At 38.2% G+C, this 286915-nt stretch overlaps 2 protein-coding genes across 28 annotated transcripts; both read left to right on the top strand.

The window, feature by feature from the left end:
• The first annotated feature begins 44899 nt into the window (after positions 1-44899).
• PLEKHA5 (pleckstrin homology domain containing A5) lies at positions 44900-204584 on the top strand. 25 transcript variants are annotated; one of them, XM_057428138.1, is made up of 30 exons: positions 44900-45070; positions 45209-45285; positions 48400-48457; positions 141121-141204; positions 142191-142311; positions 146089-146193; positions 150319-150391; positions 154015-154115; positions 155070-155185; positions 161840-162307; positions 167354-167822; positions 169360-169443; positions 172117-172236; positions 172935-172988; positions 178448-178528; positions 184325-184387; positions 185502-185582; positions 185717-185866; positions 187177-187278; positions 188395-188506; positions 188741-188787; positions 189744-189932; positions 190495-190612; positions 192873-192988; positions 194320-194529; positions 197033-197191; positions 198527-198654; positions 199473-199618; positions 200792-200852; positions 203706-204584. In XM_057428138.1, the coding sequence occupies exons 1-30, from the start codon at positions 44973-44975 to the stop codon at positions 203722-203724; spliced, it is 3810 nt and encodes a 1269-aa protein (XP_057284121.1). In that variant the 5' UTR covers positions 44900-44972; the 3' UTR covers positions 203725-204584. The 25 variants fall into 25 exon arrangements, 23 of the variants coding, with proteins under 23 accessions (XP_057284121.1, XP_057284122.1, XP_057284119.1 ...); XM_057428139.1 differs by having other exon boundaries at positions 200792-200872; XM_057428136.1 differs by having other exon boundaries at positions 200768-200852.
• A 17809-nt stretch (positions 204585-222393) lies between these two features.
• AEBP2 (AE binding protein 2) lies at positions 222394-267577 on the top strand. Of its 3 annotated transcripts, XM_057427889.1 has the most exons (9): positions 222394-223100; positions 239254-239461; positions 242624-242731; positions 250759-250945; positions 256593-256717; positions 260738-260805; positions 263712-263825; positions 264089-264155; positions 265457-267577. In XM_057427889.1, the coding sequence occupies exons 1-8, from the start codon at positions 222472-222474 to the stop codon at positions 264141-264143; spliced, it is 1494 nt and encodes a 497-aa protein (XP_057283872.1). In that variant the 5' UTR covers positions 222394-222471; the 3' UTR covers positions 264144-264155; positions 265457-267577. The 3 variants fall into 3 exon arrangements, with proteins under 3 accessions (XP_057283872.1, XP_057283874.1, XP_057283873.1); XM_057427891.1 differs by lacking the exon at positions 263712-263825; XM_057427890.1 differs by lacking the exon at positions 264089-264155.
• Positions 267578-286915: the final 19338 nt, after the last annotated feature.

The raw sequence follows: 286915 nt of genomic DNA, 5'->3' as shown, positions 1-286915 counted from the left end.
CGGTTGTGTTTCAACATGGTAAGCACTGGAAATCATTGGAAACCTTGAGGAGATGCTAGTTTGCAGTGCCCAGGAGATCCTAGTAGGGTCCCTCCGGCAGGAAGGCGCTGGTGGGATGGGGAGATCTGGGGTTCAAACAATTCAGTATGTGGGACCATGCAGAGGCTCTCCCCTTGGCAGGTGGGCTGGGAGCTCCTAGGTCAGGGACAAAGGGAAGAGGAGTTACTCCTCCAAAGAGTGGAGTACCCCAAGCAAGCTAAGTATGTGAACACTGTGTTAAATGAGGCTAATGCTTTCCTATCACAGGGTGGGAGAGTGAAGATAAACATACTAAAGATGTTCACTTACTGCAGCTGCTGGTGGATATGTAAACCAACGATGACTGCATAGATTAAATGCCAAAAAGCCCTTCAGCAATGATTAGTCTATGGCTGCACTAACTGCTGAGATCCTAATCACCTCCCTCTGACCATCCACCACCTCTTCTCTGCTCTTTGGTTGTTTCTCATGTTGGGCTTAGTTATTGCTTTAGAAGAGTTTTACAGTGACCTCCTCAATGTGTTTATACAGCACACACACAATAGGGCCCAGCCCCTGACTGAGACCTCCAGGCACTAGAAGAGTACAAATGGCAGTAGTAATTGCATACTTGAGGACATTGAGAAAATGTGAGTGATGTCAGGCAGAGAATGACAAAGAATTGGGCTTGTTTTCTGCCCTTCCTCCTAACTTTTCTTTTTTTCTATTTGAAAGAAGCATTTTCTTCTTTTCCAAGGAATACGACTATTGGTGCATCATTGCATTTTTGGTTTTATTTTCACTCTCATGTTTTCTGATTCTCTAAAATCATCTGAAGGAAAATGAAAATCTTTAACCTTGAAAAGAAAAAATGTGATAATTTCACATACATTTAAAAATGTTTATTTTCAGAGGTAAATAGCATTCTTTCAGCCTGAGACAGCTGGTAGGACTTACAACAAAATATGCGCGTTCCTCTCATCTTTTAATATGTGCAATGGTTCCGAGGGACATCTTCCTTCTGGTCTTAAGGATTTCTAAAATAATATGGTGTACTAGAAAAGGAGTTTTTCTCCAGACTAGTTTAAAAACTGTAATATTTTTTCTTCAGTTACTGGAAAAGGAATTTTTCTCCAGACTAGTTTAAAAACTGTAATATTTTTTCTTCAGTTAAAGGGCTACGTCTAGAATCCTTTTAAATATTAGCAAATTCTACATGCTGGAAGGATTGCATTTTCTAATTGAAAGCAAATGAAAAAGAGCAGTAAAGGTCATATTTTTTTCTTCAGGTTTTATTGAAGCAAATAGGTAAAAGGGAAAGGTGATTAGGAAACTGAGAAGCTCTGTTTCAAACTTACTTTCCAGTAAGTCGGTTGTTTTTTTCCCGACTCAAGTATAAGCACACGGCCAATTCTGCTTCCATTAATATGAAATGCTGTGTAAGGGATTCTACTTTGCTCGGGAGGAACTGGATCCTGATCCAGGGTACACATAGCAGCACCAGTTTCACAGAGTAAACCCACTGGACAATGTATGTTGGATGGGACCTCTGGAGGTCCTCTTCTCCCACCCCCTACCCAAAGAGGGGTCAACGTTGGAAATAAGTTGGGCTGCAGCTGAATTGTGAAGGCATTCAAGGATGGAGACTCCACAGCCTCACTGGGCTCCAAATTCACCCCTGCATCATCCCTCTGGTGCACTCTGTACACTAGACAAAGTAAAATAATGATTATTCCATTGAGTGGCATAATTTTCATCAGCTGGCTAGCACACAGGTGTGCAAAATCATTATAATCAGTAACTTAAGCAGATAATGCAATGTTTGTAGAAAACGGCTACTCTTTTATTGTCATATCAGTAGTGGGGTTTTTATTCTGTAAGAGGGAGAGGATAGGAGAGGAAAAACGAAAGGAAAAGAAAAGAGAAAATCCCAGCCACATTCATGCAAGAACTACTCTTTTATCATTTATTTCTGTCATCAATCTTTTTCTAACTTGCCTAGAATAACTTGGTTTTAATCTGTTGCAGTCACATTTCCATTGTAAATATGAATGGGAGTGCTGAAAGGGTAAGAGTCAGTAGGGCCTGAAGGGTAGTGCCTTGGGCTTAAGCATCAGAACAGCTGTATCCTATTCCTGCCTCTCCTGACTACTCTGTGAAGTACACCCAAGCTGTTTCATCTCCTTACACTTTTCACGAGTTCGTTTTTTTTTTTCCCTTAGGCCCTGAGTCTGCAAAAAACATACAGAAGACTTGCAAGATGGGTAATTTCATTGAAAATTCTCATAAGGAGGTATTGTCTCTCACCATGGTTCTCCATAATGCCTCTGTATCATGAATGTCACTGAACTTCTGAAGGTTACCCTAAAATTAATAATTAAAGATAAAATTGAAGGGTTCAAAACTGATACTTCAAGAAATCAGTTTCATTTCCTTACTGCTCCCCGCTCCCCTCCTACTTCAATTAGGATTTTTGTCACATATGTTAAAGTTCATTAATTATCGTGCTTTGGGATCTTGGCAGGCAGTTTAAACATAATCACAGCGACTTTGGAGCTTTGGTTTCAGAGGATTAGTTCATTATACTGTGAGGCTGTTGTATAATTATCATGCTTGTGTTGTCTGACAACAACATAAAAAAAAAAAACGGATAAATGTTGAAACCAGACTTTTTTTCTTCATTCTCTTTGTTTAAGTGTATTTTCATTGTCACTCTGCCGCAAAGCCAGGCAGTTAGATATAATAACATTGGCAATTGCAAAAATCCAGATGTCATGGAAGCTTAACTAGCAGTATTAGTTGCTTCATGGCATATACACATACAATTAAAATCAAGATATTGAAAAGTATTTCTCTGTTATTCACCTAATTGATGTTCTACAGCTATTTAGAAATAAAAAAACAACCCAACAATCCTGCTTCCTACAGATACAAGAGTACTGTAAAAAGTTAGAGGGAAAAAAACATAGCAAATACAACATGAACTTTCCTCTATCGAGAAAATTTGAGGCTACTCCTAAAATACACAGCCAACATTCTTAAAGTGGCATTGTGCAGAGGATTACATCTCCCATTACCAGTCTGGCTGGATTCTGACACTATTAATTTCTATCTGTAGAGTGCAGATTATACATTATAGAAAAAGTCTAACAAAGGAGGTAATGATAGTTAAGGCTATAAAGAGAAGGAGGGAAGTAGAAGTAAAGGTAGTGAGTGAAAGCAAAGCTGAGCTGCAAAACTGCATTTTTTTGTTGTTGTTTTGTTTTGGGGGTTTTTTGCTTGGTTGGTTTGAGGCTTCTTGTTTAAAAATAGAATACAAACATTTTGTCCGAATTCAGTACACAGACATCCCCATGAGAACAGTTGCTGTTCTTCTGCCAGAATATCAGATACCTCTGTGCAGCTCTTCTTTCTTGTCCCCATCAGTCCCTGTGATTTATGATTCATCCTCCAGTGGAGAAACAGGGGAAAGGGTACAGCAAAGCTTGGTAACTAGTATGGACCACACCAGAAAAGAGATCTGATGGCCTCAGTATACCCCAAAAAAAAAAAAGACCTTTAGCTAACTCATATAACTCTAAAGGAAGTGTATTGCCAGAAGGTGGGAAGCAGGGCCTCTGCCTTCCAGCAGGTCTTTGAGATGCCCAGCAGGCAGAGAAAGCCACCCTGGCTTTCCAGAGCTAGGCACAAAGCTCTGGCCTTCACCTCTCTGCAAGGATCTAAGGGAATCTCTAAGAATTTTCTTTCCCATGTTTTTTATCAAAAAAAGCCACAGTCTGGCCATTAAATAAAAATTTAAATCACACATTTCTTCCCATCAGGACTTCTAAGCCTCTTTTATTCCCTTTTAACCAAACAATAGTGTGATGGAGATATTGTGGCACGGGAATAGGGGTTGGTATCTGCCTGATGTTAGGCAGATAGCAGATATGAGAACCTAGTGTTGTTTTGGTAGTACCACCCTTGCTTATCTCACAGCCATTAACAGCCATCTGTGGGAGAAAGGGCTGCCCCACTTAGTACAGTGAGGCTTTGGAATGCAAAACTTCACAAATAAAAAATTCCATAAACCAGGATGAACTAAATTATTATAAATTTACAAGAACACAGTTTTGAAGATCATGTCATAGAATGTCACAGGAACATATTTAACTCTTCAAATCCTCATCTGGAATAGATCTCAAGTCAACAGAAGTACGCTGAGTGTCTGGCTCATGGTATCACATTATATTACATTTTTCATTCCAAAGAATTACAAATTTCTGTACAAATTATACATACAGCCTGCCTAACCACTTAAAAGCAATTGCTGATAGGGACAAGCTTAACCAATGTCAGGAGCTAGCAGAAAAACATAGCTGATGGAAAACTGAGGCTATGTCTTGAGTGATGAAGGATCAGTTTTCAACCCTATGAAATGACAGATTGCCACTTAAAAAACTGGTTATCGCTACATGGTGTGATCCAGTAAACAACGTAGGGGTGATCAGAGAAAATGATGGTTGTAATTTTTAAAGTTCCTTTTGCGTGTAGCTAAAAATGAGAAATCTTTCCCAAAAATTACTACAAGGTATATTACTTAGTTTTCAAGATCTCATGTGAAAAGAAACTACCAAGTAAATGATATGAAACTCACTATCTGTATCTCAGAATAGCAAATGGCTCAGTGGATCTTGCAAGACTGAAAGTGTCTGAGTATTTTAAGTATGATGCTTAGACAACTGAACTATCCCCTCTGGGAACTCTGAGTTAATGTTTCAATTCCAATTCAGTTAAAAAATGTCTTACTGGCATGACAAGCTAAAGGAGTGTGCCAGAGCTTAAGGAAGGTATTCCAAGTGTTCATCAGGGGTGGATAATGCACTGCACTGCTGTTATTTAATGTTTCAACATCACAAGGATGCACTCTCTTCCAAACCTACTCCTACAGCCACTGGAGACCATAGAAACTGTTCCTAGCTCTGGGTGTGTGACGACGATGGCTGTGAGGTGACTCTACAGTAAAATACAGGACCCCTGAAGATGGGAAAACTGGAAAATAAACCAGAGGAGTTCAGTAAGCAGGATACAGATTCTAAAGCTGTAAAAGAGTGTGAATGAGAAACTGCCTTGGATAAAATCAGCTGCTAGTTTTCAAAAGGAGAGGAAACAATTGAGGGACTGAAATATTGTCGTAGTTGTGGAGACTCCTTTCAAATCCATCTGTTGTCGCTCAGGGGAAAAATCAGAATGCTGCAGTCTCTCAGAGAAAATCAAATTGTTTTCTGAGAGGAGAAAAAAGGGGGTTGTGTTTTAAAGGTTTTTCCAGCTGAACAAAATGTGCTACGGCTCCTGCATCTTGCCTGCTCCTCCTGGTAAAAGGGACTTGTTCCTCCAGATGACCAGTGCAGAAATGAAACCTGCAGTCACTAGCACATTTTCTGAAAATACCACTTGCAACCCCCTAGTTAGAATTAGAGATATGCTAATTCGTCCTTTAAAAATTAGCAGCTTCATGCAAATTAAAACCAGGCATCTGTGTCTTCAGTCAATGCCGGTTAGTTTATGCACTTATTCTTCACACAGCCTGTTTTACCATCTCCCTACAGCCACAACCTCCTAAAACACAGCTCCACCACTGATCACAGGGCATGCAGCACAGCTTCCGTCATCACTAGTGCCTTATACACACCTCTTCTGTTTTAGCGAGCTCTGTTGCTCAGCAGTAAGCATTTCTGTCACTTTATTATTGTCTTCTTTAGTGGGGTGCCAACCTTTGATGATTTGAAAATCTGGGCCTGCAGCCAAACCTCTAGGCTTTTTATATTTGCTTGTTGCCAGTTTAAACCTCAGGCCATTACTGGGGATAGGTGACAAATTCTCCCTAGTTAAGGTGGTAACCAGCTCTCGGTGTATGTGTTGTTTGTACGGTGTATGCATGTAAATCAAATTGCTAGCATCAAGGATAAACACTGACGCTGCTCGAAAATGCTGATGGTGTGGGGTCAATGACGCAGACAGAACAAACCTTCCCTGGGTTACTTTATCACTGAAAATCCACAACCCATACATATTTGTTTTAATTCTTTTTTTAAAGTGCTACACTGTTTTTAAGTAACAATTTTTAAGTGTCTTTACAATACTCTTGCTTAACAGTATCTGCAGTGCTGCTTCATTATAGTCCATAATACTCCAGTGAATCATAGTACCTGCAGAAAAATGACAACAATTCTGCCTTTGTAGATTATCTACTGCAGGGGGGAAATAAGCTTACTGGAAATATAAATAATACATTCTAATAGTCACAGCTGTTCATAAATAAGAAGATACATACAGACCAATACAGTCTAGTGAAAAAGGCACATTTCTGTCTTGAGAGAGACTGACTTGATGGATCATTTTGAAGGAATCACTTTGTCACTTTTTGGCTAAGTTTCCAAATATGAAATATAAACTCATATGTTTCTCACCATTCAATGTAAATAAAATGTTTCAAGAATAGGAATACAAATCAGTGTAGAAATGCTAATGTATTATTTTCTAGCTACATCCACATTGTGCACATGTAACCAGAGACTGAAGCTGGATTTTTGCTTTTGTGCACATCTGTGCCACTACTGGAAGTTTTGCAAGCCAGATTATGTCCTTGGGGACATAAATTCATTCCTACTGCTCACAGAGTGTTTGTACAGTTGCAAAGTGGCTTAAACTACTAAGTAATTTGGCCCATGGGTGTACAAAACATAACAGCCGTCATCTTACCCTGTTATCTGCACTGTGTCTTCGGTCCTAAACAAAGGAGAAATTGCATCTACAGTATAAGAAATTGGGAGATACACTAGTCACAAAACACGGAAGACTTTTACAGAAGACATTATCAGGATGGGAAGAGACCAGCCCTGCCTGAAGAAGATATTGGCTTCTACCAGCAGAATATCTCTGCTAAATCTGCTTGTTAAGAAACTGTTCTCAAAATAGCAAGTGGCTTCACTTAATTAAATGTTGGCTGGTTCCTGCATAATTTATATTTCATTTTTGGTCAAAAGTCAGCTGAGAACCCCAAAACACTGTGGCAGAGCTACGTGCTAAATTCTTCCTTCATTTGTATGGCTGCAGTTCCACTGAAGTCTACAGAATACTGTGCGATGATAAGGTCTTGTTAAATTCATTTTACATAGAAAATGAAATATTGGAAAGCTGAATAACTTGCCCAAGGTCAGTGACATAACGGGAGCTGAATTACCAGGAAATGACGAGTTCTGTTTGCTTGCTGAATTCACTAGTCTCATTGAAAAATTAATTTCTGCTCTGCTGACTCATATGTAGCCACATAGGTGTAGCTTCAGTATAGGTCATAAAAGTCCTTCTAGGGACGCTGCTGAATCACATCTTCTTGTTTGGGCCCATTCTGCATTTGAATGTGTGTGCATTCAAAAAGGGTTGCCAGGTCTGGTCATGGCACTAGCAGCTGTTCAAACTGAAATATGATTCTGCTCCTGATGCCATCAAGCACTACAGTTTTTCTATTACTTAATAAACAGATATTCTCTCTTAAGGTTAACCACAAAAATGTCTTTAACTAAGGAACACTGCTTTTCAATAAAGACAGAAAAAAAAGGTTAGGGCTGTATATTTACACATACCCTATTAAAACAAATAATATGAAGGTTTTCATGCAGCCTTCAGTTTTGAAGTGTACAGCTTTTAAAATATTTTTAGAGTCTGTACGACTCAGGAAAATAGGAACAGTGTCTATATACTTTTTTTTTTTCTCTAGTATTCCAATCCAGCCTGGGGTCATTCTCCTGCCAAGAGTTAGACAGCAAAGGACTTGGCATCAGCTCTCACCAAGACTTTACACATGCTTATGCCCAATGACTTGTCCTATCAAAGCCAACAGGAATTGTCATATTGTGAAAACTTAAGCATACATTAAATCTCTAACAGACCAGGGCCTATATCAGCATTGGTTGCTGCTGAATAAACACAGGAAAAACATCTAAGTATTAAAAGTAATATGACAAATTAAAAATAACTTTGCAAATAAAAACAGATTATATTCTTGTAGTGTTGTATCCCCTTGTAAATAATATATATAAATAACTGAGATATACTGGTCCATATATATATATATAAGAATGAGTGAAGTATATTACCTTTACAAATAACTTAGTCACAACCATGCTAATAAGAGATGTTAACTAACTACATGGTTTTCTATGTACACAAAAATAATTCTCTAGTTTTTTATCATGGCACTAAATATTTGAATTAGGAAAAACAGCTTTAAGATTTTATCTTTTTTCATTAAAGAGAACAAAATCACTTCCATCTGTAAAATCAAGCTTCCACCTGCAAACCAAATGACAGCTAAATATCCTAAAGGGGATCCTGTTGCTTTCTCCAGAGGACAGAAATTATTCACTTTACAATATTTCACTCTTTAAGGTGTTCTCTGAGTATGGTTGCCACTCTCTTCCCCACATCCACTCTTGGGGTGCAGATGCTGAGTAGCAGCCAGGTTCTTTCCACCCATACTTTCTATACCCATGTTCTTTTCACCATACTTTTCAGGAAAGAAACACATTGCAGAGGCTATGCCATCAGGTTAAAAGAAGTTGCTGGTGAAAGTCTTCGTATATCTCTCAAGAAGCTGTGCATGTATCTTGAAAGAAAATCCCCCACAGAGAATGTCTCGAGGAATAGAAGTAGCTTTAAATAATCTTTCTTCATCTGTACCTGGTTTGGGCAAGGCTTTGGTGTAGCTCAGGAGACGACCAAGGGGGAGGGCCTCCTGCACAGACAGGAGAATGCCGTAGCCAGATTTCTCAGAGCTCTTGTCCACCCAGCTCTTTCCCCAGCAGCCTCACCCAAAATCATCACTGCACTGTACCAGCACTGGCTTTCATACGGTGGGCAGCCAAAGTCCTCACTGCAAGTAGAATAGGTGATGGAGCCTTTGCACAACACACAGACTTGCTGCAAACATGTTAGAAGGCTTATGGCAATTTCTTCTTTGAAGTTCCTATTCAATATGACCAGCATTTTAGATAAAGATTTTCTTCAAAAGGTTTAGAATACGGGGTAGCCAATCGCTTGATGAGATTGTACCCCTTTTTTGTTACAGGATAGTTTTGAAGATGTTAGGATGAATCTGTGCCCTCTGGGGAACTTCAGTAATTGTTACTTTTAGGTTTATACCTTGGAGGTATAGTGCAGATAAACAGATTAAAGTCTAATAGGAGATTAGGTATAAAATGACGAGGGCAATATTGCAACCTCTGTAAGTACACAAGAGCATTTTGTTTGATAACACAACTCTAGTATGCAATATGTCCTTGTGAAAAGGACTACCTGGCATCCCAACAATAGACTTGAGTAAGAGTAGGTAGATGCACTTTTTTTCTAGGTAGGCCTGAAGAAAGTATCTGCATATCCTGTGTAGAAAGAAAGAAGTGTGCAACTTGCTTTCAGGATTGCAGAGCAGCGGTCCTTCCCACATGAATCTCACCTCACTTGAGAGCAAAATGGCATTTTCTGCAAACCTGAAAATAGTGTCGTTAAAGGTCACTCTTTGCAAAACTGCATTGTTTGTAAAGATGACTTATACATAAAAAAACCCACACAATTAATGAAATGGTGCGCATCACAGCAAAGCCAAAATCTGAACACATCCTTAAACACAGGGTTGGCAGTTGTAATTATTTTAACTTCTGTGGTTACTTAGCATTTTGGAGAAAATGCTGTCATGAGAATAGAGCACCCCTTCACAAGTGTCACAGTAAACACTGCTTGTAACTCCCAAAGAAAAATCCTCATACTGCTAATATGCTTTCAACATTCAACATTACCAGAAAAAAAATCTGTAAGAACTTTCTATTTTTATATTTCATGAATCAGAAAGGTCACAAGCCCAATTTAAAAAAACATGCCTTACAGGCATGAGGGGTAGAAAGCTGAACATGAAATGTTTACTAGAAAAACTACTACATGAGTAGCTTATTAGAAAATATTGCACATCACTTGTCACAAGGATGTATTTGTAACATAATAAAGCAAATGCAGGGAAGATTTGCCACCTGATTTTACCCTCTTTTATTTGACCGTTAGATGCTCATTCTTCCATAGTGGACAATATTAAAAGCATCTCCTTGTCACTGCCACGCTATTCTTCTGACCTTCCATGCTGAGCAGATCCATTTACTGAACTTGAAGAAGCAGAACTGCCTCCTCTACGTTACTGAGTACATGTATGAGTGCCAGCAGGAGACAGGCAGAGAACAGTAGGGTTTTAAAGAGAGTAGGGAGGAGGTTTAAAGGTAGTAAAGGACAGAAAGGAGACATTTTTACAAGCTTTTAACATCTAGTAAATTTAAGAGAAATTTAATAAATAAAGAGCAATAAGGGGAAAAAGCCATCTGTGGATAGTGAAGTTCATGGGGCAGACATTAAGATTTGAACATGTTGGGGCCAAGTAGAAAAGAGAATTGGAGACAAGAGGCATGAGTGGAGATCTGAGGAAAAGTACAGAGTAAAGTTGAGTATTAACAGCTGTGCATTAAAGGTCAGATCCTACAGAGTGCAATTATAGTTTGGTCCTTCTTTCATTTATAATTGCTGAACACTGATGTAACTCTACTGACTTAACTATAGCAACCTTAATCATCTGACCTTGATTTTTCTTTTTAACAGAGCCAGTGATACCTATTTCAAAACATCAGTTGTACTGATACTCGTTTTAGCCATAAGCAGGAAGTCAGGAAATGCAAAAGAGCATTTCTTTTAACAAAAATGGGGGGGGGGAAAAAAGATAAAGGAATTTAGGACAAAAGATATTGAATGTCTGTTAATTTTGATTGCTCTGATGAGAGACAGAGCAGGCTGAATCCTTTCATATATTCCTATTCAATTAGTTTCATATTGCTTTCTCAACACTAGTTTGACAGGGATAGCTAGGTATAACCATTCTTATTCATATGTGAACAGAGCTTGTAAACACTAATTCCCCCTTACAGCTAATGACTAAACAACACTTCCAGTGAAAATGGAGTAAAATTTCAATAGTTCTACTGGATCAAGGAGGTGATCTGATTCCAGTTATTATGAAGGCAGCAGATTGTAGCCTATCAGATATAAAAAAGTAGAAAATAAGCAGCCTAATAAGTAACCAAGCAACAGAGGCAAGATATTATTGCTATGAAAATCTTAGCTTTAATATTAATTTATTTTTACCCTAAGTTTACAGAGCTAAGAGGACATTATCCTAGGCTTTTGACAGAAAAGGTCCTGTATCACTATTATCTTTTGTGATTTTCACGCCAATCTGCAGCTTTCTCACCAGGACTCCACCAGAGCTCCTTAGTCTTTCCTTGCTTAGCTGCCTAACAGAGCTGAGCTCTTTTAACATCTGTCATGGATACCAAGCTTACACTTCTTAATGATACTCAAGTTAGTTTCTCTACAGAGCAAATTACTCTGTGTAGAGCACAACAGCAGATGCTGCTTCCGGTACCCTACCTAACCTGTTGGAAGTATCTTGAGTGTCTCAGCTTGGTACTGCAATGTGTGGTGGAGACATATTATCACTTACTTAACAACTTACGCAAACGCCTCTGTTTCTACTCCCAGTATCTTAAAATGGGGTTACTCTGCTTCCTTACAGGAGTGCTATAAAGTCATGCAAGCTACTGAAGTACACAGCATGGTGAAAGAAGCCATGCAAAATTCGACTGGTGTCCTTCTGTGGGTAGTGCAAGCTGAGCTGAACCCTCCTTAGAGGAATGCATGTCCTGAGGAATCTGGCCTCCTGATGCCCTGCCTTTCTGCTTTCCTTCCAAGCACAAGTCAAGCAGTGGATCAAACATGGAGAAAGAAGAGGGATTTTTCCCTATCCACAGTCAGATTAGTGGCCAACCAAGGATCAAGCATATAGTTTTAGAGGAATATGCAAAAAAAATGTGCCTGGCAAAATCTTGGAGCAGATTCTCCTGGAAGGCATGCTAAGGCACATGAAAATCAACAAGGTGCTTGGTGACAGCCAGCATGGCTTCACTAAGGGGAAATCCTGCCTGACCAATCCGGTGGCCTTCTATGATGGGGCTACAGAACTGATGGACAGGGGTAGAGCAGTTGATGTCATCTACCTGGACTTGTGCAAAGCATTCGACACTGTTCCACACAACATCCTTGTCTCTAAATTGGAGAGACATCAATTTGATGGATGGACCACTCGGTGGATAAAGAACTGGATGGATGGCCGCACACAAAGAGCTGTGGTCAATGGCTCAATGTCTGGCTGGAGACCAGTAACGAGTGGTGTCCCTCAGGGATCGGTGTTGGGACCGGTCTTGTTTAACATCTTTGTTGCTGACATGGACAGTGGGATTGAGTGCGCCCTCAGCAAGTTTGCCGATGACACCAAGCTGTGTGGTTCGGTTGATACCCTGGAGGGAAGGAATACCATCCAGAGGCACCTCGACATGCTTGTGAGGTGGGCTGATGCCAGCCTCATGAAGTTTAACCATGCCAAGTGCAAGGTCCTACACCTGGGTCGGAGCAATCCCAGATACAGCTACAGGTTGGGCAGAGAAGAGATTCAGAGCAGCGCTGTGGAGAAGGACTTGGGGGTGCTGGTCAATGAGAAAATGAATATGAGCCGGCTGCAGTGTGCGCTTGCAGCCCAGAAAGCCAACTGTATCCTGGGCTGCATCAAAAGGAGCATGACCAGCAGGTTGAAGGAGGTGATCCTGCCCCTCTACTCTGCTCTTGTGAGACCTCACCTGGAGTATTGTTTGCAGTTCTGGTGTCCTCAACATAAAAAGGACATGGAACTGTTGGAACACATCCAGAGAAGGGCCATGAGGATGATCGGGGGACTGGAGCACCTCCCATATGAAGATAGGCTGAGGAAGTTGGGGCTGTTCAGCCTGGAGAAGAGAAGGCTGCATGGAGACCTCATAGCAGCCTTCCAGTATCTGAAGGGGGCCTATAGGGATGCTGGAGAGGGACTCTTCATTAGGGACTGTAGTGACAGGACAAGGGGTAACGGGTTAAAACTTAAACAGGGGAAGTTTAGGTTGGATATAAGAAGGAAATTCCTTCCTGTTAGGGTGATGAGGCACTGGAATGGGTTGCCCAGGGAGGTTGTGAATGCTCCATCCCTGGCAGTGTTCAAGACCAGGTTGGACAAGGCCTTGGGTGATATGATTTAGCGTAAGGTGTCCCTGCCCATGTCAGGGGGGTTGGAACTTGATGATCTTGTGTGGTAGGACTAGTAGAATAGCAAGTAGAATTGCAACCCTGGACTTTAGCAGGGCAAACTTTGGCCTTTTCAAGCAATTGCTAGGGGAAATCCCATGGGCAAGGCTGCTTGAAGGTAAAGGGGCCCAAGATAGTTGGTTGACATTCAAGGACTGCTTTTTCCGTGCTCAAGATCGGAGCATCCCAACACGTAGGAAGTCAAGGAAGAGGGCCAAGAGACCTGCGTGGCTAAATAGGGAATTGCTGGGTATGCTCAAGTGGAAGAGGAGAGTTTACAGGTCATTGAAGGAGGGGCTGGCCACCTGGGAGGAATATAAGGCTGCTGCTAGAGGATGTAGGAAGGCAGCTAGGAGGACTAAGGCATCCTTAGAATTAAACCTGGCAAGAAGGGTCAAGGACAGCAAAAGAGCTTTTTTAAATACATGGCAGACAAAACTAACACCAGAGGCAATGTAGGCCCACTGATGAACGGGATGGGTGCCCTGGTGACAGAAGATACAGAGATGGCAGAGTTACTGAATGCCTTCTTTGTCTCTGTCTACTCTGCTGCAGGCAGTCCTGAAGAGCCCTGTACCCCTGAGACCTTAGATGAAGTCAGGTCGATGGAGCGGTTTGCCTTAGTCGATGAGGAATGGGTTAGAGACCAGTTGAGCAATCTGGACATCCATAAATCCGTGGGTCCAGATGGGATGCACCCGCGGGTGCTGAGGGAACTGGCGGAAGTCATTGCTAGACCACTCTCCATCATCTTTACCAAGTCTTGGGAAACGGGAGAGGTGCCTGAGGACTGGAGGAAAGCAAATGTCACTCCAGTCTTCAAAAAGGGCAAGAAGGAGGACCTGGGTAACTATAGACCGGTCAGCCTCACCTCTGTCCCTGGGAAAGTGATGGAACACCTTATCCTTGGTACCATCTTAAGGCATATCAAGGATAAGAGGGTTATGAGGGGCAGTCAACATGGCTTCACCAGGGGGAAATCATGTTTGACCAATCTCTTAGCCTTTTAGAGGAAATAACACGGTGGATGGATGATGGCAGAGCGGTGGATGTGGTCTACCTTGACCTCAGCAAAGCATTTGACACAGTCTCCCACAGCATCCTCACGGCTAAATTGAGGAAGTGTGGACTGGATGATCAGGTAGTGAGGTGGACTGCGAACTGGCTGAAGGAGAGAAGCCAGAGAGTTGTAGTCTATGGGGCAGAGTCTAGTTGGAGGCCTGTAACTAGTGGAGTGCCTCAAGGGTCAGTATTGGGACCAGTATTATTTAATATATTCATCAACGATTTAGATGAGGGAATTGAGTGTACTATCAGCAAGTTTGCTGATGACACTAAGCTGGGAGCAGTGGCTGACACACCAGAAGGCTGTGCTGACATCCAGCGAGACCTGGACAGGCTGGAGAGTTGGGCAGGGAATAACTTGATGAAATATAACAAGGGAAAGTGTAGAGTCCTGCATCTGGGCAGGAACAACCCCAGGTTCCAGTATAGGTTGGGAAATGACCTGTTAGAGAGCAGTGTAGGGGAGAGGGACCTGGGGGTCCTAGTGGACCACAGGATGACCATGAGCCAACACTGTGCCCTTGTGGCTGAGAAGGCCAATGGCATCCTGGGGTGTATTAGAAGGGGGGCGGTTAGTAGGTCGAGAGAGGTCCTCCTTCCCCTCTACTCTGCCCTGGTGAGACCGCATCTGGAATATTGTGTCCAGTTCTGGGCCCCTCAGTTCAAGAAGGACAGGGACCTTCTGGAGAGAGTCCAGCGCAGGGCAACGAAGATGATGAAGGGAGTGGAGCATCTCCCTTATGAGGAAAGACTGAGGGAGCTGGGTCTCTATAGTTTGGAGAAGAGGAGACTGAGGGGTGACCATATTAGTGTCTATAAATATATAAAGGGGGAGTATCACGAGGATGGAGCCAGGCTCTACTCAGTGGCAAACAATGATAGGACAAGGGGTAATGGGTACAAACTGGAATACAAGAGGTTCCACTTAAACTTGAGAGGAAACTTCTTCTCAGTGAGGGTGACGGAACACTGGAACAGGCTGCCCAGGGAGGTTGTGGAGTCTCCTTCCCTGGAGACATTCAAAACTCACCTGGACACATTCCTGTGTAACATTATCTAGGTGTTCCTGCTCCGGCAGGGGGATTGGACTAGATGATCTTTCGAGGTCCCTTCCAATCTCTAGCATACTGCGATACTGTGATCTTAAGGTCCTTTCCAACCCTAACTATTCTATGAGTCTATGATTCTATGAAAATAAGAAAAGAGAAATTACTGGGTTGTGAGAGGGCAAGGATGGAGAGCAGCTTAATTAAATTAACTGAGGGAATATTTACACTTCCCGTTTCTGAGATTTACAATTCTGTGGAGTAATCTCCCAGAGGAAGTCATGAAAACCTCATCACTGAGCCATTTTAAATGAGTTGGAATAGTTCTACAGTGAGCAACAGTGTGGGGGCTGTGGACTGACTTATGGTTCCTCTCTTTTTCTCCCTAAGCAAGCACGCTCCCCATGGCATGAACTGTGGGATAATCCATATCAACAGATTAATGTATTTGACTTTTAAAACCTGTATAAATACTCATCCCAGATAAATTAATAAGATTACCAACAGGATTAATGTACTGTTTTTGTCATCCTTCAGTTTCCTGTGATCGTACACGTTAATTTAAAACTTCTGGCTCACTCTTGAAAGAATTTCATGGCGTGGATTCCACATGCACACACATATCTGTTGAAAGCTTTCCTCCTAAATGTGCATAGTGCTAAATATTTCTTCTTTTGCCTAATCTTAGGAAACTTAAGGTTAAACAATACCTTTATGGGTCATGCTTCTTTCTATTTTCTTATTGTGCACCTTAGCATAAACGTTTTTAAGTTAAAAACTGAATATTTCAGAGGATCTGAGTTCTCATTCCACAGCCCTAGGGGCAAAGTCCATCGTGTGTATATCCCAAAGGGATCCTCTGCAGAAGTGATGAGAACAGCTGCATCAGAAGTCACAATTTCCAGTGTTTCATCTGTCATTTCTGTGTAGAGTCTTACATTTGCTAATTAGCTGAATTGAGCATTGGTTTTGCCTCTAATACCTGATGCTGCAATTGTAATAGACTTTTTAAGTGTTTGTATAAACACTTAAAAGGTATAAATGCATAGGCTTTGCATAGTACAAAAGCTTACTCATCTCAGACCAACTAATTGTGCTGCTGCTCTGCAGAATTAACTCCACTTTAGCTTACTATGATAGTTTATTTTAATCTATTCATAAATATCTTAATTTTTTCATAGAAAAATACTTGAAATTGAAAAGAGAAAGAAGGCTGCAAATGATATTACTAGAAGGAAGACAGTAGTTACTGGACCCACTGAAGTTTTTCCTACTGTTTCAGTTAGAGACAATATTATGCTTCAGTTTCTATTGGAAAATTATGCATAAAGTTTCCATGAAAAACATCTGGTGTATTCCACCCCAGCACTGGCAGTCGTTCAGCGATAGATTAAATCAGTCATTCCATATATGCTAGTAAATTTAGTCTCCCTTCTGCTAAAGTTGTTATTGACCATGGCTTATTGAAGGACTCATTTTGTAAAAGTCGATTTTTAACTTTCTCCAATTTGACTACTCTTTACAAATAAATACCTTATTTCTATCTTTCTTTGTCATTTGCACCTTGAATGTAAAGGTTGCTTCCAGACACAGTGCTTTAGACAATCAGGCAGTCAGACTTCCCCAAACGTAATAGAACATTTATTTTAATCTTGGCTTTTGATGATGATGCAGATGCTATTGTTTAGAACTTTTTGTTTTTATCACAAAGGTAAGCAGATTACATTTTACATTTTCTATCTTGAACTATAAGAATAGCTCATTGGATCAGTCTTGCAATACAACAAGCATCAGCCATTCCCTGAGCCATGGGGCACATCTGTGCAGCTCAAACTGCAGCAGTGTTTTACACATTTGAATATTTTGGATAAACAGTGATTTAGCCATCTTAAAATTAAATATTAATTTTGCAAATGGGTTATATTATTGCCTTTTTGCAGTAAGATAAACTGAGTTTTAAATATCCCTTGCAAAGACAACATAACTAAATGCCACAAAACAACAAAATGAAACCATGAGATCTGTGGTTTCCTTATTCTAGCCGCCACCCACAAAAGAATTTCCGGGGGAATTAGAGAAGTTAAGCACCTATGTCTTGATGACATTGTCTAGACCATGGTGTAGTTATGCCTTACGGCATGTTTTACACTCCTGATCTGCCAGTTACTTTGAAATTTCCAGACCGTTACAGCTGTCTCCTAACCCATCCATCCAGGTCTCATTGGTGCACACCCAGCTCTCATCCTGAAGAGGAATTTGGACGTGACTGGATATCCACATGGACCTGAGATCTGGGGAATATCCATGAAGCCACAGAACTAACACAGACTGTTTAAACAAATGGGAGTTAAGGGAGTGCCTTAAATGTTGGGGTTTGTGATTTTTGAATTCTCCTTTCATATTTCTGATTTCTGAATTATGACTTGGCCAGAGCCAGAAAGAGTTGCTAAAATATTAACAAAATGGCTTTAAGTTGAAAGAAAAGGCTTTACGTTGAAATAGGGTAGATTTAGATTAGATATTAGGAAAAATTCTTTACTATGGGTGGTGTGCCTGCCCCATCCCTGGCAATGTTCAAGGCCAGGTTGGATGGGGCTTGGAGCAACCTGGTGGAGTGGAAGGTGTCCCTGCCTGTGACAGGGGGTTGGAACCGGATGATCTTTAAGATCCCTTCCAACCCAAACCATTCTATCATTCTATGAATTTTTTTGATGGTTTTCTTGTATTCACCTCAATACTGAGCTTTAAAATTAGTCCCAGTAGAATCCAATATTTAAAAACACATTAATTTCTTTAACCAAAAATGAATTTATCCTATTTTGTGTTTGACTGGATAAGATTCTGAATTTGCGGCAGTGTTGATTTTCATTCCAATGCATTTTGAATTTCAAAGACATACAGAAGTGTTTGAAAATGTTTACATGCATCCTTGAGCCTTGTATGATAACTACCATTATTGCACAAAGACCACTCTTCACCTCAGTGTACAAAGAGTCAGTCGCAGAACACTACATGGATCATATCTGGGAAATTATTAGTATCTCTACGCAAATTTTGTATATGTCAATTTTTACACTGCAGGAATTGCCCCTTATATGTAGTTTACAGTCCTCCTGCTGGTACTTAAAGATTATTATGTTTGAGAAACTGAATGATTATTTCTTTCTTATGATAATTCATGTAGTTTTATAGATTTTTATACAGAATATAGATACTCATATGTAGGGTTGTAATTCTTCTCTTGTACCCAGTGCCAGCAGAGCACTGTGAAATGAAATGTCTATTTACAACTTTTATTACAATAAAACCTTGTTTAAACTTTAAGAAATAGGCTGCTTATGCCTATCATGATTAAAAAAACAGAGCATGAGTGGAGCCAGACAGTATCTTTCTAAAACCACTCAGAAACTTCCTAAAAGTCATCAACAAATGTCTCTTATGAATGATGTCATGTTTGAAGAGGAAGTAATGTCTTAGATATGCTATGTGTATAAAAGGAATCTGACTAGAAAGTACAATCGTTATGCCTTTCTTTTGCTTCTAATGAAAACAGTAGCTGAGTAAAGTTAAAAGAAAAAAAAAATTGTTAGAATGAAAACTGCAGCACGCAGACTGAGGTTTTCAGTCACCAAAAGTAATGAAAATCGGGATGTGAACACTCACGGTGTCAGGCTTTGGGGAAATAATAGCTGTCTTTCAAATTAGAAGGCTCTGTAAAACCTGTTAGAGAGTGCACAGCAGCAGCCCACATAACTCTGCCCTCATGTTACAGAAACCTGAAACACAATTCCACCAGCAGTGCTGCATGCAGGCTTCACAAATATTTGATTATATCTTCTCTAAGCACCTAACAAAATCTAAATGAATATTTGTGAAGATGACTAATAGCTTAGCATGAATATTCCAAACCAGCCTTCCTAGGTATTTGTATAAAGTCACTCAAATTAACCTGCTCTTTTGTGTGTGTCTGTACATCTAGATCAATGCATTTTCATTCCTTTTGCTGCATAACATGCATATAGAGCTGTGTGCCGGACAAACATGAATTAAGAAAAATTGATTGCTACATAAGAATAAGCAATTAGTTTATAGCATATAGCATTAATATCCAGTAAAACATTATACTTTAAAAGAAATTCGTCCACCTTCAGGGCTTTTTTAATCAGTTGGTCCCTTTGTCAAGCTTAACTCATCCCCCTGGTTTCTCCACAATTTACTTAACTTTATTAAGCTCACATTTCCACCCTAGGGGGAACAGACAGCCCATATGTTGACCTGACCAGACTCATAGGGAAATCTGCTGACTCCCTGGGGCCAGGGTAAGGGACTTCACCAAAGAAGTCTCTTGTCTGGTATGGCCTACTGATTACTATCCTTTACTGGTCTTCCAGGTGTGCAATGAGGAAATCTCTTTAACAAGAAGCCTAAGGAGACTGAAGAAGGACTTTAGAGTCTTGGGGCTCCTGGCTCAGGGTTCAGGAACCCAAGTAGTGTTCTTGTCCCTCCTGCCAGCTGCAATCAGTGACAATGGTTACATCAGAAAAATCTCAGTAATTCATTCTTGGTGTCACAATCAGAATTTTAGGGCTTTTGACCACGGATTGGCCTGTGCAGCAAAAGGCCTGCTTGTGGCAGATGGGGTACACCTGTCCCAAAGGGAGAGAAAGATACTAGATCAGGAGCTAGCAGGGCTCATAGAGAGGGCTTTAAACTAGGATTGAAGGGGGAAGAGGGCAACACCAGGCTCACTACAAATGAGCCAAGGGGTAGCATGTCACTGTTGGAATTCAGATCCACAAGGCAAATCAAGTGCATTTATGCCAATGCCCGTAGCATGAGCAACAAAAAGAAGGAGCTGGAAGCCACTGTGCAGCAGGGAAATAATGAAATAATCGCCATCACAGAAACACGGTGGAATGATTCACATGATTGGAGTGCTGCAATGGAGAGCTACAGGCTCTTCAGGATGGATAGGCAAGGAAAAAGATGTGGTGGGCTTGCATTGTATGTCAGGGAGTGCATCAACTGCCTCGAACTCAATGCTGTGAATGAGAAGTCTGAATGTTTGTGGGTGAAGATCAGGGGTAAAGCCAACCAAGCAGATATCCTGGTACAAGTCTGTTGTAGACCACCCAGCAAGGATAAAGCTACAGATAGTGTTTTTCAGACAAATGGGAGAAGTTCCACAATCGCTTGCCCTTGTTCTCACGGGGGACTTCAATCTACCAGATGTCTATTGGAAGTGCAGCACAGCAGAGAAGAAACACTCCAGGAGGTTCTTGGAGGGTGTGCCTAACCCAGCTGGTGAGTGAGCCAGCTAAGTTAGATGCCTGGCTGGATTTGCTGTTCACAAACAGAGAAGGACTGGTGGGTGATGTGATGGTTGGAGACTGTCTTGGGCAAAGTGATCATTAAATGACTGAATTTTCAGTCCTTGGAGAAGTCAGGAAGAAGATCAGCAAAACCTTCACCTTTGGCCTGTTTAGGATGCCGGTTAGCAGAATTCCTTGGGAAACATTACTGAAGGACAAAGGGGGCCAGGAAGGCTTGTCATTCTTCAAGAATGAAATCCTTAAGGTGCAGGAGCAGGCAGTCCCTATGTGCTAAAAATCAGACCTGTGAGGAAGAGACCAGCCTGGCTGAACACGAACTCAGGAAAAAAAAGATCATTTATCACCTGTGGAAGAAGGGACAGTTACCCCATGAAAAGTACACGGATGTTGTCAGGTTATGTAGATAAAAAGTTAGTAGGCGAAGGCACAGATGGAACTAAATCTGGCTGCTGCCATAAAAGATAATTAAAAATACTTTTACAAATACATTAGCAATAAAAGGAGGATCAAGAAGAACCTCCATCTTCTACTGGGTACTAGGGGAAACTTAGTGACTGAGGATGAGAAAGAGGCTGAAGTACTTAATGTGCCTTTGCTTCAATAGTCACACCAGCCATCCTCAAGGTATTCAGCTCCTTGAGCTGGATGGCAGAGATGGGGAGCTGATTAAAGTCCCCATAATTCAGGAGGTTAGTGATCTCCTGCTCCACTTAGACGTACACAAGTTTACGGGGCGAGCTGGGTTACGCCCAGGAGTGCTGAAGGAGCTGGCAGAGGAGCTTGCTAAGCCACTTTTCATCATCTATCAGCAGTCCTGGTCTAGTGGGCATGTCCCTGAGCCTTGGAGGATGGCCAGTGTGATGCCTCTCTACAAAAAGGGCAGGAAGGAAGACCTGGGAAACTACAGGCCTGTCAGCCTGACCTCAGTGCCAGGGGAGATCACGGAGCAGATGATCCTAAGTGAGATCATAAAGCATGGGCAGGAAAACTGGGGGGATCAGGACCAGTTCATGGGTTCATGAGGCACAGGTCCTGCTTGACCTATCTGGTCTCCTACAATAAGGCGACCTGCCTGGTTGATGAAGGAAAGGCTGTGGACATTGTCTATTTGATCTTAAAGCATTTGACACTGTGTTCTCCTGGACAAATTGGCTGCTCATGGCCTGGACAGGTGTATGATTTGCCAGGTTGGAAATTGGCTGGATAGCTGAGCCCAAAGAGTGGTGGTAAATGGTGTTGCATCTGGTCGGTGACTGGTCACTAGTGGTATCCCTCAAGGCTTGGTATTAGAGCCAGTGTTGTTTAACATGATCTTGATGATCTGGATGAGGGTATTGAGTGCATCCTCAGTAAATTTGTGGACGACACCAAGTCAGCTGGGAGTGCTGATCTGCTGGAGGATAGGGAGGCGCTGCAGAGGGACCTGGACCTGTATCAGAAATAGCATAGCCAGCAGGGTCAAGGCAGTGATCATCCACCTGTACTTGGCACTGGTGAGGCTGCACCTCAAATTTTGTGTTCAGTTCTGGGCCCCTCACTTAAAAAAGACATTGAGGTGCTGGAGTGGGACCAGAGAAGGGCAGCGGAGCTGTTGAAGGATCTGGAGCATAAGTGTGATGAGGAACAGCTGAGGGAGCTGGGGGTGTTTAGCCTGGGGAAGAGAAGGCTCAGGGGGACCTTATTGCTCTCTACAACCACCTGAAAGGAGGTTGTAGCGAGGTAGGGGTTGGTCTCTTCTCCCAATTAACAAGTGACAGGACAAGAAGTAATGGCCTCAAACTGCGCCAGGGGAGGCTTAGCTCAGATATTAGGAACAATTTCTTCACAGAGAAGATAATCAGGTATTAGAACAGGCTGCCTAGGGCAGTGATGGAGTCACTGTCCTTGGAGGTGTTCAAAAACTGTGTAGATGAGGCCCTCAGTCACACAGTTGAGTGGTGAACTTGGCAGTCCTGGGGTAACAGTTGGACCTCATGATCTTAAAGGTTTTTCCCAACATAGTTGATTCTCATTCAGCATAAGGTAGACAGTTTGAGGACTCAGAAGATGCCAGTCTAGGATGTATCTTTCTCTTCACCCTGTGAGAGCAGAGATAGCTGAAAGATCACAAAAACAGCTCCAGTGGAAAAAGCTATTAAATTTTATCAACCAGGGCCCTGAACCAGGAATTATTACTGTAATAATGCAGAGTGGAGGTGAAATATCACCTCATCAGTGTGATAGTATTTTACAACCATTTTACACTTATGCAAATGATTGCATATGTGGAAAGCAATAATGAATTAATGGACCAACCACATAGTAGCATCAAGGGTAAAAATACAAATTTATTTAGGATTCACTAGAGTGATAGAGTGAAATCTTAAATGAGAGAGAGATGCTTTTTTCCCAGAAAAGTTGTTCCTCACATTCACATCACACTTATGGCTATCATAAAATTCTAATACGCCATCTGATAGACGTGAAAAATGTTATAATACACAAAATTTGTAATTGTTACAGGATGTGTTAGTTGTTGGTGGGATAGGAAGGCGAGATTCCAATAAGCTGACAATCCTTTGAATTGAAAGGTTAAATTTCCACTCATTAGACTGTAGGAAAGGTAGGGTTTTGATGATAATCTTTACTGGATGACTGCTAATCTTTTTGTTCCACAGAGACACTGTTGCCTATTGTCATGGTAACAGGCAGCTCTACACCATTCTGCTTCTGCCTCTTCTTAGGCTACTGACACCCATGCACTTCTCCCCAGGTATAATCCTGTCATTCTTCCAGTCTTATCCTGAAATTTTTGCATTGGCTTTTACCCTTCACACGTGATAATCCACCCCTTCCCCAGCAAGGGACATTTCTTTGTTCTCAGGGGCAGGGCACGGTATTGCAAGTTACTTGTTTTGTCCTGCCATGCCACCAGCATGTTCATGTTCTACCTCACTGTCTGTACAGGTGCAATTGGATCACACTGCTTGGCTCCCAGAACTTAAGCCAACATTGGAGCATGCATAATCACAGAAGCATAGAATGGTTTGGGTTGGATGGGACCTTAAAGATCATCCGGTTCCAACCCCCCTTCCAAGGTAGAGACACCTTCACTAGACCAGGTTGCTCCAAGCTCCGTCCAACCTGGTTTTGAACACTGACAGGGGTGGGGAAGCCGCAGCTTCTCTGGGCAACCTGTGCCAGTGCCTCACCACCCTCACAGGGAAGAATTTCTTTCTAATGTCTAATATAAATCTCCCCTCTTTCAGCTTAAAGCCATTCCCCCTTGTCCTATCCCTACATGCCCTTGTAAAAAGTCCCTGTCCAGATTTCTTGTAAGCCCCCTTTAGGTACTGGAAGGCGGCTCTAAGGTCTCTCCTGAGCCTTCTCCTTCCCAGGCTGAACAAGCCCAGCTCTCTCAGCCTGTCTTCATAGGAGAGGTGATCCAGTCCTCAGAGCATTTTTATGGCATCCTCTGAACTCACTTCAACAAGTTCACACCTTTCTTATGTTGGGGACCCCAGGGCTGGATGCAGTACTTCAGGTGGAGTCTCACAAAGGCTGCTGTGACATAGCATATAATGTGACAAGGCATATATGTTCTGACCAATACATTGTTGTAATGAATTATTTTTATTTAGTAAATGGAATAATGCACTAGAGAAAGAAAGATTCAGTATTAGCAGCCCACATTTCAGGCCTATTTAAGCTCATCCAGTCTTTCACTTGCCTGCAATCTTTGCCCACCCGGCTTCCTGAGCAAAGTGCAGGGACAGACCCAAGCGCACATCTCACTAGCCAGCCTGCTTGCACCTGCCTGCAGTGGCTCCCTTCCCTGCATTCCTTTTGCCATTTGCTTTGACTCTGCACCTTAAAGACCCTTCTTGTATTCAGGTAAAAGGACAATTTGCTTCTGCTGAGATGAGTAGTTTTACTACCTAGACAGATCTCCCAGAGTGAAATATTTATCCTGCTCATAACGCAAACATGCCACAAGAGTGACAGCCTTTTCCAAAGTATTACAAATCATCCAGGATCACCCCCACGCCTGTCATACACACCTATTCTCAAAATGGAACCACACACTGGCAGATTTTTTAGTTGGTTCAGTGAAGGGAAAGCAGCCAATAAGAAGCCCGAGGGCTGTTCTAACCTACACCAACTGGGAGTGCTCCCAGAGGGAAAGTACACCAGCTGGGGAGAGGTGTATGTGCTCCATTGGTGAGCCTCAGCCCTCCCTCTTTTGGGAGCTAAGAGTGGGGACAGTGTAGGACACAGAGATGGGAATGCTGCAGCTGCTGAAACCAGTTATCTACAAGGAGAACTGCCACCTTGCCAGAGCCAGGTACATTTTAGCTCCTTTTGATAACTTAAACAGCATAGAGTTTGGAATAGAAAGGGCTATCTGGCAAAAAGATTTCAATATAATACCAACTGAAAGCATTTGCCCCCAGTTCTAGGCTTTTATTATCAACTTGTCACCTTCTTCACTGGTCTGGAACTGTTCACTTGATGCTTCCAAAGCAGTTAATATTTGCAACAGTCATATAGGATTGTTGTTAATTATGATTGTATTTACAGATACAAGTTGAGATAAGATACAGCTAAACACCTTCTCAAAGCCATACACCACAATCTAAATCTGTGCATTCTTGAAAAAAACACAAGCTTAGCAGCAACCTGTTTTTCACCTCTTTGTGAGCTAGGCAGTTGGCCTTTCACTTGTTACGGCCTACATAATTTGCCCATAATTATTAACAGCAGCAGAAATTGAAAAAAGCTAGGGAGGCTGAAAGGACTTGCTGCCTATGTACAAAACTAAAAACAATAGAGGAGGCCAGTGGTACAGCAGAACATCAAAGGGAAACAGTCCTTCTCAACCATGATAATCTTACCAAGCAATTGTGACATTGGGCTGAATAGATAATACAGCACTATAAAAAAAAAAAACCCTATGAGTAGATTTTACTTGTATTTTCTACTATAATCTTTCCTTTCTCTCTATTTTTTTCTAGCCTGTCTACCCATCTCCTTTATGTGCTTATATACACAGAGCCTTTCTCAATACACAAGGAATCTATTAAACCTTCTTTGGAGAAAGTAAACATGCATGAGAAAAGATGCTGCTATTATTCTGCACTATCTCACCCAGCTCTCTGAATGCAAGTACAAAATGTGAGCAGCAATGACTGACAGCTAGGGGAGGGTTTTCCATATAAGAAAGAGCCCATATTTACCCCAGAGCACTTGTATCTCCGGCACAGTACAGTTTCTATGTTAGTGCAGCAACTGGCTCATATATGAAAATCCTGTTCTGCGAACCGTAGATGCTAATGTAGACAGCTAATGGCATCAGCAGCAGGCAGACAGTGCTTCTGTAAAATAAATGACTAATAGGAAAATAACTTAGGATGTCAAGAGTGTATAGAAACAGATAAAAAGGAATATTAGTGTACTGGCCAAGACAGAGGCAGAGTTTAGTGTAGAAACTGTTCAGCAAGATAAACAGAAAAAGGGTATTTCCCCTTGCAACTGTAGAGGACAGAGTTGTATGCCATACGCTCCTCTTATTTTTACTTGTGCTTCCCAGAGAATCCCAAACAAGATGCCCTGTTATAGATGATCTTTAATAATTTCACTCACATAAACTTGTGCACTAAACCAGAGAGGATTTATTGTAACTTTTTCCCACATAAAACATGCAGCATTTGGGCCCAGAGCCTGCAGTCAATTTCCAGGCTCTGCAAAGGTGAAGAGAGACCTTAATACTTTTTCTCATTCCTAAATTATGGCTCAAATGTCCTGAATACAGATTAGTAGGATTACATGATTATGGTAACCTGGGGAAAGAGTTGAATAAAACCCCATGATTGTATTTCAGGAAAATAGTCTCCATTAGAAAGTAGAATCTCTCCCTTTCCCCCTCTCTTGAGTACTTATATCCAACATATAGTGCTTTTTATAACCCTTTTTTGGGGGTATTTGAATTGAGCTGAATATTGTCTATTCTCAAAGATTATGAAGTCACCAAGGACTCATCTCCTAGGACAGCAACAAATCAACCCTCCTGCCAGTCACAGACACACAACATGCCTGCATTTTATGTTTGCTCTGTTCCGTTTGAAATGGTAATAGTCTCTATGTAAATCTAGCATACTGAAACTCAGTTCATATTAACTTCAAGTTACCTGATTTAGATACAGTGGAGAATATTTTATCAGCCTTTTTTTAAAGATCAAAGACGCTTGTCCCTAAAATTTGTCTCCTAACATGCAAAAGAATCAATGTCTCTAATTAGACTGTAACTTGAGGGTGGTATCTGCTGTTGAAATGAAGTGTTACTGTATCATAGGCTTAATACACTCCAAGGATCTGATCTTCTCAAGTCACAACCACGCTTCTACCCTGGTCTATGACTTGCCTACACTCATTGGATTTGTTACAAAAAAACTCAGACTTTTTCTGACACCTCCTCCTCAGCTCTAACACTGATGTCATTGTGGCAATGCTCGGGGAGGCAAGACTCCCTCATGGTAGGTGTACAAGTTACTGTGGCTCTGTTGTGCAACATGTTCAGCAGCTGTATATGACAAGGTCTAGAGGCTATACTTCCTTTGCTGATGAGTAAGAAATTAATTCACACTTCAAGCTTATTCTCCACTGCTGTATCTTATACAGGGAGATAACTATACCACAGTGGTTATCTCTGCTTTAAAATCCCTGCGGTAAGGAACCCTTATACTTCCACTGAGAGGTAGCAAAGTGAGGTCAGCACTATATCATCTGCCTGTAAGTGACTCCACCAGTTATGCTTCTCACTAAAATAAGAATTTGCTGTCTCCATGAAGCTTTAAAGTGGGAAACAAAAGTACAGGGTAGTCATCATGCAGGAAAACAATTTGTTAAACTTGGAAAGAAAAGCTTTAGTCACCTGGTGCAAATATATGTATTTAAAAATAAAAAGGTGTGGTTGGTGACAGGACTAGCACTTCCATTTCCACAGGGGATTCTGCAAACTTTCAAACAGAAGCTATTTGGTAAGCAGGAGGCGAGAACAGAAAACGTGCAGAGATGTCTGAATATTTGTTACAAATGCAACCCTTCTTCATGCACATGAATCATTTCTTAGCTGATCTTGATTTCTCCAAGTACACTTGTTGATATGCTACAGAGTATGTCTTTAAAGCAACAGTGCCATGAAGCAAATATCATTATGAGTTATGTGACAGGAAATGGGAAATCTGACCTATCTCTTTCTGCTGTCTTACTGCATCAAAATATTACACTGTAAGGTTGCTGGTGGTTTCTGTCTGCTTGTTTCTGCATTTCTGGTGGTGTTTTTTTAAACTGTGGTATCTTAAACTATTCCTCAGTAAGCACTGGAGTTTTTATTTGGGCATCTTCAGGTTAATATTAAAATCAGTACAAGTGCTTTTCAACTCATTCAGGAGAATTAACTTAAGCATATGGGTTTTCTGGAAACACTAAAGTTAAATATGCGTAAGACACTTTGTTTGTTTTTTTGCTTGTTTGGGCATTTTTTCCACAAACACTGGATGGCACAAGAGCAGAGAAAGAATTTGTTTCTAACAAAATCAGAAAATTATGCTAATAAATAAGAATTGGGAAAAAAAAATAAGCTTATTTTCAAGAATATTCAACACTTGCTCACAGATATTTGGACAATAAATACTTGGGCTATATAAATAGCAAAATAAACTCCAGATTCCTATTTTTCACCATGTTTAAAACTCAGTTGCTTATTAAAATAAAAGAAGCAGTAATTCCAGGATCAGGTTTTAGACTCAAATGGGTTGTTCCATTGTGTATTTTCCCAAGCATGTTACAATACTTGGTTTGCATGTTCAGCACGGATTTCTAAGAAGAAAAAACGTGCAGAATGGATTTGAAGACTTTCACTGGCAGCCTGCAAGTCTCAGGCTGAAATCTGTGATGTGCAAATGTTAATGTTCTTAACTTGAGTAACCAGATAAGCATCTGAGCATTAGTAGAAGACAGATTTTTGGTGTAGGATTTGACCACAGATTTTCTTTTAATGGTTGGACAATGTAAGAATGGGCTTTTGGTGGTTAGTCCAAATGTGATAGACCTAGGGCAAGGAGAAGGGACTTCAGATGGAATCCACTCAGTCTGTGGGGACAAGGACTTGATGCACTGACAAGCTTTAAGAATGCTGTCTGTGTTCTGAAGAAGCTCATGAAAGAGTGTGGTAGTCCCAAAACAAAATATAAGTTGTGAGTCTAGGAATTAGAGAGAGAAGCAGAAAGCGGTGGCTAAGGCTTCCTAGAGAAACTCTGAGGCTAGTTTCCTTCATGAGAAGGAGCTGGCAGAGAATTAGAGAGCTGAAGTCTTTCAACAAAGGTGCCCTAATATTTGAGCTGGAATGGTCATGAGAGGCTGGCTTATGTAAGACATAATGAAGTGGAGCTTCCCAAAAGAAAACTTTTTCCATATGAGTCATGTTTTTGCAAGAGCTGAGAACCTTACAGTGTCAACAGTGTGCAAGGAAGAGGAAAGCAGACAGATGAGACTATGCCTAAGCCCTACATACGGATATGTAAATTTAAAGAGAACGTCCAAAAAAAATCATAGGTTTATGGTAACAGATAAATTTACATGTAGAAGTTCTAGGTCATTCTTCAGCAACAGTACATCTCTCGCTGAAAGAACCTTGTATGCTCCTCATCACCAATGTAAACTAAAAATATAGTCAAGTCATGCCAGATGTAGTCAGTATTACAAGATCTACAGGTCTAATCCACTTTCCTGTAATATGAGTTGGATAGCATTTAACCTGCATGCTGCAAGTTAGTGTAGACCCATTTGAGGATGAGCATTTTAACTTCTTGTCCTCCTAAAACCAGTTATACTTGTGTCAAGATCAAAAATTATAGTGGAAGAGGAAGGCTAAGTTTAATACATTTAAAAAAAGGGGTATAATGAGGAGAATTATTTTTTTGCTCTTCTACAGGAATGGATTTACTATGTAATTTGCTCATTACTAAGCTTCTACGACTCTATTTGACTAGCAGACATTGCTCTAAAATGCTACACATGTGCTTCTAACATTACGTTAAAGCAATGTTGGATCAGATGTAGCTGAAACTGGAAACAGTTTTGTTTTGTTTTGTTTTCTAATATGTCAGAATTAACACAGAACATTAGGTTTATTATCCTGAAGTTAAATTACCTTTTGGTTATAGTCTGGTAAATATTACTGAGATTTTTTTTATTCTAGTAGTATCCATAGCCTCTAATGACACTGGGCCCTCACTGTCCTCATTATGGTTACAGTCTGGTTCCATTTATGTAGCTGGTGATGTGTGATAAAGTTGAAACATCTGGATTTTGTTTTCTGGGCATTCACTAAGTCATTTCCAACTGGATTTCTCTGAACCAAACTGAAAAACTTTTGCAACAAACAGGCCTAAATTCACTAGCCACTTTTTTTCTCATTTTTGTCTTGAAACAAAGAATGCTTGTAGTCCACAGCAGCCTGAAGCTTTCCTTGTGAATAAATTATTTGTAATATCCTGATTTACTGTGGTGTTTTGGGGCCATATTCTCCTGCTTGAGCGACACCATTTAGTGTCAATATCATCTGCCCAAGGTAGTCTGATTTCACTTCTGGCCACTTGAAGCTATAAGAACTAACATGGAGCTCTGACAATATCAGACACTTTTTGAAGACAGACAGATTTTATGCTTGCATCAAGCAGGAAACATTGCAGAAAATGTAAATGATATCAAAATCTTATGCTCTTTTCCACAGAAAGCTAATCTAAATAAGTTTAAGATCTCTCAAATTATTCTGCATCAGACATCTGGACACAGTGATTTAAAATGCATTACATTATCCTGGACTACAAGATATTTGGACATGTAAGTGATCTGGCGCAGTTTTATAAACTTGTCCTAAAATATGAAGTGAAAACTCCCTGAATTGGTCTCCAGTTTGTTGAATTTTGTCAGCAACGGGTGATTCTGGAGTTAGCAGCTTTCTCAGTGGGTCACAGCCTGGAGACCTGGAACTGAAAAGCAAAAAGTAATAAAATATGTTCCAATTGGCACTCAGGGATTGGTTTCCTCTGTAATTTAGCGGACTGTGGTTAGTCTGCTTTAGCTTTGATCTGCTATGTAATTGTTCCTTCTCTATCACACGTGTGCTCCTGGAAGCTTCTGGTTCTTGGGTAGCTTGAAAATCAGGCAATTTATTTTGGTGACTAAGTATGGACCTAGGAGCCCAGCTTCAGGTATTCATTCTCCTTGCTGATACATCACTGCTGGGCAGCTTCCTGCCAGCAGCACAAATGCTATGAAAGGCTATACTGGAAATTAAGAGCTTTTAGACAAATCAGGACTTCATGAGTACCATGTATTGCAATATTGATTTCTATTTCTTTATGCATGAGATTCCCTAAGCACTATTGCCTGCTCTGTATATTTAGAGAAGGAAGCAACTACATTTCCATTTCAGAGAAACATCCTTGTGGCTTGGTTGCTGCTGAAATCCATTAAGTGACCCTACAGGGTGGGAAAAGAGATTGTTTTTTTCTCTTTAAGTTGGAAAAGAGATTGTTTTTTTCTCTTTAAGTTATCTATTCTGCAGATGTGTGACAGAGTATGCATCTGTGTGGTCAAGGCTATCTACCTGACTGCTGTATTTTTGTCCTACATTTGTTTATATCAGCATCCCTCATGGGTATCATAGAGCGCTTATTTTCAAAGCACTAAAATCGTAAAAATATGCTATTCTTTCAGAAACACTTCGTCAGTGATAGGGAAGTCATTGCCAAGATGAGAGCAAGCCTGGCAGAAGCTTGTTCCTTTGGATCCACCCAGCTTTGTGCAAGTTTCCAACAGGCTTTTCAAATGTGCATCTCTAACTGCCTCCAGTCAGCTGGCTGATGCTGAAATTGCTGTTGTTGTAAGGTCAGCAAAGGCCTTGGGTTTTGTTTGTTGATTTTTTTCCTTGATTCTAAGCTCTTTCCTGTTGTGTTATTGTGCAACTGGAGCTCTTAACAACACATATGTTCCTAAGACTGCGTTCTCTGGGAAGTGCTCAGGTCAAAAAGAAAGTTGCCAAGTTGCAGTAACAGCATTTGTATTCTGGGCAAAAAATTAGTTTAATGATTCTGGATTCAACCACGCCACTGAAGGCTTAAAGAGGCATTTTACAACAGAAACAAACCATACCAAATACTCAGTAAGCTGTTCAAATGTCTATGTCATTACTAAGACTCTCATTACCACTGGGACATAATGCTGGGTTGGGTTTGTATTTTTGTAATGCTTGAAATACGTGACAGGCTTCTGGTTTTTCTCTCCATTTGCTGTTAGTTCTTAAACACAGTTGTTAAATGTTACAAAGATGAGCTGTTTTCTACAGTTGCTGAAGCATACAATGCATGGTCCTTTTTGGTGAGCAAACTAGATCCCCTGCATTATTTTCATTTTGAGATTCCCTGCAGATTTTGGCATATAAAATCTATTAAAAATACATTTAAAAAAATAAATTGAAAGTAATATTTACAATCCTATTTAAAAGGTACAGGTGTTAAGGCTTGAAAAGCTTCTAATTTCCTCTTTAGATTTTGTAGTTTTATGTTTCCTTCTATGCAAGGCAAGGTTGTCTTGTTAGACTTACATGTGGTATACATTTTGCTCAGCTTCATGCTCTCTGTCAGTTTTACCAGGTGGCTATTACAGTAGTAATCTGGTCCCCGTAAGGCTGCTTCTTTCTAAATACTAACAGTGCACTGAAGAAAAGTTTAAGAGATGCAGTGGTAAACACAAGGGCTGTAGCTAGCATCAACTTTTTCACAGGAAAGCATTTGCCAAAAGCTTATTTCTAATACTATCTTGGCTTTGGACAACCTAAAAAAATATCTGACATGCTGAACGAAGCAAGCATAATTCTAAAACCACACTTAGTCTTAAGTTCTGTGATGCCTATGGAAGTAATTGGGCTTTTATTGAAGAAGTACTTATCCAATGCTTCCTGTCTTGAAAATAACTACAGTGACTTGATATCGAAAAGCAATGAAGAACTGTGATACCAAAGGAAGTGGCAAATTATCTCAATCGGATTTTGTTCCTTTTTTCTAATCCTGTGAAGACCTGTGAAATGCATTTATTTATAGATTCCTCCCTATCACCAGTATAAACAAGCTCTCCTTCTACAGCTAACTCTTTCACTCCTGGCAATCACAGTAAAAGTAGCTGATAATTTCTCCTATTTTTCTTAGAGCATTTTCTTTTCTTTCTCTAGCTTCCTTAGGAACTGGCTGTAAACAACTTACATATATATATGCAGTATAGTAATAGTGCACATGTCTAGAATTGAATCAGGTCTCTTTCAGGTCTGCAACTGAACAGGCTTGGTTTTATGGTTTTTTTTTTTTTTACCAGTGACAACTTCTCCAAAACCAATTTTATCTTTCTCCTCCTTACATTCATTCTTTTTTATTGTGGTTCTAGTGGTTCCCTAGGAACTGTCAATCAACATCTAACATAGCTTTACTGGGTGAACACAGAATCTACAGTCTTTTCAGATGTACAGCTGAAACACTTCTACTCCTTTGTCACAATTGTCCCTTGCACAATCATTCTACCACCAGTTTGAATTCTCATACATTTAGATTTGTCTTGCGTAATATGGTGTTGCCTATCCCATTATGTTATCTCCTTTGGGAATGTGGAAGCATGTCCTGATCTCAGTCCTCTTTGCATGGTTTCTAGTTTTATTAGCTATTTGCATGTCACTGCAATGTGGTTACATATTTTTGCCTTCTTCTTGTAACCAGTGCTAGATGCAGCCTACAACCATGGCCTGTTCTGCAGCTTATTTTTTCCTCTTTTATAAAGGTGTTCTTGTATGAGCATTTATATGGCATTAATATCATTATACTGGAAATCTGTCTCTTTTTTTTTTTTTTTTTTTGACTCTGTAGTGCTACTGGAAATGCTGCATATTCTGCTGGTGGCATAAAATGTGCTGCTGATTTACATGATCTTTTTCACTAGTGGTCAGGAAATTTAAGAAATTATTCCCTGGGACAGCTGAACTGGTAAAACTTCTTTTTCATGATCATGTAAACAGCACTGAACAGACTGCTAAAAAATATACTCTTTCTCTGCTTGTATTTTGTTGCAATGGGCAATCTTTGTAAGTGGTGCTATAAACAAAATCTGGCTGTCATCAGGAAGGAATCAAGCATGTCCTTCCCTCTGCAAACTTTCTCTTTTCCTTTCAACATTAGTAAAAGGACACACAGATAACAACTGCATTGTCCCATCTCCTACCACAAATATTAGGACATTTATCTGATATGCTTGTGGCTTCTTTGAATGCAGTTTAATATTCCCACTAGGGTTTATAGAACTTCTCTAGGAGAGTGGCCATGTGGCAGGGAACTCTGCTGTTGCAGCTTGCTGTGAAACACCAGCAGTCTTCGGGGCCTCTGGCAGACTGCTGCTTACTCCTGTTTTGTATTGAGCAGGGTTGCTTCATTTTTCTGTGCTTTTGCAATCCCCTCTGCAGTTTTCTTTGTTACAGGATCTATTTAAATGCCTCTCCTCCTGCCCTTACTCAAGAATTCTGATTTTCTGTTTCTGTCATTTCCTAAGATTTCGGATTACTTAATTTCTTTCAGTTTCAGAGTTCTTGTCTTTTTTTTCAAGCCTTTCCCAGAAGCCTGATCTCACTGAGATTTTCTTGTATTCTTCCTAATCTGAGAATAGCATCCATTTGTTTTTCCTCATGATGTTTTAGGAATAATAATGCATGGTGGCAAAGCTTTAAGAAGTTAATCTCTTCAATTTGCAAGTCTGACATATGCTTTCTTGCCCTCTCTAAAACCTGAAATATTAAAAAGTTACAGTAGAGTCCAGTAGCTTGGCTGATGGAAGGAACAAGAGCACGTTGAAGCGGCATGGAAAAAGCAAGACAGATGCTTATCTGGAGAAATAAAGCTGCTGATCTAGACTTACACAGGAGCACAAATCCCAGCATAGAAAATGAAATTATCAGTTACAGAAAGAGCAAAATGGAAAGCCAGAAACCAGTTGTAATGGAAAGCTTAGTGCAGAAGAGAGAAAAGAATGGTGTCATATGGACATTAAACATAGAAAACAAGTGGGCACGTAGAAAAAAGAAGGGATAGCAAGAACAGAGCAGAGGAAGGAAAGCCTTGCTATTCACAGCATCAATCTGATTCCCCTGGGGACCAGCTGGAGGTGCAGAATTTTGCAGAAGTTATCTTAAGAGAGGACAGGTGCACAGCCAGTGCTGCAGAGAAGATGCAGTCTCTGTGGGAAAATGAAGAGCAGAGGTGAGATCATTTTACCTGTTTCTGTGCTACGCTGGTCCTCTTTAGAAGAAGTGTAAATGGAGGGAGAGAGAGCACTGGAGTTAAAGGGAAATACTGGGATAAACAAAGATGATGAGGAAGTGGGGTTTGTGTAGTTTACCTTCTTGGGTGTCTATGATTTTACTGTTATCTGTTTTAATTAATGTTGACTAAGAAGGAGAAAAATAACTGCTACAGCTGAACCCAGAACAGGTTCAAGGCAGAATGGGCATCAGCAATTTCAGAGGTAGAAAAAGGAAGTTGAGAAAAGGAGGCAAAATGAGAAAGGGAAAGCTAGTGGAAGCAGAATAACAGAATCATTTAGGTTGGAAAAGACCTTTAAGATCACTGAGTCAAACCATTAGCCCAGCACTGCCAAGTCCACCACTAAACCATGTTCCTAGGGGCCTCACGAAAATGTCTTTTAAATACCTCCAGGGATGGAGACTCAACCACTTTCCTGGGCAGCCTGTTCCAATGTTCAACAACCCTTTTGGTAAAGAAATTTTTCCTAATATCCAATCTAAACCTCCGCTGGTGCAGCTTAAAGTAATTTCCTCTTGTCCTATCTTTTGTTACTTGGGAGAAGAGACCAACACTCATCTCGCTACAACCTCCTTCCAGGTAGTTGTAGAGTGTGATAAAGTCCCCCTAGAACCTTCTCTTCTTCAGACTGAACGTTCCCAGTTCCCTCAGACACTCTTCATCAGACTTGTGTGCAGATCCTTCACCAGCTTTGTTGCTCTTCTCTGGACAAGCTCCAGCACATCTAGCACATCTTTCTTATAGTGAGGGGCCCAGAAATGAACACAGGATTCGAGGTGCAGCCTCACCAGTGTCCAGTCCAGGGGGATGACCACTGCCCTGGTCCTGCTGGCCACACTATTTGTAAGACAAGCCAGGGTGCTATTTGCAATACAAGTTAGGGTGCTATTTGCCTTCTTGGTCATCTGTGCCTAAGTGCCTGCCCCTTCTTCAAAAGGTCATAAACTCTCCCTTTTTTCCTGAGTTCTAACCAAAGCACTTCGTTCAGTCAGGCCAGTCTCCTTCCCCACCCATTTGTCTTTTTGCACATGGGAATGGCCAACTCCTTCAAAAGCAAATTGATGGGCTAGTCAAAAGTGGTATTTAAACCCAGAAACTTTTGGGTACTTAATGCTAAATAATGAAGAGCGGGAGGAGGGCAGCCTACAGGGACTTTAGGGAAGCTAACTCTAAGTGAATAAATACTTCACACAAGATATTTAAATATGTAGAAATCTGTAGGAAAAAAAAAAGAGATTAATATTACTCAATAGAGAAAATTTAATTTAATTTAAAAAACCTGAAAGTGTAAGGACAAAAGGAAACTGCTACAAATCAAGCTGGGTTAACCTTTGCTACAAGCTGGACAAATGGAAGTAACGGGAAAAAGAGAGACGTATTAGCAACAATATGTAACCAGAGAGTAACAGACTGTGCACAGTCTGCGAACTGCTAAGTGTTTAATGAATGGTAACCCTGTTTTCAGTGAACACAACACTGCCACACAGGGCTCCTACCTCCCCAGGAAAAGAACTCCACAAATAAAAATATCCAAGTTGAAAACCATTTCAATTACAATAGTATATGAGAATATAGAGAGTACAACAGAATAAGCCATAAAATTTAATGACAGACTAAAGTCTGAGAAGAACTATCAAGACCAGTGACAGTAGGCTTCTGATTGTAATCAAGTGACCCATTGCCTTAGAGGATGCAATGCTATCCAGTACAGCAACTGCTGTCAGCAATACTTGGTGCCAGCAGCTGGCTTAGTGTAACATTTTTAGTTTCTCCTTCACAAAGTTCTTCTATTGTATCTTTATTACTTTTATATATGTGCATGTTGCCCATTTTTTGCACTAAAGATGACTTTTTGTCACAAATCAAGCATTTTCTTTAATGCCCTTAAAAGCCTTACACAGGAGCACTAGCAGAGATAAAAACAAAAGACAGAACAGAAAAATAAAAGACTAGAAGTGGTAAGTGAATAACACTATGGAGCAGAAACTAAAAAATTTCAAAGCAGATTAAATTCTCCAGAAATTGAGGATATAGTTGGAGAAGATTCAATCAAATAACACGATTTTTTTTTAAAAAGGAGATAGGACTGATGAAAAGGAAGATGAATTAAGGTAACTCTCTTTCTGAGTATTGCAAGACCAGAAGTACCAGATTGCAAATAAGAAATCCTGTACTGTACAGATTTGAGAAAATATTGTGCTCTTGGAAAGACTGAAATACTTGAGACACAGCAGTTGTATAACTAAAACCAAAAAGGAAATCTTTCAAGATACTTATAATGTTTGGAAGTACTCTCAATAACCTAATTTTCAAAATCAGATTGAGATCAGGGATCAAGAGATCCCTATAGTATTCATAATTCATAGCCATAATTCAGAAAAAGGCTTCTAGAATAACACAGATTTAGTTTAGTAAAGACTGTGAGAATTAACTTGGCTTGGAAGAAGAGAGATAAATCTGATTACAAATTTTGAAAGGGAAGCCAGCTGATGTTACAGAACCACATCACAAAATGAAGCAGCAGATCTCAAGATTCAGAGCTGAAGTCTAAAAAATGTAACAAACCGGAGTGAATGTACAGCTGTACTCATAAAAAGCAAAAACATTTTGCAAAAGCTTCCCATTAGTGACTACAACTGTCTTTAAAAGAAGTATTCTATATAAGGGGTTCTTTGTAGGAACTGTTCAAATGGCAGTTATGTTTCAGATGGGATGGGTCTCCTCTCGCTACAGCAGTTTACGATATAGGTCTCTAGTTCTGCCTGGGGAAGAATCCCACTGGTGTTAACAGACTGCTACTTAGCGTAGACAGAACAGTTCAAGGTGTGATTCAGCTGAGTGGGTACAGGTACCTTATAACTGCCCTGCAGACTACATTGACTAGCCCACTGCTGCTGTAAAAGTGGCCTTGGTGATGCCTTAATTTTGTCAGAAAAAATCCAAGCCCAGCACCTGAAATACATTGAATATGAGTTAGACACAATTCCTCAAGTAAAGTTTCAATAAGCCCCCCCCCTTTTTTTTTTTCAGTTATGTGCCTGTCTGGCACAAGTAGATGAAACTTATGCCATGCAGTGAGCAAAATATTCTTACTATATGTAAAATGTAAATCAGATGTAAAGGAAATATGTGAAAGAACAAAACTGTCTTACCTCCCATTGGGGGAGCTGAAACTATGGAAGAACAGAAGCTCATGAAGGTAAAATAGAAAAGACGTGCATAGGAAAGCTGAAGTTCACAAAAATACAGCAAAATCAGAATAGAATTGCTAGTAAACAGGCCAGGCCAGAAGGAAAGTGCTAAGATAATAAAAGGTGAGTCCTGTTAACAATGTAAGTGTTGGACCAGATACTAGCTTGTATCCAAATATACTCAAGGAAACTTTAGATCAGCAAGTTAAGAGGTGGCCTGGATTTGCCTATGATACTGGGAAAATTACAGACTAAAAATAGATTACTTTTCTTGTTATTCTACTGTAACACTATTAAAGACTATCACTGCCACACTGGTAATCTTATGTCTAGTCCATAAAGAGTGACATATGTATTACACCAACTGTGGTAATTGCAGAAAATGAAACATGATTTGATTATGATGTTAGATGTCTGCAAAAATAGTATCACTTAAAGTACTTCATGGCAAAGGTATCTGCAACACAATGGTTTTAAGGAAAATGTCAAGACTGCAACAAGGTTGTCTACAAATATCTCTAGGGGGAAACACTTATTTTGCCTTACTCTGAAAACAGATTACCAGTTGCTGAAAGCTTAATGGGGATAGCTTAAAAATCATTATATAGTTAGTAGCACTAAAGGAAGATACTGCAAATTCTTACTGGCCCCATTAAGTAAAAAAAAAAAAAAAAGGGGGAGGGGGGATGGGGAGTAAATGCACATGAGAAAAGATATGAGAAAAATCACATAAGTGAAAGCCCTTTTAGCCACAGGGCTCTGTATCTTACATAATGCAAACCCCAGGTGAAGCCCTTTCAGATATTCCACACGAAGTATCTCTTTATTTGTTCAAACAATAACTGAACAAAGACAATTCTTAGGATAAATAGTGGTCATCTTCTGTTTCTTTCAGAACACAGACAGCTTCTGCACCTCCTAGAGTTTGAAACAGCACAGGTTTTTGAGGAGTTGGACAGCAGTAATGAAGAGAACCGTGTGAAGAAAAGCAGATGGTAAAGTCTACCAGATACTGAAGAGATCTGTGAAACAGAGGAGCCAGCTGAGAGACAGAACATTTATTTGTGTTGTACTGTAAATGATTTTCTTCTGCATGATTCAAATGAGAGGGTTATTTGAAAGACAAAATTGCCTGGCTTCAGCCAGCTGTGGCTAACAACTAGTGAAAGGCCAAGTGGGATATTGAGATCACTGTGTTTCCCTCACAAATTCTTTCCTTCCTAATATTATTTTAAACTAATTCCAGTAATAAATGTGGTTAAGAAATGTCATCTGACTGTTGTGTGACAGTCCCAGGAAACCATTGTTATGGTAGGCTTGAGGGTTTCCTAAATAAAGAAGGCTGTCAAATGCAGCGAAAAGGAAGAAAAGAAGGTTCTAACATAGTAGCTCTTCATCTTGAGGCCTCAGTCTTTTTTAGAGATCATAGAATCATAGAATGGTTTGAGTTGGAAGGGACCTGAAAGATCATCTAGTTCCAGCCCCCCCACTTCCATGGGGTAGGGACATCTTCCACTAGACCAGGTTGCTCAAAGTCGAATATAGCCTTAATCACTTCCAGGGTTGGGGCATCCACAACTTCTCTGAGCTACCTGCTCCAGTGCCTCACCACCCTCACAGTAATGAATTTCTTCCTAATGTCTAATCCAAATCTACCCTCTTTCAGTTTGAAACCATTCCCCCTTGTCTTATTGCTGCATGCCCTTGTAAAATCTCCCTACCCACATACTGCTTATTATGCAATCAGTAAGAGAAACCTGAAAGTCCCAATTATAGCATCCATCATTTCAGGCTGGAAGACTGGGTGAGAAGCTCATCATGGTAACATAACATAGACAGTAAGGTAAACAAGTCTCTGAAAATAGACTTGTTTCAAAAAGTTCTCTGTTCCAAATTGCACCCAATGGTCAATATAATTCTGACAAGATGCTGCTGGTTCAGAGAGTAATAAGCTGTTTTGCTTTTCTGATGTTGCTGCCAGGGAAAAGCAAATCTCACTCTCTGGCTTTGGAGTTTGTTTTGTATTAGTCTGACAGGATCTTTGAAAGAAATTGGCCTCATATAAGGATTCATTGTCCCAAAGGTAACAAAATTTTCACACAACACAGCTATACCTGGAAATCATTAACTGCAGCTAAAAAAAAAAGAAGAGTTTGAAAAGTGCAAAACTGCTTTTTCTGTCAAGAATAGATTGCAAAACTTACTAAACGGTAAAGTAACACTTTGTTTCTACTGCCTAAGTGCAGGATTTAGTTCTGTATGTCACAAACTGTGAAAACAGTCTGTTAGGATATCTTATGCTGATGACAGGGAGGCTAATGACCCAAAGCTTGTTCAGTCAGATTGATGTTTTACAATAACCCAGAAGAGAACTACTCTGCCACTTGTACCAATGACCCTTAGAAACGTTTGCAGCCTTCAGAGCTACCACACAGGAGCCCCCAGCTTATCAGGGTTTTTATTTTGAGCAAAGGAGAGGCTCATTCTACCAACACAGCAGCCTGCAGAATCTGTGTTAGCTAGCTTTTTCCTCTGTCTTATTTCCTCTGACTTAGGCTAATTGTTTCTTTCAACTACACAGAGATACCCTGACTCCAGAGAACATCAGTCAGCATATTTGTTGATTTCCCCCCTCCCTGTCATTACAGAATGTAGCCTAAAAAAAAAGCGTCTCTTCTCTTCCTACCCCATGTGTTTTGAAGTGACCTCAGGACAAGTTGGATCAGCTTACTGGTCTTATGGGAAAGAAATTATTTGAGAGGAGTTGTGATTAAACAACAATATCAATGGCGATATTGGTACAGAAGCAAGGAAATCTCATGTTTAGGGATGGGGCAAAACCAAAACCCACCCTTCAGAAGCAGCTCCCTCATGAGAACATGTAACATAAAATGGCACCACCAGCAATGGTCTCTTCTTGCGACATTAAGCATTATATTGTCTTGCTAATTAAATGGCAAAATGTAAAGTTGCAGACTCCATGAAATAATCTCATCCAATTTGATTCCTGTTGACAGAATACACAGAATCAGTCCTGACAAACACAGTCCTGTGAAGAGGTTTTAGGTGGAGTACCAGGACTGCAATCCACTCCCTGCTTCAGAGGCCACCAGCTTCCTCAGATGCTATGCTTAGATGTAGTCCTTTTTCTCTTGGCTCATCATATGTTCATTGTCGCCTCATACCTGTTGGGGAGGTATGGGTAGACTTCTCTGAGTCTTATTCAATGTATGTTCTTCAGTGCTGGTTTTTAATTAATCCCACTTAAAGGGATTCATTGTTTTGTGGGCAGGGTTCTTTTGCCTCAGGAATTTTAATTATTTTGATTATGAATATATTATTGAGACAAAATTATTATTTTTTTATACATCCATTAATTTACTGCTTCCTTAGTACTCCCTGACCCTGGGGGAGCTGCTAGGAAATCTACTGTCATAGAGAGGTGAAAGAGGAAGGAAAAAAGGTGGGGTCAGAATGGAGAGCCACTGGAAAAATCTCAGTGGAGCCAGCTTTCTACTTTTTCACTCCAAGCTCCTAGTGATGGGTGCCCAACATATTGCAGGGAATGCTCTGCCCCACACACAAATGAACAACCTGCTCCACATCCTCTGTCTACTTCCCATCAGTGACAGGAGCAGCAGATATATCAGGCCATACATGCAGGAAGCAGAAAACAGTTGTGTCAATGGTGGTCACTACTTTAACAGTTTGTCTTCAATTCTTCTGTGAAAAAAAAGTATTGGTCAGATGGGAGCATCCTGATAGATTTCTCTGAGTCTTGTAAATCAGATTAACCAATTTCACATCTGGAATAATTACCTTACTTTTATAATAAAAAAGAATGAAGTGGAAAGTATAATACATAGAATCTTAAATTATTCATGGACTTGTTATGATTATAGAAACTGCTTTTAAAGAAGATTTTTACTCCCCTTAGTAATGTGGCCTTAAAAAAAAAAATTTTTGAGTCCCTCTGTTACGAGCATTGAAGCACTTAACTGACTGTAGAAAAGATGTTCTCTTACTGGACTTTGTAAAAACTCAATGTGTGATTCGTATTTATCAAACTTCTAGACCAAGTTCAATGCAAAGTTTTACTATGGAACTAACAGCAACCTTCAGAAAGAAAAACTGGCAGCACTAGCCTGCACAAATTATGCATGTGTGATGTACCTCATACTTTTTGGAGTTCATGACCTCTGTTCCCCAAATGGTAAAACTTTGGGCTCCCAGAAATTCCTGTGAGTTCACAGTGCACAGCACTTTGCAGGATTAGCATCTGCAAATACAATCATAATGTGTCTTCCATGTGTTCCAGAACTAATACTGAATTTTATTTGATGACTGTTTAATATCAAATACACGAGTCCCTGAACAATGGAGCAGAACCGAGATCTTCCATCACTCCCTGAATGAGCTTCCTATTCATGAGACCAGCAAATCATGTCACCACCCTATAGCCTCATAATTATATTTGCAAAATAATGTGACTTCAAAGGGAAAGGAGGAGCACCTTCAGTGTACTCATAGAACAGTCTCAGCTTCAGAATGTCTTATAGCTTGGAGCATTTTCTTGGGAAGACAATGACATGGTTTGAAACACCCTTCATCCTTCAGGTTGAAGAGGTTTTCTGTAGTGTTCATGGTGGTGACTCTGCTGCCAACGTGTTTGCTGCTAAGTTATACAGAAACTAATCTTGTAAGTCCTTCTTGGGTGTGGCCTGAATGTGCAATATTTATTAGGCCTCTGCAACACCTGGAGGAACTCCTTAACAGAGAATTCAGCCAGGCTTTGACACATTTTAGGTACCGCACTCTTGGTTTTACCAAGATGGTATCAATTCTAAACAAACACAAAGCAGAAAGAAGGCTGCAAGGCAAGGTACTGGCAACACCTAGCTGCCTAAGGAAGGCGTCTGGCAAAGCACATGCTGGGATTAGGCAGGATTTATGCACCTAAATCCTACCTGAATACCTGATTTAAGCATCTGGGCCACTGTAAGTCTAGCTGTGCTGCATTTCTCCTCTACTAGGGAGGAAAACTGATAGTGGAAGGTATTCAGTGTTCTGGAGATTGAGAGTACTTGCTCTTTGCTCTAGTTAGGCTGCATGATGAGGCCACTACCACCTCAGGAGTCCAAAACTTGTGTGATTTCCTGCATGCTGCCAAGCAGCTTTCCACGGCTTTTTAGAGGAGGAGTCATTATTCACTTTTACTCATCATCCAAGGGTCTTTCTCTTAGGAGAGAAGGGCTCTGTTCATAGAATAATTTGTGCTCTCCAGCATATCTTTTTTCTGGTACGCTATAAATCTCTGATGTCAGTGGTGAGGGAAATGAAGGGCATTGTTGGTCAGGGAGGACTTTTTATCTTATATCCAGCTATTTAAAGAAAACTTGAGATCTGCTCACATGTTCACAGCTCTTCTGGTCTGGAATATCAAATGGGTTTTAAGGCTTTGACCACATGGCACGGTAAGAGCCAAGCCACACAGACACTTGTCCTGTTGAATTTTACTTCTCCCAGGGTGTTCAGAATGGGAGAGGGGACAAGGCTGCTAGGCAGAATACTGTTAGCTGTGAACTTCAAATGTTTTTGCGGACACAGGAATACCGACAGACTTCCCAGCTTCACTCTTTATTCAGAAAGTTCTCTTGTAAGCCAAGATTCTCCCAGAACTACCATGGCCACAACACAATTTTAGTCCTTTACATTGGTCATGTACAACTTAAATCTAAAGGTGTGCACAGCTACGTATAAATGTACAGGCAATCAGATTATTCTTGTGAACAAAAAGATACATACACTCTCTCCTTTCCACAGATGTGGATTTTACCTCCATCACTACTACCTCCCTGAACATTGAAAACACAGATGGATGCCATAGCCTAGATCCCTTTGGGGACACATACGCCATCTCTTCACTCTTGCTTCTGAAGACTGTACCTTTATAGGAGAAATTTACAAAAAGCTTTGAGTTGAGGATAAGAGAAGAGCGTACACGCCCCTGGCGGAAATTCGAGAAAAGTTTTTATTTCCTGTAGGAATGCGTGTGTACAAAAACCCGATTAAGGATTACCAGAGGCGGTGCCGCTCGAACCGGGGCCGCTGGCCTGTTCGTTGAGGGGCCGGGCCGGTGGAGAGGCCAAGCCCCACGAAGGAAGCCCGGGATTCCTCCCCCGGTCGCAACAAACGCACCGCACCGCCTCAGCTCCGCCCCGGCCCCCGCGATCCCCACAGCGCTACCGGACCCTGTGCGCCTGAGCCCCCCGCCCTCCGGCTCCCAGCCGGGCCCTCGGTACCCCTGGACCTCAGCCTTCCCCCGCCCCGCGCGCTACAGAACACCCCTCATGCGCTCCCCCCGCCCCTCGCAGGGCCGCGCCGCCGCCGGAGCCGGCCGCCCACCCTCTTCGCGCCCCGCCCCGCCCCAACTGCCGCGGCGGGGGCAGGAGGCGCGCCCCCGCGGCGGGAGGGGCGTGCCCGCGCGGGGCGGGGCGCGCCGCTGCACCCCCTCCGCCCCCTCGCGCTGTGCCCTCCTCCTCCCCAAGGTGCTGGCGGCGGCTGCGGGGACGCGCTCGCTCGTGCCCGTGTCGCCTCTTCTACCGCCCCCCCCCCCCCACCCCGTCCCCCTCCCGCAGCGCTCCCCTCTCGGCTCTCCCTGGCTGCGCTGGTAGCGGCGGCTCGGCCATGGCGGCCCTGACGGAGCTGAGCGTGGAGCGGCTGCGGGCGCTGCCCGGCAGTTGGAGTTACGGGATCAGCCAGGGCGGCCGCGTCTTCTTCATCAAGTGAGCGGGGGGACGGCGAGGAGGGGAGCGGGGCTGGGCTGGGCTGGGCGGGCGGGGGGCCGAGAGGGGCGGGAGGGTTGCGGGGGAAGGCGGTGGGGCTGTGCCTGCCTGACTCGGTCCGTGTGTCCGTCTCTGCAGCGAGGAGGCGAAGAGCACGACCTGGCTGCACCCGCTCACCGGAGAGGCCGTGATCACCGGGCACCGCCGCAGCGCAGGTAGGAGTCCTGCTCGGGGACCGGGGCGGCCGGGCTCCCCCTCCACCGCCCGCGACCCTACCCCGCACGGCCGCCACCACCCGGCCGCCCTCCGAGCGCCGCTTTCTTCCTCCTCCTCCTCTCCTCCCGCTTCTCGGGGTCTCTCGTAGCCCGTCACCCCGCAGCGCCCGCGGCCGCCCCCCGAGCTCCCGCCCCATCCCCCCGCGGCGCGGGCAGCGCCTCTGGTTTCGCCCCGCGGCCCCGAAGCCGCCCGGTCCTGGGAGCCGCCTTGGTGCTGCCGCAGCCACCCGAGAGAACTCCTGATCCTGTGCCTGCCGTGCTTCCCGCACTTCTAGCAGTTGTTTGTCCCCAGGCTGAGCGACCTGGTCTAGTGGAAGGTGTCCCGTGGCAGGGAGGTTCGAACCGGATCATCTTTAAGGTCCCTTCCAACCCAAACAATTCTGTGAAGAACACGACTTTACAGTGCAGCCTTGCATGTCTAGCTTGCCTGGTCTTTTAAAACGCGTTCCTTTGCACCCGAGTTTTCCCTCCTTGTCTGTGTAATTTCTCTTTCTTTGCTTGCTTTATGTTGCCTTGTATAACCCCTATAATACTATGTAGTTACCATTAGAAACCGCCTTATTCCTCTCTTGCCTCTTACAGGCTACCCTGGTTATTCACCTGCATAGCATCCTTACTCAGTTTAGCATTAAACTACTCATCATATTTCTATTTCTAGCAGCACCTAGACATAACCATCATAGGCATACTAGAAATGTAAAAGCTTACTTCACCAGTCACCTAGAAACCCTTTTCCTTCCTTCACTTCCATCTAGGCTGAGAGTGTGGGTGGTTTCTAAGAGACTGAGAGAGTTGGAATAGGTGGGAGAAAAAGGGAATGAAACATTAGGAATAACTTGGAGGGAGGAGGGTGGAAGAGGTCTTCTTTGCTACTGCTGTTTGTTCCACTCTGGGGAAGTAGCAGCAGGAGGTGCTGGAGGAGGAGGATTTACAGCAGACACTCTGGAGATCCAGAGACAAACTCTTGACTGCTGGAATTGCACACAGGCTGCATATGCCACTGGGAGGTGGTGGAGTGTAGCAATGAGTGCAGTTGGTTTTATGTATGTAATCATTTGGATAATCGCAGGGAAATCGGCAAGTGAATTGGACTGTATCAGATTATTTGCTTTTTATGTTTAGTTAATACTTAAGCATTAAGAAATCAGAAACAGAGAAACAGCTTATTGGAAAACTGGACAGCTGATTTTTTTCAGTATTTTTTTTTTATTTTTTTTTTTTAGTTAGGGATAGTTTAAAAATCACAGGTTTCTGGCTGTTAGAACTCTGCAGTTTGGTTTGGAGTGAAGGTCTGTTGTTTATAAGAAGACATTTAATGCCGGGAAATGGAACTATGGATTGCTGTTGAGCTTCACGTTCCTCCCCCACTTTCAGCACTCAGATTAATTGAGAAACTGGCTTTCATCTGCAGCAATGTGCATGGGGGTAGATGTACTTTGCTTGTTGGACGCTAGCATTAGCTGAGTATGAATTCTTTTTTTAAGCTATTGCCAGTGTCTCTGTTGACTGATGGTGATTCCCCAGTAATTTTTTAAGCATCTCATTTGTTTCTGCCATTAAGTGCCTTCTAAAGGAAGTGCAGTTTGCTTTTCAGTATCTGGAATGTTGTGTGTAACATAGCACAGCTGTTATCAGGTAATTAAACTCTTTTTGGAGCACAAGAGTGAGGCATGACCTTGGATATACTAAGCATGATTTATCAATCAGATACTGAAGCATCTGCAAAACAAGTCGGTTTCTGTAGTTTTCATCCTTCATGTGTGTGTGAATGAGTCTCTCTACATAGATATAATCAAACTGATTAATTCTGGGCTTTATTTCTTGTTTTGGAACACAGTCAAAATATGTTAAAGTAGGTCTTCCCTTAGACAATTTTTGAGCATGTAACGCTTATTTTGGAAGTGTATATTACTGTAAAGTTCTTATTAAATAATACTTATTAAATAATACTGTGAGATAGTTACTAGAGGATGAGGAAAGCTTTGTCCTCCATTATAACTTGAAGTGCTTTTTATTCCTTGAGAAATGAGTCTCAACACTGGAAAAGTATCTTTTGCAAAGTTCTTATAGCAGCCATAAATACCTGTTAGGGAAACTTCCTGTTTGCTGTACTTTGCCCTGTGTCATTATTGAAAGACACCTTGATTTTTGCTGTATGGAAGACAGGAGTGAAGAAAAGAGCCAGCCAGAGCAAATAAGTAAACTGGGGGGAGGGTGTCACATGACCCAGACTGAATGTTTTTTTCTTTTAATTAGGAAATTCATTCTTTCTTTTGTAATTCAGTGAATGAGTCCTACACATCAATTATTGTTTTTATTAACTGGCACAAACTTTTAAGGGTAGTGGTGTATCCAGAGTTGCCCAATATCTTCAGAGCTTCCATTACATCAGGAAGCTGTTACTTGAAAATAATTGACCATTAGTGGTGGGTTTTTTTTATACATGGGCTTCTGACTCTTAAGACTGATAATAAAGAAGGGAAAGATGTACCTACTTCCTCCACTAGCTTTGCATTGAAGATTATTTTCATGTAAAATGGAATAAAGTTGTAAACACTGCAGGAACACTTGTTAGTCACAACAGTGGTAGAATTATGCTAATAAAATGTCGATGATCTGTGGTGTACTTGGTATCATGCCTGTTAAGATGCTTGTGACTTGCATGTAATGCAAATTCAGTAAGTGGATTTTGTTTAGGTCTCTGCCTGTCAGGTAATTTGATGCTGCTGAAGTTCAGGGCAGAAAGATCTGGCGGTGACAATGAGTTCCAGTTACTGGTGAAAGGAAAGAACATTGTGAAGTAAGGACACCCTTAAACTCTTATTGGTATTATTTGACAATGAGACATCCAAATCAGGTTTTCATGTGTACATCTTTTCTTAGATTACAGAATTTAAAACAGAAGCCAATTCTAAAATATTTGTTTATAGGACTAAAGCTTTCAACGTGTGGAGTCAGACGCACAGTGTTAACTGCCTTAGTTTTAGGGAGTAGACCAGTATGCCTAGCAGCATTTCAAAAGTTAATTGGAATGTTTTGCTACTTGTTTTTCAGACTTACCTACAGGTTGGGAGGAAGCTTATACTTTTGAAGGTGCAAGATATTATGTGAAGTAAGTTGAATCTTTATCTGTCACAATACTGTAATTTTCAATTAATTTGTCTGAATGTTGCTGTAATCTTGAATGTATTCTGAGCTAAATTTAAATGTTATGCTGTACATCTAAAGGGAGTATTCAGGTTTGTCATAGTGTATGTAGTCCTTTGTTTACTGAATTCTGCACAGCTAAAAGAATTTCTTGAATTTTTCTTAATACTTTTTTGTTAAAGCTGCTTAAAGATGCAAATGCAAATGAAATTGCTGCTGTGAGTGTAATCATCTAGCAACAAATGTCTTTGCAAGTCAAGAATACCTTGAGTTTGTCTTTTTGTTTGACACTTGTGCGTATACACTGTCATACCGTAAACGCCTTTCAGAAAGGCAAAATCTTACTTCATCACTGGGAGGAGTCTTGATTCAGCCCTGTTCTCCAGTTACTGTGTTGTTTAAAGCCACTCTGAAGGTTTATTGTGGCTGTCTTCTTTGCCGACCTTCTGTTTCTGCTTTTAGCATTGATTTTCATTATTAGTTTTGTTCAGGTTTTAGTACATTTTGAGGCATGTGTCCACTGTGGTAGACTTGCAGTACGTATTCTCTTTTTGAATGAGAGGCATGGAAATAGAGCTCTTACGGAGAAGTCCAGAGGTCGTGTTGATCAGATATGTACAAACTTCTTACAAGGTTTTTCCTCTTTAGATAGTCAGATCCTCCTTATCCAGAAAATTTTAAAGTGGCACGTACATACGTTCGTCCAGTTAATATGCTTTTTTTTTTCCCTGTTATTTAACAATTTTCAGCGTTTTCTCAACCTTTTCAGGAGTTTTTACTCACTAAACTGTGTGTTTGGTTTGCCATCTTTAAATGAATAGTGTCATGAGTGGGATAGCTTCTGTGAGTGAAGGTTGCTAATAGACATAGAAGTTGTAAGTTGCGTGTAGCTTTATTTGTCTTAGTGCTGAGCAGAAGGTAGCGTCTCTGTAATTTGCATTGTAGACATGATGAGATGGGTGTTAGGTATGTGTTGCATGGTTTATATAGGAAAATGTTTGATGTGATACTAAAAATTAAAAAAAATTACTGAAAGATAATGCTTCAAAAATCTGGTCAGAATTGGTCTGTGCTCTCTGGGAGGGGGCTTCTTGTTAATAAATGACATACTTGTTTTCCTGTTCTGTTCTGCCTGCGTGTAATTCACATTACACTAGCGTTGTGTAACAACTGGTAAGAACTACACTAGATTGAGGACAGGAATGTACTAAGATTTTCACGTAATTTTCTGTTCAGAAAAATGAAAACGAGTGAAAATAAAAGGAAGTTGCATTTGTGCATGTATATAATACAAAAAGTTCTAGACTTTCAGATGGAACTTGTTCTCATAGAATAAACCTGTGAACAATGTGTTAGCTACAGTACCTGGAAAATAGCAACTTAAGTTTTCTTAAAATACAAGTGTGTGGACAGCTACTGTATTCACTGATGCACTTATGGACAAACCAAGTGGTAGGTTGTTTGTATGTCCTTGTACTTACAAGATCTGGTGTTCAAGGTGTTATCATAAGTGTTAGGATGTACATTAAGCTGATTGTTTTGCTGATAGCCAGCACTTAATAGCTCTGCTTATATTTAAAAGTTTTGCTGCATCTTTGAAAACATGTTGCACAAACAACACTTCTCTGATTTGATATATGTAGGAGGATAACATGGATGGTGCTGTCAAGCCTGCTGAAAGGCTCACATGGTATGACCAGTTTGGCTTCCTTAATTAAATGTGTTTGTTGTGTGGCCTCTGAGGCTGAATTTAAACTTCTGCCCAATGATAGCTACTCCATTTAAAGTTGTCTAGCATTCAGTCTTACCAGTGCTAGGGAAGATGTGAGAGCTAAGGTAGACAGGCTGACAACATTATAATCACTATCTTGTAATCCTAGGCAGTATAAATCTGGAAGCTGTGTTGATTATAATAATTCTAGTTGTCTGAATCTGAATTACTGTAGTGCTCCTGCATGAGTGGGAAACAACGCAGCATGTTGTGACCCTGTGCTGTACAGGCACCCCTACATACAGATTTTGAACTGTAACCTTCTTATTTGGGTGTCCTGATTATCTGAATATTCTGAATATTAGCTGAATATTCATGTTTATTATGTCAATTTTTGGAATAATAAAGCTGTCTTAAAACTAAAAATACTGAAAACATTTTCATGGTCAGGTCTGAAAGAAATATGTTGTTTTATGTTCCAGTATGAGTTACAAAGCTACAAGGGAATGAATGTTAATGGCATGCTGTTGGTGTATTCAGCCATGTGAAACTTGGCTGTTGGATTTCTGTAACGTGTCCAATAGAGTTAGGCAAGGATAGTCAAGTTTCCTGATCACATAAATAATTTCACCTAACTTCTGAGGCACAGCTTCAAGTATGTGGGTTGAATAAAAATATTTAACAACCCTGCTTTATGGTAAGATCTTACGCTAGACTGTGTTTGAAAATAAAAACCTTTTGAAAATTATTCTTATGGTTATTTAATAATAGGTCTTCAGTGTTCCAAATGGGTGTGTCATTGAATCTATTACTGTGCTTTTTTTGGCTTTGATGTAGTAAACACTGTATAATCAAATTGGGATAATGTTGAGATAATAGTCAGCTAAATCTCGCATTTCAAACAAATGACTCAGGATATAGACTGCACTGAAATGTGGTTATTTTTAAAGGACACTTTTTATTTTCTTGGGATGTGTACACACGTTTTCAGAGTAAGTAAATGCCAAATTGACTATTTTACATGACTGAGGTTTTTTTGGTGGGTTTCTTTTCCCCCCATGTCATTGAATTTGCTTTAAGAAGGAAAGCTATTCTGAAACAGGCATAGATAAGGAGTTGTTTCCATTACATAAGGTAGCTTTATTTTTGTATAGAGTTGTGTTAGTAAGTTGAAGTTGATGCTAGCTAGGAGTTTGACCCTTTTTGCATTTTATTTATTTATTTAAATTAGTAGAATTCTAATACTTGGTGATGACAGAATTCTTCCCTCCATCCTCCCCATCCCCCATAAATGCTAATGACAAAAGGTGATGTTTGTTATTTGTGTTGCCTTCGCAAGGCATGGCGACCTGGTTCAGGAACGGCACGGCGACCAACCCCAGGCCGCTCGGGCCATCTGCTCACAGACACCAGTGTGGTGGACAGCAAATGGCGTTTATTAGTTCGCAACACAGCGTTATATACTCTGGGTTTACAGCGTCGCTTCCGTCTGCTTACATCACAAGCTACATACTATTGGCTATTAAACAGGGGGCTCTATCTTGGGGGCTCTATCTTTCCGTACAGCGCGATATCTTCCGGCCGCCAGGCCCTAACTACCTACATATTTGGAGTTAAAAAAATATGCAGTACCATAATATATTGTATATGTTCTCATGAGAAGTGGTTACATTGTTAAAGTGTTTTGTTTCTTTGGGAGTGAACAGATCTGGTTTTGTTTGCTTAGTGTTAGAAATGTGCACAGATAGCCTTTCCTCATCACTTCATGGGAACTCAAGTCAGTTTTTCTGAAGTGATGCTTGGTTTGGGTGTAATCTTTATTTATATAATAACTAAACTTCTACCTGGAATACAGAGCTGAAAAAAATGATATTTTCTTTTGTTCTGCGTAGAATACTAGTTATTTATATTTAATTGTATTGAGCACTCATGGAGCTCTGAAAAGTTAAGGACTTTATCCCCAAAACAGATCTAAGCTGGATAGCAGTATAGGAAATTAAGTTATTTAGATTATTTAGAAGCACATAAGAAAATGGACTCCTGTGGCAATCCCAGTATGATGATTGTCAATAAAGAAGGCATACCTGTTCATAGGCTTCAAGCTCTTCACCTGTTGAGATCAATAAGAATTTTCATCTTGATGTTTTTAGTACCTCATGATGGCTACATAGTCATTAGGCATCAAGGCACTGGTTTTGAGAGCTATAAAATTACATAAATATCTATTTTTCTCTGTGTGTGTGTGTGTATTTACTCATATGCATGTGTATGAGAAACACTTCCTGCTGGATAGAATTACCCGACTATATAAATTCAGGGATTTGCTTATTTTGCTTGCCTTTTTTCCTTTTTTTTCACTTCAGTAGTTCTGAATATGTGTTAGGATTTTGCTGTTGATTCTTTTTTTAACCCGGTTTGTATTATTTAGGTTATTAATTTACCAAATAAAGTTGTTTCAGAACTCAATCCAGGGATGATATTTGAGGAATTCTGTTTCATCAGTCTACCTAGTTTAGCTTCTACAGAAGTACTCTTAGGTAAACTGTTAGGCTGATTGAAAAAATTCTTTAAAGTCTTCATGAATTGAGAAGGTTAAAGTTTCATTTTTAAGAATTTGTTTTGAAATTTACCTTTTTATCACAACAATTTTTACCTGATGCTCGTTGAAGCAAGGCATTAGCAAACCCAAGCCAAAGCTGAGTTCACTGTTGCATCAAATAGAAATTTTCTGTGCTTTTACAGAGACTTTTATCAATGCAGGTTTGTTTATTGTAGGCATGTCTCTTGAAAATTGCGAAGGTGAGAAAAAATTAAGTGATTAAAAGGGATAAGATCTTTTCAGCCTTGAGTTTTTGTTGTTTACAAAAATAAACTTGTACTCATTGAGCATTCAGCTTTTCTTTGAACCTTTGTCTTTTATGTGCATTCTAAAGATCCTCTCCCATTCAGCTGAGACTTTCTCCAGAAAAATCAAAGAACAAGTAGTCATGTTTGCAGAGATGCCCTTTCTTGAAAGGAAAAATTGAGTTTGAAAAAAATAAGAACATATCAGACTGTTTTCTTCCATCAGTAAGAATCACAGTGTTCCTATCAGGAATGTAGTTCTTTCCTTGTTACCTCTAACCTTTATTTTACTAAAATTAAGGAAAGACTAAAGTTTATTCTTTGCCTTTATTTGATCCATTCTTACATGGTAAGACCAATAGTTCAAATAATGGCATATGGCTAGATGGGTGCACTGGAGTATAACACTACGATGAATTATATGTGCCTTTAACCCTTGTAGAGAGCAAACCAGTTCAGAATGGGAGGACTTTGTAGGAATGCCTGCAAATTTGTTATATTTATTTAAACATTTGCTTCTTTATTCCACTCAAGTGTTCCAGGAACCAAAAATACTGCAATACTGAAGCTGGGTGTGGAGGTGGAAGGATTCTAGATATGGGAAGAAATGGGTGTGGGTCAGAGGAGGAGAGGTGGGACTGCATCCAAAAAGCAGCTTGTGGGGTGGATGTGGAAGAAACAGGATGGAGGTAGTGGTGTGCTGAAGAAGGCTAAAAGGGTGGGAGTACTTGCAGAAGAGAAAGGAGTGGAGGCTAAACGAAGCAGAAAGGAACAGTGGCAGTGGAAAGTCACTAAAAGGAGTAGGAGTGAAAGCTGATTTCCTAGGAGCGAACTCAATGTAATTTCTCCCAGAGGGAAGGGTGGCAAAAGTTCACCCTGTGCAAGCATGTTGTCTGACTCGTGTGCATGTCTGTCAGGGCTTATTACCCTGGCTTATGAACCTGTTTCAAAGTTAGTCCGGCAGGTAGAATATCAAATGTGAATGTTAGGAACTGCTGTGCTTAGAAGTTTCTTTTTGACTGTGAGGTTGATGGTTGATATTTTGAGCTGTCTGATCTGAAACTGAGGGAGCTTACTGATTTTTTTATTTTTTTTAAACCATTTCCAAGCTTTTTAGCACTTATAAGAATTAATGGATAATTGTTTAAAAACACAAAAAAAATCATGTAAGTTACTACATGAAATGTTGAAATCCAGGGGAGAGACACTGAAGACACTCAAGCTTTTTGCTATCTGTTAACAAATCAGTAAGTTGACTTGCCTAGTTTTAGGTTGTTGTTTTGGAAGCTATAATATTTCTTCCCTTTGGTCTTAATTAGTGACTGAGTAGTAATAGCAGCTAAAGCTAATAATATACTTTTAAGATGTTATTACAGGGAAGTGAGTTCTCCTGTGGTCCGTCGTTTTTGGTATCTACCATGTGTGAAGGATGGTAAAAAGCAAAGGAAATGCTCATCGATTGTACTTTTATGTAGGTGGTTGCTACATTATTTTAAAAATAGTGATGCATTTTTTTTTTTCCCCCAAACCCTGCCCCCTTTGCAAAAGGTAGCTGTTGTGCCCTCTTAAGAATTATTTTGAGGCCTGTTACCAGTATTTCATTGTCCTCTTGTGTCAGGGTGCTGCACAGCTCTTTCCCTTTTTCACAGTATCTGGAATTCAGGGGCACTTCCAAAAGCTGGCCAGAGGCCGGTATCATGTAAGATTTGACAGCAGAGAAGTCGCTGTTTGGTAGAAGCTTTACAGGTCCAAATTTTACCTGGTGCACATTGTACTCTACTTTAAAGGAACTGAGCCTACTTTTTTTTCTGTGGTCTGCAAGTGTTTTGTTGTACTGGATCAAACCGAGTGTTTGTTGTGGTGCTGTGCTAAGCCTGTTTTTCCTGCATATGTTTATGTTACGCTGCCTCTTATTATAATGAATTACACTTTTCATTAAACCTGAGATACGCTTTGGTTGGCAGTTCAGAGTGATCTTCAGTGCGCTTGTGTGTGCATGTGAGAGAGGGAGAAAACTCCTGTGAAGCTTGATTCAAATGCTGGCTCCACAGCAAAGCTCTACAGCCCTGACTGCTAAGATTTCTGCCAACGTGGTACCTATGTGTGTTTTCTGTGTTTCAGTAAGTAAATACCTAAATTTAAACACTTTCCCCCTTCTCTCTCTTGCTTCTCCTGCCTCTTTCTTTTGAATGTGGAAGATACATAGCTGCTCTGTGTTCACTTGCCCTTTCATTTGTTTGAAGGGAAGGTATTCTCTGAAGGTGATATTGAGGGGGAAGAAGTTGCATCAGTAGCCACAGTCAAAAGTAGAAATTTGGGGATGGGGTTTTGTTAGTATAGGGATTCCAGTAAAAGTCTTGGGGAAAGATTTCTAGTTCCCGTACTGGGTAGAACAGGGAGGTCTTCTTAAACAGCTGGTTGTGAAGTTACATCTTTCTGCTCTGGACTTGCAAAACTCGAGTTGAATACTAATTTGAAATCTGTTAAGTGGAAAAAAAGGCGTTGAGACACATTTTGAATGCTTGTGTGGCTTGCAGTGGTCTCAGAACTTTATAATATAATGCAAATAATTAAAAAAAAAAATCTGTATACTCAGGAGGCTTCATAAACTTAGTTCTTCATGGCTTTCTCCACAGTGACTTGGTAAGAACAGCTGTTTATAAGGAAAGGTATATATATCAAGCAACCTGTCCTTTAAAATTAGCTCCCTCTTTTTAATTCTTTGAGAAGGTATTATAAATCATACTTAATAGAAACAAATACTTACAAAATGTGTTTTATTAACTGGAAACATTTTAGTGTGTCAGACCCAGAGTATGAGAAGGGTATAAGTGAACAAAGGCGTTTGAAAGGAAAACACCTGGGGAAAGTTTTGAGGTAAAGCGCTATCTTTGCCATGTTTCAGTTCCAGTGTTTAATGGAAATTTTTATTTTCTTTACTATCACTAAGTAGGACTACTGCATTTGCATATGTCCTGCAGAAATACAGCTTTTGATGTTTTTTCTGAGCTGTGCTACAAACTAAATTTTCATGTTATAATTTTTTTTTTATTCTCTGATTTTGTGTTAAATCCTACAGATTACGCAGCTGCTGACATCCAACGTTTTTGAAAATATTTTTGGGATGTGTAAAAAACATGATATATAATCTGTATATTTTTTCAATTAATTTGGTTTATAAGAAGGACATAAATCTCATTTTAAACTAAAATGTTGTAAGCAACAAGAATAAACACATGGTGCTCTCAAATATCTATGGGGAAGAAAAAATGTTTTAATCTGAATGTCAAAAAGGGTAGCGTGGGTTCTAACTGTTGGGTTTGGGGTCCTTTGTTGGTTTGTTGCTTTTACATGTTAGCCACACCACTTTGTAAGGCTACTTTGTTTTATAATTTTTTCATATACAGTGAAAATCTTCTAGATAAATGTGAAACTTCTTGTTTAAAATCTTTGAAGTTTGATACAGAAGATTGAAAAACTACAAAAATGTGTTTGAGCAATCAATGTCATAACATCAAATGTATATTTTAATCAGAATAATGATGCAAGTTAAACCTCATTAGAAATTCATATAATCTGTTCTGATCTCAAATGTCTCATGGTAGGATCTCTGTCTGCTATGTTTGATGTGGGTATTGGTTGCTTAACCTGGTCTGAAACGCTGAAGTGTTTTCAATTGTTAAAGCACACAAATGTTAACTATTTTTTTTCCATTTAATAAAGTTTTAGCTTTTATGAATTGATCTTTTTTATTGTATCTGCAGAGTTAAAAGAATTTGACACTTGAACCAATACATTTTTAGTTGTTTGAATTGAGCACCTAAGAATATTTCTAGTATAGTAAACTTTATGGGATGAGGTCATTAGAGTTATCCTTGGTCAGACAGGAGGTAGGTATTAAAATTGTTCTACAATGAATTTGAAGAGTTTGAGAGCCTAAATACTTACATTAATCAATGGGAGTCTTGGGCCATCTGTCTGTAGTTCGTTTTATAATCAGTAAACAATACTGACTTAGAATTTCTCAACTCTTTATGTAAGCATATGTAGGGACTAAAAAAGGCTGATGAACCCAGTACTCTACCAGTATTATGACAGTATTATGTTATGGTCTCTGCCACACAGTCTGTCTCCTGCCTGTGTTCCTTTTTTTTGCTCAACTTCAGATAAAAATGAACTGACAATATTGCAATCGTAAGGCCTCTTGATAAACCTTCCCTTGAAGTAGTGTGGAGAGTAGAAAGAAGCAGAGTGTGAATTGTAACATTGCTGGAAAAGATGGTTTGACTTTTATTTTCTTTTGTTCTGAGCCTTGTATTTCTTTTTCTGCAGCTCCTGTATGTCTGATAATTCAATTACTAGGTGAAAGGTTGGTTGTTTTTCCTGGAAATTGAGTTAATAACTTTAGCAGGTTAAAACTTTAGCAGGTTAAAACTTTCTTTGCAGTGTTTGCCAGAAACGGTTTAAGAGAAGGGTTCTTTTTGTTCTTAAGACCAGATGAACTCACAACAAAACCATGAAACCAGTGTAATTTTCTGGCTTAGTACATTGCATAGTATGTAGTAAAGGGCATAAAAGATGAAGTTTTGGAATTACTTAGGTGAGTGATACCTAGTGGGAGAATGACTTGCTTAAATATAAATTAAATGAAGGAGTATCACTTTGGTCCTGTCATTGCCAGTAGTGGTTGTATACATATTTTTGCACATACATACGCACGCATATATACACAGGGCATGTTGTTCCTTATACCTCTTTCAAGGACTCCCACTGCAGATTTCTTACATGGGAACACTAGAATTTCACTTCACTTTCAAAGTAGAAAAAAGACTTATAATTATCAGGAAAAATCTGAACCTTTTCCTGAAGTGCCTTTTTATTTTTTTTTTCTTGCATCCTAAGCTTAAACACAGATTTTGCAATACACTTTAGAATAGAGCTCTGTGTTTTCTGTTCAACTTCAGGTGAGAGTGTCAAACCTGTCTAACAAGAAATTCAGGGTTTCTGTTGCCTCTGATTGCTCACTCTGTGGTTTAAAACAACAAAAAGTGCTATCAAATTCAGCAGTCGATTCAAATGCCTGTGCTGTATCTTCTTCATTATAATCTTTTGTTTGGGTGCCTGCTGCCTCAAAACATTTTTGAGCTCGAATATGTCAGTTACATGAAAATCTTGCAATTTTGTAGATGGAAAAGATCTACATGAAGTGAGATGTAAGTAGAAAAATAATTTGATTAAAGCAGTGATGTTCCATTAGATTCTAAGTGGGGTTGGTTGTGTTTCACAGGCCTCAATAATTTGAGTGTGGACTACTTGAAAGACTGCATCACAGTGAGGTGTTAGCATTATTAGCATCCTGTTTTTAAATAAGACTTGTTGAGGGGAGAGTCTTTACAGATGTTCTTCAGTATGGAATTTTTTTTTTTTACTTTTAGTGATGATATTTGTAAGACATTAAAGCAGACAAATTTCTCAAACTTTTGATGAGGATTGAAGATCCTGTCATTTTAGACAAGTGCTGCAATCAACATTAACTGGTACAGCAGGTCTTACATTTCAGTTATTACTTTGTTTAAATAATGATTTGTGCAATTGGAAATAGGGTTTTCAAGGAAATTATGGTAACTTAAGTTTTCTATTTGATTTTTCAAGGATATGAAGAGGTTAATCTGGAGTTGGTTCAGACCTGTGTCTCTTGTACAATTTCACCAGGCCTGGTATGTAGGAGATTATGTAGCTGGCAGAGTGAATCTGTTAAGAACAAACATAATTCTTCACTTGTTTGAAGATGGGATAAGCACTTCTAGGAAAAAATTGAGTAGGATTTGCTGATTAGCTCTTGTATTCCTATTTAATTTGTTTGCAACAGTAGGGACCTAAATTGTAATGAATGGATGTGAATACATTTGGTGTTTGATTTAACTGCTGAATTTGATAGGGGTGTCCATTGCAACTGTAGTGGGAATGGTAAGAAGTAGGTCTTACGGGGGAGTTTTATGGTTTTGGGGCTTTCGTGTCAAGATTTGATGTAGGTAAGGCAACACAGCAAGAAATCAAATGCTGTGCAGACAAAACAGCACATGCAGTGCAGTTGGCAGCTGTTAATTTGTTTCGAGCAGAGACACATATTTCAAGTCTTCTGATTAGTTTATTTTCCTTGAGTTGAAGTAATTTATTTTTTACTAGTTGAAAGCCTGTTTGCATTACTAGTTTGAAAAAAAAGAATTAGGCACGTGCTTGTGTTGGAAAAAAACTGTCTTCAGCTCCTGTCTGTTCAGCTCTTCGTTTCTTCTGCTGTTTGACCTTCTCTTTATCTTCTTCCTTTTAATTTTATTTCTGTGCATGTGCCCTTACTGTTCACTCTGCTCTCTCCACTGTTACTCTGTTTGCTCTTGGCACTGGTAGCTCAACTAGTGTTAGACATGATCTTCCTCAGTTGGACTGCATGACAAATTTTGCTAAGGGGAATGTAAATACTGTGAGGTCAGTTCAGTATCAAATGCCTGCAGCCTGAAATGAACCCTGCAGGATCTTCTGCTATTCAGTCAAAATTGGAACCTGCCTTAGGATATGGTGCTAAAAATTTGAAAAGTCAATACTTTGTATGTTGTGCTTCACAGATTATTTTTTAAAGTACTTTACACTTACTTTTCCCCCTAAACTAAAGAGTGAGCACTAGGGACAACTTGCTATAATCGTGGTAATTAACAGATATGTTTAAAAACCCTCTTTCTGTATACTGATGGGTTACTCAAAATATTTCTTTAAGGTTGTATGCCAGGGAAAGTGGTGTGTGTCTGTGCTCACCTTCAACATACTTAAAATGATGATACTTAAGCATTAAACTAACATGCTTTTGATAGCAAATAAAATCTATTGCTCCATGTTTCCCCTTGCCTCCTTCCCTCCTTCCTCCCTTTCTCACCCAAAAAGAATGGTGGGGAGAGAGCACTGTGGTAAACTCAAATAGCAGAACAAGCCCAAATTGCTTTTTATGATTTTGTACTGCACTTTGTATTGGCCTTCAAGTCATTCTTTTGATGGGAGAAATGTTCAGTGTGCTTCCTTTAGATCAGTGATGCTCTTTAATTGGCCATATGATAGTCTAAATTACTTGCATCTCTGTGCTGCTAAGGACTTTACGCAGCACTTCTCATTTTACAAGGAGTGACAGTATAGATTAAGAGTTGAACTTTAGGTTTTTTACTTTGTAGTGTCAGTAGACTAGTGCACCTCACACGTATTTGTCTTTTGAACTGTTCTCTAAGGAAGATTGGCTGCTATTAGTTTCAGTAAAGGAATCAGTCTAATTGATGAAATTAGAAGAAAACAACTTCTGAATGTCAGTGGACATGTTGGGGGTTGAATTGTTCTTTGGTGTATTCTGTTGGCCACACCATGACAGGAATGATTCACTCTTCTTTTTATCTCCAGGTTTCTGAGATGTTGTGATAATGTCACTGTGAAATGACAACAGAAAAATATGAATTCTGGCTAGGGAATTTTTGTTGTCTTTTTATTAAAGCTGTTTTACTTTTGTGAGCAGATAAATAGTGTTGCGGTCATTAGATAAGTCCAAAATGCTTTACAGTGCTTTTGTAATGTTCCTGGTAAAGTTTTACCAATACAACTGTGGTTTTGTGTGGGAGGCTTTCATGATACTCAGATGAAGAAATACTTGATTACTGAATGCTGTGCTTCAGTTTTCTTAGTGGATGAAAGTATATATTGAAATTAACTGAGGTACTGATGAAAAAGTATGGTGCTCAACTGAGAATAAAACAGATTTTAAAATGGAAAGCAGTTAGAGCTGTCTTGTAAGTAATGATAAGTTCAAATTAATACATTATGAAATGGCTTACACTGAAGCAAGGATAAATATATTATGGAGAGTAAAGCCATCTTTGAAGAATGATACTCATACATGGCTGGGATGGTTTTATTAATATTTAGGTTTGTGCCATTGAATAGAGTCATCTTTTTTCTTTTTACTAGAAATTGCTTATCTGAAGATCAACCTCACATACCTTTGCTCTCTAAAATGAAAAGCATAAACACCTGTGTGCTGGTAGGAAAATGCTTATAAGTAAAAATTCAGGTTAATGGCTATGTAGCATTTGTAAGGTTTGTTTGGTTTTGTTTTACACCACTTTGCAACTGTGCTGTTGAATTTGTAGAGCCTTAAAGTCAGGGAATAAGGATGCTGTGAGTATGAATACATGCATAACTTCACTGTATGGGTTGACTTTGTTCTGGTTTCTGGAGCTGCCTGAGTGAATGCCATGATGTCCATTCAGCTCGTCATCGCATCAGTGCTTTTCTTGGTCTTATTCTGTAAACCCAGGATTTATTTTGGAAAAGACCCAATACTGTTAGCCAAGAAGACTACAAGGGAATGTAGTTGTTTTTTTTGTTTTTCTATAAAATGGAGCATTGGTCTTTTTTAGGAGCTTCTTTTGAAGTATTTAATGAATCCTCCTCATGAGGTGTGATGATTAAACATAGTTCCCTGGGCATCATTAAAATCTTTTTAAAAGTGCTGATATTTATTTCTCCTTTCACTAGGAAAGGATGCAGGTCTATTCTTTCAAATTTGGTTGCGTTTGCTGTCTTCTGTACAGCTACATTTTCCATTAAAATGCTGTTTCTTATTATTGCTGAACAAAAAAATAACAGTTCAAGGGCTCTACGGACAACTGTAGTTTCCTTCACATCTGAACTGTATCGATTAAGTGTACTATGGGACTGGCATTAGTTGTTGGAGTGTAGCCTCTAGTGTTTTCTCTCTGCAACCCACTGTCAGGTCTGTATCTGTATTTAAGCAATTCTGCTGTGCCCCTTTTTATGTTGATTAAATATTACTCTTCCTACTCAGTGAAGGTGGATTCCTGGAGCTCTGAAAAAGAGTTCAATTGCAATAACAAGATGATGATGGCTCCAGTTGCACTTACAAGTTGCATCTGTTTGGTTTTAAATAATTTAATCCCAAGTTAGAGGAATTTGTTAGCGTACCTAGAAAAATACATGTATCTATTGGCAAATTAACTTTGTTTTGAGAGGGTTTTTTTAGTAACGAATTATTATTATTTTTTTTTTAATGGGGGTGTTTAAACTGAAAACAACTACTTGTTTCAAATTCTGATCACACTGTAGGTAGTAAAATGATGTATCTGAACAGCTACCGGAATATCATAATGTAAAAATTAAAGTTGCAGGAAACTATTGCTGTGGAAAGATTAGTTTGCGTTGTTCCCACAGGCACTAATTATCAGTGTTCTAAACTCAAACATGTACTTTTCTGCAAAGTATCCTTGTAAGGAAAACATAATCAAGAGCCACTAAACTCTCTGTTCTTATTTTTAGAGATAAATTGTGCTATTTCATTGGTTGCATTCCAAGTTATGTATTGAAATGGTAAAAGTAAAAAGAGTTGTGTAATTCCATATAATGGTACATGCTTAGCACTCAGCACTCAAATAAAAGAGATGGGAAGGGAGAAGAATCTGATTTCATAACACATTTCCATAACTTAGCAGCTTGGGTACCAGCTATGTGTTTAGACTGATTTTATCTATCTATCTATCCTATTCTATTTGCATCCACAACCCCTGTTCTTGTTTCTTTGTTTTTCAAAGAAGCTGAGCTTTTCATGCTTTTAGATCATGTTTCGTACTGCACTATCATGGAAATGCTTGTTGTAGAGCTCTCTGGTGATACTGCCTTTAGCTATTTCTCTATATATTCCTATCTCTTTTTTTTTTGGTGTTCTGATAATTCTTTGGGCCACCAGAAATTATATGAGATCTTTACTAGGTTGTTAGGTGTACCAAGTTATTTAATAAATTCATATGTTTACTCGCTCACAGTGTAATGAAGAAGAGTATGTAAGTTTTGTGTGTGAACCAATCTTTGAAGCTGTGATTTTATTTTCAGTAATTAAGTGTACTCATCTTCCAGTGTTACTACTTTATGCTATTATGATTCACCTGGTAGTATAGTAATGGCCAGGATAATCACAGAATCATTAAGGGGCCTCTGGAGATCATCTAGTCCAACCCCCTGCCAAGGCAGGGCCACCTAGAGCAGATTATACAGGAACCCGTCCAGGCTGGTTTTGAATGTCTTCAGAAAGGGAGACGTCCATGACCCTCCTGGGCAGGCTGTTTCAGTGCTCTACCACCCTCAGTGTAAAGAAGTTCTTCCTCATGTTGAGGTGAAACTTCTGCTTTATTTTATGGCCATTGCTCCTTGTCCTGTTGCTGGGCACCACTGTAAAGGGCCTGGCACCATCCTACTGACACCTGCCTTTGAGATATTTATATGCATTAATGAGATCCCTTCTCAGTCGTCTTTTTAGACTAAACAGGCGCAGCTCCTGCAATCTCATAAGAGAGATGCTCCAGACCCCAGTCCTCCTTGTGGCCCTCTGCTGGACCCTTTCCTGTAGCTCCTTTCTTGTATTGAGGAGCCCAGAACTGGACACAGTGCTCCAGATGTGGCCACACCAGGGTTGAGTAGAGGGGGAGAATCCCCTGCCTTGACCTGCTGGCCACACTCCTCCCATTGCAACCCAGGATACTGTTGGCCCTCCTGGGCTCAAGGGCACGCTGCCGACTCATAGTCATCTTGTCATCCCCCAGTATTCCCTGGTCCTTCTCAGCTGGACTGCTCTCTAATAGGTCAGCCCCCAGCCTGCACTGGTACTCGAGGTTCTTCCTCCCCAGGAGGTGCAGCACCCTACACTTCCCATTGTTGAGCCTCTAAGCAGGTTTTTCTCTGCCCAGTTCTCCAGCCTATCAAGGTGCTGTTGAATGGCAGCACAGTCTTCAGGTATATCAGCCACTCCCTCCAGCTTCATATCATGAGCAATCATAATTTGGGAAAAACTGACTTACAGAGAGCCGAGGAGATACAAGTCCCCCAGAAAGGTAATGAGCATCAGTAACTGTAAGCAGCTTATTAAGTGACAGAAATATTTTTGTGAATTACACCAGTTAACAGGCAGGGAGCTGAGTGGGGAGAAGCAGTATGCTTCTGAATGGGCACATTTCTTCAGAATAAAAACTTCTAATGGAGAAAATAAAAATCTACAAGGAAGATAGCTTTGTGCTTCTGTGAATACTTGGGAATAGGATTGGTGTATAGGCCCAGCAGCTGAGGATAGAAAGATTAATACCCTACATGAAGTTAGGACAGGAATTTAAATACAGTTACTCTTGAGCTTAAAGGAAACAGCTGTATTTTCAAGATATGACCTGTCTGGGCAGTAAATGAACTGAGTAGTGCGAATTCATCAGAAGTTTATGTATCTTTATAGCGTGTTTTGAGGCAGCTGAAGTGGCTTATGTTAAACATTTTACATGGCTCTGCTCTCCCTTTCAAAGTTTGTGGTTTCTTTTTTAATTTTTTTTTTAATTTCTTTTTTATCTAACCAAAGTTAACCATCTTGCTTGTAAGAGATCTTTTTGGTACAAACTCAGATTGAAGGTTTTCACTGTGGTACAAGATTAACAGGTGGAAAAACATGAAGTTAGAGACCCATTAAAATTTTTTCACATTATTCTGTATAAGTAGTTCAGCACTAAAAAAAAAAAATCATTATGATGAGGTCTGTAATTATGTTCGTTAGGGAATTTACTTTAGTGAATGCTTTTTCCTCTTTATATATTCGTTAATTATTACTACTTAATTGACCTACTCTCCTTTTTCTTTTTTTTTCTTTTTTTTTTTTAATTTGCCTGGGGAGAGGGACTTTCCCAAAGTAAAATAACCAAAAGAAAGCACATCTGTGTGGTGCTAATGCTGTCTGGAAGTATTTTTTTTAGCTGACTTGTAGTGTTTGTTCTTTAGGTAGTGATTTGAAAACTGAAATACCTTTCTCTTTATTTAAGACAATTAGGAAGAAAATTACCCTCACTCCAAATGTGCCAGGTTGAATACTGAATTCAACAGTAGCATGCAGTATGTAAGAGAGTATAACCCCTGTGTTTTTTCAGACCATCTTTGAAAGTTTTCCATATAAATCCCAATTTTTGTCAATAGTACCCACTTCACAAAATCTGTACTAGTAAAGTCAATATGTGAGTCTTAGTTCTTGGAAGCAGTTGAATAATAGTGGGCTTTTTCCTTTCCTCATGTAATTTGAGCACTTACAGAGGCAATCTGCAGGATAGGTGCTATTTTATCATTGCAATCTATGGAGCCATCAGCTCCTAAATTTTAGCGCTGCCTTTCTAAAGCTGGCTAAGTTGTGGGTTGTTTGGGTTTGTTTTTTTTTTTTTAATTCCTTATACATTCTTTTGAGCCAATATCTTAATTAAATCTTTTATGTCTCCTTTGTTTAAATAAACTTAGATCAGATGTCTGTTCATAGAATGAATATCTTTGCAGTTTTAGCAAGGAAGCTCTACTTGGGTTAAAAAAAAAAAAAACAACCAACCAACAGCTTTGCATGCAACTGTGTCAGTTTATTGTCTTACTAGTATTTCCAGAAAATGAGGGCTTACCAATGAGTGATCGGTGTTCCCACTGTAGTGGCAGGAGAGTGGAAATAGAGGACTTGAAGAAAAAATTATTTACAATGAGGGTGGTAAAACACTGGCACAGTTTGCCCAGAGAGGTAGTGGATGGGTCGTTCCTGGAGACATTCAAGGCCAGGCTGGATTTGGTTCTGAGCAACCTGATGTAGCTGAAGATACCAGTCATTGACTGACCTTTTGATGCAAGGCTTTCTACCTCTTTAACAACGTTTCCTATTTGAAAGGAAGCACTGCTTACTAACATTTAATTGACATATTCATGATGTTATGCTTATGAATTGACAGAATTGCATGCCCCAGGATATAAAAAAAATAGAATCTACTGATACTCAGATTATATTTTATCACTTTCATTTAGGAAAAAAAAATGGAAACTGTAGCCTTGATTCACAGTTTAGAGAAAACAGACTTCTTAAAATCGGACTCCAGTTGAAAAAGTCACGTCTTGACATCTAAAATAATAGGCTTGATCGCTAAAATAATATTGTTCCAGTTAAGTGTGTCTGAAATATGAGCATAGTTTTATGCTAAAGTAGTACTGGTTTAACAGGAAAATGTTGTAATAAAACTAGGGGAGATACAGAGAAGTTTGACAAAGCTGGCTGAAGATGGAAGCTGTTTGGTTGAAGAACATCTGTAATCCTTCACTGAGGGCTGATGTGGAGAGTGTAGGTCTACAGAATTATAAATGGTAGGTCAGTAGAGAATATTTGCTGTATGTTCCAATAAAAGAACTAGTAGGAGAAATTATGAATCAAGAAAAGCTGATGGTTGTTCAAAAGGTTTGAAAGAAATGCATATATAATTTTAAAAAGTGACTGAAAATATGTACAAAGTGTGGCTCAGGATGCTGTAGGCTGTGAGACTGCATTTGTGGAAGAATATGTGGTCACCTCTTTTGTTTAGTGTCCTGCCTCTGAGGCTTATAATTGCCAAAGCAAGGTATCTGTGTGTTTATGTCTCCTGATGGGCTCTCCAGGATGTTTGTTACTAATCAGGGCTGGGAACAGTGTACTGTGTTATGTGCAGTTTTGATCTGATCTAGTTCAGCTGCTCTTAGGAACATTAATCATCCAGTTGTAAGTATTCATTTACTAGTAGTAAATGATAGGAATGTTGTTTTAATTATGGTTATGCAGAGTGTCTGACTGGTATTTTATCACTAAAGCTTTGATGGATGCTGTGTGTGCACAAAATGTTGTTGTATGGGAAGACTTAATACTTTCCCTATAGTAATGTGTTTGTCTTAGCTTGTTTTGAAAATAAACTATGTAAACATGAAAATGCTACTGATCTTCCTACATAAGCTTTACTACACACAGATTTAATGAGAGGAACATGAAACATAAAATCATCAGATAGAGTATGCTAGTTGAGTACGATCAGAGAAGATACTTTCAAAAGTCTAAATGGTGAACTGATAACATAGGTGCAAACAAATAATTAAAAAAAAATCTCCTCCCTTTCTTCCCCAAAGATGTGGCTATTCCGTCTAAGCACATGGGCATTTTTCTTAATCTCTACATCAGTACTTGGATTATTAGGAAATAACTATTCTTTCTATATTAATCTCTCAAGGAAAAATTCCTTGGAAAATGTAACAGTTGGAATAGAAATAGAGTTTTAATCATAATTTATACAACTCTAAGGTTATAGATTTGTAGGTTTTTGTTTTAATTAGTGAAACTGTAATAGTTTGAGCAATGAATCTGGAAGGCTTCTTGCAGATCTCTGTGTTGGTCAACTCTGAAAATTATATTTTGTTTTCCTGCATGTGGTCCAAAATTGATGTGAGAATTCAGAGTTGCAAAGTAACAGGCATAATCATGAAATCTAAAAGGCAATGACTTAACTTTGCTATGGGTAATAGTAAATTGCGTTGTGTGCACACAGCTCCAAAACACTTTAGAGTATAAGAACTCTTTACTAGAAAGCTCTGTAAATGGATTAGTTTTATGTAGTCAGTATTACCTGGTATTATTAAAGAAAAGAGAAGGTGTTCTGGTTCCTTTTCAGATACTTTAAGGAGTAGAAGTATGGACTTTCTGTCTGACACAAGTGACAGTTTTTGTTGTTAAACTACGTTTATGGGAATAGAGATGTAAACTGCCTCAATTAATAGGAATCAATTTCTAAATTTACTGGATGTGCTTCTGGAATATTTTTAAAATATAAAGATAATGCTGTAAAGGTAATTTAGCTGGTAAAAGCTGCTTACTGTAACACCACCTGGATTCCTAGTCTACAGTTTGTTTGCATTTAATTAATTTTCATTTGGGTTGTGAGGAACAAGTTTAGGAATAAGTATGTAATAATATTAGTACTCTGGGTTCTCATTTTATCTCGTAAACAAATAAAAGGGAGCTGAGTAACATCAATATTGGGAACTGGTAATTTATAAGTCAAATTTGTTCATTTGAGCTACTCATCACCAGGAATTGGGTTGTGAGGTGCTCTACCAACACTGCCTAAATTTATTCCTACCAGGAATTCAGCCAAGGTTTTAAAAGCATCTGATGATTTTTTTTTTGCATGGCTTATCCATTTTTGAATAAAGAATTAGAAAATAACAAAACTAAAGAATAACTGAGTGAGTTTCCAAATCTTGATAAAGATCTTGCCATGCTTTCCCAATTTTCAGGCTCTTCAATTTCGACTGTTTTGTGACTACTACGTTACCCCAAAAGATGTCAGTTTAAATCCTGACAAACAAGAGAAGAATTATTTGGCAGAGAAGTCAGCAACTAGTGTCTTGGCACCATCTCCAGTTTTGTAAGCCCAGTCGCTGGCAGCAAAAACGTGAACAGCAGTTTGAAAAAAATTGAAAGAAATAATAATAATTAAAAAAACTCTCCAGTCTTCCAGAAGTACGTATAAATGGAAAATGGACTTCACTTCAGAGAGGCTACATCTTTATATGGAATTACTTTAAAATTCTTCTCTGTAAAATTCCAAGACTTGACAAATAATTTTTCCTGAAAATAGGTTGTGTTTTCTTTCCATGTTATCTCTTGTAATTACTTAGCTTACTCTTTAATCCATATGATGGCACTTCTGTGTCAAAAATCATAAGTTATTGGGGTGCAGCCACATTTCTTTCTTATTTTCATTCCCCACAGAATGCTCAGGACTGAACTCTTGCAAAACTGTTTGTAACAGACAGAGGCTTTTTTTTTCCTCTGAACTTTCCCAGAATAGGTTCATTTCAGTTTAAATTGGTTTGAAACTGTCTAGAAAAGATCAGTCCCAGAGATTCCTTTTCCTCTAGTCATGTAGTCCTTCCTCTCTTACAGTGGCTTTTGCCACTATCATGCAGTGTTGGAGCAAGTCAAATCAAACTGAAAATTTGTCTATTGTAGGAATAGTTTTCAGTCAGTTGTGTGAGCTGATCTGAACCTGTATAACTTTCAAGATGTGTTTCTGCAAATACCTGTTCATCAGGCAGTATCAGCTTTCAGAGAAATGGCTTTTGGCATAGCTCCACCTGTCTTAAGAGGGTTTAATAATGCTGAAATGTTTTTTGCTAAATAGCATGCTGCATGGTACTGCTATATGGGGAAAAATCCGCTATGTAGATTTGCTTATAGTTTTTATGCAATGTTCTTATGTGCATACTTAAGAAATGCCAGCTCAGTATTTCCCTGCAACTCGTGTTTCTATTTATACTTAGTTTTCTTTGATTAACTAAACCAGTAAGTAGGTGCTATTCCTAGAATAGAAGGCATACTGAAATAGGTATGTAAAAATGTTCTTTGAAGTCTGCTTTTATGGCTGCCTCCAAAATCAGCTGAAGCTTTAAAATCTGGAAAAATTATTAATACAGTTTATTGAATTGAACAACATGCCTGTCTTTCTGCAGAAATTTGTAGTATAGCTGAAATGGTAGATAAATGTAACTACACTAACAGGAATTGATTAGAATAGTAGGATTAACTGTTCTCAACACCAGATCTTTAGTAACTAGAACTGTTTGAGATGAGTTTACAACTTTTGATTACACTTGCAGGTACAAGTCTAAACTTTTATGAACTTTTAAAAGTGACTTTGGGAATGGGAGAAGGCTGCTTCCCCTCCATGTTTTTTCTGGACTATCGTGTATGTGCATGTGTGCACATGTGTGTATAGATATGAAACGAGGTTTGAGATTTGTATAGTTTCCTGCTAGCGCCTGTGTTAAAAATTCAGGTCCTCTTGTGGACTTCCAGATGACAACTAGGGGACAAGTTGGCATAAGAAAACGAATGCCAAGCTTACTGAGAAGGTAAAGATTTTTTTTTTCAATCTCCAGTTTAATAATTTTATTCTAATCACTAATTCCTAATGAACTGTGAGGAAAAAGTGGAGGTGCATTTAGATAATATGATTCATGTTTGAGATCTCTCAAATTCCAGCAATTCCAGAAAATAATTGACTTAACTTTGGTAGTGACATTTTTGTGATAAAGCAGTCAACAAAGGTAGAATAGAAGGGGGGGGAAGGAAGCACCAAGTATGAAACAATGGGAAAAGGCACATTTATCTTCGCTACAAATTCGTGGAAGAATTTGAATCTTTAGGTTGTGTTTGTGCTCATTACTATAATTAATTAAAATAACCACAAGAACAACAACAAAGGAAGTCGACTTTAGGAGCGCAAGTCATTCACTACATTGATAAAGTAAAGGAAAAGACCATTCATTTATCTGACCTGTTTGTAAATACTGTTTTTTCTCCACAGATTGATGTGACTATTGGCTGTAAAGGCAGAGGAATTATGCTGTGTTTGCTCCACCTGTTAGGACAGCATAGCATTAAAAACATGGACTTATATGCCTAGAAATAAAGGAAGTATTTCTCACTGAATACTGAAGTTCTGTCAGGTCTGCAAGATGACTTGCCAGAAACCAGGAGATGGTTCTACCTTGAAAAACGCTGTCAAAACCAAGTTTTCAGTGTAGAAACTCTGTTATAGGGAATAGCTGCTGCTGCTAACTTTTTCAGTGCTATTTGACGTTGTAGTATCATTTTGTCAGCAATGGTAGGGGCTTTTGCTGCTCTTGATGATAAGAAAATGCAGATATCCTTGAAGCGCAGTGCGTAATCTGTGCACCTCATCTCGGTCCTTGCTCAAAGAGGCTATGGGGTCTCTGTCTTTGAAGACTGTCAAAATGTGACAATACAAGGTTCTAATGAACCTGAGCTAAGGTTGAAGCTGGCTTTGCTTGGGGCAGGGGGTTGGACTGAATGAGCTCCAGAGATATTTTTAAGCCTGAACCCTTGGGGGATTTTTTTTTTTTTTTGAGTGAAACCATCAGTCTTCCATGAGAAGATAGTATTGTAGTAGCTTTTTCTCCATGGGCATTAGCCTTTGACTGAAATATGGGAGGAGGAATACCAAGCAAAAATGCAGCTACATTCACAGATTTCTTTAAGTCTGTGGTTTAAGTGTTGCAGTGCTTGTCAAAAGTAAATGTAGCCTAATTTTATGTTTCAAATATAATTTCAAAAACTAGAGTTCCCTCTGGCATATGGGAGTCCAAAGTGGGAAGAAAGGAACATTGACTTTCATGGAAGATGTGTGTACTGATGGACCCATCTTTATTTATTTGGTTTTGTTTATTGTAGATGATCTCCTATAGAAGTTAGGTAACACATAAGCTTCGTTTGGGGTGTTTCACTTGTTCCATTTTGACTTTTTTTTTTTTGCCTTTTCATGCCAATAGATTTAGTGATCTTATTTCAGACATAATTTTTTCTTAAATAAATTGGGAGAAGGAAGTCTGGGATTGTAATTGTTGGCATGCTGATGTACACACAAACTTGTATCACTTGAGGTCTTTTTTGAGTTGACTGGGGTTTATGCTCTGTCTGCAGATCTCAGTTAGTGTAGCTTTCCAAAGGTGAATACAGATGATTTCAGAGGAAAATAACTTCGTCTTAGTATGTGGGAGGAAAGCGACCCTTACAGCTACTGTCTAACATCCCTGTAGTCTCATTTCTCTCTCACAGAGTCTTCCTCTCATGCATGTCCCTCCTTGCCAGTGTATATACAACATTAGTTTGTCTTACAGCTTTTGGCACCTGAACAAGACCATCTGTGTCAGTTTGGGTGCACCGTGAGGCTGCTACTAAAGGACTTGAACTTAAGGACTGTTGAGTTACATGTTGTTGTGCTCTGTCTTGATTGTCAGTCAAAGAGAAGCCAGGCTGAAAGATTATTAGGGGGAAAATGTGACCATGGAGAGATGAATTGATATGCATATCTAATGACATGACTACAATAAGTAATTTCAGGCATGCCTGATGTGGGGTAGGGCTTGGAGATTATTAATTCCTATGAAGTTGTGAAAACAGTTAGAAGGATCTAATCTGCATGGGGAAAATATTATGGAAAACCTCAAAAATTTATTCCTGTGTCAGGTGTTAGAGAATCCACTACTTAATCAAGAAGTCTTTCCTGACTGAAGTTTCTGGAGCTGAAAGATGATGTGTTTGGGTTTTGGTTTGTTTGCTTTTAATCTCTGGCATACTTCTGTACTAGTTCCAGACCAAAGGTATATTGCTTCATAGTTATGTGCTTAGTTTGAATTAGTCCCAGTTTGATTGCTGTTAGAGATTTCCACTGTGCTTTTGCATCTTTAACATGTCCTAAATTTCTTAATGATCACTAGTAGAGAGCACTGTGAAGGCTGTCTTAATAGACATTTTCCAAAGTATGGTGTTCACCAGCATTCAGAAAATAGAGCAAATGTGAACTTTTGGGCACCCCCTAGGCAGAATCTGTGTTGGTGAGATGATCACTGCAGTTAATTTTAGTTCATGCTTCTGGAAAAAAATTGGAAGCATGAATGAAAAACCAATGCAATGAAGAATAGACAGGAGGAAAATCTAAGTGTGTATGGAGTAAAGCTTGACATTTTTGGTGCAGGCAACCACAGCTGCCTGTACCACAGCGGCAGTAGCTGCTGTGAATAGAGTAGATTGGAAATAAGTAAATTATGCTTTCCCTGCCCCCAGCACCAAGGAAAAAGAAGTTGGGATGATTCTTTTTGAATGGAATAGTTTCATATAGACAAGGCAAACTATTTGTAAGAATAAAAATAAATATTATAAGCAGCTTGTTTATGAGGCAGGGTACTGAGAGCCACTTACCTGTTGAGTCTGCTGCTTTTTCACTTCGTCAAACCTGTTTCAGAAACTGAATGTGAGTCATGACTGCAGTTCTGTCATGTTATATGCAAGGCTTTGATCTTTTATCTAACTCATGCTAATTTCTTTGTGTTTTTTGAAGTAAGATCAGTGCACATGTGTTGTAGGGTTTTGTGGTGGTGAGTGGTTTTTGTGGTGGGTTATTTTTGAGTATTCAAATAGCGCTCTTCTAATAGAAATGTTATTTTGGAAAAAAATGCAGGGGTTTAGCAGAGGGCATGGAACCGCAAAAAACTATACTTGAAAGCTACAAATGATATATGGCTATTGAGGAAGTTTAGATGGGCCCAGGGTTAGGCTACTTCTAGGCACAGCACTTGTAAAATGAGAGTGTGCACACCTGGTGGTAGTGCATACTCTCATTCTAAAGTGACGTTTGAGTCCTGAATGTATGGGTTTGGATTAATTTACCTAGAAATTAATCTTAACATTGCATCTTGATTGCTTAAGAGGGTACTGATTGCCAGGATAATAGTTTAGAAGTCTGAAATTAATTTAAGAATTTGAGATACAGATTGTTTTTTGATTAATGAAAGGATTGGAGAAACAGAACTTAAGCTTGTTGAAATGACCCAGGTATTACACTGTAGCCCTTGCCTTTTCTCTCATAAGGCAGAACATAAGTTAGGGTAAAGTGGAGTAAACACTTGTTTAGACTAATAATATGCTTTAAACCATAAAGCAGGAATTGCTTGCTTTCATCTGTGGAAGAAGGAGTCCTGTTATGTCTGTTGTGGCAATGTGTGAAAGTGTCTGTTTTTTGCTGTTGGAGAGCTGTTGTAATACTTTTCTCTCTTCACTTTGATTTTATTTATTTATTTTAATGGCCTGACAGGTATCTGGATGTTTAATCGGTTTTCCAAATTGAGAACAAATCTGGCCAATATTTTTCTTGGACACCTATCAAAAATGAGCTATCCTGTTTCCAATACTTGAGTGTCTTTCTCATCTGACATCATTTTTGTATGTTTTATCATTTTAAATAGCAAGTGCTTGTGAAACTTTTTCCATAGGTGGTAAGCATCCCTTTTGATGAGCATTTGATCAAATGCAAACACCTCATCTCTGAGAGCAAGAAAAATAGTTGGGTTTTTTGTGATTCATTTTACTTGAACTCAGTTGGACAATGGAGGACAATCATCAGCAAAGTTGGATTTATTGTTTTAAGAGCAACAGTATTGTAGCTATTATGACTTATGCAATGAAGCTGCGGTGAACATAAGGTTTAGTGAGATTTAAGATTATTACTATGTTGCACAATGCTGTGTGTATGTAATTATAGTTTTCCTAGGTGATGTTGCTGTTGCTGAACTTAGTTTACAGCCATTTACAACCAGTTTAGGGCCTCGTCTTTCAAGTGTATAGCAACCTGTAGTTAAATAGGTAATAGCAATAAAATGCTATCTTTATTGTTTGTGCTGCTTTGGTTCAAAAACAGTGTCTCAAATTTTTCACTCTTGCTCCACTTCTCACTTAAATTACATCAGTAGTGCGGGGATCAAGGAGTCTTAGCAATGAATTATTTTACCTCCATCTATAAATGGAAAAGGACTAGCACAGAAGGAAAAAGTAAACATCCTTTTAGTACACCAGTGCTTAATTGGAGTGTTCTTCCTTGCTAAACTACTGAGTTTATGGTTGGTGTGGTCAACAGGAAAAACTTGTTTTAGGCCTCGGGGCGAGTACCTGCTGGCTGCTGTGAAGCTCTCCTGGGGTTTTCTTTTTTCTTTTCTCTCCTTCCCCCCCCCCCCCTTAAATCATTTGGGATTATACAAACTTTAATGTTGGTGTTGGCTTTTCTACTTTCTGGAGAAATACTGCATTATACTGGCATGAAAAAAGAAACGAGTGAAAATTTTTAGACTTCATAAACACAGCTTTGTATAACTGGGTTTTATAGCTTTTTAGGCCAAAATATTTAAATAAATGTGGTTTAGCGAGATTAAAGTGTAATATTTTTGGAAGAAGATACAAAAAGATACAAGAAAAATCCCTTTAAGGCAGGAAGTAGTTTCATGAATGTACGTGTGTTTTGATTTTTAACATGGAAAATGGAAATATCACATTGGTACCTACCAGAAAAATGAGGATAAGTGGAATTTATATGACAACTCATAAGTTAAAATAAACCCAGCAAAAATAAATAATAACAACAATAATAATAACAACAACAAAATATAAAACAAAACAAAAGAACAAGGAATGTTTGACTCAGTGTAGTGCTTATAAAAGTTGTTCATCTTTGGGGATTTTGAAATTTTGGATTCTTTGTCTGGGTGAGGGGGAAGGGCTAAGCATTTTAAGGAGGAGTATGACTCTTAGAAGATGCACATTTTGCATTGGCTTGCACTTTGTAGATGTACGCTTATGTTAGTAATAATGTTGGTGATGCAATGCTTTCTCTTCCAGCACGTACCACAAAGGATGTATCACTCTGCTTTAGCTCTCTAGAAGTCTAGATGTATGTGTTAATTAGATCATTCCTGAAAACAAAAAAAAAAACACTACAAACAAAAACCAGACCCCCAAAACCCCAACCAGCCAACCAAAAACAAAACCAGAAAACCACCACCAATTGCCCCAGCTTCCCCCCCCCCCCCCCAAATAAAACCCATCCCCCAAAACCCAAGCAACCAAAAAAAACAACCTATAAAATTACATTCTCTGTTGTATTTAGGAAGTTATTTGTTGGGGGACAGGTAAAAGTAAAATTTTTGGAATTAAGAATTGAAACATGCAGCATGGTATGATAAATATGAAACTGGTAATTTTTTTTCAGCATTTGTAATTTTTGGGCTGCTGTCAGACAGTCCCTTCTGTATGCAATCAACTGTTGCCATTTAATTGTTCTTAAGGTATTTTACCCGAAGTGGTTAGAATTCACCATTATCAGTGAAATTACATTTGAGCTTTTGAAATAATGAAGTTGAATAGCTATCAAAAGTGGTAGGTAGTTCAGAACTACTTATAACTTGGTCTTCTGTGCTTGAAGTGGCAGATGCAACCTGAAACCAATCCTAGTTTTCTGAAGGAAGTCTCTAATCGGATAACAGCAGGAAATGCACTGCACTAATATGCTGCATAAATAAGTGTGAAGAACCACTGTTGGGGGATAAATACTGGAAACTTGCAAGATAAAGAAGGCCAAGTTGATCCATTAATGACTCTGTGTTCAGGTAGATTTCAGAATTTCAGTGTGGTTTCATTTAAGAGATTACCTCCCCACTCTTGTACCAAAGGTTATTTTTTCTGTGTGTTATCCTTTTAGGAAAACCAGTACAACAAGAGACATGTCTGTTCTTTATAGCACAATATAAAGAAAATCCATGGCTTAAGAGTTTACAAATTAGCATGTGTATTGATGGCTGAGCTGCAGGTAAACAAAGCCTTCTTGTAGGCACATGTGGTAGGATAAAAGCAAACAGAACCTGTAGCAAGGGAAAATACTTTGGGGGTAATCATATACTTGGACAAGTTGCTCAGAAAGGTTGCTGAATGCCTGTGGGACTTAACAGGACAAGACCCTGAGCTACTTGATCTGTGTTGGCCCTGCTCTAATTGAGGAACTGGTCTAAATGATTTCCAGAGGTCCATTCCAGTCAAAATGACTCTATGATTTAGGATTCTGCCTTCCCTGCTGCAGAGGTGGAAACTCCTGGGACTGAGGTGCGACTGGCAGCTGCCTCATTATCTGTCTTAGGTCTTCAGTTGCCAGAGTGCATCTTTGAGCTGTCAGGTATTTCTTGTAGGTATTTGTAGGTATTCCTTGCTGGAGGGGAAAGTGGTATAGAAGTGTATTTGGAAGTCTTCCCATAACCTCAAGTAACCTAATGGAAATAGTATTTCCTTCTTTTGTTTCTTTTGGGTTTTTTTTGGTTTTTTTTACAAGTTCTAAAAGGCAGGCGGTCATCAGTTGGGTATGTAACATGTGGTGGGATTTTGCTCATTTGTATTTTACCTTTAATAGATATCAATTGACAACTAGTTACAGATCCTTATCAACTCTTAGTTGTAGTAGCTCTTACATGTGAAAATACTGATGCCTTACTTTTTCTTCTGAGAAATGTTAGGGATATAATTTTGCTTCTGCAGTATTTCAAGTGCTAAATATATATTTAAAGTCCTGGTAATTTTATGTCTGTCTGGTAGCTGCAATATGCATATATGTTATGGATATGGCTAACAACCATATTCTTATCTTCCCATCTACATTAAAGTGAATATCTTGGAAGTCTTCTGTCAATCAAAAAGTAGTTTCTAAATGAAGACAAAAAACTGAAGTCAGTATCTGAGTTTTATTGCTCCTTGGGGGCAAGGGAAAGAGCCCTTTGAGTTTAAATCCACATCAAAGAGTTCTTTCACAAATTGTCTGGAGTCAAGATGGTCACTGCTTGACATTCATGCTTATGCCAATGAGTAATTGTTGTCCAGGTTTTATGTGGAATTATAGAAAAACATGAGATACAGTAGTCATCCTCCTTTGGATTTTTAGTGGCTTTTGCACCTTTTTTTTTTTTCTTGCAGTCATGGTTACACCTTAGGAATCCATTTTAATAGAGACTGCATTATCAGAACATTGGGAGTGTGCATTCATTTGCAGTGTTGTCTTCCCTGCCACCTGGGTGATAAAACGGCCCTTCTGATGGTCCATTATTGGCCTGTAAACAGCCCTACTAATTGGAAAAGATAACAGAATTGGAATTATAAACCCTTTATTTGCTGGAGTTAAACATAACCCTGTGCAAGGCTGTTTGAGACACTCCTAGACCATGCTTTACTGGTTTGTAGGCAAAAACAGGAAAAGAGAACATGTTGACAAAAAAAAAATTATTTTTTCTTAAGTGTGGTGTTCATATTCATCTGAAATATCCCAGACAGAACTAAATATCCTGCCACTTGCTTGGCCTGAAATCTTTCTGTAAAATAATGTGGCATTGCCCCTTTTTCAAATAGACTGGCTTCTGGCATTTTAAAATTCAGCTTCCTAAGAAAGCGTGAATAAATTATTCTGTGGTGTTGGTTTACTTACTGATTTTATTTTGAGAACAGTGAAACTACCATGCAAGTTTGGCCAGCTCCCTCTGTTGGAAATTTGTGAGATTTCTGTTCAGTGGTAGGTTGAGCATCTCTCAGAGTTGGAGCACTATTTCCCTGCTGTTTCCTGTACAGATTCTTACCTCCAAGAAATGTAGACCTTCAGCCCTAGATTTTGTCAGCCAGAATGAAGCACTGAAGAAAGTAGTAGCTTAAATTTTCTTCCTTCTGTTACTCTGTTTCAGATGTTAAATCTGTGGAACTGACCTAAGGCTATTCTGAAGTATTTGGAAACAAAACCAAATCTAACTGAAATGTGTAGTGCAAAAGACTTGTAAACACTGTCTGCTCCTATTTGTTTATTTTACTTGCTGCTGTAGTCACTTACTGTTAAAGGTGCATGCTATGGTCTTTATATTTCACATAGTTTAAAAATATCCTGTTCCTTACCAACAAGAAATACATAATAGTCAATATATTAAGTTTCTAATGTATTTACTTTGTGGTTTTTGTCTCTTCAAAAGTTTTCATGGATTGAGACTGTTCAGGACTTTAACCATGTTGTGAAGTTATGTGTTAAGTAGTGAATCTTTCTAGTTTAGCATATCTTTCAACTAAGTTGGAGTTCTTTTCTTTTACAAAGTTCTGATAATCTTTAGTCCTGCAAGACTTCAAGAGCTTTCCATTATGCCATTTTTGAGATCCTTTGCTGCTGTTGTCTGTTCAGAAGTTTCCTAGTTTTGAAATGTCAGTGCAAATTAAAGCAGAAAAGTAGCAATTTTTAATTTGTTAAACATTTCAGCTTGTTGACTGTAAGAATTTTCATGAAGGCCTGCTTTTTGTTTTCCCTAGTTTCACTTAGTGGATGCTAGAGGCCTTTTCAGTGAAGATGGTTACACAGGATGTATTACAGTTGCACAAGTATTATATTGAGCATTTACAGTTGAGAATCTATAAATTTTATACCTATAATTTTTTTTCGAATGTACATGCTTTGTTTGAATACTTGATGTAGAAATGGAAAAGTAGTCCATTTTCTTAAATATATTTAAGTGCATAAAGACTGACAATACTAGTTTTAACTATTTTTTTAGCAAAAGTACCTGTTGTAGCACACTCAGCTGTAAAAGCATAGAACAAAAATACAAAATATGTTGGTTTTCCTTGTGCCATTATAGATCAAATTGCTGCAATCTGTCATTTTTTTTAAATGTGAAGCACTTGCACAAAACAAATAGACTTTTTTTTTAAAACAAAACCAAACCAAAACCACCACCAGCAAAAAACCCAACCAGCAACCAGCCTTCAAACAATGGAGTTGCATTTGAACAGAGATGTGAACACAAACTCTGGCAACTCAGTTCGTTAAAAGATTATAATCTGAGCCCCAATATATTATGTACTAGCAGAAATAATGTAGCTGGAAAAGGGGTCACTTCAGGTATGAAATGGGCCTCTGGCGTAAGTTATATCTGTGATATAGTTAGGTATTGATATGAATTTGCATTATCTGTTTTATCCTAGAGTGAGTAGAGTTGAAATTAAATTGAATCAAAATTTTGTACCCTGGACAGAGATTCCTGGGCCAGTTATATATTACTGGGAGACTGTTACATGCAAGAGGAATACATAGTTGTGTCTTGCAGCAAAACCATGAAATGTGTTTCAAAGTAGAATGTATTTATGAATTTACTTGAACCTTTCAGTTTTGTAAATGAGCAAGCGGTTATTATTTCAACTTTCTCAACACATGTTGGACTGAAGTAAATTCAGAAGCTAAGCTTCTACCTTATAACCCAAATAGTGCCTTTCCAATGAAATTTTGTTTGTACCATGTGTTTACAATTACTTTGTGTTAAATTTTTAAACATTTGGATTCAGTAACTGATCTGCTGTTTGAACAGTACAGAATTTCATGCTCGAAAGAAATCTAAAACATATGAAAGCTTAAACAGGTGTGTTAAAAAAAATGTTGTGCTAAAAATTTGTTCAGATACATCAAAAGTACTAAAGAAGAAATTATTCTCAGTGAGGGGGGGTGAGACACTGGAACAAGTTGCCCAGAGAAGTTGTCGCGTCCCTGGCAGTGTTCAGGGCCAGGTTGGATGGGGCTTTGAGCAAACTGGTCTAGTGCCTATGGTATGGAGGTTGAAACTAGATGATCTTTAAGGTCCCCTTCAACCTAAACTATTCTATGATTCTGTTAATCTAAGCTGTATTGTTAACTGGAGATATTAGTCTTTGGGGGGTTTAAAGCTTTAGTTTCTACTTCTGATCATAATGTTAAAATCTGAACAAGTGTAGTACATCTTAACTTTTTTAACATATACTTGGAAGATATTTGTAAATGGAGATGTTAAGACATTCTGCAACCAATTGTAGAATGATGGGTTGGGTTTTTTTTTGTTTTTTTGGGTGTTTTTTGTTTGTTTTTGTGGGTTTTTGGTTTTTTTTTGGGGGGGGGGTGGGTTTTTTGTGTGTGTGTGTTTTGGTTTTTTTTTTTATTTAAGATTTGGACATTCCTTCTAGGTGTTCATCTCTACTTGATATCCTCAGTTATCCTGCTGTGTTGTCCCATCTGTGTTCTAAGCTTTTCTGATATGTCCTTTCCTTCTGTGAGCACACTAGCTCCTCTGTAGCCCCCTGCATTTCCATATGAAAAGACTGGCAAAAATGTTAGTAGTTATGGCAATAAGCAGTTTATGAGGGACACCACCACGGCCCAGTATTGCAGTGTTTGTCTTGCCAATAAAACACTAACACAAGTCTCAGCTGCTTGTTAACTTTTTTCTTGTTTTGATTGTTGACTAATGGAGAATCACACTTGAAAATGTCATTATTTGAAGGGCTGCATTATCGTTGTGTTCAGGTGTTAAACCACTCCGATTTGTTATAAATGGAAATTCAGAAGAAGTGGTGAACTAAAAACGCATAGCAACTTCTAGTTGTCATGGTGCTTCAACTTGAAATAATTTTCTTCAGTATTAAAATGCTGCTTGGATGTTGTCTTTGCTTTTAAGTAGTCACTATTTAAGAGGGAAATGGTTCTGGGAAGAAGTGATGAGAAATTATTTTGGAATACCTAACGTGACTACAAATGAAGGATCGTCAAGAAAATTCCTTCAGTACTGAAGAATCTGTGCGCACCTCTATTTTGGCAGCATAGGCTTTTATGACACAACTTCAAAACACCAAAAAATAGTGGGTTATGTCAGGCCGCCCCCCACTCTGTGTAGTGAGTCAGTTCTTCAAGAAACAAATACGAAGTTGAGCTTGTCAAAACATTGAATCAGTAGGCTGGATCAGTCTCCACTTTATTTTGTCCCTGTGTGTCTATCAGCTGCTTTGGTTTGTGCATGCTTGCTCTTCTGCTCCCAGTTCTGAACTGAGAGCCCCTTTATCAGTTATGTTAATGTACCTGTGATTCTTTCTTCTATGATAATCAAGAAGATTCCTTGTCAGACTGGCACTTTAGAAACACTTCGAACTTCAGAGCTTTGGTGTCTCCCCCTCAATAACTTTCAGTGTCAGAGCTGGTAAGAGTAAGACTTGGGTCCCCCATGTGGAATCGAGCTGCATTACGGCTCCTGCTTTACCAGCCGAACCACTGCTGTTACTTACTGGGGTTTTTTTGTTGTTTTTTTTTTTCTTTTTTTGTGCTATTTTTATTTACTCTTCTTGTTTCAAATGAGCCTCTTCCATATGTTTGCCTTGAATAAGACCTTTGATTTTTGACAAGATAAAAATAATAAGGAATTCTATCAGTTACTAACAATTTTATTTTCTCTTCAGAAATAACAAGGAGTCACAAAAGCCTATGAACTGTTGCATGACTTTGATACATAAGTAGCAGTAAACTGAAAATAGTAGAGTAGAAGGTAGCTGTAAATGAATTTGTATTGAAATTCATTTGAGGAGTTTTAATACTGAGCATTTCTCTGCATGATGTATAAAAGCTATCCAAAAATGTCTCAATAAATAACTTCAGGAATTTGTCTTTGTTTTGTTTTTCAGGAAATACTTTAAGATAGTGACATTTAATTTTGAAAAACTTGACTTTACTGCTTTACTGTAGTCGCACAAAGATTGCGTCTGGTGGAGTTACTCTGTACAGTGAAAAGGCTAATTAACACAAGTTGCATAATGTAAATGTCAGATTGCAAAACTGATGCAAGCAAAGAGCTTGCATCATGTTTATTGAAATGATCAATACTATATTAACCAAACATAGTAATTAACTGAAAATGATCAGGTTTAGACTTAATTTATACATCCATATTTTGACTGCTACCTTGTAGCTGCTGAAACTGAAAGTATCTTTGCAGAAAAAATAATGTTGCAGCTTGTAGGTTAAAAGTCTTAGCCCTGTGTTCAGTTGAGGTTAGTATTCGCTCTGATTATTTGTGAGACCTCAGTAGAGAAATAAAACTACTAATGCATGTAGGAGTCAAAGAAAGTTGCCTTGGTGGATATTTTTTTTTTTTTTGTCTTGGAAGCATTGCTCATTTTTCTTTTCTACTTAGTCTTCTAAAACATAATCTACTATTAAATGTAGCATATAGATGTTTTGAATGACTTTATATCAGGCTAAGGCATAACAGGACAGCAAAACTTCTTAATACTGATAAATGACCTCTTCAGAGCAGTGTCCTGCAACTGCTCAAAGTTTCCTAATGAGCAAAGCTGAAATTAAGTTGCAGCTTCCAAGTACAGTAGAGCAATGGGTGCACACTCCCAATTGTACTCAGTACAATTTAAATTGTTTTTTACTTAGGTGATGTAACAGAGCAGTATGGTGGACATAGCTGAGCAGTATGTTAAGTTTGAGATGGTTTGCCTGCCAGCAAATTCTGCTGTAACTTCCGCATCACCAACCCTCAAGTTGTTATTGTAAACGGGATAGTGTTTTGAGTTGGAATTCTGAAGGGATTTAATCTTGTAGCTTCAGGCATCTCAAAAATTATCTCGAAAGGAGGATGCTTGTGCTGACACACTGTAGTGTAGAGATTCCTGGTCTGGCTTTTAAAGAGTTAGTTACACTCCAGAAGCAGTCAAGCTGTAGTAAAAGACAGAACTTGACATGTTTTTGTGGCTTTCCTCACCATGCCTCAGCCATACTTGCACCTTAAAACTGCCTCTTCAGTCCCTCAGTAGTGGTTGCCAAGTCTTCATAGTCTCACCTGTGCTTCTTCCAAGTACCTTCTATTTTGCCAGCTTTTAAAAAGGGCTTTTTCGTGCTGCTGCTGTAATGGTGGAGCTCCCGCCAATCCAGGAGTGCAGCACAGGCTGGGATCTACCTAGCTGGGGAGCAGCTCTGTGGAAAGGGACCTGGCAGGTCCTAGTGGATGACAAGCTCAGTATGAGTGAACAGTGTGCAGCTACGGCAAAGAAAGCCAACAGGATGCTTATAAAAGGTGCTCTTACTCAAGCAGCTTCTTGTGATGAGACTTTATCAGTTTGCCTCTTGTTCCTACTCACCAGCAGGTATCAGTGATGAGAAGCATAACCTGAAATGGTAAAATTTTCAGTTGCTAATGGGATGACACTGTCTTAGGTAGCAGATTTACTGAAAAAAATGTCAGCTAGGGTGTTAAGTACCTTGTCTTCACTATAGCAGCTGTGTAGAAGCTAGATCTCATTGTCATAACAGCTGGATGTGTAACAGCCTCATTTAGGTTGAATGTTCTTTGGTAAACTGATTTGCAGTGTGAAGTGCAGCAAATGATTGTGTTGTTGCTTTAAAAATACACTCAACCTTGAAGTTCAGGAGGTGAGGAATCTCTTCACATCAGCATCAGGATCACCATCGGCTTCAGGCTTCTGTTTGCATCTGCTCTTTGGGTCCCTGTGGCCCTCTTGTGTAACTTTGTTTAAACAAAAGCCTGTTTCCACATTGCCTGAATGTGTTCAGACAAGCTTTTGAAATAAAAATGATGTCTTGAGGAAGTTGCTACCAGTGCCTTTAGGCTATCATCCTGGATTCGTTCCATATGAAGAAAAAACTTGTAACTCACTTAAGGTTGATATTTTTTGTTTGGTTTTGGTTGTGGGTTTTCTGTTTATTTTTTGTTTGGTTTTGTGGGGTATTTTGCTGGGGGGGGGGGGGGGAGGTCACACGAGGAAAAAAAAAAGATGCCAGAGCTTCCTTTGACAGGAAGGGAGTGGGGGGGATAGTATTTGTGAAGCAAATCGGAATTTGTTTCTGGAGTCAGTAGTAATCATGATCTCTGAAGTGGTGTATGAAGAGTAATGGTCTTAATCTGTGTGACATGAGGTAGTTTTGGATGTACTCCAAAAAAGAAGCTACCTCTAGTGTGCAGTATTTAGTTCTAATCTTTATTTTCTTTGCAGGAAACTTGTATAGATCGTCTGGTTTCTTAGTTTTTAATATTAGGGTGGTCTCAGGAGGACTGAATTTGCTATAAAAGGAAGTAAAATAAGAAAAAGCAAACTGATGCAAGAGGTAAGTCTAATACAGAAAGAAATGTTCAAACTTGGACACCTTAAGGCAGCTGTAGATGTGTGAAATGGAAAGTGAAGTGAGAAGTCAGTGTGTAAGAAAAGGGAGTAGAGAAAAATAGAAGGGAAACAAAAATACATGTTTTTGTTGACATGGCTCTTACAGGACATACAGGAAAAAATAAAATCTCACATCTAATGTAGTATAGGAAGGGGAAGCCTGGAAATGGGCAAGTCTGGGAATGGTCTTTGAAGAATAAAATAGTTGATTAGTTTATCTAAAGTAGCTCCAAGCTATCTCAATAATCTGCTATAGGCTGAACTAATTGGTAGGTTATGAGCTTGATTTTTGTTCCAGAGTTTCTATTTAGCTTTGTAATTTTGAACTAGGGTATAACCTACAGTGATTTGACAGGAAGGACTGGCATGGGCTGAATTTTCTTCTGCACCTGTATGGCTTGATGGGGTTTCCCCAGATTATGTTGCTTTTATTCCTTTATCAATACTGGATCACTTCTTACATGTCTTCTTACTTGATGATTTCCTCCTTCGATCTCTGTGCATTTCTGTTATGAGATTTGATCCCTCAACTTGAAATGAATGGCAAAACCAGGCTTGCCACTGGTGAAATCTTGCTCTCACTCCATCATATCTTGGGCAGGGAAAGGGCAGTTAAAGACTGCAGCTGCAATGGATTGCTGAAATTGGTGGTGTTACATTGGTAAAATGAACAAGTTAGAACTGTACCACTGTTGCTCCTTTTGGAAAAAAATCTTTTACCTAAAAATTAAATCTTGAAAAAGCTTAATTCATTTAGTACTCATTAGAGTTACTTAGACTGGGACTATCAGTAGTTACAGAGCAGAAGCTGTTTGGCATTTAAGAAAAATATTTAACCAACATAAGTTCTAATTAAGAAAATATATAGAATGAGTGAAGAGATACAGATACTACATCCAGTGATGTTTTGTGGTGGCTATAGTTATAGAAGTTAAAAGTATGTTTGTCTGTATGGTCCATTTCCAGCCCATCATGTCCACTAGCATCACGGTGGTTTGATTGCAGTTCTACTGCTGCAGGTTTCTTCATTCTCAGAGAAGAGCAAAGAAGGAACTACAAAAAACTCTGTCTCTTTCAAGCAAAAATTAGAGCAGTTACATAAGTGGTGCAGATCAAGAGAATGTTTTGAATGTTCGTACATTGATTGTTGCTTTGAAAAGAAACTGAAGCAAATTTCTGGGGCTTGTAGGATACAGAAAGTATTTCTCCACAAAAGGGAAGTTTATTGACAAGTTGTGTATATTTTAGTGACACGTTTGCTTTATTTAAAAGAAAGTGTTGATGTTATTCTAAAATCAACAGGAGATTACCCCCTCCATAGTCTTCAGTAAGCTTTCCTTGTTACAAAATCACTTTCAAGCCTATCTGTAATTAATTGACTTTCAAAAGCGTGTTGATTTTCCTTGTCAGCAGTGCAATAGCTTTAAAATAATAATTTGCTAATTCTTATGTGCTTGCTGGAGGATGATCTTGTTAGTATTCATTCTTGTCAGGAAATGATCATCCTGGATAGGACTTAAAACTGAATCTCGGAGGTTGGTTTACAATTGATTTTTCTTACTGTGAGAGTGCTGCATAGGTGCATCCTCAGCCATAGAGCCTTATGTTGGAAATGATCTAAAAATAGAGCAGAATTCCTTTGCATTTAGTAATGTGTGGTGGAAGTTTCCACTGTCAGATCCTTGGTTGAAGTACGCAGTAGGTCCTGTGATATGTAACTAATCCTGAGTACTAGTCAGCTTCTCTTTCAAGAATTTATTAGATACCTGTGTTTATATATATATCTGTGATTGTATGTCAGGTCTGTAGTGTCTGAGAGTTGTAACTGTTTAAATGTTGCCTAGCTGATAAAACCTGTTAAGATTTGTTTTCTTAAGTATATTTGCAACTTGGGGCAGGGGGAGGGGGTGGATATGGGAAAAAAACACTTAATATTAAAAACGTGGAGCATGCCTGTTGAGGATGAGACGTGCCAGTGATTTCATCAATGCTGGGAATCTTGGCTTGTGAAAGCCTGTTGTCCCCAGTCTAGTTTTTTAGACCAGGAGCCTGTTTAACATAGGGTGAATTAGGCCCTTGTTAAAGGCAGAATATGCAAATTTCTGCTTTCTTCACCAGTCATTTCAAATATACTGTAGACTCACAGTATAGTTTGGGTTGGAAAGGGACCCTAAATATCATCTAGTTCCAACCCCCTGCCAGGGGCAGGGACACCTTCCACTAGACCAGATTGTTCAGAACCTCATTCAGCCTGGCCTTGGACCCTGCCAGGGATGGCGCATCCACAGCTTCTCTGGGCAACCCATGTCAGTGTCTCACCATCCTCATAGTGAAGAATTTCTTCCTAATACCTAATCTGGATATTCCCTCTGTCAGTTTAAAGGCATTCCCCTTTGTCCTATTCCTACATACCCTTGTAAAAAAGTTCCTCTCTAATTTTCTTGTAGGTCCCTTTTAGGTATTGGAAGACTGTTATAAGGTCTCTGTAGAAAATAGTGAAATGGTTTTAAGTTCATGGGTTTACTCTATTTGAACAAGAAGAATTAGGGGCACATGTAAAATTATATCCAGTGTATGCAGGCTTTCTGAGATACAAAAAACAGTGCAAGCCAGTTGGAGAGTCAGTTAGGAAAACAACCTGTAAGGAGAAATTGCTTAGCCTACAGAAAAGAAAACCAAAGGGGAACATAACTCCAGAAATACATTAACAGCTACATTAAGGTGGGAGTAATTGGTTTTCTATGTCTGTGGTAGTTAAGACATGTAATAATGCTCTGAAGCTAGAGCTGGGGAGAAACTGTTTAAAAGGAATAACGTCCCTAATAGTTTCATAAGCCTTGATGGGCTTATGTGTGACAGTCTGTATTTGCGTATATTCATGGTGCTGACGCACCTGCAGATTGTTGTTTTGTCTATTAAACATGTGATGAAAGCATTAAAATATCTAGGTATACCTTGGATTTATTGGCTAGGAATACACTGTGCATGAGTGTCACTGTGCCCACTGTCAAATTGTCACTTTATAGATGTGTTAAACTTTCCAAATCGTTCTTTGTTGACCTGGTTTTTGTTTTGTTTTGTGGGGTTTTTTTGTTTGTTTGTTTGTTTTGTTTTTTTTTTTATGTTGCTCTCTGTATTTTGAAGGACTTTATATTCGTATTACTTTCTGGAAGGATTTTTTCTGTGTTTTTTGTTTGTTTTCCTTAAGTAAATTCATCGTTTGCATTCTGTTGCACCTTGTCTGCTTTTTTGGTCTATCTGCTTTCTATATCTGACTGTAACCTCTTTGAAGTAAGAGGTTTTATTTTTTGCTTGTATGTTAGGTAAAGTACTAGTCCTGGATTAAGATCCTTTGTTTTTCTGTATCGTATAGGGTACAACTCCAAATACCACTTGGTTTCAGGGACAGGAAAAGGGTCTTCTAAGTAAAATGTCATACATTTGGCAGCCTGCATGCTTTTGTTATGATATTGGGGTATCCAAGCAGCTGTGTTACGGAATCTAATCAGGAACTATTAAAGACTGGAAATAGTATAAATATAACTTACTGTCTGGCATATGTAAGAATCAGCTTTGCTTTGGGTGTTTTCAGCATTCTTTGGGGAGCTGAATTTCTGATTTGCCTTTGTTCATCTGGTCACACGTTTTTTATAGTAAATGTTCCTTCTGCAGGGAAACTAATTTTTGTCTTTTGGGAATTAGTGCCGTTTTTCTTACAAATACGCGTGTAGCAATGGCCAAGCAGACTGCCTACAAAACAAGTAGTGCTTTAGTGCTTTTTCCTACCCACATGTTGCTTTCTGTGATTGTTCTTGGCAAAATTCTTAATGGAAAGCCCTGAATTACAATATTAACTTTGCTGTGATGTCGTGTAGGGATGTAAGTCCATGCAGTTTTAAAGCATATCCTGTAGGATGCATCACAATTTCACTTTGTTTGTACGTTTGGTGTGAAGCCTTGAAGTGACACTAGTAACTAAACTGTGCTAGGAGTGGAAATATTCCTTTTGGGAATAATAGATTTCCCTTTGCTTCTTAATAAACTAGTGTGTTTGGTAGTGCATGTTCTATGCTATGACACGAATATTGATTTAACATTATTTTTTAGTAGGTGGAGGGGAGTAAAGTCCCACAAGCATCAGTTTGCTCTCATAAAGAGTTATACAGTAGTTTCAAAACAATGCTAATGCATTCCCCAAATGCATATTCAGGGCAGGATTTTATTGTAATCTTAAATGTTCTATTTTATTATTACACTGATACCAATGTTCCTACGGTGGGAAAAACATTAAGGCTACCTTAGGAATGTTTGGTCCAAGTGATGTTATTTTATAGCTCAGTCTTAATTGTCTAGTAAATGAAGGGGTTGTGGTTTTTTGTTTGCTTCTTTTCTTAATCAGTGGTCATCTGGAGTATAACTTCTAGGCAGACCAGAGAGATCTGTATGTGATAAATGCTAAGATCTTTAGGGAAGAATATAATAAACATCAAGTAACTATGACAATTGTGGGTGCAGCTAAAAACTGTACCAAAGTATGTCGTGGTATTTGTCAGTGCTTTATTCTGCATATGTGTGGATTTTCTTTTTTGTTGTCCAGAATACTTTGTGATGAGGAGATACAGATATTTTTAAAAGCTCCATTTGTTTCCTTTATTAAAAAACTTGCTTTTCAGTAAAGTTGCTACTGACATTACCACTTCTTACATATTGAGAACTGATCAGCGCTTCCTGTGTAGACATAATTTTCAATATCACTTTTCAGTATTGTTTCTGAATTCAGCTTTCTGGTTTATCTGCACCACTTCCCATGAATATCTCCCTTCTGCTACCTAATTTGAATCCTGCTCTGTTGAACCTCATCTGTTTTAGACCATTCCATTTTTCTGATTGTCCCTCATGGAGTCCTTCAATATGCATTTGGAGTTGGGGGTCAAGACTAGATCTCCATGCCCTGTAGAGTTCAGTGGTGATGTGGTTGTTTGCTGTTACCAATTCCTCTAACATGTTTGCTTTTTTGACTGCCACAGGGCTGAGACTTTGAAACCACCAGAGAAGTGGCACCTAATTCAAGCCTGACCTTTGTCTCTGTGCTTCTTTTTCCTCTTCAGAATTGCTTCGCAATTAATGTACTCGCTTTCAATTGCTATCTTGTATCTCAGGCGGAGGTTATTATGGGTTTTCTTGGCAACAATCTTCAATCTAAGTTTGCCTGTCCTGAATAATTTCTTATCAATTGCAAATTATTCGTATGGTATTCACTTGCTTTTTCAGCTAGCTTATGAAAATCTTGAGTATAATGGGTTCTTGTATTTTTGCATCCTCCTACTGGTACATAGAGGACTCTGTTTCACTGCAGTTAGGCTACTTTAAGAGGTCTGAATGAAGGACTTTGTTAAAAATTGCATTATTTTTGAGATAAAAATAATGGATCCGATTAGTATGATTCCATTGCAGCAAATATGCAAGGTTAGCCTTACCCCCACAGAGGTGATGTTGACTCTTTCGCAAGTATATGGCATATCTGTTAGTTTTGTCTTCTGCATAATTACAATACCTGATAACTCACACAGTACAGAAGCTGAACTTGAAAAAAGTAGAGCACTTCATAGCACATTGCATCACCATTTGGCAACCTCATTCCTCCAACAGAAAAGCTGGTTCATATGTATGCCGTTATGTCATACTACTGATTTTTTTCTTATTTCCTTAGAATTATTAAATACATACTAAACTGACTTGGTGGTTTTATTGCAGTTCAGTTATATCAGCTCAGTAAAATAGATCTCTTTTACTGACATAGTTTTGAGACTGTTTATAAAACTCTTCTGCCTATAAAGAAACACTTTGGCACATCTGAGGGGAATTTTGTTTCTCCAATGAGAAAAACATGGGTAGCTCTTTTGCTGTGGTTTTGTCTGTCTTGAGTGCTGCCTTTTGCATCTTCATATCAAATTGCTTCTTCAGATTCTGGAAGATGTCTGTTTGGAGAAAGTCTCTAATATTTTTTTTTTGCTATGTGCCAGAGGCGACTTTTCTTGGCCTGAGGAAGTGCAACATTATGCTTTTGGTTTCTGTATTTAAATTAGAGTTCCACTTTTTGAAACGTCTTTTTTTTTCCTTGTGGGTTTTATTTAGTGGCTTTTATCTTTTAAAGACTACAACTAGGTAAGAGTTGGTTGCTGCATTTACCCAGCACCTTTCCTTCCTCTGCCTACCCCCCAACCTCCCCGCTTGCTTGCTGCCAGCTGGAATAGAAAATTCCTGACTTTCTGGTAGATGGCAGCATTTACTGCCTGTTTGCTTGCCTGTCCCAGTGCTTTGCTGAAGGATCTGAGTGGCTGGTTTCAGTTAATACGTGCTTATATAGGAGTACCTTGTTAAAGTAAGGGGGAAGCAGCTGGTTTTCTGTCTGCTTTGTGTCAGGCTGCCAAGGACGCAATGCCAGCAGTGGTTATGTGCCTTTCTTTTTTTGGAAGCACTAGTGTTGCTTACTTTGAGTACCTTGGCAGAGAAGGGATTTTCCTTTTTCATAGTCTGCTTTTGAGTAGTTTAACCTCTGAATAAAAGGCAATGCTAGTCTGTTGCGCAATGCTAAAGACGGACTGCAGTATGCACATACGGCTGTGGCATTTCGTGACACGGACTGAAGTTGATGCAGAGACTCAAATCCAACTTTATTACAACCAAGCCCTTTTGCCCCCCTGTTCGGTACTTTCCCAGCCTGCACATACATACAACGTTCAATCTCATTGGCCCCTGTAAAACTCTCCAGGAAAATAGTCCAATCGCAATGCTGCAGGCCCTCTCACAACCCCCATATTGTCTGGCCTTCAGCGCCCCAGGGCTTGTCAAAGCACCAAGGCCTCAGAGCTCATTCCCAAACTGTTCTTCATGCAAATCTTATCATCTTCACTCCCCATGTACAGTAAATACGGTATATATAGATAGTGTATGTTCAAGATTAATTGAACTTGGGTGAGGCTTTGATCTTAAACATAAACACTACGGTTCTTCTCGAAAGAAATCTGTCATTAGTACTGCTTTAATAGCAGAGATTATCCAGGCCCTTTAAAGTGGGAGGTATTTTCAATCTTTATTTCAGGTTTCTTCCTTTTTGCGAACTTGTACAGGAGCACAATCAATGTCCAGTCTAAAATATTACTTTGGCATAAGCTTACAAGTGGACCACGAGAGGGGAAAAAAGTACTTGGGAGTAAGATGTGGAGTAGAAATTAATGGCACATACCTACTTTTCCCATGCCATTTTCATGTATGTCAAGGGTGAAGAGAATTGTATTATTCGGTGTTTTCATCCTTCTTGTAAAAGCAAGCATGCTTGGCTTCATTGGGTAGCTCTGCTTTAAACCAGTTAGTGTATGTGAGGGGGGAAAAAGTGGTACAGTATTTGACTGTTGCTTGTTATGTCCTTGAAATGATTGAATGTTAGGGGAAGGAATGAAAATATTGCATTATGGAAGTGCTGACTTTTGTCTCCAAATAGATTCAAGGAACATAATGAAAATATAGTTAAAATGTGTTCATTATGTTCTTACTGTTAAGAAAAACATTTGGATGTTTTTGCCAATCATGTCAAAGACACTATAAAATCATCAGAAGATATATGGAAGATTTCCTGAAGAATTTGTAGTTCCCTGACTGCTAAAAGCATTAGCATTTATGGAAGAACTTTATAATACCTGTACTGCAAGTGTTAAATCATGTGTTGCTTTCCTAATGAACGTCGCTAATACGTTGCACTTTCTTTGGGCTATAAATCTACTGGAACTGACCAAGTTCTCATGTGTCTGGAATGGCAGAGGTCACTGGGTGTTCAGGTGTATGTCAGTGTGAATAAATCATTAATTCAGAAGAGGAAAGACAGTGATGTTTGTAGTGATAAAAGATTTGCTGCATGAAGTAATACTGTTACTGCTAGGAACAGACATTTTTTGACTGTTTAATCGATTCTTGCCCTCTTTTTCCTTCTTTCTCCCCTCTGTCCCAACCTCGAGTAGGTAGCCCAGGGGAAAGAAATATTTTTCCCCAGGAAACTTATTCTGGTTTTCCACACTCTGAAGGCAAATTCTGTTCTTTATATAAAAATTAATGTAAATTCTTTTTCAGTATCTTTGAAATTTTAGATGAGGTAATGGGCAAATAAATAAATATGAGACTATTTTTTGTCTGAATAAATTCACTTCCTGCCCATTCTACCACTTAAGATGCATGTGGTTAGGATAAGACCTAACTGTGGTAACCTTCCTGCTCTTGCTATTCACACCAGAGAAGAACATGTGAGGCTCATCCTAACAAATGCAGACTATCTTACATTACGAGCTTTGTCTTTTCAGGACAGGCTAAATGCTTTTGTTTGGGGTATGTGTTTATTTAAGTTGCATTTGTATATTAATTTACACTGCAGATCACATGACTTCTTTCAGATACTTCTGTGAATAAGTTATGTATGTTCCATGTTAAAATATTAATGGAGGCTGTATTTGACTCCTTGGCACAGGAATAAGATTTTCCAGGTGAAGTGACTTGAGGTTGCAAAAGCTATGCCAAGTACTGCAGTGCTAAAGAAAAGGACTAGTTCATGTGTAATTATTTCCAGATGTACTTCTGACAGTTAATTATTACATCACGCTTATTATCCTGAATAAACTTGTAGACAGTTGTTTTTTCTAACTCTTTAGGTTATGCTTATATGACTCACTTAAATATGGATTGTTCTGGGATACCTGTTGGCACATTAATGTGCATTCATACATGGAGAGGCACAAATGATCTCTACATGGCTTGAAGGAAAAAGGCACCAGGAAGGGACACCAGTGTAGCAGTCAGTTCAGCTTTCTGAAGTCCTTCTAAGCTTTAAAACTTAGGTAAAATATTTGAGGGTTAATAATGCTTTTGTGTGAATAAAATGGAAAGATTTGGAGTAAATGCACACTACAGGCAAACAGAAATGCTGATGCTTTACATTTGAGTATATTTTACCAAGGCTTAAAAGAGCAGAAGTGCTATATCTTGTCTTTAAAATAAATAACAAGATTTTAAAATTCATATCCAGAAGGAATAAATTTGTTAATCATCAAAGGTAACTTCCGCCTTCAGACTGAACAGGAAATTCAAATGCTTGTCAGTCAACTTCTAAAAGTCATTTCTCAAGCAGACAAAAGTCTGAAACAGTTTGTCAAATGAGATTAAAAAGGAAAAAAGTAATATACCGCAGAGTAACATTAAAGAGTCAAAATGCCCTGAAAGAAAAACAAGTTTGGCTTGATGTTCTTTAATAATTCATGTTTGAAGTGTGAAGTGGTGATAGTAATTTTGAATGATGGTACCATAATGGCACTAAAATATCTGTATACATGTAATTCAGATATCTGTATTTCTGACAATTTTTTGATAGTATTTATTTTTTCTGTATGCACTCTCTGGATGATTCTTATTTACACTGGTTGGCAGTGGAGTACTAGATCAGTGCTTAGGGAGATTGATTTTTACCTCCTGTTACAAAACCTAGAGGAAATAGCAATTCTAAAATCTGGGGGCAGGTGGGTGGAGGCTTTCTCAGAATATTATTAGCCTTATAGTAAGCTATTCAAAGCAAAATGGACAAACAGAAAACACAACAAACCAACCAAAACCCAAACAAACCCCACAAACACTGCAGCTCCTGTGTTTCATTAACAGCAAGGTTTTATTAATAAATAATAATACAGTAATACTTACTGTAACAAAACCTTACTTTCAAGTATGTGTGTTTAAGAACCAGTTTTCTAAAACTCCTGGCAGAATTAACTTTTTTAATACTGCTCATATGATATTTTGATGTTTCAGTGTGATGAACCCTGACAGTGTCTTATCTAGCCTAATTTAGATTTTTAAAAAGCAACCAATCAACACAAGTTGGAACACATCTTGTAACAGAGGGAGGGAGAGATGATACTGCCAGCAAAGATGAGGATTTTAGTGTGTTAGCACATTATTTGAGACTTACTTTTTGAAAGGCATTTTTTTCTTTGTCAAACTTCCAGTTCAAAAGAAGTGACTGAATTTCAGACCCAGTTTTCTGAGTGGGGAATGTTTGGGTGTGTTGGGGGTTTGAATGCAGGTTGTGTATTTTTCATTTGCTTTAACAGTGAATGAATTATTCAAAATAGGGGAAAGATGACACTGACTCTTCTTCAGGCACGGCTGTGCAATCAGTGTATATCCCAGAACTTCTTGTTGGGCTGGGCTGTTGTCTTGAGTTCCAGTGAGATGGAAGCTGAAAGTTTATGCTTCCCTCCTGTAGGTGGAAAAATTAAAAAGGCCATCAATACTTGATTAATAACCCACAATTAATAGTTGGGATGTATTTCACACTACTGTCTCAGTATTCCTTGCAGGCACAAGGTATTGCCAGAAGTAAGCACCTGTAGCATACCTTTTGATAAGGAAATAGAAGAGTCATATTTTTCGCTAGTGACAGAATGCTGCTGGCCTGGCATCACTCTACAACTGAGAGCATGGTAATGTGTTTTTGCAGTTTTGTAATATCTCAGCATTATAGTCTTAGCAGCTACGGATTTACCAATAAAGAACATTAATCCATAATTGATGTTGTGTCATTAATTCCTGTAGCAATACTACATGTGTGTATACAGAGTAAATTATAACAATGTTTCAAGTATTTTCAAACATAATTTGAAGTGCAGCATAGGATATTGTGTGGAAAACTATAGCTCTGCTTTTAAACCACTTCAGACCAACAGGATTTTTAAGATGGAGGAATTCATGTGATGAAAATGTTAACTCCTGTTTGTTTGAAGATGGTTTCCTGAGAATTCTGTAGCTGGGCATGATGAAGGAATGGTCTGATAGGGTTTACTCTGTGCATATGTCAAATGAATATTGCGAGTTTTGTCTAACAAATTGCTTACTGTAAAACTGCACATTGCAAAGATGAATGTCTTTGTGCATAATGCACTTTAGTAGGCAGAGCAGCTATTGGGAAGAGAAACTCGTAGGTAGGTTGATATAAACACATTTTCAGGTTTTATCCATTTATGCTATTTGCACACTGATAGAGAGCCAGGATTCAGGCTATGCTGCACCAAAATACTGTTTTGCAAACATTGAATTGCTACAATTAATCAGTCTCTTTATTTTATATATTTTTTAGTGTATATATATTTTTTACTCAATTCTGAGTTAAAACCAACAACAGTTTGTCTTTTCTTTTTTTGAGCTACACAGTTATTTTTGCAGTTTGCTTTGAAGTCTTGAGTCACAAAGGGCTTAAAAGGTGGAAAATGAGCAGCAGTCTTTCTACTTCTCATCTCCTCAACAGTGGATTAAAGTAGTAAGATTCTCTTGTTATCAGTGGAGAATGAAGCAATAAACTTTTCTTTTAGTTTTCTGCTTTCCAAGTAGTACTGCTTTGGGACTGTTTGCGTATCAGTGTGTGTGCGTGTACATATATATGTATATATATGAAAGTAATGCCTTGGCCTTAAACCTCAGAAGTCTGTCAGATACTGCTTGAGAGGGAAGTAAACCTGTGAATGAACTTCCTCTTGATTGAATTGAAACCACACATGTTGGCTGTCTTGCTCATTAATTTTTCTTTTTCTTTTTTGGACTTACTGGGTTTTTGGAGCTTGGTTTCAGCATATAGTATACCACACACTTCACCATTCAAATTTCCTGTGTGTTTTGTTTTTTTTTTTTAAGTGCTTTGGATGAGAATGAGTGTTTTACTTGTAGGAAGTCAAATTTTCAGTGTTTACCTTCTTGTTCTTAAAGGTACTGTAAATCCACATTGTCCCCGTGTCAGTGTGAGTATATCTTAATTTTAAAGATGGGAATTTTAAGAAAATATGAATAGCTTGCAAAATAATCTTGGTGTTTGCTATCTTAACTAAAATTTGACTGTAGGATTCAAAACTGAGATTTTTTTTAGTCATGCAAATCATATTTAGTTGTTGACTTTGTTGTGGTTTTGTTTTTAGCTTATTTCCTGTGAATCATGTCTGAATGGTATCCTGATTACCAATTGTATACTTTTTGAAGGACTTGAAATATTGGAATAATAAAAAAACCTTTATTCCTGGGCTGCTGTCATGAAAATAAAAGTAAATTTAAAAAAAAAAAGGCATTTAAAGTGTTGCTCCCTCTAGGTTTTATTGATGCATGTAGGCTTTTTCATATTGGGGAATATAAAGCTCATTAGATCAGTGAAATTGACTTTAACAAAAGGGAAAGCCATAATATAGTGATTTTTGTCTGTGCTAGTGTTATTATAACTGTCACTTTGATTAGATTTGCTTTCAGCAGGTGTAAGTGGTTGGTATCCATCCAACAGTGGGAGTTCTTGGTGAGGATAGCTCTGCTGAATTGGTGGCAGCTTGTACAGAATGAAAGCCTGTAATATTAGTGGCTAATCCGACTGGATGTGGTGATTCAGTTGAGAATAAAATTAAACAGCTACACACCAGGTTGTGAATCTGTTGTTTGAATATATGAAATAGTATCCCTGTTTTAGGCATCTGTGAGTGGGAAACCCTAACGAGGATTCTTCTGTAAGATTTTTTGACTGAAAATTGTAATTATATACCTGTGTTGTGTGATAAAGTTCAAATCCAAATTAGCTGTGGATCATTCAGAGTTTAATTATCCTGCTCACTGATTTAATAATCTTCCAGTGTCTGTGGCTTGAGAATTACTCTCTTCTCTCTTCCACAACCCATGCTACACCAGTTTCCAGTGAAATAGGGAACAGTCCATAAGCTCTGGCCTGCTGGTGTAATTTGAAGTGAAAGTCAACTCCATGCCACAAGTTGGTAGCTCATTCCCTATCTTGTTGAAAAGGGATGCTGGAGAAGGCAGGGGAATAGTGAAAACTGTTTAAAGAAATATGTAAGTTTCAAACCCCCCCCCCCCCCCCAAAAAAAACAAAACAAAACAACAAACCCTAAACCCTAAATACGTAATAAACTGATACCATAATACCATTCCTACAGGTCTTCACAGTAGCTCAGAAAAGCAGCCAAATACAGGAGAAACTATCTCGGTAGTTTGATATGTTCTGTCTTCTAGGTTTCTAATAAGAGTGTATTCGCAGTTTTTGCAGTATTAGTATTGCAGAAATTGAGATAGCCAGAGACTGGGATTTTTGTTTTGTGGTGGTTTGTTTTGTTTTTTTTTTTTTTTTTGTGGAGGGAACCTATACAAGAATTCCTATCCAGCAACAGTGGGGTGTTGTGACTTCCAGAGGCAGAGGGTATATTTTTGTATTTGACTGCACCTGATGGGTTTCTGAATGCATTCCTGAATCAATGCAAACTCTTCACAAGTGGTTTTAGAGGCTAGAAGGAGCTCTGTGCTCCAACTGCGCAACTGCATGTATGAAGGACTATCACCTATTTAGTTTTGTATTGCTACCATCTAGTGTCATTTGATGCATCCTGCTTTTCATGTAGGTGCAGCGGTGCACTGTTTACCATAAAACCTGAGTGATAAAATGATCTTTATCACATTCCCAGTCTGAGATCTGTCAATCTACTTTTGCTCCTTACAAGTGTTCTACATGCTTTAGACATCTTTGTTGCAGTTTTTTTGGAACATCTTTGGAGTTTATATGTTTTGTTTGTGTGTAAGGACTAATATGAACACAAAACTGTTTGTCTGGGACAAACTATAGGGCTTACCTGGTCTGTAGTCCTCTAGGTGACCCTAAATGCTCTGTAAAACTTGACAAAGAGTTGGGACCTTCCGGTTCTGTGGAACTAAGGCAGATAACTTGGTCAATAGATAAACTCTGTGGTTACAGAACACTGTCTGGCTGGTTCACCCTGTTCGGCATTCAACCACTAGTTTAATTATTTGTATAATCAGCCTTGAGTCAGTTAGGTGAACAAGGGTGCCATAAAGGCTTTCCCAGTTGTAAAAAGAAAACAGAAAAATAATTTAGCTGAGCTTTCTGCAGTGACCATACCTACTATCAGCCCTCTTGTTTTGTTTCATTTTAGCTTTCTAATTTTTTTTTTTTTTTTTGTTGAAAAGCTTCCTAATTCTAAAGTTTGAAAGACAAGCTATATTAGGCTTGAGATGCAGGATCCATCTCTCCCCTTTTCACCCTATACACATTTGCAAGTGGTTCCTCAGAGCCTGCAGTGTATTTAGTTTTTTTGCTTGCCTGTCTTAATTGAATACAGTATTCTTTTTCCTCTCATTTCATGGAATCATAGAATTGTTACGGTTGGAAAGGACCTTAAGATCATCTAGTTCCAACCCCCCTGCCATGGGCAGGGACACCTTACGCTAAACCATATCACCCAAGGCTTTGTCCAACCTGGTCTTGAACACTGCCAGGGATGGAGCATTCACAACCTCCCTGGGCAACCCATTCCAGTGCCTCACCACCCTAACAGGAAAGAATTTCCTCCTTATATCCAGTCTAAACTTCCACTGTTTAAGTTTTAACCCATTACCCCTTGTCCTGTCACTACAGTCTCTAATGAAGAGTCCCTCCCCAGCATCCCTATAGGCCCCCTTCAGATACTGGAAGGCTGCTATGAGGTCTCCATGCAGCCTTCTCTACTCCAGGCTCAACAGCCCCAACTTTCTCAGCCTGTCTTCATACAGGAGGTGCTCCAGTCCCCTGATCATCCTCGTGGCCCTTCTCTGGACTTGTTCCAACAGTTCCATGTCCTTTTTATGTTGAGGACACCAGAACTGCACACAATACTCCAGGTGAGGTCTCACAAGAGCAGAGTAGAGGGGCAGGATCACCTCCTTTGACCTGCTGGTCAGTCTCCTTTTGATGCAGCCCAGGATACAGTTGGCTTTCTGGGCTGCAAGTGCACACTGAAGCAGGCTGATGTTCATTTTCTCATCAACCAACACCCCTAAGTCCTTCTCTGCAGGGCTGCTTTGAATCTCTTCCCTGCCCAACCTGTAGCTGTGCCTGGGATTGCTCTGACCCAGGTGTAGAACCCTTGCACTTGGTATGGTTAAACTTCATGAGGTTGGCATCAGCCCACCTCACAAGTATGTCAAGGTCCCTCTGGATGTCATTCCTTCCCTCCAGGGTATCAACCGAACCACACAGCTTGGTGTCATCGGCAAACTTGCTGAAGGTGCACTCAATCCCACTGTCCATGTCAGCAACAAAGATGTTAAACAAGACCGGTCCCAACACTGATCCCTGAGGGATGCCACTCGTTACTGGTCTCCAACTGGACATTGAGCCATTGACCACAACTCTTTGTGTGCAGCCATCCAGCCAGTTCTTTATCCACCGAGTGGTCCATCCATCAAATTGATGTCTCTCCAATTTAGAGACAAGGATGTCATGTGGGACTGTGTCGAATGCTTTGCACAAGTCCAGGTAGATGACATCAACTACTCTGCCCCTGTCCATCAGTTCTGTAGCCCCATCACAGAAGGCCACCAAACTGGTTAGTCAGGATTTCCCCTTAGTGAAGCCATGCTGGCTGTCACCAAGCACCTTGTTGATTTTCATGTGCCTTAGCATGCCTTCCAGGAGAATCTGCTCCAAGATTTTGCCAGGCACAGAGGTGAGACTGACTGGTCTGTAGTTCCCTGGGTCATCCATTTTCCCCTTCTTGAAAATGGGGGTTATATGTCCCTTTTTCCAGTCGTCGGGAACTTCACCTGACCGCCATGATTTCTCAAATATGATGGCCAGTGGCTTTGCAACTTCATTTGCCAGCTCCTTCAGGACCCGCAGATGGATCTCATCAGGACCCATGGACTTGTGCACATTCAGATTTTTAAGATGGTCTCGAACCAGATCCTCTCCTACAGTGGGCGCAAGGTCTTCATTCTCACAGTCCCTGCATCTGCCTTCCAAGACTTGGGTGGTTTGGTCAGAGCCTTTGCCAGTGAAAACAGAGGCAAAGAAGTCATTCAGAACCTCAGCCTTCCCCAAATCCTGTGTAGCCAGTTCTCCCGAGAGCTTCCTGAGGGGGCCTACATTCTCCCTAGTCTGTTTTTTATTAGCTATGTACTTGTAGAATCCCTTCCTGTTATCTTTAATACCTCTAGCTAAGTTTAATTCTAACTGAGCCTTAGCTTTCCTAACCTGGTCCCTAGCTTCTCGGACAATATCCCTATACTCTTCCCATGCCACCTGTCCTTGCTTCCACTTATTATAAGCCTCTTTTTTTCATCTGAATTTTCCTCAGGAGCTCCTTATCCATCCAAGGAGGTCTCCTGGTCCTCCTGCTGCACTTCCTTCTGGTTGGGATGCAACACTCCTGAGCTTGCAGCAGGTGATCCTTGAATATCAACCAACAGTCTTGGGCCCCTCTGCCCTCTAGGGCTGTATCCCATGGAACCTTACTAAGCAGGTTCCTGAAGAGGCCAAAGTCTGCTCTTTTGAAGTCCAGGGCAGTGGAGAGTGCTGCACGCTCTTCTCACTGTCCCGAGGATCTCAAATTCGAGCATCTCATGATTGCTGCATCCAAGGCTGCCCTGGAGAGTCACATTTCCAACGAGCCCTTCCCTGTTGGTGAGCACGAGGTCAAGCATGGCACCTCTCCTTGTCGGCTCCTCTATTGCTTGCAGAAGGAAGTTGTCTTCTACACAATCGAGGAACCTCCTGGATTGCTTGTGCCGGGCCGTACCATCCTTCCAACAGATGTCAGGGTGGTTGAAGTCACCCATGGGAACAAGGGCCTGTGAGCGTGAGGCTGTTTCTATCTGTCTGTGGAGTGCTTCATCCGCAGGTTCTCCTTGATGAGGCGGTCTGTAACAGATCTCCATAGTAATGTCTCCCATAGCTATATTCCCTTTAACCCTGACCCACAAACTGCTCTCCTGTCCCCAGACACAGTTCCACACTCTCCAGCCTATCCCTAACATAAAGGGCAACTCCCCCTCCCCGCCTGCCAGGCCTGTCTTTTCTAAAGAGCCTGTAACCTTCCATTCCAACACTTCAGTCGTAGGAGCCATCCCACCATGTTTCTGTGATGCCTATTATATCATACCCCCGTAGACGTGCACACATCTCTAATTCCTCTTGTTTGTTCCTTATGCTACAGGCATTTGTATAGAGGCATCTGAGCCAAGCTCGACATGAAGCCAGCTCATTGGCTGGAGCAGCTGGGATATCTCTATATTGCTCCGAGCATTTATTATAGGTTCTCGCAACTGACTGGGTATGTTGGGATGGAATGATGCCCCCCTCCCTCAACACATCTAGTTTAAAGCCTCCTTGACCAGTCTGACAAGCCTCCTACTAAAACTGCTCTTTCCCTTCTTTATCAGACCAGCTCCACCAGCCCCCACTAGACCTGGCCTACAAACTTGGGTCCCGTGTTCAAGACACCCAAACCCCTGACTATGACACCACCCTTTTAATCGTTTATTAACTTGGTTAATCCTCCTAGCTTTTTTTAGGTCCTCCCCTGTATCCTGGAGAATTGCTGAAAAGACTATCTGAGCTCCAGAGCCCCTAACCACCTCCCCCAGGGCTCTGTAGTCCTTCTTTATGTTCCCCAGGCTACTACTATCTATATCCCTAGCACCCACAGTATTACCAGAAGTGGGTAATAGTCTGTGGGACTTAACTAGAGCAGGCAGCCTCTCTGACACATCCCTGATCCATGCCCCTGGTAGGCAATACACCTCCCTTGAGACAGGGTCAGGCCAACAGACGAGTGCTTCTGTCCCTTTCAATGTACAGTCCCCTACTACTACAACCCGTCGCTTTTTGCTGGCAGCACCAGTAGAGATCTTCTTTACCAGGGCACCAGCCGGCTGTTTCTGGCTCGAGTGCATTTCCTCATTAGCCCCCTGCAGGACAGCAAAGCGGTTCTGCGTGGGGACAGGGGATTTAGGGGGAAGCCCCTTGCTTTTGGTTGTCCTTTTCCTCCTTTTTTTGTTGTGTGTTTTTTTTTTTTTTTTGTCACTAATTCCCAGCTTCCCGGGTTAACGGCTTCCTTCTTTCCTCCATGAGGTAGAGGGGAAGCTTGATGCCCTTGCACAGTTTGGGCGTGGAGCAAGCATTCCTGCTTCCTCTCAGCTTCCCTGACATCTCGCAGCCTATTAACAGCATCCCGCAGCTCAGCCCCTGCTGCAGGAGGACCTCCAACAGGGAGCACCGAGTGCAGCCCTGCCCATTGTGCACCCTCCCCTCACCAGACCAGTGCAGGCACTCTCTGCACCCCGAGCTCTGCACTGCAGTCTCCCCTCTCATCTGCTCTGTAGAGCTCCCGGACCGGGCCCTGGTGACACAACGAGCGCGCACCATCCCACTCGCCTGCCCGCACAAACTGCCTCGCCGCACACCCGGTCGCTCGCGCTCGGGGCAGGTTTTTAACCAATCAGGGCTGGTGCCGCTGCTCCTGGCTCCGCCCCGTGTGAGTCAGCTGCTCGCTCTCGTCAGCTGAGCTGCCGGCTCCTGGGCAGGTCCTGTCGAGGACTTGAGGCTCCCTCGGTGGCTCTTGTCGCTCTGAGTTGAGGCTCCTGGACGTTGATCTCCCCCCAGCTCCGGTGTTGAAGGCGTCCTCTCTCGAGATACTCACCTCAGCGATTGACCAACACTTCCAGAATTTTTCTTTCTTTCAGGAAACTTTTCTTGCCTTGCTATTTAGAGATGCTGATCTGTATTTTGCTTTAAATAATTTTGAAAGAAGTGATACATATTTTCCTTCAGTATATTACATTTTCTGTAATGTCCTCCTTTCTTTCATTGCACAGATTTCATCAATTTTTTGCATTTGCGAGAGACTTTGGAAATGGGACAGAGAAAACTTGATCCTTGTTCAACTTGGTTCAGCCAGTAATCCTGTCTATAATTACATATTGGGTACACAGCAAGTTGTCAGAGTAGCATGTTTTTCTAGTTGGTTAATTATAAATTAATTAAATCACTGTATTTGTAAGTATTTTTTGTAAGTATTAAATGATAGCTCTACAAAAGGCTGTTTTTACTTTAGAATTAATTCCATTGGTACAAAAAAGCTTAATGTGTGAATGTGTAACAGCCATTCAGAATGAGTTTAAGAACCTTGCAAAGAGCTTTTGCTGGCTAGTAAGTAAGTTTGAGGGGAGAATTCAGATGTCTTCCAGGTGGAGTCTCGGCAGTGTTAACTCTTGCTTTATCAGTTAATGAAAAGGATTCGTGCTCTGTGACAGTTATTGAATAAGGATTTGAAAATTATTGTAGGTCTTGCAGCACAAAAGGGCTGCTGGGCTTCAGTGTTTCTTACATAAAAACTTTTCATTTATGGGTTGGTTCACTTGTATTTCATCCAAACCAAAAAATATTTTATGCTGCTTTTATTTACGCTAGATGTAATTGAAGGATGTGTTACCAGCCAACCAAGTCTATAATGCCCTAAAAAATGTTTTTAACTTGAGCAATTCTTGCAGTATCAGAAATCTACAGAAAAATCAGTTATACTGGACATCAAGTGTATTCAGATTGGATTCCTGAGATTGCTGATTTTGAGCAGAAGTAAAAGCATGTTCATACAGGGAATTACTAGATTTTTTTAATTATTTTTTAATACTAACTCTGGGAATAGTCACAAAATATAAAGGAATGTCACTAATGGATTGAATTTTAGAAACCATCAAAAATTTGCCATACCAAGTACAGTTCTTTTAAAAGAAAAGAAAATTTAAGGGAATAGTGGATGAAGGGGAATTCTGTCTACTCTTGAGGATAGGTAGTGAGTTGTCTGTGTAGCTAGAGCTTGTAATCAGGATAGACACACACGTAGCTTGCATTTCTGAAAGGTGGATTTGATGTCAGGCACCCTATAAATATATATTAAAAATATATTATCTAGGTCTATGTAGATAGATATCTAAATGGTAATACACAAACTCGTAGCTGATTATTCAGTTTAATTATGGGTATATGAAGAGTGAAATCAGTATGAAAAGACGGACTTACCAGAAGTTTGCAATAACTTGATAAGGAGTAGAATACAGGTCTCTTCTCAGCTGATGTAGTTAAATGTATTTTGTGGATTCTTTGATGCCTTGTTTGCCCTTTTGTCATGTAATTGTAAACTCCTCCATCATGAAGCCTTCAAATGAAGAGATGGGGTGAGGAGGATATGCTTTAGAGAAGGTTCTTAGAGTTAGTAATGGTAATGTCTTTCAGGTGGGTTGTGTGAGCCCCACAGACTGTTCTTTTTAGGTTTACTGCAGGTGCGCTGAGTTTGCTATGCTTGAGTGGAGTGAGACACTTCCTGCTTCTCTGAGTTTCTGGAGTTAACTGCTCAGATAAACTGTGAAAACATGGACAGTGACCAAAGTAAAACAAACACCACAGGTAATAAGTGCTGTCTTTCTGTAGTGTTTTTATGTCTTAATCCTGATTTTGGTATTAATCAGTTCCTGATGCCTTTAGCTATATGATACATGCTAAATGAAAGTTCATTTAGCATTCTTCGTTCAAAAGATTTGTATGTTCCTTTTTCTCAACTGTTGTTATTCCTGATTGTTCAAAATTGCTATTCATAATTAATATTTAACATCTGTTCAGTTTTCTTTCAGTATTGAAGGCATGAGGAGATAAGTTAACAGGGAAAAAAAGGAAGAAAATTGAAGGAAGCAAGATAACCCATAGGGTGGAAAGAAAAGCTGTAAACTAGTGAGACAGCCAAATAAGGTGCAGAAACAATCACAAAAGAAAATCAAACCTGGGGAAATATTAGTATAGAAACTTAAATATTACACAATAAGCACACTGCAAATATGTAGCACAGGTGAAACTATGAATACAAATTAAGAACATAAATGATATTATATAAATAAGAGGAAAATGACTCATCTTTTGAACTTTTGCATATGTAGTATAGTTGTGGTTATCTAAACACAGTTATGCACTTTTAATTAGTTTTGTTTAAAAAATGTTTTTTCCTCTTGAATAGGTCAGCTGATAATTGAGACATAAAAACATAATGGCAAACAGATTTTTCAATCTGTAAGAGACATGATTGTGGATTTATTTATTTTTTTTAGGATGCCATAGAGTCTTGTGAAACTCAGCTGTATATAATTTACTGAAAAATTTATCATATTTAGTTAAAAACATCAGTTGTGTTAAGTCAAAGCTTTTAATAAAATCCATATAAAGCCTAGTTATAAGCTTAAAAGGGAATCTTCATTCTGAAATAGTGATGAGTTTGATATTGAGACTTAAAATGAACCTAAACAGAATGTAAAACATCAGTCTTATCAAAATGAGCTGCTCTGCTGTCAGAACATGTGATCGAAGGTGTTTGTGAGTGAACTGTTGCTAAGAAGCTGTTAAAGGAGCAAAGATGTCAAAGTGTGCACCACATGATTTCTTGATAAATATATTTAAAAAAAAGAAACGTCAGTCATTAAACACCTTCTGTTGTAACTTTTAACTGTGTGCTGAGTTTACTGAAGTGAATCTTACTCCTGAAATACTCTCATAGGTCGTTATAGCAACACACAGTAGTTTGGCATAGTTTTAGGGTGCGATGTGATAACAAGGCTTTGGTTTGTATATCAGTGCAGAAACTTCATAAAAATGTTTCAGCTTTCAGGTCTGAAGTTTGATTTTAATCTATTACCAGCTTTGACAGGCTCAGAAGAATAGTTATTTTCTATGTGCAGGGTTTATTTTTCTACTCACGTATTGATTTTTTTTTTCTTTCAAGATATGTATTAGATTACAAATTGACAAATTTATACTCGCTATAAAACTTTCTTATTAAATGTGAAGGTCTTCAAACTCAAATCTATGTCATTGTAGAGGAATCCTTTCAAATTCAGTGAGAGATTTCCTTTAGCATTTTCATTAGTTGTTGAATCAAAGTATTTTGGTTTCAAGTGCTATTTATAGTGTCCCTTTGCATTTCATTATTGTAGCTACAGTTTGTTGGTCATTAAGACAATAAGATACAGATTCATCAAAAGAAGGAACAGAAACTGTCCTGAAACTTACTTAAGCTCCTCTAACAAGTTGGGCAGATGTCCAGGCAACGCAGAGGAGGTTTTTCCACAAAAATTGGTCTTTTGGGGGAGAATATGCCCACAAAAATTTAACTTCAGAGCAGACCTTTTGGATTTGTAAGTTGTTGTCTAGCCTCAAGAAAATTCTTATAATTTGTGCTCAGCTTAATGGGCTTTTGGAAAGCAAAAGCAAAGAAACCTGAAACAAGAGAACAGTGTACTTCAATTTCAATGGATTTTTACTAGTGACTCGTTTTTATCTTCATCTTCTATTTGTGGAAACTACAAAGTACTGATTAGTTAGATAGGGTTTGTACAATTAATCTTTCTTGAGTGGCATTTTTAAAATATGTTTGAATCTGAAGCTAGATTAAACCCACATTGATGAAAACATTTCTCATTCAGGAAACAATTCTTATGTTATCGACATCTTGCATTTTAAAAATACATTGTATTTCATCAGTTTAAATCTCTGTGGATGTTCAGGGAGAAATAACAGAGCAAATGATGAAAAGTTAGGTGATGAGAGAAAATAAGCTAATTTAAGAGTTCATTAACTGACAAAGTAATGCTGAAATGCTTGCTGAGAAGTAGACTTTGCATTGCCTAATGGTAGACTATAGAATTAATTTGAATTTTACAGCCTGGACAGATGTTGTAGCAAGTGTTGCTTTTTGTATGTGTTGGCGTAAGAAAACGAGCTACCAAGGTGCTGTGTGATTAAAAATCAAATGAATGCAGTTAGTGTTATGTGATTATAAATAAACTTCCTTTTATAGCGATGCAGTATTATCTCTGGAATATGAAATGGGATGTTTCAGTTTGTTCATGAAATCAGGTTTAACTGTGCTGTAGCTGTATTGTGCATCTTGACTTCTGGGTTTATTCCTGGAAGGAATTTCTGAAGTAAATGTACTTCCTATCATTTTGTGTGAGTTCAAATGCAAATGCTAAGCATAACTGTTAAAATAATTACCTTAATAAATACTTTGTATTTATGCCAAGAGGATTTTCAAAGAATGAGTGCTGTGTGTGTCTTAGACTTCTGATGTCAATCTGGGGCTGAAGTTGCAGATTCTTATAGTAAATATAAGCATTTTTGCATAGATATGAATGTCTCATTTTTAAATTGTAGTCATTAGTGAAGCTTAAGGATAGTGCCTTGCTTCTCTCCTGGCCATTGTATTAACCTTTATCCACTCTACTAAAAGTAGAGGATTTGATACATGCCTTCCAAGTAGTAGGGTTAATTCCAAATTCAGTTAGGTATCTTTGCCCAGCTGTGGTAGAGACCGGGATTTTGGCTGTGTTGGTTTATATATATTACCTTTTAAAATACAGCATATATAAAGTAGCTTGTCTGGGTTTGCTTTCAGCTTGAATGATAAGCAGGAAAGCATTTAAGAAAAAAACAAGAGTGCCTGGGGCATAGCTTTTGTCTTCCGACAAGAGGGGAAAGGCTTAGGAAAAACGAATATACAATAAGTATGGAAAGAGGCCTGTGAGGGAGAGAAAAGCAAAACCTAGAAGACTTCTATACAGCTTGTGTCTGTCTGTGGGTGAATTAAAAGATGTTAATCTCTAAAGGAAATGGTTTTGATTATCTGTTTTCTTTGACATAGGATTTTTGCATGTGGATAACCTGGCTTTAGATATAAAAATAAATAGCTTCATTAAGAAGCTAAATGGCTTCTTTATATATAAAGAGATGTTAAGCAGGGGTAAACTGCTTTGGAACATAAATCACTTGTTAGGTGATTCTCTGTCCTTCCTTCTTGCCGCCCCCCCTCCCCCCCAGCCAATCCCCTCCCCCAGAAAAAAGCTGCCCAGAAATCACCAGGCAGGATAAGTCTTAAACTGATTTGGAGAATATTTAAGACATTTGTTGGCTTTGTTTGATTTAGGATTTGTGCTTCTTGTTGTTCAAATCATATGCCATCCTGAAAAGGTTTTCAGTCTATTACAGTGTTACCTTGTAATTACATTAAAGCACATAATGGTAGTGTTTAAGCCTCAGGATGCCTTGCAGGGAAGTAGTGCAAATAATTATCTGTGCATCAGTACAGATTGGGGGGGGGGGGGGGGTGGTGGAAACAAATCAATACTGCTTGGTGGCTGAGTTTTGCGTATTCCAATTAATGATTTTAGATTTGACTTAAAGTTCTGAAATTGTTTGGAAGTAGGCCATCTCATGCTGAGATGAAGCATCAGGCCATTTTAAATTAGATACAGAGCATGCTCATATCAAGTACCCACTCTTAGATTTTGCACCGTGTGTCTCGGTTCCCTGTTAGAGCTGTCATTCAAGTGAAGTAGAGGAGAGCACAGCATGCCCTTTTGTCATCTTTCTGTCAGTGTACATATGATTTCTCTTGGAACTGGGAGCTTGAGATGTGAGACGAGCCTTTCTCTTAGATCGCCAGTGTTTTTGGTGAGTGGATATTGATCTCTTTCCTTTCTCTTGCCTTTAGATAGCTCAAATAAAACTCAGCTTCATACTTCTCTATATTCTCTAATAATGGTATCTATTTGAAATGTCTCTGCTGTTGCACACTTCAGTAAAACAGTTCAGGTACCTAGGTATTAATTTCTTTATTGGAGAAGAATTGCTTTTTTAGCAGGAGTGCTAGGCTGTTTCACTCAGAAGTCCAAAAAAATGGACATAGTTTCTTTTCTCCTGACTTTGAATTAGCTAACTATTCTAAATATAGCAACAGTTCTTCAACCATCACTTCTCAGTCATTTTTCATTTTCTCCTTGCTCTTAGGAAATCGGTTTAAAACCTAGATGGTTTTGTATATCTCATATTTTAGAGAGAGTTTGAGTAGTCTTGCAAAAGAGAATTTATTTATGTAAGACAATACTGAAGGATATTTACAGTACTTGGTTTCAACACAGACTGCTAATCAGGGTAAGTTAACTGTTGTCATCTGTTATTTTTGCTGATCATATTGCATGTATTTCCTTCTTTAATCAGCTAAGAAGTACAAAAAGGCATCTCGTAGTTCTTTGTCATAACTGAGATTTTGCACTTTGGTAAGATATAGGAATTTCTGAACAAATTTATAGTCTGTATAGTAGCTGAAGTGCATGTTTGATACAGCTTAACATTAACTTTTAATTGACTGTGGGGAGGCAGGATTTATGATTCAGAGTATTGTCAAAGCTTAGTTCTTGCATTTGGCTTAAAAATCTTATTTTCTTCCAAGAACATCTGCAAAATCTGACTTTTAAATTCCTTAATGCAATGCATTTAACTTACAGCAAAAAGTCATTTGACAATATATTTTTAAAACATCTAAACTGGGGTTGTAAAAAGCAGTGCGGGAATTGATAAACACCAACACCCACCTCCCCACCCTCACCCCCACAAAAATAAAAAGTTGGCTCCTAATTGCACTTACGTCCCAGTGAATAAAGATGATTTAGCATCATGATTGATCTAAATATGTATTTCAGGGTTGCAGTTGTGAAATACTAATGTGACTTCCTAAAATACAGTTAATTACAGGATTGAGATTGGAGATTGTAATTCTAATACATGGGTTGGGAGGCTTGTTTGTTTTCACAACCAGATACTTTTGTTATGGTTGTGGGTATATACTTCAAATAGTCTTCTGGATAGAAGATTTGAATTACAACGGGGGAAAACTATTTGTCAGTGAGTTCACTGAGCCTACAAAAGAAATTCTTACTGAACATAACCCCTGTTATGATTCTGATTGACTTGACTCATAGGGTTAAAATCAATAAATGTATAAGCGTCGTCATCACCTTGACAGGCTGGGAGACAGGATGGACAGTGGTGTGTGTGAATCTTGAGTACTTGAATATTAGTGTGCTTGACCTCCTGATGCAGGGTTCTTAGAGGAAATTATCTAAATTATTGTAATAGTTAAGATTATTGTTAAAGCCTGAGGATAATGCATTTAATTGAGGCCTCACTGTGGAAAAGGGCTGTCATAACCCATCAGAAAACCTGCACTTTGGCTGCCAAAACAGGATTCTAGTGTTTGTATGTCTGGCGAATGATGAAAGAGAGCAAGGGGTAACTGCAAACCTGTGTCGTGCAAAATATATTACTGTACTGCCTTGTTATCTTCAAAATGTTATTTCTAATACTAAGTTTTTGCTTTTACAACTAGAATATGTCATTTGATAATAGTTGTGCCTTCAGGTACCATGAGCTGTGTGTCTCCGAGATCTGGAGTATACTACGAAGCCATACAGATCTGCCGTAGGACAGTTTCCATATGGACAGCAAACCTAGAAAATTTAAGACCTTTTAGGAAGGGAACAAAGAGATGAGAAAAGGTAAAGACTTGCATTAGTGACTGGAGAGCAGGCAATGGCAATATAAGAGGAACAGAGTTATTAAAGGCAAATGTGCAAAGAAAGCAGCACATATCTGAATAGGCAGTGTTCCTTCGTCACTGTGAGCATGCAAGAGTGTGAGGTTTCTGGTTTGGACTGCTGAATAAGTTTGAACTTAGTATGATTTACTCAGATATCCCTTTAAAATAGCTAAATTAAGAAGTATAAAAAGTCATATTCTACATGTTCTGTAAGGGAACAGTTGTTAGTCCAAAGGAAAACAGAAATTGGCAAGTGTTGAATGTCTCAAGTTAATCTGTTTTAATAACCTTGATCTTGTCTATTTTACTCTACAGAATAAAGTTTAGTCTTTCCTTTGAAGTGAGTGCCGACTCTGGTTATTTTTCCAGAAAGAGGAAATCTTATATTATGGATATAAAGGTTAACTGAAGTTTTAGAGGAAAGATACTGTCTAATATGCAGTGCTACTCTTGCTATACTTGTTTTATTTAGCATGTAAGTCCACTTTTGGTCGTGGGTAGCATGCAGAAAAATTTGCCTTGTGTTTATGATCTTAATGGTGATTGCACTTAAATAGGTGAAGTTGAGATCTTGGAGAACCTGACACCCATTTATTACTGTCTGCTTTGGTGTAATTTTACTGTATTATTATTAGTTTTGTTAATATAAACTATATATATACGCACAATGTGCAGAGAGAGAGGGTGAATGTGTGTAAGGGTCACTGGTTATACAGGCTTATTCAGAATGAATTTAAATTCCACTGAATTGAGAACTAAAATAAGAAAAGATAGTTTTATTCCATTTCTAAGAATGTTATGATTCAGTCACTTTACACATGCCACTCATCAGTAGGATTTTATTTTACTTTACTGTGGATGAATATATAGTGACTTGCAATAAAATACCAGAGTGTAAGGCTAGAATCATAGAATAGTTAAGGTTGGAAAAGACCTTAAGATCATCTACTTACAACCCCCCTGCCATGGGCAGGGACATCTCACACTAGATCATGTTGCCCAAGGCTCTGTCCAGTCTGGCCTTGAACACTGCCAGGGATGGAGCATTCACAGATTCCTTGGGCAACCCATTCCAGTGCCTCAGCACCTTCACAGTAAAGAATTTCTTCATATTATATCTAACCTGAGCTTCTTCTGTTTAAGTTTTAACCCGTTACTCTTTGTCCTGTCACTGCAGTCCCTAATGAAGAGTACCTCCCCAGCATCCCTATAGGCCCCCTTCAGATACTGGAAGGCTGCTATGAGGTCTCCACGCAGCCTTCTCTACTCCAGGCTGAACAGCCCCAACTTTCTCAGCCCGTCTTCATACGGGAGGTGCTCCAGTCCCCTGATCATCCTCGTGGCCATCCTCTGTTCCAACAGTTCCGTGTCCTTTTTATGTTGAGGACACCAGAACTGCGCACAGTATTCCAAGTGAGGTCTCACGAGAGCAGAGTAGAGGGGCAGGATCACCTCCTTCGACCTGCTGGTCATGCTTCTTTTGATGCAGCCCAGGATGCGGTTGGCTTTCTGGGCTGTGAGCGCACACTGAAGCTGGCTCAGGTTAAGTTTCTCATCAACCAGCACCACCCCCAAGTCCTCTACAGGGCTGATATGAAAAGTTAAGTTCTTACGGCTCCACTGTAGGTCTCTGGAAGGAGCTTTGAGGTACCTGTTCATGCGACTGGCAGTATGAGGCATGCAATTTACCTTATTCAGTTACTTTTTAAAAAGGGTGGAAAATGTATTCTGTTTTTCACATGAATAAAAGCTTACTGACTTGTGTGGCACTTTTTCACTAGTAGAGCAGTATACTCATAAGAGTGTGGTAATGACTGTAGTCATTTGGAGGAAGCACCACTGCTGAAATGATGTTTAAATAAACTTTGTGCTGCTTGAAATTTTTTAATATAAATGTACAGAAGAAAGGAAGGAGGGGGAAATCAGAAAAGGATGTTGAAATTAGGGATGTGGGATGCTGGGAAGCTCTCATATATATGCCATTTAAGTTGCTTGCCAACTATTTTATGAATTATTAAAATCTTTTGGTCAGTGAAGAGTCAGTCTTTTTCCATTCTCATTGTCTTCTAAATAAAAGCTTTTACTACTGCTGGCAATTGCACAAACTGAGTTCATGTGCCAGATGGGGAGCCTGTGACAATTTTAGACTGAAGTTTGTGTAAAAAAAAAAAACAAACATTGTCAGCATTCTGCATCAAATCTTGACCCATTTTAGACAGCATGCTACAATCTGATACTTTCAAGGAATAATGCCATTTCTTGGTTTTGTTTTTTGTTTTTTTTTAATAGAGTGGAGCTGTGTTTCACATGGTTTACTTTTCCAAATAAAAAAAGAAATTGCACACCAGTACTCATTTAAAATGGCTGTAATGTCAGCACTGGATCTGAGATTTTTATGGAAAGATAAAGAAGGCATTATTAGCTCTTTCTGTATGTATATAGTACAAGTTGAGAAGCAGGTTTATTACAGTAAAAATCTGAAATGTTTTAGTTTGTTTTCTTTTTAAAAAATCCTCAGGGTTTTGGGATTTTTTTGTACCAGGAGAGTGGAAATGGTAAAGACTTGAGTAAGACCTTGCTGAATGAACTGAGAATTATCTCTACTTTTTCAGTACATTGAGGTTTAAAATTGCTGTTCGATACAGTCCTGTGAATTTTTGCAGATCTTAGCCATGTATATACTAGATCGTTGCAATTCAATAATGAATAGGTATGTAGTGGGAATGTCCATGAAAAAAAATAAATGAGAAAGTGATGTTGTATAAAGTGAGCATTGGGAGCTTTAGATTTCCTGAAAGATGACAAAGAGTAAAATATTTCGCTTCTGTAGGTCAGAATTTCCAACCCCCCAGGAAGTACAGGGAAAAGGGGAAAAACAAAAAGGAAAGTAGCCTGGAAATGTTTCTCAAAATAGTACATTAGTTTTAACTTTTCCCTTGTGTTCTCAGTACAGTACAGCATCCCTTACCTTACACACATATGCATACATGTTATTTTATGCTCCAGAGAACATCAACATTTGAAATATTTTCAGGTTATTCAATCTTATGTAGACTTCACTACTGTGGTAGGGATACAGTAGCTTAGTATTTGAGCATCTCAGTGGCTTTAAGAAAACTAGAATTGCATTGTGCATTCTTAAAACTAGGAATTTAATGGGAATATGTGACTCGTTTGTTTCTAAGCCAGTTGCAAATTTATGCTCTTCCAAGGCATGACCATCAAGAAAAAAGAATGAAAAATTATTTTTTATGTACTTCAGGTCATTTGTAGGGGCTTGTATGCAATTCATAGCTTGATACATTTTTGTATCAAAAACCTCAAACACCAAAGGTTTTCCATGTTCTGTAGTTTCCCATTTATATAGAAATGATTAATCAGTATTTCGTATTTTAACATTTATTCACAAATCTATGTGTATTTATATTTCAGATGCTTCCTTTGCATCTTTTGCCTTTCTGTATAACAAAGTGTGCAGGATTTTTTCCCAGGGAATTACATAGGCATCGTAATTTAACCATGTCAGTGATAATCTGTGATTTACATGAAAATTAACATATGGGCAATTTGATAAAGACCTTTTAATCAGTGAAAACATGGTGTTTGATGGCAAAAGTAGATAACACACATAGCTGGAATGACCTTCAAGGTTTTGATATAACATTTGCCATGGAATTTTTTTAGAGAGGTCTCTTTTTAGGCCTTACTGAATGTGACCTATGATTAAGTTAAAAACGAAAAAGCAAAATGTTTGTATTGCACTATTTTAAATTGTGCCAGTTCTTTCCAACAAGATGTGTTCAGCATACGATGGAGATTTTTGAGGGAAAATGTTAGAGAATCAGTAAATGAGAAAAGGTTTTCAGGGGTGTCATTAAAAAACAGGAGATCCAGTACAGTTTTGAGCAATCTTGCTAGCTAGAATTTTGTATGATATAAGACATTGTACCTTACCTGGGAAATCTAAAATGAACTTTGGTTTTCACCTGTCTGAGAAATAGTATGAATTTTTTTTTTTCCTTCTTGAGAAGATAGCCTGTGACATCAAGGTTGTCATATCCTACCAGAGCATGAAAAAGCATGACTTAATGCCTTTTTCTGTAATGCCATGTTTCATCCCACACTGGCCAGTACATTTGTTTTCTCTGTGAGCAAAGAAAAGGCAGGTATCTTTAGTAGCCCTCACGATGTGGCTGTCAAAAATAAGGACTTTAGTGCCGCTTCTTAAGATATGTCAGAGTACGGCATGATTCTAGCCATAATGTGTTTCCTGCAGAGGCAGCTTAAGTTACCTGTCTGGTAAAGTCTGGCTGCTGTTCAGTGAATCACAGCAATGCCAGTGGGAAGGGAGGATTTGCATAGAGGATGAGGGAAAGAGCTGGTGGCATGAATCAAAGAAAATAATTATAAGAGTGATGGAATTTCAGCAGATCCTTAAAATAATATCTTAAAATGTATCTTACAGAAACATCTGTAAGATGTAGCTGGTTACAGATGGGCATTGGTCAAGAGGAAAAGGAACACCAGCTACCAGAGTATTCCTGATGTTAAGCAGTCAAGACATTTCTTAACTGTTTGCTAGACGTACTGAGTTTGATTTTTTTAAAAATGGTACTTCATAGGCATTGGCTGAATTTAATTTCTGACTGCTTCAATGATGAGAATAGGTTGAGAACATTCCCCACAATCTTCCCTTACAGCATTAATGTCTCACAGTTGCAGTTATATTTAGTTGCTTTAATGATATATTTAGATCATGATAGTACAAATTGGAAACGGAAACAGAAGTTTACTTAACCAAGATCACACAGAAAGTCTAATGAAGCAGAAAGTGAAGCCAAAGGGCATGTCCCCGATACAATTAACTTGATGATGTGATCCCTGAATGACTGTCAATGAAAGACCTCAGGTACTGAAATGCATGTCAGTACAAAGCTGCACCTGGCCTCATAGGAAGGAAAGCCAAATAGCTGCAGAGAAACCTTTTGCTCACAAGGCTGGACTGTTTTCGAGATTTAATCTACCAGCTTTGTGTTTCCATCTAGAAATTCCTGATCGCTCACAGCCCATTCTGGTATCTTACCATGTTACAGGGCAGTGTCTTGTTAACTTTAAGGTCCTTACTTCATCAGCTTGAGGCCCTGAGCACTATTCTTGTATAACAAGTATTCTGTCCTTGTTGCATCCTGTAATGATTCTTGTTTGCAGGTATATTCAGATTGATAATTTGATTCCTTGGATGCCCTTTTTAATTTCATTAACATGTATGTGTTGAAATCAAGTAAGACCAGTTTAGATTTTGTTTAAACAGAGATGTTAAATATATTAATTAGTGTGGGACTTAAAATTAGGTTTATTTAATTTCTTTTGTTATAGTGATACATCTATTAGAGCAGTGTCTCATCTTTTGACAACTGTATTGAAGTGTTGTTGAGAGATTGACTGCAGTCCCCTCCTCCGTTTTCACATAGAAATTTGTGAAAACTTCTACTGCACCTGTGTAAAGATGAAACAAAGTCTAAGAATTATGTGAAAGACTAATAGCAGTCAAGTGAATAGAAGCTGAGAAATGTTGGAGTCACTGCAGTGCGAGTGCATGGGGGGGGTGTGTATGTGTATGTAAGTCCAGCCCTTACTTTACATTAACAACCACCACACTGTGGTTTCTCTGACACTTCCAGACTCTCTGGTCCAGAAAACACTTCAGCTTCCCATGCTGAATTTTTCTCTTGTTGCCTCCATAGTTTTATTTTTAAAAGTTTAAGTTAAAATGGTAGCCGTTTCCTTGAAAGACATCAGAAGAAAACCATTCTTAATAGTTTTCAAAACGTTTCCAGCTGGTTCTGTGCAAAGCTCTGATATCTCTGTGGTGTTGAGGAAAAATGTACTATTTAGAAGATTAGACCCTTTTTCAGTGAAAAGCATTTCTGCATATTGTATGTATATGTACACTTTTTTAAACTTGTGGGACTACTGCACACGGTAATAGTAGCACTCACTGCTAAAAATCTAGGCATTGACCGGTGAATCTGCTTACAGTGCTCTACAGCTTTCTCATATGGAATGAACATAGACGTTTAATTGAAGAATTACAGTAACAAGTAATAATAATCAGTATTATTACTCTAGAAACAAAATTAGTTGGAGACAGATTCCTTTGTTGACGTTGCAGTCTGGAGGCAGAAATTATAATTTATACACGTTATGGATTAAAGGTACTGACAAATAACTCTAGCTTGTCATCTGTGTTAGAAACAGAACCCAAATATGTAGAATAAAGAAGTTGTAACTTTTAATTAGATGGGTTTTCAGAGTGTGCCAAATCTTTTATGACTCTGGAGATGGTAACCAGTAATTCTGTTTCTGTCAAAACATTAAACTAATGTTTGCTGACAGGCAGTATTCACCAATAGATCTGGATCATCAGAATTCATTCTGCAAAGAGCTGAACTGTTTGGAATGTGAATCTTCCTATAATTACTGGAAAAAAAACAGGTCTTCTCAGTCTTGCGCACTGAATATTTGGTATTCAGGTTATTTTTGAGGTTGTGTTTGATGTACTTCAGGTGAACACACTCACGGAAACCATGCCAGTGAGGCTAAACAAGCGATGTCCACCAGTATGAACACTTTTAAACTCATTGAAAGACAGTGTGAGAAAAATTCTTCCAAAGCTACTTCTTGTGCCATCGTCCTAATCCTCAAGGAGAGTCTGCAAAGTCCATTTGAAAGACAAGCATGGGAATGAAATTTGGAAATCTGTTATATCTTAAAACTCATGGACTCAGTGTTTTTATACCGTGTAATTTTCTTGTCCGCTTCAGCTAATCCCACCTTTTTATCATCTTCCCCTTTAGAGGGAGAAAAAAAAAAGTTAGCAATAATAACAAATAAAATTGGTAACAAGTCTTGATGCCCTATACTGGACTCTTAATTAATTTTCTTCTCAGCTGGTCTGATAAACATAGCTAATTTCAACTCAGCATGATGGTATTTAGCTTTCCTGAATTCGTGAGCACTGCTGCCTGTACTTCAAGCTTGTACAATGGCTCCTGCTTTGTAAGCTTGTAACTCATTTCCAGCATTGTCAGTAGATGTGACAAAAGCTTCTGGTCCTTGTGTAAACCTTGCCTTGCTGGCTTTAGTGGTGTGTGTAGTAATGCCAGTATCGACATTTGACATGATTATGCCATCCCAATAGTATTCGTTTTACTGATAGAACATACTCTTTCTGACATTTTGGTCAGTTCATTGTTTTTTTCCTCAGAATAAATGAGTCTGGAATCACTTTATGAAAGTCCAAAGGCATTGACTTAAGAGCACATAAGAACCTTGATGTATGCAAAAATAATGAAGGTTATTATTTCTCTGTGTTAGAAGTGAAGAGATGGCACAAGAATCCTTGGAAAAACAAGGAAAACCTCCAACCTAGAAGTTACACAATCACTAGATATTGTAGTTCTCTGAAACAGTTACTAGAGTTCACATATCACATCCATTATGCTTTTCCTTGGCTGTTGGCTTCCTCATGCTGAATTCACGTTTCTGAGAGTCTTGGATGAAAAGTCATTTATCTTAAGTGCTGTACAGATTTTAAATACAAGTCAGGTAGTTCTTAGATGAGGCTAAATTGCATATTTGTTGCCAGTAATAAAAGCCAGAAATATTTGATGGAACATAATTTTGTAGTCAGTCTTTGAGCATAAAAGACTGGTACTTACATAATTTTTTACTGTATCTAAGGTATGTCCTCAAAGTTTCACTAAATGTCAGAGTTTTTTCAAAATACTCATTTGGTTCACCTCTTGTTGAATCTTATGAGAAGGAATGCATCAGAACCCTGATAAGAGTAGGCAAGTGATATTTGTGTGGCAGTGGATTTCCAAGAGACATCTATCAAAAGTGTTTTTAAAGATGGCCTTTTTTATTTATCATAACCTGAGTAAATGGCTGACAACTTCAGCATAATAGATCAATTTAAAATCTGTTTTCATTATCAACTACTTTATATTTGTCAGTTCCTGCTACTTTTTAGTGTAATACAGGTTCAAGATGAATGTTTATTTAGATTGTTTATCTTTTTGTAGAACAAAACTGTTCTACAAAACATTTAAGTACTGGAAACTTTTGGTTTGAAGCACCTTCAAGAGCAATACTGTATGAGCAAGTGATGCTTCTTTAATGGCCTCCCTCTGGATTAATTTTTGTTTGCCACTGGGGGGAGCAGAAGACTGTCACAGCCTTCAGGGAATAAGAGTATTTGTCTTCTGTTTCAGAAGATTCAGGTCTTTGTGCTGAGCTGTGGGAGACTGTTGGTCGTTCACTTCTGCCACATGCGTGAGAATGTGCTTTACTGTGAATAAAATTCTTAATAGGGTTTCATGATTGCTTTTTTTCCAGTTACATTCCGAATTTGGACTGGATTAAACATGAAGTGTAGTTTGGAAAAGGAAGAAAATATCCTCAGAATTATTATTAGTATGAAGAGTAGATTGTGACTCTTGTTGGCTTAAGTAGAGTGCTAAAATTATTCTCTGAAACTTTTTGTGCAGCTGTGCCTAATGTCAAGCTCCCTTTTAGCATGAGAGTGTGATGTGACTACATCACTTGGACTGGGGTGCAGTTTGCTTTAATAAAAGATGCTGTAGCTGAGAAGTGTATATATTTATTTTTTTTTAAATTGATATGTCCGTGGCTGTTGCTTTAACCGGACGTTGCTTTAATCCTGGTGTTCCAGACATAAATCTAAAAGTATTGTTTCCTTCCTTTAAAAACATTGGAAAAGAAGAAACAAATGCATAGAATCAGAGAGTTTTTATGTGCAGGGTATTATAAACATGTTATTCTAGAAAGGCTAGCAACTGTAAATGCTGACTCTTTATTGCCAAACTTATTTAAGGTTCTTTATCAGTGTTACGCATGTCCCTGTAATTGAGAAAGTCCCATAGGCTGTTGAAGTCTTGCCTCCCCTGCTAAGGTTGCTGGACTGGTAATGTTTGTGCGTGCATGTTCTATTACGTATCTTTAACATGTCTGATGTTGCGGAAGAGCAAGACATTCTAGTTGCCAGCCAAGGTTGGGCTTTCCCTTTGGAAAAACTTGTTCTGTGCTGCTAACAGCGAGCAGTCAAAATTTCTACTTCAAAAATCATATTTTTGTTCATGGTGTATGGAGCTAAAAGTAAGCAAAGCAGGCTTAAAGAAATGCTAGAGCAACACATCAGTGCTTTCAGTCATAGGTTTACAGTAATTTTGTGGATATAGCAGAAATTGTAGAAGTCAGTTACTAGGTCCTGGAGCATACCAGCAACCTGGGTTTGCTTGCACCCAAGACCAGTGATGTCTTTCCTGTGGGGTCATTTGTTGTTGCACCTTTCTTTCTTGTTTTGACAGATACAAGCTTCCTCAAGGCTCTTCCCCCTCACATTTTTTTCTTAATATGACATTCGGTTCTATTATTATTTTGTGACTTGTGTTTGAAACAGTTATGGATTCTTATTCTAGGAATATAACCATCTGAGGGTACTGATATGGTTATTGTCAAGGATAACCTTGATGACTGGAAAAAGGCAAACATTACTGTTTTCAAAAGAAAAACAGGAAAAAAAAATCCTGGTAACTAAACACTGGTCACCTTCTCCTCTTTCCCTGGGAATTTTACAGAGCAGAATCTCATAGAAACTGCTTCTAGGCTTGTGAAGGACTGGAAGGTAATTTGAGACAGCCAGCATGGTTGTATCAGGGAAAAATCTTGTTTGACCAACCTGACTACCTTACACGATCACTGCGTCTTCAAGTGAGGGGAGAAACAGTGGAAGCCACTTAGCTTTAGCAAGGCTTTTGCTGTATTTTCATGTAGTATCCTTGTATCCAAATGAGGGGGTATAGTTCGGATGCATGGATTTCAAGGTGGGCGAAAAAGCAGCTGCATCATCAGGCTTACGGAGTAGCAACCGATAGCTTTGAAGTTCTAAACCATGGCTGCTTACGAGAATTCTTTTTTGAAGCTGATGCTGGTGAAACACTCATCAGCAAGTTGGGCAGTGCGGCAGAATGCACAATCAGCAAGCTCCTGGGTAACGCCACCCCTGGGAGGAGGGATCGGTATGCCAGAGGGCAGGATGGTCATTCCCAGGGACCTCAGCAAACTGGAGGAGTGAGCAGACTGGAACATGGTGAAGTTCAGCAAAGGTGAATGTGCAAATGGAAGAGCAGCATCTTGGAAAATGGCCTGCACGTCCTAGTGGACAGGAAGCTGAACGTTAGTGTTAGGCTGTAATGGTGATGAAGGCTAACCACATGTTGAGCTGTCTTAGCAAGAGTGGCAATTATTTCCCTCAATTCATCGCTTTTGAGACTATTTCTGGAGTAATGTGTCCTGTTTTGGTCATATCAGTATGCAAGACAGACAAACATGAGTGAGTCCAGCACTAGAATGGTTACAGAGCCAGGGCATATGACGTACAAGAAGAAACTGAAAGGGAATGGTGTATTTATCCTGGAGAAATGGCAAAAGCAGTAGCATAACTGCACTCTGTCATTACCTACATGGGCTTTACAGCAGAGGCAGTTCTTCTCAGAAGTGCATAAAGAAAGGGCAAGAGGCAGTGGTCATAAATTGACAAAGTAAATTCTCACAGGTTAAAATAAAAATCAGTAATAAGAGTAAATAAAAAAAAAAAACCAAAGCACAAACCTGTTGAGCACAGAGAGGCTATGGAATCATCCTAGGGACAAGGGGCTTTGCGCTCTGAACCGGTATTGAATTTCTCTCTGAGTGTAGGGTTGAACTTGATGACCACCACAGGTCTTGTCCAACTTAACATTTTTGTATGAGTCTCATGTATATGGAAAACCTTTTTGACCTAGAGTTTATATATAGCATGGCACTTATCCTGATACTGTCCATAAGACAGCTTGTTGGATTCATCAGAAGTGCATTCCCTAAACCAGATGTTTCAAGATCTCAGTAATAACATGAGCAGAAAACCTTAAATTCTGTGGAAAATATAGGTAATGTTGCCATGTGGTCATCAGTACATATCTGCCCAGAGCAATTTATTTTCCCTGGCTCCTTTGATTCAGTTATGTTTTTTTGTCTTTAAATTGGCTTGACTGAAAAACAAAATAATTTTTCTTCTTACTTAAAAGTAGCAAATTAGGTTTTCTGGAACAGTCCATAACTCTCTAGGATGGTGTGCCCAACAGTGACAAATTGTGACTGGTTGTCCTACTCCGATTCAGATTTTCAGGATTAATCTTGGCTATCTTACTTTTTTAAAATATTAAACTGTTCAAAATGAATGCTCTGGCACTGGGTGCTATCTCAGTTTGCAGGCTGTTCAGAAGCAGGGATTTAGCTTTTCGCTGTGAAGTAACTTTTCATATTTTTTACTGAAATAAAAAACTGGAAAATTGCAGAAAGTTGGTATAACTTAATACTAAGTTTTTCTCTCATTCAAAATAAGCTACCCTGTCTCAAACCCGATAGTTCTTCTGTCTTCCAACTGCCTTGGTCCTGTTTCTCTTTGTGTTCACAGAATCATGTGGTAATGCTTTCTCACATATTAACTCTGAAATCAGAGCTGAAGGTGATAAAGGAAACTTAGATTCTTCTGGAAATGGCACAGCTCATACAAAGGGAGTCATGGTGTGGATCTAACAGGAGGCTAATTACTTCTATGAAGCTTATCGTATGCTAACAGAAAAGGAGGAAAAGATTGCCATCTTAATTTCAAGCAGTGGATCAATTTTGTACATGAAACACGCAGGCAAGTGAGAAAGGGAAGCACAGTCTCTAGTATTGGCCACTTAACACATGACTGATGGTAAAACTCCTCAATTTTTCGTCTGATTTCTGGGTTACTTTTTGGCTTCAAGTCTCATATTCCATACTTTTCTGAAACACCTCTGCTCAGGTTTTGCCTGCCAGATAATTGCCATTCTAAGTGTGACAGGTGAAACTGTTTCAAAATAGGTCACTTGCCTAACTTAAGGGTTAGCACTTGTGTATTTTGAAAGCCAACCTCTTTTGGACACAGAAAAGTTATATGATCTCACCAATTAACAAGACCATCCTTATTTTAAAGCTCTTTTGTTTCCAGTTCACACATCTGGGACTCCTTTTATCTCTTCTAACTCCAAGCGTTATTTACCTTTCCTAATGTTTTATCTATACAGCTTAGAGTCACCTTCATGTAGTGTAGTTCTGTCCTACTTCATACTGCTTCGCCAAGAGAGGCTTATTCTTGTAATCTTTGAGTGAATGGTCATATTGGTGAGGTTGTTTGGGGTTGTTTTTTTTCTGTAATTTAAATTAATAGGTATAATTAACTGGCATAGGTACATTACTTAATCATATTCTGATTCTGCTGCCTTTCAACCTTTCTCAGGTTATGGACCCCTTAGAAAAGGGCCAAAAAAAAAAAAAGTCAGTGGGAAGTACAGACCATAGAAGTAGCCACAGGACGCAGAGGTAGAGATGCCAGGTTAGAAGCATTTGCATACCTATAGATGCCATTCACATTCTTGTCTATTTTTTAACAGATTTATTTTAGAGGTATCACGTTACATTTGTACTCCTGAATTTTGTCCCACAATTGTTGCGCCTTCCTCTTGCTTATCCATTTCTTTCTATATGAAATTAGTCTATTTCTCATGCATTATCAAATATTGCTCATATGTCTAATGACTCCCTTGGCTTTGTCACCAGCAGTCTAGTTGACTGAAGGCAGTACTTTGCCACAGGTGCCCCTGTTGATTACTAACCAGCTCTAAATTAGTGTACTGGTTCTGGGCTGTTGAAAATCTGTGGGCTGGCATATTTAAAGATGAGTGATGTTAATTTGGAAATATTCATGAAGATTATCTTTGTGTATGATTTTAATATTATAACTCACTGTTCATACTCTAAATTTGGGGATTTATAGAAGCCATTCCTGCAACTGCAGTTCCAGTTACTACTTGTGCAAAAGCAGATTTTACATACCACATAATTTATTTATGCTGTTCATCTCCATTTTTGCTTTATACTTTTAGAGTAGAATGTTAGATCATTGTTTTTCTTTCTTGTGTAAAAATTTCCAGTTTCCTAATGTATTGTTTCCCAGTGGAATTATGCAAGTGCTTTCTGAGGATCTTAGACTGGAGTCTGTTGTGCTTCTAAGTACTTCCTGTGGCTGGGACAAGGTATGCAGGATGAAAGAAAGGATAGTGGGACAAATGTTGGCACAGAAGGAGGTCAAAGAGAGTGAGAAAAGTGGTCCAGCTGAGGGCCACCGGGTGAAGTTGAGAACACCAGGGCTGGATTAGCTGGAGCATTGTATAGAAATGCCCAGAGCTGTGGCACTGGTCTTTGCTCTTTCTCTCTAGCTCAGGAAGTGTTTTGTGAATGTTGCTGCCATAAATAGAAACTCTGCAAGTTTAAAGTAAATTAGAAGCGCATATTTAGATAACACAGTCAGCATCTGTTCTTTTTCACTTCTACTGACTCATGTTTTGTCCAACCCCATGTTATGCTCTTAAAAATTTTTACTATTAGCTCCTGTTGAAACTTAATCCTGTTGTTAAATGTTTTATCTTCAATCATCTTGAGGTAGAGATTTTATTGGTAGAAGGGAGTTGACAATTCGGAGCTGCAGTAACGTTTCAGAAGTATGTGACATCACTCTCGTATCAGCTTTCTCAGAGGCTAGCAGTCCTGACAGCTAAGTTGCTTTTCTCTGGGTCACGGCTGTGCAGTACTCACTGGGGAGCAGCTACTAAGAGAAAAAGGTTGTACCTCACATCCTTAAGTGTTTTTTGTTGTATGTGTGTCAAGATTTTGCTAAAGAATGAATTTTCCTGGAGACTGGTGAGTAATTCTTATGCATTTTACTGTTTTTCTTGAGACAGAAAGCATTTCCTCCTTCTTTGGAAAAACACTTTTTTTTTTTTTTTTTTTAATCCAGCATTCAGTAATTCACAATATATGCAAAGTAGCACACAACACTCATAGCATTCCAGTTAAGATTTTAAATAAAAGCCTAATTTTAGGTAAAAATCAAATGATTACTGATGTGCTAATGTAACTGTGTATAACTTCCAAGTTTTTTATTTAGACATGCTTGTCTACTAGACCATGTGTCTAAGACATTAAATGTAGCAGGAATCAGAGATTTATTTTTTTTTTTATTAGCTTGCAACACTGAATGTGTAGTACTCTCCCAATAGACACTTGTAAGTTACCTTATTTTAACAGAGACCTCATACAGCAATGTTAATAGATGACCAAGTTTCAGATGTTATTTTGGGAGTGCTGTATGCAAGTAGGGGGGGCCAAGTGTCAAAACAGATGCATTTCCAGTCACTGTAAGTATCTCTCTGTATATCATCTGTCAAGCTGTATGTCTGTTTCTTTATGAATGTCATATATTGAGCTACAGCATCTGTCAGCATAAACATTATTTAGGAAAAAAGAACAATCCAACCCACAAAACCATATCTGGTTGTAGCTTAAGTTTTAAATAACCGCAGTGCACTTTGTTTTCGCTTCATGGTAACTGTTTTCTCATCACAGAAGAAATATAAAATACATGCTTTCTTTCCTTCTCCCTAGCTCTTAAAGGTCTAATTTTAAAAGTGCTGCAATACTATGACATTCAGAAACCGTGGCAGATTCCAATTTTGAAAGGATTTCTATTTTAATATGATGATAATCTTCCATATTATAGTAAGAAAATTGCAGCATACCTATCTACACAGAGGTAGTTTGAAAGGGAAGCCCAGGGTTTTGCTGTGTCACTTTGGTTTTGGTTTCTTTTGGTGTTTTCTTTAAGGGTGACAAGTCTTGATGGGTGAATATATGCAAAAATATCTTCCTCATCTGTTTGAAGATTCTGGGGAGTAGTGAAACTCATCTTGGTAAGAGTCAGATACTGATTTCCAGCAGGAAATCATTTCCAAACTGAATTTAGATGATCTGAATCAGAGCTGTAGGTAGCTGTGTGGATGTAATATGTTACTTTCAGAAGCCTGTGCTTAGGATAATTTCATTAATGCGTCAACTGGCAATTTTTATGATACAGTAGTGTGGTGATGATATATTGCAGATACAGAATTGATATAATATTTACGATTTATGTGATCTGGCAGGTTACTGTTAGTGTAAAAATTCCTTTGTAGCTCTGACTCTTCATGTAGGTGGTTGGCTTCCAACCCAGAACTAAAAAGCAATGAGCTGTGGAAAGTGCTTTTTAAATTATGTTGTCACAAATGCAACAGTTTTCAATGTCATTGTAGTTTCCAAATAAATTTTAATGTTCAATTTGGGTAAAGTTTACTTTTTTTACATTTCAGGATGATGGCTTGCATTTCTTAAAAAAAATATTAGTAAGTTAAACTTTATTATCAGTTGTATCACTTTTACTTAGTGTAATTTGGGCTTAGCTGAAATAGGGTTTTATAGGTGGTTATATCAGATGGTCTTCAAAGATGTTTAAAGTGTGTGGTACTTTCTGATACGTAAATTCTATTGAATGCACTATTAAATGGAAGTTATACACAAAACATGAGGTGCTGGTAGCATTTTAGGTTAGGAGTCATAGAAGTTGAACTACACAAATAGATATTTTGCTGTTCTGTTGGCTGGAATTTAGGATTGTGCTTAAACTTCTAATTTGCTTCTTTACCAAAAGAAAACATGCAGCCATACTTTTAAATAAACAGGATAACTTCTTGAATCCTTTCCAGGAAAAAAAAAAGGGGGGGGGGGGAGGGGGGACGTGGAAAGTGGAATGACAGAGGCCTTTCTTAAACACAGGTCTAAAGATACTTACTATATCTGTTAGCTGTATCACATAATTATTAATACAAAACTTTCCAGGTTTGTTGGTTAGCTGAATAGAGCTATAGTTAGTTCGAGTTAGCATGGTGATGGCTGGAATTTTCCAGTAGTTTTTTCCTGCCTAAGGAATAACAATCTTCCTTACAAGTTTCCCATTCTCCTAGGGTTTTTTTTGTTGGCTTTGTTTTTTGGGGTTTTGGTTTGTTGTTTTTTTGTTTTGTTTTGTTTGGGTTTTTTTTCCACCTTGTTTCAAGGTGAAAAATATGCAGTTTAAATATGAACAAGTGTTTGTTAAACCTTAAAGTATACCTTGATTGAAATGTATGGCTACTTAATATAGGTTAAAAGAGCAGTATGTGGATGTATTTAAAGGTAGATGTCACCAAGCCGAGTGATTGAAGAAACTTACGGCTTTGCTTCTAAACCGAGTTGTATCAGTTTCATCAGTTTTACTGGGGAGGGAGAACAGGGAGAGGGGTTAAATATGTTTCTTCTGGTACTGAAACTCCTATTTTGTCTAAATAACAGGATCCGTAAAGGAACACAAACTGTGAATGTTGTGTGACCTGTGTTTTCCCTTTATCTGGCTTTAGAAACAGGTATCTTTCATGAAGAGTGAAAGTTATCATCCTGCCAGAAATTTTCAAAAGCTTAAAGCGTTATGTTTGTTTTGGGGAGTGGTGAGAGGAAGGGGTTGAATTTCCTGCACCTGAGCAGTGAAATAGTTTAGAACAATCATCACTGAACAAATTCTTTACCTCAAAATACCTTCTACCTAATGAGGAAAAGTATGAGCAATGTTCATGGCAAGGCATTACCACTTGTTCACACATGCTTTTGGTGAAGCTGTTGAATTTACTGCTTGGACGTAACATTTCATTTCAGTTGCCTCATATATTGACTTGTTTCCATCTTCTAGAATGTTTCTTTCTTACTAAATACTGAAGACACTGTGTGAAGACAGTGTTTGTGTCTATTAAATACGTACTGTGGGATCAAACTTCTAGTTTAGTATTAAATCATGAAAAACTTAGTTATGTAGCAATCCCAGTCATTTTCAGTGTTGGAACTATCCAAGTAAAAGAGAAAATAAGTTTTATCTGAAGTTGATCTACCAATATGTATTTTGCCTTGTACAGTTTCTGTTCTTTTGAAATGCATTAATAGGTTGAATTGTTTGATTTGGATGGTTTTGCTTTAGTTTTCACCAGGGAAAGGGCATGAAGAGGGAGGAACTCATGGCAAGTTTTTTTGCTGACTTGTCATTGGCAGAGCATTTTCAGACTCCCTGCCCTGACATCCAGGGAACAGGAGCAAACTGAGTGTTAGCACACCCTGCAGTCTGTGGACATCTGGAAGCTTCCCAGCCTAAGGCAATAGTACAACCAAACTCCATACTTTGAGACTGAAGAGTTATTCAAGTGACATTTTGTTTTCAACATGCAAGATTTACTTTTGGGCCCATTTTTCATGTGGAATAAGAAATTCCCTGATGAATTGTCTCCTTCCCCTCCACTTTTCCTTTGCTTTATGAGACTCAAATGAGATAGAAGGAGAATTAATAATATTCATGAATAGCTTCAAAGGTTATGGTTTTAAATTGCTTTTTCATTGTCAAGTCCATCATTGAGGACTAACATTATTGTACGTACAGCTGTAGACAGCAGCCTGTTTTAGGGATTTCATTACTGTGCTAGTCAGAGCAGGCATACGCAATAAAAGGCTGGTAAGGAGTTAGAGCTGGTCTGTGATACCTGCTCTGTGGTCTACAGTGTGCCTCAATCTTTAGTGAACGTCAGGAATCTTGAGTTTAAAGCAAACAAACAAATGAACAATGCTGTCTTCTCTGAGGAAGGACATGAGGTCTTTTTAGTGCAACATCTAGTTGTGGTGGGTTTCTTTTGCTTTGTAACAGTGATAAAGTATTGTGCTGCTATAAACCTGCTGGCTGTAAATGCATTTCAAATCCCCATCCTTTGTAGCTGGGAGAGGGGGTACACCCATATAGAGGCTGAATACATATAAAGAATGCTAAGAAATTGTGGATGCCAGAAGAAAACCATTCTGAAACAATTTGGTGTCAGAAGGCATTTAACATGTAGAACTGTATTGAGTAGCTGGAGATCTGTAAAAATTCTGCATAGCATAGTTACTTTATAGATGAGGAATATCTCTGAAGTTGCTGATTCTGGATTCTGGAAACACCTTATAAGGTGGGAAGTGTAAAAACTTTTTTTTTTTTAACAAAACTTCTGTTTTATAGTCTTGAAATGTAGCCTAAAATCTGCTTTTGTGATAGAATGTGTAATCCAGCAAGGAAAAAAAGGGGGGGGGGGGAGGGTGGAGGAGGTGGAGTTTTCACTTCTGCGTTTCATATGAAAACTCACTGCCTCACAGATCTCTTCCTTATGTTCGTGTTTTCTAGTGGTAAAAGGAGAAATGAGTAATACTCCATATGGTAAACTGCAGTTAATTTATCTTCCTGGGTATGATTTTAGTAGTCCTTTAAAGTTCCTTCTAAAGTGAGATTCAACATAAGAAAAACTTAAGTTCTAAAAGAGGTTGATACAATATAGCGTTCCCACCATGGTATTGGATTTTCTTTGTCATTTAAATATTCCACAGAAGTGACCGACTCCGAGTGTCAGCCATCCAGGTTCCCCTTTGATCCTGAGCTCTTGCTCTGACGCAAATGAAACAAACTGATTTGTCATTTGTACATTACGTGTTTCTTTATGAAATGAGTCTTCACCAGGATTTCGATTTTAGTGGATTGTGGCAGGTGTGTGTGCATGTATGCACGTCACATGAGAAAATCCTAGCTGTTGGGATTAAAACTCAAGAAGTCGGCACCAGTACTATTAACATTTGATTACTCAGTACGCAAGAGAGCAGCCTACCAAAGTTGGCCAAAGATGGCTGCATGTAGACCTCAAGTGGCATGCTACAATTCCAGCAGCTTAGAATTTCACAACAGCTTGAAAAAACTACCTGTGAAAGAAAACACCTCCTGGCTTTTGGCTCTCACTAAGGTATGAATTTAATGCAAGAAAATGCTGACAAGATTGTCAGATGCATCATGTCTGTTCAAGAGGAGGTACTGTCCCACAGTTCTTTCCTACTGCTGCAGTTAACCTGTGATTGTAATTGGAAGAAACAACCTGGTGTGCTGTTTCCTGAAGCGGTGTGTGTTGCTGGGTCAGCGATAGTTTTTAATAAAAACTAAGTGTTATATCAGTTGTATTGTGGGGAGAGGGTACGGTTGTGAGGGTCAGGATATAAAACTAAGAAACTGAATAATACTTTTTGCCATGTATGTTTCCACATAGCTGACAAATCTGATAGTTCATTCTGTAAATAAGCTGTAGTTGTTCCTTGGCATTTATGAAGGAAATGGATAACGCAGAGCAATCTGTGTAGGTGCTGAAACTGAAGATGTGAAAATACAAGGGGATGCAGCCAAGAAATACTTTTGTCAGATGAAAATTTCAAACTTCTAGAACTAATGGCTCGATTATATGAGACCAACAGGCATCAAAGTGATTAACAATCTGCTTATAAGCACTGGGTAGTAGATGTAAACTCTTTATCAGATGGGATGCTAAAACTTTATCTGATAAATTGAATAATGATATAATTGAATAATGACCTTGTTCTTGTGGTACTTATTTTGGCAAATTCACCTTTTAAAATACCTGATTGTATGCTTTACAGCACATTCTATAAAGCAAATTATTTTTTAATGTAGTACATGCATTTCATAAAAGAAAGTACCCTGAATAGTTCATTTGTTTACCCATCACACAGACCTTTTTTTCTTTATTTAAGAAGGCCAAATAGCTTTAATCTAGCAATTTTGTATTGTAGTTACTCTTCATCTGTTCTATTTCCTTATGTAATAATGACTAAGTGTGTTGCTGAAGTTGTGATAAATTGTTGCTAGCACTGAGGTGTGGTGTTCATTTATTTTATCAGAAATGTGGCATTGAAATGTCGAAAAAGTAGCTAAAACACTATATAAAGGAAATAGTACTTAAGCTTGTATTCAGGTTGACTTGTGTTTCTGCTATTTGTAGGTAGGTTCTAAAATCAATGGATCACTTTTTACTGTGAATGATCTTTACATGGAAGATTATATCCTTTTAATCACTTTTTCTTTCTTAGTATTCAACTAAGTTGGCATTTTTGCAATAATTTTGGGGAAGATGCTTGGTATAAAAGACTGCACAGCTAGGAATCTTTAAGTATCAGATGATTGCATTTCATAACACTATCATAATGTTACTAACTTTTTCTTTGTGCATTCTGAAGTAACAGAAAGATATTCCAGTATCTGTGGCTCCTGCCAGATCTGATGATGCATATAGTAGCAGATCAAGAAAAAGCAACCCCAAGCTTTATTTTAGAGTTGGGGTGGTTTTTTTGTTTGTTTGGGGCTTTTATTGCATTTTTGTAGATGAATCTGACTAATCACCTGTAGCTAACCTTGGATATTTTCCTTTAGACTGCCCTCCCACTGTTCACTTTTGTGCTTGGTAACATAGGGAAGGTGCCATCCTCCAGTTCTCAGCCATCATTTGGCTCTACTTGGCTCTCTGACATATTTCTCAGCCTCTTTCTTGTTGCATGAGACCCTGTGCTTCCATTATTTTTTGATCATATGCATCCAAGCAATGAATTAATGCTGTAGACTAGTATCACTAAACAGTGCAGAAGATAGATTCAATGCTGTAAAGGGGCTGGTTTTGCTAATTGCTCTGACAGGTATTCTTGGCACCAACAATTAGGCATAGTAGTTTCACCTAACTCTGACAATCAGAGTTAAACACACCATAGGAGCGTAAGAGATGTTGTGGTAAATCAGACAGTGGGTCCATCTGCCCTGGCACTCTCTGCTTGATGAGGACTTGTGCTTATGCTTAAGATGAAGGTGTGAGAAGACTTAGCACCATGTCAAAGTGTGACACCCTGTAGTATTTTCTTGTGGATAATATTATAATGTTGTATTTTCTGAAAAGAAGTAATTGCTGAAGTGTTGTAGCCTGCCTAATTTTTAGAAATACTTTAAGGTAGCAAGACAAATAGAAGGGAATGATGAACTTAAAACCAGAGAAAAGAGGAGATGTGGCCTCTTTGCAGTTAGAACAGTTCTCAGGGTTTCTCAGAAGCCTGATTGGTGTTCAGACCTCTAGATTAAAATATGTTGTATCTTCACCAGGATCTTTTGGGTGGTATGGTTTAGTGTGAGGTGTCACTGCCCATGGCAGGGGAGTTGGAACTTGATGATCTTAAGGTCCTTTCCAACCCTAACTATTCTGGGATTCTATTCTATGATTCTATCTTTAATATAAAATATGAGCAAATAAACACAAAGTGCAAACATTAACATAATATGTGGACATTTCGAAAAAACAATGTAGGTTTTCAAAAGCATATGAGTGTGCAGAGAAAATCCTGAAATAACTTCCTATCTACTTGTGATTTCCAACAAATCCCAAACCAGTTTTATTTGTTGCTAATGTTTCAGTCGTTTGGAGCCTTCTAAAACAACTTGCTGCTATTCTTCTAAGACAAAAATACTGTTTTTCTGAAATGATCAGCTCCTGAGGCTGCAGCCCAACGCACTGAAAGAAACAGGAGAGTTGAGCAAGGCCCAGCTGCGCCCTTGGACCTTGGAGATGGCAGCTGACGCGTTCAGTGTTCCAGTTCAGTGCCGTGTTTTATACCCCATGTGTCTCTGTACTTGAACTTTACGTCATAAGCAATGAATATTTTTAATAGAGTTTGTGCTCTTTTGTCTGAGATGAATGCAGGCCCACACATGGTGTAAGCTTCAATTAATTATCCTCTGGGGTCTGGTGCACATATTTGCATATGCTCTATCAGTGGACCACCAAGATTATTCAATTAAATCCTTACAGTGGCTCTAAGAAGGTGTGTGATTGAAGTGTTAGTGATGACTGTTCATTTATAAAATAATTATTTTTCTAAATTTCAACATCTATCCTTATTTCTTCCATAATAGGATCTATTGTGAGGGAAAATTCTGAAATGCGGGATGTGTCTGAATTGGGACCACAACTAAAACTGATGTACAAGTGAATGCACAGGCATTTCAGCTGCTTTCTTCTGTCAGATTGTTAAAATAAATATTTCCAAGCATTTCCCAGATGATAATATATGTACTTTGCAGACCATTTTCTTTTCTCAGCAGACAGAAGAACTGTCGAGTTACGACCTAGTCATAAGCATGGCTTTCTTTTTTAAGTTCTACTGGGTTATTAATAGAAGTGTGTTGTTATTTAATAAAAATGACTGTTCACTAGAGATGTGATTGCAGAAGTATGCCAGTTCCTAAGGCGTTGAGAAAGTGATCAAGAAGCCATGGAAGTCATGTAATTGTCTGAAGGTAGTGTTATGTTGTTACACTTCTGTGTAATCATAAATGATAACAGATGGGATAAGGGAAAGGTACCCTGAGAAATCTGACCAAAGGTAGAAGACTTTTAAGAGGTTTTTTCTTTTTAAATACTTAAAGTAAATACTTTTTAAAGTATTTACATCTGTTATTGCATATCAGATTTTGATCCTGATGTCCTTACCTAGATCTGCGGAGCAACCCAGTGTGATTTCACCAAATGTCTTGTAAAAGCCTGAAGTTGAATTTGAGGTAGTAGTTTACTGAAACTATACATATTTTTTATAATGTTTTCATATATTGCATTTGTAACTCAATAAGATTAAGCAGCTTTACGTTTTTGCAGTAGCTTATTTGAACAACTGACTTATGCTGTAACTCCTGCAGTTATTCTTTAAAGGCTGTCACTTAGTTTGAGACTAAACTAAACAAGATTCTGAGTTATATGATACAAGAGTAAAAAAATACATGGGGCAAGTGGTATCTTTTAACAAACTTGAGTGAAGATAATTAACAGCTCTAAGGAGACCAAGAATGAAGCAAAGTGGAATGTGAATTTTGAGGCAATGAGAATCCACAATTATAATAGGTAATTGTACGCTGTTACTGAAAAGTCAAAAGTAGAGGGAGAAAGAAGGCATGACAATGAAAGCATTGAAATTGTTGCACAAAACGAGTAGAAATTTGGCTAACTACAGGCACATTTTATCATTTTGTGGTCTTCTGGTTTAACTGGGAGAGGCAAAGACAAGTCTTTTAAGTGCTAAATATTGAAAATGCAAGTCATGCAGTAGGTGATGAGCATGTATTCATAGTGTGTGCTCTTTTATCGACATTGCAGGAAAAGGGAAAAAAAAATAAATAAAAAACAAAACACACCCCACAATGCGGTGGTTACAGTATGGTAAAAACTGGGATAGAAAGAAATTTGATGCATAATGAATGTGTGGCAGAACAGATCGTTAGTAAGAGAACTGTAAATAGAGAGCAAATATAGCTATTTACTAAATACCTAGATTTTGTGAAGGGGAATCACTGGCTCTTTTGAAATACTACTTCTGTATCAGAGAATGCTCCAAACTAGTTAGGGGAAAAAAAAGAAAAACCCTGAGGTAAGTGCCTGTAGGCTTTGCTGTTCTTGTTAGCAAACCCGCAACTGTTTCTGAATGAAACCCAAAGTTTTCTTTTTCTTTCTGTGTCATCTGATTACTGAATCCATTGAGATCCCTTTTGAAGTTAAAGTATATTTTTGTTGTCTTCTCCGCATGTCAGCTTTTATGTCTTCCACCCTTTACCTCTTCAGGAGAGGCAGCAGTGTGCCTCCTGCAGCAGTGTGACTCCTGCATCAGGGAAGCAAGCTTTTGGGAAGCATTAACTAATCAGGACTATATGGTCAGTCTTCAGGAAGAGGTAGTAGCAACCCTATTGGTGCATCCAGTGCCTCTCCTGGTCCACAAGCCACCTGCTGAACCATGCCACTCCAAATCCCATTTTTCTTTAGAAAACAGATTGTAGGTTTTCACTGCAGAACTGTTATGTTACTCTAGTTGTTGGGAGCTTTCCAGGTAGTTAACCATTAAGGGATGCTGCTTGAATTTCAGCTGTCAAATCTGAGATTCACAGGTAGTTCTGCCTTCTAACACCCACACTGCTATTTTCTCAAACAGGAAATGATGTATTAATCATATTTACTACAGTCTGATTCTTTATGTGCAGTGGTGTTATTAGGGTACCATATTAGATACTGTGCACAGGGCTTAAAATGTATGTAGTGAAACGTTATATAGATTGATGACACATGGCAAGTACACCTCACAAACTGTCACTCTTCTGTTCAGGTGTTTGGCTTCTGTGGTGTGTATCAAGTCTTACAAATTCCCAGTTATGTTATCTACAGTCTATGACTCTATGAAAAACCCTCCCACAAATTTTTGGGAAAACTGAAAACAGCAACACTTCCTTTTTCTAAAAATGCAGTGCTTGATTAGAAAGAAGAGTTTCTTACTAAAAGCTTTTCAATCTTTAATACAATATATGCTACTTTAGAAAACATTTCATCCCAGCATTTTTAAAGAGCTTTTAATATTTGCACTTAATCACATGAACTTACATTTTTACGTTGGAAGTATGTGATGAGAGCATATTAATCATATCTGCTCAAGCGAGAAAAGCTTTGTTGCCTGAGTTGCCTAAGTTGCCTGTGAAAAATAAACTTGTAGACCAAAAAAATGGTGGCAGCAGCAGCTACAGTTTAGGTGTTGCATTGTCTGCCAGGAAAACTAGCAGAATTTTGCATGCACCTCCCCACTTGTTTGCACACATAAAGGATTATAAGCACTTTGCTCTTAGCAGCAAATGTTATACAGGTCTGTCAGCACTTTGCTTTGAAACTTGCTGTCTCTTTACACCCTCTTTTGTTCACTCGCTGATGTTACCATGCTGGTATGTTTTCCAGTGGAGCCACGCAGCCTGGTTTCCAAAGTTGTTGTTTAAAAAGCTTAATTGAAAAAAGGCTCATAATTCTAGGGTATGATAGCACTGACAAAAAAGTGCTTGCATTTGCTATTTACTGTGCAGTGTGGCATTACAGATTTAGCAAAATAGAAGAGCTGGTACAGCCACAGACCACATCCGTGCTAACAGTTGCTTAGGGACTGCATTTACTTAAACTTTTCCAAATTCAGACAACTTTTTGTTAGATGTAAGTTGCTGCATGTATTTCAATTAGAAATGAGACATTCTTACATTAGAAAGCAAGCACACAAGGTAAAAACAGCTGATGTTATTTCTACACACACACACCTTGAGGAATGACATAGAATCGTAGAAGCGAAGTAAAGCTGGCCCAGACTTGTCTAACGTTTGTATCCAGTTGAACCTTATTTAAATATCAGTGCAAAAATTTAGCATTAATGTAGAGAGGATGACTTTATTGCTTTGGTAATTTTGGTAGTCTTACCTTACTGTGATCTTTTAAGGTATTTTGTCACGAAGCAGGTATTATAAATGCATAAAACTGCTTTTTGTAAGAAATCTCTCCATGCATTCTGAGTATATTTGTGGTATATAGGGATCGCATGTTGGCATCAGACAGATTAAATTGTCAGACTGAATCTTATCTAAGATGTAGAATAAATGTTAGGAGTCAGATACTTGGTGTAGCATTCTTCCGAAATGTGTCCTTCAGTGTTCACTTGTCAAAAGGAACAGTCTTTCTAAATTAAAGATTCAGAGGCCTGTTGAAAGTTGTATCCTGGTTTATGATTTTGTTTGTGTTTTTTCAGTGAAGTAGAACTCAGCCTTTACTTTGATGGTGTTGAGAATGAGCAAATGAGAAGGCCTTAGCATTTAGGAACACATAAATAAAGTCTACAAAGACAGGGCATGAAAGAAACTTTGAAGTGGCATCTAGTTTTAATTCTGGTGGGAGAAAACCAGATGTTTCTTTGGGAGTTCTGGCCCAGCTCATTTTTTTTTTTGAGAGGACAGGGAATTCGGCCAAGTCATACAATGGAGAGACCCCAAACCAACTGTCCCCACCCTAGTACTTTTATCTTTCTTGCCACTTCTGAGTGAGCTGCTCTGTTCAGAGAAAAGATTGTCTAACCCTTAATTTTTCATCATGTGCATCCTCCTGTATGACTCGAATACTTGTCTCTCTTTTTCTTTTCCATTCCAATTGACTATTTCCTATGCAAAAAATCCCTGTACTGTTAAAGATGATAGTAGTTTTAAAATGTCAAGCCTGGACAGAATTTTGAATTTCCTGGTTTTGCAGTGGTGTATGTGTTAGAACAGAGCATTGTTACACAGCATTTTTGGGTCAGCAATCTTGTAAAACACAAGATAGAACAAAACCAAACAATCCTGTTTGTGTAGGACTTCCATCGGGAAGTACTGCTTCTGGAATTATGCATTTTGTTGCTACTTACAAATAGAATAATATACTTGGATGATATATTTGAGGACTTTTTTATTAGTCTTTGGATCACATTTGGCCATCAAAAAGATTGCTGTTGACTGTACATTTAGTGAGTAGATTAAAACTACACAGTAGGGTTTTTTGAACATGTCTAGAAAATAAAACAATACTGCCTTCTGAAGAGATGAAAAGAGTCTCAAGGTGTGGAAAGGAGAAGGAGAGTAGATAAGAAGGCAAATACCATGAGTTAGATTCAAGGTTACCGTCAACTTCCGACCTGAACAAGATAAATCGCTTTGCTCTGAGGGCTTGTCCATGTGCCAAAGCTAAGCTACCTGCTAAATGATGCCAAAGCTCACAGTGTTCAGAGGAAAGGTTTGGGAAGAAGTTAAAAATTCTGGAGAAAAGAGGTCAAGTTAAATTGGTGCTGTTAAATTCGCATCTTCTTGTCTTGCACTGAGTTAGCCAAAAATGTAACATGTCCCTGCTTGAGCTATTTTGGTCTGTTTAGGGTTTTGTGTTGTAGGGGGTTTATTTATTTGTTGTTGGCTTGCTTTGTGTTGGTTTTGATCCTTTTATAGGAGGTCATTGTCCCAGGCCACTGCTGGGATCAGGAATGGAGTATTATCTCAATACATGCAAGAACTAGGCTTTATTTTGCATTGAAATGCTTATCTCTCATCTTAGTCACCTGTGTTGATTTCTGGTGCACAACACATCCCAGTAGCAAGTATTAATAAGGAATAGTTTGTGCCATATGCTGAGTGTAGAGAGTATGCTCATTAATACTAATAAAATACAGAGGGATTTTTTTCCATCTTTGATAGCATCCATCTTGATCTTTAATAGCACGCTATTAATACAACTTTAACTGTGGATGCTAAAATAATAAGGGTCAGTTATATCCTTCAGTGTATGTGTAACAGCGTGTTTGCATGTATTGATGCACTGTGTTCGCAAAACATGTTGACATGAAAAATTGGACAGAAAAAGGAGTGTTGTTTCCATATACCTCCTGGAAGCTGTATCTCTGCATAACAAAAAAGTTAACACACTGGCTTCCAGCTGCCTCTGTCAATGTGAATCACTCCTTACCACATAATAGAAATGCAGAGACATAAATATGCAGAGCTGAACCTCCGAGTTACGCACTATAAAATCGAGATTAGAGTTCTCAGTTAAAAAGTTTTCTTTATTTCCCTTGAGATTTATTGATATGTATTATTATAGTGAACAACTGTCTAAATCGCATATTGAAGATGGCAAATACCTTCATTTTAATGAAACTCTCAGTAGTCTGCAAGATCAAGGTTAAAACAAATGCTTTAACCTACTGTTAACGTGGGAGGGTTATGACAATAATTACCAAGTTAGTCTACACCTTACATAGGTATTTGGAGGTGTCTTGTCAAAATATCAGCTAAATTAATGCCAGAAATGCAATAGTTCAGATGAGTAATGAAAGTTTTCAAATGGAAGTATGTAAAATGTGTTCATAACAGCTAGACATATTTACAGTTGTCACGCTTAGTTGTACAAGCTGAATTTCACTTCACTGAGGCGATTTCACTTGTGTCTAAGCTGAAGAGGAAGAAAAGGTTGTTGTTTTTTTGCCTTGCCTTTTTAGAAGGAAGTGTCCCTCAATTGTTAGAAAGCAAATATCCCACAGGAGAATGTTTCATGTCTACAGTATTTTTTTGCCTTTTTAATGTAATGTTGGCTACTCCTTTACACATCTCAACACTAGTGTAAGGATAACTGTATTTTGTCCAAAAATGTTTTTATATTTTTGGAATACTGACTTGATACATGACTCAAGCCTGAAATGAAATATTCTTGAATAGATATGTGTCAGTGCTTCCTTTCCTTTCATCTCTCTCTTCTTACCCCTTCTTTCTTTCCCTCCCTCCTGTTTTTGATATAACCTCTCTTTTACATTCTTTGACTGTGGCCTCTTCCTGTGTCAGTGTGAGCTAGGTGCACTCATATAAAACATGGGATGTGCCACCTTTGTAGCTGTCCTGAGTATTGGTTGTCCTTGAGCAGAAGTCCTGATAGATTTATTTCTACATTTCTGTATGTCAGCTGATAGCCAGTTGTCAAGGTTTTATGTGATTAAGATGGCAGCATTTTGGAAGAGCTTATGGAATGCCAGCTCATGTCCATAATTTTAATTTGGGTTTGTTTGTCTTTTTTTGTTTGTTTGTTTAGTTTGATGTGAGAGTTTCTGAAATGTCAGAACAAAAAGAAAGGTTTTGGGAACTGAAGAAAAAGAAGAATCACAAAAAACCCTGGGAGCTTCCTCAGGAATATTTTGAATCTTAATTCCCTTCAATCTCGGCCATTTTCATTTGAAAGGCATTGTAGGACCATGGCAACTAGGGATGGCATAGACAAACTTGGGTCATGTCTTTTCTGTCTCCTCATTCTAACGGATGTATTTCTGGAGCAGGAAGCTTCTTTAGAAGCTAAACTTAGAATTCTGCTGAATTTAGTGTGAAGATAAAATAGCTGCGATTGCTAGCTCATTAGTTAAGCTCGATAACACATCTGTCCATTTAGGTATTAAGAAGATTTTAAAATCCCAGTAAAGAAAGTGCAAAGAATTGGGCTATCTTTCTGATCTTGCACTTTAGGTTTATGCATATTTATCCAACTATCCATTGACCATAAAGGTAGCATGAATATTCTATTAAGCTTTTGCTTAGAGGTAGCTTTTAATTAGTAATGCTCCCTAGTTGCAAAGTGTTATGATCCAAAGGAGTTTTCAGAAAACTTGGGGAACGTTAAGATGGTCTTGTTAAGTCTGGGTTGTCTTAAGCAGGAAGAGTAGACAACATAACATTTGCAAGACGAGCTGTGCTTCATAGTTCTGGAAGCTAAGATGGTTGAATAAATAGGCAATAAAAGAAGTACGTGTTAAGGATAAAGTGCTATTCAAAGTTTTTATTGTTCTACACCTTTTCTGCTATCTTCCAACTAAAGCACCTTTTTTCTTTTTCAATTTATTCTCTGTTCGAGAATATTTTTCAAGGCTGAACTTATGATAAGAAAGGCATAGTATTATGTAAGATAACTTACATGAACAAGATTATCATCACATATTCTTTGCAAAAGTAAGTACTATCAAATGGAATGACTTTCTTTGTGATTTACAGTGCTGATTTCCAAGACTGATGGGTTTGTATTATATACATTTTGCTTATAAATGTTATTGAAAGTGTTAAAAACAGAAGAGGTGAGTTTGTTTTGAAGCATGTGTTATCCAAATAACATATGTGTGTCTGATTTCTGCTTGTATACTTTTTAATCACTGAACCAGGTTTAGATTCTGTCAGTGCACCTTTCTTGCTCTCTCTCCTACATTTTGGGGCCAGAAAGTTCAGTGGGGGTTTCTGCAGTTTGGGCACCCTTGCCTCTTACAGTTGTATAGTCTTGCTGCTGTACCAGCTTGGAGCAAAACTGATGCTGGGACCCTGCCACTTCCTTGGAGGCAGCAGGTAGAAAAGCCCCAGGCTGCAGCAGGCACATGTTATAGCTGTCAGCTGATTGACGTATCTGGTAGGTGGTAAAAGCAATTACTCCCCTTCTCTTTCTTCCCCTCTAGGGCTCAAGTCAAACATTTCCTTCTTCAGAGGTAGCAGCTGCTAGTTGTTGAATTTGGGCAATTTCTTCCAAATTGTGGGAGCTGCTGTGATGTAGAAACACCTGCAGCTCAGGGGAACTAGATACTGCAAAGTGAGTGGTTTGTGCTGATGAGGGTGAAGCCCTCCAGCAGTAGGCTCCCTGCCACTTGAAGGTACTCCCAAAAATCACTACAGGGGAGTAGCATTCTGAATTAGAAAGTCACCGTCAGAACTGTGATTGTGATGCATCGCTCTTGTTCCAATCAGTCAATGTTGTGGATGATATTTTATCCCTACAAAGCAGTTGTTTGTCTTACGTTTATACTGTCTCTATCTGAAATCTTGTTTATGAATATATAGACACTTAGCTGAAGTGAATTATAGGTGATCGTATATGAACTAGTAACACTCTTACTGCTCTAGTTTTTTAATTCAAAACCATTACCAACATAGTGCCAGTGTTTTCCATATCTCTCCAGAGTATTGATGAAGATTCTTTACTACTTGTTACCATCTTTTTTATTAGTTTACATATATATATATGCATTTGTGTGTGTACACCTGCATTCTTGTATGCTGTAATGAAATACTCATGAATGTTTTCACTGTGCTGATATAACCGATGTCCTGAATTTATATACTTGAATTAGAAAATATTGCCTAACAGTTTTTCTTTCTCTCTCTTCCACAGTCATAATGAACGAAAAGTAACCTGCAAACATCCAGTAACAGGACAGCCATCGCAGGACAACTGTATTTTTGTTGTGAATGAACAGTAAGTAACATCTGTTTCAGTCTGTAAAATAGGTGTTTTAAAACTTACTAATATTGAAGTAAGATTCAGTGATCGATAATTGCTGTATTTCTTTTTCCAAGTCAGATTAGCATGTATAAAGTTTTACTTGTTAAATTATTTCAGAGTAATTGTTTTAAATTATGTCAGAGTATTATTAAATATTTAATAATAACTTTTAAGATAAAAAGCACAGCCGAAATGAATTGTATGGTAGAAATGCACCATGCTCATGCAGTGTGAATTGCCACTTGTCACTTTACTTATTCTTTAATATTAGCAAATGACGTATTTTATATAATAATCCAGTAAACTTTCAAAAAAGAATATTTTTTTGAATCACATAGGGACATTCATGTGCCTTTATTGTGTTTTGCCTGATAGTGTCTCCTCAATTGGTTGTTTTCTTGGCTAGTTGAGACACTTTCTGAATCTCTGGGTAATAACTTGGTTTTGTTATCTTTACATTAGTTTTGTAGAATATACAGTAATATGAGAAGGTATGCATAGAAGTCATACCTCACCTCAATATTTTATATACGGCTGGGTATTGGGTGTCCTGCTCACCACCATTGCTGCAACATGTTATGTTGTGGCTGTAGTGAAAACCATCAGAAATGCAATATGTGACATTTCACAAACGTGCATCTTCTCACTGAACTGGGACAAAGCCATATGGGGGCTTTGGAGAGCATTTCTTCTCATTTCTGTCTCATGCTCATACCTGTCTTTTTCCCTCCCACCAACACCTAACGGTAATAGAGAAATCCTATTTTAAAACATCTTAAAATTCATTTATAATAGATTTAAGTTTAAAACACAGTGCAGGTAACTTTACAATGAAGTGTGAATTGCTTTCAAATTGGAAAAGTAGGACACAGATTGTGTTAGGCTACATCTAGGGGTGCTTTTTAATAGCAGTCTGCACACACAGCATGTTCTAGTGCTATTACATATTCTATTTTCAGGACTGCTGCAGCAATGACATCTGAAGAAAAGAAGGAGCGACCAATAAGCATGATATGTGAAGCAACTAACTATAATGTGACATCAGATTATGCTGCTCATCCAATGAGCCCTTTGGGCAGAGTAAGTATTTATGTCCAAATTAAAATAAAATTATTCAGTTGGACCACAAGATAGTAGGCAGTATAGACTATATATTAGTATTCCACTGAAAAAAGCGAAACAAAGCATGTATCTTTTCCAGGGCACTTGGCTTTTTTCATCTTTAATTTGGAAACTGAAGTGTCTGAAACAAGTTATCACTGAAACTGTAATTTTTATCAGGTATCACAGCTCTTATGACTTGCATGCACTTACATTGTTCACAGAATCTGACCTTTGTGTTCTGTGTGAACTGCAAAATGCTGAGTGACTGATCAGACATCTGGGTAAGCATTGTTACAGAAATAGCTTAGTCACAAACAGTTGACTAGATCTCCAGGTAAAAGGGAGAGAATTATAATTGTGTGTAAGAAGTACTTACAAGAGAGGTGGAAGGTGACTGAGGTAAAATTGAAGGGCAGATGACATGATTTGCTGTCATTGGACCAGAAGTTGAAGTCTTGGCTTCCTAGGAAAATTCTTGTTAAAAGTCCTGGAGATTCATAGGTTACCTAGGTGAGAGAGCGGCTGCATGGTGCTGGGTTACCAGCTGGGGTTAAACCAAGACAGCATCTTGCATTTTAGTCTTATCTAATATAAGTCCAGTTTGCTCTACTATGCAAACCAAAGCACAATAAGAGTGAATGACTGGGAGGTTTGCTTCAAGAGCAACCTTCTGGTCCAAGCTAAAATGCTGAGGCAGAAATCCACTCATATCATGGAAAATTGCAACCATCTTGTAGGCACTGAAATTGCCTACAAAATCCAGAAGGCAGCATCATGGTTGGTTTGTGGTTTGGAAGATAATGTAAGCCTTGAAGACTGGAAATACATTTTTAAACAGAAGTTGAAAGTAACAGAGATTTCAATTTCCATTCTTTGAGTTCACATGCAGAAAATTTCCTTATCAGAAATGTTCTCAACCCCTGTTTTTCAAGTATGAAGTAAGTTTAGTGTTGATTACTTACTTCTGTGCTGGTTTTGAAACTGGGGAGGAAAGCCCACGTAAATTCTGTGACCTCTACCAGCTAAGCAGAGAGAAAAGTAGCTTGCAGAGTGATGAATTGTGCAGCCCCAGGTACTGACTGGTTTGTTGCCCAGAGTTCAGAACCCTGCTGGTGTTTGTTTTCTTCAGGTTTGGGAAAAGAGTGAATGTCACTGGAAGTTTCAGACTTCTTTCTCAGCACTGGAACTGTACAGGGTCCCTCCCATAAGGTCTAGTTTTGGAGGCTTCACAGCTGCCAGGACTATTTCTCAGAACAGGTCAGATGATCTCAGATGTGACTATGAGTTTGCTGGCTCTGTTATCTTCTGTACGTTCCAGCAAGTGGTTAGAAATTGGACCCTTCATTCACTATCTTCTTTTTGCCTTTATCCAGAAGCTGAAGCTGTGCAATATGGCCTGCATGTTTGGAGCTATGGAGTAAAAAAGTAGTTGAACCCTTCATTTCTTATGTTTTATCTTTCTTCCTGTTTCCTTCCTGTGATGTATTAGATGTGTGTGAGAAAACATGGGATGGCCAAGGACCCCAAACATAACAAGAGGAGGATGTGATTTAGAAAGTTTAAGAACTCATAATTACTTCATATATACAACTCTGGTATTTCAGTATCCTAAAATACTCATTGTCTCAAGGCCTAGAATTTGTTGGGAACAGTTACTCTCTTTATGCAGTGTGTGGTAAAATAATCATGAGTCATCTAAAGTGGTTTTTGTATTAAGTAAAATTAGAAAGCACTTGTGATGCTGTGTTGAATTAAAGGAAGTTTGTATTCACAGTTGGTAAGATGTAATCCATTGAAACTTTGCTGTGACCTCAGTGGAATTGGACTCAATATGGTTTATTATCAGACCTACTTAAGAGATATCTATCTAAATTACCTGAATTTTGTTAGTAGACTTGACAGTAATAGTACTTATGGTTGGTTGTGGTTTCAGAAGCATCCTTAATGCATTAGCCATTTTACAAATGCAGAACGTCTGGAACATCCTTGAGAGGTTTTGAGCTTTTACTTCCTAATATTAGAATGGGTTTGAATGTTATAAATTATTTCTGATCAAAATCTTGGCACAGCTTTTGTGTGATATGCCAGTATAGTAGCCAAAAAGGTTAACTGAGATAGGTGTAGTTGACATTATAATGTGCTGTGGATTGTTAAAGGTTCTCTGTATATTCCTTTCATAGAGCTGGATGACCCAATTCTCCTGGCTCCTTATGAACCTTTTTCCATTTTGTACTGGTAGAATTTTTCAGATGAAATGTGGAAGATTTTTACTTTTATTGTTAATTAGATTTCAGTTGTGTGCTCTGTCTCGCTTTCCAGACAGAGTCGAGTCAAATTTCTGTGTATCCAAGGGAAATTAAAAGCACTGTATTTTTTATATTCCCTCACAATTTTTTTCAACAAAGAAGTATGAAACGACCTTGTTTCATTGTGGTGTAGACTTAAGGCAAATGCACATAGGTCTTGTAAAGTTACTTTGTTTTGTTTTGGCTAAGCTGTGTTGTACTCTTCAGTTAATGGCATTGTTGACAAAAGCTGCACATCATTTTAAATTACAGTTTTCAGTTTATGATTTTAAACTTACTGTGGAATTGTCTATGAAGCATGTATAAAACCCAACTCAGTTCTGTGATGTGTTGAGAGGATTCCCATAGAGAAAGCCCATACCCTAATTTGCAATAAAAAACGGGTGTTTGTTTAGCCTTCCTCCTTTAGGAACTTTCATAACCTTATGATTAGTCTCAGTAGTAGAGATGACGAAGCTGAAGCACAGGATTATGTTGTCTCAAATCAAATGGTGAATTTGGAGCAGAGCCATGAACACAGCTTAAAAAATGTATTTGAACTTTGCATTTGCAGAGTGGGTTACTTTGCTGTATCACATTGCATTGTCTCTGAGGCACCAATTCTTAAAGGATTTAAAACACAAGTAAACACAAGTTGAGCTCAGTTCGTTGCAGAACAAACTTCATAAATGTAGGCTGAAAAGAATGAAGTGTGAATTGACAAAGTGCTGCATGTTTCTTTATGCCTTTTCCTATTTCTTTTGGTTACTCAAGTAGAAGGATGATATAATCTAAAATGGGTTATTTATCCTACTTCTCTGAATTACCTGTGTTCATTGCATAGCTGTAAGTTTGTTAAAGGTATAAGCAACAGCAAATATGAGTTTGAGGGCAAAAGTTTCAAAGCAGGCCTTAGTGCAAAGAGGTAAAATAATATGCAAACCAGCCAAGAGATACAGAACAAGGGGCTTTTGAGAGGGAAGAAATAATTAGAAAAAACACAGTATTTGTTAGGAAAGAGGGAGTTGTATCTTGTTGAAATCTAAGCAAGCTTTTGTGTATTAGTGGTAGTGTTGGAAGCAGCAAAGAGTAAAATTTTCTTGCCCAAGTGACACAGTTTTTCATAATTAATGATAGTCCTGTTAGTTTTACTTCTCTTTCTACAGCTTGGTAGGCTTTCTTCCTACCTTATAAGAAGGTCAGTTATCTATTTGGTTCATTTTTCTTGTGAAGAAAATCCTTAAGTACTTGTCTTGGGATTTGACTTTAAATTTTCTGCATAGGAAAAAGAAAGAAATGCTGAATCCAGCAGAACCATCATAACAATTATTTATCTAAAAATGGAATAGTTTGTATTCTGCAGTCCCCCAGAGGAACATGTATAAGAAAAAACTTAAAAGAAAATGTGCTGTAATTTTTCAACAGATATTGATGTAATGTTTTCTTTAACCTGTTCAATTCAATTTAGACATCACGATCTTCAAAGAAGGTTCATAATTTCGGAAAGCGATCAAACTCAATAAAGAGAAATCCTAATGCACCAGTTGTCAGACGTGGCTGGCTCTACAAACAGGTACTCTTCCCTTCTTCATCTCCCTCTCCCTAAGCCACCCCCCCACCCCCCCCCTTTATTTTTTCTAGTAAGGTGTATACTGTAAAAAAGACAATCATTTGCATAAAATGATAGCAATACCAGAGTGAAGCTATAAATTGTGAGGAACTGATATGTGGTATTTTAATTAGCTCCTTACTGGATAACATTCTTATACAAATCGGTAAGGGCGTCACACCAGTGTAGAACATAAATATATATACATATTTCTCTCTAAAATACAGAAAGGGCTTGAAAAATCTGTGTAGACATTGGTAGTAAATAGCTAAATTAATTTCAGACATGCTGAGATGATGGAACAAGGATGTATGGTCCAGCTTTTTTTTTTTTTTTAATTCCAAAGTTTCTTTTGTTAGGTTGTATCTGTTAATTTTATTTTAAAGTAAACATTTTCAATAACAATGGGAAATCAAGCAATTTTTTTTTGCATTTGAAAAGAGAGAGGAATGGCTGTTTTATTAACTCAGAGATAATAATCTTAAAACCACATACTACTTTAGGTTTTCCTATTGCATGTAAACTCATCTGAAGTATGTGCTTTTTAGTATTTAGTGACAGTGTACCTAGCCTGCTGTAGATTTGCTATTCTGCAGTACTAAACCATTTACCCTTTCTTGCTCTGCAGATCAGAGTAGAATAGTTTGATCAGAAAATTGAACAACAAAACTGATCAGGCCATATTGGGAATGTACTTTATAAATCCAGCAAGAACCCTGTAAGAACTTGTAATTTAAACTCAGCTGAGGCAAATGTGTATGTGTAATTTTGAATCTGCAGTGCCATTTACTGTGCCTACTCTGATGGACTGGTATGACCTAACTAGCTTTCTGCTGTTGATAAATCACTTTTTAAAAAATACTATCAAATAAAATGACCTAGTAGTGTCTGGTTAGTAGAAGATTTTTCCATGTTTAGATACTCAGTGGTTAGGGTTGGAAGGGACTTTAAGATAATTTAATTCCAACCCCCTGCCATGGGACACCTCGCACTAGACCATGTCATCCAAGGCTCTGTCCAGCCTGGCCTTGAACACTGCCAGGGATGGAGCATTTACCACTTCTTTGAGCAACCTGTTCCAGTGCCTCATCACCCTCACAGTAAAGAACTTCTTCCTTAAGTAATGTTTTATGAATGTTTTAATTAAATTAATTAATTAAATGAAACAACTGGATTGAAATATGAAGCCTGAATCACAGCACAGATGGTTGCGCACATGAATATCTGTGTTATCTTTGCTTACCAATTCTCAATAAGTTGGATTCATTATATTCTAGCTTTTCATTCTGAGGTCCTTTAAAGAGAGTTTTATGTGTCTGAAAAGATGTTTTAGTACCTGAACTAACTTGGAATCCTCTAAAGACTGTCTGGTTTGCATTGTTTCATGTCAAAACACGGTTTTTCAGCATACAAAGTAGTACAGATTGTACTTTATGTTCATATTACCATTTGTACATTCGTATTATTTTACTAACGAAGAAAGAGTAGCTATATTTTAAGATCTTAGAATCACAGATTTACGATCATCTAGCCCAACCTTCCCTGCTCAAGCAGGCACAGCTAGAGCACGTTGTCCAGGGCTGCCTCCAGCCAGGTTTTGAATACCTCGTGTATGGAACCTGCACCACAACATCACTGAACAACCTGTGCCAGTGTTTGATTACTCTCGCAATAAAATTTTTACCTCTGCTCAGGTGGAATTTCACGTTTCTTAAGTTTTGCCCCTTGCCTCTTGTCCTGTCACTGAGCACCACCGAGAAGAGTTTGACTCCATCTTATTTACTCTTCCATCAGGTGTTTATGCACATTGATAAGAGGCCCCCTAAGCTGCCCTTGTCCAGCCTGAATATTCCCAGCTCTCTGAGCCTCTCTTTATATGAAACATGCTCCATTCCCTTAATCATCTTTGTGGCCCTTTGCTGGATTCACTCCAGTATGTTCACATTTCTCTTGTGCTAGTGAGTCCAGCATTGAACCTAGCACTCCAGCTAGACCTAAGTAGTGCTGAGTAGAGAGGAAGGATGTCCTCCCTTCATCTGTTGACAGCACAGTTGAAGCAGAGGTTCTTCTCTGCCCAGTTTCCCAGCCTGTCAAGGTCCCTCAGAATGCCAGCACAACCATCTGGTGTATCAGCCACTCCTACTAGTTCATATTAATCGCAAACTTGCTCAGAGTGCACTCTGTCCCAGTGAGCAGCTCATTAATGAAGATACCAAATAATCTTGGCTACAGTGTCAACCCCTGGGGTAAGCCACTAGCAACTAGCTGCCACTGGTGCCATTGATCACCACATTCTGGGCCTGGTAGCTCAACCAGTTTTCAGTCCACCTCACTGTCCAAATGCATGCTGTTGGACAAGGTTTTATCTGTAAAATGATTTAAATACCGTGGTATTGGATTGCCTTTTGTAAGGAAAGGTGTTACATGTTTCTATGTTGTTGTAGTAATTGAGAGGCAATTTAGTCAAGAGTTGTCCCACTAGATAACTATGTTCGCAAATTCAGAGTGAAAGCTTGTGCAGGTTTCTGTTTGCTAGTAACTTTCTTAGCATGTTTATGTAATCACAGAGAACAGCAAGTTTTGTTTGACTCGGGGTGTGCTGGCTCATTGAATGTAAGGCTATTATTCTGTCATTTTTCTGCTAATTTGCAAGTCCAGAGTCACCTTTTTGTTTGAAATGTATTTACTCTGAACATACTGTTACCACATTATGACATAATCACAATCAAGTGGAAACAATTAATAGTAAATCCACTGATACAGAAAGCATGTACTTTAAAGTAGGAAAGAATTTAAAATACAAGAACCGCACAATCAGTTCATGTATGCCTCTGCAATGTCTGAAGAAGGCTGAAAGATCATTCCTAGCATGTCTCACTTCTGCCAGAATTTTATGTGGACATGTAGAAACCCGGTGTTTCCGAGTGATGGGATAAATGTGACATTGAATAACAGCCTCTTCAGAAAGTCTGTTTGAGGGTTTGTGATAACCCTTTATACTGAACAAGCCTTGAGTGTTTTCACATTTCAACAGTTGTGCTTTGGGCCAGGAGTTCTGCATCCTAATCTGCTGCTGAGTCAGTGACCTTGTCAATGATGTGAGGGCAGCAGTCTCCCCTCCTTGTGTCTGCCTTTCCAGCTGTGAAATAAGAGCTGACTGCTGTGGGCAGCACTTCCAGACTTCATTAGTGTTTGTTAAACCACTTTGAGGTCCTCAGAAAGAAGGTGCTATGAAGTGTTCAATTATTCTGTTTATGAAAATGTTTGTAAAGTTTCTGAACTTTTTCTGAATAATATTTCCTAGCAAATGCTTGCTTTACCCTTTCTTCCACCTTCAGCTCATTCTCCCCACTCCAGAAAGAGCAGAAACATGAAGGTAAAAATTACACTGACTTTTCTCACACAAAAAAAAAAATAAAAAAACCAAACAAGCAAAACAGCTTCCAAATCCACCCCACAGTTTTTCATTATAGAATCCCTTTTCTTGGTTATCTCAAAACCTGTTTACTATAAGAGTATTGATAATTCACACATACTTTTTTTCTTGGAACAGATTAACATATTTATTAAAGTTGATTCTACTAGGATGTGCACGCTGCAAGACTCTGGCTTATTTACACTGCAGTAGTGGTGGCAGTCTTTCATTCTGGTTTTTACTGTGTAAATTGGTTATAAGCATAAAAGAAAATGAAATTGCTTTAGGAATAAACTTTCTTTGGGAAAGAAATTTGCTGTAGATATATGAGTGGTAGTAGAAGATGAAGCTCAGCAGAGAGTTTCTTCATTAAACAAAGGAGGAGGTTCGCCTAATATTACCTTGCTTTTTTTCTTTTTTAAAAGAAAGTATACTTTTTGTGTAAATAATGGCCTCTTATTTATTCTTGAATCATGTTAACTTCAGGCTTCCTGGGTTATGATCTTTGTTTGCAGCGTCAAGTCTGTGATGAGAAGTCAAATATATTTTAAGCATCATAGCCAAGAAAATTAACTACTAGCACACTACCATAACTATGTAGAACCTCATTTACTTTATGAACTATTACTCTTAACATTCTGAAAGTTCTTACATGATCACTTTGATTAATACAGGATAGTACTGGAATGAAGTTGTGGAAGAAACGGTGGTTTGTGCTCTCAGATCTGTGTCTCTTCTATTACAGAGGTAAGTTCCACTTAGGAAAGCTTTGTTTACTAATTTTACTGGAAGAAGATTCCACTCAAATATAAGAAGTAAGATGCTACTACTTAATGGATTAAAGTAGTTGTATAGCTGTCAACAGCCAGGCCTACTACTTTTATCTTTTCTTTTTTCCCTCCTCCTTCTTTCTTAATTGCCGGCTTCACATAATTGCTTTCTGCCTGTCAGGTATGCTCAAAGGGCAAACACAATCACAGCCACCTCTTTTATTAGATTCTGGATTGTAGTTTTCTTGCTGCTTCTGTTGCTAGGAACTAGATATGCCGGGTTAAATGTGATTTTTCATACAAATTAAGTAACTAAAATGGGGATAGGAAAGGGATAGTGCAGGGGAGCTGAAACTCTGCCTTTGGAATGATAAAGAGGGTGGATATGCCTGTTGAGAATCTAATCAGTGTTCATGAATGCTTATAAAGTGAAATGTGAAATTCCGTAAGTGTAGAACTCTGCTGCACTTGGAACAAAGGAATCCATTAGTACCCTCATGTAGCTACATCAGACTGATTTTACAAGGGAAAAATTACCTGCTTATAATTCTAGTCTGGAGATTTGTATGTTAGAAAACCACAGTGCTTCTGAGGGGATAAACAAATGGGATTTGTGCATCTGGAAACATACCCAATCCTGAAATAAGGTGTACAACTATAACAGTTTAAAGGAGACTAAGAGTGAAGAGGATGGTAGCGCATGGCAAAATAGAGGAAAATAAACAGTTCAGGCCATCTGCAGCTGTAGCTGCAGGTTTAGAGAGTAAGGGGTAAGAAAGGGTTTAAGATGAGACTTTAGAATTTGTAGAAATGGTGTTGATGCTGGTGATGCTGAAAGCAGTGACTGATGAATTTAAAATGCTATTCCATCGAAGTTCAGTGTGATTCAAATCTAATCAAGACAAATCAGGTCACAAAACATGTTTCAGTTAACAAATTCTGAATTATTGAAATGTAATGATTAGGCTTTATTTCTTTACCCCAAGAAGTATATGTAGTTGGATAAACCACTGCTGAGTCAAAATTAGGCCATAATTTCAGTCATGGAGGCATTGACTGTGATAGTTACACTGTGTTTGGCTAGGTGGTCATTATATACTTTGTCCTTTCTTATAGGGCTTTCTTAAATGAAACGAGTCTTCAGGCTCTTTTTCCCAAAGGTTCTAAAGAAAGTGCTGCTTTGTAGCTGCCTTAAGAACACATTAAATTTACCAACTCCAAACAGCTCATAAGCTGAAATACAAGCAGAATAGTCTAAATTGTTTACATGATAAACTTAGCTTTGAGCTATCACTCGGAACCAGTTAAAGCTGATAAAGTATAATTAAACGTGATAGTGATAGTCTTGAAAGTATTAGAAATGGCTAGTAAAATATAAAAAAAACACCCTTGCACTCTAGAGCCTGTGGTTTATATTTTTGTTGATTCTGTCCCAGATACTGAAAAACTGGGAAGTGGGGAGCCATGCACTTATTCCCAAGTCACAAATAGTGTTTCTGGTTGAATGAATGTTGTTGTTGGGGGATTTGGGGTTTGTTTATATTGGTGTGTATTTGGTTTTGTTTTGTTAGTAAATCTTAATGAGCATTTACAGTTGTGTTACAATGTTAGCAGCTTCAATCTAATTTATGGATGAAATTAAAATTGGTTCATTATATTTTTTCAGAGGTTAGAGAATACTCTTTTTCTGTTTTATGGAAGGATAAAAGACTGCCCACTTTCATATTGGAAGGTTATTGTTGCAATAGATAGAAGATCTTAGAGCTGGACAGAAGATCTGCTATTTCCCCCTTATTCATATTGTATTATTCATACACAGCATACAAGTAAAGATGGGTATGGGGCAGTGTAATGTGTAGATAAAAGCTAGTCTGATTGGGAGCAGATTTTTAAAATCTGGAAATGGAATGTAGCAGTATGTCTCTAACAAAGACCAAAGTCCTCCAGACACGCAGCTGTTCAGTGGAACAAAAATGCTTAATGCTTTTATATAGCACTGGTGGGTGTGACTTACTCAGTAATAAGTCAAAGTGTAATCTAGAAGAAGGGAGATTTTCCCCAAACCAGCAATACAAGTAAAGTAAACCCCAACATTTGCCATGCGTTCTCGGCCAAGGGAAGAGGGGCAGATATTTTTTGTGTGTGGCTAGTAAGGAGTAAATATTTGAGAGGGGAGGTGGGATGGCTTCAGGCAAAAGTGAGTACAGTTGAGTACCTGAAAGTAAATCTGCTTCTTTTTCTACCTTGTAATCGGGATAATTCTGTGCTCAGTTCTCCACATAAATAGCTATTCCAGAAAGCAGAATTTTTTTACATCTACCATGTCATGTAATGCTAAAATGGCTGGGCAGAGCTTTCGCCATGTGAATAACTTAAAGTTGTGTCTTTTCAGAATTTAGTGAGTAAATGAGAACAGGGAAAAGATTTTTAAATCTGTGTATATAAGAGGTAGACCTTTTATACTCTTGTATGTATTTTAGTTGTGACATATTAATTTTCCATGCCTCAAACTTTGGAATATCTATGTTTTCATCTTAATTTCATAGATATATAGTTTGTTGTGGGCAATGTCTTCAAATAAGAGAAGCGTTAAAGGGGACAGTCTCCTAAGGTACTGGTTGTAATAGAAGTTCTGTATCTGAAATACAGTTTAGATTGACTTGGTGAATTGCATCAAATTATTCCTTTATTAAAGTATGATTGGATTTCAGGGGTGGTTGTGGCTTCCACTTAAAATGTCAATTTATTATTATAATGTACTAATGTAATAGCATTTAAAAGTTACGTAGAACAAGGTTCTGGAAAAGGGTGTTTATTTTGTGGGAGAGTTTGTTTTTTAGAAATTATCTGAAACATAAGCATTCGTACAAACAGAATGTAATCGAGTATGAAATCTTCATGGGAATTACAAAAACTTGTAGCTTAATATTCCCCATATCAGAAGAAGAATGTGCAAATTTTCTCAAAGGCCAAAAATCATAAGCAGTATTTTAAAGTACTTCTGCTGTCATAGGTATCTGCAGTTTTTACTGAGCAGGCAGTGGATAGCGGGTATTGTTCTTGTCACTGAATTAGAGACTTACTTCCATCTGCTTTTCAGGTTTGAAGTCATATGCAGGTAAGAGCACTGATCCCCAGAAATACCTTAGGCATAATGTTTTCATAGTGGTTTCCATAAGGCAAATTCCAGAAGGTAGCTCACATGTTTAAACTTCTACAGAACTACCACACTAAGGAGGGTTTTTTATATATGTCCATCTTGGGGAAGAGTTGAAGGTGGCCGTATTCTGGTGGCCCAGATTTCACAGAGCTTAGCAGGGTTTTGGGGTGCACACTTTGTGTCATACACGTTCTGCGGCATGTGTTGGCAAAGAGGGGCTGCACAATTTATTGCTCTTGTGGTCTGCAGACTTCTGAGGCTGCATACAGACACCTATGAAACAAAACAGTCTGGCTTTCTGATTCTCATGAATTTTTTACTGAGGTCATCTTATTAGTGTTCTTGTGGTGTTAAAATACAGAATTTCACTGAAGTGTCTGTGTACAGGTGTTACATGTCAAAACACATTGTTTCTCTAATCAAGGACTATACATTCACAGATGAGAAAGAAGAAGGAATACTAGGTAGCATACTTCTACCTAGTTTTCAGATATCTGTGCTTTCTGCTGAGGACCATATTAACCGTAAATATGCCTTTAAGGTAAGCGAATCAATTTTTCAGTTTAATTTTATGTCAGAACTCATTTTACTGAGTTATTATGCAAAATAATATTATTATTTTACATAATATTTAAAATTAAATAATAATAGATTGACAACCAGCTTCTGAAAATTATTTTTGCGTAATATGCTAGCAGAGGATTCAAGTATTTAGCCTGATGCAAATATAGATATAATTACTAGTATAAGAAAATGAGTGAATGTCACTTAGTAGTCTTTTATTTTTAGTTCATGGGTCTTAAATACTGTGTGGTGCTTTAGAATAGTAGACTGCCTCTGCAGCTGGACTTATTCCGCTAATGAAAGTTCTTTAATTATTTAGATACAAAGTATCTTTACATATAAGTAAAAGGAAGGTTTTATTATCTCTTAAATCATAACATTTCATGAATCATTTGGGGTGTTTCACAGGTAATCTTTTTAATCATTATATAAATCACTCTACTAAATATTTTCTCCTTACTTCTTTTTTCCTGTTTTTGTTGTTTTATGAGCTCCTTTTGGCTCTTCTTTTAGCCTCCTAAGCGATGCATCATTTATTTATTATGGTAAGTACAAATTAAAAGTTACTGTATCATTCAAATGATAAAAATCAAAAAAGCTATGTCAAAATCTTACTTATAATAATCATATTAATTTGCATCAATGGATAGTCAAGGTAGTTTTTAATAGATTGAAGAAATTTAAGGGCTTTTTATTCAGTGTATTAATGAAGAAGAAGCTATGATTAAAAATTATAGGCAATTATTTTAAAAATATGAATGCAGTGACATAGAAACACCGAAGTATTCCTTCCAGTATTTCTTCTGGTAATATGATTGGCAGAATTTTTACTATAGAAAATATTAGAGTGATTATACTGTAACATTATTTGCTTCTTTTCTTTTACAGAATCTTAAATTTTTATTGCAATGACCATGTCATTTCCAATCAGGCAGCTCATCCAAACATGAGGACCTATTATTTCTGCACAGATACAGGGAAGGAAATGGAGTTGTGGATGAAAGCCATGACAGATGCTGCACTTGTGCAGACAGAGCCTGTGAAAAGGTAGTGTGGATTGACAAAACAGTGGCACAATGAATTTCTTTCTCATATTTAGTTTGTTTTATTTAAATGAAAAGGTATACCTTTAAAAATTGGCTGAAGTAATTTCTCCTTACATTGAAGACACCTTACTAACATAACAATGTTGGATAAAATTTTGAAGTAGCAAAAGTAATCTAAGTTCTGTTCTGAGTAGGGATGCCTTGAGTGTAAGGGGCTGGAAGCAGAGAAAAGACTGCTTTCTTTAGCCAGTGGCATCAAAAGAAATGCAATGACAAATACTATGTGCAGGCATGTTTGACTTCCTCTGCACTCCTGACTGAATAGAAATAGCAGCTCAGCTGGTGGTGGCCTTGGGCCTAAACCTGTCATTAAGTCTCAACAACTGTAGTTTCCAGCTAAATTAAACAATAGTACCTATGGGCAACCTGTGAGGAGTCATTCTTCATCAGCATTAAGCTGTTGTCAAATTTATATCTACCTGATCTGGAGCCTTATCCTTTATGTATTCATGTATTGTCAGTGAAAAGTAAGTTATTGCTGGAAGTCTTGTGTTCTGAGAAACTGAGTATTGTCTGCTGCTGTCTATCCAGTAAGAATTGCTCTCTCTGAATGTGGTCCCTTGTGTCAGCTCCATGGCATGTATAATGGAAAACTCATCAATCGATAATTTAAAAGCTTGCTATTGACAGCACAGAAGTTATTGCTGAGGGCTGCAGTCACTTACCTGTTCACTCCTGCTATAATGGAGCTAAATGAATGACAGCAATGCTGAGAAACTTTGATGAGAGGACGTCTTCGTAGTAGAAAACAATGTGGGGAAAAAAAGTGTATCTCAGTCTGACAGTGTATCCTTAAGTGTTATCTTCATAGAATCAGCTAGGTTGGAAAAGGCCTTTAAGATCATCAACCATTACCCCAGGACTGCCAAGGCCACTACAAAACCATGTCACAAAAGGCCTCATCTACACAGTTTTTCGAACACCTCCAGGGACAGTGACCACCACTTCCATGGGCAGCCTGTGCCAATGCCTGATCACCCTCTCTGTGAAGACATTTTTCCCAATATCCAGTCTAAACCTTCCTTGGCTCAGCTTGAGGCCATTAGATCTCTTGACCTATTGCTTGTTACCTGGGAGAACAGACCAGCATCTCCTTTCTTTCCATCCTTTTTTCAGGTAGCTCTAGAGAGTGATAAGGTCTCCCCTGAGCTTTCTCTTCTCCAGGCTAAACAACCCTGGCTCCCTCAGCTGTTCTTCCTAAGACTTGTGCTCTAGGCCCTATCTTCATAGCGTCTCCCCTAAGAGTCAGTGCCCTATGGAAGATACTTAGTAAATTATGTAGACAGACATTACATTATTGTGATGTTTCTTTTAACATAAGAAGCAATTTAAAATGTTAATGTAAATAACCACTGTTTTGTGCAGTTCATGAATACAACTGTACAGTCATGCTTACTGCCTCAGAGCCTGTGGACACATAGTGAGCTCACACTGGTACCCAGTGCAGCTTTGCAGGCTAGTCATCCTTCTAGGTTGCAGTGCCATGGCTCTTCTAACAAGACGGTCAGTATAGGCCACTGCTGTGAAAGGTGTTCCAGCCTCCCAAAATGCTCGGTCGTGCATTCATAGCCCACTCTTTGAGCTGTAGTGCCTGTTCCAGCACTGATGTCTGCCTTTTGGGTGTTCAGCAGTGTATAGACAAATGGTGGGGATTCCTAATGCAGCTCAGCTTACCTAACATGTTTCATCCAACTATACACGCACCTGCAGTCTGCCTTCTCATTGCTTCAGGTGCCAGTCTTACTCCTTGGTGAATGGGTGTAGCACATTAAAGAAGTGGGAAAGCCCTCAGCAGCAAAATCAGTAGTTCTCTGCTTGGATATCACAGGCAGAACAGGCTTGCCAACAGCCAAAGCAGTGTCAGAAAAGCAACAAAAAGTGACTTAAGTAACACCATCTTGTTGGTTTAATTCAGGCAAGGAACCTTAGAACAAACCAGAAGTAAATGTGACCTCTTTGAAAAGTTTGTCAGTAGTCTTGAAATAATTACTTGAGAGAAAATACATTTCAGGACCAGTGTAGTCTCAAAGCTTTCATGTCTGTTAGCAATAATAAGGTAGAAAATCCTTTAGACATCTGTTTTCTAAAGAATCCATCTTTTGGCTGTTAAACCAGTTCTTAACAATGTAGCAGGATGTGATCTTATCCAGAAGAAATACTAGTTCTTCTCTGTAAAAAATAAAAATAAAAAATCTGTTAAGTATTAAGTATTTTATTACCTCATCTCTAAGTAACCTAAACTTTGGCATGCATATAGCTCTAAGCATAAATGATTTTGCTTCAGTCAAATTCAGCCAATGCCTTTGTTTTTTCAGGTTTTTTTCTGGAGGTTCTAACATGATACCGAATACAGCTTTCTAACAGACTAGAAACTTACAATACAATAGCTAGAGTTATTAAGAAATTACTCCCTTAAATATTTATGCAAGCTGATGTTGAGCCACTCTTTAGTGCTTGTTAATATAAATAGCCTGATGATAAGTTATAGTATAGTATGGTTTTACAGTATAGTTCTTTAAACCTGGTAGTCAAGGTACTTCATTGCTTATGATACTCTGGAAATCCAAACCCAGCAGTCTGTTAAATTGAATGTTTCAGCATTAAATAATTTCAGAGCTACAGTCTGTTTTTCTGAGGATACTAGTTCCTTGGAGGAAAAAAAAAAAAGGAATATTTAAAATGTGAAGTTGTGGCTTCTTTTCCTGGTTTTCCATAAACTATTCTTGCTTTCCACATACAGTAAGCCACATAACACAGAAATGAGACATTGAGGTGAGAAAATAAAAATGTAGCCATTTCTTTTTGAAGTGATCTGCAGTAAAAGCAGAAAAACATCTTACATATAACTGCAGGGAAGGGCAGATAATACTTGGTCCTGTTGACTTAACTGTAATTACACCTTTCTGAACATTTTTGTTTTACCTAGATAGTGAATTCAAGTTTAATAATATACTGAGAGACCTATCATAATAATTGAACACAAACACTTTAGTTAGTAAGGAACTATTTAAGCTTATGACTCAAAATATGAGCTGAAACAGCCTCTCTGGATTAGCAAAACATCTTGCTCATTCCATGCTGTATCACTGCAGACCACAGTTAAGTTATATCTGATTATTGATTGCTCGCTAATACCGCCAACATACTGATTTATTATTTTTACTCTAAATGATGATTACTCTTCCATGTTTGAGCATCATTTTTCTATCCTTTCACTGTCAGCCGTGTCTGCTAGGGCCTTTGTTTCTTCCGAGTCATGCAGCATGTACTAAGAAAAGACTATTTTTTTTTTTCCCCTCCTTCTAATGTAGTTACTTTCCCTAAACAGCATAAGCTAGGCTGCCAAAAAAGCACTTGTTAGCATAGCGACATCCACAGCGGGGGTTTATTGATGTCATGGTGCTTGGAAAAGATGGCTTTTTCAAGTGCCTCTGCCAAGCTTTGTTAAATCACAGTCCTCATACCCTTAAATCATGATATTTAATTACATGCCCCCACCTGACCCTTTTAAAATTATTTATTTATGTATTTTTATATATGTTATTTATTTATTTATTTATATAAAGCAGCAGAAAACAGTACTTTTCCTGTAGTATTTTTCCATACGTATTAAGCTTGATTGGTTGTGGAAATATATAAATTGTATTCGGTATATGCTAAATGAGTGTATCAGTATCATTCCTCATTCTCTTCATCTTCTCCCTCACATGGCAACAAAATACCCTTCAAGTCTTGTTGAATATGTCTTTGAGGGTTAGATACAAATATGGAGCTAAATACGGAGCTGGATTTATGTTTTTTCACATTTATCTGTTAGTTTCTGGTTATTCTTTCCCATTTGGATCCTTTGCTGTGGAAAGAGATCTTACTCACATGGAGTTGTCTGATTTGGTAAACAAAGTTAAAGGAGAGTCCAGAAGTCTATTTGGATGTCAGTCATTCAGCCTCTACACCATCACAAAGAAGGTCAAATAGACGTGCTTGTCTGTGCTGTGTATAACCATAGTAACAAGTAATACTGCACAGAGATTGCACAAAAAAACAGTATAGTGATTTTGATTTTTAATTAGCACAGACAGTGGAAAGTAATGTAATAGTGTAAATTGAAAACTGTGCCAAGTCTTGACTTTGCTACATATCTGATGACTGTCCTTAGAGATGCCACTCTCTCTCTGCACCAGAGATTTTCCATGTGTAGAATGGCAACTGCTTCTCTGCTGTAAAGCGCCTTGAGAAAAATTGATATAACGAGCTATATAAGGGGTAGGTGGTACTACTAAGGCATGTTGCATACATTAATGCCCAAGTTTAGAATTATTTGTAAGGTAGTCCTTACATTTATTTGTAAATTCTTGAGCACTGGCTGAAAACTGAAATTTTAATACCAACACTCTATGAGTTAATAACTGTGGGGAATGAAGTTTTCCATTCACTTTCTTGTTCAGGGAAATCCTTCAGTTTGTGGTAGAACAGCAGGGAGTACAGTTTCGAGGTGGGAGGGGGGGGTAAGCAGGTCTTTTTTTCATAATCTTGAGAAGGAACATAAGCAGAAATATTTGGTCTTGGGAACAGAGAACACCTCACTCTTGAATAGTGTATTTTATAGATGTAATGTTTTAGTTCGCGATATTTGTGACGTGTACGCTTTCATGTCAGCAGCTAAGGCATAATCACTGAAAGAGGAGGACTATTTTGAGCTACTTATATTAATAGAGTGAAGTTTGGAGGATTTCTGTAGCATTATTAAGTATCGAGCAGAGGATGGGATCATCACAACTATGTCAGGAAGAGGCATGGGGATTAAAAATAACACCCCTTGTTAACATGCAAAGTGCACGAGCCTTTCATTCTAATTGATATATACTATGCAGAGGACTTTGACATCTTACGATTTCTGACTCATAGGTTTAAAATGGTATACTTGTCAAGGCAGGAATCTCTGGATTTTTTTCATACCATGGAGGATTCATAGCAAGCGTAGGGTCTTAATGGGAGGTACATTTAAAATTAAGTGTCCAGTATTACTAGCAGTAGGTAGTATTTTGTAAGGGCCTTACAGTTTTCAGTCCTTTGTATATTTGCTGGGGTTGTGTCCCAGGTAATTGTTGGCCTGCTGGGAATTTATGGCTTAAATAACCTGTTGGGGAAGTGTACGCATGTTGGACATTTAAGCCTCTTGTTCAAGACAGGGTAAGGAAAAATACTTACCACTTTGTATGTAGTTAGTTTGCTTGGAGTTAGAGTCTTTTTCAGAGGAGCAGTTGTACCTGTGCTCTTGGGCAGCTGTATAGGTAACAGCCTTTTTACACACGGATTAGGCACTTGAACTGGACACAGTTATAAAGACGAATAATACATTTGCAAAAACAGATGCAAAACAATGTGAAAGGTTAATTTGAAATAATCTCATATTCTTGGTTTGGTTTTATACAGAGATATAATCTTAAAGAATTATATCTCTTACTTCAATTATGTCCTGTACCAGAAAATGTTGCTTGAAACATTCTAGGGGTTTGGTTTTTGGTGGGTTTTTTTTTTGGTTTTTTTTGTTTGTTTGTTTGGGTGTTTCTGTGGTGGTTGTTGTTGTTGGTTGGTTGTTTCTGGTTTTGGTTTTTCCTAGGTAAAAATGAGGGGGAGAAGGGGAAAGTCACTGATCTGTGTGTTCAGTTCATGTCCCAGTATGGAAAAACGATACAGGTTCTTGATACTCTGAAATTTTAAAAAGAGGATAACTGAAAGAACTGCGTACATTGAGTACTTATGTAAGTACTGTAAAGCAGTAACTGTTCTAAAAATACCATTATTTTTGTGGTATGGTTCGCTAAGTCAGCAGCTATTTTCCCCCCTTAAAATTAAGGAAGCCACAGTTATTTTCCACAAAATGTTTGCCAGCCAAAGTGATAACATACCAGAGAAACCTAATTGATGCCAGTGACCATGGAAAGTTGTTTGCTTTCTTTAAAGGTGCTCATTATATGTTAAATTCAGCAGTAATGTGAATCATAGGCTGGTCAGCAGTGTAATCTGCTACCATTTTTAAAGATGGCTTTAAAAATCATCTGATTTTCATGCTGTTGACATCTGGAAGCTGTAGCTGTTGGAACATCACTGAATATTTTTACTCTTTGAATGTCCAGCCCTCTAGGAACTGAACATCCAGTTTTACAGACTTTGGCTTCATTTCCTCTTGTGCCCATTTTTTCTAGGGGGTTAATTGGAAATTGGCTTTAAAAAGTTCACCCATGTTGTAAATAATTTTAAAATAACAAAGAAATTGAGAAGCCTGGAAGAAAAAATACTCACACTCTCCAATTAAAAAAAACCCAAACAAACAAAAAGCCAAACCAGCCAAAACTCCACCACCCCAAACCAAAACCAAAACCACCACCACCAAAAAAAAAACCCAACCTGTCTTGGTTATTGTGAAAATACAACCTGCGTTTTTCCCTTGAAGAGAAAATTTGGTGTAAAATATCTGTACCAGGGATTCACTGAAATAATCCTGATAAACATCAATATATTCATTTTCAATTTTTATCCCTATTTTTAATGAATGTTTTGTTGATATTATAGCTTGTCCTATATTCCTTTCCAGAATAGAGAAGTTAACCACTGAAAATACATCACCTCGAGAGGCAAATAATATTTCAAACCATCGGGTGCTAATTAAGCCAGAGGCACACAATAACCAGAAAAATAAAGAAGTGAACAAAAATGAAGAGAAGAAAGCTTTGGAAGCTGAAAAATACGGATTCCAGAAAGTTGGGCAAGATAAGCCATTAACAAAAATTAACAGTGTAAAGCTAAATCCTCTGGCATCCGAATACAGGACTTTACCCATAAGCACAATTCAGGCTGGACACTTCAGACCAGTTCATTTGAATGGGTCTGAGAATAAAGCTGTTGGGCTTGTCCTGGCAGATGCTGGAGATGGAGGTCACCACAATGTGGTTCAGTCACATATGGAGTCTGAACGAGTTATGCAGAGAACTAATTCAATGCTGCAGTTGGAACAGTGGATTAAAATACAAAGAGGGAAAGGACAAGAGGAGGAAACAAGAGGGTAAGTACTATGTAATAAATACTTTTGGGTTTTTTTCCTAGGCTTTCTAGCAAGAAAGGACTGAAACTTGTATCCTGGTTAGATTCTTTAGGTTTTTTTCTCTATTACATAAATATATAATTCATTGTTCTCTGTAAGAAGTGCCTGGATGACTGCTTGGAACAGATTTATTACAATTTCTTTTTTTATTAACATTTGATTATTAATAAATTTATCAATATTAATAACTTAATAATGGCCAGGAACCCTTTTTGGGTGTTACAGATTTCTCTTTCCTAGCAGAGAGGAGGTGTCATCAATCATAACAATTCTTTTTCCTCTTAAAATCTGTTCTTGAAATTGCCCTGTGGTCTGCATTTTTGTTCACAAATTCTTGTAATAATATTTTGTTTAAAATTCTTCAAAATTATTGCAGAGAGCTTTTAAACTTTAAACAAGCTTTAATTGAAGAGAGTGAAGCTTTACCTAAGAGTAACTCATAGAGTTCTAACTAACATGGTGATTAGAGCTTCTCACCTCATGAAATCAAACACCTCTCAGTTCTAATACTGAGTTCCAGTGCTTATTCCTGAAGCTTTAAAATCATGTGTGAATGATGGAAAATATTGAAGCTTGTACCAATAGCAGTTTCTTTGTTTGACAAGAGTAGTAGGTGCGTTTCTTCCAGGCTGGCTTAGATACAAGCAATTCTAGGAGTAAAATACAAAAGTTCTTAATATTACTTTAGATAGGAAGTATGGAGATGATATCACAGGAGATGTTTTGAAGAGCTGAAATGAGGGAGTTTGCATATAGATAGCTAACAGGACAAGGAGCTTAAGACAGACCCACTTTCAGAAAATGTGTTTTCCACAAATTAAAAAATCTGGGGGTTGAGGGCTTTACATTTTTTGCAGAAATTTGAAAATTTTACATCAGTTTGACTTACACTTGCCAAAATTCTTTGAACATTTCCTCCTTGCTTTTAGTCCTTAATGAAATCTAATGAGGAATTGTTAATGTGCTGTTTCATGAAATACTCAACATATGTAGTTTGATCAAGTTTGAGCTTTCAGTACAGGCAGGGTCTTGCAGACTCTGACTTTGATTTTATCATGCGTGCTTGCGTAATGAGAACTGAGAAGGCTGTTTGATGCAATTAGATTTTTTTTAATTTGACTGTAAAGTTTGCAACCAAACAGTAGAAAGTTGAATAGCTGTGCCATTTTTTTTAGTTGGTAACAAGTATAAAGAACCCTAAAATTGATTTCATTGTGGGAATCAAATAAAGGGAAGTACTGTTAACAATATCTGTTTAATTATTGGCGTATTGATAGTGCAAAGGGTATGCTTCCAAATGCACTTCAGCATAAAGGTTGCAAACTGAAAAAGCATTGGCCTTGAGCTATCTCTCGTTTCCTGTGGAAGCAGCCTTGAATAATGATCTAATTCCTAATGTATAGTAATGTCTTTAGAATGTGGTTTCATTTAAATTTAAAATCTTATTTTTATTCAGACTACCAGTTCTGTCTGGAGACAGAGATTTAAGTTGGTGAGTGAGAGCAGAAAGAAGCTCCAGTTTATGTTAAAGCTTAAGGTTGGGGTGAGAGGCTGGTAAGGCTTTTTTGTGGTAAGACCTGTTCAACTCAAATTTCTGAGAAAAGCAGTCTTCACTTAATGGGGAAGAGTTGCTGACTTTTAACAAAGATGCTTTCCACTTTATCTGTCTCTCTGGTGTGTTAGAGAAACCATGGAGGACAAAACTGAGGATCTCCAGTGTCAGACTGAAAAAAAAAAAAAAAAAAAATTAGAGCTTTAAGAATACTGAAATGTTATCAAACAGGTTCAATTAAATAACTATATGTAAAATAGGATCTGTTTGCTGTCCTCAATATGGAATGAAAAGGATTCACTGGTAAAACTAGTAATTTTTTTAGAGGAACAGGCTGACCCCTGAGTAGCTTGCCTGAGAAATTAATGCCAGCAGTGTAGTTCTTAATTCTTTAAGCTGTTACCAGCCATTTCCATGGATCTAGACATCTACTTTTGCAAGAGCCAAGCAAATAAGCACAGCTGATGCCTTGAGGAAGAAAAACCTTTTTTAAGCCAAAAATAAAATTGTTATTTTTTAATGAAAATTAAATCATTCCACCTCAGTATCATATTATTTAATTTGTTTTGCACAAGTCAGTTACGAGTAAATGTTTTCACCAAAAGTGGCTCACTTGAGTGGTCTTTCTAAAATGTGGGAAAATACAGAAGGGGTGTATGGTACCAAGTGCTTTTCGTGGCTGCTAACCCAGGATGTAAGCCTTTGTCTCCCCACCCTGGCCATATAAGCCTCATTCTAAATAATAAATGCCTGCTGTACAGCCCCAGCTTTCTGTCTTCACCATGCCAACCTTTGCTTGATTTGCACATAGAAGTTCAGTATTCTGGGCCAGCTGGTATTTGCATCCTTTAAGATGAAGGGCAACTCTGAGGTTTCAGTCTGAAGGCATTTATAACATTGCAGAACTGAGCCCCTAAAGATTTAGCAGCAAAATTGCTTTCCCAAATAGTCTAACTCGGAAGCCAGAACCGGAAAGGCCACCCAACAGTAATCCTAGAGACAACCTCTAAATTAGGTGTCTATAAGGGGTCTGTAAACTGATGTAGAAGCCTTTTTTCTTTCATATGTGAAGATTTGTAGGAAGCTATTTATGAAAGTTTCAGAAATATTTTGCAACCTCATAGTGTGCATGCCTGCTTGACTGACTACAGCAGTCTTTCCTTGTGTGCAAGGTGGCTATAAGCTGCAGTACCGTCTCGAGTTGCTTTTTGGGTTTGACTAGACTGACTGTCAGCAGGACATTGGTGAATCTGTTTTGAATTTATAAAATGATATAAAACAAGGCTTAATACTGAGGCAGTTGGGCTTTGTTTGTGTTTACCAATAGAAGATGAGTATGTTATCTTCCTAAATGTTCTAGAATGTAAGTAATTGCATGCAGACTTTAAATTGCTATCTTTATATAGCAAGAAGTTCAGATAGTTTTTCTTGTCCAGGTTGTTTAAAGGAGCCAACAGGATTAGACTGCCTATTTAATTAGTAAAATGGGAGAGGAGCTTCAGTGAGTGAGGTGTATCTAGCTACTGGATATCTTCATGAAAATACCAGGCTTTGCCATACGCATTTGTGAACAGCTAAAATAATACTTTGAAAGTTATAAATTGAACCCAAAGGTGTCTTGGTTGGTTGTTTTTTAAATATGGAGATGGAGAAAAGCCCACCATCATTAACGGTATGTTACATGAAGAAATTTAGAGGTATTTAAGCAGGTTTTGCAACAAAAGAATAGGATTTAGAATCTATTTCCTTTTTTTGTGTATGAAAAGCTGTTCCATCTACAAAATGGGGTTAATACTTCATTAATTCTTCGAAAGTTTCAGAAACTGTAGTAGGTTTTGTATGCAAAGCTGTTTATAATAGCTTTCATTTGCAGAATGTTACAGGTGGTTATATTCAGCTTAACTATTTTCAATGAAAAGTAGTTTTCACCCTCATCAGTTTCCTTCATAGTTATTCCATAAGGATCTAACATGCATGATGTTAGTTTACCTTGCCATTTGCCCCACACAATTTCTTTAATTGTGGCACTAGGTCGTTCAAAACTATCTTCAGATTCTGGTGCCTGCTGGTGGCACAGATTTTAGTTTAAATGTCTGGGTTGTAGCTAGAAGCTGCTGCCCTCTGATGGCTGAATCAAGTCCAATTTGAGATCAAACTTATCTCTGGGCAAGTATCAATCATCTATATGATCAGTAGCAAAAGGCTTTAAGAGGTGCTCATCTGAATTTTAGATAAGGGTTGAATGAATCAATGTTTATGAGCTAGATTTTGTCCTCTGGAAAAAAACAACAAAACAAAACAAAAAAATACAAAACAATAAATGCTTTGTCATACTTAGTCATGCATTGATACTCAGAATGGAAAATCTTGCATTTTAACTAATGCTGAGAGTTACTGCAGCACTCCAAGATTTCAATGTGGCAGCAAATTAAAGAGTAAGCTTTGTGTTCATATCCAAGTTGAAAACCAATAGAGTATTACTATCAAACTAAAAACTGTTTCAGCCTGGAGAAGAGAAGGCTGCATGGAGACGTCATAGCAGCCTTCTAGTATCTGAAGGGAGCCTACAAGGATGCTGGAGAGGGACATCAGGGATTGTAATGATACGACAAGGGGTAATGGGTTAAAACTTAAGCAGGGGAAGTTCAGGTTAGATATAACGAAGAAGTTCTTTACTGTGAGGGTGCTGACGCACTAGAATGGGTTGCCCAAAGAAGTGGTAAATGATCCGTCCCTGGCAGTGTTCAAGGCCAGGTTGGACAGAGCTTTGGGCGACGTGGTCTAGGGTGAGGCATCCCTGCCCATGGCAGGGGGGTTGTAAGTAGGTGATCTTAAGGTCCTTTCCAGCCCAGACCATTTTATGATACTATGAGTTTGCCTGCTTGTTTTGCTTGAATAGCTGATACAGAATGGTTTGTCCTTGACAATTTCAGAATATAATTTCATTAGAGAGTTACTGGGTTTTTTTTCTGTTAAAAAAATAATAAATTTTTATGTCCATTGTAATTGCTCAAGATTTTCATAGGGGAAGCAACAGGAGGGTTTTTTCACTTTCCAAAAAGAGAACATTTAAAAGGGGCCCATACTGAAACTGTATAGAACTTCAAAGCTTTCAAAACTTTGATCTATCCAGCATATAGACAAGTGACAAGATTTAGTCTAAACTTGACACTACTAGGCTGTTAGCTGGTAAAGAGATGTAGTATGGATTATACAGCCAAGCAGCTAATCAGAGAGAAGATGCAGTTTTGGCTGCTACAGTGCATTCAATCAGTACAGTTGATGCATTAATTGTTGTCTTAATTTTCTTGCATAACTTTAAAATGACACTTGTAATATTAAAAAAATGTAAGAATTAGCTAGATAAACTTAACCAGCATTGGAAAACTTTATATAGCCATAATATTAATGCTGTCAGCTAATAAAATAAAAATTTGGTTTTTATTTAAAATCAGCATAATCTCGTATCAGACATTACCAAGAAACATGCCAAGCCATCGACCTCAAGCTTTACCTCGGTACCCAGAAGGCTACAGAACACTGCCAAGGAACAGCAAAGCACGGCCAGAGAGCCTCTGCAGCATAACACCATCGGCTTACGACAGAGCCATAGGACCAGTAACAGCCGAAGAAAAACGGAGGTCAATGCGTGATGACACAATGTGGCAGCTCTATGAATGGCAGCAACGTCAGTTTTACAATAAGCAAACAACTCTTACCAGACACAGTACTTTAAGTAGCCCAAAAACTATGATCAATATTTCTGATCAGACAATGCATTCGATTCCCACTTCACCTTCTCATGGTTCAATCGCTGGTTTCCAAGGATATTCCCCACAGCGGACATACAGATCAGAAGTGTCTTCACCTGTGCAAAGGGGAGATATAACTATTGATCGCAGACACAGGGCACATCATACTAAGGTAAAAATACCTTTTTTTTTAATAATTAAAAATCTTATTTACAAGGATTTTTAGTAGAAATATGTTGCGCTGTAGTACCCATTTTAGTATTATTAAGTTACATCACTGTTTTCATGGAGAAAAAAGCATTTAAAAATCTAAAGATAGTAAAGAGGCATTTTTCTAATATGTTAGGTGAAAACATGTTGTCCTACTTTTACTGGCCATGATACCATGTTTCTCTAAAGAAAAGAAAAGGAGTCCAGATGCAAATTCCTCAGAATAGTTTGTTGTACTTATAGAAATCTTTCTCCTTTCTAGCTTTTTTACCTGGAACATTAAGAGGACTGAAAATCCCAGATTTCTTTCCATGTGCTGTTTTCCGTTCTTCAGCCACAAGCTTGGCTGCTTTGGGTGCCAGCAGAAAACTGAGTGCAGCTATTTCTTTTGATGCCTTTGAGTTATTAGGGAGATCACTAAAGATCAGAGTCTATTTGCACACAACGTTAGCACTTGACTAGTGTGACTTTGCTGGTCTTCATCAGTGAGAGGAAGACATGGACCAATAAACCTGGCTGCCGTATGTGGCTCTGCTGTATCCATCATGCTTGTGTTATGCATGATTTCTAATACATTGGAGATAATTACATAAAATTACTCTTTCAGTTGGATGTAAAACTAGTGTTTGTATAAAAAGTTTCCAAGCATTTTTCCAAAGTCTTTCTCTCTGGTGTCTTTATGTTTCTTGATGCAGGGGAAAAACCCATCCTTCAACTATGTCTTAAAGCAGTTCAAATAACTTCCAGTTGGTTACTGACTTGGAAGTATTTAGGTCCCTATCTACAAAGGAGTAATTTTTTTTTTACATCCTTTATGTCTCAAAAATTTAGTAATCAGTGCTTCTCACACATCTGACTGTGAGTATTACTAGGGTCAGTGCTGCAATGCATGTGTGTACTTTCAGCCATGTTTTCCCTTCTGGTATATATTTTTCCTTGTTAAAACACTATGCTAGTATTTCATATTTACTATCTTTTATACAAGATTTGTTTGCCTTTGGTTTTTCACGCTGTCTGGTTTGCATTTGTTTTTGTTACACAGCTAGGTTTTGACATCAACTTGAAAACAGACCTGTTTTTAAGAGGCGGTTAATAAGGAGGCTCTTTGAAATGAGTGGGGTAAATTTTAAGGTTTAATCCCCATCTATAGAGAGATCTTAGGTTTTCAAACAGCTTTTAATGGTGGGTGAAAAGCTAAAATTGTTGTTTACATGTGCTGTCAGTAGGGCAACAACTGTGAGGGAGGATTGTTAATTTAATGAATGATGAAAGCTGGAATATTTCTAAAATTTAGAGGTAAGCTACTTATGTGTCCTAGATAGTAGATCAGCAGGGAGCACGGCTGGCTAAAACTAGCACAAATCATAGCAAATTTATCATGATTGTGAAGTTTGTCATGGCTTGACTTGAAGTTGGCTTGACTTCTTTTTTTAGCATTTAATAGGTTTTGAGTCTTCAGATAAGAGTGGATCATAATGTGCTGTTTTGTTTTTGTACAGCATGTCTTTGTGCCTGACAGAAGGTCAATGCCAGCAGGTCTGAGTTTACAGCCTGTTACTCCTCAGAGCCTCCAAGGCAAAACAGTGAGTTGCATTTTTATTTGGTACATCAGGATTTTTTTAAGAATAATCCTTTGAGCATGAAGAGGCAACACTGAAATTTTATTCTATTCAAAGTTTGCCATAAATGTGGCCTTTAATTATTATCAGGGATTTTAAAAGCAAATAAAGTAGTACTCTGTGGTTCCATTGAATTCTGAGAGTATTGTGTAGCCACTGAGTCCAGATTTTCTTTGAGAACTAGTTGGGGTTTTATTTTAAGCATTTTTGATACATTATAGAAACTCCTGAGAGAGAGTAGAATACATTACAGAACACTTATTTCTCCATCAATTATTTAGAAAATCCTAAAAGTAAAGTTTACCGTTTTTGGAAATCTTAAGGGTAGTAAAATTGCTTTTGGTAAAATTGTGTCTTTTTTTTTTTTGATATCTCCCATTTTACTGTGGTAGAGCTGAAATTCTCACTGAAGTTATTTCATCAGAGCAGTAATGGTGAATACTGTCCACCTTCCTAATTGAAACATGACACTTAGCCAAAAGCTTTGAGATCTTAAATTTCTGTGATTTCTTTACTAGCTTTTGTCTCCTTTCTGTACTCTGTCCATCTGAAATGACTGTTTGAGAGTGTTATGGAGTAATAATACAGTAGGCAACAGCTCTCCAGTCAGTCCTTCCACTGCCTTGTCCCCTGTTTCTTGCACTTCCCAGCATGAATCCCTGGTACCTTCTGCAACTTAGGGGTTGGCCTTTGGCAACTGGCGCCTTATCTCTGTGCCTTGTCTTCTTCAGATGTTTCTTTGGGTTCAGAGCTGCATCAGCTCTCCTGGACTCTGTTCCTGGAGCTGGGCTGATGAGTGGGGCAGGGGGCAAGGAGGTCCAAGCTTCTGCCTGTAGAAACCACAAGTCCTGCCCACAGCACAAGCGTTGCAAAGGCCTGAGGAGGAATCCTGTAGGTAGCTCTTTAAGCAAAATTTTGTGTTGTGGTTGTTGCGAGAGTCCCAAGAGCTGTATCAAAAGCACAACACTTAATGTCAAAAATGCTTGCAACATTATGAATCTCTAGAGAGGAGTGGGAATTACTGTTCAGTGGGCTCCTCTGTGGAAAACAGTTTGCTTGCAAACACTGGATTCAGGTACCATTAAATAGTTTATTGCTAATGCACTAAAATTGGGCTTTTGCAGAATATTACAAGAGTTTTCATCTTGAAAAAGTGACCCACTTTTCCTTTTGCTTAAAGATGCTACTTTCAATATCCTTATTTCTGAAAATAAGGTTTTCTGTGCTTTGAAATTACATTAATTTTCAGACTGAAAGCACTGTCACTGATTTTTGGAGAGAACTTGAAAATGTCTTGCATAGAAGTGTACATTCCTATGCTTACTCTCTGAAATTAGGTATTTTAAATTCAGGTACTGAATGAGTTCTGTAAGAGGAAGACTGGCCATTAGGCTATTTGGTTTTGGTGCTGGATTTCCCCCAAAGCAGACGGTTTTGACAGCTGAAGATATGTGGAAATCCCTTGCTCCCTCTCGTGGGCTACTTTGGTACGCACTCACAACGGTGCCAGTGCCACACTTACTCTCAGGAATTTTTTCCCTTTATTCTAAGAAACTGGTATTCGTTTTCCAGTAATTCAATATGTGGTTCTCTGGACCTTTTGCTTCTTTGCTTTGGGGAAATTCTGTGACTGTGGGAGAGAGCAAGCAGTGGTTTAGGGGTTTTTCTGTGTTTAAGATTTGGTTTTTATTAACACACAGAACTGAGAAAACCAAAATGCTGAATGAATATTTAACCTCTTATAAAGCTGACTTCTGGAGAAGTGTAAGAAACAGAAGCAAACAGGAACATAACAAAAATACTTGCAACGTTAAAGAATTGGATTTTTTCTTTGAAGTATTTCTAATAGAAATGGTTCCCAGGACTGGTTCAGGTAGTTTCCCAAACTGACCTAAATTGATTTGTGTGAAATTACCTGACAAATACCCATTGGAGTGTGACTTTATTTCTATTATATATATAATCTTGGGGTTTAAATACTATTATTTGTCACTTCCTAAGGCTGTATTATGCATCTTAGTCATAAAAGCAAAGCAGTAAATCAGCTGGTAGCCTCAGACCTCTGGAAGATGGAATGGAAAATTACTTTTGTCATGTTTGTGCAGTATTTTGTGAAGGGTGATTGTTTCTGATGTAGTTCAGTTACTGGGGGGGGGGGGGGTGTTATTATTTTTATCCTTAATTTTGATGCATGCATTTGAAGAATTATTTTAGAAACTAAATTTTCTTGAGGGCATTGATTCTTTCACCAAGCTCAAATGGCTGTCCATGTACAGGTAATGATATATCCTAAGGGCTGGCATTATCTCCCCCTTCACTTAAGTCAATATCATCAATTTGATGTGCAGGTCAGAAAAAAACCTGAGGACCGCACAGACCTTCTCCTACAAAATCCTTACTTAGTTTTGTCCTGTATTACAGAATGGTTCATTTTTATGGCATTTCTAGTATTGATTCACTTGAGTAGTTAAAAGTAAACCCTTCATTATGTATTTGAAAATGGTCAATTGGGGAAAAATGGTCTATGTTTTGTATCGCTAGTCAAAGTACTAAGAACCCTTATTTTCATAAAGTGATGTTTAGGATACCAATTAACCTTTTTTCTACTCTTTGGCTTCTCACACTGCACTCCTTCAGCCAGAGGAGCTCACGCTGCTGCTAATAAAGCTGAGACGGCAGCAAGCTGAACTGAGTAGTATCCGGGAACACACACTAGCACAGCTCATGCAACTAAAACTTGAGGCCAGCAGCCCAAAGGTCAGCTATAAAGCAATGTGTGTCATGTGCCATTCTCACTAACTTGTAGTCATTCATTAATCAAAGTTTACATTGTACTGTTAGTGCAAAATTTTCTGACTACTATGGAAGTAGAGTAACATTGATTCTTTGTGTATGTGATGTTCTGCTATTAACCCTTTGAGGTTTTCCTCATAGCTTTTTGAAATTAGCTGAGTCAAAATTACATAGGAATATTTTAAATATATTGTAGTTAAGTTTAAAGGTTCTTAATCTGTTGGTGTTATAAACAAAATTAGTAGTGATAGATCATGAGATTAATTTATTGCTTATAGTGCGATAGATCATGAAATTAATTTGTTGCTTATAGTGCCTCATATCAGACATAATCTTACATGTAATTTGTGTACAAAAATCAGGACATGTTTAAAACACAGGTTTATCAAAGGGTTTATAGTTATCTATGTAGTAGACATTTACATGAGTTTAATGTATATGTAAAAGCAAAATATGATATAGTAGTTCATAGTCTTAATTCATGGCAAACTTTTATCACTTCTGTTTTGGGATCAAAACTTGTTAATAGTTCAGCAGATAAAAAGCATTTTATTTCTATGTAAAACAGAAAGATCACTGTCTAGTTTACACCTTTTAAAGCTCTTTTCATGCATTCTGCACCTTCTGTCCCTTTCCTTTCCCCCCTCACTGCTGCCTGATAGAATGAGATTCTTTCACATCACCTTCAAAGGAATGCCTTGTATTTGGATCATCAGGTGGGATTTGCAATTTTCTTGTGTATTTTCATTTCTTAATGCTTTTTGCCTGCTCTACCAAGCTGGAAATATTTGGGGATAAGGATTTTCAGTGTTTTTTATGGAGTTTGATATTTAATATATGCACTTCTCAGTAGCACAGAATATTTTAATCAGTTACAAATTTGACATGTAACAGAAAAAAACACTCAGTTTAAAACTCATCAGAATACGGTAGCTACTCACCGATTACTTTTTCTGTTTATTTCCTTCTTACGATAACGCCAACTGTAGCATTTTACCATCTTTAACCAAAGTAGTCATATATTTCCATGCTCATATGACACACATGCAGTTTGTAGAAGATTGGAGCTTCAGATAACTTTAGTTTTCCAAATCAAGAAGAGTTAGATATTTCTACAGGACATTAAATAAAAGAGAAGTCAAACATGAAGAAGTGTTTTAAACAAGTCATAGCCTGGCTCGATACTTCTTTTACTCAGTTATTTCTTCAAGATTTATATAAGATTTTACTTCTTTAGCATTTCTGATAAGTTATGGAGTGAGGGTACAATTCTGTCTTCACTAACAGAATTGATTTGTTGAGTGAAGAACGATCAATATTCAGTGATCAAATTGGACTTCTGCTGAAGTTGTGTGTGAAAAGTTTTTAAATGGGAAAATTGTCCTAGCACTTACAAAAGACAGTCATATGTGCTTAGGAGAAATACAAGCAGTAAGTGCCCATTAGTTAAAAATACAAAAATAGCTACAGCTTTTTCAGCTATTATTCTTTATTCTAATGAATTTTTTCAGCCTTACACTTAAAACCAATTGCTGTTAGAATTTTTATGTCCTACATTTTCCTGCAATAGGATTTCAGTAAGTTATTAAAAACTGAGACACATTCTTGGTTTACCCAGTGACTTTATTTTCCTATTGTATTTTGGAAACAATATGTGAATTGTGATCAATTCAGTTAGATGGTAACACATTGCTAAGCATCTCTGTCTTGTTTTAAGGGGCTGCAGGAGGTCCAAAACAGTAGGGAAAAACTTCATGCTAAATTAGGCCAAAATACTTTGTCCAACTGAAATATTTCCAGTTTATAATGTTTTGGAATAAGGGAATAATTCTGTCTTCAACAGTGTAATTCATTGCCAAGAAAGGATAACTATGCATGTAAAGTGTAAAACCATATACTGTACTATTGCTTGATTAACCAAGCTTGTGAGTATACTAGATAATATTAAATGGAGAGTATTGCCTATGTAAAATATACAAAATAATAAAAAGGATTTTCTTTTTACTTGCACCTGATAAAATTTAGAGATGTAATGTGATAAACATTAATTTAAGGAAATGTTTGAATCATACAAATGTGCTGTAATTGCCCCTACCAGAGATACAAGAAATCACTGTACTTCTTACAGCAACAAATAATTTTCAAGTCTAAAATATATCCCCTTAATTAATAAGTCATGGAAGAGCAGGTTAGAATACTTGTCCCACTTGACGATCAGATTCCCCCCCCCCCCCCCCCCCCCAGTTTGAATTTAATACTGACACTTACCTGTATGAAATAAATCCCCGAGATTCTCTTTACTTCGTACCCAGTAATCAGAGTAACAAGAAGTAGGAACATTATTTTTTTCAAATAAAAGCTAGACACGCTTTTCTGTCCTTTGTAAAGAAAGCCATGGCAGGAGCTCCCACTTTATTCTTTCTGTTACCATGGAAAATTCCAGCAAACCAGTTTTATAGTATGCTTCTGAATTTTATGTTGATAGCAAAACTTTTCTTTGGCTGAAAAAAACATTTTCTACTGAGCTCAAGCTATCTCTGTAAAACTCTTCATGCGTGTTGGCATATTGATCTCAGCTTATCGCAGCTTGGTTTGTTACAGTAGAAGCTCTACCAAATTTATTTTACCTTTTTTTTTTTCCCTCCTGTTTTGTTTGGCTCTGTTTTTTTCTTTTTTTTTTTTAATGGCTACTTCTGTAAATAGTTTAGGTGTAAAGTAGTCCATATACTTCTGCTAGTACTTTCATTTTTCTTTCGGTTTTCAAAAGATGCATAAAAATAAGCAGAACTTGAACAAGAAGTTGACAGATAAAAGGGGTGAAGGTCCCACAGCCAACATCCGTACTTTCTTTTTGCTTTGCTTCTGTTTTCTCCTCTTCACCACCCTTTTTCTGAGATGCTGAAAGCGGTTCTGGGGAAAGGTAGTAAATTAAGGGAGGCTGGAATAGTAAAAGGGGGTTTGGAATGAGCTGACAGATACATCTCATAGGTGATATATTCAGCCTAAAATTCTATGTCCTTGTATTAGTGACAGCAGTATAATACTATTTTTGTATTTTTCAAGTTATCTGTAAAAGGTACAGTGAGCTGACCCAGCCACCACTGTTGTGCTTCCTACTGCCTTTTCTCCTTTTTCCCTCCCCAGAGGAAGAAGGGAGGCTCAAGGACAGGGGTTCCATAGGCTGAAAAAAAATTGCACTGGAGGCAGCATTGCTGTAAAAAGAAGGCAGGAAGGAAAAGTGCTCTTTCTTTTCTTTTTTTGGATAGAAGATTAAAGAGCAGAGAAAGTAGGGAGAAAAGGTCATATTGCTACTGCTCTTACCATCAGGAAGCTTGAGAGGAAAGGAATAAAACTGCCAATCTTTTGTCACCTATAACATATGGTCTTATTTCATCTGTGAGGTCAACTGTTCTGGGAGGGAGCCACAGTTCCAGCTGATCACTGTCACCACAACAGCACATACTTAAATGTCATCTTTGTAGGGTGTTAGCAAACATGGAAGAGTTCAGGAAAATGAAGAAAGAGAAAAATTGTCAAATAGGTTGGCTTTTCAGCTTAAAACACAAAATACTCAGATGCTCACTCATAAATAATTTAGCAGTTCATATAGATCATAGGTCAAAGAGGTGTTTTTTTTCATTGTTTCCAACTGGAAAATGCTTTTATATACTACATCAGTAAAGAAAAAAGCAAAGATAAAGCATCGCTTCTGGAGAAAACTAGTTATTTACTAGAAGTCAAAAGTGGTAAAGCCAAGACTGCTGGATGTTGTGGATTTACTGCTGTGTTGCTGTGTGGCATCAGCAGTTTGCACTTCAGTTTGCTTATGAGAATCTTTGGTTTCTGTAAGTTTTTTAGTTGGAGAGACTCTGAGTATAATACTAGGACCTAAAAGGTGTCATTTACTGTACAAAAGTAATGTTGGGATTTTTCTGAACTGAAAGGAAATCAAGACTTACTTGTTACAAATAAGCAAGTATTTTTTCCTTGAGCTATTTATTCAACATGAATAGCATCTAACTTCACTTTGGAAGTAGCCTCATGATAATGCTTTTAAAAACACAAAATACGTAGCCTTTTAACCTTTCAGAGCATGAGACTTGCCACTGTGTCCCATTTAACTCTGGCTTACTTTGACAGTTCTTCATTACACATTGCCTTGTGTGTGTCCTAGCTTTAGTGAATGGAAGGTTTATGACAGATACATACTCCCTCAAGAACTTAACTTCTCAATAATTAAATGTCAGTATTTTTTAGAAATACTGTTAATAAAAGGGTGGGAAAGCTTGCTCTGTTTAACTGCTACAAAGGCTCTTTGGTTGAATTACTTTACAAATTATTTGGTTTCTGATCTTGGTTCTATAAGGGCTTAAGGAACTGAAGCTTTTCTGGAAATAAGTAGCCTTTTCTAACACTATCCTTATAAGCACAGTTAATAGTAAAAATATTGGAAGAAGTCCCATAAATCAAAGTTGGAGCTGGGTGGAGGATAAAACACTACTTCAGAACACATTTTGATCAAATTCACTTTGTTTCTTCTCTAATCTGGATGAAAATGATCTTCGAACAGTTCCACAGAAATTGAGTTGTCTGTTACTGGTAAGAAAGGAAAAATTTGAAATAATTTTTAAAAATCATTAGCCAAAGAGCCTGAAACTGTTGAAATCCTTCTAGTAAAAATGCATCCAAACCAGTATACTCCTATCCAGATATTTCAGCTTCAGGGCACTTTTTCCTTTGCAAATATTTCAGTTGGCTGTAGTTAGATTGCTTGGCTTATTGTTGATCTTCCTATTGAGATATCTTTCGGTATTGCTTGGTGATACCCACTCTGGACAAAATTTTAATCTAGAGGCTGAACAACTTCTTAGGTCAATTCTAGTTTTCTGTACATGTATACTGTAGATGATGGAGCAAATGGGAGGTGTTGCTTGTTTGGTTATTTTCCTGCCTTGAACAAAGCATCATAAACTTGCCTTCTTAAGATAAGGTGTTCTTTATTTGGCAGTTACCTTATCAGCTGATCAGACTTTACTGTGTATAAAAAACAACAAAAAGGTTCTCTAGCTATAACAAGAAAAATTTATTTCCCATGAGAAAAAAAAAGAAAATCCTTCTCTACATATAAAAGTTAGGCTTTTTCCTAAATAGTTACGGGCAAGAAATTCCAAAAGGCATCAAGAACTCAGGCTGTCTGATGCATTTCAATTCTGTGAAACAAATGCAAATTGATGGTGAGTGTGTGTATATATATATATATATATATATACACACATAAAGGTCATAAATATTCATACACACATTTCCTTCCTATATAACCATACTTGAAACATGTACTGGTAAAGTTTCCAAGAGGTCCTAAAGTTTCCAACAAAAACGGGGGGGGATTGTGCTTTAAGTGACTTTTCAGTTTGTTTTGGAGAGGAAAACTATCTGTTTCTGTAATATTTCCCTTAATGTTAGGAAAGCCTGCTTTCTAAAACCAGAATTCCTATACTATTTTCTGTGCTGCATACTGTTCTGAAATCCTAAGCATTTGCATTTTTTACTTCAAAAATCAAAGTATCTGGTTTTGACATTTGCACACATATCAATAAATACTAATCATTACAGAAGATGTCTGACCAGTTCCTAAGTAGTTTCACACCCGTGTATGGGGGTGGATAAATACAATGAGTAATGATTCAAAGTTCAGTGCAGGATATAATGGCATTTTGTGATATATGAACATAAGTCTAAACCTTGCTTCAATATTGAAAGGCTGGAAATGCTTACATCTTTTTAAAGCATATTGAGTTACTAAATCTGTACTTTAAAAGGTTTTCTGATACAGGTTTGAGTGTTCCTATTGCATAATCCAGTAATACTTTTCAATATCGTGCAAAGCCAGGCTTCTTTTAAGCATTTTTATTTTTAAAAAGGGAAAGTGTTGGTGAATAAATATTATATTGATTTTGAGAATTTATGTGGTTTTGATATATTTGTTTGATATTACTAAACTGTTCAGATGTTGATATTATTGAATGATGGAATATATAAAAAGCATGGGATAAAATGTGATCTACTGCATTATTAGAAAAAATTAAAGTAGAGGCTATATTTTACAGTGTCGTCTTTCAAATCTAGCCATGCTGTAAACTGATGTTTGCTGTATGCTCCTCCTGATTTGAAATAGATGAAAGAGAATGAACCTTTAATCACCATGGTTCACACTATGATTGAGAACTCGGCGCTAAGACCGCAACTGTACCAGCAAGTAAGGTCTTGGAGAGTGAATGAAATTGCTTTATCATCTGCGAAAATTTTCCTTAGTGACAGTTTTGGTTGTTCCTCAGATTTATTCATAACATTGGTGTTTCTCTTATTTGCTTTGGAAAACCACAATTCATCCATGCTTTATAAAGTGCTGCAATATTGTTAGCATGGCTTTTGCTACGTTTTTGTTGTTAAGTATTCAGTGTACACTTCTGAATAACTTTGTCTAGACAATTTAATTAGCTGATGCTTTATGCAGGTGTCCAGTAAATTCATAAAACTTCCAATAAGCTTCCAACATTTGTCTTAGCATGATTCTTTGCAATTAGTGTTCAAAGGTGCTTCTTTCTTTTGACCACTACAAAAGCATGTGAGTGGTGTTTACCTGGTCATTTCTGGCAATTCTGTTTTGTTCTAGAAGTGGATTTACAAGTTTTTGTTTGCACCTACCAACCCTTTAGCCACTGAAGAAAGGAAGGATCAAAATTACTTTGATCTGGGGACTGTAAATCCAAAAGGCAGTGTCTGTCCATAAAGTCACAGCAGATTTAACTGTGCACACTTACAGAGTATTTAGTGATGGTTGTAAATGGTAAGATGGAAGAAGAATCAGAAATGTGAATGGAAATATTGTCCGTGAGTTGAGACCTGCATTAACTTATGAGCATGGCCAATACCTATCCGTTGGCACTGCAGTGTTTTAGAGATGACTGGGGCGTGACTGAATAGCTCCTGTTGCATCAGGGAATGTTTAGAAAGTTTCTAGCCTGAACTGCAATAAAGATGTTGGTTTTATGTAAATGGCTGTGGTATTTTGCAGCAGATGAAATACGCAATTCTGGCTGCCAGTCAGAAGGGAACGTCTGTCCAGTTCCGTTACACTTGCGTTTATCCCATGTGAGCCAAAATGACATATAAGGGTTGCATAGTTTGAAAAAAAAGGAGATATTCTGCCATTTAAAGCAGTAATTTATTAGTGATTTGCCATGTTTCTAAAATATGCTGCAACTTAATTTCATGTTTTGTTTATTTGGAAGTCAATTCCACAAGGTAGATTTGCCTTTAATGCAGAAAAGTTGCAAGAAAAATCTCAGCTTTCCAAGGGAAGTTGGTTTGTGAGTGACTGATTTCAGGATCATATAATTTGTGCTCCTAAGATTAAAACAGGAGCTTTAACATGGAACCTGAAGGAGCTATTTGGGAGAGGCATGGGAGACGTAAGGTACCCTCAAGCACTGTATGAAATTGGATTTTGTTGGGTTTCTTCTTTAAAAGAAGCCTAGCTGTTACGATTTTTTTGAACAAATTGATTTTCTGTAATAGATTATGTAAGACAACTAAGTATTAATGACCAGAGGTGCTCTGGATGTGCTCAGGGTAAACCAGCTTTTAATATTAATATAGATACATTTGAGGTATAGCTCTGCCCTGGCTAGTCTGCCACATATTTAGGGATACCAGTAAATTTCAGGGCGCTGTCTTGACGAAGCTATGCTGTCAGCTAAGGTATTGCTACACAGCACTGCCTTCACCTTGTAGACTTATCTGCTGCTTTCTATTTGACATTGAATAAGCACCTTTTTTTTCACATTCTTCTCAAAGAAACAGTGAATCTAACAGGTCGTGAAGGTTGAATAACCTGTCACTAGCGATGTGGTCTCCTCAGGTCACACTGTTTGTGACATTTTGCCAGGCTTGTGTAAAAGAATCTGTGTATTGCATGAGCTGGAGAATAACAAGACCTGCTTTTGTTGATGAAGTTTCCTATACAAAATACTGCATTAGCTTACTTCCAGGAAAGGATAAAAATCCACTCAAAAGTTCACTGCCTAAGTAGTCTTCTAAACATTTGTAATGCAAAACTAACCTGTTAAAAATCCTGGCAACTTATTTAAAGTTTAAACATGTAATCTTTTATTCAAATAAAATAAATTGATTTTACCAGTCATCTTCCCCACTTCCATTTTAAAGGAAAGTAAACAACCGGGAGAGGCTTTGCTGTAAGCGACTGAAATCTGTTTTGTTGACAAGATGATAAACTCGTTTCTGATGACCGTAACCATTCCTGCGGGTAGAGAAAAGGATCTTTATTTGCTTCAGTTTATTCACATCAGTTTTGTGACTGAGCTCATTTAGAGTTAGCAAAGGAAGCAAGAAAAGCTTGCATTTAATTAAAAATTAAGGTGTCTTGCTTCCTGTTTGTAATGATTAATGGTTCTTTAGTAGAACAGCTAAGATATATACTATTTCAGATGTGTTATTTATAAGACGTTTTTGCTTGTGATTTGTTACATCTTCACAGTGATTTAAATCGCTTTGATTTAACATCAGTCTGCTTTACAGACCGTACTGTAAATTTACAAGTATGAGCTAGGGCAATGATTCCATATGCACAGATAAGAAAAATGGAAGTCTTTAAGCCCGGACCCATTTCTACCTTGGGTTTTTTTTTTTGTTTCTTTCTAATACTGGATGAGGAGTGTTAATCTTGTTTTCTAAAGCATGCTGATTTTAAGAAGCAGGATTATCCTCAGCTCCTCGTGTTTGTGAGTTCCCTAAAGGGGGGAAAAACAAAAACCTGAGTGCAACAAGCTAACATCCAGGTCTTTACTTGCATAATTGTTCTTAATATGTTACAAAACATATTAAAATAGCCAAATTTTGTTTCTATGAGAGTAGGACAATCTTGTTTACGGCATACTTTGTTGCTGTTGTAGCAGCTACATGCATTTAAAATGCTATGCATGTTGGATTTTGTGATTTGTTGGCAGCCATATTTTTCAGGTTTTGGGGATGATTGTATTTGAGCTAAAAATCTTGAATTTCTGATTTGTATTTGAAATGTAACCTGTTGCACTGTGCAAAATTAGAGGAGAATCTTGTTTACTGTGGGTTAAATGCCCATTTGCCCTGCTTACTGATAGTAAAAAGTACTCGAAAAGCCTCTCGGAAGTCTGGCTTGCACTCCCCACAAAATAGCCTAGATTGTTGTTTTAATTTCCTAAGTGCAGTATCTCACAGAGATGCTTAGTGTGCTCTCAGGGTGTGAAATATCCTGCCATGTGTTTATGGAATCAAAATGGTTAGCAGAATCTGAAAGTAGCTTATAATGTAATGAAATAATACTGTCACTTGAATGTTTTTAATACTGACTGCTTAAATAGGTTTGAGCCCTCATGTCTTGAGAAAGATTTGTGCTTATCTGGGAAGAAATTTGCTTTTAAGGATGTTTTATACCGTGTCCATTGTCGTGGGTTTGTCCACTTCTGTGATTCATCTGGTACTGGTGTTTGACAGAAATGGGGACTGTACAGTGAGGTGGTAAACTAGAGGACACATTATTTCTAACGTAAGATGGAGGTTCAATTAAGGTCACTTTACCTTTTCACATGTAAGATACGTGTTTGGCCAGACTCTGCATGTGCAGTTTGCCTTTCAGAAATGATAAATTCTGTTTGTTGGTGTTCAGGGTGGTACCCCTTAAAGTTTTGGAGCTGTGCAGCATGTTTCACCATGTTAAGAGGAATGGATTTTTTTTGTATTTGAGTAGGCAAATGTTGAGGAAAAGTGTGGAAGTCAGCAGCAAGTCATGTCATTGGTTCAGTAGGTGGCAGTCTTTCTCTGGAATTACTGTCCTGGTAAAGTTTTTGTAGGAACGATTTGGTGAGAGGCATTCATTGAACGTGACATAAAATACGTTTCTATAACTTGATCATTGGAGCTCTTGTAATGCATTTTCCAGAATAATGAGGTTGTTAACCTTTGCTTGTAAAGTGTAATTGTATTCTGTCTACTGCAGTTCCTTTCATAATTCCAGTAGGATGCAATAGCATTACTCACTTTTTGCCTTAAGCTGATCTGTGGATGTACTGTGGAAAGAGAAGGTGCTGTTTTGTAAGAGATGAATTGTTTCACATGATTTTTTAGAGGTTTTGAGCTAAGTCTACATAAAATGTTGCAGTAGAAATACTGAAATGAAGTGTCTCTCCAGCAGTGCCTACTGTGGGAAACCAAAACCACGACAAAAGCGAATAGTTGGCAGCAATTTTAAATGTCTGATAGGAATTTAATAAGAATTATCATGCCTGTAGTGTTCTTTGAAAAGGTGTTTTCATTTTCCAAATACTTAAAATATGTTCTGTTTAGGAGGTAGGTAAGGATAAGGATGCTGAATTGGCAAGCTATCATAAACTCAGCTGTAATTAAGGTTGAAACGCCAGAAAGAAAACCTTCCTTTAAGAAAAAATACAAATGAACTGAAAGTGTAAAAAATACTGGCTTGAGAAGATAACGTTACAGTTTTCCAGTCAAGCCATATGAAATTCTGAGCAGCATCTTGGGAAGATGTGTTATGTATTTATCTAATAGGGGATAATCTTTCTTCTGTAAAATCTTCCTGTTGTGAAATATAACTAGGGTTTTTTCTGTAAGTTAAAGACATTTGGCCATGTTTATGAGTTTTTTTTAATATTTCCATTCCTCATTTTTCTCTCATTGTGGTAAAATCAACAGTTAAAAAACACAACTCCACACAATAGTAGGAGTTTAAATAGATTTCTTAATTTTTGTGACATTCATAAGGTGCAAAAGTGCTGTGGCTTTTTTCATACTCCAACGTTCATTTTCATAAAATGTCCATTTCAAAGCAAGTTACTATGTGGTTTTAATACACTATACATACTTTTAAATTGTCACCAGGTGCATTTGCATGAAGTATGTGGACATAATGTCTTGAAATGAAACACTTAAGTTGAAGATTTACTGTATGTTTGGAATGCTTGTCTGATTAACCCTTCCCTAGTCCTTTTGTTTATAAGTGTCTTTTAACATGGACTTGTGTTCTATAGACTTTCTTGCACTGTTGAGTCATGATGACCTAATTATGACAGATACTTGAAAGGAAAGCATCTATGTTGGGACTCAGTGACAACGTGTTTTTAATTAAGTTGAATATGAAGGCCGATAGTGGTATGCCAATACTTGTGTAGGACATTAAATAGTTACTGTATGTGACAGTCCGTTCTAAAATGGGGAGCTGCTCTTTTTCATGTAAAATGTTTTTAAATCTTGTTATTGGCCAGTTCAGAGACTGAAAGAGTTAAGAACTCAATGTTAGGAGCTGTATGAAAGTAGTTTGAGGATACCTCATATGCTGACTGGCATGAGGGCTCAAGTTTTCCTAAGTCCAAAGATAGAATAGAAGGGCATCTGTTTATGGCGTTTCTGGTAATACTCTGTTGGAGGTGAGGTTATCCATAGGAAAAAGTAGGCAGAAGGGTGTTTGGTGGCACTTATTTGGCATATGTCTGTAACAAAATATTTTATACATATTTTGTATACTTAGGTCATCTTGTTCTGATTTCAGATTCATATCAGAATATCCTTCTTGTGGATACACTTGACTTTAGTGGGCCTAGAACAGTTAATTCCAAGTAGAATGGGCCCCTGTATTTAGAATGCACAGAAGAAAACTTACATAATATGTCTAGGTGTACTCTGGTAGTTTCATCTTCCTACATAATCCATGTTTGACTGAGTTAGTTACACATCTTTGAAAATCCAGTTTGCATTAGAAACGTAGCCTGTTAAGTTAATGCAACTTTCTACTGACAGTATGCTTGACATTCCATTTTCTTATCTTCATTAATGTATATTGGCTAAAAATATCTTGTTCTATGTGGTATGTTTGACTTTCAAGCAAAAGGTGATTTCTGTATTAAAACTCTTAAGCTGAATGGTAGTTTCATTTTCATAGTCCAATTAAGTTGTTTTATGGCAATATTATTCTTCCTTATAGTTAACACAAGAAGAATGTAGGGGTACACTATACAAGTATAGAACTGAAGAGCTGGATATTGATGTAAGTTATTTGTATTTCTTCTTCCTTGGGAATGTTGGTATTTGTCTCTTTCTTTTGATAATAATATCCCCCTTGACTTTTGGGTTTGAAACTCACTTCGTATAGTTACCAACAGAAATTGCTCTGTGAAATTGAGGTGCATAAGACTGTTTTTATAATAACCTTTAACTTGCAGGAAGTATTACATTTTAGGCTGAACTCTCAAATATTATATGTGTTAAAAGGTAAATTGCTGCTAGAAAGGAATTAATTACTTTACCAGGGAAGAACGCAGTTGTAGTTCAGTTATATGCATGAGATGTAATTTCTCAGGAAATACGACTGATATTCCAAAACTGAAATTTGTCATGGGTAATTACCATTCAGGGTATTGGGTTGCTAGTTATAAAAGAAAAGGGGTTTGGTGTAAAATTGGTGGTGAAACATACATACATATAGTCATACTGTATTTACATACATATACATGCCTAGTCATGCTTGCACAATGAAACTAAGAGTAGACATGGGCATGCTGTCTCAAGTAAAAAGGAAAGCAGGATTCCAGTGTTATCTTAGAGCTAAAAAGTCAGAGTAGTACTAATTGGATGAAAAAGGTTATTTAAAAACAAAACTCAAATTTGTTAGAGTGCACTGGATAGTTACTTGCTCAAACTGGAGTTGGAGTGGAACAGTTTTAGTCATAGCCAAGCCTCTGTCAGAGCCGAAACAGAGCAGAGCATGGCTGATACTAGTAACCAACTATTAAAAACTACAATCTGAAATCATGGGAAACACTGTTAATGCATACAATATTCTTTGTAATACTGAGGAATATGTAAAGTAAAACAGTATTTAATACCTATTATTTAATTGTAAAGATTAGCTGTAGAATAATAAAATATGTTTTAAGCAATGCTGTTTCAAGTTATAACAACGCTTATTTCATAGTAGCTTAAGAGGGTTTCTTAAGGTTAATTTGAAAGTGCAAGACTGATGGCTTCATAGTTTCAGAATTTATATTTTGTGGTAATAACATTTTATATAGCTACGTGTAAGGATTTATCAAGTTACATTTTGATTACTGAAGATGTTAAAAATTAAATCCTAATTGCAGTAATTTTCTGTTATTTACTAGGCTAAGCTTAGCCATTTATGTGAACAAGATAAAGTTGTACAAGCACTGGAGGAGAAGCTTCAACAGCTACACAAGGAGAAAGTAGGACAATTGTATTTATTACCTAAAGTGGATGTTATTTTACATGCTTATTATCAGAACATTGATAACTGAAATAAAATGAAAATCAGCCCAGTGATGCAGAACATTAAAAATAATTCTTTTTATTATAATAGTACACGCTTGAGCAGGCTTTGCTATCAGCAAGTCAGGAGATAGAAATGAATGCAGATAATCCCGCAGCCATTCAAAATGTAGTCTTACAGAGAGATGACTTGCAGAACGGACTACTTAGCACTTGTCGAGAAGTATCGCGAGCTACTGCAGTAAGTAATACATTCTTGTTTGTAAAACTCAGTGAAGTGTGAAATGATTGTCTTCATGCTCACATTCTTAATTGGGTTGTCTTTGGTTATTTGCATTACCTTCCAACAAAACTCAGTTGTCTTTTACTTGCTTGTGTTTTTGTCAGAGACAGGTGGAATGTGATCTTCTCACCATATTCATCAAGTAGTCTTTCTTCTTTCTCCCTTTCCCCTCCTCCCCCTTCCCTCCCACCACGAATGAGTTTAATTGGTTTTCATATTTATAATAAGAAAAAATAATTACAGAAGAAATAAATAATGCAAATAAGCCATTTTTTGTAATGACAAAATAGTAGCAAGCACAAACTTTTAGCAGATATTCTGTCAGATAGGTGACTTATTTTTAGTAAAAGCAGCTGCGGGATGAAAAGAAAGAAAGGGAATTGCTATTTACTGGCCTTTTCCACCTCATGGTGGTTTCTACACTGAAATGACAAGGCGAGGAATCTTTTTGCCTACACGTATACATCCAAGAATGTATTTCAGTGTCAAATTCCAGTAGTTTGTTCTGATGGAATTGATACAACATAGGCACTGAAATGCTGGTTTTAGTCTGAACATTAGACTACATGGTAAAAGGAATTTGTTAGACAAGGAAAACAGAATCAGGGTAAGGAAATCCTCATGATATACTTTCCCTCGTTAACTCTTTAATTTATGCTAAATTGAGTAAATTGCTTGATGTAGGCTTCAAAAATGAGTGAGCAGAGTTGACCTCAAAGAAGATTTTCTTTTTGCACCTTCTCCCTTCTGGCATTTGTAGTTTCACATATGTAAAATAATGGTGTATTAGTAGGCCTGGAGCATTCACTGGTAAGTCACCCAACCCTGCCTCCTGGCAGGGTTGGGTGACTTACATTTGCCTTGCATAATGCATTGTGTATACATGCACATGCTGTGCACTCACACATACGTATTCTATGTGATAAAAGAGACAAATTTGCATCCATTTTTGTGGGTTTTCTGCCTCAGTGGAAGAGCAGCTTAAGACCCACCTGCCAGCTTGACTACACTGACATATTTTGAAGATTTTGCCCCTGCCTATCTTTTTTTTTGTTTGTGAAAAGACAAAATCCTGTTTGTTTGAATTCCATTCAGAATGATTAGAAAATCAGAAAGCTGTTTAAACATTGCATTCTCTAAAATACGTATTTATTTATTGCTGATACCAATTTATCCATTATTTCTAGAAATTTCATGCCACTGAATAAAGAAAAATAGTATATTTGAATGTGCATATGTAATTCTTTACTTTTGTCATATAATTTTAGGAACTGGAAAGAGCTTGGAGAGAATATGATAAATTGGAGTATGATGTTACTGTAACAAGGAACCATATGCAGGACCAACTTGATCGGCTTGGAGAAATTCAGGTGTGGCACAGGTCTTAAAGTACACTTAAGTCACTAATTTTCTAATTTTCTGTGATTATGTTTAAAAACTGCACAAATGAAAAAAAAAGGTGGTGCATTCACTTACAGAGTATAAAAGAAATAAAAAGTATGTAAGTTCTGAGATCTTCAGATTATTTTTTATTTTTTTTTTAATTTATTTATTCATTTTGAAGTTTATAGCACTGGTTTTCCTGTGTCTGGAAGCCTCCTCTTTCTGTTTCAGTATTTCAGGATCCAAAGTAGGGTATATTCCTCAGACCTTAGTTGCTATGACAGTCATATTAAATCTTCACACAAATCCTTCCACTTAACTGGATATTTTAAAATGTAATTAAATCATTCTATGACAATAAATTATAATAAAAATATTCTAGGCATTGCTTCAGGTCTTACATATCAAGACTTCTGATTTGTATCTTATTTCCTTGCTGTTCTGTGGAGGATTGGACAGTTAATGTAAGTTCTGAATTTGTAAGATCTTTGAGACACCCCACACACATGCACAGAGATGTGCATACATTATCTGGAATAAGCAGATGGGTGTGGTCCGTGCTGGGAGGCATTAAAGGCTATTTGCTCCAGGGATTGATTTTCTATGCAGCTATGAAAGAGAGATTACAAGGAAGCCCAAGAGCTGAGAAATTTGTGTTCTGCGGTCCGAAGTATGCATGACCGTGAATGCAAATAGGCCTGCATTTTATATGCTAGTATGCAAACACCATGTTCATCTCCACCTATTTTAGGGTTGGAACTGATGATTCCTTTTCTCTTGTTGTATGCAGGTCTCCTGTGCAAAGTTTGCTCGGGTTTTCTTTGGAGACAGTAGATAGAATACTATTCATCAGTGGAGTTTGAACTAGGAAATTGCTGTTGAATTGACTGACACATGATGAAATTAGTTCTTCTTACCTTTTTGTTTCTGACAGTATTTGAATGTTGCACTTTTATGGGAAAGGAGAGTGTCATTACTGTGTTTTATGGGGAATGATATGCAGTGTAGTCTAAAGAAAGAAAAGATTTTCTGTTTGGTTTTTCTTTTCTGCTTGCAGTGGTACTCCAATTTATTTCCTATATGTGCTGTTTATTTATTGGCAGACTGAGTCAGCAGGGATACAGCGTGCTCAGATTCAGAAGGAACTGTGGAGAATTCAAGATGTCATGGAGGGTTTAAGTAAACATAAACAGCAAAGAAGCTGTTCAGAGGCAGGTAAGCTGGTTGTTTTTGTATTGCAGGAAGTGAAATTAGATCATCTACATTTTTAAAGGACAAGCTCCATAGTTGCTTTTATATGTGTGAAAAAATGATACAGTTTGCTGAGAAAGGAAGTTGATGCATTGTGTATTTGTTTGATAGCAGTAGGTTATAGTTCAGATTTTAGAAGCTGTTTATTGAAAACAATTTTTCTTTTTCTTTCTATACATCTTCCCCTCCCCCAAACAGGCATCATGGGATCAAGGGCATTTGCAGCTATTAAATACAAAAATGAGGTATGGTTTTAGCATATTTACCATTTTTAGCATCACTGAATTTCTGATATGCCTATAATAAAAACTAACATTATTATAATTGTTTTAAGGATATCTGAAATATTTATTCTGTCTGTTTCTGTGGAAATACTGCATTATGAATTAGTTTTAGGGGCTTATATCTCCACTAGTAATTCTAACACTTTCATTTGTTCCGTGTATTTGTTCTTTATATTCTCACTGGTATGTTTCTCTTTTCCATTTCTCACCTTTTCCTCTCCCTAGGCTCTTCCCTAGAAATATAAACCCCTATTTATGGATTTTTTTTCTACCCACCATACTTTTAATGGGAAGAAAGACATTGCTTTATATGTTGATGCACATATCAAGCCTGGTTCTCAGATGGCCAGAGCACTCACAAGAACAGCTAAAACTGTGGGAGCTCCCAAATGTTCAATTCCTCTGAAAATCTGGCTACAAGTTACAGTTTTAAAGGGACATTGTCATGGTTATCTAAAATGTCTGCAAGGTACATCTGGCTTACAGAACTTTCTAAAAGCCTAATCCATGTAAAAATCTTTAAAAAGATATTGAATTTAATTTTTAAAAGAATGATACAGAATGTTCATATGTGGCCAACAGAAAGGGCAGGTGTTAGAACTGAAAATCCTGAGAAGCTGAATAATGAAACTATTGAAGTATTTCAGTCCAGGTGGTGCTAATAAAATAAAAAGCAACCAAATGAGCAAAACAATCCAAAGAAACCTGAAGAAACTAAAGCTGTCTTGGCCTTCTTTCTTGGGCGGGGGAGGAGAGGCTGGTTGGGTTTTTGTTTGTTTATTTTTGGTGTGACATTGTCCCTTTAATTCCAAAATCTATAGCTGGCATAGCTATGGTAATATATTTTTCTCTTTAAGTTATAAATAATTGTAACAGGTGTGCACATCTAAATAAGGTGACTATTCTACAATCTTTAGGAAGAGGAAGTAGTCCCACCTCGTCCTCCACTCCCTCGGTCCTATGACTTTACAGAGCATCCTCCCATAATCCCCCCTCTGCCCAGTGATAGCAGCTCCTTGCTCTGTTATAGCAGGGGCCCTGTACATCTGCCAGAAGAAAAGAAGATTCACCAAGTTCAAGGATATCAGAGAAATGGATCTTACTGTGTAAGTGGCTTAAATTGCCACATTGTTCTTGAAGCATCCCCCTTTGTTTGTACAGTCACAATTTTTTATTTTGTCATTGGCTACTTTTTTGTTACGTTTTTACCTTTGTTTACTTGCTTTTATTTCTAACTCCATCATTTGCTCTTCACATTTTGCTGTCATATATTCTGTGCATACGTAAAATGTCTTAAGACTTAAATGCTTGTATCTGAGTACATTTCAGCAGATTCTTCTGCTCACAGGTTCTTACAGAACTCTAGGCTCAGAATCAGTTTTTGCTGAAGCCTTATACCAGTTTGTTTCCTAAAGATCATGTTAAAAGGGAGGACAAGGGAAACCCCCTCCATATTTTTGTGGCAGTTTTTTTTCTGTAATTTCTGAAAGTCTGCAAATGTTGTTACTATAATTAACTACAAAGAAATTCTGCTGCAATGGCACTTGAACAATCAAACATTCTTAAAGTGAGAGCAGAGCTGTCGCAAAGTAACTGTTTTGAGTCTTAAGACATAAATGTTTGTGAAAAAATGCCTGTTTATTTATCTCATAACTTGTCATTCCTCAGGGTCCTGATTATAGGCTTTATAAGAGTGAACCAGAGTTAACTACAGTAGCAGAAGTGGATGAGTCTAATGGCGAAGAAAAGACAGAACAAATTTCAGAATCAGAATCTGCTGCTAAAGGTTTGTCTCCAGGCACAGTGTTTACAACCTTTCAGCCTTTTCACAACGAATACAAAGCTTTAACTGTGTTACGGAAGCTATATCATCTTCCGTATTTTTGTAGCCTGTCCCTTTCTTAATGTGATGAAAGAGCTTCCAGATAAAATAATGATTTAATTACATGACGAGAAAGATTTCAGTCAATTACACTGCAGAAAAATCAAACATTACACTCACCAACAACCCTGAAATCCTTATTGACACCATGTCTAATCACATCACTCACATTCCCCACACACCATTCCCTTGAACAATTACCCATTTTATGTTCTTGCCCTTGAACAATTACTCAGTTTTTGAATCAAACTCCCAATGTTATGTCGCTGGAACGTCCAAAAAGGCAGCACCACAGAATTTTCAGGCTCTCATAAGGCAGGGAAACAATGTCTTTTTCTTTTTTTAATCTTGTAATTGTTGAATTGCCTTCTGTCCTCTGATATAATAGGAATAATGATCACGACCTTGGAGTGTACAGACAATAAAGGTCTTTGCAATTGGTAAATGCTTTAGATTCTTCTCTTCATCTAGCTTCTATAAAAGCAACTAATTGCTTGGTAGAGTCTTTTACCAGGAAGTGGTTCTCAATTCTGTTTGTTAAAACACACAGAATAGTTTGTTAAAGGTGACTTCAGGAAAAGCACTTGAGCACCTCCCCAAAACCATATTAAGAGCTTTTAGAAAAAGTAACTAAACTTACCCATTTTTTATACCATAACAGTTGATGTTTTCAGTGCCAGCAGGATCACTGCCTTCTGTTCTGCTAGCTGGACTAAGTATGCCCATAGCAGGCTGGTGCAACAGTACCAGAATTGAGCAAGAATTATGATCGTATAAGGATATTATTTTCATCAGAATGGTAACAGAGGCTTTTAAAAGTAAATTAGCAAACAGTTTGGGTGTGAACAATGAGAATGGCCCTGTGATTTAATTAAGCTTGCACTTACCAGACAATTAGACAATTCAAATTCACTGTGGTATTTGCTGAGGTGTAATATTCACTTAAGATAGATAGTAAATTTATTTTACCTTGGTGGTGAAAGACACAAGGCTTAGCCTGAGATATGCTAATCATCAGCCACCTAAATTGAGGAAGTTGCCCTTCTGACAACAGGCCTAGTTTATTGATTTGTGGTGTTTCAGATTATTTAGAGTAATTTATGGCAAGAGGAAGAGTAATTATCACAATATAAGAAAGCCTATGCTGATTGTATAAAAAGCGAACCAATGCTTTTTGAGCAGCCCAGTCTGCTTTCTATCTTCTTCTGTAAAGACAGAAATAATTTTATTATGTCCATTTGTAGAAAAACAGTCCTCAGTGAGGGAAGGCAATAATACAAATTATTCTAATATAAATAATATTTAGGGACAGGGAAGAGAATAGCTGCAGCAGTAGCAAGCAGCAAGAGACTTTTTTATCTTCTTAAACAACAGAGTGTATCTGGTTTATCATAGCTGTGCTTTATCATCTGGCCCAGGCTTTTCAGCATGTGAATTTCCGAACTGGTATGTCTTGTTCTGAGCATTCATTTATATTAACAATTCCCTGCAGTAGGAAAAATATAACCATTCCTGGTTGGTTGGGATTTTGTATAGTCCATATGCCATTACAACTGCATGGTGTTTCAACAAACATTTTTATGCCATTCTGTCCTAACAGTTTATAAGGTGGAAAGGGAACAAACTGAGGCAGCTCCTCTCTACAATTTTTCTTTCTTACTGTTTGGGGGTGGCTCTAAAAATTAGTAGATTTCAGAGGAAATTTAAAACTGTTTTTCTAGTTTGTTGTGCACATTATTCTACTAGACACTTGTCATATCAGCCCTTTCCCTCTCTTTTCAAAAGTCAACAAAGAGAAATGTTTTAATGGGACAATGTAAACTAACCCTTACAGCTGTCTTCGAGCAGAATGTTTATGACCTGAGTGGTACATAAAGGTGACACAAAAAGAAAACAGAGTTCTGCTGTATCTTATGTCTGTCGGAGACCCAAACTTTTGCTTTGTAGTTTTCGTTTTGAATGATGTATTTGGCATTTAAGTACCTCCAGACTGTTTTGTTAGCCTCAGGCTAGGGACTAGTCATCTGCCTGTGCACCTTAACAGAGGTGATAGTTAGGCATTAAGATCTTTGAGGTCTTTTGAACAGTAGTTTCCAAGGCTGACAAGACATATTTCCTAGAAAACAAGAAACTGTCTTGGCAATGTTGCTTTACTGTTTCACAGGCTCACATTTTCCTGTGGGAGTTGTACCGCCCAGAACCAAATCACCGACGCCAGAGTCTTCAACAATAGCCTCCTATGTCACTTTGAGGAAGAGTAAGAAGATAGAGCTAAGAACGGTACTTCAAAATAACTTTTGACCATTGATGGATAGTGATGTGTCATTTCTAAGTTTAATTTCTGTAGTTGCTTCTAAAGTTGTAATTTTAATATTCTTTGCAAAATAGTCACTGTTATAAAAACATAATATACTAGGTTAATGGAGACAGCTGCAGAAAGAATGACAAAGTTACAAAGCTTGTGTACGTTGAACTGCATAGAGACACTCAGACTGGGCAAGAAGTAAGTGGTAATGGTAAATCTAAGCTACTGAAGTTCCGGCATGAGTCGAAAGGACAGGAAGCAGATTAAAACTTGTGAGGAGTTGTTTTTGGCTTCTGGGGAAACTTAACAGCGCCTGTTTAAAATACTGTCTTTATTTCATTGCTAAAATGATTTGGGAAATACCTAAAATAGCCAGAAAATAAGGATACAAGAAGCAATATGTGGGTAATACGCCTGAAATTTCAGATTACAGAGTCCCGTAGTCTCCGGGTTGAAAACAGGTGTTTAAATCTAGTTCATGCAAAAGGGAGGAAAACTTCTGCCATAGTTACAGCATGAATAAAAGAAGTTGTAGGGAGAATGGGGGAGGAGAGAGAAACTCCCAGGCTGTTGACTGGAGAAAGAATGCCACTTCTCAGAAGTGAAATCAGTTACTGTGAATGTGCTGAATGCAGCTGATTAGCCCAAAGTAATTGTTTGTTTGTTTGTTTGTTTCTGTCTTACAAAGTACAGCTCTATCTGAAAGTTACTGAATTTCAAGAACAGAGTAGCTATAGTAATAGCTGTTGTTTTGTGAATAATACAATGCTTAGAATTACGCATTTTTAATTGGTGATGAATTCACTTTGTTTCAGCCTGCCCTTCCCGTTAAATGATGCCCAGCTGTAGTTTTTCCTGAAATAAAAAGCAGAAATCACTGTTAGACCAACTGATAAAAACATCCTGGATCATTAAATTTTTATTATGTTTCTGTCTCAGTCGAGTAACTTGTGTTTGTCTGTTGCATAATGTCTGGTAAATAGTTTCAACTTGATAGGTTGGCTTTGAGAGAGCATGTACCATTCTTCTAATGTTTATCATTGATGGTGGTAATGTCAGTGTTCAAATAAGTAAATTATTCCTTCCTTTTATTTTGAATTTCCGTGTTCATTTATTAATAACTGTTTCTTTCACTTTCTTCACATACGCAAGAGATCTTTAGATCTTTACTTCCCTGCTATTTTTCTGCCTTCTGGTAAATCATTAGGTGATCTTCTCTGAGAAGCTAAACAATTTAGAACCTTGCTTTTTAAATTTATATATATATATATATATGTATATATATATATGTTTTCTCCCATTTAAGGAAAGACCAAGAAGTGCAGTGGAGCAGCTGTGTCTTGCAGAAAGCACACGGCCTCGAATGACTGTGGAGGAACAGATGGAAAGAATAAAGAGACACCAACAAGCTTGTCTGAGAGAGAAGAGAAAAGGACTCAATATTATTGGTGTTTCAGACCACTCTCCCTCGCAGAGTTTGTCGTTTGTCAGAGATAATCCATTCAGATTGGCACAGGTGGGTCCCACATTACTCAAAAACCTCACTGTGTACAGTTAAAAAAAAATAGTTTAAAAATTCTTCTTTCTCCAAAATTATATGATGCCACAGATGTCTATTTGAAACTGCTTGTATAGAATAACAGTCACAATTCTCTGCCAGACATAAGAGAAAGGGAGATAACAATCTTCATGCTTATACCTTATGATGGTAGAAGTCATTTCTTTGTCTTTGGGGAAAATAAATAGTTCAAATCCACATATGTCTGATTATGCGTTGTGATGTTTGTTAACAGGGGTTTTGTCAAATTTAGCAAACAACATGAAATTGCAATCTCTGACAAAAAGCAGTGTCAGGCAGGATCATGATTCGGTTGATGTATAAATTATGAAGATTGTTCTGCCATTAATCTCTTCAAAAATCTGTAACATTTTTAGGTAGGAATGTATGTTTATGATGATAGTTCTTAACTAGTGCTCTTTTGCTGTGGTGTTTTGAGCCCATAAATACATAAAACTAGAACCCTCCCTTTTGTTAAGGCAAAGAATTGAATTTATTAAAGGGTAATGGGTGAGGAGAGGCAAGGAAGATATAACTGCTTGTCATTAACCAGGAAATATTACCCTGCATATACATCTAAAAAAACCCAAATCAAACAAAAAAAAAAAAACAAACCCAGGGCAATTGATGTTATACAGCCTACTGCTTTCTAACTGGTAAGAATTAGTTTTCTTTTTCAATAGTTTAATAAAGTTACCCTTTATTCTAAAAAAAAAAAAAAAAAAAAAAAAGGAAAAGAAAGAAAAAAAAAAAACAACCACCAAAAAAAATCCTCTGCCATACTTCATGCTTTTTTTCTCAGACCATATTGCTGCTTTATTTTTATTTACTTTTTTTTTTCACTTCATGCCCTCTTTTATGTTTTATAAGCATTTTAACATCTGATTTTCTAAAACCAGATTAAATACATTGCACTGTTGAAAAGCATATTTCCAAAGAGGTTTTAGGTTTGTTTTTTTTTCCCCTGAGCACGCTAAACTGCCTTCAGAGCTGTACAAGCAACACCACAAATCAACAACACTGATCCCCAGAAGACACTGGATTCACGTTTTGCCTTTGCTTTAGAGCATCTGTATTTGGGCTGACATCATGAATGTTATATATGAAGGGGGCTCCTGCAAATATTTTTGTGACTAACACTGCCTTTCTCAAGAAGACATGCAAAGCAAACCTTTGCAGATGTTTCTTTCTGTAGTTTTTACAGAGGTGTTTGAGCTTTACCATTTTCCTACGGTGTCATTTCATACCTTAAGGTGAGGAAACTACAGTTGTGTATTTGTCATACCTGGTTAGCCAGTACTTTGTGAGCAGAGTGGGGGAAACGGCCAAATCCTCTGTGCCAGCACTGCTTGCTACACAGAACTCAAAAGAAATTTGCTCATGTCAGCATGTTACTCAGTCTTCTTTGTGGGATTAGTGCTACGTGGATGAGATAAATTTATAGAATAAGTGAGAACGTGCCTGAATTGAACATTTAGCTAGTAGTCCATGCTACAAAATCACTCTTTCTATCAAAACTTTAATTCTTCCGGAGTGCTATTTGGCAAAAAGCCCCAAGATGAGGTATTACAATGCAGTAATAGCTCTTATTTTTAAAAGCATAATTTATATGCCTATTGATTTCTATACACAAAAATGGTGCAATAGCATTAACTGCTGAAAGTCTATTTTCAGCTGGGGTTTGGTTATTTAAGAACTGGAGGAAAAAAATACTATTTCACAAGCAGCCTACTGTGTAATTTTTAAATCATTACCAATACACAAAAGGATGCTGCTTCACAATTGTTATTGTTTGGGAGAAGTGTATAATATGGGTGCATACTTTTGTTAGGAAAGTAAAGATTTGTGAACTGACTTATATGGAATTTTCTCTTAACAGACTGCTTGTGCTAAATCACAGGAGTTCAGCCACAAGATTTACTGCTTTCCTGGCCCCCGTTTTTCTCAGCCCTCGTGCTTAGTTTGATAAGATTTACATGAGCCTCACTCACTTCAGTTGGGTTTGCTGCTCTGCCAAGATGCGCAGTTCATGATCTTAAGTCACCTCTACCATCGTTCCTCAAAAATTTTACATCAAATTAACCTCTGTGCAGTGGATATTTTTTGAAAAATCAGTGCTTACGAACACAAATAAGAACATTACTGAGCCGGCGTGTGACTGAGTTAAATACGAATGAAATCTCAGAAGACAAAGGTGACGAGTAGTAATGCTGGAGATTGGAGGGGCAGGCAGGTGCAGAAAGTACAATATTCTTGCAGAGAAAACAATTGTTAGACTGAACTCTTCTGAAAGGTACAAAAAAGTTCTTAGCAATTTCCATTTTCTTTATTGCAGTGCAGTATACTTAGTTCTCTTTTTAAGTATTTTTTTTAATCACAGTCAGAGGACAGCACAAGACTCAAAACTGAAATTCTGATACCTTTTGTAAGAATACATCTGTGTGTCAATTTTGTTCCACAGAATCGAAAAAAGGATGATACAGTATCTAATAACATGAAGGAATTAGAGAGCACCAATAAAGAAAATCATTTGAAACAAAATAATGGAAGTCCTGGAGAAGAAACAGCGCATTTAAAACATGATGGAGAAAAAGTAAGTCATTTGGGTTTTACTAAAGAGGTACTAAACTGCCCCTTACTGAACTGTATGCATCAGCCTGTCTTGCAGCAGAAAAATTTTGAGTCACAGACAGCAGAGTATGGGAAATTGAACCTGTTCCTTTTCCTTGGAAGATTAAGATTTCTTTTTGGATATAATAAATACTCTATGGAGAAATACAGAATTGTATCAGATCTGTCTCTAGCTGATACATTGAATTTTTCTGTATAAGGTCTTCCTAAATTTCATTTCACTTAACTTTTCCTGTTACTGTCTTGATTGATTGGAAAAGTACAAATCTTTCTTTACTTCTCTGAAACAAACCTGATATTGATGCATCTTTAAATAATAATAAATAATGCATCTTTAAATAATAATCACTGCTGGTTCACTGCTTGTAATATCCCAATGTAGGATTTTTTTCAGTCATTTAATACAGCTGACTTTTTGTTTGGTTGCCTATAGTGCGTCAAATAGTTTAGGGGAAGCAGAATAAATGTGACACAACAACTTAGACATGGAAGTGGGCAGTAACTGTAGTTTGTACTATTTGGTCACTGGATTGATTTCTGTCTTGAAATAGTCTCAGACTCACTTGGCAGTGAGTTACCTTGGTATTTCTGGTACTAAAGTGCCCTGAACATACAGCAAAATCAGGCTGACTGTGGGGAATAGATTACTGGAGTTGTTTCTACATAATCATATCCTGCTCGTAGTTTAATAATTTTTTCAAATCTTGTGTAGAGGGTTTTTTCTTGTTTTCTATCCATATTCTTTAATTAATCATCCTTTGCTTTTCTTTTTCCTCACTCATTTTTCCTTTTGTTTTCCTGTTTTATATTTAGCTTTTCCTAAACATACATCTGATGGAGAATGATACAAAATCAGATAATTAACATCTATTGTTGTTATTTGAAAGCACTTTCTGTTGCAAGTCTGTAGCTTTGTTACGTATGCAAATGTTATAAAGGAAAATTATGTAAGACACTTATTGACTATATCCAGTCATACCTTTAAGAGCAGTATTCAGGCTTATCAGCAATATCAGTAGCTGGAATTTGTTGTCAGTGTGAAAAGGCATAGCATGAAAAAATAGGCAGGCTGCAATCCAGAGTTCAGAGAAGTTCTGGAAGTTATTAAGCCAAACCCTGTCCATTGGCTCTGGTATAAGGTTCAGGATAACTCTATTAACCTGAATGGTATTGATAAAAATTTCTTAGGTAATTCTGAGTTACTAAGTATACATGATGGCAAAATTTGTCTGTTAATAAAACTGTTTCCTGATACTGTATTTCTTATCTGCCATTCAGTGTGTGTTACAGCTTTCTGTTTCATGATTTCAATTTTTTTTTATAGCTGACAAAAACTGATGATCTTTTATCAGATGCACATGTTGTATCTGACTCAAAAGAAGTGAGTAATGAAGAGAAATCAGAAAAGGAAAAGAAAAATAAGTTGGAAGAAACACGTGATGGTGATATAAGGTAAAAATAAAACAAGATGTTCAGAGGCTATTTAAACTTGCACGCTGTATTTATTAGCTGAACGGACTGAGCAACTAATGAAATACTGCCTTAAATACTTAAAAGGTATATTCATACAGTTTTGAGTGGTTTACATATAGAGAAATCTAGTGAGAAACCCAACCACTGAAGGGGTTCAGTAAGAGGTGATGAGTTGGTCAGTAAAATAATATATGTTTTCAAGTATTGCCCCAGTTATAAACAGAATACTTCATAATTGTTGCTTTGGGATACAAAATGTATTTAGTAATGCCAGTTCAAGCTTTGTATCTGTTTATTATGAAAGCTTCTGCCAGGGGTTCCACAGCAAGCTCTTTACCACTGGTATTTAGGAGCAGCCTAAACAGCTTATTCTGTATCTCCTGCTTTAACTTCACTATTTTGGAGCACTGCAGAATTAGATTAACATTGTGCCTTGGATATTCCTCTCTAAGGATTTGTAATGGCAATGTAAGTTGCACTGCAGATTCTATGAGACTTTTTACATTAGGTCATAACTTTCTCACAGCACCCTTCAGCAAAATAGATATCACACAGTAAGAAACTGCAAGAGCATGTAAAGGAAAGGAATTCAATTTCCAGTATTTTCTGGGGTTTTTTAAGTCTAACTTTACAAGGAGAAGGGTTTCAAAATACGTGCTGACTTTACATTACACAGATTTGTAGGTTGCAACTGTTTTCTATTAACAGAAGAAAATTAAATTGTAACTCCTATACTTAGTGGTTAACACCTGAAATTAAGTTAGAGCAAGTTCTAAACGCTGTGCTTTTTTAACCAGCTTGCAGAGTGTGACCACAGTTACAAACCACAAACCCCAAACCAGCTCAGAAGAAAGTGAAGTAGTTAGTGTGCAAGAACAAGAAGGAATTATGTCTTCATTTGAATTAGCAGCACAGTCTTCAAAAGGAAATAAGGCAACAGCAGGTATGGGAAAGAGTTTGACTAAAACATAACTTAAACAGTACGTATGTAAAACTTCATTTCGACTGTCTTTTGATGCTGTGAGACCCTTGTGAATTGAAAATGCTGAGCTAGTCTAGCTATCAAGTGTATGATTTTATAACATAGAGAAAAATATTTTCCCAATGGACAACTACAGAAATTCCAGTTTTGTGAGGTTTTAATGTAGGTTTTATGGTTGCATGTAATTCAGGGAGTTAAATAACTATTGCCAGAAATTGAGTCATACTGTAGCGGTTAGTTGGAACAAATCCTTCCCTATTCATCTTGTAGGACAGTGTTTCAGTCCTGGGTATGTATAGATTGTTTCCCCTTACCTCCTTGCAAATTGATGGCCCAAGATTGAGGAATCCTTGAGAGTTTCCAATATATCTAGTAAATTTTGAACAAGCAAGCAAAAGACCCCAGTTTGGTCATGTTTCCAGGAATAAGAAAAGATGAAGAAACGGGGAAGACTAGCTGACTGGTAAAATGACTTTTGTGAACTACTTAGCAAGAAGAGAAGGCTGGAATAAAGCAAAATAGTTTGCAGAGATATTAAAAAAAAAAGGGGGGAGGGGATGTGAAGGAGGGGAGGAAGGAAGAAGATAGAATTTAAGACATCATTAGCATATTTGGTGATGGGAGCGTTTAAGTAAGCCAAATGGTTCAATTTATGTATATAAAAGGTGACATGAACCTGTGTAGTGCAGTCAGCAATCCTTTCCGTGACTTGATAATCAAAACCAGAACTTGTAAATACATTTTATATAGTACTCAGCAGAATAAAAAACGCTTATTTAATCTGAGCTGGGATATAAAGGTGGATCTGGGACTATCCTGACTAGTTAAATTTTACCTCCCTCTACCCCGCCACTTTGCAACATAAATTACACATCAACGTTCATGTGTCCGTTGTTTGTTCCTTTGGTGTTCTACTAGTCATTCACAGGTCTGAGTAATGGTCTTTCTTGAGAACAGCTGTGCTCTCCCCTGAAGTTGTGCTTATTGTGCTGATCAGATTTTTAAGTCTTTACTGTGTAACTTTCATTTGGTTCTGCTTATATTTATTATGGCTTGAAATCATGCCTTCCGTAACTTGTATTCTTATTTATCTTGCTGTATGACTCGCAGTGAAAAGTCTGCCTTCTTCACCAGAATCGTCACTGTCACCAGCTCCATCTACACAGAAACAGCTCACAGAAGGATCACATTTCATGTGTGTATAGTTACAGAGAAGTACGTCTTTCTTTTTGCACCCCTTGTGCCATTTTTTCTTATGTTTTTCTAAGTACATATGTTATAGTTATTTTTCTGAGAAACATCTGTAGACAATACTTGGCAAGACAAAGTTACCTGCAGTGCTGAATATAAACTAAACAGAAGACGGAACAAATACATGTATTGATTTGCTTGAAATAAATGTATTCTCTATCCAAATACAAAGAGAAAAGACTAATTGGCTTATCAAGCACATTCTCCACAACAGGCAAGATAATAGCCCTTTGAATTACTTGAGAGACCTAAGCTGTTACAATCAGATACCGAGATAAGGTATGAGCATCAGTGCTCAAGTGCAGATGAATCTTGATGCTTCTTCAGTCACGGTAACAGGCAACTAGAGCTAGTTAGTGATGCATAGGAGGCAATGGTTAATGTCCCAGCAGAGCTTGTGACTTAAACCATAGATGACTGAGGCATGACAAATAGAAGGGGAAAAAAAAAAAGAGAGTGGAAGAAATGTAACACATTTATTTACTATTTCTATAGGTAGTCCTACACAGCTGCTTCTTTGTCATAGGAGATGATTTCTTCTAGGAATCAAGCTAACATGAATTAGGCTAGATTTACGTGTTCCTGCCTGTGTTGTTACCCACTTAATAAATGGAAATGGAAATACAAGTAAGCATATTTGGTTTAAACATACAAGTGTTTAAAGAAACGAAGAGAATACCAATGAGAATGCTTCAGCACTTTACCAGCAGTTAAATCAATCCACATTTCTTTGTTGTCAGAAGTACCTATTTAAGTAAGCCTTCTACTAAAAGAATGAGCTTTGTTTCAATGGTAATGTTAAATGCCATAGCTAATGTAACTTAAGAAGACTTTAAAATTAAGAAAACTTCAAGATGTTTTCAGTCCTGTAGCATGAGGAGATCTGAAAATGCATTTTTTTGTTTACTGTCCTAATCTTCAAAACCAGGCTTTCATCTTTGCAAAATTAGGCTTATTATTCATCAGAGATGCCTTTCTTGTATAAACTGTGGGCAGGAAACTATTTATATTCTTTTAAAAATAGAAAAAATGTATTCTAATCTTTTTCTCCTTTTAAGAGACTGTAAAATGCACTGTTCACATTCAGTACTGACACCTGTGTTGCTGACTTCCTGATGGGTGCAGTCTGCCATGATTAGATTTAGGTTGGACTTTTGTACTTCTATACTGAAGTTTTATTGCAGAACTGTTTGAAAAAGATAAGTGTGACTATTCAGTTTTTCTGGAAATGCTGCTTTATGTTAATGCTTTTCAGTTCCATTTTATAATACATGTGCATTTATCATACATCTTTTCAAGTAGGACAAATGTCATCCCATCATACCAGTTTCAGGTCAGTAGTGAAACTGAAACTGCACTAGTGAATTTTGTTTGTAGCCACAGCATGCCTGTTTTGAAAGGGGAAACAGCCCATAACTTCACCAGAAATTTATTACCAATTACATTAAGCTGCTGTCAGCTCTTGTCATCAGCTCCAACGGTCAGATCAGAAAATGCCTTTTTTTTTTTTTGAGGATTTATGCTAAAAACAAGGCTAGGAAAAATGAATCATTCTTACAGTGATCTGCTTTCTAACTTAGAATCATAGAAACACAGAATGGTTTAGGTTGGAAGGGACCTTTAAAGATCATCTAGTTCCAACCCCCTGCCACACGCAGGGACACCTTCCACTAGACCAGATTGCTCAAATCCATCAAATTCATGTTGTGACCTGAGTCTAATATACATAGATGTATGAAGCATAGTCTGCTTGCCTGCAGTGTTTATTGCCCCTTACCTTCTGGGGCTGTCATTGCTGTATTCCAGTGCTTTGTGCTTTACTGAAAGATAGGGGGTTTTAACATGCAAGAACTCAGTGTCTCTCAGATGCAAGAAATCCCGTGCAGAAAAGGGGACTTCAGAGCTGTGGGATCAGCCCTGCTCATATACAACCAAATTTTTCAGGCAGCATCTGGAAAATGTAGGGTAGATTTCAGAGAATAATGAGGTAATACCTATTTTTGGCTTTTATGGTCAATTAGTAAAATGATACTCCTGGCATGTTGCCAGGGGAATTCTGCATAGGAAACTGGTGGCACAAGATATTGTATGACTAAGGAAAAACCCATTAACACAAAGCTACTTTCATTGTCACGGCTCTTGCTTTGCCGAGACAAATCTGGATGTATACCACTAACATTGTTACATTTTAAGCATTACATTTACACTGAGTAATGGAGGGATAATGAAATTTTATACAGCACCTGGATTCAAACCTTAGAAACATTTTTACTAATGAACTGTTAAAAGCTATTTATAGAAGTCCTTTCAGCAGTTACCAAGATACAGCAAGCTCTTGGTTAGAGCACTCAAACTTCAGAACACCTTACAGCTACGCTGCCATTACAGAGTAGCAACTGAACAATACTGCATCCTCCTCAAACCATGCCTGTCATTTGTAGGAGCAGTTAGGGACCTCGTTGTTATTACTGGTTTTACATGAAGAATGTATGGAGGTGGCTGTGTACAACAGGGTAAAACTCTCAGAATAAGCAGACTTTCATACAAAGCTGTGTAAATCTGAAAAAAAAGCTGTTTTGCTTCTTGCTGTCAGTGTATCTTGAAGCAGTATTATTCATCAGGAAAACTGATTTTGGAAACAACTGATTTCTGAGGTACTTTTATTATGTTCTGCACATTGATAACTACTGGTAGGATGAGACCAGAAATTCCTTGCTGTATTTAATCCCAGGAATTGCTTTTCACAATATTCTGTTGTTGCTAAAATAGCATAACTTAATCTATGTCTGTCTTTCAGCACTAATGGCTTCTGTTGAAACAATTCATGCCTGAGATGTATGGACCTGGCCTATGGAAATATGAGAAGATATTGTACAGTATATTTTAAATCTATGAAATTCATAGTTCTGATGCTTTTGGCCGCAGAGCATCATTTTATCACTTCCTGGAAAATGTTTATTCCAAGAGAGCTTTAAATGGCCCACATGTACACTCAACAACCTTCAGATTGTTCTCCCGATACCAGCTTGCTGCTATGATTTCTGTGCACATAAAATAAAGGCTCTTTTAATGTGCAGCCTACAGTCAGAACTTTATTTGATAGTCTCCAGAATTTAATGTTCTTTTAATTATGGATCATATAAGTTTACTTTTTTGCTTCTTTTAGATGCATAACTCGGTTAATTTTACATACCACCACTAAACCTTGTTTTACACTTTTTAAACATTACAATTTATTGTTTTAACATTTTATTTGTAAGATTTTTATATATATATACATATAGATATATTTAAAATGTGCCATTTTTATTATTGCTTAGTAAAATATGTCCTGTTTCTGCTGTAATTATTTCTTGGTCAGGTTGCAATGTCAGCAGTTACTGCCACACCTCTGTCAACATATGCATTAATGTTAGTGGTTACTTTTTCTTCAATAAAATGGAGTGTAGGTATTTTGAGGTACTGGGCTTTTCCTTCATTGGGTTAGAGTGTGTACAGCAATAAGCAGGTTTTCAATCCAGTACTTAGTTTGTGTACAGATGTAATTATGTTCATTGTGTATATATTATACAATGAGCAAATAAGATGTAAGTATAAGAAGCCACTTATTGTTCAAATACGACTGTTCCTATCCCATTTCTTTTATATCATATTAAATAAATGTTGATGTTCTTAAGGACTTGTATGGTTAGTATTTCTTCCAGCAAACAGATGTCACACTGTGTTCCACCTTTTGATGTGGGGAATGCGACAATTCTTGTCTCATTGGCGACATCACCTGACGACCAGAGTAGCACTGAGAGACTCTTAAGAGATTCCAGTCTTCCTCTACAGGAAAGAATAAGGCTGCAACACAGAACAAAAAGACAACCCGAGACTGAGACACAAGAAATACAGGTTCAGCTCCTGACTCTGGCAGACTTGTATCATGAATAATCACTTAGTCATTCTGTACCTCCATTCCCTGCCTGTTTACTTGAGCGGTAATAGCTTGTCTTACTGGGGTGTGGCAGGTAGTAATTCAGTGTTTGCCAATAGTGAATGCTACATTCAATGGGGTTAAGGAGAGAGAAGTGGGATGATTCCTTGAGGCTTTGACATCTGCAAAGCATCTCCCAGTAACTGAAAGAAAACCTGAAATAATTTGTCAAGTGTCATCACAGTACAGATGTTACTAGCTTTACTTTTCCATCCCACACAGCTGTTTGAATTTGCCCAAGACAAAAGAGGTTTAAAAGAGATTGATGAAAAGATTTAAGGAAAGCTTTTGAGTCTAGGATGTAGAGCTAAGAAATCTTTCAAAGGTTCAGGCAACTGCCATTTCCTTCAGTGAGTGTGTGTGCCATTAAGTGGCAAGGCAGGTTTCGTAAGATGACCGCTGGCTCTTTTTTTATCATAGAAATCATACCCTGTTCAAGTTAATACTGCTGTACTAGAGCCTATATAATTAACTGAGCTTTTCCACAGAGGCGTGCCTGAGATTGACACACAGTTTGAAATCAACTCTCTGTCATTGCTCCCCCGTAGGAGTTTGTGTTTCTTGTACTCTTCTGCCACTCTGAGCTCTACCTGTTCTTCCTCTTTTTGCCACAAAGACACAGAGTGCGCTGTCTGTTTACCTGTCGTTTTGCCATTTTCTTAGAAAAGTGGAGAACCAGGAAGCAGAATTTAGCAGCAGAGCTTGGAGAGTCATAGTGAAAGGCTTGGCTGAAGAAGATGAATCATGATGCAGGCAGACAGCATCCAGCTGAACGTCTGACCAAATTCCCTTTCTTCCTTTCTTGGAACTGCAGCCCCAGAGTGGTGCATTCTTCCATCCAAAACACAGAGCAAAGAGGAGGAATGTGATTTCATTTCTTACTGCTCAACCAGCTGAGGTTTAAGTTCAGTGGCATCACTGGAACACCTGGGGCAAAGCAAACAGAACACACCCTGTTCTCTCCCTAACCCTTCTAAGAATGCTGCTCAGCTGTCAAACTTTGCAATCTCTTTCTGTCCTTGCTGCCAAGAAAAGAATTGCAACCAATAAAGGAAAGAATGACTAAGTGATTTTGGGACATTTATAGATCTTGCCTGTGTTTAAAGCAGTTGACAGTTGGATATATCTGCAAAGTACATGCAGTTTATACTGAAACCGGGGGAGGGTGGGAGAATTAGCAAGATTTTGCTGGTATAACTTGGCAAAGACAGCAAAGGTAAATGGTGCAGGAATGTAGTCATGCTCATAGACTGTAATTTCAGTTCCCGTGGGCGCTTGCAGCAAAGACTTGCAGTTTCATTGGGTGCTTTATTTTTTTGTGTCTTACAGAAAAAATGTATGGCTTTGTGTTACCACAGAGCATCTCCTGCCTCTTACCTCATCAGAATAACTCATCCCAGTGATCATACTCCTGAGATATAGAAATATCAGAATACTGATACTGTCAGACTTCAAACATCTATCTTAAGTTTGTATCTAGGATATTTTTATATTTCTGATTGCTTTATTGGCTATTGCACTGACACTTGTATATATGGAACGTGGTTTGGGGTATTTTTTTCGGAAATAAAGAGTCCCTAGGAATAATGCAACACGTTCTCTACAGATGTTCATGCTTTTCAGAACCAATTACATCTATTTTTGTCTTTTGTTCACCACTTGCATTGTTCCAAGACTACTAGAGAATGTGATTCTTTTAAGTCCCTTAATAAAGTGACATTACTTAAAAAGTTACAGTTGGTGTCTTGGCAGTTTTTGTATGTTGTGGACTGGCTCAAAGAGAAAGACCTCACCAGGCCCCTGAAACCCAAACCTGGCTTATATTATTACTGAGGGGGAAAAAGTGGTCTTCAGTTACTATTTCCTCATTCATATATCTGTTATAAAGTGAACACAGTGAGTTCTATTTTCAGGAAATCAGAAAAAAGTAAACAGTTTGTTTCTATTTAAATCTCTTTAACTGGACAGTCTGGGAAAGAATTATTGCCCACCCTGTTGCATCCTCTAGATGTAGGAACCAGGAGTACATACATGGCAAGCGGTAATAGATTACACTGTTTGCAACAGATCTACTGAATTCTCTAGTAATTGGACTGGTGACTTGACTTCTATCCTGACTGAATAGAGCAGCAGAGTGGAAGATCTGTAATCAGTGGTGGTGCTGGATGAGTCTTTCCTGAAACTTTTCATGGTATTTTAACCATAAGGTGGTGGGTTTTTTTCTTTTCTAATAAAGCAAACTATAAATACTCATTCGAATCTCAGAAGTGGGTCATCACGTCTTTTCTGCACAATACCTTTTTGTCCCTGTGATCCTGGATTTTGCTATGCTTATTTTCTTAAGTTATTCTAGAGTAGCTTAATCTTATTTCAGTTGGAATCCTCAGTTAAAATGTTATTTTCCATTCTCTGGAAAGTTGACGTTTAAACGGCCAGTGAACAAATTGCCTATACCTGGCACTAATAATATATCTGAAACAATTCCTTTTTCTTAAGGATGCATGTGAAGATAACAAAGCAACATCTGTCCCTCATTTCTTCTAAAGAACATTATATATACTTGCTGTTATATTCTAGGAGCTGTTTAGCTTGTCCATATGGGAACACTGAAGAAGCTGCTACAAAATAAAATGGAATATGCTGGTGGCTGAAAGCAAATGTCTGGCCCAAAGTGAAGGCTAAAAGCAGCTGCTTTCTGAACTTGACACGCACAACTTGTTACCCAGCTGTTCCAGATGTGTCAGTATTCACATATTACTTGTGAGGCTTTTGGTATTTTTTGGTGATATTTCTTCATTCTGTCTTACGCAAAAGAAAATGGTTTTAAGGTGTGTCTAAATATTATCTAGCTGTTGTGAAACTGCAAGCAACTCTTAACTGTAATTATGGGTAAGTAACATCACCTCAGCAGTTGCTAACTGGCCCTTGGATGTGCTGCAGAACACTTATTTAGGCTGAGTTAGGTTCTGTTTGGTATAAAAGCAAAAGATGTAAGCAAATGGGACTGTTCCCAGTGGACTGCTGTGAGGTATACCAGGACAAAAACAGATGTGGTATCATTAACTTCTTTATTGCTGAAACCAAGCCTAAAATAAGGAACTAATTTTTTGTCAAATTCTATCCAGATCTCTCTTCTATGGAACAGGAATACTTCAAAGAATTTCAGACTAAAAATGGAAACACCCTCTTCCTCTTTTGAAGGTGAAATGAGTACTGTTTATACATACATACATATATATATATATATATATATATATATATATATATATATATATATATAGCAAAAGCAGACCCTGCAGGTTTAACTTCATCCAGGGAAGAAGCAAGATTTACTTAATGACCTAGAAATTTGGTCAGTGAAAACTTACCCAAAAAATACTTCATGCTCATCTGGTGGTCTTGCTGAATCACAGTGAAGTGGTTGCCACGTCTAGGACTCTCTTCTGCAGCTTTAAATCCACTCCAGCCCAATGTGTAAAATATTCTGTGTGCCTTGTATGGAATAAAAATTCCTCCTCCGTGCAGCAGCTCTGTCCTGACATAGGCAGCTGAATCCAGCCCACCAGTTTCTGGCTTGAAATTGCTGAAAACTGCAGGTGCTTAGCATCTTGAAAGACCAAGCTCAAAGCTTATCATGTGAGGCACCTAGTATTTCTGAGTAACTTGCATGTGAATCTCCCTTATTTTCAGTGAAGGAAGAAAGTACTAATCACTAGGAACTGACTACATTTGACCAGGAATCAAATAATCAGTAGGTACAAATATGTTAAGAGTTTGAACAAATCATCGTTAATTGACGAAGAGTATATCTCAAAATGATCAAAAAAAAGCTACAAAATTCAGCAACTCTCAACTCACAATCACCTTTTCAGAATACGAATTTCTGCTGAGTCTTGACATTTGATTACATGTGTAGTCAATTGCTCTATATTGTGTGACCTTTTTCTTGGTAAAATCCCAAGTCGGCAAAAATGTGGGGGCTGATGCAGATGTTTTCACTTTAGAGATTAATGATTTTTATTGTTTTTATATATATTTTTCATATTCATCCACCGGTCCCAGGAACAGCTTTTAGGGCCATTGGGTTTATTCTGTTTATACACTGAAATGGCCATATCTACACAGGAAAAAAAGACAACTTTCTGATTAATGTTACCTGATGTTTGTGACTGCTGCCATTTTGTGTTTGACTTCTGGCTGTGTAGAGACTGTCTCAGAGTTTGCACATGCAGGGGCTGGTACTGCATGGAAGCCAGCTTGTAAGAGTGAGGACAGGCTGAATGTGTCATTTCATGAGCCAAGACACTGCCTGGAAACCCAGGATCATCTGATCTTAAGCACCTCTGAATAACAATACTGGCTGTTTTCTTAGCCTATGCCAGCCTACCTGTTATATTTTGTAAGTACTGTTTCCAGTTTATTGTGCCTAGATTCAATAAAGAGTTTTAATAAAGGCAAAGTGCCTGGATAACGTGTGAGATCCTGATTGCTGTTTACAAGGTAGCAGTTACTAATTAAAGAACCAGGCTCTCGACCACTTAGGAGATTGTGTTAGTGAAGAGGAATTGGTTAATACTCAAATGAATTGCAACCCTGGGACTTGCTTATGTAATCTGATTCTTTGGGATGGGGGGTGTAACTACTCTGAACTCACAGCATTTTATTTTAAAGCTTCTATTTCATGATCTTAAAGCTACTCCATTCTGTGTAATCAGCTGCATACAATCTAGGAAAGTTCATCTTCACTTCCATTATCCAGAATTTAGGACAAGGAAGAACGAGGCCATGACATTTTGATCGGTTTTGCCTCATTAAAACCTTGGGGACGTCAAGGAGCACAGTTAGGTGGTGTCTGCCTTGCTCTAAGCCAATGCCTGTTTCAGCAAAGTGCTCTGCACAAATTACCATACATCTTTCATTGTCTGTCTGGTTCTAGGCTGGAGCACTTCAGTTATTTCACCCTTGAACAGAGTCCCTAACTTTTATAATGCTTTTAGGCAATTAACCATAGTAGTCTGGGAAGACTGAGATCTCTTTACAGATGATGGCTCTAAACTGTTACGATAACTATATACAGGAGTGAATCACAGCTAAAGCCTGAGCACTCCAGACTCCTAGGCAGTTCCAAACCTTCGGATGCTGTAACTACATCTTTGCCTGAATGCAGCAAACTGGATTTCTATTCAGTTGATCAGATGGCCACCTCCAAAAACTGTTGCAGGGCTGTTGATTTTAAGGATGCCCAGCAAGCTGGATTTGTGTTCTGCAAAGTGCTGCTAGCAATCAATATGACTGCAGTAGGAGGTTTTCCCTACCACAGCCCTCCCTTTTTCCTGCAGCTATCAGTAGGCACAGACTCACTGACTTGTGCTGTACAGCAGTGTTGTACCTGAAAAAGCAGCCATCTAAGCTTCCAGTATCTGCTCTGGGAAGATCATTTGTGCTAACGGCGAAGCAGAAGATGAAGGGCACGTACATTACCAGACCAAGTTCAAGTACTCGCCCAGAAGGACTCCAAAGGAACAGTCAGCCTCGCTGCATCTGCTGCCCCTGCTTTCCCACTTTGGCTTTCCTCCTTATTCCTCTTTGCCTGTGCTTTTGTCCTCATGGTATGGTTGCCATTATAGCATAGTTTTAAGGGATAAAAGCAAAGGATTGCCGATGGATGACAAGATAGTGCTTTAAATGGGAACGCAGATTGGTTTTGATAGCCAGCAATATAGTAACGTAGACAAAGGAAGTGGCAGCGGCACAACAGGCTTAGAATGATCGCCATAAGCGACTGACAAAAGAAACTGTGATATACAAATACCAATGCGTGTTTAAAAAACCCTGATGTTAAAATGGCCAGAACTGTCAAAGATCCTGCGGCCTGGGAAACTGTAACTCACAAGCCGTCCAGATGCGGCACAGACTGCAGCTGGCCTGTCATCTTAGTGATATTTAGTATCGCATTCTCTTCTGACTTTCTGAGAATCTGAGTACTGAGCACACACAGGAAATCAGGGATTACAAACTTGTCTGAACTTTTCACTGCCAGACATCAACATGCGGATGCAGCAGCCTATATGTAAATGATGTTATCTGAGCTCGTTTATGCTTGTGTTTCCAGGATAAGAAAGGAGATTATTTCATTGTGTGAACTAATTACAAGTGAAGAAAAAATTACATGTTAATGCCAGGCTCTATTTTTACTAACCTTCTAGTCAATGATCTGGTGTTGTATGTTTATTTTGTACTTTCAAATATTAAGGATTTGATCCTTTAACATAAATGAAAGAAGTTCCTGATGTGACTTTGCACAAACAAGTTGCTTTGTAACGCTGTAACCACGTCTCAAGAGTATTCCTTTGCCCATAAAACAGGGTTGTTTTACCAACCACAAAGAAAAAGTGTCATGGTATTGCTGCTTAATCATGCGCAATTAAAGGTAAAAATTGGACAATCATATTAAACTGGAACTACAGGGCAAATTGCTTCAAACCAGAGAAAATGTGTTCCTGGCCTAATCCAGACTCACATACAGCCAGGGCAACAGCATTCACGTTCATATAGCAGACCTGAGCCCAGATGGGAACAGCCCTTGTGGCTTCAGGTGGACAGCTTGTATGATTAAAAGTTAAACATGCTCATGCTGCAAGCATTATGAAACACAAGAGAATTTGTGTGAGAGTCTGATCTCTTGTGGTTACTAGATCTTGCTGAAATTCAGAATCTTTCTTATTAATACTATAATTAGGTAAGGGAGGAGGGGAGTAACTCTCAAATATTTCACGTTTTAGTATTTGTATAGCTTTTAAACCAGGATTTATTTTCTCATACTTCACCTTAAAGTTTGACATAAACTGGGTTGTTGAACTTTGCCGATAATATTTTACTACAGATCATAGGCTGATAACAATACATTGCATGTAATGGAAATGAATGTACATGCAATATGCCAAAGGAAGTTATCACAGCATAGTGCAGGTGATGGACTGAGATCACCTACTGCAATAAAAGAAAGTCCCAAAATCTGACTGCATTAGTCAGAAAAAGACCTCCAAAATGTGTGCTAGTAAAACAAAACTGGAAGACAAGTGGTTCACGGCCATTGGTTTAGCACTTAACTTACGTGAAAATAATCAATGCGGGGCGGGGGGGTGGGAGGGAATATTTTGGTTTGGTTTGGGTTTTTTTCTGTAAAGTCCCATTTTAAACTGGCTGCTTTGCTACCTCTTTACATGGAACTTGTGAACATGGCTGAGGACGTCTGTGTAAGATCCAGGTCCTCAGGGTAGCTGGGAGCACAGAAACCATGGCCTGAAGTGGTGCAAAAGGATTTTCCTTGGAAGAAACAAGGCAGAAGTAGGTCATCGCTCTCTGCAGAGCTTATACCTTAACGCTTTTCAGTGTCTGAGTTACACTTCTATAAAACATGCCTCTTTGTTGTACCTCTCATGCAGTAGCACAACCTAAATCAAATGGTTTTCTCAACTTAGAGTCCCCACTTTTATGTGAAGACATGTAGGCATGAATTCTTGTAAGATGCCCCACATTTAAAATTAGTTCTTTTTCACCTTGCTCTAAAGTATTGCAATAGAAATGTTTCCTGTATTTTCCAGGCTTTAAATAGCTGAATCCACTTTTCACCAAGATAAAACCAATACTTAGCATTGCCAAAAGTTAGGAATTCAACCGTAAAGATGATAGTTCTGATAAATTGTCTAGTTAAATGTAATATAAAGCCAAACTGCTGCCATTTGTCCTGATAGTAGGCCTCTATAGCAACAGCTTGCTAAGAATTTATAGTGCCACATTTTCCCTATGTATTTTAAGCAGTATAGTAGGTTGTTTTGGTGCACTAAACTGCCTAGGAAAAGTACTGGACAGTATTTGTTTCTTGAATACACTTTAAATGTGTCACTAGGCAAAAGTCATTAAGCACATAATAAATGTTCATCTTCACTGAAAAAAAAAGTTTAAAAGACTGAATAGAACTAAAAATGTTATGTGATTAAAAACTAGGCCCATCTCTATTTGAGAACACTCCATGTGTATGTATAAAACAGCTGTCACTGGAAGGCTTCAAAGACAGCTATACCTCAGATCGGTCTTGGGAAAGAGTCTCTATTATGCACATCCTACCCATGGTTAAATTGCTGCATAACAAAGTATTTGCCCACTTGTAGTGTCTCTTGCTTTGGAGAATCTGTGAGCAACTGAGCTGGGAACAGACTTTAGGAGAGGGGAATCACTGCTTTGCCTATTGAAAGACATGCAGCACAGCTGTAGGGCATGTCACTGGGGCATTCAGCTAATTTAGGATTTAGGTCTCCCAGTTCTGCAATGTATTCCATGCTTCCCGAGAGAAGGACCCTCTGAACCATTTAAATTCTGAATTATGGAAGGGTCACAGTGCAACTCAGACTTTTCTGTGTCATACGTGCTGAGTTCCCACCTCCTAGCAGCAACCCTCAGCAGTTCAACCATATCAGGATTTGCTGTGAGTTCCTCAAAACCTTTGTTCCCCTGCTCTCGGGCTGAATTGGACATTCTGGTCCCACTGAGGTTAATGGGAATTTTTCAATCAAAACCAGAGAGGGCAAATTTTCATACAAGGCTTGCAGAGAGAGCACCCATCTCTGATCATTTAATTTGCAATAAAGGTGGCTGTTGTGAGACTTGATATAAAACGTCTGATTGCCATTTCCATTCTGTTACTGATAATCAGCAGGAGCACAACGCAAGTTTCCAAATGTTCATGTTTATATTTCCCAGGGCTTCAAATAAACAGTACTGGAGCTTGATCAACAAGCTCTAATTTCTCTTCACTTGTTGACATTGCAAGGATCTAAGCCATGCAACAACCATTTTCAGTCATTTTGGTAACATAAAAAGTTCACTTTGAATGGAATAGTCTCATAGGTCACCCCAAACTGGTGCTTGAAAACTGTAATACAGTGGGGCAGCTGGCATGGATGGCAGGTTGCCTAACTGCACTGTGAAAGACAATGCAATTATTTGGAATGGAATGGCCAGATAAGACCCAACCATTGTCAAGGATATGACCCCAAACAGCTGATACTGCCACAGAAATCCTCTTGGCATCTTGCCCCAAGGCTGCCATGCAAACATCACAGCATACAGCCATGCTGGCCCATGACATTGAGATAACAGGAGTGGTAGCTGTTAACATTGATGGAGTATATTAGAACATGCTGGTATTTGTATAGGTTTTCCACGGATTACTGCTGCCTCCTACATGGCATTTTTGTTGCCAGGGAGGGGCAAAAGGGAGCACAGGAAGGCGAAGTGCTGCCCCTATTAAACCAGATAGATGACAGTGTGTGAGCTACTGAAGGGGCAGGAGGGGAGAGGAGAGGGAGTTCCAGTTTTGCCAGACTGCAACTATATTCCATCTTCAGAGGGCAGGTGTGGGGAAGTTCCCTGAGTAAAACCTGGGAGATTTGACAGGCATTCCCCTGGCTCTGCTGTCAGTATGCAGACAGGCAGTGCAGTTGCTTTGGCACAGAACTGCTGCAGTGAGCTGATGAGGATCTTTTCAGTCCCTGGGCTTCCCAGTGCTGTCATGACAACAGCTACTTTCTTGGTCCTGCTGAAACCCCTTTTCACAGTCAGTGAATGCCATGCACAGAGAAGTAGGTTGTTTTCATCAACCTCCCTCTCTCTCAGACTTGATTGATTGAGAATAGGGAAGGACACTGTACCTCTGTGGACTTTGCTTTTCCATGAATATGATGGATCCTTGATTTGACAGGAAAGGTTCGAAGAGTTATGAATTGGGAACATCATTTTAATAGCTCAGAAGACAAATACTCTATATTGGTCATAAGTGGCAAATAACAATAAAATCATCCTGCTGGTTTTGTAATTGTTAAATTAGTTTCAGTTACTCTGGAGTATGACTTCTGCTGTTCAGTGAATAATGGAAAGGTTTTGGATGCAAATCTGAACTTTTCTGAAATGCAGGTGTTTGCTCATGCTCAAGCCTCCCAAATGATAATTTCTACTTAAATACACTATTTCTGTATATCTTTAGCTGTTTGATAAACATTCCATGACTTGAATTTTTATTGCAAGCAGTGCAGTGGGGAGAGAAGATGAATCGTCCAGCTGTTAAGGTTTTGGGATATCTGACTCTGACGCCTTCTCTATGACAGTATCTTGCCCAAGGCTGACCAGACTGCATGATAAATGTGTCTCTTCAAGATAACCTCTTTCCCGTAACTCTCTAGCACGCCAAACTCTGGCAACCATGTAAAGTACGTAATCTTAGTTGCGCGTCACTTTTAATCTCACGGGATTTAGCAGAACCCTAAATTTGTCACACACACTATCATGGGAATTCTGAATGCAGTCAGTCTTTCAGGCTGCATCTAAACCTGCCTTCGGGGACCCACGGCTTGCCCTCAGTCATCCAGCTCTGCTTAGTTTCTGTGGCTACTGACCAGGCTCCCTTCCTGTCTTGAGAAATCATGGTGCAAGGCATGTCCGGTATGATCATGGTTTTCATGCCATCTGAAGCTTGGGCAAAGCCAGGGTATAAAATGGTTACTGTTTTTGCAGATTGGCATAACGTGGTAATAATAACTGAAAAGAGTCAGAGAAAGGTTGAGTTTGGAAGGCACTTCTGGAGATCAAGTTCAACCCCCCTACTCAAAGCAGCGTCAGCTAGAATGGGATGCTCAGGACCATGTCCAGCTGCATTTTGAGTATCTTCAGGAATGGCAATGCCGCAACCTCTCTGTGCAAGCTCTTCCACTGATTGACAGCCCTCACTGTGAAAAAGTGTTTTCTTATATTTAAATAGAATTTTCTGTGTTTCAGTTTGTGGCTGCTGGCTCTTGCCCTTCTCCAGACATCACTGAGAAGAGTCTGGCTCCATCTTCTTTATTTTCCTCCTCAGGTATTTATACACCTTGGTAAGATCCCCCTGAGACTTCACTTCTGGCTGAACAGTCCCAGCTCACCCACCCTCTCCTCAACTAACATGCTCCATTTCCTTAACTATCTGCAGGGCCCCTTGCTGGGCCTACCACAGCATGTTCTGGGAAGCTGAGAACCATGGTTGGAAGGACTTGTGCTCAAAAGAGCTTGATCTTGGTAAAACAAGGGATTAAAAGGGGAAAAAAGAAAAAAATGCACAAACATTATAACTACATTTCTGCAAGGGAATTTTAATTTTATGAAATATTAATGTTAAAAAAATAACACTGTTTTACGTAAAAAAAAAAAACATTCTACTTACAAGCACAAATTATAGAAGGGGAGTTTTAGAGTAATCATAGAAGAACATGGAAAAGCTGCTGTAAACTTGTACTCCTTCCAAGCTGTGATTTGTATTTAATTAGCATTCAATTCATTATGCATTTCTGTTTGGTTGTAATGGTTAAACACCAGTTTTGCAACATGCAAGATTTTGATTACTTTTATGGTTTGAAAAGAATTTCCATGCGTGCAAAGAAAGACTCTGCTCTTGACTTCACATCATTTTAGAAGAGAAATGCTGGATTTTCTGCCTAGCATGCTTGTTCAGAATCACCCCCTTCACTGGGATGACATCCCCCTGGTTTTGTTGTAATGCTCTGTAATAACTGACTTGCAGAAAACAAGTGGACATACTGGTGGCAACCCTGCATTTGTGTTTGAGCGCACACCTTCATTTAAAGCTGGAATCCTGCTCTGTTATGCGTAAGAATGTAGAAAATACGCATTCCCCAAACTAACAGCACATAAAGACTCCTTAATATGGAAGCAAATATGTTAATTATCTTCGGTTAAAACTAATCTAAATTGCACCCTTTAAGAATGTTGGCTCTTCTGAGACTTAAGTATTTGGGCTGCCTTTTATTGAAAAAGCAAACTGTGCCAAGTGAAAAATTTACACAAGGAGGTACAGGGCACTTTGGGAGTGAAAGAAAATGTCTCTTATAATTCATGTATATTTTGAACCATGATCTAAAACTATTGAGAGCATTCATGACAGAAAAAAGATGCTCCATCTGCTTGTACATTACTGCATGTATTATTTGTTTTACCTGTTCATACGATCATATATATGCATCAGCTCTTTAAATATGCATCAGGTCTTTAAATTTTCCAATATGGTATTTGGAACACTTTCTGAATAGTTTCAAAGAAAAATAGAACACATTTTTAGTGTATGCTTATGCAAGTCCCTGGAACTCACAAAAACTGAGAGACATGGTGACAGGATTAATATTCACATAGATATAACAGTGCAGAAGTACAAGAAGAAGCTTTTGGTTTTGAAGCAAATTCCAAGATCATTCTCAGTGGTATCCATAATAAGTAATAGCTTATCATAGCTAAATAGTATCTATTTGAGATTCTGTGCTTATGTTTCAGTTTTTGCAACACGCTGTAAAGCACATAAATGAACCACATTATGAGGCCTTCTAATGCCTTGAACTCAAATCTTTAGATCTTTCACTTACAAGGAATCTTTGTGGTTTTGTGTTTTCCTTCAATATCATCTGACAGCAAATTTAACATCAATTAGCCTGCATTTTACAGAAGAAGCTTTATGAACTTGTAAAATATTTGATTCAATGATGTCAGAGCATCTATGGAACACAGGCTTCCTCTTACAGCTTGTGTTTACAGGTGGCTTAATGCAAAGACGCCCTCCTCTCCACTGATCTTGCAAGTTGTTATAATACAAATGCAAATATAACGAATGTTAGGATGTGCTTTTGGATGAGCTCCAAAATGAGAATGGGGTTTTCTATTTCTGAACTCCTGGTGCTTTGTGTCACCTTAATAACATCTTAATTTTTCTGTTCCTTTTTCCCCATCCCCAGAGTGAGCACAGTTACATTTACCTGAGCTGTCTGGAGTTTTGTGAAGTTTCATGACCTAACAGCAGCAGAATGCCTTTTCTTCCTTTTTTCTTTCCACTCCCCCCCTCCCCCCAGTTACTACTAAAAGCAGTTGCTTGGTCTAGTTCATAGCATGGATTTCAGAGACAGCTGTGCTAGCACAACAGAAGAGGCAGTGCGTCACCAGGATAATTGTAACAAAGCATGGGCAGGGAATAGGGGGAAGAAGGACCCGAGCAGTGTCTAGAATTCATATTGCTGCAAAGTGTTCTGCAAAGCCACAGCAAGGGCTCACTGTTCAGCAGGAAAAAAAGACGGACCCCAGCCCAAACGTGTATTCCCAGCCGTCTTCCTTTGGTTGGCCCAGTCAAGGCAAGGCTTGAAGTTTCATATAGTCATCATTTCTAAGCAAGCAGTGTGAGGAAAGATTAAAGGCAGCTTTAAAAGGAGAAGAGCGTAGAAGCTGAGTTTAAAGGAAGAATTAACTCGGTGCTGCAGGAGAGGGTGGGGTCAGAATTGCAGAATGAGGCAGTTTCAGTCCGGCCTGAAGGGAAGGGTGAGAACCAAGTGGTGGATGCTTACTTGAAGAAATGGAGATTGCAACCTCTTCCTCCAGATCTTGAATTTGGATGGGTAAGGGCGGGGCAGAAAGAAGGGAAGGGTGCAGTTTCCAGAGGCTGCTGAGCAGGCAGAACACTGTCAGCAAGGTGAGTCATGAGGTTCAGGCAGCAGGAATTTCCTGCAGTGCTTAAGACAAACACGCAGAGGCAGGGGCAGGAGAAGGGAGTTCAGTGACCAGCTGTTTTGTTTTACAGACTTTCCTCTGGTATCCTAACAAGTGCAAGACGAGATGCCAGTTCTCCTGTATCTTAGGCCTACAGCATGTTTCTTCTCTCTTTATAGGACTTTCTCAGAGTTTTGAAGTGTCTTGTTTGTATGCTATACATCACAGTATTATGATGCTGATCATAATTAGGGAAAAAGACTCAAAAATACTGTTTTACATGTACAAAATCCTCTGATGACCTCAACTAACTGTCCTTCAAAACAAACCAACCACAAATCAGTGAAATTGTTGTGACTCAAGAAAAGAAGAAACTACTTCTTTGGAGTGTGCTCTTTATTGATTCAGCTGTCACTGTGAATGCCCCATACCCTGCTGTTCCTGAGGTAAGAGAATAAAATCTTAATTTGTTCTCCCTGCTCTGCTGTGTCTGCAATGTTGTTTGTTCTTGCACCTGTGGAGAATGGTTCTGCTTGAACTCTTTGCCTGTAAACAAGCTTCTCCTAATCTATCTACTGATTTTATTATTTTGTACTCTGTTGAGAATATTTTCCAAATACCACAGATGAGTATGCCTCGACATAAATATCCCAGCTTTAAAGCACCATCCCTGTCGTAGCACAATCATATCAGCCAGACTGAGCATAGCAGAAGGCCTTTTTGTGAATGATGGAGTAACATACATGCTCCAAGACCAAGTGGATGTGTAAATTCTTTTTTCAAAAGGACTTCCTAACAGCCCATCTCCTGTTCTGAGCTTTTATTTGTCCATTCACATGCAAGTGATTTAGATGTCTTTGCAAGTTCTAGAGTCATCTGTTCTGAGAAAAATCTCCACTTTCAAGAGGTTTGAAAAGTCAAAAACCTTGGAGAACAATATTTACCTTTGGTAAACTGGGTGTTTTTGTAGAGAGAAAGCTCAATAACAAGACTCAAGTAATCACTGCTGCTTGCACTTGAATAGGACTTTATTAAAGCTCTCAAGGACCAAGCCTGGATGCAGAATTTTGTAGTTTTGAAAAACTGAGAGGACACCAAAAGATTATCACCGAGTAATTCTCTGATGACTGCCTGCTCCTGAAGCAGTGACCCTTTGGTAATGATCTCTTGCGTAAGTGCTAAGTGGTTTCCATTAGGCAGGTTCACACTCTTCTTCCTATTCATGTCCTGAAGTTTCCCTCCCTGAACCTCTTTGAATACACAAATTACCTAATGAGCTAGCGTCTCTACCGTTCCCCTTAGGGAAGTGGGAGGTCTGAATCACCCTGCTTGCTCTCGGTAAATAGAAGGTGCCTTGCGTGCACACACGACCTCAAGAAACCTGGGAGAGAACATTGATGGGCTTGCAAAAACACAGAGGAGTGGATTTGGACAATTTACATTAGGGCACACAGAGGCTTTACGATAACTCTTCCCCCTTACATATACTTTTTCTCATATTTTTAGGTTGTGAAAGGTGTCTTTTACCCAAGTCCTTCATACAGTTTTTGTTTCTCATCACTCAATACCTCTCTGATTCTGTGTCCCTTGCTACACCAGAGAACTCCAGAAGGGAATCAGTGAGTAGAAGAGACATATGAATTACTTTATCTACTGCTCTCTTCTGACTGAATCAGAGGGTGTCGTTTGTTTTTGAAACCTCATGCTTCGTGTTTGATGAGTGACAGCAACACCCATCTGGGAGTGCCACACTGTTCCAAGCCAAGAGGGAAGTACAGGAGGAGGAAAGACAGAACGGGATGTAGAAGCTCAGGGTCTGGTGACTATTTTAGACCAGTGATACATACATTATACAGATGAAATAGCATTACAGCCGTCCTTGTCTTTTTGCTTCTCCTTTTTCCTTTATTTATTTTTTAAGCGTTCTTGCCATTTCCACTTTTTAGCTGAGGCTGGTTTCTAGGAACCTGGGAAATGACTGTTGTTGATTTCCAAAGTTCACATATGCTCCTTTGCCGGCTAAAAATGTCATTGGTTTGTTTCCAAAGATTAATCCAATGCCATGTCCCTTTGCTCCAATACCACGTGGCTGTTTCAGCACTGTGGCATTCTGTTTCAATGCTGCTATGCCACGGGTTACTGGTGTTATCCTCACAACTGTTGATGGGCTGGGAGCCATTTCCAGCTATGCTAGTGCTGGTCTTCAGAGCACCCTTTCCCGATTTTAATCCTACATGGTGAATTTCTCCTGGAATCTAGGGTCTCTGGATATGCCAGATACATCTACTATCACTTGGTGGTGCTCCTCTAATTACACAGATAGCGCAATGCTTTTATGGACTGAGTTGTGGTTCTGTGTCTTGTAGGTTGGTTGGTTTGTTTTTAACTAAACTACCATCACTTCACGATTTTTTTTTTTAATTTATTTTAAATATGACAAGCTCTGTAAGAGTTGGGTACAGACTGACAGCTGTGTATAAAGTTGGGTACAGACTGACAGGTCTGTATAAGACATCTAAAGTTCATGTAGGATAGCATTTTCAGTGTTCATTTAACCTCTTCATCCCACCAACAGTTTGTCAAAACTACCCGATTTCACCTCTGTTTTCGGATTCTACCCACCCCACTGTTCCTACTGCAAATCCCCATCCTACAAGCTTTAATCACTTACACACAACAATTTATCAAATGCTGTCTTGATGTCCATGTAGACAAGACTCTTGTCAAGCAGCTTGTCACTTTAGTCTGGCATGATCAACCTTTAGCAAACTGTAACCCAATTGACTGTAATATTACAATGACTTTAATTTTCAGAATTTGCTCTGAAGTCTGGTATGTGATTGACAGTCTTCCTCTTCAGCTTCCACCTGTCCTCTTCTACACATACAGAGCTGCTTTTCACAGATGGCACCATTTCCAACACAAATTTACTAACCTCATGCTCCCATAACCAAATTCAGGTTCATGAGAAAAAAACAAATATCCTATTTCCCCACTTCTAGGACTTTCATTTGAATGCAGTCATCTGTATTTTGCATTCCCCTTTAATCATACTGCTTTTGCCCGGCAACCAACATGCCTCTTTACTGCAAATGGAGCTTTAAGGCCACATGTAGTTTATTCTCTTTACTCTCTTCCCTCGCTGCATGGTGGGACTGCTTTATCACTCCTTTTTATTCAGTCAATACAGCAGAAAACCGTTTTCTGTCGCCTAGGTGTCACTGCCGAACTTGTTTGTCGACAGTTTTCACAGCAGTATCACACCGTGACCTCCACCCTGCAGCTCTCTGAGGAGGTGCCTCGTTTTCTCCTAAACTCTGTGTTCCCCATTTTACGAGTCCACTCAGCTCCTCCCCTACAGTCTCCCCCCCCCCCCCCCCCCCGCCCCGAAATGTCCCCAAGTTTTCCTCAGCCGTGGCTCCCAGTGTCTTGCCCCCCAGGGGCCTAAGGCTACCCGGGGCCAGGAGACTGCTGAGGTGTGGCACGCTTACACCACCGGGGTTCACTCAGGCCGGAGGATGAGAGGGGCGGGCGGTGCAGTGAGAGGGGCTGCACCCGCTGTTGGGGAGCCCCTGGTTCCCCGTTCCGGCTCGTCCTGCTGCCTCCTCCTCCACACACTCGGGATCGCCCGGACGCGGTGAGTAGCGATGACGCGAGTCGAAGCGTTACGAGCCACCCAGGACCCCAACCGCCGCCCCGCCCCTCCCCTCCCGCGCACCGCCTCCCCCGGCGCCCTGCGCCAGGGGCCACCGCGCCGCTCCGCCTTTCCCCACATGTTTGTCCCGGGGCGCGTTCCGTAGCGCGTGCGGCGGCCCCGGGGCCCCTCCTCTCTCCGGCCGCGCGATTGTGCGGGTTGAGGTAGCAAGGGCATAGCTGGGGAAGGGAGGGCGGCCGCGCGCGCGCGCGCGGAGGGGGAGACACGCGCACGCCCCCGCCGTCGCTGCTGCTGCTGCTGCTGCCGCCGCCGCGCGCGCCCGGCCCCGCTCGGCTCCGCTCGCAGCGACTCGCAGGCGCCATGGCGGCCGCTCGCAGCGACATGGCGGAGCCGGAGGGGATGCTTTCCGGCGAGGCGGCGGCCGCCGCGGCCGAGGAGGAGGAGGCTGGGGCTGGGCCCGGGTCCGGGTCCTCGTCGTCGCCTTCGTCCTCCACGGCGGCGGCGGCTGAGGCGGAGTCGTTGTTGCTGCTGAACGGCGAAGCGGAAAGCATGTCAGAGCCGAGCCCGGAGAGCGCTAGTCAGGCGGGGGACGGGGAGGATGAGGACGAGGAGGAAGAGGAGGAGGAGGAGGGCGGCGAGGAGGAGGAGAGCAGCTTGGTGGGGAGCAGCAGTACGAGCAGCGGTTGCTGCAGCGACGAGACCCGCTCGCTGAGCCCCGGCGGCAGCAGCGAGGCCGACGCCAAGGAGGAGCCCAAGGGCCCCCGGGGCAGCCAGGAGGACGGGCTGGGCCGCGGCGGCGGCGGCGGAGGTGGCGGCGGGGGTAGCAGCTCCAGCAGCGTGTCCAGCGGTGGCGACGAAGGCTACGGCACCGGCGGCGGCGGTAGCAGCAGCGGCAGCAGCAGCTGCAGCGCCACGTCGGGGGGCCGGCGGGGCAGCCTGGAGATGTCCTCGGACGGGGAGCCCCTCAGCCGCATGGACTCGGAGGACAGGTCAGTGCGCGTCCCGTTCCTCCACCGCCGCCCGCGCCCTTCCCCGGCCCCTCCCGGGGAGCCGGGGGTCCCTCGGGCCCCACGACCGGCGGGCGCCATGTCCGGTCGCCTCCCCGCCTCCTCGCAGCGCCGGGGAATTCGTCAGCCCGCCTTGCCGCGGAGGCGAGGGGGCCTCTCTTCCCCGGGCGCCGACTGTCCCTCGACCGCCCCTCAGCAGCAGGGGCTGTCAGGGCGGCGGCGAGGGGCAGCCACAGGTTTCCTTGGCCAACTTGTGCCGGGCGGGGCAGGGGGCGGCTTGTGGAGGGCCAGGGCCCTCCGCCCCGCTTCGGCTGCTGCCCCGCCGGGCCCCCTCCGGCAGCCTGCCCGCTGCTTTTGGGAGGAGGGGGAGCGCCCCCATCCCCCATTTCCTCGGCCGCCCGGCACCGGGGGTAGGCTACGTGGGGGGTGCTGGGGCTGCAGCCATCACTGTTAGGCGTTTCGTGGAGAGCTCCGGAGCGGCCCCCGCCGCGATCTGAGCACGGGGCGCTGCCTGTTCGGGTGGCAGTATTTGGTTGCCGCTTTCTTCAGAAGCTTCTGATTTGTTTCACATGGGGCTTTTGTTTTTTTTTTTAAGGGTTGTATCTTGAGCCAACGCACAGTCGGGGTGTACTAAAGCTTCAGGATGGAAAATGGTGTGTGGATGTGGTTTTGCCGGCATCCGCACCAGAGTCTCTGCAGCAGAGTCAGAAAGCTGTGTGGTAACCTCTTGAAGCATAAGGGGTGGGGGGATCTAGTTTACTAAAATAAAAAGGAGACCACCTTTTCTGTATTAGGTATGTATAGGTAAGAAGCATGCACACTGTTAAGCGAGGCTCAGTAATTCGAGGTTCAAAGTCATCTTTGGATGACTTCTGTAATAGTAAATGTAGAGATTATTTCTTAGGTTTTTTATGTTCATGGTATGCATTTAATTTTACCGAGACTTTAGATAGGTTCTTGTGGAAAGGCACAACCAGATTCTCACACATGGCTGAATTCTACTTTTCATGTCTGGTTTAGCCTACTAAGTCAAGCATTTCAAAGAACATGGCTTACGTAGTAGCTTTCTTGGCTGTTGTGTGCAACGGTTTAATTGACAAACTGAAAACAGGATGAAAAGTAGACATAAGGACAGTCTTTAAAATGCTGTAGCTCTTAGTCTTTTAAAATAGCTTAAGAAACTTGTGCTATTTTTTCTTTCAGTTTAGCATTTAAAAATGCTAAGGTTCCTCTTAGAGTTGCAGTTAAATAACAATTACACTTTTGTTTATACTTTAAGGTAGTTTCATTGTTAAGTATGAAGATTATGTGGTTTGGTCCAGAAACTTACTTTGAATATATGTTGCAGCAAATTGTGTAGCTGTACAAATACCCATATTTCAGGAGTGGGGCGTCACTAGATCTAACCTGAAGTGTTAAAAACAAACAAAACCCTTGTGAGTCAGTTCCCCAAAACCATGTAATTGGCCTAAAAGTCTGAAGAGAGCAAAAATTTAGTTCTTTGGTTTCCATCTGACTCCTGAGACTCATAGGATTTACATTTTCTTTCTTCCAAACTTGTATGAGATGGAAGGGGCTGCATGTGTCTGAGTGTTGGGGTTTTGTTTTTTTGCTCGGTTCTTATTTTTTCAAAAGCTGAAATTTTATGTGAAATCACGGAAGTATGGGAATAGACTTCTCAAAAAACAACAGGTACATAATGGAGTTTTAAGACTAGTTTCTTGGTTTTCATAAAATTGAAGTCTAAATCTAGTCCTGGTCTTATCTGAGTGCATGTCAATTTGTGAGTTGAGGAAATAACATGTAACTTGCAGGGTTTTCTGGAAGTTCAGTGTCATTATGCGTTGCTTTTGCACTCCAGAGCTAGCATGCTACTTTCTTTCTCTGTCATTGTTCTTGTGGTTCTCTTGCTACAGTCATGCAGCTAAATCAGTGTGTGTACTCATCATTGCTCCTTTCCAGTACCGTTGGTTCAGACTTGGTTGCAGAAGTGGGACTCTTGGCATTTAGTGGTTTAAATAAAGACTGCACATCGGTTTTAATTGTTGCAAAGTTTTATCTTGAACTGCCTGGCTGGAAACAGGGGTGCTGAGGGAATTTGGGCTGTAATTTCAAAGCTTCCTTGCTGAGTTGGGTAAGGAAAAGAGCAATGCTGCCAAGAGCGTCATTTGTTACTCCTGCTGATAGAGATTTCATTTTGTGTGCATTCGTTGCTGCAGCATGGTAAATGCTTTATTATTTTTGCAACATGTAGTCCAGCAAGTCGCTTGCTTAATCTAGTGATCCAAATGATTGCTGCTGCTTGGAACCCAGCCACACCATAGTCTTGTGCCTTTTAGATGATCAGACAGACAAGCAGAGTGCTGCAAAAGGTAGGGGATATGCCAGAGACCTAAAGAGTATGTGAGGTGGGATGATAAAATACCAGGGAAGAGCTGAGAATGGTTTAGACTTATAGATGAAAGGCACAGGTTTATGCTAATATATTAAAATCCTTAATGACTTAATCATTCATTGGTTTGGCCACCTCTGCATTAAAGTTTTGTAACTATTAGAGAGTGATATTCTATTTATTAAGTGATGTTTTATATTAAATAGTATGTTGTATGGTGGTACTTCATGACCTTTGCTTACTATCTGTGTCTCTGAAGTCCTAAGGAACTTGGTGTCTTATCTCACAGTATGTTGCAAAGTAAGATTACCTGGGGGAGTGAAAAGAGAGAAAAAGAGAGTGAACTAACATGCTTGAATTTATAGTCCCTGGGTTAAGCTATAGGAAGCTGGTAGAAGGGTATATGATTCTCCTGCTGTAGGCAGGTTTGGTAACATTCAGATCATGCCCCCAGGCTTGGGATTTCTTCTCTTGTTTCCTCTTCAGAAAATTTGAATAAATAAGAGGGTGTGGTGAGAGGGCCTGAATTCCATGAGTGATCAAATTCCCGCATCCCTGTGCACAGTCTTTATTATTCTCCACAATACAAATGTGTTATCTCTTTGATTTTTGTTTTAGTGATTTTTGTTTAGTTTTTGTCTATCAAACATAAACTACAAATAAAGCAGCTGAACAGGACAAATTTGCATATGATCAAATTATAACTACTGTTCATCAACTTTTATTGCTAACATTTTGAGTGTATTTTGAGAGTATTTACTGAAAAAGTAAATAATTTGGGGCATTACTGTAGGAAATTTGTAAGTATTCATAACAACACTGGAAACAAATATGATGTTAAATATTGATGCCCTGAAACTTGAGGTAGATTTTAACCAGCTATTTCCATGCACATAGACTTTGCACTTTGTTAAAACATATTTATCTTCCTCCCCAAAAGCCCAGAAACCGAAAAGCAAACCCTAAGTTGATACCTAGGATAACCAGCTGGCCTTTTCAGTTCAGTAGTATTAGTAACATTGAGTGCAGTAACTCTGGGACTGGTAGGTATCTTGTTGATCTGTAATAATTTCATTTCTGCTGTGCTGAAGTTTGTCTACAACTTTTGAGTAAGCTCAGGTCAGCTGGCTTAATAATAGGCTGCATTCAAGTCTAATTTATCCTTCAGATTTACAGTTAGAACAAAGACTGTTATCAGCATGTGAATGCTGGTAATTTTCTTGTGCCTTTCCCTAAGTTCATACATGTGCTGAAAGGATGGATGTGTTTCTCCAGAGTTCTCTGGAGCCGCTAGTCTTATCACTATGCTGAGCAGCATTTGATGCGACTTTAACAGAAAAAATAGTGGTTCAGTTAACTGTAAACACATTGGGCTACAGGTACTGAAGCTAGACCTGAGCAGATGCAGTACAAATGGGTACAGATCAGTTGACCTGGATGCAGTGAAGATGTATTTGTAGCTCACTGATACGTTATTGCTAAACTACAGTATTTACTTACAAATACTTAATGTTAGAATACTGAAATAATTTAAATATTGTTTACTGGAAAGTTTATTAGGAAATGTATCTAAATCCGAAATAGTTTCATTATCAGATTTTGTTTGATTTAGAGAACAGTAGTAGATCCTGCAGTTTTAATAAAATGTTTAGCAGAAATACAAATAGAGCTAAATGAAGGGCTTTTTTGTTCACCTTGTGGATTTGTCTTCTTTGTACTGTCATTTAGAAGTTACCTCTGATCCTCTTCCATTCATACATCATCTTTACTTTTAGTAGTTTATCTCTTGTTCCTGTCTCTTACTGACTAGGCAAAAAGCACTGAAAAAATGTTTTAGCTGGAGGTATCAGCTGTTTTGCCAACTAGTATGTGAGTGCTGATTGATTAGCCAGTAGGCCAGATGTAACAGGTTGTTGTTGGTCCTATGCAGTAATCTTTCCCTCCATGCTAATTAATGTTCATCTTCGCAGTGCAATGTTCATGTAACTTGCAAGGCTTCTGTTTTTTTAGCCTGACTTTTACTGTTACTCACTAACAAAGTCAGTTATTGGGAGGGGCTCAATCAGGGCATACTCAGTAACACTCAAGGAAACTTTTAGCTATCTTAGCCATATTGGACTTGTAGAATCCTAGAAATGTTATTACTCTGTTCCTGTGTGATAGGTGAGTAGCTTTAGAAACGTTTCAGAAAAGTGTTTAAATAATAAACCTTTTTGTTCTTCAGATTGTTAGGCTTTTTCTTTTTTTTTTTTTTTTGAGTGAAACAAGTTGAAACGTAAGAGACTCGGGCCTGAAAAATCTGGGATCTTGGCTGAGGGTTTTTTAGTCTAAAATGTTTAAAATTAAGGCCTTCTCAACCTTTAATATATATGCTGATTTTAAAATATTAGCAATTTCAAGGTTTAAATATAGTATTTATCTAGTTTTTGAGCTCTCAAAAGCGAAGAATGTTCAAAACTGATAACGCAGTGGTGTTGTGAATTGTACGAGTGATGTTTATGAAGGCAGAATAGTAAATTAGAAATATAATCAGAAAGGCATATGGTATTAATAGGTATGCTCCATGTATCCATGTGACCAGATTAAAAAGTGCTTCAGGCCTCTCTTTGCTGCATACTCTCACTTATTCCTACTCAGGAAATGAAGAATCATTCATTAGCACTTATGGCAAGGTGGTTAAGTCATTACATTCTTTTTTATAGTGTGTGTAATATTGATGCATCAGAGTGGGCTATATAGAAGATGACACGAATTTACAAAATTCTGCTGAAAATTGTATTTTCAGCATTTCTGACTGCATTTATTGTTTCTGTCATTATTTACTTTCAAATTGCAAGATAAACCCCTTGTTTCTGTAATGATTATGTTCAGGCCTTTCTGGCACTGAAGAAAACAGCTTTTGATGGGAAGGCAAAACAGCCCAGATATTTTGTATGGTGAGTATCTTTATTACCAAATCTGTTGGTTGGTATAATTGAGTGGTTAACATGAGGTCTTTTTGTTAACAAATGAAAGAGCTTGGTATAATGGGCTGTTACAGTTATTGCAGTAAGATGTAAATATACTTCATAGAATTTGAGAAAAACATTTTCCTATTCAGTGTAAAAGATAAGTGGTACTGCTTTTATGTTGGACTTGTACTTCCACACAGGTGTAGGTGCATTTTGTTTAAGTTTGTGACTTCAATAAGACTATTAACTTCTGAATATGAGGTTTAGTTGGGGGTTTGTTTCAGGGAATTTTCTAGGCAGTAGTGGAAAGAACCGTCTTGGTGGCTGGTTTTTGTGCCTTTTTTTTCTTCCCCTTTTTTCACTTTCCAGTTAAGTTAAACTGGGTGTTATGTGCAGCCTGAACATCCATTTGGCAGAGATGCGTTTCTGGAGTTGGTCACAGATAAAACTGTGATGCAGTAGAAGTGTTATGCCATAGCCACTCTTACTCAAATTTGCACAGCTTTCCAGTAGTTTCATTATATTTACATCTGTTTTGAACAACACTGTTGAATTACAGAAAAATGGTAGGGGAATAAGCAGTATGCAGAGCTAGCATGGAAGACAGTAGTATGTAAGTACACCTAGAACCCATTGTGTTGGGGTAGTTGTGGAGCAGCCTGTTATTGAGTAAGTGGGGACCTGGCATAGAAGCGAGCAAATGGAGTATTTGAGGTGGGAATAGGGGTTATTGCTGAGGGGGAGACATGAGGTACACACTTTTGGTTTGACAGGGAATGAGAGATATCTAATAGCCTGAGGAAAAAGCATGAGCATAACCCAAAGAAAGTGAAAAATTGGTCTCTACCGTTCAGGAGGCAAGTAATTGCAGGGAATCCTTGAAAAAGGTGGGAATGTAAACTCCAGTTAACCTGTGGAGGAGAAGGGAACAGAAGAGAGTAAGGGACTACTTTGAGCAGTGAATTTTACCCACTCTCCCAGTTACTATTAAAAAAAAAAAAAAAGGTGGCATGACTTGCAGAAAGCCTGAAGTGGTAGTTTGGGTGTATTCTTTGAGATAGAGGTTTCATTGTTTTGTTACCTATCTGTATAACCAGCTCCTTTTTATAACTTTTTATGTAATCTGTCTGGAGTTGTTAATGCTAGAATATGAATGTATTCAAATCAATTTGTTTTAGAAAATGAAATATAAATATTTCATTTTATGCTTGCTATTTATCATTGGGGTTTTGATGTGCTAAAATAGTGTTTACAATTCTTAGATTGTGATTTTGCAACACTAAAACCAACAACAAATAATTGAGAAAAAATCTCTGAAGATATGGGTGTGCTTTTTTTGGGGGGAAGGGGGGCCTGTGGGTGGGATAGGGAAAGACATGGGATTTCTTTTCCAATATTTCATATTCTTCTCTAGACTATCTTTTGCTAAGATGCAGTTGCTGATGTTTAGTGGATACTTTGTTTAATAGATGGTCAGTTAAGGTAGATGCAAAGGTATTTGATAGTGATAGAAAAGCAAAAGATTTGTTATGATCTTGAAAGTCCCATTGTCATCCTGATGCACTGTAAGAGAGTGCTGTAATTCAGCAGTTTGTGCACTGTCAGAGTAAAATGAAACAAAGTTGAGTTGAGATTTGTAAAGGACAAGATTCTTGGTGCATATAGTAGTAGTATTCTTTATTATGTGTATTTTACCTAAATAAAGTACCGCATAAAGAATCTCCACTTAATGTTTCATGCAGCATCTTATACAAATTACTAGTTCCCCTGTAAAATTGGAACAGTGTATTTAGATCACTGCAGTTTATTGCACTGTAATCAACTTAGATTCCAAGTATAAAAAAAAAATCTTCAAGATGTGAAGACAGTATTTCATTATATACGCAGTAAACAGAGAAACATAAACCTTTCTTTGCACTTGAAATAAAACTACTTTTAGCATGTCTTTAAGTAGACTTCTTTAGGGTAATTTGCATGCCAGGTTGTAGATTAGACAATTTGTACAAGTAGTAGTTAATTCAGTGTCCAGCAGAACAGGAATCGGACCTCAGTTTATAACCTTCTATTATGAATGGAGTCAATTAGTGGAGTTTTACTTTGCTGATTCCTCTGCTTTAGATGCCAGGTTAATACTGGAAGTAGCACCTATTCACTGAGGTATGAATAGGAAAAGCTGCTGCTTTATAGAATGCTATCCTATCTGTGAATTATTATTCTCTGTTAAGTTGAACCTAACATGACAGTAACTGAAACTGGAGGGGATTTTCAGGTCTGGGAGATTTGTACCTTTCTTTGGTTGCTTTGTCTTCAGAGCTTTGTGTTCTGGGGGTTAGGGAAGGTATCCTGACGATGGGAGAATCGGAGGGTGATTTCCCTAACACCCTGCCTGAATGCTGTCACCTTCCTGTGCTGATTACACCACTTCATGTTTATTACGGTTCTTGAGATGGAAAGCATGGTTCAAATATTTATTTCTGGTGGTTCCTGAATGACTGAATGTTTCTTTTGTGCTTCTCCTAAGATGTGCTACTTAGTAAATGTGCGGTTTTATAAATAAAGATTGAAAATTATGAACCACTTGTTGCTGTTCCATAACTTTCTGAGGAGATTGTCAAGTTGAAGATAGTGGTTCTCAGAAATGAAAGTCAATTTTATTTGTATCTTTAAGGCAGAACCACTTACAGTTTCTTGATTTGTGTAATTCTTTTGCAGATGTAGTCTTTGTGCTGTCATATCACAAGGCATGTACGTTTAACCTGCTCTGTTCTTCCTGCTCTTTAGATATTTTGGCATTCCAAGGTTCTTGTTGTGTTACCTGTTCTTCTGTATTCTTCTGTATGCTACAAATCCGGTGATGACCTGGGTTTGTGTTATGTAAATATTCTGAGCTCAAATATTCTGGGGCTAACAATCTAAATAATCAAAGTAAGTGATCCAGGAGAGTGGAAAAAGCTCTAGAGAGGTGGTGATTCATAACACACTTTCTCTGTCTTCTTTTGTTTCCTGTGCATGTTTGTTATTTTAAGCTCCTTCAATTCCTCTATCTTGAAGAGCTTTTTTCTCTTAGCCTGGTTTTATGTTATCAATTGAGAGCGTTTCTAGTGTAACCCTCTTTTCTGGGTATTTATACCTAATTTAGATGTCGCTGTACACTAAAATAAGCTGCTGCTTCAAAAAGAATTTAAAAGCAAGTTTTTCAATGCTGTATAAAATTTCTCCCTTGATTGTTTTGTTTTCTACTACGTTGATTTCTTAGTAGCTACATAACTATATAGATATCCAATAGTTCTGCAAGCTTGTTTTTAAGATTGATTTACGAATACTGTTTGAGTCATGTTGAGAAGTTTTTGTTAGAATTACTTAATCTGTGTAAAGCATATGCTGGATTTAAAAAAAGAAACATAAGTGAATCAGAAGCACAGGTGCTTCCAAGTGAGTGGGTGCTTTCTGAAATTGTGCAGTCCTGGTAATCATGGTCTTTTATCTAGAAGTTGCCTTAATGTTGCTCTAATTTATTTAAAGGTATCAAGAACCTGAAGGTGTTTCTGGAAAATGCTAGACCGAAGGAATGTTGGGTTTTGGTTTTAGTGGTTTTTTGTTTGTTTGGTTGTTTTTTTTTTAGTATGCTATTCTACCTATATAAAATTACTTTTGGTTTTGGAGAAAGATATGTAAAAGTCAACTAGTAATACTGATTCATCAAAAGATATTCTGATAAGTAGAGTTATTAATGACAGGAGAAAACAATAACACTGAGAAAACTGGTTTAGTTGTAATAGTTTAAATGCTTGCTTGGTTTAATAGCTTAAGTGTTTGCTAAGGGTTTACAGATTAGGATTGCATACGTACCAACATTTAGTAGCAGAGGAACTGGAATAAAAAAAAAAGATTGCCCATAGCACTTAAACCAAAAAGTAGCATATAGAATTTATCAGAAATTGAGGACAAAGAGGACATGGAACTATGATTCTATAATCCATTCAAGGTACAGTCTAAAAGAAGAAAAAAAAAAAATCCAATTGAGTGGCAACAGATCAGTATTTTATTTAAAAGGGAATACCTTCCTTTCTTCTAGTTCGAAGAACTTTGTGTAAGACATTAAAGAGTACAGATGAATATTGCTGGAACAGGACCTACTACAGAAATGGCTAAACTGCTTATAAAACAAAATGGCTAGGAGTCACAGTTTTCTGATAGTTCTCTTGATAGGCTCCACTAAAATGCAAGAAGCTTGCTGCCCTGACACACTTCTCTATAAATAACAAAATGTAGGGGGCTTTTTAGGTTTTTTGTTCTGTTTTGTTTTGTGGTGGTGTGGGGTTTTTTGTGGGTTTTTTTTGGTGTATTTTTTTTTTTTTATCTCTCTCCCCTGTGCCTCTAGAATCATCGTATTTCAGATGATCTGACACCTCAAAACACTGAGAACCTAGAATCAGTTGCTGTCTTTCTTAATTAGCTAGTTTTGGGCCACCCAGGAAAGAGGTAAAGGCTGCAAGAGGCACAGCTTAAGCATGTGTATGCTTTCTGTAGTATACCATAGAATGAAAAAAAATAAGCCCTTCAGACAAAAGTTTGTAGTATATATAGCATCATAAAAGACACTGATTTGGGATGTCCCTTGACCTCCCATTTCAAGATGAAGCAGAAGATGATGTTTTATTGTCAGAGGTGTGGCTGCTACTAACTCTGCAAATACTTAACTGCAACACTGTTTTTGTTAGACCTGCTGATTCACCCACTTTTTTCTTTCTTGGGATTTTAGAAAGGGTGTGAGGGCAGAATATAAAAGGAAGCTGTGTGCACACACCATCTTTTTTTATTCCACTTAAGTCTTTTCTTGACCAAAAAGTAGAAGCACGCCAACTCAGCCCAGGAAGTGTCGGACTACTAAAATGTTTCTATCTTTCTATCCATGAATGGGCTTTTCAATCCAGAGTGTCTTTCTATCTGCTTGGGTTTATCCAAGAGAGGGAAAGGTTCCTTAACAAAGGGAAGGTAGTAATGGAAATTACATCCTTTTTCTTTATCTGAAATCCTCAAAGCTTGTAAGTTGGAAAGTAATAATGCATATCAAAGAGGAGAAACAGAACAAAGTAGGGAAAACGCAGACATTCTGGCAAACTATTGGTAACAAAACAAAGACATTGAAATAAATTTATAGCTAAATAAGTTAAAGCAGGTTTTTCTGCCTTTTTCTAAGCTGTTTTTCCCCAGCCGGGAGATCTGTTTAAATCCTGACTGCCATTATCAAAGCAGAATGACACAAGTAGAACTTAAGCGCTTGTGGCATTCCCCTATTGCTAGTGACAGACAGGTCTTGGTTTGCTCCCAAGCTGTAAGCAGGCTCCAGCTCCATTGTAATGGATCTATAGACCATAGCCTGATGAAGAACATTAGACATTTGAGTTTCAGAGAGTTCAACTCAGGGGTCATCCCAAACAATAGAGCATCAAAAACAGTCACTGCTGGAGAGAGCCTGCATACACAATAGCTGTTTTTAAGAAGCACTATTCAAAAGACCGACTAATTGCTAAAATTTAAAACTGTTACAGCAAGCACAACCTAGTCTTCAAGTCTGTTATCCCTATTTTCATCCTAATCCAAGCACCAGAATCAACTTGAAGTAAAAATCATAGCTTTAGAGGCAAGAACTGAATGCCTTTCTAAAATACCCTTCTTAAACCCACACCTCATTTTACCAAATGTGCAAACAGTGCTTTCCAAACGCAGCAAGGTAGAACTGAAAATACAGAATTTTCTCAGAAGACTCAGACCTTTTCCCCTCTTCCTTCTGCATTTTTTTTCCACCTATCAACAGCTTTGAAAAGATACTGAAATTTAAAGTGAGTTCAGTAGGAAACAACATTAACACAAGCTTATGCAGAGGATTCACTACCTCAAAGGTGCTGTTTCAGGTTTTATTTTTAACTGTACATACTTTACCTGTAGCTAGAAATAATGCATCTTCACAATTAAGATGATTAAAGTTTTGCTTAGCATCGCTGTCATTTTAAAATGCTAGTACCTGCACATCTAGATGTGCATGTGAACCAGCTGTGTCTAGGTGGTTAAATCCAGTCCAAACTGTATTTAAAAACAATCCTGAAACTGAAAAAACACAGCTAAAAAACTTGCAAGAATTTCTAAGTCATTTATGGAGAACAAAAGAAGGTCTTCAAGCATTTTAAGTTCTGTATTATTCTTTTCCTTTAAGAGCAAAATTAAGCTATTGTTGGACTCATGTAAATATGAGTATCTTCTGCTAAGAAAAAATAAATGTCTAAATTATTCCTAGTTCAGAATGAACAAATTTTAAACCACATATTTTACCATGTGCGTATTTGGGCAGTAGTTGTTGTGCACAGTTAGATGTGAATGAAAATATAACAACCCTGTGATGTAACACATTAAAGGAAATGTTGTATCTTACATTGTTCCTGACACACACTTGTTTCTCCAAGGAGATCGTTTTCCTCACTAGTGCAAGTAATACCTTGCACTGAATTTAATGACTAGTATGCCTCCGATTTTTCTTTCCTGTTTTTGTTAATCTGGCAGAAACATGGACAGTAGGAGTCCAGAAGGAGTATGTACAGAAGCCAAAGGAGCAGCATAGAAGAACATAATTTTTACTTTTCCATGAAAACCCATTAGCAACTGTCCACTTGAAGTAATAGTAGACGCAGGCACTGAACACACACACAAAAGGCCAATCAATTTGCTATTATACTTTTCATGTCTGCTAAGCATATTCCCTCTAGACCTTAGCTGAAGTAACCTTCCCTCAGGCAAAATTCAGGCCTAACAGATGGGCGTTATACCATGCCCTTGAGGGTCAAGAAGCACTGCTTCAGTCTGATCAACAGGAACTCATTTCAGAGTTACAGTACCTCCACCGAGTGCGCTTAGCTTCCAGTCCCCAGATGTTCAGTAGGTAAGCAAAAGACCCAGCTGATTTCAGCTAACACCAAGGGAAACGACTGTGACAGATCCTGTAATAAATAACCATATCTTGTAAGTCATCAAATTAAAAACAAGCAGAGATTTCAGGGAACATACATTGCAGGGTTGCTAAAACCTGTAGTGAGTAGCCTTCAAGCTGCACACTACACTAATTAAAGTGAGAAATCTTCAGAAACAGTTTCTTCTGAAGTACATAATGATAATCCAGTCATAAAGCATCAAATCCATAGAAGATAGCCTCCAAATAGATGAAAAGCATAATTAATATTCAAGAATCCAAATACTACAAACCTCAGTGGAAGTAAGTGAACTTTTTAGGGGAAAAAAAAAACAACAAAACCACAGTCAACCCACCAAATCTCTCAAATAAACATAACCCCCTACTAGTTTATTTAGCTTTTTAACAGTCAGTGAAATACCCTGTGGTTTCTGCATGAAGCTTCAGCTGCCTTGTTCCAATCCCAATGATGAAGTTTAAGAAAGAAAACTGAACAGTGGCTCTTAGATAAAACAAACTGGGAATAATGGAAACATTGTGAATGACAGTTATTTCTTACAGCAACTTGAAGAGTTAAAACCTAGAATCCAGCAGAAAGCTTTTACCACATGGAAGACTAAATCACAGCTAGCTACTTGGAGTGGTGAGGGTATGTTGCGTTGCATTTGCAATATGAAATAAACTCTCATGCTATACAGGTTCATTATTTGAGTTATTTTTGTCTCTGCTTAGAGACATTAACCAGATTGCATGCCTGTTAACCAGAGAAACCACACTTCACCTGCTTGAGTGCACACTTCTCCCCCCATTCTTTCACAGAACTCATTCTGTGTTACGTTTTTTCATTGCTCTTCCACTTAAGACTAGGCTGTAAAACTGGGGAGCCCTTGAGAGACCTATGCTAAACACCCCATTCATAATCTGTCCTAGTTACCATACCTCTTAGTTGGAAGTTTCCTTATGCGTATTTATGGGTTTTTTGAGAATGGTACTAATGCCGTCAGTGGATGTAGAAGCTCAGACTGTAAATAGCTTGAAAGTTTTAGGTCCTAAGTGTTTATGAAGTACTGCACTTTGGTACCTTTCAACTGAGAGAAAGCTAGGGTTGCTTACTGATGTCCAATAGTCTGAGGCAGCTGTTACAAGAGTGCTGTATCTGCAGTACTTTGCCATCCTTGGTTAAGCAACTTCCTGCTGGAACCACTGATGTGTGTTACTTTACGCAACAGAAGTGGTCAGGCTATGTATGTGCCACTTTGCATGCATTCAAACCTAATTCCGAGTATTGATTTTGAGAAAACTCTGTATAGATAACTCAGGTGTGTGTAGTCACATTTAATTATTCAGTTTTCCTATCATCCTATTGGTAAACTTTGCTTTAATAGCACAGTTTTACAGATTTTTACTTTTGGGGATAATATTTTGCTTAGGCATCAGCTGAGGAAGGAGGGGATATTAATCCCCGTATTGCATCTGTTGTGGGCCTAGTGTGGTGGAAAACTTTGGATTGCTTGCAACATTCTTTGCACTTAAAGCTTCTGACACTTTCCTGGAGGGATCCTAAACTACTGTTAACAGTAGCAAACACTGTTGAGAACAGTAGGTTCAGCTGGGTGCTAGTTGCAATTTTTTTTTTTGTTATAAGTTTCTGGTGAATATAAAAAATAAAAATATGGAGCATGTGGAAAAATGCTGTGAAGCAGCAAAGAGCCCATACAACTTTCATGGGTACAAGTCATGCCTTGTAAGTTGTTAGATCTTTTTCAAAATTGGGAGGGGAAAAACCCCAAACCAAAACAGGTCATGTAGTATTTGTGCAGTATTTAGGAAATACGTATTTGATACATTAAAGTAAAAAAACCCTGTTGAATAGGTGTCTAAAACTTTCAAGTTGGAAAAGAAAGGCATCTACTAGTGGGTGAGAAGGGGAAACCTAAACAAGGCAAATACCTGTGACAGTTTCAAAATCTATCACATTAAAAAAAAAAAATGCTATCACAGTAATGATTAAAAGAAGATACAGATAACATAAGAAATTGCTAGTAAAAGCTTTTAGAGCAAAAGAGCAAGCATGCTGATGACCTCCAAATTTTGAATAATGTACTTTTTATTAATCTCAGTGTGTAATAGATTAATAATAGTGGGTATGGAAACAGTGATGGTCAAAAATATGGAACACCATATATACCTTTAAAAAGCAGGATGCTTTATCACAGAAATCATGTGTGAGAGGTAGAGGAGAAGAGGGATGTGATAGAAGTTAGAAAATTATAAATATTACAAAGTGCTGAATAGGAAGTTATTTTCTTTCTTTAAAGTATATAATTAGATTTTTTTTCCTTGCACGTTGGTCAGAAGAATATGTAAAGACACCTATGTAAAAATTACTGCTGCATACTGGGCTGCGTTAGCAAAAGTTGTATATATGCGATCAATAGAAGTGATTCATCACCTCTGCTTGGCACCATAATGGCACTGTGTGCGGATTACTTTGTCTGGTTTGGGATTAATTCCAGATATTCTTATACTGGAGAGGATTCAGTGGAGGGTCTCCAAGACAGTTAGAAGGCTGAAGCAAATGCTATGCATAGAGAGGCTGAGAGATTGTGTTTCTTCAGTTTTAGGATAGGAAGGGCAGTGTTACTGCTGTTTTCAGTGACCTGACAGGGAGGTCTAGCAGAGGAGGAACCAGAGTCATTTCAGCCCGACAGCTGCCAAGAACAAGAGGCAACAGACAGAAGTTGCAACACTGGAAATTCTGATGAGATGCTGGGAAATCTTCTCTCTCCCCCACAGCGAGGTTAGTCAGACACTGGGAAAATTGTCCAGAAAGGTAGCAGAAACTTCAGCCTTTGAACACACCCATTAAACAACTCAGCTGGACAAGACTACAAGCAGTCTGATCTCACTTGCTCCTGTTTGAGCAGGAGATTTAACCACCTTGCCTTCAGGAGGCTTTTCAGAGATAAGCTATTCTGTGATGCTGAGGCTTTGTGGAGGCAAACAACATAACGGTCCTAAAAGGCAGAGAACAGGTTCACAAGGTAAAGAAAGATGTATCAGTAATTACTTAATGTTTATTCACTAAGTATATCAATCTTTTTCCCTATTCTTGGCTCATATATGGAAAGAGTATACTCTCTGCAGTTTCTTTCTGATCGATTTACATTTGGCTCTGTATCTGCCAAGGTATGGATCAGAACAGTTGATGAGAATGACCCCTGGTGGCCACATATTCCCGCTGCTGCTTCTGGCTACTCTAGAAATTTTTTTTCTAGAACAGAACAAGAAGCACGAGTTTAGACCATGAATGTGATGGACACCATGCTGGGGCAAGTGTGGGAATACCTTAAACCTTCTGTAGAACTTCAGTGCTCTATTCTTTTTAAGGATTTTATTGTTAGTGGTGTATGCTGGGCTAGATACATGTCTGGTCTGACCCAGCATGCCTTCCACCCTCCTCAGCACTCCGTCACCATTCCATCCCTCACCCCGGGAAATAAAAACAATGAATGGCTGCTTAATGTAGCTCAAAAATGGCCTTGTTAATCACACGAGAGTTAATTTTCTGACAAGTCAGTGAATTGAAGAATTTTCCATCCCTCCCTTTTATTGCCAGGGTCCAGGAGAAGTTCTACTGTCAAGTTGCTATGTCCTGACTTTGTTTGTTCTAGTTAAAGTAATGAACCACAATAAATAGTAAGTTTATGTCAGATTTTCTTTTCAACCTGTATAAATATATCTGAAACCATACCCCAAAGAGTTACAATTTTTATTTGTTCTGTTAACATTCAACAAAGATGAACTTTGGTGTGTTTGTTTGTCTTGCAGCATAAGCAGCACTATTATGGATGTAGACAGCACAATTTCCAGTGGGCGTTCAACTCCAGTCATGATGAATGGACAAGGAGTTCCTGCCTCCTCTGCAAAAAGCATTGCTTATAACTGTTGTTGGGACCACTGTCATGCTTGCTTCAGCTCCAGCCCAGATTTGGCAGATCACATTCGCTCCATACACGTGGATGGTCAGCGAGGAGGGGTTGGTGTTACTTTTTTTTTCTTCCTCTTTCTTAGTTGCCAGTGTTTTGCTCTTTAATGACACTAGCAAGTTGTATATTTTAAAGTGTCAGTTCTGTAGCTAGTGGCAACAAAAGTTGGGTCTTCAGCAGTCTGGCATTAAGCATTTAGCTGTTGTCTTCTGCGTAGTTCACTAGATTTGGTATTATGTACTTTTAATTGAATGTCTAAGAATTTAGTGAGTTCTTAGTAAGTGATTTAAAGCTGTCGGGTTTTTGATGCGCTAACTTCTTGGCATTCTGAAGCTATTGGAATGTCTTTTAAGTGCTTGTACTTGAAATTCAGTTTCTTAAAACTTTTAGTGTAGGTGTTACTGCATGTGAACTCAGGTGAAGTTATATCTTGATTTTTATGAATGAAGTCTCATTAGAGGTAAAACGTATACAGAATGTATAATAGCAAAGATGAAGACTAATTGACAAAGTCTCACCAAAACAGCTCTATAGTACTGATGGCAAGTATACCTTCAATATAATTGCATCTCGTATTTTTATTTATTATTTTAAATTGAGGTGCATATATCATGATGTATGTTTCAGTCTAGTCACTGGTCAAATGATGCAATTTCCATTGGTCTCACAATTTTAATGTTTCAGACCATCTTCCAGTAGAGTAATTTCAGCTCTGTACTTAACTACCTGCACCTCACATATTGCCTTTGATGTCTGGAATATGTCATATAAACTACCTTTACATCAAAGACAAGCAGTCTGCCTGCTTTCATTGCTATATGTTGCAGCTCTTTAATTTCTTGACGAGCTAATATGAATCCTTAACCTAGAAGAGTCATTATCTTTTGACTTTTTGTCCTGTCACTTCTCCAGAAGTAAAATATTAGGCCATTACAGTTTAGCTTGAGTAAGAGACTTAAATAAAACGCTAATTTGCATTAATTTAAATATTTTGTTATGTAATTGTGTCACTGAGACAGCCGTGACTCTGGTTGTATTTAGCTAGTGGTTTTTGCATGATTGAACTTCTCATATTTGGTGACTTTTTTTCAGTCTAAGCAGAATCATCTGTCCAATGAGCTGGTTTTTTCTTTAGCCACCCATGAGATGATTTCTGTAGTTCGGTTGCACAGGATCTGTCCATAAAAGTGTTACATGAATCTTGGTTGAAACAATGAAATAGATGAGGTGTATTGGCATCCTGTGGGCTCCCACATAGCTGCATTTCTGGAGTCTTTATTAGCCTATCTGTGACCCCATTTCGTTTCTTAAAAAGGGGCTGAAAAGATTTCAGGGTGGCTTGTTTTGGTTTTAGTTTTCGTTTGTTTGGTTTTTACCATGTGATGTGATTTGTGGTTACTTTTATTTAGAAAATGTTAGACTGTATTTGTCCTCCTGAGGGATGAAGTTGTTGGAAGCACCAAGCGACTGATAACTCTTGCAGTCAGTTCACTTTTTATCCCCCGTTGGAGTTGGTTTATTTTTTTAAAAGCTCTTGAACTTGGCGCTATGGAAGGGGACTGATCCTGGCTGGTTTGTTTCAAGGATTTGCCTGCCACCTGCTGGTGAGGTGTTTAAATGGTGTTAGAAATTACATTCTTGTGGTTTTGACTGGATTTCAGTTATTACTTAGCTACAATGAAAAAAAGTGCTTAGGTACATTTGAAAAAAAGTGTGGGCAGTAGTGCTTATTGAGAACTTAAAAACAATGTGATAAGCGTCCTTCAGTAGTAAAATGTATATTTTCAAGCTAATCTGAAGTATGGCTCTGAACCAAGCCAGAGAAATCCTTGAGGAGTCCAGGAAATTTTTTGACAAAATAGTTCTACTTCCAAGATTTTTTTTTTCCTGAAATATTTTGGGTTCAGCCCTTTGTCAAGGGTTCCCAAAAACTGGGGGCTGGACTTCTGGTGGGCTGTTGTAAAACCAAGTGCTTCATCGTAACGTCCTTTGCTGTGTACCCTGCAGGCTGCAGTTGCTGGTGGAAATACGGGGACAGTTACAGAGCTGTTGCAGAGCTAGGAATCTTGGAAATTCCCATTCTGTGACTTCCGGGGGGGGATCTCGAAACTGCTTGAGGGGTTGGTCTTATGTATCAGTCATACAGATATGTATGGTTTTTCAGCTTTGCTTTAGAGAGCCGGGTTATCTATCTATTATAGAGCAAGTATGTAGCACTTCTGTGGGTGCTCTTTTGTTTTGAAAATACAGCCTTTTGAAGATAGATTTATTTTTTTTAATCTACAGAAGAGAACAAGAAACTTGAATCCAGTTAGTTCCCTGCAGGTCTGAAAATGTGTATTGTGGACAGTGCTATTCCAGGGGCCTGTCTTTTGCTCCTACAGGTTAGGGTTATACCTCCCTTCACACACAGACCTGTTGAGGACATTCTAATGAAAAGGAAGTTCATGGAGCTTTTTTGTTCTCTCAGTTATAGGTAGACACAATGAGAGGAGAGAGAAAAGCAGCATGAAAAAGTTCTTACTTCCCTTAATGCACTATTGTACATGTGACTGATCTGTACACTAGAATCTCAGAGCACTCATAGATTTTAAATCCTATTAGAAATTGTAACTTTCTTTATCAGGAATTGAATATAAGGCCCTAGTTAGAAGTATACAGTATTCTATAATGTAACTCAGGTATCTAAATAACTGTATTCTAATGAAGAGCTTTTACTTTTTCATGCTCGAAGAATAAAATTGTTATTTGCTTATGGCAGTAAATGATTTTATTTATCTGCTACCCAGAAAATGTAAATTCATAATTTAAAAATGTTCTGTCTCAGTATCTGATACAGATATCTGATACAGATACTGAGTGCAAACACTGAGTCTCAGTATCTGATACAGATACTGAGTGCAAACACAAACTCTTTATGGGCTTTGCAGTGGCTTTTAATTGTGCTTATCTGCAGGAGCATCTGTTTTTTGATACTTTATTCCAGTGACCTGCTTTTTGACTATTTGTGGTTGTAATTATTTTTTCTTTGGTGAGATGTGAGATTATATGATATGGGAAGTGTGTTGCAAAATAAATGGTTATTGTTCAAAATTTGTTGAAGTACGTTGTATTGTGAAAAACAGGCTTCTTTCCTAATCTGATGGATTTTTTTTTTTTTCTTCACTGTTTCCTTTGACTTGTGTAAACTTACCACATTTTTACTCTATCAGGTGTTTGTTTGCTTGTGGAAAGGTTGCAAAGTATATAATACACCTTCAACAAGTCAAAGTTGGTTGCAGAGGCATATGTTGACACACAGCGGGGACAAACCTTTCAAGGTAAGGTTTGCTGTAAGATATATCATCCCTTATTTTACAAGGAATCGTATTTATTTTTCCTCATAAAATATAATAATTGAAAAATGCCATTACAGGAGGATTTCTTAAAAAGTATCCAGTGAGGTGAGTCTTCGCTTTTGCAATAATAGTGCCCAAAGATGCTGTTCTGTTATGAAAACAGATGAAGATACTGTTATTGTTTCTATATCCCTTTTTCTTTTAACCTATAAATGGTAGGGGAATGTGAAAGTAAGTAATGTTGATGTTGAATTTTTTGTGCATTTTCCAGTTGAGCTGCTTACACTGTTAACAGCAAGACATTTTGCCTCATGCTTTACACTTTCACATTAAACTTTGGATCATGCCTAATGGTGCACGTTCTGTGCTGGAGTAAGAGTCGGTTCTGTTAACAAAACTCAGATGAAACACAGTCAGTGATTATGGTTAACCGCTCAGAGAATAATAAGGAAGTCAGGAATGCGGGACCATTGAGCTGACTATATTTCCTGCATAGTATTTGCTAACTTTCTCTTTCTTTTTTCCCCTAATCTGTACCTGCAATTCTAGGTATAGTAGTGTTTATCATTCCCATATCCACCAATCCGTTATTAATGAGTTGCTTCATCCTCTTATGGATACAGTTGGGGCAGTTCATAGCTGTCAGTCCTGGATCACTTGATGGTAAGTCCCACCCACACTACTTCAGACTGAAGTTCTCGTTCCATGTAGGATGTAAAAATGAATTAGGGTTTTTTTTTCTTTTTTTTTTTTTTTTTTTTTTGTAAGTTTAGGTAGCATTTTATGCCTTCCTCTGCCCAGTTCCCCAGCCTCACTAAGTTTTAGTCACTTTCTTCACTTCACTCTCTCTTCTTTCCTCTCAGGTACTATCTTCTGGGTTTTTTTGTTTTGTTTTCTTTGGTGGTTGTTGGCTTTTGGTTTGGGTTGTTTGGGGTTTTTTCATTTTTAAGGCAGCTTTATTACAAAAAAATACTTTTCTGTTACAGTGATGCCTTCCAGAAGTTGCTGCTTCTGCATAGCTTGTAACAGTAGGTATTACAGAAAACAGAACTACTCCAAATATAGGGAGTAAAAATAGTGCATTGTATGTGAAAAGAGGTGGTTTTTTTCAATAAAGGTTAGACTTTTTTTCCATACTGAACTGTGTAGTTTAGTCTGAAAATTTCTGACTGAGAATGAATAACAGCAGGAAACTTGCTCTTGAGGTTATCATACCTTTTGTTCAAAGGAGTAAGGCTGGCATGCTTTTGGAAGCACAATGATCATGGATCCCTGGAAGTTTGCAGATATGATTGTTCCAGCAGCTGATCTAATCTTAAGTGCTGTTCCCTGAGTAAAAGAAAAAGTCATCAGAATAAACTTGTACCTTAGGTCTTCTAATTTTTGAATTAAATATTTTACATACATTATAATGGCAAGCTTTGGTCTTGAAAGAGGGCCTTGCAGTAGGGTAATTTGTGTACTCTTTTGGTCTGGATCGAAGAAACTGAATTTTAGAGACACTGTGTTTAAAAGAGGTGGGCATAGCTCAGATATACAGCAAGTGCTTCTGAGTCTGTCAGTTACCTGCTGAGTCAGTAAAAGTTGTCATCCCGGTGTTTTGGCTAGGCTGATAGAGCTAGAGCCCTAAAATTTAAAACACTTAGTTCTGTGTTAAATATGTGTTATTTCACCAGCTGATCTTCTGTATTTTCTGGTCATAACTAAGGCAAAGAAGAAAATACAGGCTAGGGTTGCAGTAGTTAATCATCATGGCTCAATGTGTGTCATTTCAGCATTTTTTCCTACTGTTGTCTTAATCCCTCCTTTTTTTAATCTCTCTATTTCTCAATCTGTTCCTGGGGGCTTTGAATGGAGGATAATTGTGGTCTGAGTAGAATTTTGTAACATCTTTTGTTCCCGTGTCATTTATACTGAATATAGGCTTCAGGGCTCACATGAGGTAGCCAAGTAAGTAAGTGTCTGTGGTAACAGCCTATTAATTAACTAGACTCCTTTCCTCCTTGCTTCTTTTCTTTTGCAAGCTTTTGAAGTCTACTGTCTGATACAAAAACTTTTAAAGTGTTGGATATTAACCTTGGTTGGTCTAAGAACAGCCATTACTAATTGTTTCACAGCAGTCATTCAGAAACAGAGCAAATGTTTCTGTTTGGTGCATTTAGCTGTTCTTATAAATCTTAATTGCTCTTTTTTTAGGAAAAAACAGTTTTTTTCAAGTCAGATTTATAGTAAGGACCTCATGTTCCTGATGATTACTCCAACAAATCTCCCAAAACCTAAATTGCAAATGAAATTTCTGTTGCCTCATGAGAATATACTTGAGTTCTAGCATGAAATAAAGGAATCTGTCATTTTAGAGAACTTAGAATAGTTGAAGGATATGTTCCTGCTCTCTCCTGTCATTCTTTTGCTTGCAGGTGAACTTGTTTTATGTAGTTGCCCATGTTGGATTTAATTATCTATTTTTGTGATACACATGGTGTGGTGTTCTTTGACTAAAAGCTTTATCCAGCTGTAAATGAGCTGCTGTGCTTTCATATTAAAAATTAGTTGTAGGTTTACATGTCCTTTCCATGCATACATATAAACTGTGTGACTGTAATTCATTTGTCACAGAAATAAACCCACTTCTAAATTAAAAATGCAAATGTTTCATATTTTCATAAGTTTTTTCCTTTATTTCCTGTTTGTGTATCCCCCTCAGAATTAATCTTGCAATACCTCTGTCTCAGAAAAGCTAAATTTCCTTATGAATACCTTTGTTATTCTAACTTCATTTTTATATGGGACAATTTCTAGGTAGCGTATGTCCTGTTCATAAGGAGGAGATATTTTATATCTGAGTCATCTGCTGAACTAAGGGGGGAAAAACCCCCAAACCCTAGATTTTTGGGCAGAGTTTAGAACCTTAGTCCCCGTTAGTCGTATTACTTTTCTGTTTATTCTCACCTTTTTTTTTTCCTAAGTGTTTAATGCTGGTGGCCTTGGGTTCATGTAGAACAACATAAATGGATATTTTGCTGGGGTTTTTGGACATAGTAGACATTCATTTAATATAGGTATTTTCAGAGCATATAATTGTTTCTCTGAAGACATTTAGTATGTTTAATGCTTGTGTATGATTCTGCATCCAGAGCTGAGAGAGAAAAACCTGAACATAATTCTTTTTTAGTACACTTATTACATAATTTTTGAAGCTTTTTAGAAGCTGGTGGAATGTTGTGGATTATCACCAACATGTGGTGGTCCTGTTGAGGGTTCAGCAACTTAAAGACTTTCAGGCTTTCAGAATATGTAGGCAGGTTTATCTAGAGGAATAATCTGCTGAGTTAGTAACTGTCTTTGGCAAGCTAAGAAAAAGTGAATGAAGAAATTCTGCCTTGCTTGTCCTAAACTTGACTGTTACAGATAATAAATAAATTTGAATAGCTAATGTGATGTGACAGCCTGCATTTTGCAGCATGGTTTCTGGTACTGAAAAAAAATTGATGTACTACTGACCATGCCTTGTTGCTGTACAAGGCCTTGAAAATTGCTTGAAGACATATCAAAGTCTTAAAATGTAGTCTAGATGATCAAATACAAGATGTTAGGTACAATGAAGGGGAGACCTTGCAACAGTCTTCCAGTATCCAAGAGGCCTACGAGAAAGCTGGAGAGTGACTTTTCACAAGGGCATATAGTGGACAGGGGGTAATTGCTTTAAACTGACAGAGGGGAGATCTAGATTAGATATAAGGAAGAAATTCTTTACTGTGAGGGTGGTGAGACACTGGAACAGCTTGTTCAGGGAAGTTGTGGATGTCCCAGCCCTGGCAGTGTTCAGTGCCTGGTTAGATGGGGCTTTGGGAGACATGGTTTAGTGTATGGTGCCCCTACCCATGGCAGGGAGGTTGGAACTAGATGGTGCCTTGCAACTCAAACCATTCTCTGTTTCTATGGAATGGTAAAGTGAGCACAAAACAATGGAGACTTTATGCAAAATAATTGCATATAGCAGTCTTCTGTAAATATGACTGCATGTGCATATTGTAACAGCTGCTTTCGCGTACTGATTCCAGTGGGTATGCTCTTAATGTTTAAGATCAGTCATACAGGATTTGCTCATGTAGGGTAAATGCTTTCAGTGACAAAGAATAACGCTACAGTGCTCATTGGAGGCTTTCATCCTTCGTTTAAAAGGGGAGAATGAGGGAGAAATTAATAATAAAAATGAAATTTGTTGCTCATTCTACCACCTGTAACTTCAGAAATCATTAAGGGGTGACTGCATTTGATATGGCTCTCAGTAGAGTTATACTTGCTGAAATGCAGAAAACACAGCCGAGCAGCTTCAGTCCTCATTTGGAATTCATATCTGTCACTCTCTTGGCAGAATATCTTCTAACCATTAGAGTATTGCAGATGCAGATAACAAATGTAAAGGCATTCTGCCTAAGCTCTTAGATGTTGAGACAGTAAGAAAGTTTATCCAGATGTCTAAAATACTACTGTTACATTTACTGGAAAAAATTGCGCACTGAATATTCTAAAAAGGAGATTTGGTTATTCTGAATTCAGAAAAAAACCCCTGTACTACTAGATTTTTTAATATACTATTTGTTAAAGTCACTGGTCATTACTGCCCATTAATAATGGTGGGTATGGGTACACTGGAGAAATTAAACCTTTTATATGTTGACTTATTTTCTCTTGAAGTAACATATCCACCAATCCGGACCCAATCTATCATATTAAAACTGAATGCAAAATTTATAGGTATAGGTTTTGGGGGAAAAATGAAAAGATTGGTTTAAAGTTGTACATAATAGTTGAGTTTGATTTATTAGAAGCCCTCTAGATCTGTATAATTATCTGGTGGGAAGCTGATTTGGTGTGACTTACCGTCCAGAGATCCTGAAGTGACAGCCTGAACTGCTCCTTTATGTTTGGAGAGAAGAGTCTTTACCCATTAGTAACGGATTGCTGGATATATTATTTTAGAGAAAAAAAGGAAAAAAACAGGTAAGATTTTTTTCTCCTCTCTTACTATTTCCTGTCTCCTGCAAAGGCATTATGTGTCATCTTTGATATATCAGCTGTTCGTTATTTGATGACATGATCAGGTAGTCAAACTACACGATATCTGAATGTAATAATTTCTGCAAGTATTTCATATTGTGGCTGCAGAATATAAATAGGCTTTCCTGAAGAAGATAATTTCTAGTTGCAAGTTGAGTATATTGAAGATTTAAGGATGCTGGTTTGGGAATTTTGAAAGTAAAACTTGGGTAAAGCAAGAAAAGTAAGTAGTAGCTTCTGTAGATAATTTGTTTAGAATATCCGTGATATTTTTCTTTGTAGATGACTAGACAAAAGTCAAATTATGACATTGTTTTGGCAAACTGCAGTTTGATTCCCAAAGTTCCCCATCTTACAAGAAATGCAATTGAGTCTTATGAACTTGTGTTTTAAAAAGCTCTAGAAATGTGCCTGACACAAAATTCATGTGTTATTTCCAGAAGGTATTGCCTTTTGATATTATACTTTAATAAACTTGGAATATGATAATGCATAACTGTACCAAGACTTAGGCTAATTTTGACCTCTAGCAGGCATTGGCAAGGCTGGAATTTCAATTTCTCAGTGTGATTGAACTTCGGGGTATGGGTGTGGGTTTTTTGTTTGTTTGTTTTATTTTTTTTTGGTCTTTGTTTTTTCTGTCAGTGTTTGTAGGATCTGAAAGAGATAAAAGCAGAAGTCAGAAGCACCTTAATGAAAGTTAAACCTAAGTTTAGACTTAGTTGCTTTGTTTCATGAAACTGCTTTTAAGGGCAAGACAGCTATTTCAAGGACTTAAAAATTGGAGAATAAAAAATTGTTTGAACTAATACATGCATGTATCTTACCTATATCGATTTATCTTTAACAGAACTAAATGGGTTGGGTTCAGGGTCAGGTTAGATGTGGCTTTGAACAACATAGTCTAGTAGATGTCCCTGCTTATAGTGGAGGGGTTGGAACTGTATGATTTTAAAGGTCCCTTCTGACCCAAAATATTTTATGGTTCTATAAGTGTAAATTTTAATCTTCAGTATTAATTTGAAGTAATAAATATTTGAGTGTAATTGAGATCAGGGTCTTGAGTATTTTGAGTTTTATAGGTGTGCTGGGATTTCTTACATTTTAAGTTACTATGGTATAAGCATGCAATATTGCTCTTATTTAAACATAGGAAATCATAGGGTGAGGTAAAAAGATGTAGGGTAGGTTTTTGATAAAAAGTCTTCACAATTCTTGAGATACTTACTAGTTGGAGAGATGGGGACGAACAAATGCAGTGTGAAGGATCCTAAAGCTTTTGTAATTAGTTCAGTACTTAGAAAACTTTCCCTGAACTCTTATAAGGTTGGGTTTTTCTTTGTTTGTTTGTTTTCTTTTTTCCTTCAAAAAAAAAAGGCTAGTAAGAAATGTGAAAAAAAAACCCTTTTTTTTTGTCTTTTACAGTCTTGAGATGATATGTACGTATTTGTCGTCCCTTAGCAAGTATTAAGTCCTCAGAAATAACACAGGTTTTTCTCTTCATGAGCACTTTATTGTTTTATAATGATCCTGGAAAACCATTTACTAGGTCTGAGGCAGAAATAGACTTTTCAGTTCTGCAGCCACAGTTGGGAAACATCCGAGTTGGATTTTAGGGACAAAACATGCTGGATGGCGTTCTGCTGTTGCTTACTTGTCTTTCAGTCAAATATGCAGGCTTGGGGCAGATTACTGTACAGGCTTGCAAACTCATCTTTAGTCTTAAGAGAAAACTTAGCATTATGTACATAGTTGCAGCATTACTTATTCCTGAGCTCCTTTTGGAGCTGCCTCATACAGTTTGCTGTAAAGAGAAGTGGTAGAGGAGAGAGGTACAGATGACAGCTTGAGAAAGAGAGGACCAAGGGGAGAAGCAGAACAGATGTGGAAGAAGGAGGACTTCACAGTGTTTTAGTGTGGTGATGGGTTTTCTGCTACTGGCCAGTCAACTCATTTGCCCTGCTACTATTCTCTGGATGAGAAGGAAAATCAGTCATGTGGATACACAGTTCATTGCAGCCAGTCATGGAATGCATATCTTAAAATAGCTTTTCTATTACCCATGTAAGCTCAAATATACAAGAGAAAAAGTTTGTGCCTCCCTCCCCAGCAGTATAATTTAAATACCTATTTTGTAAATGAAATAATTGTAAATATAAACCAAATATTTAGAAAAATAACAATAATTATTATGGCCAGTACTAGCTTAGTCACATGCACCTTGCAATTTCTGTGCTTCTGCTTAATTATTGTTAAATCTTTCCTTACTTTTCTGTTTGGGAAGGAGAGGCCATTTTCTTTAAATAAAGACTTTCTTAAGTACTCCTGGAGTAACAGTAGCATCCCAAAAAATAATTGTTAATACAACTTTCAAGTTATTGAAGTTAAAGTCTCAGAACCGTAAAATAGCTTTTTACTGTCTTTGTATAGTACTTACAAAAGGCATTAAGCTATTTAAAATTTAATGTGGGTAAGGCTGTGTTTTGTTTACTTTTGCCTTGTCACAAGAAATGAGGATGCTAGGGAAATGTTACCATTATCAAATACAGAAGATTGAAGAGCCGTTGAGAAATACAGAAAGTCTGGAAGACAAGGGGATGTTTAACTCTGGATGGGAAAGTTCTTCAAAAGCATTTATTTTCTGTGGGAAGAGTTTGTCAACATAAGTGTATTGCTTGAGATTTGCTTTTATGCTATACAATATTACAAATTATAATATAGCCTAGAAAATATGCTATGGAATAATTATGGAAAGTTACAAAGTTCAGATAGAAGTTTATTTCAGATTCTGTTTCTGGTTTTCTTTTGAAGAATTGCATGGTCATTAAGAATTTGTATTCCTTTTGGTGTTGGAGGTTGAGCCAGAAAGGTCAAACTGAAAGATCTGTCAAACTCCTGTGAATGAGTGCCATATTGATGCAGTTGTTCTGTTTCGTTTTTCTCATTAGTGTGTAGTTGGTGGGTGCAATGCCAGCTTTGCATCTCAGGGAGGACTTGCCCGTCATGTGCCCACACACTTCAGCCAGCAGAACTCTTCAAAAGTTGCCAGCCAGCCAAAGGCCAAAGAGGAATCTCCATCTAAAGCTGGAATAAATAAAAGAAGAAAGTTAAAGAACAAGAGACGACGGTCATTACGTAAGTATTTCCAGAAGCAGAAGTTGTTGAAAGTTATGGCTTAGATAGGAAGTTCTTCTTCAGTGTGGTTGTTTGCAGGTGTGGGTCTGGTAGGGTTGGCAATATTTAGCATTATAGTGTGGGCATTCCTTGTGATGGGAGGAAAACAATCCCAGATTCTGTTTGTGTCAGTTTTTCGGGTAAAGCATCTGTGTGCTCAGTTTTCTGTGAGCAACAGTTTGCATTTACAATTTAAAGATACTTTTCATTTTAGAGTTACTTTTTGTTTGCTAACTGTTACTGCTGGAAAATGTTCTGTTTAGTGATGTTGAGTTCTGAAGTTCAGTACTGCAGACAGATTGCAGATTCATATAAATTAGAGATAAATGCATATTATATAAGCTTTCTTTTGAGCAAAACATTTCATTAGCTTAATGATAATTTTGTGAGCATAACCAAGATCTAATTTTGAACAGATGTGACTTGCTACGTTTTTTAAATCTGTCTCCACACAGTTGACGTTCATTAATTTTATATGAACCGATGTGCTGAGAAGTGTGATTTATCATTTAAAATGAGACTTGTTTCCTCTAGTAGGCAGTAATCACCAAGTACCTTTCCTAGTCCATTTTGATCCAGTTGTTAAGTTCCTGAGTTGTTCTAGCATCAGAATAATAGCCATGTTAAATTTATTTAGAGATTCTAATGTGCAGAAATGTTAGGAAAGACTAGGCAATTGTTAAAAAAATCTAGCTTTGTTTTCTGTTTGCTCTGAATGCAGCTCTCCAATACTGGACTGGTTTACTAATTTTAAACTGTTACTGTGGCAGTTACATTTTGGAGTTAGAAGCATGTAAAAAGAGCTTAGATTTGTTTTCCTGCTGATACATCAACAGCTGAAAAAAACCTTTCCATTAATTTCTAGCTGTGGTGATACATCAACAGCTGAAAAAAACCTTTCCATTAATTTCTAGCTGTGGTGTAACGGCAACCTTACAGTATCGGAGAGCAGTGCGAGACCTTTTTTTTTAAGAACCAGTGGTCTCATATTGTCCAGAGCTCTGTTCATAAGCAGGCAGTAATTTCAGTACTGTCTCCTGGCTGGCAGTAGGATTTTTGGTGATGTTGTTTCTGGAGAACATTTTTTAGTTTGCTGGGACAGCAATTTCAGTCTTACATTTTCCAGGACTCTTCTGTGGCAGAACACTTTGCTGTATTGATCTTTCTCTTCCTGTGGAAAGATAGATTTACCAATTACTCACCTAGTACTGCAGCAGGGGATGCACATACTAGTGGTCTTAGGCGATTGCTCTGTATCATGATTGTGATTATTCTTATCTTAATACCTCACCTGAGCTTTTAAGCAACTGAAATTTATGAAACAGTGGTCATTTTTCTGCCTGGAACACAAGCCTGACAGTGTCACCTGGAACTCTGAAAAGTTTAGTTCCTGTGTCTTTCTTCCACACTGTGAGGTTCAGTGCTAGAGGAGTTGCTGTTAACTGTAGTTATGGTGATCTATTTTATACTTTATTTTTCTGGAAATGTTTGGGTATTCTTAAAATATATCTGAGCAAATTATATCATTAAATACATTTTAAAAGTGTAAACTTGAAGTGTAAACTCTACTTTTGACACTGTTTCAACATTCAAAGACCGTAGAAAGCTATTTCTGTTCTTTTCAGAAATTGACTTTCAAAGAGGTTTCTGTTTAGCAGTCTGTGTAAATGAGAAAGCTCAAGAAAAAAAGGCTGATCAGCGGAGGGTTATGTGGTCACTTTGTAGTATGTTTTTAGCTCATCGTAGTTGTAATGAAAAGAGAGACTTGAAATAGTTGTAGTTTCCTAAAGGATTATCTTGATTTGTTGACTGTGGTACTCAAAATACAGATATATAAGATTGGTCCCTTAAAAATTTTCACTTTCAGAGGTTCTTGAATTGCATCCTAGCTTGCTTCTCCATACTAATCTGGTTAGATGGCCAATTTAATGTATCTTTATTCATTTTTTTCACCTTATGCAGAAGAGGTTTTATTCAGGTTGGCATTTTGTTAGTAATTGATAAACGTTATTAGCTGCCAAGTTCCAAATCAGAGCTTCATAGTTAAAACTTCAAATTACCTGCAAAGACGTTTTAGTTGTAGTAAGAATATATTACAGAATTCTTGAATGAATCTATGGTAAAAAGTGTAAGTAGTAAATATTATGGGAAACTTAAAAGGTTGAGACTAGTACTTGAAAGGCCTGCTGTCTTGATCAAGTGTTGCTCAGCAAGAAAAATGACAGCTGCTTGAACAATTTTTTAATCTTCTTGCCTCTTGAGGCAAATGCAGTGCTGGCTGTAGAGTTTTTCACCATAAGGCAGAAATAATCTTTAACTGAGCTGGGAACTGACTACTGTAATATATTTCTCCAGAGGGTATGTGACCCAGAAATGTATCCAAAGTTGATGGCATTTTCCGAAAACGCTAAGTATTGATTTTCTTTTAAAATTTTGTGTGGATTACTGTTGATTTGGTGACCTTGACAGATTTGTTTGTCTTTCTGTTTCTTAGCTTAGTTTTAGTTAAAGAATGAAATCTGCTAATTTATGTATTTCGGCTTTTCAAGAATTATGAGGGAGAGAGAAGACCCTTACCTAAGAAGCCAAACTAATGAAGGAACAGCATTAAGTAATTTCAGTCTAGAATATATAAAGCTGGGAACGTAGTTTTATATTTAGGCATTTTAAGAGTCCAAATGGAGGAGTGTTGAATGCATGTGCCAGGTTCTCTGCAAGTTGACGTAAACCAATTTATGAGAAATGGGTATAAAGCAGGATGCTGTTTGATAGTGTACAGTCTAAGTTGCTCACAAATAACCATTAGAGGAAAAATAAATTTTGCATCACAGAAATTTTTTCACCTGAAAAAATGTTGTCAGCGTGTTCTTTCTTCCTCCTCACAGTTTGAAGTGACCCTGGCTTTTTCTGCAAGGTGTAAGCAGCTAACTAAATATTCATTGGCAATTGATTGCTAATACATGCTGCTATTGAAACATCCTTTTGTATAAACTCTTAATAGTTTAAATACAGCAAATCAATAAATTTGTTTCCTTTATGTTTTATATCTGATAGTAAACACCTTCTGAAAAACATTAATCCATGAAGAAAGAAAGGAAACTTTGCTTTGGCTTTATGTGAGATTGTGGTCATCTAATACTATAAGGGGAATTCTTACTATTAACTTGATATTTTTTTCTTTCTTTTGTAACATCTTGCGGTTCTTAAACTGCTTTGCACTTCTTTTTCGCTGTCAATATTATGTGTTCTTTTATGTTTGGAAGTTAGTACTTTTATGATGAAAACATGTTGTAATATGGACATCCTTATAGCTGTTAACATCAGTGGTGCTATAGAGACCACCTGATTTGTCATAAATTTTGAGGTTGCAGAGTAATTCATGATTACAGTCAGTAGTTTGCTTTCTTTTCTGGATAAACTTATGCACATTCACTGTTTCATGTAGTCTGTCATTTAGAGGTATACTCCAAGCATACTAAAACTGTGTATGTCAAACAGGTCACAGTATTGTTACTCTGAAGCTACCTCAGAGAATTTTTCAGAACCTAAGATTACGTTCATAATACTGTCGCTTGCTTTTCCAGTAGAAAAGATGACACTGTAGTAATTAATGAGCATAATAAATGAGTATGTTGGAGAAAAGCGTGATAAGGAAATCTACTGTTCGTGAAATTTATAGTAAGATTACGTTACCTAAGACTTGGAATTTCATTTAGTAGGATACTGGTTTGAAGATTTTAATTTCTTTGTGTACTTGGAAGGAGATGGCTTGCTCTGAAATGATTTTGAGGGTATAGCTTTAAGACACAGAGAAGATCCAGCATTAACACTCAATAAGGAATAACCAGAACTATTCTTATGCCTTTGACAAACTGTGGCCTTTTTCCGGCGTCTGTTGAATGTTATCCAGTGGTAAATCCTGAAGAAATTTCACATATGAAATCAAAAGCAAAAACGTAGGGCTTCTTTTGCGTTCTACCCTCCCTTTTCTTCCTCCCTCATATTTATAAAATATTTATATGCTTGCATCATTGACCACCTGCAGCATGAGCTTACTTGCCACTTACAGGGAGAAAGCATTTCAGTGAGATGATTGCTTAATTGGCAGTATCCAACTGAGATAGAGTAAGGACAGAATGTACAGATGAATGCTTAACAACAAGTAGTCCCAGGAGTGGAGCAAATACTAGCTGTAAGAGGAATTTGTAGTTTGTTTTGAAGCAATTCGTAGATAGGGTTGGTGAAAAAGAATATAGAAGTTATATTCAGTGAAGACAGCAGAATTTTTAATGGCTTTTTTTTTGCAGATTACTGGAAGGTACATAGTTGATAATGTAATATCAAATCTTATTCTTAGTTTTAATTTCAGTGTGTTATATAGAGAATTACTGCTCTCAAGCTTCAAAAAAGCCTGACTAATTTCATTCATGCTTCATTTGCTTATGTAATTTTACTACTGTACCATATGGTTTATTTTTAAAAAAGTGTGTGAAGTATTTCTAACAGTATGCAAGTATGTGCCTAGTAGCAGTTACTGTTTAGCTAGTTTTAGTGTAGAATTGATAGACATTCTTTACACTCCAAATCAGAATTCAATAATTTTTTTATTGTTCAAGAAACACTTAACTATAAAAGTCCTTTTCTAAAAGGATGAGGGCTTTATTAGTGCCTGCTGACTTTAGACTAGTTGTAAAATATCAGATGGATGTTAATTGCACTTTACTCATTATAAATGCAAGTGTAATATGTGGTGCTTCTTGGCTAGGAAATAATATGTTTGCCAGTAATCAGGGAACATGGAATGACAACTTGTACACAGAAGCAAACACGTCTAGCAGTGTGGAGTTTTTCACAAGAACAGCATTATTACTTCTTAATACTCCTTAAAGATCAAAAGTTTCCTGACAAGCTGGTATTTTCTGTATGTTCACAATGATTCTTGCTTAATCCATTGGTTTGTGTTCCACTGCAGTACCAAGCAGTTCTGTTTTCTATTCAATAGAAATAGCTGGGGTTTTTTTTCAGATTGTTCATAATAAAGTTAAGAAATAAGGCATATGTATAGTTCTGCTTTTAATTTGTTGATTGTAAGCTTTATCATCTTTTGAAGTCCTTTAATACCAGTTTTTAAGAAGTTACAGGAATAATACTGTAACTCTTGACTGTGCTGTAAGAGCTGCTTTTGCACTAAATTATACCTTATATTTAATAATGAGTTCTGGGCTTAGTTTCTTTGTAGTGGGACTTTTTTATTAAAAGGTGATAGCAATGGATGTTCCCAGAGGTGTTGAGCAAAATGAATGAGTTGGTAAATTTAATGATCAAGAATTCACTTGAAACTTTAAAAACTGAGCAAGTGTAATTCAGTGTGTCAAAATAGCTGGTTTATCTACATGAAGTATGTCTTGACCAAACTTGCACCACTACAAGGTGCCACCCTAGTAGTCTTCATCTCAGTTAAATTAATGTTTACAACACCTTGACAAGGTAGTGTTACTACCATAATAAATTATTTACTAATGATGCGTGAGACTTACTTGCATGCTTGGATGTGTTTGAATGTTTTCAGTGTGTTGAATACTAAGGATCTCTTTTCCTTTTTTTCTAGCAAGACCTCATGACTTCTTTGATGCGCAAACACTGGATGCTATAAGACATCGAGCCATCTGCTTTAACCTCTCAGCACATATAGAAAGCTTAGGAAAAGGCCACAGTGTTGTATTTCATAGTACTGTAAGTATGTATGTTATGCATTCTGTTTGTTTACCTGTGTGCTTGAAAACCTAATACTTCAGAAAGATTTCTGTTTTTCTCTTACTGCTATAGGCATTTAATCAGAAAAAAGTAATTGAGGGTATTTTACATTGTTGATTTGTCCATTTCTATTAATAAATTATCTTTTAAAAAGTAGTGTTAGGAGTTATTCTAGCTCACAAATTGAGTAGCTTGCAACATTTCCTGTCTGATACACTGGGGGAAATGTCTAGCAGCAAGTATGCATTGCAGAAAAATTTGGTTATATATTCCAAATGAGAATGCAATGCAGATAGCATTTCCATATTCCTAAATGACAATGCTGATATCATTTGAGGGTAATTATATAATTGAGTATTTAAAGACACTGATCTGAAATTGGTGTTTATGCTTTTTTTTCTTTTTTAATAAGCTTGCCAGCAAAATGTCAGTGAATTGCTAGGAGGAGGCAAATACCAGGTGTCCTTTAGTCCTATTCCTGTATCCTGTTTTGTTAATTTCACTTGTGCTTGGATAGGATAAACATCAGTATTAATTCAGAAAAGTTCAAAACATGCAAGAAAGTACTGAATTAGGGTATAGGGATCTAAAGTTCTAAAAGCTGTATAACCTCCAATTTCTTAACCAACCTGGGAGAGTAGAGACTCAGCTGAAGGAAAGGATTAAGAGATGGAACAAAATGAGGGGGAGGAGTGCTTTTTAAACTGGTAGATTAGTACAAAATGAACTACAGTCCAAGGAAGTAGTGTTGACTGCTTTACCTTCAGCTATGGCTTAGCCTTAACACATGATTCTAGCTACTGGATTGTCAATCTCTTTCCATAAATGAAACATGATTTTATATGCTTAATTTATTTCACCCTGTTCTACAAGACTGATGATTGTTATAGAATGTCTGTGGCCAATTTTTCCAAAGTGATTACTCCTGAACTTTATGTGCATTGAGCACCAGCTGCAAGTGGGTAATTGCAGGTGGCTTAGCTGTTACTCTCTTTACATCTCATTCTAGTTTTCATGGCCAACATGGATTTTACAGTGCTGTGAGAAAAGCAGATTCTCTTCCAATTCACAGTGTGCTTTAATCTGAAAGGTTATTGAAACAGACTACTTGGTTGTGGAAGCTCACCTTTGTCTATTGGAATTATTCATAAGGAGACATAAGAGACATACAGCAGAATGTGCTCTGAAACTGCTTTGAATAAACTTGGAGGAAGTAGTGCAAGTCCTTTTAGTTTATCTGTGCATGTGCCACTTAAGGTGATGGGCGTTGATGAGATGTGAAATCACTTAGGCAGCTGTGGGAGAGGTTGTACCACTGGGAGAAGTGTTTTATGATTCCTGCCCTGAACTGCAGTTTGCTATACTGTTTTAGCATGCTGCTACAGTTGTGTGGGCTTGTGTGCTGGACAGCAGCCATATCAGTGAGACTCAGCCTAAAATCTGCTTTGAAAAGAAAAGGTAGAATAGAAGCAGTCTTGTGGATCCATGCTATTATACTGAGCTAATGGTCACCTCAGATGCAAGCACATTTTGCATAATTTAAAAGCTTTAGGACATGGAATTTGAATGGTGACTGGCTAAATAATCTAATATGATTTGTGTGGTCCACCTTCAGATGAAGAAAAATATGTGTAGCTATGAGGGGCATTAATTTGAAAAGTGAAAAATATAAAGAAAATATTGTCTTGCTGTCTGAAAATTGACATAAATCATGTAGATTTATTTTTTTTACCCAGCATAAGAATAATTTCTGTGCACTGTGGTATTTGATAGGATGTTTATCCTAGTGAAAGATTACTAATGTTAAGAATTTCTAAGCAGTCACTATAGATACCTTTCACCATCTATGAAAAGTCATTCCTTTTCTATATATGTATTTATTTTTCAAGCTCTTCTTTACAGATGTGGAAAGCTGTAGAATGCAGTCATCAATAAAGCCTTTTTGAAGAAATGGTTTTGCTGTCCAGAGTTCATCTTTGATTTCGTTATGAGTTTTTTATATGCTTTTTTTTTTAATTGGAATTAATTTCTTGATACTTTGTTTCTATAAATTTTTAGATAGAAAAATTCTGTCATTTCCATTTAACCTAAAGAATAGATATTACTGTGATTAAAAAATACTGTGTCCTGTGTCCTGTCCCTGCCTCCTCTGTCCCCTGCTTATTGAATTGCTAGAATTAATTCTCTATAATATTTGAATGTTAAACTATTTTTCACTGATTTTAGCTGGTTTTGGTATTTCAATTCAGTGGTCACATGTATTGATACTAGTTACATGTGTTTTGAAATCTTAAAACTTTGCAACACAGTAAATGACTGAAGATGTATACCAGTTTGCTGGGTGAAGTGTTTTTTTTTTTCCAGAAGAGGTCAGCAGAACTCCATTTCTGATTTGAGACAGCTTTAATGTGTTTACAGAGCTAAATTCACTGTTTCTGGAACAGTGCATGAAATTTAGATAATACAGTGTGAGTTTTTTCAAATAAAGCCGTCTTTGAACATACGTCTGCTGACTGAATTCTAGTTTTAAGTGAAAAACTTAATGGACTTCAGTTCTTTACAACACAGTTTTGAGTCTTCAGAGCATCATTATTGTAGATATGCTAGATTTTTTTCCCATTTCAGTTGTAACTTTTGCAGACTTGACTGTAAAGCTCTGTTTACTATTGTCAAAATAGAAATTTTTCAGTTGTTTTTTTGCAAAATTTTTGCAATTTTGCATCTGTCTGCATCATAGCTGTGTTTCTAACTCTAGCCTGCCTAGGATATGGTAAAATTTTCGTAGTGCTAATTGTGTTAATTTATATCTTTTATAAGAAGCATGATATTCAGATTATGCAGAGTTGATTTTCAACTGGTTTGTGCAGATTACGGGCTTTGGTATATGCTATGTTTTAGTTTAGCCTTTTCCATAAAGATCAGTTGCTACTGTTCTTTTCAGAAGAGTTTTTGCAGTTTACAGTATCTGCAGTGGCTGTGTATGGAATCTTTCAAAGGTTTACTAAGAATTTTATGCTCAGAGGTGCAGAAGGTAGGAGAATTGGTATTTAAAGAAGATAGGAAAATCTGTATTAAGTCTTGTGACGTGTACTGAAGGAGAAGGGTAAATCAGAAGAGGAAGCAGGTGGCTTTTCACTGTTGTTCAGGTTACTGGAAATTTTTGGGATACCTTTTGCATGCTGGTGTTAAAGAATAAATTTGCATCTGAATGAACAGATTTCTTTTTTTTTATACTTCCTGTGTGTGTGTTTCTAACTTTATCTTGGCTAAAGTTGGGAGTCTAGCTTCAGGGTCTTGCACCTAAAAACTTTATTCTCTGTGAGAGCGTCTTATGTGCTGGTCTACCATGTGCTAGTATGAGAAACTATGAGAAAGGAGTTCTCGCTTCTTGTCTGGGACCTTAGCAGTAGAGTACCTGTGTTCTGCTTAAACTTATCAGTTGTTGACAGGTCTTTGACATGTCATTTGATTTTTCATTCATAGAACAATAGCAGCAAGTGTACTCTCTGCAATGTTAAGGGTCCTCATTACCTAAGCATTAAATAGTCTCTAAGCCTGTGAGTTTTTCCAAGTAGCCTTTGCCATAACCTGGTTCAATGCTTGGTTTGGGTATTGAAAAGGAATGAGTAAAAGTTACCTAGGCAGTTATACAGTATGGCCAGATGTCAAAGCATTTGTGAGAGAAGATTTTTATCCTTATGCCATGCTGTAATTAAACTATAAGCTGCATCAGTTTCTTCCATCTTCTATAGATGTGTTGTGGAACAAGATGAGTGTATTTGTAGAGAAACGTGTATTCTTCAAGTTTTGGAGTAGCAACTTAAAAATCTGAACTATTTCAAAAGAAACAAGGTATATTCTAACTCTATATAGAGTAATACAACTTTCAGAGTAAAACAGTTTGCCTTTTATAAATATCGAGTTAAACATGAAGAGCAATAGGTTTTGAGCAAAAAGTCTGCAGATGTGGTTCTAATTATGATTTATGTGACTTATCAGGTAATAGCTAAAAGAAAAGAAGATTCTGGAAAAATAAAACTCTTGCTTCATTGGACACCAGAGGACATGTGAGTATATTACTAGTGATACAATATAGGATTTTAATGGGGAAGGATTTACAGTGGAGTAAATGAACTTTCTGTCACTAAATTATGTTATGCTGTTGGACAGTTAAAGTTCATGTTTTAATGTTTTTTATAAAGAAGTCATTATTAAAAAATAATAAGCATTGCTTTAATTGATTTTTTTTTTCTTTTTACTTCAGCTGTTTAGTCAGTTCAGCTAAAGTTGAAGCTGTATTCTTAATGCATTTTGTCACTTTAGGTGTTAATAACAAGGTCCTCTGATTATTGAATAGGAAGCTCAGGTTGGTTTTGCCAGCTGTGTGCATAAGAAAATTTATCACTGAAACAGCTTTGTATTACCCACTGATTCATCATGATACTAAAATACTTCTAGGTACTGAAAAACATACAATCATCACTGTAACAGCAGAAGTGCAAGAATCTTTGCCTAGGTGCCAAAATTTAGCAGTATAATAACCACAGTTGGCCCTGTAAGGTGTGCATCTCATGTTGCTGCTTCTTTGGATTATCCCACAGAAGCTCCATGTACTTTTCCAGCGTGTTTGGCTGCTTTTTTCCTCTTGGGTTTTCAAAGTTCTACCTTGCTCCAAATGAGTATTCTCACATGTAATGCACGACAAAAGTACTTCACTCAGGTAGGCTTGGGACAGATGAAGTAGTTAAGTGTAGTTTAAAAAGATTTTCCCTACTTCTTTGAAATAGGTGAGACCTTATCTCTTTTCTTCTGACGCTTCTAGAACAAGGGGATCTTTCAGATTCATTGTTGCTTTTTTTCTAATATAGATTCAAATAAGGCTTTTGCTCATGCAGTTGTATATAGTATTAGAATCTGCATTGGAGAAGGCAAGTTGTTCAGTAATGTCAGGTCAGAGGAATAATGTGGTTTAATTGATATTTCTTGCATCTCGGTTGGGTTAGGTAGTGGGTGTATTTCCTGCACTGAATAGCTTTAAATCTTTTGAGTATTTGGTAAACTCAATTTCACCTTGATTATTACAGCTTAGAACAGCAAATGCAAGGTTTCATGGCTTATGTCATCCATTTGTTTTACACAGTGAATGTACTCACACTGTAGAAAGCTGAATGCAGTCATGATGATTACTTTCCGTTGTGCTGAGCTGTTCATCAAGCTTTCAGATGGAGCTAGTAATAGTGATTTAACTTTTTCTATTCTGAGTCATCTTGAGAAACTGTTAAACTCTTCCAGGTTATGGGTACATTAAGGTTTTTTTCCCAGAAAGTGAAATACTAGTCTATAAATAAGGTAAATGCCCATTTCCCTTGAGGGGTTTTTTTCCTTTTTGGAGCAGGAGTTTATACTTTGTGCCAGTACTTCTTAGCTTACTGAGTTGTTTTCTTTATGTATATTTCAAATAGCCTTTCAATGTAAAAAGTTTTCTACTTTGTGGTTTGTATCATTTTGCATCTTCAGCATATAGCTTCTACTAAAAATGTCTTCTAAACATTGCTTGTCAAAAAAACAATTTTGGATTTATTTTAAAAAAATCTGATGTTTTTTTCACCTTTCATGATCCGTATTAAACATTAGTAGACACATGGATTGCCTTCTGGGTGGTGTCATGAGCGCTGCATCTGTCCTGTTTTGTATGTGTGTTTTCCCCCTTCCCCCCACCATTTTTTTTTCTTCCACCTTCATGTGAAAAGTGGAAAGTATCATTGGAGAAACTGCTTTTCCTACTGGGGTAAAAGATCTCTCTTTCATTTAACTTTTGGGATGGCTTACCTGAAAAATTGAATTTGATTTACAGCTAACTTACTGATGAAAAATAGCGACTCAGTTTAATAATTTGCAAAAGTATGTAAAAATCGCATATAGCTTTGTCAGAGAAAACACTCATGTAGATAGTCTTAAATGCTGGGTTTCTTAATTTGAAACTTGTTTCAAAATGCTAGAAAATGTTAGAATTCTTAATTATGATCTTAAACTTTCTCCCCAGTCTGAAATGAATTTTAAAAAGTGGAAACAAAATGGGTCACTTGTTTGTTCTGCACGGCTTTAATCAATGCTAACTTACAGGAGGCACGAAAGCAGGTTTTCACTAAGAAGCTCTGCAGGCTGAGTGCTTTTCTTAATGCGTTACCTGAAAACTTCAGCAGGGCCTTAAAAACCCGATGTGCTTTCAGTAAAAGAAGCAATAATGTAGTAAGCCACTCTAAAGTGGGCATGTTTGGTTTCAAAGAATTAAAGTACAAATCATAGATCAGTGATGTATGTTACCTGCAGCCCTCTTCCCCAAGTTTCATTGCAGTCGGCACTGAAGCAGCATTTCCTTTTGATATGTAACGACCAAGGTTTATTCTGTATCTCAATGAGAACTGTTACAGAGCCAAACTATTTTGTGGTGATTGCCTGTATTTCCTCAGAAGACAATCAAACAGTTAACTTCAGCAAAGTTGGAACTTGGAGCAAGCACATTAGTGTAACTCAAAGCTCAGTGCTTGCAGTGTATTCTGGCTTTTACTTACCCTTTTTTGACAGCATCAAAGAATTTTATGCCCAGTAAAATAAAGTATTTTCAAATATCTGTTTTGTTGGGTTTTTTTTAATTCCTGCTACCCATTTTCACATTAAGTTGTTAAAATGGAGAATGTAGTGCTGTTGTCATGATACATTTGGCTTAGCATTCTTCTGGAATAATCTAAATTCTTTTTAGTATATTTTCCATCCTGAGAACTTGGAAAAATTTGAAGTATAATGTGTAAAGATTGGCTGTCTTTTTCTCACTCCTGTGAAGATTTTTTTCAAACAGTGATATGTAAAAGTGGCTTTAAAAAATCTCATATGTGCTAGTTTACCACATAGCTTTATGTTAAGAAAAATAGTTTTATCTTTTTTGAATATTTTTATTTTATTTATTTATTCATAGTCTTCCTGATGTGTGGGTAAATGAAAGTGAGCGACATCAGTTAAAAACTAAAGTAGTTCATTTATCAAAACTACCAAAAGATACTGCCTTGCTTCTGGACCCAAACATATACAGGTAACATCCTAATTTTGAAACTTTCTTAACTCAAATATGGTCTTAAGACTCACTTAACTTTTTGACGTTGGAAAATCAGGATTGCTAATGGCATTATACACCAGACCAGGGAGCCTCAATCCTGTCAGCGTCCAGGGGTTAAGTTCTGAAGTCTTAAGTTGTTTCAGAATTTCTTAACTACTTGAACTGAACTCTAGTTACTGAGAAACGGGGAATGTGTGTATTTACCAAGTGTATTTTACTTTTTTGTGCTTGGTGTACAGAAATTCTAGTAAAGGAGGTACACACAGTGGAATCCTGAAAGATCACTTCTGTTAAGATCACATACTGGTTTGTATGCCAATTTTTTAAAGTCCAAATTTACCTTTACATATTTTATATTCAGCTGTAATACATGCAGTATTACCTTGAAATCTGTACTTTATACAAGTACTGTTATTTTTTTAATACAAGATTCTTCAGAGCGGGAAAGAAGGGGGCAGTACATGTTACTTGCCTTTAAGCTATATTCACATTGTATTTTTAGGGCTTCAGATCGGCCCTAAAGATCCATCTTGTTTCTTATAATTTCCTGATTCCTCCCCCCTTTCCCCTTTATTAGTGTTCTCACATAATTTTCAGTACCCACACTTCTGCGCCTGTACAGTTTTTAAAGGTAATTGAAATGCTTAATTCACTCTTTAAGTTTTTTAAAGCCCAGAAATATGTATTTATGGGCTTATGCTAAAATTTCATGAAATGAATTTAGGACAAAAGTCTTTTTTTCTACCATAACAGAAGTACAGTGCTCCTGTATTTCTTCCTTAACATGCAGTAACCTAGGGTCTAAAGGAGTAACTAGAGCACTAATCTGAAGTTTTGATATGTGATAAGCATTTCAGTTCACCTTTAATGTATTTCACTAATCAAATTAATGAAATCCCGGTTTACGATATCAAAATAAATATTCATATACTATTTCTGCTTTCTTTGTAAGTGTAAGTATTTAAAATACTTACTTTAGTATGTTAATTACTGATGTTAACCGTAAATCATAAAAATGTTACGAGGAAATTGGATTTTGTGTTTTAAAACTGCTTAACACAGTGACTGTTTCATAATCCAGTTTAGGTGTTAATCATGTTTATATTGATTACCTTGATAGATCAGTTTGATTTGAAAAGTTAAAAATAATATTTTAAAATAAAAATGTAATGATATTTGAGATTAAATCTTTGGGAAAAAATGAGCCACCCTTTCTGCATCTCCCAAATAAAAAAAAAGGTTCCTTATACATAATGTTGTACTAGATTATTAGCAGTATAGATCAGAGTGTGATTAAAAGAGCTTCGGGACCAATTGTGGGAGATTAGAGAAATAAAAGTTAAAGACCAAAACTTTACAAGGGGAAAAAATGATTAAAGAAATTCAGTGACAGCTATTAATTTTGTGCTAAAATGATGACTCCAATAGAAAGTTTGAAATAATAATCTGAAATGTACGCTAATATAGGATCATCTAAAATGTTTTTCAGTTTTAATCAAATTAAATGAAAGTACATTTTATATAGTCATGTTTTCATAGTATACTGTAGCTGACTCAAATTTACTTCTCAGGGTTTTTGTGTAAAACTGTACTGTCTTCTTTTACAGAACAATGCCCCAGAAGAGGTTGAAGAGGTAAAAACCAAGGAAGTGGGGACACCTGCAGTCTTAGTCACTGACAATGGATTTAGAAATAAAGTTGCACATTAGTCAAATCCCATCCTTTTTTTTTTTTTTAACTTTTTTCTTTTTTTTTTGTCTTAGATATATATTTATGCTTAGTGTAAACATTCTGTGAATGAAGTTGATGCTTCTGTGGAATATATTAATATATTACTGTATATCCACATTTTCATGGAATGGTACAGTGGGAGACTGAGCAAACACTCTTCTGGCAACTTAGTGGAACAACTAAAAGGCTTTGCATGCTTGCTTCTTTAAGCTGCTTTTTTCTTTAGTGAATACAGTAGTTTATATTTGATGAAAAGAAAAAGTAACCATCACCATTTACTCACAATTCCCAGAACTGTTAACAAGCTATTAGGCTTCTTGTCAATGTTAACTAAATACAACACATGCCAGACAATAGTATAGCTACCAAGGGATTATTCTGTTGCCCTTTTGAGTATGGTGGATAGTAATCATTTGTCATTTGTAATCTTGTGTCCTTTTGCAGATCCCTAAAATATGTTGGATTATAATGTTTAAATGAATGTTGATGGAATGCTTGTCTTTTCCAATCAACTATGAATACATAGTACGGTTTAAAGATGTTAAGAGTGTTGCAGTATGTCTGACCCCCTCTTCAAGAGTAGTATAGTATGTTTAATGAGATCTGCTTTTATGTGATCAGTATCAGTGGTGGGGTTTTTAAAAACCTCTACGTAAGCAGTTAGTGTTATTGGTGTTTTATTTTACGTTTTTGACCCTCTAGGATCCCCCATTCACTTGTAAAGTATACTTTTTTTATTTGGCCTAATGTTTTCTAGATGTAAAGAAAATGGTATTTTTTAAAAAATCTAGAAATTCAATCCTTTATGCACCAAAGTTGGCTTTGAAAAGGAAAGTAAAATCATTTTCTTGCTTAATAAGCAAGAAGCCATGGATTTTTTTTAACTGACAAATAGAGATGCGTCTAACCTGTTAGTCTTTGTATGGAGACAAAAATGTTGCATATAGATAATAGGACATTGCCTGTAAATATTTCAGCAGATTTGTAATATATTTTTATATTATGAAATGTACTGTAGATGTTTTTCTAGAGGCATGAAAGTTAAAATGTATATATTATGGTAGAAATAATATTGAAGGATATTGTAATTCACTAGTGCTGCCAGAAGAATTGTTTAAAAAAAGCACCTTCCTTAACAATAAAAAAAAACTTCTTTTACATACCTAAGGGACTATATACTACTGTTAATATCTGTTGTAAGAACAAAAATAACATTGAACATCCTTCCCAGAAATCTTAGAGGGATGAATAGTACCCATAATTAATTCATGGCGCTCCTTTCTAATAGTGAACATGAAATTAGTTTTTTCCTTACTATTGGAAGGAACTAATATGTAAAATTTGTATGAATATATGCAGTCAAACTGCAGAGTTAGTCCTCCTTATTGGGGAGGAATTTACTACAGTGAAACTAATAACCAGCAGTTTTTACACTAAATTTTTATTAAATAGAATAAAACTTAAAGTAACCCTTTGGTTGCAGGAGTGAGCATATCTTAATATACTACAGATGCATTCTGCATTGGTACTGACACGAGAGTCTTGCTTAGCTCCAGTGGGTTAAAAATGTTACTTATATACAAACAAAAAAAATCTTATCAAACAAAATGAAGTGCAGATTAAAAGCACCACTAATATAAGATGTTCTGGAATGGTTGTTTAATAAGGGTATTATTCATAAAATCTGTAGTGATGTGACTTTATTTTTGAAAAAAAAAAATTGCAGTGTTTTGGTTTGGTTTTTTGTTGTTTTTTTTTTTTTTGCTTGAGCACTTCACCTACTGCTTTTTCTGTACCTTTAAAATAATCCGTAATCTTTGTTTCTCTTTTTGAATTCGTTATAAAATTGCCAAATAGAAGTGTTTCAGATATAGTTTGTATTTGTATTTTTTTAATTTTATTGCTTCATGAGTTTCTTGTAAGTCATTTATAATTGACAGATGATTGTAGACCTTGCCTGAGTATTTTTTCTAATAAAACAAAGCAAACAAACCTCATTAGCTTCAAAATTGTAAGATTTTACTGAAGTTTTGAAAGGTAAATTTAAAAATGTCACTATCTCTGTTTCCTAAGTGGTAACACTTACCTTGCAAAATGGGGTAAACCATACCTTTACAAAATGGGGAAATGATGGTTTCAAGTCATATTTTGTTCATGTAAACCACAACATTCTTTCTTTGGGTTTGAGAAACGTATTACCTGATACTCACATGGTACAGCTTCTGCCTTGGAAGGAAAAATCAGTTTAAATTTAAAATGTCTGTGAACAAATGAATACATTGGAATTAATTAAACTGTCCATAGGAGTCAGAAGGTAAGTGGACTTTTGGCTGTTTTTTACCTTCAGTTTTTGTGTGTGTCCCTAAATGAATTTCAGTTTTATTGGATTACAGGATACATGAAACTGACAGTCAGAAGAACAGTTATTCTTGAAAAGTCTTGATGAAATAGTTGGCCCCTTCCCTATTGAGTAGCTCCATGTATTTTCTTTCAGGATGTAACATATAGAGGTTTCCTCCTGTCCTAAGAACACTTTTTTTTAATAGATTTCCCAAATTCTTACAGCATTTTTATTTTCCCTGTAGAGAAATGTCATCAAGACAAGTCTGTAGTTATTTTACCCTTCACTGCAGTCTTTTTCCAGACTATTTTAACAAGAAACTGTGTAAATATCCTAAATTTGTATTTTTGCGTAGAGGTTCTGTATTATCTTTAACACATTGCAGAAGGTAAGCAAAAGAAAATTACTTAATTTCATAGTTAAATCATGGCAGAATACACTGGAGTGTGTACTCTGTGAGGAGAGGCTAAGAGAGCTGGACAAGTTCAGCCTGGAAAGAAAAGGGTTTAGAGGAACCTAACAGCAGCCTTCCAGTACCTGAGAAGTTACAAGAAGGTGGAGCCAGGCGCATTTAAAATTGCACAACAGAATGCTGGGAGTCGGTGGTCATAAGTGAAATGGCAAATTTTTGCCATTGTGAGGATAGTCAAGAGTCAGAACAGATTACTTCCAGAAATGCCACAAATCTGTCCTTAACAGTTTTCAAGATGCAGACAAAGCCCTGAGCAGCGTGGTCTAGATTCAGTGCTGTTAGTGTTGCACTGGGCAGAAGGTTGGATTAGATGCTCACTTAGATGCTCAGATGCTCACTTCCAACATGAATAGTTCTGTGATGCTGTCACTCGGAACTGAGCAGGTTTTCTCTTCCAGCCACGTGCTCACGGATACATCAGCCATGTTTAGATCCTGTTAGTGATCTATGGTCATAGGATATGGCTAGAGTTGGAGCTGTTTGAACTGAAAATTGATCATCTCTCGCTGGATTTGGGGCTTTAGTCTATGTTTAGGCCTGCTCTGTCCTTGAACTATACTGGTGTGTTAGCTTAAGGTAGCTGCTGATGCTCGAGGATGTGGGTCAGAAAAAGGTGTGGGAGGGAGTGTTTACTCCTCTGCTGTCAGGTGACACTAGCACAGAAATCTCAAGTGTGTTTGTGGGTGTCTTGGGTTATCTTACTTCTGGGACGCCTTTCAAAGGAAGTACTAAATCAAGCGTTTTTGAAAGGCTCACTTTTCAAGAGTTGCGGCGCACCCAAGTATATGTGCCCAAAGTCACCAGTCCTTTTGGAATGTGTTGGCTTGAGTTTGACAGTTTTCTAAAGCTGAATAACAGGACTTTCGAGTGAGTAGTGGTGTTTTGAGAATGAAGAACATTGCTTTTGCTAAACGGGATGGAAATTCATATCCTAGCATTTGAGCATAGCTTATAGCTGATTATTTGATATTAATCTCTATCTACTAAAGCACTTTAAGGAGCAGAAACACATCAGTTCTTGTATTCAGTATAAGTTTCTCTGAAGTTACTGTAATTTTTCAGATTTTGGCCAAATTGCTTAACATTCAACACTGTATTTTTAATTTAGTATGTATTGTACCGATAATATTGGTAGTTTCCAATTTAAATTATGTATTAAATCTGGACTAGCTTCATTTGGGAACAAATAGGTTAATTATATTTAAATCTGCATAATTTTAAATTATAGGCATTTAAGCAGTCGATTTCTGTTTCTTTCAGCTTTTCAGGGCAGCATGTGAATTGATTATCATAGCAAACCAGTCTTATTTATCAGTCTGCAATTGATAATATATTTTCACTTAATGCTTTCTTGTCTTGATACTTTAAACTTGGATATGAAATTTTTCTTGTCACGTTAATGGATGACAAGTACAACAGAAAAAAGAAATCTCATCAGGATAGTTGGCTTTCAAAAAAGCAGCAGAATCTATGGCTTCTTTCAGTCATTTTCCAAATTGTTAAGGGGACATTCTGTGAATGGCTCCTATATGCACACAGCTGTGAAAATAAAATAAACAGTTTGATCCCTAAACCAAGGTATTCTAAACAAAACATTCCAGTGGCAGAATATGGTCTTAACATCATATGGATTTTCTTAGCCAAGTAAAAGTGCCTTTAGATGTTTTATCCTGGTGTTTACTTATTCCAAGCAAAGAATGCTCTTTGGTAAATGATGTCACTTCAAGTTCTAGTAACAATTTCTAAATTACATTATTTTGGGGAAAAAGCCCCACCTGCACTACTGTTTTCAGCAGTATCATGGAAAATGTATTTTAAAATCAGGAATGTCCATTTGTTAGTGCCTTTGTAATAGGGCCTCATTTTGTGAAATTCTGTGTGCTTGCAGTGAGAAGACTAAGGTATAAATATTAGAGGTGAATGTGTCAGTATATGAGAAGAATTCTTACAGTGCTGAAGGGCTTCACTACTGTAATCTCTTTTACAATATTATTTCTAATGTGGAACGAACTGAAATCTGACCAAAACTAAACCTCATACTTCTGGAACATGAAGATTTTTTTTTTTTTTTAAACCATGTATTCTGTTATGTTTCTATGAACATAGCTGACAAACTAGAAAAAACAAGTAGATTTAGGTATGCTGTGAAATCTCAGCTTATCTGCTGGAGGGACAAAAAATGCCAGCAGTTAATTTTTTATGTTTAAAGCGGAACACTGCTTCCAGGAGACAGGAGCTGTGAATTTACTCTTTCTAGGTAAGAGACTGGTCATGAGCATAGACCAGTGTTGCAGCCTCTGTTTTGGGGTTTTGACTGGAAATGGCAAAAATGAGAACTTGTTTTCCTGCTGTGTTTATTACAGCAGCTGTTCTTACAGTGAAAAATTCTCCCCAGACTATATATGTCCACGTGTCTTAATTCTCATACGACAGTATACAGTACTCTGTACAGTAATATGTATGTATGCTTGGGATTTGATGCAGTTTTATCAATATCCTGTAATCACTGCTTTGTATTTTTCATTTTAATGAAGCATACAGTTGGAATGCTGTTGTCTGCTGCTTAGTGCTTTGTAATCCTTAAAATTTAACCAACCTTCTTATTTTTTGTCCAGTACTTTCCATGTTAATCCATTCACAGCACACAGTAGTTACAGTATAGAGATGGACTACAGTAAGGTTCCACATGTACCTGTAATTCTTGTGTGCCCTGATTTTTGAAATCTCAGCTTGCAATGTCATCTTAAAGTATTTTGATCTGTAATTTCTTAAACTATTAAAATCCAGGATATAGCATCATTTTCAGGGGCAATAGCAGTACTGGGAGTTACCTGTTGATATCCACAAGGCTCACTGTGCTGAGCTGTCATGTTAGAGCTAGTGGAGTAACTCAGACTAGTAGTGGATGTTTTCTTCCATGCAGACTTGGAACAAGAGAGGAAGAAAGATGTAACTTGTGGGTTTGGTAGGGGATGGAGGTTGAGAGTTAGTAATACTGTTTTCCCTGTTTTCTGTTAAGGCAAAAAGAAAAGCAGTGTTCTGCTCTAGCCTGTTGTTCCAGTGCTATTTTGCTGTCAGCTGTACATCAAGTTTACTATATTTATTTCTCCTTCTCTCCCACACACATATTTGCACTTCATCTCTAATTCTTTCCCAAAGAGGAATTAAAAGTCAAGATGTCTTTGATGTCACAATGTAGCTTAACAACAGAATAAAGAAATGTAGTTACAAGTGTAGAGAGAATAAAACTTTTGATTGCATACTGGAGGTGGGCTGTCAACCCAGCTGGTCATGGGTAAATTCAGCTCCTGCAATTGTTTATGAAGATTATTGTGCTGTGATTTGTGCTACATTATTTGTTTTTACTAATTCTGGAAATGTTTCTTTTCAGTCTTGTAAATCCTCCTTGGCAATAGACTAACAAATAGTAAGTAATATGATAAATCTGTTTACTTCATCCCAGATGAGAGATAATTGCCGATCAGCATACCGTTGGGTTGTCGTGCTTACAGAAAACTTGTGTGCTGTCTACTGGATGCTGTTGAAAAGTTGTGTCAAATGTTAATATCTTTTTGTCTTAATACCTTGCCTGTGTTTGTAGTCTCAGTGAAAGATACAAGATTCCTTCATACTTACTATGAAGAACTGCTGCTGATTTGAGATAACCAGCCATATACCCTGGGCTGCATCGAAAGGACTGTGACCCGCATGTAGAAGGAGGTGATCCTGCCGCTCTAGTCTGGGATGGGATGGGGAGTTTGGGATTTTTTATTTTTTTTTCTTGAGAGTGTATAATTGCACTGTATTTAAGGAGAATGTTAGATAGGTGAATATCTGGAAGTGTTTCTTCTTCTGTAGTACTTGTTTGTACTGTTGAACTTGTACTGTTCTCACAAACAGCTGCTTTCAACAATATCCAGCAAAATGTTTCACCAGAAGTTCCAAAGGGACTTACATCATACTTGAATACTAGTAATGCACAACAACTTCACAGCAAAAACTCATTCTGTAATATGTTGTGGTTTAACTCAGCAGGCAACTAAAGTCCACATGGCTATTTTCTCAATTCACTGTGGTGGGATGAGTAGAGAATTAGCGAAAGGAAAGGTAAAACTTGTTGGTTAAGATAAAGACAGTTTAATAGGACAGAAAAGGAAAATAATGATAAAAGAATATACAAAACAAGTGAGGCACAGTGCAATTGCTCACTACCCAGTGACCAATGTCCAGCCAGTCCCTGAGCAGTGGGCTGCCATCTGTTTGGCCACCTCTTTGGCCACCTCTGATCAGCTGTCCTGGCTGTGTCACATCCCAGCTTCTTGTGCCCCTCTAGCTTCATCATTGGCAGGACAACATGAGAAGCTGAGAAGCCCTTGACTTAGGATAAGCACTGCTCAGCAACAACAGCATCTCTGTTGCGAATGTCACTCTAATCCTAAATCTAAAACACAAGCACTGTACCAGCTACTAGGAAGAAAATTACCTCCATCCCAGCTGAAAGGGATAGGAAGGCACCTGGTTTCAGCTGGGATAGAGTTAATTTTCTTCCTAGTAGCCGGTACAGTGCTGCATTTTGGTTTTAGTCTGAGAACAATGCTGATAACCAGTGTTTTAGTTGTTGCTAAGAGTACTTAACCCTGATCAAGGGCTTTTCAGTCTCTCATGTGAGAAGCTTCTTGGCACAAGAAGCCAGGAGCTAGCAGAGACAGGACACCTGATGCAAACTAGCCAAAGAGGTATTCTGTACCACAGCACATTGTGCCCAGTACATAAACTGGGGGGGAGTTACCTGGAAGGCCCAGATCACTGCTTGGTCAGGCTGGGTATTTTGTTGGTGGGTGGTGAGCAATTTTATTGCGCAGCACTTGTGTTTATTGTTTGGGGTTTTGGTTTTTTCCTTTCCCCTTTTATATTTCTTCCCCTTGTTATTTCCCTTATCGTTATTATTAGTAGTTTTATATTATACTTTAGTTATTAAACTGTTCTTAACATGCAGGTTTTACATTCCTTTGATTCTCCTCCCCATCCTGCCCTGGGGAGCGGTCAGTGGGGAGTGAATAAGTGGCTGTATGATACTGAGTTACGAGCTGGGGTTAAAGCATGACATAAGGACATAGGACTAAATGTCCTATAAGAGCTCAGGGGGGACCTTACCACTCTCTACAACTACCTGGAAGGAGGTTGTAATGAGGTGAGGGTCCATCTCTTCTCCCAGGTAACAGGCGATAGGACAAGAGGTAACAGCCTTAAGCCGTTTAGATTGGATATTAGGAAAGGTTTAGATTGGATATTGGGAAAGGTTAGATTGGATATTAGGAAAAATGTCTTCCCTGAAAGGGTGATCAGGGCAGTGGTGGAATCACCATGCCTGGAAGTATTCAAAAGCTCTCTAGATGAGGCCCTCAGTGATATGATGGACTTGACAGTCCTGGGATAGAAGTTGGACTTCATGATCTTTAAGGTGTTTTCCTACCTATGATTCTATGCCACTGACCGAACTCAGAGATCTCCTTTGTTTGAATGCCATGGATCAGTCATGTTTTTCTGGCGTGTACCATTCATGTTATGTCTAAGCTCACATCGGTCAGTGAGATTTGTACAGGCATATGGAGTCTGACGAAGCATCTGGATGCTTCGTTGACTTCAGAAGGACTTGATTACAGGTATGTGATTTGTCTACCTCTGTTTAAATCCATGCCTGAAACCCAGATTGTGAAATCAGGAGGAAAGGAGCATGCTGTTGCTTATGATTCATTTAAGCCAAAATGCTCAACATGAACCACTTAAACATGTTTAGGTGCTGAAATATATGTTTGGATTTACATAATTTTAAGGCAAAAAAACCCTAGTAAATATGTTATTTTTAGAGCAAAGCACTGGAATGTGAGATTAAAGACTGCCCTTAAGCAATAAAGGCATTTTAAACCGTTTTAAATACTTTGCAGCTTTTACTTTCTAGTGAATGTGAGGCAGGGGTTTGGACCCTGCTTCCTTTTTCTTTCTTCATGTCATAAATATTCTCTCCTAGAGCATAGAAAATATGTCAATTGCACTTAAAGCAGTGTTTATTGCACAGCAGATGTGTGCATACAGCAACTGTAGATGAAAGCCAAAGTATTTAATTAGCAGTTGCCTGCAGCTGGATTCTTTCTTTTTAAGCAAGTGGGGAGGTGGGGAAACATAAAAGGATGTCAAGAGATGTTCTGCTGACAATGAGCAAGTTCATGTGTAATTACTAAAATTTTGCTGTGCCTTCATACTCAAAGCCATCATGTAGTATTGCTGCCTTTTCATTGTGCTGTGCAGTCATCTATGAATTTCATGTCCTCACTGACCAGACACATGTGCTGCCTCATTCAAATAACATTTGATCGGGTTGCATAGACTTAAGAAAGGAGGATAATAGATATGAAGATCTTTTTAATAGTTTCATTGTGGCTGTTACCTCTACAGTTGATGAGTTTGCGATAGATTGGAAGGCTGAGGACTTATGTTACAGTCAGATCTCAGAGTCTGGAAATACCTTCTTCATGGGTAAAACTAACTGGATTTGTTTGCTTCATGTATTATGTACATAGTCTCCTAAGTTGTAGCACAGGCTGCATAGGTAAAATCTATGGTAGCAGTGATTTTTTTGCATGTTTTACTTCTCATTGACTCATTAGTAATAATTTTAAAAATAGATGAGGATAAAAGTTGAATCTGTGCTGTAAAATTTTCAAAGAGCTAGGTTTGGGGTGAAAGGTGGCCACTATCTTAAAATAAGCGGCATTTATTGTTGCTGAGAGTGAATTATTGTGGAGGAGAAATGCAAGATGAAAGGTTTATCCTGACTAAAGTCTCATCTGGGTAATCTACTACAAGCTGTACAAATTCTACATTGTAGTTTCTGATGTGTTTATCTCCTTGGATTATTATTTTTTTCTTAGCTAATATATTTGTGAGTTTTAATCTCAAAGTATTTCATAATTTAGTAACCAGTACATGCATTCTAATGGGAGCTGATTTCCGCAATAGAAGAAGAAGGTATATTAAGCTGGAGGATAGTAAGTAGATGTCAAGACATGCAGCCACACACTGTGAAGTTTGTGGAAAGTATAAATGATGCTCCTGTCCCATCCCACTGTTGTTAAATGTAGGATCCCATGTGTTACAGTGTGAGTTTCCATTGCTTGTGTGTTAGGTAATTTAATTTTGTAGCAGTCTGTAACCAAAAGGTGGCAGCAATCTACCATACTATGACTATGCATAAATGTGTCACTTTGTAGTGATATTACTTAAGGTGCTTAGTTCCTTTTCTAAACCTGACTCCTTATGTGCAATTTATTGCCCTTGTTGCTATAGGATGGAATTGTGTATTACTGTTTTAACAGCTTTCCTATTTTACTGTTTGGACTATATCTCTCAGATATTGCAGAGCAGAATACAAACTGCCTTCTCTTTTAATAAAACTGACTAATAAAAGTGAAAATATTTTAAAGAAATATTATTAAAGTACAGAAAATTTATTTTGAACTTTATCAAATTTTGGAAAATGTGGCTGGGTAATTATGGTGCTTGATCACTTTATTCTTTAAACACCTTTTCAATTCCAGGACCCAAGGCTCCACTTTTGACCACCTGATTATTCTTAAAGGGGCATGACAGGACGCCAGTATGTTCATGGAATTCTGTATTTAGTGTCTAAGTAAGTCACACGCAAGGCAGGGTTAAAAACAAGTTCCTAAACTCAGAGCTGCAGTTGCCCTGAGAATTATCCAATATAGCAGCATGGAAGTGATGGCAGCAAGATGTACCATGTGTTGGTATTTATAGAACTTTTCTGAAGAAAACCTGTTTTTCCAGAAAGTGGCTGGCTGGTTGGTTTGCTTCTACTGTATGTCTTCAGTGGTGTGAGGTTTGTAATAGCTTTTGATGCCCCCAAACTTTGCTATGCATCTACTGCTTTGCACAAGCGCAGAGCTGTTGACATACAGTGTCTGCCTTGCTCATGCTTAAAGCCTGAAGTTTTAATCTGGCATTTCAGAAATGATCTTGCATGGCCACATGCGGAAGAGCACAGAGGATGGGCTGTGTCCAGGAACTGTAGAACCTGAGCCGTATCTCATACCAAATCATTTGGTTACAGCCCTCTTTCCTTCACTCAGCAGCTGTCTGGAAAGTAACCAGCTTCTCATCACTGTCTCTGTAGCTTTCTAGGGCTTCCTTCCGATAATGTCATTGTGAAGTTTCTGTACTCATGGTTGTACTCTAAGGCTCTTTGCAGTCTTGGGCAGAGATCAGTACATTGTGTACACTTGGGTCATAGTGATACCGGGAAATAAAGGGTTAACACTGTACCTGCTTGCTTAAGCAGTCGCTGTGCTTGGTGAAGCAGAGCTGTAGGAGTCAAAGTTACTGGAATGGTGAAGCAGAATTGTAGGAGTTACAGCTGCTAGGCAGAATTGTAGTAGATAAGATTCATAGCTTAATATTTAAGACATTCATGTTCAAATAGTATCTTTAGAAAGAAAAGGAACAAAAGATAGCCAGAGTAACGCAACTTGCAAACTTGACAAGTTTCTGCTTTAAGATACATAAAACCGGCTTGTGCCGAACCTGAAGTTTGGATAGGAGCCAAAACCCTCTTGAGTCTGCCTGAAAGCAAGAGGTTACTCGCGGTGATGAAGAGGAACTGCAGACCTTCATCCTCACGACCCCCTAACGACCACCACCAGGAGGCACTGTGCAGGCGCACCAATGGGATGAATGCCAGAAAACTAATTATAATACTAGATGGGAATAGGTTTTGCATATGTATTAGGCGTGAAGCAATCTCATGTTTAGGTAATCACTATATATAATATAAACGAACTGAGTGACAAAGGAGGAACAACCCCCATGCGCCTCAGCGCTGAATAAAGCATACCTACTTTACAGCTCTTAACGAGTTGCGGAGTCAATCCGCATATCAGTACTTTCCAGTTCCTAATCCCAACAATGAAGGCTAAAATCATGGGAGTAGGTTAATGACACATGAATCTGATGCAAAGGTGGTCCCTTGACTTGGACATAAATCACATTATTGCTCCAGCAGAGACTTGCAAGAATGTGCACGATGGCCATTTCTTAGGCCCTCTTCTCTGTTCCTCCAGATCCAGTTCTTACGGTGAGTAAATGTGAGTGTGTGTTTTCGTTGGCAAATGTTTCAGTTATGTTAAGAATTTGTTGAGCCAAATTCAGTGTTCCTGTTCAACTCCATAGTCATCCAAAATGGATGCAAGATACTGGCCAAAGCAGAAATATAGAATTTCTGTACTTCTTCTGCCTGGATGTGAAACGTAACAGATGATTAACTGAAAGAAACTAGAATTATTAATGGGATAGTGCTAAATGAGTCACAGTTGAAAACTGAAATGAAATGCTTTGGGGCATTTTTTCTGGTGATTTAAAGGTAATTTTTTTTTCCTTTGCCACATATGTTTGTGCAAAATAAGCTGTTTTCCAATGACCTAGGTGGTTTTGAGTTCTTATTTGTGTATCAAGCTGCTCATCAGAAGTTACAGAAGAAATCAGATTGTCTTTTGGTTGAAATCCGGTAAGTTGTTTTTTCTGTTTCTGCAAAAGGTCTAATTGGCATTCTTGCCAAAGCATATGGTACATTTACTCTTTATATAGTTCCCCTCCCTGCCTCCGACAGTAGTGGCATCAACAAATAATCTTTTAAGTTTTATAACACTAGTTTTATAAATCTGGTAGCTATTTATTGTTTATCCCTGAGCTACCTCCTGAATGTAAGTGTACAAGTAAATGCTGAGTAATTGAGTCATTACTTGCATGTGTGTCACAAAGCCTAAGATCATTTCATGTAAGTGGGATTTGAGTCATAATAGATGTGTTTCCATGATCCTTAACTATGTGTGTTGTATGATGTACTGTGGACTTTATGGTGAGACCTCTGTTGCTGGAGTTTGCACAGCTAAAAAGAGCACAGTATTCATGTTAGACTTTTAACAAACAAATCCATGGGTTGATGTGTGATGTACACATGACAGTAATCTGGCAAGTGATGGTGAGTATGTCACTAGATACTGCCTATTTAGGAAAGGTTCAGGCTTTCAAGGAGCTTAGGAAACTGTCTTGGAGCTACAAGTCAGTTATTGGTGTATCTTTTTTTGTGCATTGTCACCATTTGTTTTCAATTATGGGTGACTTTTTCCAAAGCTGATTTCATTCCAAGCGGTGCCTAAGCATGAGGTCAGTGAGGAGAAATGATTCCTTGGGCAGGTTTTATCTTTCCAGTGGTTAATTTATCGCTTCTGTGAATAAAAGATAACCTGGGCTCTGCGTTCTTTTTTCTTTCACTGTCAAATCCCTGCCATGGCAAAGAGTAGGGATGGGCAAGATATTTTGCAGTTCTATATAGAAAAAAAATGATAAGTGATAATCCCATTTTTATTCCAGATGGATGAGGTGATCCATTTTGCATCCACTATAATTACAGTTTATGAAGCCGCCAACTCAATACACAAGCTGCCATCTGCACTTCATCAGCTTCTTTTATAATAAGGGATAAACTTTTAGCTGTCAGTTGTACAGATGATGTGTCTTTTGAGTGATTGTATATTTTGACAGTAAAATTCCAAAAGTCAGTATGTCCTTCTTGTCTACACTTTTTTCCTCTTTCCCTCTTGGAAGCTCTGTTGGCGTCAGTTTGTTTTATTTGTAGGGGTTTTTTGGTGGTTAGTGAGTTTGGGTTTGTTTTTTTTTTCTTTTTTTTTTTCTTTTTGCTATCTTACACAAAAGAAGCTGTACTACTTTTTCAGAGAAAAGGGGCACCCACAGAAAAGGAACAAATGGTTCACACATAAAAACCATAAAATATTGCCAGTGTATTTCCAAGCTGACCTTCATTACATTTCCAGTGCTGAAGCAACATCCCTATCAGAAGGTTGTTCAGGATAAATGAGGAGATTGATGGGACTTCTGTCCAAATCATGACTGAGCAAAATCATGAAGATTTGGACTTGAAATCAGCATCACAAAATAAAAATGAGGGGGAGGATGGAGTGAAGGAATATGCTTTTTACAACCTAGTTTATACTTGTAACTACTTAAAATATTAATTCTCCTAATTAACAGTGGATATAAAAATGTGTTTTCAAGCAAATGAAATTATATTGCTGCTGTTGTTCTATTCCAGCACAAGTTTTATACTGTAAAAATCATAAGAGCTCCCTGCTGCTTCTTAAAATTGCTACCAAAACCAAGCCAAACTTGCAAGTGCTGAAATGCAACAGAAGTGTGATGTAGTGGCTTTTTGTGTGAGAAACTTCTCTGATGCCCAGTTGACTTCAGAAGTCCATACCAAAAATAGATTGAGACCCAACGCTTTGCTATGTTCAGTCTACATCTGTAATTTGTATCTTTACTGATTATCATATACAGCTTTCCCCCCCTAATTTTCTAAAATGTTTTGCTGAAGAAAGGCACAGCTAGTATCAGTGTTTGACAAAGAAGAGGGCAGTAATCGTTTACTGTTTCAGATCACTCTTATCAAGGAGTGGTTAGAGAAAGTTAATACCTCTGCCTTTCAGTAACAAAATGTGTCTTCTGTGTTACATGAGGTCAACTATCTTAACTGCTTAGTATAACCTAATTCTACCTGAAGAGAATTAATCTGTAAGCACCTGAATGCTTTGCGGTATGTTGCTGAAATGGTAGTCCCTAAAGATGGACTGCTTTTGCTAGCACATCTGGACCTGGAAGAGTGAATTTACCCAAAATCTTACGCTGATGTAAGATGTGAATTCTTGTAGTTACTTTTCTGCAGTGACACCAAGGGCTTTCTTCAATTAGCTGTATGTGAGAGAGGACATCAAGCCGGACTGAAAAGTGATTGGGTTAAATGTACCTTTGTTCTGACATTGTTAGGTGAGCTTAGTTTGTATTGGTATGTTGTATTGATAAAACTTCTGTGCAGACAAGCTCTTGTTTTCACAGTGTAAGGCAGCTAATAGTTCAAATGTATTAAACCATAAAATATTTGATGTCTGGGACTCCAGGTGCTGTACATTTTTCAAAAAAGGAAAGACAATTTTAGAGTTAAGGGGGGGACATGACAGAAAAGGGCTAGAGCCTGAAGTCTCTCTGTCATCACTGAGAGGGGGAGAAGGGCAACTTATTTTCCTATTACTGCCTCAATCCACCTCTTATTTGCCCTACTAGTCAGGGGACTCTTGGTTACCTTTGCATGAACTTTTGGGTTCTGGCATGATTGGTCTTTTTACTACAGTCCTGCTCTGTTTAATGCTGTTAGATAAATGACCCCAAATGATTGCAGTCTTCTGGACCTGTTCACTATTATTAGCAAGGTTCCATGAGAAATCCAGGGACTGGATGCGTTAAGTGAGTCTTTCAGTAAACAGAATTTACTGGAAAGTCCTGTTTTAGCAGCAGAGAGTACAGCATGTCTAGGACTGACGCTTGAGTTAGCTGTACTAGTATTTCTAAATTAACAAAGTATTCACTGTGTTAATACTGCTTTATCAGGCAGCTGCCTTTGAGATGATTATGTGAAAGGAAAAATTTTGTAAGCTTTCTTCAGTGCAGGCTTTATTCTCCATCCCTGAGATCATGCTAGATTAACTAATCTTAGCCTGAAGTGTGTGTGCGAGAGTGAAAGACAGCAGGCTCTAGTGCATGAGTAAGGGTACGTTTAGTAATGGTCAGCAGACTGCTGCTGGTTATAATATAGGAATAAAACACGAGGCATTGGAAATGGCATCTGCATGTAGTATTAGAACAAACTACAAGTCAAATAAGGTTTGAAACCAGGTTAACAAAAGAGCTAGTACAGAAACAACACTTAATCATACTGTTAGTTCTGTGATAAATGTCTGTTTCTCTGTCTGAATGATACCTGTCTTCTTGGTTGCACTGAAAACATATATGGAAGAGAGCACACAACTTTTCCTTGTGTCTAGGTTCTTAAAATGTGATAGAGTGCTTAGCACCCAAGCTGCAGATCAGAATGCCCTTTTCATTCTCCGTCTTAATGTGAATTACTTTGAATACCAAAATCAGCCTAGCTGCTCTACAGCCTTATGATTCTTGTTCTGACAGGTCAGTGGTACCAAGAACCACTTCTGCTCAGCTGTTACCAGAGCTTTGGTTTCTTCACTGGTGTGGTATCTTAAGTTCTGTCAGGTAAACTTCCCCTCTTCCTATATTCACTGGTTTCCAAAACGCAGCTTTAGCCTTCACTGAAACCAGGAGCTTGCTGCTTAGCTGAGCCTAATTAGCAGCAAGTTTTTCTGCTTACCTTGTCTGCATGCCAGATGGAGTAGCTGTATTCATGGCACAGCTACCCGACCAGTGGATTGGTACAGAGTGCCTGTTAGACTGCAAATCCTTAATGGAAATTCCTTACAGAATATCATCAAACAATTAACTTGCCCTGCCATTTACTTCCCTATACCCTGTCCTTCAATTCTGGTTTCTTGTCCAGTGCATGTGTTTAAAAGCCTGAGGATTCAACAAAAATTATTGTCCCCTTTCAGCTGTTTCTCTCCATTTTTTAGCCTGAAGAAAAAAAATTACTGCAGTAAGGGTAAGTGGGCTTTGACCATGTAGTCACAACAATTAGGCTTTCATACAGTTCATATGCTTAATTCCTATTTTGGGCACCTGATATTATGTCAAAAGTTAAGCTGTATAACCAGTCATTTTACTGTAGACAAAATACAAAGACCTACATACAGGCTATTACATGCAACAGATAAAATATGAGACTGGCTATAGTTAGATGACACTTCAGTGTCTTTGAGGTCACAGGGTAAACTGACGAGTGTTTGCAGGTAGATGGGTTTCATCAATCTCCAATGGCATGACATTATGCATTATTTAAATCAAATATTATATGTGCTTTATACTACTGTGATTTCCGAAACAGCCATGAATCCTTAAAAGTGCTAACAAATAAAGCTGCCTATGGGTCTCTTCAGCTTTATTTTGCTGCATAAGATAATTGATAGAGAACAAGATATTCTTTATATTCTGTATTTATTTACATATAAACCAAAACATATATGTATTGCATATACAGAATGTATAGACTGTGGTTATAGGTGTCTCTTCATCATTTTGGTTGGTAACAATATACTGTGTATGTCATAATATGGATGCATTTTTAGAAAAGCAATGAGAAATTAAAATACCAGTGTTGAAAGTTCAGACTGCAGGAGGGTCAGCTGTGCTACAAAGGAAGACCAGATATATTTTGGAATTTGCATGGAGGAGAGGCTTTCTTGTAGGCACCTGAGACCTCATCTGAAATGAGGCCTTTGTATAGTCTAGCATCTGTTGAACACAAGGATCTTCAGAGGACTGTGTGAGTGTGGAAGGCAAGAAAATGCACATGTGGACGGGGAGGTGGAAGTGACATCCATCAGCATTAACTCTTTAGTAGACAGGGTTAAGCAACTGAAAGCAATCTTAATGATCAATAGATAAATTTGCCATTAGAGCATTGGTACAAGTGAAAATGTGCAATTGGCAGTCTCATGGTATTTAGTCCCAGATCAGTTCATATAAGAGATAAGGGCTGATGTTATAAATCCCCCTTAAGACAAGCTCTAAACATTAAATCTGTTGTTTCTATTTTATCGAAGAATCTCACAAGAGGGATTAAGTTTAGTTTTTGTTTCATGATTTTACAGTTTTTAACTATAGGCTCTGGCAGTGAGAGGTGAGCCTCTAGCCCTACAGTTAAATGTGCTCCAGTTAAGCTTTGTAATCAGAACTGAAAAAAGGGCTTTACCAGGTTTGTGCTGTCATATTGCAGATGTAGGGTATTCTAGGGAGAATTAAAAGTGCTTGTTCAAATAACAGTGATGGAGAAATGCAAAAGCGCTACCTGCAGCATGAGGATAAGGTAGAAGAATGGGATCACGCAGCTTTTGGCACTCCCCCTCAGCAACAGCCATTTTTCTGGGAAGTGTATGTCAGCAGGAGAAAGAAGGGGTCTCACGAAATTTTACAGAGGATACCAAGTGTTTGACACTCTGCAAATGTGGAATCATTGAGATTCTATAGTGGGGGGCAGGAGTCTGTCCTGGTCAATAGCATTGTAGGCTTGGATGTTCCAAAATGTGAGGGGGGTATGGGAAGTGCCAAAATGAATCAAAATGCACTGGAGGGATGGAGTGCCCAATACAAGTCTAATTTTAAATGGCTTCTTTCATTCAGCTCCCTCCTTCTTGAGTACTTAACTTGCTTTAACTATTGCTTATATTCTGTTTCTTTTTCCTATCTTTTTGGGAACTATACTCAGTTTTCACAAGCATGATTTAGTGTTTTCCACTGTCATAAAAGAGAGGCTGGTTTACGAATTGGACCACCCAAGTGTGGACTCTAATGTCAAATGGATGGTGTGGGAGGTCTGGGCTTGCTGCTTTTATTTATTTATTTATAGCTCTGGAGGTGCATATAGTTCCCAGGAGATTGCCAAAGCTCTGTGGAATGGGGAGTTTATTTCAATTCACCTCTAGCTAATGGATGCAAGCCCAAGAGCTTCAGTTGCTTTTGATCCAACTGTGACTCCAGTTGTTTTTCTTTCAGTCTAGGAATTTTTTTAAAGCAGCTCCATGACAATGGTACCTCTGTTTCATTCTAACAGGACGTGCCAATAATTCCATTCTTCAGATGTATGCAAGAGGCTTTTCAAGAAAAATAGTTATTAAAATAGAAGTTGGTGTGGATCTCCTGGTAGGTGTGCAGATGCCCTCAGGGCAGTGGCATTGTAGTTTTCTGAATACTGATGTCCTTTGGAACACGTGTCTCTCCTTGTGCTTCTGTCCAGGATCTGTGACCTTTATTTTTATCCTAGCACTCTTGACAAGATGGAAGCTGGGGAGTGTCTCATCTGTTGCTGTTTGTTTCATCCTCAAACTCCTCATGAATTTTTGTTTTGTTTTGTTTTTTTCTAAACTTCAAGTGCTCCAAAAAAAACCCAGAGGGGAGCAGAGAATGAGATATTGCATATAGTAGTGCTTTAACCTCTAATCATTGTGCAAAAGTTGTCACAATGTTAATCACAGGACATCCCTCCTGCTTCAGAAAAGGAAACGTCTGCCCCAAGCAGTCAACCTGGTTAGTTACTAAACTACACCCAAAGATTGTGCTATAAGGCTCAAAAACCTAACACGTCTGGTAGGAATCAAATTCCACAAAGACTCATGCAAGATGAGACCCTCAACGAAATCATTACATCCTGGTTCGTACGTACCACCTTGCAGGCTAACCAGGAGTTTGTACACTAGTTCTCTACTGGAAGGAGAGGGTCTTATTCTCCTGCTTGTGCTGCTACAGTGTCTAAAGAAAAGGCAAATGTTTGTAGAAAATACTACAATGAACAATGGCTTCAACTGTGGGTACAGCAGTCATCTATCTGGGGAGCAATCACCTACCTAAATATAGGCATTTGGTATACTTTCTAAACTATAAGGTATTTGCACAGAGCTGGCAGAGATTATGCAGATCCTATGGAAGACATTGCTCCTTCCATACCAGCATCTGCAAACCAGGTGGGTTGTATTGCAACGTCTAGAATTTCATGACACACATGAGTTTTGTCATCTAAAATACTCTGCTGATAACACCTATGGTTAAAAGGAAAAAAGATAATTGAAGATGGATGGAGCTTATTGATGAGTGAGCTGCTTCCCTCATTGGGTAACTTGAGGACAGTTGTATTGGTTTAAACCCAGTCAGGCAGCTCGTTCACTCACTCCCCCCCTTCTTGCCCTCCCTCTACTCCTGGAGGGACAGAGAGGAGAATCGAAAAGAATGCAACTCCCACGGGTTGAGATAAGAACAGTTTAGTAACTAAGGTATAACACAAATCACTACTGCTACCACCAATAATAATAATGATAAAGGAAGTAACAAGGGAAGAGAATACAATACCTCACCACCAGCCGACTGATAACTCGCCCCCCCCAGCCCAACCAAGCACCGACCGATACCTCGTCCAACCCTGCAGTCCTCTAGCCCTTCCGGGTAACTCCCAGTTACATCCTGGGCATGACGTGCTGTGGTATGGAATACCTCTTTGGTCAGTTTGGGTCAGGTGTCCTTTCTCTGCTTCCTCCCAGCCTCCCCTCCTCCCTGGCAGAGCACAAGGCCCAGAAAGTCCTTGACCAGATCAAAACATCTGAGCAGCAGCTAAAACCATCGGTGCTATCAGCACCGATCGCAGGCCGAAAGTCAAAAACACAGCCCTGCACCAGCTACCAAGAAGGAGAAAAAATGACAGCTACTGCTGAACCCAGGACAACAGTACTGAAAACATTGCCCCTGTGCTGTCAGACTGTGGTCCTCAGGACACAGAATGATGTATTTTACCTATCACTTCCCAAATGAGGAACAGCTAATCACCCCTTCTTTCATAGACTCATAGAATGGTTTATGTTGGAAGGGACCTTAAAGACGATCTAGTTCCAACCCTTCCTACCATGAGCAAGGACACTTTCCACTAGACCAGGTTGCTTAAATCCCCATCCAACCTGGCCTTGAACACTTCCAGGGATGGGGCAGCCCCACCTTCTTTGGACAACCTGTGCCAGTGTCTCACCACCCTCATAGTGAAGAATTTCTTCCTAATGTCTAATGTAAGTTTACCCTGCTAGCTTAAAACCATTCCTCCTTGTCCTTTCGCTATAAGCCCTTGTAAAAAATTCCTTGTCCACATTTCTTGTAGGCCTCCTTTAGGTACTGGAAGGCTTCTGTAAGGTGTCCCCTGAGCCTTCTCTTCTCCAGGCTGAACAAGCCCTACTCTCAGCCTGTCTCCATAGAAGAGGTGCTCCAGCCATCTAAGCATCTTCGTGTCTCTCCTCTGAACTTGCTCCAACAGGTCCCTGTCCCTCCTGTGCTGGGGCCCCCGAGCTGAACGCAGCGCTGCAGGTGGGGTCTCACAAGAGCAGAGCAGGGGAGCAGGATCACCTCCTTTGACCTGCTGGACTTGCTCCTTTTGCAGCAGCCCAGCACACGGTTGGCTTTCTGGCCTACAAGAGCAGTGTCGGTTCATGTTGAACTTCTCATCAACCAACACCTCAAATCCTTCTCTTCAGGGCTGCTCTCAATCCAGTCTTTGCACAGCCTCTGTGCTTGGGATTGTCCCTGACCCAGGTGTAGGTCCTTGCACTTGGCCTTGTTGAACCTCATGAGGTTCACATAGCCACACCTCTCAGGCCTTTTAAGCTCTGATACCTCTGGATGGCATCCCTTCCCTCCAGCACATCAACCACACCACATAGCTTGGTGTCACTGGCAAACTTGCTGAGGCTGCACTCAATTCTTTCTCTTTGCTCTGCTCCTTGTGGATTACTCTCTTTCAAATGTGATGGATTTAACATGTTTAAGAAGCTCATCAAGGTCATGCCAGAGCTGTTGGAGTCTCAGGTGGTGTCTAAGTTGAGAAGACGACACCCCTTCCACTTGTAATAGACCCTTCTATGTTCATTTACCAGTTATCCTTCCAAA

This window comes from Pezoporus wallicus, unplaced genomic scaffold (assembly GCF_028554395.1).
Source record: "Pezoporus wallicus isolate ANWC-B61680 ecotype Strahan unplaced genomic scaffold, APGP_CSIRO_Pwel_v1 contig_2908, whole genome shotgun sequence".
In the NCBI taxonomy this organism is placed as follows: Eukaryota; Metazoa; Chordata; class Aves; order Psittaciformes; family Psittacidae; genus Pezoporus; species Pezoporus wallicus.
Note: the sequence above shows the minus strand (reverse complement) of the source record. Positions and strands in the feature narration are given on the sequence as shown.

Coding starts and splice junctions, on each gene's coding strand:
- AEBP2 (XM_057427889.1), top strand. CDS start 222,472: ATGGCGGCCGCTCGCAGCGACATGGCGGAGCCGGAGGGGATGCTTTCC. Junction 250,946..256,592: donor CAAGAGACGACGGTCATTAC/GTAAGTATTTCC, acceptor CTTTTTTTCTAG/CAAGACCTCATGACTTCTTT. Junction 256,718..260,737: donor GTGTTGTATTTCATAGTACT/GTAAGTATGTAT, acceptor GTGACTTATCAG/GTAATAGCTAAAAGAAAAGA.
- PLEKHA5 (XM_057428136.1), top strand. CDS start 44,973: ATGGCGGCCCTGACGGAGCTGAGCGTGGAGCGGCTGCGGGCGCTGCCC. Junction 155,186..161,839: donor CAGACAGAGCCTGTGAAAAG/GTAGTGTGGATT, acceptor ATTCCTTTCCAG/AATAGAGAAGTTAACCACTG. Junction 162,308..167,353: donor CAAGAGGAGGAAACAAGAGG/GTAAGTACTATG, acceptor ATTTAAAATCAG/CATAATCTCGTATCAGACAT.